Source organism: Zosterops lateralis (genome assembly GCF_965231275.1).
Source record: "Zosterops lateralis genome assembly, chromosome: 2".
Lineage (NCBI taxonomy): Eukaryota > Metazoa > Chordata > Aves > Passeriformes > Zosteropidae > Zosterops > Zosterops lateralis.
Genome location: NC_139763.1, coordinates 92,633,631 through 92,921,988, shown reverse-complemented (window position 1 = coordinate 92,921,988; position 288,358 = coordinate 92,633,631). Strand labels below are relative to the sequence as shown.

The 288,358-nt window shown below is 44.3% G+C and overlaps 1 protein-coding gene and 1 long non-coding RNA gene across 6 annotated transcripts; one reads left to right on the top strand and one right to left on the bottom strand.

The window, feature by feature from the left end:
* Window positions 1-163,029: 163,029 nt before the first annotated feature.
* Window positions 163,030-288,008, bottom strand: IGSF11 (immunoglobulin superfamily member 11; the record flags this gene model as incomplete). 5 transcript variants are annotated; one of them, XM_083855060.1, is made up of 7 exons in its annotated part: window positions 163,030-165,428; window positions 166,116-166,266; window positions 166,498-166,620; window positions 167,588-167,743; window positions 168,540-168,747; window positions 169,934-170,097; window positions 287,990-288,007. In XM_083855060.1, 7 exons carry the CDS (start codon window positions 287,994-287,996, stop codon window positions 164,978-164,980), a joined length of 1,260 nt encoding a protein of 419 aa, XP_083711186.1. In that variant the 3' UTR covers window positions 163,030-164,977. The 5 variants fall into 5 exon arrangements, with proteins under 5 accessions (XP_083711186.1, XP_083711185.1, XP_083711189.1 ...); XM_083855059.1 differs by lacking the exon at window positions 287,990-288,007 and adding an exon at window positions 267,883-267,955; XM_083855063.1 differs by lacking the exon at window positions 287,990-288,007 and adding an exon at window positions 264,877-264,895.
* Window positions 268,426-271,237, top strand: LOC310921950. The gene is made up of 2 exons (XR_014592243.1): window positions 268,426-268,515; window positions 269,625-271,237. It is a non-coding gene; the product is annotated as an uncharacterized lncRNA (long non-coding RNA).
* Window positions 288,009-288,358: the final 350 nt, after the last annotated feature.

Genomic DNA, 288,358 nt, shown 5'->3' with positions numbered 1-288,358 from the left:
CCATCATGCATCATTTTAAGATCATATTGTATTCAACAGGACATTTAAATTAAGGCAGTTCTTGTACATATGGTTGTTCTGAATCTTAACTCTGGCCTTTTTCCATTAGATCAGTAAAAAGGTTGTGCAGGGGAGCTAAATGAAATGTAGCTTTCTTTCTGCCTGCATTTCCAAGGAATTTATAAACATCCGTCGCTCCGGTTTTCCAGAGGCTGGATGAAAGTGTCTTTTTCCCAGAGGTATATTCTGATACACTGGGGTGAGAATTACATTCACAAAAGCCAAAAGGAATGCTGAAATCATTGCTTTTTGTTCCATCAGGCCTAGAGTAACAGCAGGATTTGTAGGTTTTTTTGTTGGTGTTTTTTTTTTTTTGTTTTGTTTTTTTTTTTTTTTTTTTTTTTTAGGGAGAACAGCATATCTGTGCTTTCTCACATAGTAAAGAAAGTAGAAGCTACTGACATGACTGATAACTAAATCTCACCCAAATAATTAAGTTTCCATTTAACTCTCTGCTATGATACTGGGCCTCTGAGCACGAAATTAATTACACATAGCATCCTTTATTTTACCAATGGGTTGAAAATGCTGTGGCTATGTGACGCAAAGAGACAACCCAGTATTAATTCATTCACTTGGTTGACAATTTTACCAGAACATTTTGATAATATAACTTTGCTCCAAAGGACTCTATTTGGTACAAGATATCATCTGTCCTCCACTATATAGCATAAAGCATTAAAAAAACCATCCTTCTCTAGCTTCTGGTTTTCTTATTGAATCAACAGGTACATTTTTGCCCACACCCAATCCAGATCTAATTGTAACAGGAGCTGATGTAGCAGGGCACATGGCCTCAGACTCAAGATGGTGTTTTCTTCCCAGCTCACTCCATATGCTTGTCAGTGCAAGATTATGTGCTGCTATTGCATTGGTACAGGGATTTTAGCCAGTCTGTTCCATGCTGTGGTGTGTGATGTGGCTCTGGGGCTGCAGACATACTGGGAGGACCTGTGCCAAAAGACAGTTTGTGCTCTGCAAGGGCAGGCTGTCATTACTAGAGCCAAATGCATAGCAAAGACATGCAGGTCAACCATTTTTAATAGATTAGAAACAGAGTATGACTCTGGCCATTTTTATATTCTGTTTATACACACTTTAGACAGCCCTCACACGTGCAAAGTCCCATTGGAACAAGAGTTCACAGGGAGTAAATCTCAAGCCTGTAGCTTAGAACCACTTAATCACACAACAGACTTCATTTCTGGCAGAAGTAATTAACAAAGGTTCAGTCATCTAATCAGGGAACAAAGGCATGGCTCTGTCACCTCATTGACCAATCACACCACCCGAATATTGAATCTTGAATATTGACTGCTCACAGCAGAGGGTTTGCAGGAGCTCCCACACTGAAACACGCATAAACAGAGGCTGCAGGTCAGTCAGAGCAACCCCACCGTGTAAAAAAACTGCTGCTGAGCAGGGAGAGCTGGAGAACACAGGAGCCAGCCAGGGGTGGGGGGGCCAAAACAAAGCAAAGTAGCTCAATTTGCCATCCTCTGCAGATTCTGCTCGGCCAAGTGTAAAACAGACAGCAAGTAAAAGGGAGAGGAAAGAAAGGTTGCAAAAGAAGATGTTCCCTGCATGCCCTCTTGATAAATGCTGCCCAGAGGAAAATTCAGAAGTGTGGGAGCACTCAAGTTTTCACAGGGCATGTCAAACAGCAGTGAACTCCTGTCTAGAAGCCCGTCTTGCAGGACTCCACACCATGTACCAATCTTCCCAGACAGAGCATTCCTCATTCACTTCCCTTATCCATATGCTTGTTTTGACCAGTGCCAAGCAAAGGCATTCTGCCAAAGCTAATTTCTTCTGCCCCGCTTGGAAACTTGCTCCTTTGCACTGTGTTCAGGCTTCCTTCTTTGTACCAAGGTGAACTCTTCTGCAGTATGAGAAAAGTAAAGTGTGGGACAGAGAGAGGGGCTGAGGCTCAGTACTAGGATTTTCTGGTAGGCTAGGACAGAACTGAGAACTGAGACTGGGAGCAGCCTGAGACAAAGTTCTCATTCAGATCATAGCATTATACCATGCTCCTGCCTCTGCAGTATAATGAATAATAGCCCCATCATCCAGACACCTTTTTTATGGGGGAGCCATCAAAAATGAAACCAAACTGAAGAGCTCAGGTTCATTCTAATTTATCATGTAAGCCTGACTCCCAGACAAACTGTCTTCCAAAAGGATTCACACCTTCAGAAAACAACCACAGCCCTGTTTATGACCTTTGGAAACAAAACCCAATCTAAGGAAACCCTGAAAAATTTGGAGTGCAATAGCTAGTTCAATTCAAAGGGCTGTCATTTAGCAGTATCTTACACCACAGTGATGCCAACAGAAAACTGCTATGAAAGAGGGCAATAGCATGTAGGGAGCTAAATAGAGAACTTAAGTTCATACATCTGAGTACAGCAGGGCAGGTAATGAGAAATTCTAAGGCAAACCCAGTCTTGCATCGAAACACTATGCAGAGAAGCTGGAGAGCTGGGATTTATATTTAGACCTGGCACTGTTTTTATGAATGACTTGGGCACACCATCAGTACACCTTGTTCTAAATCTTTATTTCCTTAATCATAAGAGAGAGCAATAATGCCAATAAACTACTTCAGAAGAAGAAGGAAGATAACATTTGCATAGTGTTCAGACACTAGTTTGACTGAGAAGACAAGAAAAGTCAGAAAGACAAAGTCTACCTAGGCCCTTTCCTGTGAGGATGCAGTCAGGCATGGTGGAAGGTACCCACACAGGTCCAAGCTGCTGTTGGTCATGCAGGATAAAAGCTGTGGGGGAATCTAGGCACCAGTCTTGGTTTGCCAGATTGCTTAGGTATTCAGCCTAGGCCTAGGAGTTTATCTGAGTGAGGCTGTAACATGGCTGGGTTATGTTCAAGGTCAGGAAGATTTCAGTGAGAAGAATGAGCTGAATGCACAAATGAGTGTGCAAAGCCAAGAGACCAGGCCAAACTGCGAGGGGAGCCAGAGAATCAATGCATTGCTTAAAACCATAAAAACATCCCCCACTTTTTTTTACCCGCACCCTGAATGTTATATAGGGAGGCCAAAGCAGAATCTGATGTGGAGAGGATTGTGGTGGAGGTTGGTGGGCCTGTGCACCCATCTAGCCCTTCCCAGCCGTGACCACTATCATACTGTGATAGGAAAGAAATTAGTCAAGAACTAAGAGTTTTGCATTAAAGAAGTCTGAAGAGTAAATTCACTCACCAGAGTAACCCGCCAACACTTCCAGGGAAGGGGTATCCACAACCTCTCTGAGCAAGCTGTTCCACTGCTCACCACCCTCACAGTAAAGAACTTCTTCCTAATTTCTGGCCTAAAGCCACTCTGTTTCTGTTTAAAGCCATTGCCCTTTGATCAGTCCTTCTGGGGGAGGGTATCTGCATGAGTAGCGTATATAGGAAAACAATCCTCCCATGAGACTGTGAAATCAGGCAATTAAAGGCATGTAACCTAATTCACCTGTAGGGAAAAATAATTTCCTATTTTCTACCTCATAATGATCTCTCCCCTTTTACCTCTTCCAGTGTTTCTACATATAGGAAGGAACAATGTACTTTATTTAGCACTTCTCCTCCTAGGCTCATCACCTCAGCTGCTGAGGCCACATGGATGTCATTTCAGTGTCCTGTGCAGCAATGCAGATGGCACATGCTGGTCTCTGAATCCATAGGAAGAGATGGCCAAGAAGTGAGAATGTTTCCCAGAGCATCTGCAGTTGACCCATTGCAAAAGACACACTGAGCCATTCACATGAGGATTTCACCATTCGCTTAAGAGTTGGGCTTAATGATACTTGTGGGTCTGCTCCAATTCAGAATATTCTGTGATTCTGTGATTCTTAGTATACCTGAGTCCCTGAGGTCAGAGACAACACAGCACCTTCCTTTCCAACTGAGAAGTGGCAATTACTTCCCCCAAGTGATTAATCAGGTAACTTCTAAGGAGCTTTAATTGCTGACAGCAGCTCAGCTTCTCCAGCAAAGGGTCATGAACGTTAACAGAGTGGTTAGAACCAGTCTGCACTCCTCTGCCTTGGAGCAAGAGAGTTTTCTCCATTTGAGGTATCACAGGAAGAGAAATGAGGCAAATGAGAAGGGGCACTGTTTGCAAAAGAAAATGAGAAAGATTGGGATAGATGAACAATAGCAGAAAAGTCACACTGATTATCTCAAATCACCCGGTAGAGGAGATTAGACAAAGAACAAATTTAAGCATGCAGGGAGAAGGGGAAGCAAGACAGAAATTCTATCTTGCTTTGCCTCTGGCCTGCATCTCCTGCTTGCTTGCTGAGTGCTGCCGTACTGTTGAGGACCAGAGAAATCCCAGTGCTACATGGAGAAGCAAAGCCAAAGATGCAGATGGGGACCTGCAGATGGGGAGCTGTATGTTCTCCACTGGGTCAGAAAGGTGGGACAGCTCTTGCAGCAGCAGTGCTGTGTCAGCCAGGTCCCTGCCAGGGCAGTTTGGTACCAGCCTGCTGCAGCTAGGATGGCAGTGGGGAGTCTGCTCTCCAGCTCTGCTGGTCTCTCATGTCCACAACAGGACAGCCTGGGGTTACCCACACGTCAGGGTACCCTGAAAGCAGAGGAGGAACTCTGTCTCTTTGTCAGCTGTCTGGTGCAGGCCAAGGTGAGATGATTCAGAGGCACAGCTGGAGATGGTGAGGAAGGGAAGGAGAGAGCTGCCATGTTTTTCAAGGATATAGCAACCTTCAGAGCAAATCAAACCAACTGTCCAACTCTTGTAACACCTTCTCTTAGGCAGCGGCCAGCATCAAGGATAGATGTAAAACACTTAAAATGGGAAATAACTAACTAATATGTCCATTGGGGAAGTTTCTTTATAACCCCAGGCAGTTAGTGGTTGGATTTATGCCCTGAATCTCAAGGGCTGATATTTCTTATAAATTTTTTATTTTCTCTAATGTAACTGTGAATGTTCTCACTGTCCACAAAAATAGCTTTCTTTTTCCCCTTTTTTTTTTCCTTTTTTTTTTTTTTTTCTTTTCCTCACTAATGCCATGAGCTCAGTGGGTGACACCCTGAAGCAGGGAGTTCCACAGTTTAATAGGGTACAATAAAAAAACTCTCTCAACACTTCCAGATCTGCATTGCTTTTTGATTCAAAGGATACCCTTTTGTACCAGCACTGAGAACCTTTTTAAATATTATAATTTATATACTTCTGACATACCCCTTCTTATTCATCTCTTCTCCAAACAATATCTTCCTTCATCTTTTTTGGTTTCTCCTTATCTGAAAAATCCTTCCAAGCCTCCAGACCATTTTCACTGCCTATCTACAAGTTCTGCTATATTCTCTTTTTTTTCCCTATAAAAAATAAGCTTATGAGAAATTAGCTAAGTATGAAAGGTGAAGGTTTATCAGTAACTCTATAATGGTATTACATCTTTAATGTTAATTTCTGTCCTACGCTGTAGATATTTATTTTATGCATCTAGTTATGCAAGGCTCAAGGAAAGATGGGGGTTTCTAACTGCTCTGAATAAGCATCTTTGTTCAACAGCTATCTCCTGCAGTTCCTCATGCCTGTGAATACAGCTCCCATCTTCTGTCTTACTGCATGTTATCAGGCTGTGATTCTTGTTGGGGTTTGTCATTAGGGTGGCGAGCTGGTGGGGTTATAGAGCTGCCCAACTCCTATCAAAGGAGAACTTGAAACACTTTCTGTTATTTTTAAATATAGCCTTGTGTCACCTCGTTTAACTTTAAAGTTCTGTTTGAATGCATCTCTCTGTAGTCATCTAAGGGAATGCTCCACAAGGAAAAAAAAACACTGAAAAAACTTGCTGGGTTTTTTTCTCTGTTAAAGTCTTCTCTGAAGTGATGTTCAGAGAGGAAGGATTGCCTGGGTGAAAGGACTAGCAGAAAGCCTACGACAGAAAGTCAAATCCCTGCATTTATCTCCCTTCTGCTCCCTCATGAGATCTTGTCACGAGCAGAGGTTATGGGTAGGCAATCACAAGTGATCGAGTTTCTGATGCTTAACCAGTTGCTGTTCATCAGCTGAACCACAGAAGCAAAGATGTCCATATTTCATGTCCACAGAGACAAGAAAAAAAAAATCTCTTTGCTTAAACTACCTTCTAGGAGCACACCAAAGGGCAATTAAAGCTGGCCAGCTGTCACTCACTCGGCTATGAAAGCACATCTGCTCTCTCAAGCTTTCCACACCCGCAGTGATTCCTTAACTCACAAGAGAGCAGGGTGGAAGCAGCAGGAAAACTGTAAGGTGCATGTGTAGAACAACCTGTCAGACATCGCAGCCACTTGGCTACGTGTGTATTGCACACCTGAGAACACAAACCAGCAAAGGCACCACACAGAAACATGGCCTCTGTCATCTCAGGTCCTCCTTCTCCCTGCCCCTCACTAAACTTCACCTGAGGTCAGCAGAAGGGCCAAAAGGAGAAGCTGGAGGGGGGGAGGCATTGAAGCCAGGGCAGTGTTCCTGAGCTGCCACAGGAGGGGTGGCATCCAGCACATGTGGCAGGACAGACTGTCACCACAGCACCCACTTCTGTTGGGTACTGCTACCTGAGAGAGGCGAGCCCCACATCCTGCAGGGAAACTCTCAGCCAAAATAAGCAGCATGACTAAGATCAGTGCTTGGTTAAGGTAGTGCACCAGCTCCAGAAACAGCCTGTTTTGGCTGTACTTGCAGCCAGCTCTGAGCTTTCTTGATACATGTGCTTTTTTGGTGTGAAAAAGAAATTGAGTTGACAAACACTGCTAATAGGAGGAAGAAATAAAAAGAACCTTCTCCTTATTGAGATGCATTGCTGTATTATTTTCAGGGTTGTTTTCTTGCAGGTTTGGAAATAAATTCTGAGCTGTTTTGCAAACCCTTCATATTCAGTGCAAACATCTTATTTTATTATCTGCCTTTTTGTTGTTGGTCTTCTTTCTTCTTCCTCATCCTTTTTTTTTTTTTTTTAATCCATTCAACCATTTATTGGAACTTTATTCTCCAGTGTACATTTCTTCTTTGCTACACTATCTCCTGCTTTTCACAGATAAACACCTCACACCTGGGAGACAGGCTCCTCTAATTAGTATTAAAACCTGAAGTTTTTTTTCCACCCTTCTTTGAAGCTTTCTAGGATGCCTTTTCATGAATAATAATGTTCTCAATTCAACATAATGCAACGCTCAATCAAAATATGCTGTAGCAATCACTTTCCAACAAGGAACACTGGCCTTTTCTCTTCCTCTGTACAGATGATGGTGAGGCAATAAAAAGTCCAGCCTGGAAGAGGTGCTCAGAACTTGCAGTTTCTACTTGTGGCAGCCTGTGGCCTTCAGCACACTCTGTACAGAAGGTTCAGTGTCTTTTGTCATCCTTGCAGCTCCCCACTTCCTTTTCCAGCACAACAGGAGTTCTGGGTGCCTGGTCCCCTGTCAAATAAATCCCTTTGAACAGCAGTTCCCTCTCAGCCAGCCAGCCCCTCTGCACAGCATGGGACACCCACAAATCTCTTCATTCTTCCCAGCAGATCTCTTGTGCTTTAAGTCCCTGACTGCTGCCTAAGGGATGCCAACTGTGCTGCTGCCTACAGAAGACACCAAGGTCCCAGGCACAATGAATGCACATTCTATAGACCATTTTCAGTGGAGACTTCCTTCAGAAATGTACAGAATCTGCTGTCTTCCCACAGAGCATACAGGTTTCAGTGGATGGAAACATCAGCATTCTTCAACAAGAAGTTGTTTCCTGACAGATTTACTGATCTCTTCCTATTCAGAAACAAGCTAGGGTCACCCCTCTGCTCCCCAAGGCCAGACAAATAATCCCACAGACTTCATAAATGGCATTGCCAACAACAGAGAACCACTGTAGCCACAGCTAGATTACATCTGTCACAACAGGAGCCATCTAGTCCTACAACCATTGGGATTATTGTTTCTCATATTAATATTTTATTGGTGAATTTCTTTGCTCTGTGTTTGTATGCAAATGCACAGAGAAATGTCTGCAGGTAAATGCTAAAATGTTGAGATTGAAACTTGAATGCTGTTGTAGCATCATCCATAACTTGGCATCCTTGCACAGGGACCAGTCCTACTACCCTTGACCTTGTGTGAATTTCAAAGGAACTTGAGTGACATAGGATCTTCAGCCTTCACCTTTCTGACAAACATCATTACAATTGCTCTTCAAGTTCCACTCAGCTGCTCCCAAAAACCCCACTTCATAAATAAGACTTTGGTGTACATAGCACCACTGAACTCCTTGGGGCAAGCTGGAAAGTGCTACTAAGAATAACAGTTAACTAATAGGTAGGTTTTAAAACAAAATTAGCTAATTGAAGGAATTGTTCCAATGTCAGTCCCAGCCAAGATAGAGGCACTGAGTTTTTATGTCCAAAACAGCATTCAAAGGCTCTCTTAGTTTGCTACTGCAGCTGATCTCCATCAGCCATATCAAAGTAATTCCATAAACATGAAGGACTGATGAAAAAAAATACCTTCCCAGAGTCATATTTGACCAGTGTCAAATTCCAGCTCTTGCAAGTCAAGTAAAACTTCTGAACTGTAGGATTCATTCTTCCTTTTTTAAGTTGGTCCATAAGCACATTCCTACTGATTCCAACAGATTTTGTCTAAGAGATGAAGAAGAGATGGAGATCTCCATGGAGGGGTCCTTCAAGACCACACAGACAGGTAGGAATTGGTGACTGAGCAGTGCCACCCTCATGGGTGCACTGTGACAACAAATCAGGAATCACAAGAAGACACTGTACTAAAGGAAAACTATCAGCCAGGGAGAAGGCTTGAGAAGACAAGACACTTGGGACATTTGTTCCCTGTCATTCCAATCCTAGAAAGCCTTAAGGACCGAAATTAGTCAAAGAGTAGCTAGGAACTAAACAGGCGGCTAGAGGGACTAGGCATTTTTCCAGACCTGGAAGAACAGTAATGAATCCTGCAAACACCTGTAGAAGGATTCAGTGTATAAACATCAGCCTGTAGTACTATCTGAGGTGTCCAAGGATTGCTAAGTTGTCTGTAGAGGCAGGTGGATGAGACAAAAAAAAAAAATCCACAGTGAAGTCCTGCCCTTCTGGAGAGGCAGCTGGAGTGGCTACATGACTACTTACCTGTCTGTGGGTGTCTTTAGTAAGTTCATAGAGAAAGTCTGAATTCAGGCAGCTGGACCTGTGTTTCTATGGGGTTTCTTGTACTTCCTCAGGCATCTGATACTGGATTGTGACACAAGCCAGGATGGCAAGCTGAACACACTGCTGGTCTGATGCACAAAGACAGTGCTGGCAGACAAAGACTCCCACCTTTCTGCTTTAGAAAGTCAGGGGAAATATGAGAAGGCAGCATTGCAATTACTAGTTTGCTTTTCTTTAAATATTTCTTGCCGGGGTCCCCCCCATCTGATCCCCCTCCTCCTCCCCATACGAAGAGCTAGCCAGGCTCACTGCAGTGCTGAAAATTATCTAAATGCCCACTGGGTTGAGGGGTCAGCTAGTTCACCAGCCATAACAATTAAATTCTGGTTATTACTCTTCCATTACTATACAAACTAATCCCATACATCTCATGAGCTGCTGTTGAGGTGACTTCACGCTCTTTAAAACTCATGCTATTAATTAGAGTGCAGTCATCTCTCCTCTGATTTGCAGCCCCCCTTCTCCCCATCACCTTTGCAAACCTGTGTCCCTGCAGACACAAGTACTCCTGGTACCCCAGATCTGAGATCCCCATTAATACTCCCACCTGTTTCCCTTCCTTTTTCCTTGTTATTCTAGTCCTGAACTCCCCTCAAAATTCTGCCTCTTATCTTGAATTTGAAGCCTCTCTCTTTTCTGAGACCCTTGCCTATTAAACCAGCTTTTGCTTAAACAGAATCAGCTAATCATATTGAATTATGCCAGATTTTAATGTGGCTTCCTACACAGACACATGCCCATAGGGATCCAGGCTGAGAACACCAAGCCCACATCATCTTTGATCTAAGACACTACAAGATATAAACCCTTGATCATATTTCTAATGCTAATTAGTCATCACCTTCCCCTTTTCATAAGATATATGTGTCTAAGAACACTGTTGCTGATTTGGTCATGGCCAAATTAATGGTTGTATGTGCAGTATGTAGTGGCATTTCTATAAGTAAGTTTAATACTAGTGAAGTGGTTGCATTGAATCAAAAATTATAAACTTTTGCAGCTCTCCTGTAATTGCTGTTCAGGGAGTCATTGTAAAAGCAAGACTCGAAAAGAAAATGAGCAGCAGCATTTTTGTAATGAAAGCAAAATGTCTTCCATGAAAACCATAGTCCTTGTCCTTGGAAAACTCTGCATTATATCCTGAGAAATGCAGACTCTGATCTAAAACTGAGGCTCCAGCCTTAAAATATCCTATTACTTTTTGTAATTTCTACACTCAAACTGTTATCATGTAAACCAACAATTACAAAAACAATAATGGTGCAGGTTTCCCTGCTGCCATTATTTTCTCTGAATAGTAGCAGCAACATATCCCCAGCCACTATTAGGAATCACACTACAGTTCATGCTCTTATGCTACTGCAAAATGATCTCACATAATGAACCACGTACAGTGTAATTGATGGAAGCCATATAACTCATGCAAACAAATGGATGCCTAACAAATAAACATTTCCAAAATGAACAAGCACTATTTGTGTGTTCAGCTGAGATATGAGCTACATCTGCTGCAGGTGACAGACAGAAGGTTGACAGAGACTGACAAAATAAAATGAAAACCTAAATATTTACTAATTTAATCAGTTCTTTCCTCCTTCTTTATGTCTAGGGGAATGCACTTTCTAGCAGTCTTAGTTTTAGTTCTAAATCTTAATTCCAGTCCTAAGGTTTTGTGGGATCTCGTATACAGGCATCAGAATTACTCCATAGATAAGGTTATGTTTGGAGATTTACACTGGCTGATGTATAATTACTGAATTCAATTTTCAAATTTGGCATCAGAGAAAAATGGATTTGTTAAATAATGCCTTCAGTTGAAGATTTAGAAACTCTTAGAAAGTAGACATTTAAAGATGCCCATTGAAATTCAGACCTGTTTTTTCTTATATTTCTTTGGGTTTCACTATCTTAAATCACATATGCTGTGCACACATCACATTTCACCCAGTATCTCATCTTTACAATCTTTCAGACATAGGGCGGGTATTGGGACTTGAAACGAAGACCTTTAAAAGTTATTTCTATCATTTTTTGCTACTGGATTTAGCCTGGCAGAGGAAACCAATAGATGTGAGGGCTGTCATCAACACCATGCTCTGCTATGCATCAAGGTGAGGAAGAGACCTTTGTGCACAATGTAGTTTATGGACGTTGCATTTCACTTAATGAAAGGGAGTAAAATACAGATGCTGTTCCCAAGTAGCAGGGTGTCCTCTTGCTTCCCTTTCAAGCATATTTTCAGTGTAAATGGAAACAAGCAAATCCCAACCCCAAGTGGACCATGTCTTTGTTAGGAAATAAAAGTTAGGCTCTTAATTCATGGTAACTTCATAGCTGTAAAAGGCTTGTGAAGACAGAGCCACTTGCAGAAAATGCAAGCTAAGACTGGATCCCAGCTCCTTACTCATCTCAAAACAACAGCTCTTTGGTCCTCCTATGCTTTTTTCTCAGGTTAGCTGCTGTCTTTCCTTGCCAGAAGAAAATACTGCTGGGATGTCTGTAGGGTAAGAGCAGAAAGTGCTGTGGGAACCTGGCTCAGGTGAACATGGGCAAATGGCTCTGCTGGTCTCAGAAGTCACCCCTGCCTGGCTGCCTGCTTCCAAGTCAGTCTGCTTGCCATAGCTGCTGCCACAAGAACTTCCCTGGTCTTTAGCTGCTACCATACTCAGCAGTAGCCCAAAGCAACTCTTACCAGCAGTTTCTGTTGGCTTTTTGGGCTGTCAGCTGCAGTAGCTGGACAGCAAATAGGCCATGTCTCTGTTTTTTGGTTCCAGAGTGAGATACACCCAACAGAAGAGTGGGCTAGACGCCAGGGGATGGCTGTAGTAGCAGCAAAGCTGCCAATCACTGAACACCCGAACTGCCAGGAACATTTTGCTGCCCACATTGAAACAAAAGCCCAAAGTGTCATCTGAGGCCTTGCTTTCAAGGGAGAGCTCCAGCAGTCACATCAGTGGGGATGCAGATACAGTTTAGCAGAACGAATCCCTTGAACACCATTATCCTCACATGAGAAAAGAGGTCTTGGGGGCAGAGGGCTAGGGTACTGCAAACATTTTTCCAAATAACATCAGTTAACCTGATGAAATAGGCTTGCCTAATAGCGAAAAAAAATTGCACTCTGCACAAGGATTACACCTGTAAACCTTATCAGTTTAAATCTACCTCTGCAGTCATATTGGAAGGATGCTCCCACATAGGGAGAGTCTAAGGAAGGGATAAGGCACACACCAGGAGGACCTGCTGGTTATGCAGGGTCAAGGGGAGAAGGGCTGAAGCACAGCTTGAGAGGAAATCTGTGGGGGCAGGTCTGACATACCAGTGTTTAGGAGTGTTAGGGAAGATAAAATGCCCTTCAGGAGGAGGTTCTTGGAGATTATAGCTCTACACCCTTGAGCACACTGCTGTACAGCAGTCATGGTAATAATTAATAACAAGGAAATGATTCTCGCCCTGTTCTGGTCACCTTATTAAAGTGAGGATATTGTGGAAATGGAAAAATCCCAGCAGGACTGCACCTAGGATGATAGATGGATGGGATGCATTTTTAACAGAGCTCACTACATTTCAGGAAACATATTTCTGAAGGGAAAGTGGCTGCAAAGCTTTTATCCTTGCCTACACTGCTGCTACCAGCTTCTTTGAGAGAAAGGACAAGACAACGGAACATGGATGCTTGATCTGAACAACTTGTGGCCAATAACTTTGTGGTCTGTGGTCCTAAAATGCTTGGTTAAACCAGCAATCCTGTCTTTTTTTTTTTTTTTTTTTTTTTTTTTTGGTCATTCTCTTTTGCCCTTTGTGTTCTTGCCAAGGTAAGTTACAGAAGCTGTATTTTCTTAATGGCCAGAGTGGCACACAAAATCTAGAATGAGGTGCTGCTTGCCCTGAAGGACTCCTAGAATCCAGTTTTCAAGGGTTAGGCCAAGGTGTATTTTCTGTTTTAATAAAGGATGCTCTTAAGTAGTCCCAAATGAACAAGAAGTCAAAACAGGCTTTGGGTGTATATTCTGCTATGGCAAAGCTGACTTGAACATAAACAGTGGATTTTGACCTACACAAATGCACAGGAGGGAAGAGGTTTTGGCAAAGCTGTGCTAGGCTTTTACCACAAGCAGCTCCCCTGGGGGAGCCCTGCAAAGCCCAGAGGTCATCTCCTTTGTATGAAAGCAAACCAGGAACTCAGCAAAGAAAAATTTCCATAAGATCTTTCGGTGCTTTTTGCTCTGCCCCTGCAACTTCTGTCCCAGACTGCAGCTTCTCTTGCCAAGGCTTTTAAGTGACATGGTGTGCTAACAGAATGGGACATGCACCCTACCCTCACTGAGACACAAAGCACAGACCTTTTCCAAGGATCTGTGTTACAGGTTAAAGGGGTCAGGAAAAAAAGAAAGAAACAAAAGAAAACCTTAGCCCTCCAAAACAATTGAACAAATATTTCCCCGCTTAATAAATACCAGGCTCGGCTGGGGAATTGTAATTGTGTGTATAATGCATCTCAGATCTACGGTATAATTACACTCTGGAAACCATTGACTAATAAAAGGCACCAGCCAGGGGAAAGGATGCCTTCTTGCCATGGGTTGACAGGCAAGCAACAAACAAGGTGCACTTTTTCACCTTCTATTCAATAAAACCAGGGTATTAAATATGCAGGCAGAGCACCTCCATTAAGCAATTCACTTCCTTCCTTTTCTTTCTCTCTTTTTTTTTTTTTTTTCCTCTTCTCCTCCTTTTGTTTCCATCAAGACAGAGAAGGTTGAGAAAAAAAAAAAAAGGCTATATATGAAACCCCTGGCTATACGTGAGCTGTACTTTAATGAGGCTGCATCTTAGTCCTTCTGCTGTACCAAGTAAACATGTTTCTCCCCTTGCAAAGAAAGGCTTTGCTTGCCTTGGACGAAGGGAAAAGAGCTTAGGGAATACTAGGAGGCTTTTTCTCTGCCCACACCCCTTCCTCCATTCCCACTAAAATAAAACCCTTCCTCACATTACAGAATGAATGCTCATTCACCAACTTACAGCAATATGAGCTATTTCAATATTGCTCACAATGCATTTGAACTTCCACAGGAAATCAGAGACCAGACAACTCACCTGAAAATCATGTTCCAGTTTCTAAAACTTATCTAAATCCAGGAATCACATCTGGATTTAAAGAAAACAGCAAAGTCTTTTCCTCCAGCCTGCTCTGAACTGAAGCACTCAAGTCAGTGCATACCTCCATATTCTGCCAGTGACTCTCTCAGCCGTTTATGATTTCAACCCTAGAGAACTGAAAAAACAAGAGTCTTAACATGGCAACATAACAGGACTACTTACAAGAGTACTGTGTGACTATTTTGAGGCTCTGAGAAACATCTGGTGTGGTGTTTGGGACCCCCAATATGATAGAGAAGGGTAACAGGTTCAAAATACAACGCAAGTCCCTTTTTCACCCTTCACTACAGAACTGAGCAGGACTGGAGCATGTCCCTGACTTTGCCTCCCCTGCCTGGAAGCTGAACACTCAGCTGCTGCTGACATGCCTTTGCAAAGAAGAAGGAAGTGGTGTGAGCTGTCACACTTCCAGCTGCCCTGGCACTAACAGGAACCCTTGCTTTCTTTGTCCCTGAGCTACCCACCACAAGCCCCTGCATAAAGAGCAGGTGGGTCAGAGCTGGGTGTGCACCGGCTGCTTCAGCCTTTCCAAGAACTCCCTCCACTTATGACCATGGCGAGATGTCCGTAAGTTTTTGCCTCTCAGCTCCTGAGGAAGGAAGCAGCAGGGACATGGTTCCCAACAGAGTGAGGAGTCAGCAATTGTGATAAATGTGACATTGGGGTAAAAATTCATGATAAAAGAATATAGAAATATATGTTAGATTGGTGTTAATATAAAAATGTGAAAAGGTATAGTCTGTAGAAATTTCCCTCCAAGCTAGCCGGCTGCTGTTTCCCAGCCCAAGACAAAGAACGGGACAGGAGCCATCAGGATGAACAAAGACACTAGCCAACCCAGATAAGAATCAGCATCATACCCAGACAGAGAAATTCCTCCCCGAACAAAGGGGAATTCTCCACCGGAGACTACACATCGGAATAACCATGGACTGGCAGGCCCCATCCGCATGTGAAAGGACCTTCCCGGAATACAATTTGCAAAGTTCGACAAATCCAAGAAACCCATCCAAAGATGTATTTGGACTATTTGCCGGACTATCCCATGCACCTGTTTTGCCTCGGGATACGAAAAACCCTATAAAACCCCAGGCTGCGATCCGCTCCATGTGGATTTGGGAAACCTGTACCTTAGGGTGCGGACCCCTCGTCCACCCAGCACTGCGCTGCACGTCCTATTTGTGGTTTCTCTCTTTATCGGTGATTTGGATTGTTTTTCTAATAAATTTATTAATTTATTAGAATCTTTATTAATCCGATTTTTGCCGTTGCATTTATAACAGCAATGAAACTAGAAACCTGCATCCACATGCACCAAGTGGGTGAGCTGCTACTGGAGAACCCCCCGCAGCTGATTAGCAAGCGCTCGTGGTTTCAGACCTCATTTCCCACCTGAGCACGCAGGAGCTCCAGTCCAGTAATGACCCCGCTAAGTTTCCCGGGATGTGCAGCCTGGCCTTGAAAAACACGCAAGGGAGAGCGGCTGAGCCTCGCTCGCTGTCACCGCCTCCCTGCCCAGGAGGGAGCAGGGAGAGGGGAGGCGAGTTGGGAATGTTTCCTGACTCAGCAGTGGTGCGTTCACTCGCGGCGGCGCTGCCGCGGCTAATAGGTTGTGGTAATGGAGAAGCGTCTCGCAGGCAGGACGGTGGGAGGCTGATCAGCTCCAGCAGAAGAAGTGAGGTCAGTGGTAATGAGCGACAGCGATGAGGAATGCAAATTGCAGGAGGATTTATGATGCAGTTTCTGCTCAGCGAGCAGATTCCAGATAAGTGGACTGTTAATAAGGCAGGCAAAGCTCTTTGGCAGTGCCAGCTGTTGGAGGGGGACTTTTTTGACTGGCATTCACACCAGGCCAGCTGCAGGGGGGCCGACAGCACAGACGACACTGCACACATATCCCTCATCACACACACAGCACATGTGATAAGCTGAAAGAAAGCAGGGATAGGTGGCAGAAGACTGCTTACCAGCACACAAGGGAGAGCCAAAAAAGAGCACAACTTAGCAGGCTCAAAGCCTAACCAAAGCCATTTTTAGCTTCTCTTCTTCTCTCAGTCCCTATCTCTCATATTCCTGCCAGAGATGAAGTGACCTAAAGGCATGCACCAAAAATCCCAGCAAAGCTGGGAAGGACAAGCTTACCTTGCCCACGTCTTGCCTGCACGGGTTTGAGTCTCTCAGGATTATTGCTGCTGTGAATTACAAATAGTAGGTGTCACAGGCTCTGCTGAGGAATGCCACTCTCAGGGCAGTCTGCAGGAAGTTGGTGACATACTAGAAATCCTTTTTCTTTCAGTATTATTCCTTCTAAAAGCTGTGGGATTTTGTCACAATAAAGCCTCTCAGTCTCAGAGTAGTAGCCAGTTTCTCAGCCACAGAGCTGCCACCCTCAGCTGCTTCATGCAGTGACACACCCAAGCCTGCAAAGCTTCCATTCCCAGCACTGGCCTTGAAATTTTACTCCAAGTAATGTGCCCACCAGAAAATTGTTTGATTCTAGTCTTCAGGTTAAGGAGGCCACACAGACGAGCTGCCATTGAGACCTTGTTGGTAAGAGCAAGTTCTCCCCATCAGAGGAGGTGAGCTGGAAAACCCCACTCAAAGTTCTTGTAAATCCTGAGCTGAGGCTGCCCCAGTAGGTTGTGCTGAGAATGTCCTGCGTCAAGAAAGAGAGATGATGGGAACAGGCTCTTCTGGATAGACCATTGTTAAGACAAAGAAATGGCAATGGATCCTCTCTATCAACAGAAAAAGCAGAGCAAATTCCCAGGCTAAGGACCCTCCACTTGCTAAGCCCTCTTATCCATGTTCTGAGCCAGTGGACAGGGCTGTAACAAACATGCACACAGCAGGTGACATGGCAAGGGACAATGGGTGACAGGGACAAGGGATGTTGGATCCTGCAGCAGCCATTGCTCAGGCCATGTTACCTGGGGGCTACAGCAACCTTGTGTGCTCCTTGGCTTCCTGGCAGCACCAGACCTCCTGCCAATCTTTGGGCATGTCCTTCTGGAGCAGCAGAGAGTCTGGGCAGTGCACATCTGCATCTCACTACACCACAACAGGGGTGTGAGAGACAGAACCCAAATGAGCTCATTTCATCCTGACTACATGAGACTTGACAAGCCTATTAAAGGGCTGTAGCCTACTGTGTCTCGTTATGAAAAATTAGTGCTGTCCTATAAAAATGCTGGAGAGAGTGTGTCACTTAAGGAAAGAATGTCTTGAGGATATGGTCTTTTCTTAATAGGCCCTACATCATCAGGGACATACATACATCAGGAGTGAGGCAAGGGGATTTGGACCTGGGAGCTAGTATCGCTCAAGTCTGACACCTTTAGGATACTCTGGTTTGCCCATCTCTTCCTGCTTGAAATGAGAAGCAGATGTAGTAGCCAGGGGTTAAATGGACCAAAGAAGAATTTTGCTTGGTTTTTGCAGCATCTCAATGAAAAATGCAGTAATAAAAAAAACAATAGGTTGGATTCAAACAGAAGAAAACTGTGTAAAGGTTTTCAGCAAAATAAAAGTAAGCCACAACCATTTCATCTTTGGCCAAACCCAAACTAGGTCAATTCAAGCACAATGGTTTTTTCTTCTCTGGGTTATTTAAACTGCTGCCTAATCTTTTGTTTTTAATGTAGATCAGTGTTAATGCCATTTCAAAAAACAAAGCTATTTCTGTGAAAAGAATGTCAAAATTAAATATTTGAGTGTTTCAAAAATTAAATACTTCAATCAAATCCAAGATGTTTTGACATTTACAATAATTCTTAGCTCTTTTCCCTCTGGGTTTTTTGGGGGTTTGGTTGTTTGGTTATTTTGTTATAATTCTTTGCCAGACTTGGACTAAACATATCCACAAAATATCCATAAAACTGGCTTTTTCATTTTCTCCCCACTTCAGACCCTGCCACACCTCTTTTAGTGTTTGTTAAGGGGTTATCTTTACTTATGAGGTTGAACCTTCTCATGTCTCTGGGGACTGATCCAGTGAAAAATAAGAATAAAACTGCTTTTCTGTCTCTCTCCCGGTATTTATGAAAGACCCAAGGAACTCAAACATCTCTGTGCCATCTAGCACCTTGCTACCTTTGCTGTGACCATGGGCAAACAAACACGTCAGCTACGTGTAAGCGAATGATCAATGGAAAGGCAAAGGTGAGTCCTACTAAGCTGTGCATCTTTGCTGGAGGAATGCATAAGCCACATGAGCAGAATGAAACTATAAGCCCCTGCTGGAGCACAGAAAAGCCCTACCAAGAAAGCTATGGCTATAACGGGGAGAAGGGCAGCAGCAGTATCTCGTGCAGAAAGAGACATCGGTCAGCTCCCTCAGACATCAGACCTTCACATCTCAGGTGTGTTCAAACAAAGGTTAACTCAATGCTTTTTTTTCCGGCCTCTATTCTTATAATTAAAGTGAAAAGATTTCTTCTGCCAGTTACCTAGGAATGTTGCCTTCCAGACAGACAGAGGAAAGAACACACATATGACAGCTGGAAGAGAAACCAAAGCACTTTGCTTCACAAAAGAAAATACAAATGAGCAATCTGAGTGCCATCAAACCTGCTGTGAGAGAGAAAGAGAGAGAGAGAGGTAGGATCAAATCCCTTGTTAGACCTTAAGCTCTCTGGAATTAGGCCACTTTAAGAAGTAAAAGGACCAGAGTTTAAAGGATTCTGAGAATTTCCCATTTCTTGAGATAACTATGACCTTTACAAAGAAAACTACAAAGAACCCAGAGCATAAAGGAATGAGACTTCTGTGTCTTTCCCCTTCTTTTTCTTTCTTTCTTTTCTTTACGTTTTTTCCCCTCTCTCAGCTTTCTTTGTAGAAACAGGTAATTGTGCTGCCCTTTCTTGGAAGATGCAGTTCTCCCTCAGCTAGGGCTTCATAATAAAAGTGCCAGTACTTCCGCCCTTGGCCCGATGGAAAATTTGCATGGAGAATACAGCCATGTGAGACTCATCATTAAAAATCCTGCCTTTACAGTATGCCCTGGAGCAGAGGCAGAAAAGATAAAACTGCTGGGGTCAACTTTAGCCTAAGTCTATTGAAGTCTTAGCCTAAATCTAGTGATGTCTAAGTCAACTGCCCTAATGAAGATGGACAATTGCTGGCACAGGTTACTGCCTCTGTTCAAATGCCTCACAGGCATGAAGTGGTATACAGTGCCCATTTCAGTTCCTCTGGGAGCTGGTACCTTGTGTCCACTGATGCTCCACTCAGAGATGAACCCAATCCACCTGCTGACATGTACACCATGCTCTTCTGTCACTCTGCCACAAAGGTTTACGTGCTTCAAAGAAAACGCTTGGAAGAAATTCCCTATAGCTGCAACTAGCATAGAGATGTAACTGCAAGCTCCTAGTATGTGAACAACAGAAAGCAGGAAGAGAATGAGAAGGCAAAAGGAATTTAAAGAGTTGGTTTGCAATGGAGAGAAAGGATCTATCTCTTCCATACACCCTGACACAGAGCATATTGTGCGGTCACAGGAGTGTGGAGCACAACACGCCCGTCACATGTATACAGCAAGGTACTCTCTATGGCACCCCTGCACACAAGGCTTTCACTGGCACACAGGGGACTGGAAACACTCGAAGGACACCCTAAATGGAGGCAGTCACAGCTCAGACTTGCACAAACAGCTGTTACCAGAAACTCAAGTGTGAATAAAAGCTCCTGTGAGCGTGCAGTCATTTGCACACGCCCAGACAATTCCAGGCATGCATGTCTGCAGCCAGACACACAATACAAGCTACCCACACTCTGAGTGACAGACTTCATACACCATCTCATGCTCTCAGGAGCATGCACTTGTTCCAAATCCCAACAAACTTATGAATAGTGACTGATTCATACAGCAGCCCAAATGTAAACCTGTTCCAAATAGGTTTCCACACAGACTCAGTGATAAACATCCACATCATTGAACAATTAATCTACACCCACAGGTATTCCTGGCCACAACCCATGCAGGCACAGAGAAATGGGACAGTTGCCCAGACAGATGCAAATCAGTTGTAGGCATAGGAATACCTGCTTACCAGACTGCTACTAGGAGTCACAAACCTCACTGGGCAAGGTCTGCCTGACTCTTAGGAACTTGTCCCTTCTCTTTGAGGTTCAGCTTCTTGATCCACTTGGTGTTCTTTGTTTGCAAAAGCTCTTTCCATTCCTCCATCCCCGTTTCCCTCTGAAGCTCTGTTCAAAGAAGAATAACACAGCTGAACTAATAGCCTAACACATAGCTGTCTGATGGCCTCCCTTTCATGCTTGCCACTTGACCACGTGGGCAAATGCATATTTAGCTGCCAGTTGTAGCACAATCAAAAAAAAAAACAACATTAGAAGGTAAATGAAAGGGAGAAAAACTTCAGGGCTGAATCCCTCATTGGGTGCCAGGCAGCTAAAATCAACAGTATAACATCAGGGTGAACTTGGCCCAGCATGGTGTTTTGATGAACTAAACAATTAATTAAGAAATATCTCCCCAGCAGATCTATTCTTGCGGCACAGTGAGCGAGGAACACACAGATCCATGTAAGAGTTCTATTGCCACCATTACATGCTGGAGAATAGCATATAATTAATTATAATGATGGCAAAGATTAGATCCAAATTCCTCTACACAGTGTGTACACAGCCCAAACAGACAAAATAAATCAGAGTGCCCGTACCCTAATCCAGCAGCTTCAGAGGATTAAAGAGGTGCATTCTAATCACAGGCTCAGAGCAGCCCCACTCAGTATGCACAGAGCTGCCCCGTGTGCAGCCATGGCTAAGGGATCCCAGGAAAAGTATCTCCCTCCAGATGAAAAACATAATTTAGGCTTTGATCATCTGCTGTCATTTATGATGTCCTGGCTTGCTTTCCCTCCCTAGATTTTGGCCTACACATCCCAGGCAAATTCCACATTCACCTCTCTTGAAGCCTCTTCTGCAAGGCACAAGTTTTCATTGCTCTACCAACATTCTCTGTGCTTTGTTACTTAACAGTTGATGAACCAATCTTGAGCTGGCAGCACTGAAGACAGAAGGCAGGGGAAGAGTGGGGTTTCTCCCCTTAAGACAATTTATTCAAAGTAAAAGGCTTTATTTCTTTATTTTATTAATATGGACTATTCAAGAAGGCTGAGGTTACACTCACTATAAAGCAAGTAGGTCTTTTCTCCATCTGTCACAAATGATTTTCAAATTCCGATGAAAAAATATTTCCAAGAATGAAAAAATGCCTAATACAAATAAAATTACAAAGAAACACATATTTTCCTGCAACAAGGGTAAAATTCATTAATTGTGTCACTTAATCATTGAGTTAACTCCACTCCTGGAGTGGCTGAGACTGAATCAATCCCATTACACCTGCTGGGTGGTCCAGCTCATGAAAAACATCATAATTTGTCAGAATAAAAAGCTTAATTAACACATACATTTCCAAAGGAATATTTTTTGAAAAACAAACAAACCAACAAAACCCCAACCAACCAAATAAATAAAAGAATTTAAATATCAAACCCACAACTGGAAATACAGTCACTTTTCCACTTCTCCAATCAAAAAAAATGTCTTTTGGCATTCCTTGAAACCAAACATTTCAGCTGGGGATGTTATACTGAATGTTTCACAGCCTTTTTTCTGCCTGTGCTGGAACTAATCTGTCACAATACCTGGCTGCTCTCTGACTTTCACCCTGCACTATTCAGCCCAGTCAGTGCAGATCTGCAGTATATTATTGGAAATGTGCCTCAGACAAGCAGATAAATCCATGAGAGCTACAGGCACAATGCACCCAAACTACAACTCCCATGAGGCACCTCAGCCCCGTGGGCAGGCACCACCTGATTTCACATAAATGTACAGCGAAATGCTTTGATTCATCTCAGCAAGTGCAAATATTTGAACCAATCCAAGTCAAAACATTCTGTTCAGAGTCTAACATTTTAAAGCTGTCAAAAGTTGCTGTATTTTATTTACAATGGTAAAGGAAATGGTGTTTTCCCTCAGAGATTCATTTTCATGGGAAAACTCATGCCCTGGGAAGATCTGGAAGAGAAAAGCCTTAGGATATTCTCCTCTGGTCTTTCACATGGGCAACATCTTCCCTGCAATCATACTGTAGGGTAAATTGCAGGAAGCATGGACACACATGAGGTAGCTTGATCTCACATGCTGCTGCTAGGGATGGCAATAAAGTTAAATCAGGCCTGTATAAGTTCATCTGAGAAGCTGTGTAAATAAAGTTTTGGCCCACTTTAGTGTTCATGAAATTCACCACAACTTTAATTCAGAGAGGGTGCTTATTTCTATTCATCCTGAAATGACACCCCTGGCTCCAACATGGACATGTCATCCAAGGGCTGGCTCTGTGCCTAACAAAAAGCAAGGCACAGTACCTAGGAATATCCCAAATGGGTAAATGAGATCTTCCAGAGCACTTTTCCTGGGAAGCATTACCTCACACATGGCCTTAAAGGAAGGCAGGATATTATACAGGGTAAAAAGAGTGTGTGTATTCTTAGGGCTCCACAACACACCTGATGAACTCTATCCACCTCTGAATTAAAAAAACAAAAGAAAGATAAACTAAATCCACATGTCCTTGCCTATCTCCCACTCTCTTTTTGTGTTTCTAAGATAAAAGGTACAATATAACCTTCCATCATTTCATCACAGTCTCATGCTGTGAACCAGTCAATAATTTTTATTATCACTTATTATCACAAAAGCTGCATCCCTCTCTGATCCATCAAGTATGGATCAAGGTCCCATTCCACCTGGTGCTGAACAAGCAGGGAACAAAAATACAGTCTTTGTCTAAAGAAAAATCTAAATATAAGGCAAGAGAGTGGCTGGCTAGAAGCAGATGGGGAAGAAGGAGTTAATGAGCTCTTTCACAGAAGCATGGGATCACAGAATGGTTTGGGTTGGAAGGGGCTTAGAGATAATTTCATTCCACATCCTGCTGCCATGGGTAGGATTTGAGGGCAGAGCACAGAGGTGCTTTTGTAGATGCTAGCTGGGAAAAAAAAAAACAAGAAGATGCTCAAGTGTGTGACTGGCACCAGAGAGGAACTGGCCAGGATAACAGAGCTGACCCACCACAGCTGAACAGGGAGGTCATCATGGGCCCTGGATCAAAGCCAACTCATTGTGTTAGCGAGGGGATAAGGAAAGCTGGACAGAGGGTTGTCAAAGCAGAGCAGCAGAGGGTACACTTTGCCACAGTGTCCTGCAAAGCCTTCCTAGAGGTCCAAGCAAAATGTGCTGTTACACCCAGTGTAAGAGAGGGCTCAGCTCTGAGCCCTCTGGAAACGCTGTTCTTGAGAAACAACCTGCTGCTGTAGAGTTTGGGGAGGATGTTGGGGGGTTGTTAAATTTTGCTCTTTAACCATTATGCTGGGGCTGACTACTTGCAGTTGCCAGTTGGAAGCAAGGAGAGAAAGGCTGAAAATTCAGAGGAACCCTGATCCCAGCCCCAAGTTTTAATGATGTGTGAATCAAGCAAAAACCTGTAGCATAGATGATTGTATTCTGAAATCTGAAATGCATTTTAAACAGCAACTTTTTCAGAGCTTCCTCCTAAAGTGAGCAGAGAAGCATTTGGTCTGCCTCCTTTTCCGTTCGTTCCCTTTTCCTCTCTAATTTTTCCGTTGTAAAGACACCCTGAAACCAGAAGGATCTCTGAGACACCAGGCCTGATCAAGCGTGGGGCAGAATCTGCTCATTCCAATTATCTGCCAGCCTAATCATAAAAATATCACGGTGCACACTCCATATGTCATTTTTATTGAATTCATTCAGGAGTTTCTCGATTAATCTTTTATTATTCCTTTCCAAATCCCAGGGTTCCCATAACAGGAGCTGATCAGCTAAAGCAATTCTCACACAGAGACGAAACAGTGAGAATTATTTTGGCTCTTGCATCCTTCAGTCACATCACTAGAATTCCCTATGGCCTTTTCTTTGAGTGCCTCCTGCCTGGAGAAGACCCTGTGCCCGCCTGCCTGCTTCAGCCCCTTGGCCCTCATTGCTCCAGACAGGAGAACCTGACCCCACTAAGGACAGTGAGCAGGTAAAACCTTATCAATATCCCATCTGAAGGAAGAAAATCTAATTTTCTCACGGTGAATAATCGCAAATGTAAGAGGTTAACTCCCAACACTTCTGGGAAAACACCTGGCCCAGACCAGAAGCATTTTGGTGTTTGTACCAATTGTAGCATCAGCAGCATCAACTACATCCAATGCAAGTAAAAAACAGGACCCTTTTCAACCTGAAACTCTGGGCTTGCCTTGTCTGAGAAATCTGATCTTTCATGGCTCTAGCAATGGCATACCTAGTGACATGATTTTTCACTCCACCTCTGACGCTGTTTTACACCACAATAAGACAGACTCCGAGATTCAGAAAGCTGAAAATGACTCCTTTATTTTTGGGATGTGTCTCCCTTTTATACTATTTTACACAGACCAATCTGATTGGTGAAACAAAGGCAGACCTCTTCAATCACATTGATCAGACCAGAGGGACATCAAGAAGTCTCTCCTAGGAAAAGGAATGATAAACAAAGTTACAGTTACAAAAACATCTCTTCTCTTTACAGAAAATTCCCTGGGAAAAGAATTTCAGAAAACCAAAACACCTGAGGCATGGAACCAGGGCTACACACCTCTGTTTATCTCTATGTTAGCAATTCCTATGTTGCTGCATGCAGCAGAGAGGCTGTAGCACTCCTGCTATTCCCAGCCAAAGCTTCCATACCAGCTCAATAAAAGCGTCAATAAAGAAGCTTTCCAGCCCACTGCTGGGATGCATCCCACCTGTGCAATTCCCTTCACCTAGGCAGAATGGGACCTAAAGGTACTGAGAGTTTCCCCAGGCAGTTTTGTTGCCAATGAAAAAAATACTACTGGGAGAATAGTAGCTAGCTTTTTGTTATCTCTAGGGTAGGATATTCCTGTCCCAGTATCTTGTTTGGCATATTCATCACCACCTCATTAAAGCTTCAGTTCATTAATTAAATATTTAATACATTAAATGAGGTTCCTTTTGTACGGAGGAGCTGAGATCTTGTTGCTGGTGAGCGTGATGCTGTGTATCCTCCTGGGAGGCTCCAATTTGCCATCCTAATTGCACGGAGACTCTTCAAAAGGCCCTGTGCTGAATCTCTGGCTGCTGAGCACATCGTGTGCTGCAGCTCAGCAGGAGAGAAGCCTGAGCTGGGAAAGACACAGAGCAACAAGTCACTCTTGTGCACAGTCCCTGGCAGTCTGGAGAGATCACCCGTGTGACAGGGCACAGTGCAAGGCAGCAATCCCTAGACTGAAAATAACTCCCAGTCCTCATCTACATCAGCGTGCAGGGCGAGATGCAGCAGATCCCAGCTTTGCTAAATCGAGGAGGAGCCTTGCTAATTAGGGCTGTTAGATGGGAACCAGTTAAAAGCTTTCTATTTGCATTTTTAAAAGGCCCCACTACTGCACCGGAGATTTCTACTCTCTTAGTTATATATATTGGAGCTGTACTACCAGTTGACTCAGTACAGCAAAGATAGACTGGTAAAAGTAAAAGTGCAGAAAGGGGAAGCTGGAAGAAAGGAAAGGGGGCAAGAATCTCCCAAAGCAGATGAGATGCTGGTAGAACAGGACCTTGGGACAGCTGTAAAACCATTGTGCTGCCTTACTCTGCCCTCATCTGCACTTTTTTGTCCCCAGCCTACTATTTGCTTCCACCTCTGTCATTGTGGTGAGAAATCAACTTTCATGTGGCTGAGTGGTGATAGAGAGGGTTGACACCTCTGGTAAGAGAGGGAAGAAAAGCTAATTATTTTTTTTAACCTTTGTTCAGCCCCTTCCCCTGCCTTTCTCACACACACCCATCCCTGATACCTACACAGAAAAATTATTAGCCTTACTTCTATTGATACCCACATAAAGCTAAGGATCCAAATTCCCAATGGAAACTGAAATGGCCTAAACATGTGGTTTAACTCTTAGGCCCATTTCCTAGGTTCTCAGTGTATTGAGAACAATATTATGCTGTAGTACTGCTTGAAATCCAGTAACTAAACTGCAAAGTCTGTAGACAGAAGAGATTAGGACCCCAGAATCCCAGCATCAAAAATATGGGTTTTGTAAAATGAATAAATCCTCTAGGAATGGGTGGCAGAAGGGATTGGAAGGGCTTTTGACTCCCCATGGTAGAAGATGGCATCTATGTGCACAAGCCTTTTAAGAGGAACGCCTAACTTTGAGGATTAGGTAAGGAAGCTTAAAAGGGAGTTTAAGAAGGTTATTGGGAATGAGTTTTGAGGTGGGAGGGCTTTCCAGGAAGGTGAAAATGTAGGTGGATTAAGGTTTTACTCTGAGAAGTTGGGGGGAGGAGGAGGGATGGCAGAGAGAACACAAATTACAGTAACAGGCTGAAGTACAGAGCACTGATTAAGAAACAAGCAGGAGGCTTTTAGGTTGTCTCTCTGTGGTTTGGATGTTTTTTAAAGAATGAAATCAGGCTGCTAAACAGGGTCAGCAAAGCCCTGTTTTACACAGTGATAGGAAGAGTCTTCCTTCCTGTGATGACCTGCAACCTCAGAATAGGTTTGTCTGAGTCAAGACACTTGACCCAGACTGCTTTTCCTGCCCTGCTCTTTTGTTGCTTTTCCAGGGCTGGTTCCCCACAGATTTAGTGTGAGATGTCCTTACGTGCCTGGATCTTGAATAGACCCAGCAACAGCAACCCCCTCTTTCTGTTCCATTGACCAGGGGACCAGGCTAATGGAGAAGAGACTCAAATCAGAGGACACAGGTCTCTAGGCAGGGCCCCATAGGTCACCCAAAGGGACTGGATGTCAAGAAATCAACTTCTTAGGGCACAGGGAAGGGAGAGGAGACATGTTTCTACTCTCACACATTCTTTGTTTCTTTTTTTATCATTCCTTTTAATGCTGTGTTAAGGAAAGGATGGTCTGCAAAAATCGGGAGGAAAAATGGTGAGAGAATGAGAGACTATTAAAAACTGATTAAAGATTTGGGGGAAGACAGACATGATTGTCCTTTGGGATGGGCAAATGACTAGGTGGAATAGCAGTCAGCGACACCCTCTGTGGCAGCAGTGGGTTGCTGTGCTCAGGGGTGAGACAGAAGGGGTTGTGGGGTTCTTCTTTCTGGACACCAGAATGGAAGCAGATTGCTTGGACATGGAGCTGCATATGGGAACCACAGTGATGAACACAACAGGTGAACAAATTCATGGACAGCTAATAAAACACCTCCATGGGGTTAGGTACCAGTTGGTCTTCAATAAACAAGATTTAGTACACTGGAGGTGGACAAAATTTCAAGGGCTATTTGGCCGTGGGTAAGGGCCATTAAATACAGATGTAGGAAGTAAATAATGGAGAAAACCAAGTCCTCATCCAAATCATGTTGCAGTTCAGTGATGAAATCAGGGATCCAAAGGTCTGTTGACCTTTGATCTCCTGCTCTGCTCAGGAGATCTACATCATCTCTCATTAAAGCCAAGTGCCAGGCACAAACAACCCTGCTGAAGTCAATGCTGTCACCCTGTCATACGTTTTACAGGACTTGAGAAGGAGTTGGAAGGACAGAAGGTCTTCCTGAGCACAAAAACAAAGATGGGGAGGGAAAAGCTTCTTGGTAGGGCTAGGTGTGGATAAAGGAAAGTTTGCTCATACAAAATTTCAAAGGGGAAAGTATCAGACCATCAGTCTTCACATTCGTCCATTTGGCCTTTTTCACAACACTAAATTCACCTGAAACAATGCACGCCTGAAAAATCTCAGTGATGTCCAGCCAAGCATCTATCTTCCTCCAGCTTTCTTCAGAGAACATCTCCCATGACAGTCAGAGATAAATTTTCTTCATGGAGAACATTTTCCTCCTAATTATTCTAGAGGGAACAGCTCTGATGGTGCAGATCTTTCTCAAGTAAAATCTCTGGTGTAGTAGAGTACAAATACCTGATCACATACCCTGGCCCTATCCATATCTCATGGATATAAATTGCAAGTTTCTCTGTAGTGGACTTAAGAACGAGATCTGACTGTCCAGGAACACAGAATGAGATGAATTTGAAACTAATGTCAAAATACTCCCATTACATGGAAATGAGCTTGTACCCAGATTTCTGTTTGTCAAACTTTCTGAGACACATACTGTCCAAAGTCACGGTTTACTGGGGAAGGGGCAAGGGTTTACCTAAAATATGTATTTTTTATTTTCCTTGCTACTCTTAAAAAAAAATAAATTAAAAAAATAGCTAAGTTTGATGATTCTTACCACTCCAGATTGACACATACTATTTGCCTGGATCTGATGTTTTTCATGCCCTTGCTGCTGAAACTGCTGTTGTGCACTAAAGCTATAATAAGTTAGGTAAATCCCAGATTATTCTAAAACAAGCACAAGCTCTGAGTTATGAATGCTTTCCTTCTCAGACTTTTCAGGACTGGGGAGCAGGATGGTAGTTTCCTTTGTTCCAGCTCTTCTTTTCTGCAACACTGAATTGTTTTGAATGATAATTCAAATTTTTTATATTTCAAATCATAATTCCACCTTTTCCCCCATAAGACTCTTTCTTTTAAGGCTATATTCTTGTTAAGAACACGAGGCACAATTTTCCATTGTGCGACCCAATGAAGGGATACCAGTGGAGAATTTGGTTGTACAGGATTTGAAGCCCATTAGATCCCCAGCACAAAATCTTGGCTGGGGTGGAAAACTATGCGGGTGCTGAAATGACAGCCATGATACTTTCCCATCACCAGTCCATGCTAGCAATTTATGGAGTTTGGATGCAATTGCTGGCAATGACTTAACTGCCAGCATGGCCACAACAAATCACTTTCAGCATCATGTCAGCTTTCTGTGATTAAATTGTGGATTTGAGAAGGCCCAGCCTCATGGGATGTGTATATAAGGGCAGACAAAGGCAGACATGAGTGTTGCCAGAGCCACGTCCAGGAGAGAAATGGATTGGGGCATGGTTCTGCACAGCCACACAACCATTCCTGGGCCCCATGACTTGGAGCATGATGTCAGACAAAGCTAATGAGGGGGAACAGACCTGTCTGAGCCCTCTCCCTCAGCCTGTGCAAGAAATTCGTGCCTGAATGTTACATAGGGAGATGCCATCTGTTTTGTCTGGGTCAAGGATATGCTGCCCTTCAACTGAGGCAAATCTAAGAAAGGAAACCGAGGCTGGTGGAGGCCAAACCCAGAAGCGGGGAACTAGAAGAGAATGATTTTTTATGGCTGTGGGTCGAGTCCAGTTGGTATCAGGTGGGAGGGTGAGGAGGTGCCTGCCAGTTGAAGTAATCATGGAGATGGAGGCTCACAGATCCTGCCCAGAGGAAAGGAGTGAGGAGGGGTAGGAAGCTCCTGCCAAGTAGGTCTATGCCACAAGAAGAAAGATTAACTAACAGCTGAGGAGCTGACAGCAACCGCAACAGCCAGTTCAATCAAATAACTTCCAGCATGCAGCAGCAGCATTTATCAGGTCCTTACAGGCTACCCAAAGCCATAGTACCTAAATGGTTTCTACAGATGGTAGCATATCATTAAAATTAGCCCTGTGCTTGCTGGCCCAATGCATGATCTGCAGCATGTTAGCTACCTCACTATATTAGTTACCTAAAGAAAAGGCAGAGCTGTATGAAACAGCTAGAAAACACTCCAAAACAGAAGACTGGTTTAAATAAGCCTAGTTTTTCCTGTTGTGTCCATAAATACCTGCTGTGATGCTTCTGCATGTGTCCATGAAACCTCTTGCAAATCCATAGTGGGATGTTTCTTCGCAAATGTACAGAAGATTTAAATTAAAAGAGTAAGTAAATGAAGTAAAAGTAGTCAGGTGTGATCTGTCCCTCTCCCTTCCACAGATAAGATGCAGCAGGCAGAAAGGGGATAATTCTCATCTCAGTTATACAGGCACAACTCTGAAGACAGTCCACAGTCCTTCAGAGGGCATTGGTATGACTGGGGCCAAAACCTGCCCAAAGGCTGCTAAAGGTGAAACTAACTTCTATTCCTTAAACATCCCAAACCTCAAAAAATACTTGCAATAACAGCAGGACCATGGTCTCAGGTAGAGGGTCCAGGAATACCCAAATTCTTGTGTCAAATCTACTCTTATCAGTAGCTCTAACACTGTGTATTAAGCTAACGAGATATATTGCAAGAATAATATGCCCAAGGTCTTTTTTGCCCATTGAACTAAAAATGGCAAATCCCACACACTCCTCTTGGTTTCATTTTCATTGCATATAACAGGAGCATTTCTCCCAAGGTCTACAAAAGACAGAGGCCGCATTCTTCATGACTCACTGAGCTATCATCTGGTGACTGAAGGTGTAAGACAGACCAGATGTCTGCTGGGGCTACTGTCTGCAGGGCCTGCAGAGCTGCCTGTTACCAAATCACAGGGGAAGGTGCCACCCTCTCAGACCTGCCAGGGAAATTGCTTCTGTGATCATTTCCTAACCCACACCAGTTAAAATAAAGCAGATTAGAGCTGAGTGGGGTCATTTTGATGGGCACTGCATTGGCAAACTGCTCACACTAACATCTGTGTGGCATAGCTGGCTGTAAAAGGGTAGGCAACCTCTTCCATTGCTCCAGCTGGATCCAGAAAGGGATATGCACTCTGAATCAGACTAGGGCTAATCATCTTATTTCCAAAAAGATTCAGAAGCTTCCTTTTGGCATAATCCCTTAAATCTTTCGAGCTACTTTTCTGTCTCCCAGAGCACACTGCTGCCAGTTTTCAGAATGCTTATGCACTCTTGCAGTGAAGGGGGAGACTTGCAAGAGAAGCCACCAGATTGTCTGCCACAGTGCTGACAGCACAGAAGCCTTTCTTTCACTATTTCTTTCTTTCCCTAGAGTTTAGGAGGCTCAATTCAGTTGCATAAACACAGTCATCTAGAGCCATGGGACAATTCCCACATGACCTAAAGCTACCATTCTGGAAGGGCACAGGTGTCCTGCTGGTCTTTGGTAATCTGCAGCAGTTTCAGATACCCTTGTGCATCTTTAGCAGGGGAAAAGGCAGCTAAATTTACACAACTGAACTGAGCTACTAGGTCAGCAATTCAGAGGGTTTTTTTCTGACAACTACTATAGCAAGGGTCAGATTGTTGCCAGTGGCAAAAGTTTGCAGACCATATTCAATAAACACATTTGTTATGTGAAACAATACGGGCTTGCACCTGAAAAGGTACAAGATGCAGCTACACACATTTGGGTATTTTCAAAAGTATTTAAGTAGCCAACATGCAGGATTCCAGCTTCTACTCAAAACTGCACTAAGGAAAATTAAAGCATTGTGTCACCTCTGGTGACTTCCAAAATTCCAACCCCTTACACCATGTAGCAACACAGAGCTCCAAGCAGTAGCAGAGTTTACAACCCCTCCAGACAGAGGCATGGCACAAAAGCAGTTAAGCATAAAACACAGAAGCATACAACCACATCCTCTGCCTCTAGTGCTGCACAACACTCTGCTAAGGGTGCTGAAATATGGGTGGCTATGCAAGGGCAAGGATGGAGCCACAGCTTTCAGTACTCTGCCATCAGCTCTGTCATAAGATCATAGAATGGTTTGTGTTGGAAGGGACCTTAAAGATTATCTAGTTCCACCTCCCCTGCCACCTTCCACTAGACTAAGTTGCTCAGGCCCCCATCAAACTTGCCCTTGAACACTTCCAGGGATGGGGCATGAAACTTTCTGTGAGTGTGATGGGAAAAAATTATTTCAATTCTCACCTCACCATGTAATTTATTTTTTTTTTCCTAATAGTGGGGCCTCAAATTTAACTCAAAAGAACTAACCCTAGTTTCACTCTTCCGCCTTCCTTAAATTATTGATTTCCTCTTCCAAAGCACAATGGCTTCTGTGTACCTTCTTCATTTTGTTAATTACTCTTACCCAGCCAGAGGTAGGGAAGAAGGAGACCAATGCTATGTGAATAGATCTGACCCACCACCTTTTACCACAGCAATACCAAGCGACAAACACACTTAGGAAATCCAATTAGTGAGGAATCCACAGGATGCAACTGTTCATAAGCAGCACTCATCGAATACATTGGCAAATACACATGCAAAATGAAGGTTTGTTCAGGAGTGGATAAACATGCTGTATTGATTAGACAGGCAGCTGTTAAAAGTTTGTTTGTCTCTCTCAGGTTAGTCAAACAAGAGGATAGATAGACAAGTAGATAGGCTGACAGACAAACATATAGATAAAATTGTTCCTGCAAAAGTGCAGGTTGCATTTTCAGGGAGGTGTCTTGGGTAAAATCAATAAACCAATTTCTGGAAGCCGGAGTGCCGCCCGTCATTAGGAAACGGCCTCTGAAACCGCCCCATGCTTGGCTGTGAGGTCTCTCTTCGTGGGTTTCAATGAGAGTGAAATTGAGTGACTTCAATAATTTCATGCCGGGTTATGGGAAGAAGGTGAGGAAGGGTGAGTTCCCAACCATCTAATAGGTCTCTAACAGCTCGATAATTGGCCCATCCTGTGGGTGATTAAGGATGAAAATAACTAATTTCCGCTCATCTTACAGACTAATCAGATCACCTCACCCCTATCATTTTCTCCTCTATTTAAAGATGCAGTCTCTTTTTTTTCTGGCATCAAAGGCTAGCAGGATGCAATTATTTAAGTTAGTAAAGGAAGTAGTTCAGGCCAGGCTGGTGTTAGTGAGTTTAAGATACTGATTGGTTGCTCTGTAATAAACCTTTTACTTCTGGTTTCTGCTACAATCCTCCAGCTCATGTGCAGCATGGGAATCCTGCTACCAGATCCCAGTGTTCTGCACTGGAAATAGAGAGGGCTCAGACCTTGGACCCGAATCTGAATATTACAACACTTGTGCATCATCCCCAGCTTTGGCTTCCTAGCCACGCTTTCAAGAGATTGTATGGCTGGTGATTTCTCATTAGAAGAGGCAACTTTCAGCACTATTGCTAGCACAAAAAAATCCCATATTCAGCAGATTACATGCAAGTCAAACCTCCTGTGTGATTCCACTGAGGCTTCTTGGCACCAAGAACAGGCAAGAGGCCACAGAGATGAAATTAAGGCCTGGGCAAATTGCAGTGTGGAGTGGGGATGTCATTTTACTCGTTGCCTTGAAGCTGTGTTCCGACCCTGGTTGTGTTATTCCCTGCATGGCTCAATGCAACACTAAACATTTTGTCCCAGTTCAAGCCATTTCTTGTCTAGATTCATGGTTGTGCCTTTACAGACCCCTGCTTAAGGAGGGTGACAGACATTGGTTCTTCATGCCCCACCTGTGTACATAGGTCTAAAGAGGTGTTCTGGTTTATACAGGCAGGGATCTCCTGGTTTAGTGCTAAAGAGCATGCTGGCAGTACTGGCAGGAAAGGCACAAGTGGTGGGAATATTGGTGTGACAACTCTCCTTGACTAGTCCACACTATAAAAGAAGCAGTGAGGTCCTGCTTCAGTAGAAAGATTTGGACTTTCTTTCACCAGAGGCTGCTGTGAAAAACCCTTGGAGACCTCAGAGAAACACCGGGGAAGCCCTCAAGCTCATGTCTCTCTCCCCATATGAGAAGTTTGCAGTACACTGCTTTAAATTATAAGTTTCATTCTCCAGATTCCTCTGCAGTATGCCTTGTAGTTTCAAAAGATTATAGTGTGGCATAACCCATGCCACTATGGGATAAAAAAGTAAGATTTTTCCTGAGAAAGAAGAATAGAGAAAAAAATAAAATCTGGCTAGCAGAGATATCTTCCATCATGCCTGCCATTTTGGGTACCAAACACACTCTTCTACAAGTCTGCAATGATGAGACTATGGTTTATACAGGAAACTCAAGCACAGCTGTTTCAATACCATGAGTCTCTGTCAGGAGACCAGAGATCAAGACGATGGAACTGAGACTGAGACCTTAGTGGTGGCCTTGGCACTGCTATTCCTTCTCATTGAGCAATTAAGCAGTATTCACAGATAGAGAACTCCAGTCCTGGAATTGAACTGGGTCAGTTCACTGGCATAATCCTGATTATTTCAAAAGAAGTCCAGTGTCAAGCCCTATTTCCCTGAATGTAGCAGAAACGATAATGAACAGCAGTTTTCTCCCTCATTATTTTCAGGTCTACTTCTCCAGTTAGTCCTGTGTCCTACACATCTTATCTACCTGCTTGCTTTCAGTGACACATTTTCTACTGCTTCCCTCACTTCATTTCATCCATGCTTTTGCTGCTATTATCCTGGAAACCTCTTGGCTCTCGTAATTTTTTCCTCATGCCTTAAGCAGTAGCCTTTTCTTCATCTCCAAGAAAGGACAGCTTCATTTTGCCTGGAAGGAAAGATCCAAATCTCAGTTACTGGCTTTCATCATATCTCTGCCAAGAAGGATGTCACTGCTGTGGCTTCTTGATAGGACTTCTTTTTCAGGCACATCCTTCATTGCTTCTGCTATGGAACTAAAGTCATCCTTTCCCAGAAGAAAGCCATTGATGCACTCTTAGCACCACACGCACTCATTCAAAAAAGATGAACAAAGCTGTAGGTATGACAAGCCAAAATATCCTACCACTCATCCCACTCTCATCAAAAGCACATCTTTGTTCAGAACATAATGATCCCATAGCAGAAATAGCTGCTATTATTCCCTATCATCACAGCTTCCCAATTTCTCACCAAATGTACCCCATCTCCAGCCACCATATGCAGCCTGGGCAGGCTGCCAGCTCATTTTGTGTGTACTGCTCTGCAATGCTGGGATCTGCAATCAGGAGAAGGCCTGGTAGCTCATGGCAAGCAGGCCTGTGCAAGGACATCTCCCAGTGTCTTGAATTTCAGTCTGGGCTCCTGTGTGTTTGCTAACACCCTCCGACAGCCCATCCACACAGATGATGGAACACCAGTCATTTGCAAGGCAGAGGTTGAAGGCTGGCTTCAGCTTTACCAAGGCTTCAGTGCCCATTACAGTGTGCAAGAACATTCCTGGGTGATCTCTGGGCAATTGTTTCAGAGGTTCAGGGAAGCATAGAATACAGGGCTGTGGAGCTGTCACAGTCTGAATGAGTGAGATTTTAAGCTTCTCAGCTGAAACGCGTGGCAAAAGTAAACCTCAAAACTATGGCTCAAAGAAGTGAACCTTCCTGCACCTCTCAAGGGCTCCTGTCTTCCTGTCAGTGGAAAGGCCACTGCCATTAACTGCTTCGCTGCTGGCTTCTAGAAGGAGAAAGCAAAACACCTCATTGAGAACTACAGTGAGGACCTCTTCTTGCCACTTCAGCATGGTGTTTTCAGCTTGTTGAGGCTTGGTGAAACATTTCCATTTTCATTCCTTTTGGTTCTATTCTGCCTGCAACATTCACATGAAGTTAAAAGGAGACCATAAACAAGGTGGGGACCCACGAAATAATAAAAGGAGGTCCCTCTGACAAGCTAAGGCAAAGAGAGTAAATTGTAATAACAAATATTTTGCTTCATAAAGCATGAGCCTTTTTCTCCTCTCTTTCCAGCTTGTGGAAGATCCCTGTGCAAATGGCAATTTCCTTATATCTATAAGCTATTAGAATTTATATACTGTTATATGAGAAATATACTATTTTGTCACATATTTTGTGTGGTAGAGTGGTAGAGTGACAGCAAATATTCAGTTTGTGAGCTGCAATGCTGAGTCCCAGTTGGCCACACTTGGTAACTCCCTGTTTATCCATTATCCTGCTGATAAGCATTTCCAGTGTGAAAAGCTACTTGTGGGGTTTTCAACTAAATTCTCTTGATTTCAAACTCCTTCTCAAAGTCCTCAAGTTAAGTGAGTTAGAAATTTAGTTCTGTATATCAGTAGTACCTAACAGCCCTTGTGTTCCCAGACAGCACACTGGGAAGAAGAGGGTATGGAGGAAGGGAAGGGAGCCACACGCTCAATAAAGGCATTATGAGAAATTTACGCAATTGTGAAATTACATTTTTTCTTAATGGCTTGCCAAGCTCCAGGATGGAGCCAGCAGCAAGATAAGAAGTGCAGAGTCTTACATACTTTCAGGTTTCCTTGCAAGTATCTCATATGGCTCCAGTCACCCATTCAGTATGCATTTGAGTATGTGCTTAGAATTAATTCTTCCTAATGCCCAGAAGGCTATTCCAGCTTTTCCAGAGAGACCTATTGTAACAGTTTTTAGCACATACATAAAGAAACCCAGACTTACACACATGACTGAATAAAGGCAGGATGCTGATTGAGGTCTTCACTACTAATTATGTGTGTGTAGGCACAGACATATAAGCAGGATGCATGGCTCAACTTACCTGCTCCACTGCATGTTCCCCCACCAGTTTTCACTGCAGCTGGGCTTGGATCCCTCCTCCAGCACAACGTGCCACATCCACTCACAGAATTGATCTGCCCTGAAAACCACTTCTCTCACATTTCTAAATCTCTTGGCGTAAAACCTGTTATTCTCTTGACATTAGGCTATTCAATACCTGTCACTCCCCCCCTTCAAAAAAAAAATTGACTTCCGAGTGACATTATATGATAAGCAGTTATATACTGAGACTTCTAACCAGATGGAGCCCTTCCATCACCAGAGGCAACACAGAGCACGTGGGATAAATGCTCGCCGTCACAGGGTCCCTCTGCTTGCTGCCTCACATAAGGAGCTGCTCCTTGCTCACAAAGCCCTGCTGTTTGAACCTGCTCTGCAGCTCTGAGGAACAGACTCTCTACATGAATATCTGCAGTAGCCCCAGTGCCAGAAAGGCTGGTGCTCTCTGGGTTATATTTGCAAACAGATTCAAACCCTCTTTTTTCTCTGCTACCCCATTTTACCAGTTCATACCTCCTCTCTCAGCATTAATGCTTGACATAAATCTGGCCCAGCAAGTTTCGGTACTGGAGCAGCACCTCACAGACTGCTCCAAACCTGGAAACGTATCCATGGTGTATCTTACCCTGAGGAAACTCTAATCTCTTTCCAAGCAATGGGGATGTAGGTCATTCAGCACTACCAAAAAATGCCTCCAGAATGCAAAACAATACAGAACCATGGTACACTTGAGTTTGGACCAAAAGCAAAGCAGAGTTAATACTTCACTGAAACCAAAGAGCAAACTGCAGAGGAAGACTGGGTATGGCCAAGACACCAGGACTCAATACCTATTTTTGATTCAATACCTATTTTTCTGGTTAGTAGGTCCAAGAGCCCCAGGAGCTCAGTCATGCTTTGCAGCTGATTGCAGGTATTTCTGTGAGCCACGTGCCCTGTCCTGTTGTGCTAGTACAGAGCACTTCTGGTTAGGACTCACCTGAGTCGCCCAAACTCCCTCACCATCTTGTGTTTTCATGGCAGTTGCAGAACCCCTCAAAAGTCAATAGTAACTAATATTATTATTAATAATATAATAGCACTCAAAATAAGGAAAAGAAACTCATACTTTTGGCATCTTAAAGTTGAGTTTTCTGGGTTGTAAAAACAGCCCACCCTGCCAGCAGTTTGTCATGGAGCTTAGTTCTGCCATAAAATGCTAATCAGCCTGAACAGTCACGTCCCCCCTGCACCATATCTTTTTATGAGCACATTAACATGGTCGTTAGGAAGAGGGGACTCATATGGACACAAACACGCACCACAATCATTTATTTCCCCCTTAGACTCCATCCTGAGTGACTCTAATTCATTAGCAGGAAGCAGTTTTCCTTCCCCTCCTTCGAGGTAGTTTCTGGTTTCCAGGAGCACAGACATGCCCAGACTACCAAATTTTTGTGTCCCCATAGTGCATCGTTTATTCCCTATGACAGATGTCACAGGAGCAGGTGGAGCCTTCTGAGGAGAAGAACACTCATGCTCTCTGGAATCTTCATGAGGAGTCACGTTGTTGAAATTAAGTACAAAGGAGAAGGTTAAAAGTTATAAATTCACCGAATCACTGGAGTATAGTACAGGAAAAACAAAAGAATTTATGAAGAATGAGAGAACAACAAAACCTGTAGGAAGCAAAAGCCACGACCTGAGATGGAAGAACTGGAGGATGCTATGAATCAAACTACAAAGTCAAAGAACCATTTAGTTTGAACTTTGTGATCATTAGCATAGTAAAGTGCCCATACATAAGCTATGATCACCCCTTACTTATAAAAGCCCCTTCCTCTTAGAGCATGCACAGTAAAATAAATATGCACTGTATCTTTAAACCGAGAGGAGAGAACGAAAAGCCAATTACTATAGCTTTAGGTTGTTAGGCATACAGGAAATGGCAGGGTTTTTATTGTACAAAGAGTATAAAAATGAGCACCTGGCATACTGAAGGGGTGCTAGCTTTGTGGATTTAACACCTATCACCCATCTCTGCACAGATATGAAAGAAAATCAAATATCTCTACTCTGTGCATAGACTGGCTTCTTGCACACAGGGTTAAAGAAGCCTGTGCTAGGGACAACAGTGTCATGTGGATCACTAGATGCAGCTACTTTTTGTTTGGAGTAAGGGCCTGTCAAAGATTTGATAAAAGTCACCTTTTTCCCTCAGATACCAAAAACGATCCCTCTGTATGTGATATAAAGATAGAGCTGGGAATAAAGTTGGGTGATTCAGATAGAGAGATACAGGTCAGTGCCACTCAAGCTAAGAAAGAGCTAAAGTCAATTTTAGGAGCAGATAGCCAATCTCTAGAGGGCACCTTCAAACACACAGGCAATGTGAGATGCAGAGTAAAGGAGAACTAAGACCTCAGAGCAAAGAACACAAGGATATTGGTCTTGTGGGTGTAACCCCCTAAGTGGCAGGGAAAAGGATGACCCCCAACTCTGCATTCATGGCACCCACAACCAAAGCACTGCTGACAGACCCAGGGTGTGATGCATCCTGCCTGCTTAGTCCCCTTCTTGCCAGATCCCATCCACTTGGGCTAAACAAGAATAAGGCAGTAGAAGCTTTAGTGCAAATGATTTCTTTTTTCCCAAATTCTTTCTTTTTCCCCTATCAGTGAATTGTCCCCTCTTTCCATCTCCTATTCATTCCCTATCTCACTGTATGCAAACCACAATCCCCCTTTTCTTCTTTCTGCTTTATTTTCCTGAACACTCATTAACTACTCACAAAGGACCGTGCCTGGCAGATCGGAGCTGCAATTATCTCCTGGTTCTGACCCGTGTTCAGCGGTCAGAGATTAGCATCAGCAATAATAATGGAGTGCGAGATGCAGGCAGCTGCATGCTGGGGATTTGACAAGTGTCCAGGCTGCTGGAGCCAACGTGAGGGGAAGGGAATCCACACAGGGGACTGCATCCTCGGGAGGGAAGGTGGATGTGGACATTTCGGTTTTTCCAACACATCCTCCATGCCTATTCAGGAGAGATGATCAACTTGTCCTCTGGTATTCCAGTTGTAAATCCTATCCAACTCCCAATCATTCTGATGTACCTGTGAACCTAAGGGAGGCAGAGGCCATTTCTGGTACAGTTACACTCCTGACTTCAAACTGCACTTATTTTATTTCATTTTCAAAGTGCAAAATCCACCAAGAAAATATAACTCCAAATCATACACATTAGCAAGGAAGCACATCCCAGACTGCTAAAACAAACAGTCCTGCCTTTTCCCACCCCCAGTAAAGGAAAAATATTTGACTTTCCTGACTTTCTGAATGCCTTCCCAGTGAGGATACCATGCAACTTTCATGCTTTCTGTCCACACGCTTGTAAGTTTAAGGCATGCATCCATCTCAGTCCACCATACTGTAATTAAGATTCTACAACAGGCTTCTGTTGGGTCTCCTTCTCATTTCTCTCAGCTTTTCAACAGCTTTGTTTTCCAAAAAAACGTGGCTTTGTTTGTATATGGATTTATTATTTCTTGTTTTCAGTTTCTGCAAGCAGCCTCTGACAAACAGGTAAGTCCTGTAATAAGCTTGGGAAAATAATTGATCTTTGGCTCAGTCTTATCTCCTCTATCCATCAATACTATTAGGGCTGTCTCTATGTCACATCCTTGGCTGAACCTTCAACACAGCAAGTCCAGGCTGTCAAAACTGTCTAGGTAATGTTGGAATTTCCTTGTCACTTAACATCTGGATACCACCTTTGTTTTTCCCTCCCTTATTGCCATAATCCCTAGCCTTCTGATGATAGTTTACATACCTTCCTGCAAAGTCTCTCAAAACAATCTAAATTGTTTTCATTCCTCTCGGTGATGGACTTCTGTATTGACCACTGGAGTCAGAGAGGTGTTCCTCTCAATGACCGATCCTTGACCAAATCCCAAATACTATATAAACTCTAAATCATAATAAACCTTCCTTCTTTTCCCATCTTCTACCTGACAGGTGAGTGTGGTTCTTTTTGTGTCCCTAACTGTGACACTCCCTCAAAGGGGAAATATTGTAGACAAGATTCCTAAGTTTGAGGATGTATGAGTTCAGGATAAAACTTAGACTGTTTATCTATTTGGCAATAATATCATTAGCTTAGCTTTAGGTATCAAAAAAGCCCCAACCAACTAACTAAAAAAGCCCCACAAACACAACAAAAAATGATAGATACAAGTACAGCTTTTAAGAAAATGGCTATGAACTTTGCTCATACCTGTTTCCAGTTAAGGTGCTTGAACCACTCCTGGCCTGATTTGAAATATCCAGACTTTTAGAAAACAGGAAGAGAATTTTCATCAGTACAAACTTTCTTCAAAAGATGACTTCAAATTCATCCTGCTTCTGTTATCTTAGAAATAACATGAGAACAGACCCTATCAGAGCATATCACTTCTCCCTGGATCTGGTATCTGCAGACACCTGGACATTTGGAAGTGCAGTGATAATGAAAAAGAAAAAAAAGAAATTAACTGAAGCTTTCGGAGCCTCAAAAGCTGTTCAGCTTGAGATTTGGAGAAAGTTCAAATTTGATTTGCATTGTAGCTGATTAACCTTGTTCATCCTAAAAATATTCCTCAGTATATTTTCTCAGTTATAAAACATCTGAAAAAATGACAGGAAGAAAATGCTAGGAAACAATTGCTTGAGTTGACAAAACGTTTGCAGTTCAAGTGGCCTCACTCCCACTTTTGTGGTTTAAATATAAATTTTAATTCTTTTAATTATTTTTTACTGGCACAAAAACTTTCAGCAATTAACTTTAGATTTCTACAGGCAAGTATTTACATCAGGAGCTGCTACCTGCTAGGTTCCCTTAAGTATTGTGTGTTAGATGACCAATCACAATAACAGATTGAATGAAGATAGAAAGAGCTATGCAGGGGAAAAATGAAGAGAGGGGGAGAGTAGTAAAGCAGCAACATTCCACTTTTCTAAACACAGAATATGAGTTGAACAATTACAAGGTTGCAGTCAATTCCAATCTGCCTATTTCAAAGGCAAAACAGGTTCAAGAAGATTTGTAGCAACATCCACAGTTTTCACCTGGAGGACACCTGGTTCAGGCCAGCCACAGATAGAGTTTCTCACATAAACCCATTTTGAGAGCTATAGTGAAATCATTAATTGATCATTTATCACCTCCCTGGAAATGAATAAATTCCCACATCTGCTCTCACCCTTGCTGTTCAGAAGAGCACAGGATTTCATCACTGAATGGACTAGGCAGATAACCCTAGACTTTCACATATATGCAGCCTTCTACTTATACTAAGTTCAAGGCATGCTTCTCCTGCTGAGTGCAAGTCTGAACTCCCACGAATTAGTTATTCCCATTTAGTGCATGAACAGACGATACTGCTTTGCAGGGCTGTCGATCCAGCATGAAACTCACTTTGGAAAACTGTTTTTAAAGAGAATATCTGCATGAGGGAGGGGAGAAGGTGGAGGAAATAAATCTCCTGGTACTTTTGTTCATTATTTAAGGCAACTGTTATTTTCAAATTTGATATCTAAGAGACAAGATTTCTTCTACTAGGCATCACTGGGGGAAACAGAGCGTGCAATCCGTTTCAGAGAATGCTTTATTCCAGCATTTCAGGCAGGAGAAAGGTCCAGAGGAGATGAAAGAAGCAACCAGGAACCTGAAGAGACTTTGAAATGCAGCTCTGGTCTTTGCTTGTTCAAACTTCACACAAGCCACTTCTTTGGGTGCCTCTGTATGGCATAATAATGGCATCCTGGTTTGTATCAAAAGTAGTGTGGCCAGCAGGTGCAGGGCAGGGATTGTCCCGCTGTGCTCAGCACTGGTGAGGCCACACCTCGAGTCCTGTGTCCAGTTCTGGGCCCCTCACTGCAAGAACATTGAGAGTCTGGATCATGTCCAGGGAAGGACAAGGGAGCTGGTGAAGGGTCTGGAGCATGAGTCTGATGAGGAGCAGCTGCGGGAGCTGGGGGTGTTGACCCTGGAGGAAAGGACGCTCAGGGGAAACCTTATTGCTCTCTGCAACTCCCTGAAAGGAGGCTGTGGTGAGGGTTCAGCTGGCCTCTTCCCTCAGGCCACCAGTGACATGAGATGAGAGAAGGTGTTCAAGAAATGAGTGGATGTGGTCTAGTGCCATGGTCTAGCTGGTAAGACGGTAGTTGGTGAAAGATTGGACTTCATGATCTTGGAGCTCTTTTCCAGACTAAATTATTCTGGGCATATACCTTGTCCAACACTACCAAATACAGAATGCAAGGAAGGGAATCTATCAGGGCTCCTCCTACCAAGCACCAGTACAGAAAGCCACTGTAATGAGCATCTGACCAATGCACTCAGGTCCTCACATCTCTGAAGTGGTCTTGTGGTTCATCACTAACTGCTCTCCTCTGTCAGGACTCATCAGGTTGCAAAACACAAACATTAATGAAGCTGCAATGCCTGATTGTATCCAGGAGTTTCTTGCAGAGGCTAACAGTCATGTTCCTCAAGGGGCTTTAGGTCATGCTCAGCACATCTGTCTTTACTGAAAAATCAGTCTTGGCTCAGATCTGACCTTGAGACTCCAGAGTCAGCCCTTATGATACTTGATGCACCCTCATACCTGAACTTTGCAACTTCTTCTGTCTCTAATGGCCTAACAATGAACCAAACAAATACCTGTATCAACATGCTACTTGGTCCATTTCCTTTTTTAAGACCAGCAGTTTGCCAAGGGTAACTCACACACTATAGACAAGGCCATCAGATAAATTCAGGGTGCAAAATAACCTGGCATGCCTTTATGAGACCGGGAAAAACCACTATATCATGGGATTTCAGGCAGGGAGTATAGCATCAGCAAGCTGGAGGGGAGAACATTATTAACGAAGCACTTTCTCTGAGCTTCTTGATAACTTTGGGTGAGGTAAGCCAAGTCTGGAGGATATGTTAACTTTGTGCATACACAGAATGGGCAAGCCTTGTGACTGTTAATGGCTTTGTTAAATCATTTCTCTCAGCGAGTCTGTCTGTAATAAAGGATTGCTGCAGCTACCCTCATTTTTTAAGCTGCTTTGAGTTTTGCACATGGAAAGTATTAAGTGCTGGCATTACATCTGTAAAATTAAGGCCCTAAAAAGGTCAAAGTCATCAGCTTAATTTCTGCAAAGACGATTGAGCAACACTGGGATCTCAGGGTATCTGATTAGTTATACCTTACAGTTTTTGCTGTTGTCTGCTTTACTGTACTTTGGCTGTTTTCCTTCTCAAAGGTTTGTGGAGGCTTTAAGTTAATTTTGTGGTAGCATAAGGTACCAGACTGACAAACTGCAAGATTAAAAGGATCCTACGTCTTTAGATCTGCAAGCAATATCAGCACCAGCTACTCTATCCATTATCCCATCTCCCTTTCCCACACTCCCTTCCTACCCTAAAATAACCTCAGCAATTAAACTGAGAAAGGACTCACAGAAGGAAGAAAAACTGCAGTCTCTGTGTCCCATTCTGTCCCAGCCCTCTCTGGCTTACTGCCTAACAGGAAGACTATTTATGCCAATTTTTTTTTCAGGAGGAGGAAGAAGGTCTCTGCTATATCTCATCTACCCATCTGATGGGCAACTAATCAGCCACCAAATCATAATGATTTTCAGGGGTAGAGCAGGGTCAGAAGCCAGAGGTGAGGATCATTACACACCCTGCCAATTTGCATACATGCAGTCACCTGAGATTGATCTGTGGAGGGTAACAAGTAACATCCACCAAAGCAACCATGAACGATGACAAACCAGTCACTGTTTGGATCATCAGCTCTCTTTCTCCAAGCCATAGAATGGACTGGAAAGGACCTTAAAGACCTTTTACTTCCATATCCCTACCTTGGGTAGGGACAACCTTCCACTAAAGGTTGCCCAAACTTTGTTTGAAGGTTTGAAAGTTCTGGTTGACAAAGAAAGGAGACAATATCCACTCCAGCACACTGCCACTGAGCCACATCCACCCCAGCCTCAGAGGAGGAAGCTAACAGTCAGCCAAGCCCTTTTGGCTTGCTACAATTCCAATACCAAAAACTTTTTTCAGGGTTTGCTAACCCTAAACCCTCCAAGAGTTCTATGGGCTCTGTCACCTTGGAAATCCCAAATTCATTTGATCAGTACAGAGACTCCCACTGCTATTTATCACATGGTAAAACATTGGTCTGCAGGACCATCAATCCAGCCTGAAATTCAGTGGGCTGAAAGAAAGGAAAATTTGCATGGTGAAAAACAAAGGCAAAAACCTCCCAAAGACAGTTAACACCAGGGGAAGTAAAGATATGTTTGTTCTATCTCAAGGCAAGGGAAAAGAATTATTTATAGTGGGCAGAGGAGGGGAGAAATAGACCTGCTGGAACTGGTTCTACCAGAAGCATTCAAAGGTAGGTTTCAGAGCAAAATGAAAAAAAGTCAAGTAAAATGAAGAATGCCTCTATATAACCCTTCAGAGGTGTTTCAGGCAGTATGAATCTGCTTGGGGGGCTAGGTCAGGGCAGGCTGGGTGGACCTGTCACAACAAAAGCAATTTGTCAGGCACGCAATGGCTTAAGGGTGCAGCAGCCCTTCCTTTGCAGTGACTGTCCCCCCTAAGTGTGCCCTGGGAGAGGAACTGTGCAGACTGCACAGCTGGACCTAGACTTGGCCTGTACAGACAGGACAGAGACACTCCAAGGCAGGTAAAGCAGGAGTAGAGTTCTGGCAGAGCACAAGCACTTCTTGGAGGCTGGTTTTCCCACCCATGCCAACCACTGCACTCTCCTGCTATGTGAAAGGCTGGACCCAGTGTCCAGAGCACGCAAAAACATCCATATCGTTTCTCCCACACATCAAACACTGTGACTTATTTTCATAGCTGGTTTTTTTTCCCCTATTACTCCTCCACCTATAACATCTGCCTTCTTTGTTCCACCTCTCCAAGACCTCATGCTGCATACTTGCAGGAGAAAGGCTGCTGTGCTTGCTGCCTCCCCTTCCAAAAGAGCTCACTCCCTCATACACTGCTAACCACGAGGAGCCCTCCCACACAAGAAGCTCTCCCCAGGATACCCAGGCATTGCAGTGGGAGGTACCCTGCACAGAGCAAATGCCTAGGCAGCAATGGCTGTCCTTGTGAGCATGTTGTCCTTACACTCACACGGTGCAGCCCTTCTCAGCCCCTGTGCAACATCCACATAGGTGGTCCAGTCATTCCTATCATTCTTCCAGAAACTTTGACTAACGGGACAACAGGCAGAATGTGCCTGTTATTGTCCCTTCATTCCCACAACCCTCCCTTCTCTCTGTCCCTGCCAGGCACAGGTGATGTGTGGTGGTGTCAGATGACTACTTTATATCCTCATGAGTCAAACCTTAATATCCCTTAATATTTGCTCCCAGCATGTAAGTGGTGCCTCATGTTGTTTCCTTCTGTGACCTCAACATCCAATTCCTGTTCCCCTTGGTTGATTTACTTGCAGGAATAATACCATCTGTGGCAAGATAATACCCTCTAGCAGCTCCTCAGTACATGTGGTCACTCTGATTCCTTCCACCAAAACCCCCCAGAATGCAGAGCAAGGTGCCATGGAGCAACCCACATGTTCAGCTAACAAAAAAGCCTTTAACAGCAGTTCCTTTAAAACCTCAGGATAATCCTATTAACTCCTAGCTGCAGGTGCAAAGGGGTTGATACCTCCAATTCTGTGCCTCCCACAGGTAGGGAGAAGCTCCTGGGGCGCTCATGCCCACACAGGCAAGCACACAAATGGTTCTCCAGTGCACAGACCTGTGCACACACTCACCCCATGCAGCGCTCACCCGCAGTTCTGCTCAGTGTTTTGCTGGGAGAGATAAGCTGCACAATCGTTGTTGTGGTGCAAAGAGAAAGCAGAGCTCCGGGTCTCCATCAGAGGCAGGCACAGGCTTTTCAGGGGGAGGCTTCAATGTGTGACTCTGATTTTATCTCCCGTGTCCGGTTTGTCGTTAGCATCAATTGCCGGTTTGGTGGCATAGCGATAGCATGATGTGATCTCTGTTGTCTCTCTCCTTTCCTCTGGGGTTAGGCACAGCTTTTTCTCATTACCTTTTTGCTGAAAAGTGTTTATCGTGGCAGATAATCTGAGAGAAAGCTTCTTCTTGAAATCATTTGTCTTTTAGCCATAGGAGTAGGAAGTGTCTCAGTTCCAGTCTCCCCTGTCATTTAAGAGAGTCATTCTTCTTTCTTATACTACTGTACTTCAGCACTGGCTGTCCAGCTCTAAATTGTGGTCTGTATTTTTCCATGTGTAGCAAAAAAACCCAAAACCAATCACACTTGGCATAAGAATTTGGGGTGTAAGAGAATCAATAGAGCGGGTCAAATTCCTTAGTTCAGGTTCTCCAGCTGCCTGTTGTACCAAATCTGCCTTCACGTGGAAGGTTTGGTGTTGGCAGCTGCAGGTGCCCTCAGTTCCAGCAGTGGGTGTCTGCTCCATAATCAGCATGGTTAAGAGAGCAGGCAGAACTTTACAGAAGACAACACTGCTTTCACTCAGATTTCAGATTTGAACCTCCAGTGCTTGAAGAGCAAAAAGCTACTGGCTCAAATCAAGTGCCCCGAAGTACTGCAGGTTTTTCTGTGTGTTAGTGAGAAGTGGGGAAGGAAAACAACTCTGTTCTATAGTTAATTTTACAGGTGTCACCTTGTCATGCAGAGAAAAACGGTGAGATTAAGATTTTTTTTAATCTGTTGTGAAACCTGAAGATTTTTTTTCATTGTAAACTGGTGATGAGAAATTGAAACTTTTGTTCTTCCCCATGGAATGGAAATTACAATTCAGAATGTTGACATTTTTGATCAAAACAAAGCTTTTTGATAATCTCAAAATCGAAGTATTTAGTTTTGCAGAAGTAGCATGAAATACCGCATTTGAAATTGTTACAACAAACCAAGCATCCCCCTAAGACAGCTACTTACAGGAATTGCCTCCTGACCTGATGATGGCTCCAGGAGCACAGTGAGACACAGGACTCACATAGGGCCTGCTTCAAGCAGGACTCATTGGATCACCATTGCTGTCAAGTTTTTGGGGCATCTTCACTGAAGACCAAAAGCTGGGTAGTTGTAAAAGTAAAGTCCTTTATTGCATGGCTAAATCAGCCTCATAAAAGCAAAGTTGTTGCAGTCCCTGCCAGTATGCAGAAAGCCTTCTAGCATAAAGTCCCCAAGTCCAATGCAGAAGTAGCAGCAGCAGCAACAGCATCTGTGATCTATGTTCCATTCGTGGTGGTGGAGGATCCCCACATTCTCCAAGCAGTGCATTTTTATTCTATTTTCAACCAATCAGGGTAAAATATGATCTTAATCCTGCCTTGTTGGACCTATCCTAACCTAAAAGTGATTTCTTACACAAATTCTATGTATATGATTCTGTCTGTTCTATCTAGGAATGCTAGCAAGGCAACATTGTTTTTGTAAGTCTAGAGCTTAGTTAACTTTGCAAAAGACAATGCTACTGAACTTTAAACTAGGCTTTAGAGTTTCTCTTACTAACTAATACAGGCTCTTATTTGTTTAAGGCACTATCCTTGGTTGCAGTGTAGGATGTACACAAAGTATTTATTCTATCACCATCTTCATGAACTGTTAAACCAAGTGGGGCAGTGTTCTTCCCAAGCCCCTGCCTTTGGGGTGTCTTATGTTAATGGCCCATCAATGCCTTGCCCATGACTCACCGGTAACTCCCTCCAGGAGTTATCTCTGTTTAATGGGCCATCAAGGACCCACTTCACACTCATCATCCCATTGTGAGATGCTCTGCCCAGGGGGAGGAGCCAAGCATTCCCATCTGGATATAATCTGGGATTTGGGACAGTACAAGCAGCCCTTACCTACTGGATTCTCAGAGGACCAGAGCTACCAGACCTTTCTACAGGATCACTGCTTCAGGAAGAGCACCTCATCTGGACTGCTTCCACCATCCTGCTCAGGTTGTATTCTGACTCTGTCAGTGATCCTTTGTGTTATTGCATTTATTTTATTTTATTTTTACCTTTTTACCTTTCTTCTTATTAAATTGTATTTCTGACTTGGAGCCTCTCATTCATTTTGCTTTCAAACCACAGCAGGCACTTAAAAGATTCTCTACTTATTTAAAACTAAACTTGCATTTCTGCCTCATGTCTGTGTGTATTTATGTATTTTAGTTTATCTGAAGGTTTTAATTCAGCTCTCACATCTTTGAGCACCCCTGGGCCTGTGTGGATGGAGCCCAGAGGAATTTTGCATTCCGACACATTGCCTTTTGGCTGTAGAGGTTTTGGGTTTACTTCATAGTGCAGAGCAGAAATGGGGGTGTTGGAAAGGCAGCCTGAGAAAGTGATGCACCCTGTGAAAATACAGGCGGAAATCTGTTCAGAACAAATCTGCATTTTTTCCTGGGGGTGGGGAAAGGCATTTGTGAGGAACATTTTCACACAGGTGTAGTATGCATGGCACTGAAAGGGAAGAGGAACAGGAGGGATATCCCATACAGATGAACCATTATACCGTCTTGCTGTTGCTGCAATGACACACGTGCTTTGTTGCCTTTCAAAAGCAGCCCCACTCTATGCCCAGGCATGGCAGAGCAGACCCACACACACCTCTCCTGCAGGGCTCCACAGGCAGCTCCCTGCTTCTACTTGCACATGTCAGTCAGAGCTCACACTGCAACAGCACAAACCCACACTCAGGAGCCTCCAGGATTCTGATGTAGAAGACCAGGAGTAACACACCCTCTTAGCCCAATATTCCTACGCATAGTCTTACACATACCCATGCTAAGGTGCATGCAGGACTTGCAACACCTTTTCCTGTATTTTTCTCAAATTTCCTTAGGACCAGACATGCTTACTCATTGGTTTAATCCCAAACACACATAGCATTCAGTCCTGCCACTCACAAATCATCCTGTCTCCCTTGGGAGAGTGGATCTGGCAGCCCTGTCTCCACTGAGACAGAGGCTGCAGTTTGTGCCAACAAGAAGAGAAATCCCGCCAAAACCTTGAGAACAGCCCTGGGCTCATTCACAATTTCGTCTGTTCCTGAGGGAAAAGAATAATAATAATAAAAAGACCCAAACCAGCTGTGAATTTATTGACTCTCCCTTAAGAATCTCGGTGCAGTAAATTCCACCTTCATGGCGCTGGCTAATTATGCATTTATTTAACTCTGTTGCTGTGGTTTTTTTAATGATTCTCTGCTTGTTGTTTGAAGTTCACTGTCTATTATTTGCCATAAAAACCTCTGTCATATTTTTACCTCATTATTCCTAACAAACAGTGCATTTTCTGCCGCCCTCCCCTCTCTCTCATTCCCTGCTCTGCCTTGCTCCCTGCCACCCTCACCTCTCTGACTAGCACTCCCTGAGTTTCAAAGACCAGCTGTTAGCATTTTGTCAACGGAGTGCTTTTGAGAAACTTCTGTAGCGGGCTCCAGCACAGCAGGGGCTGCTGAATAAAATATCAGACCTTCAAAAGGGAATTAAGGCAGGGAACAAAAGCAGCAGGGGGAGCAAGGAGGGGAGAAGCCAGCAGTGTGGAAGAGGGACACTTCGGTGTCACTCCAAGACAGATGCCCAGGACAGATGTGGTGTCCAGCTACTCAATGAGAATTGCCTTTGGGACGAGAAAGAGAAGTAAAATACTCCTCCAAGGGAAGAGGTAGTTCCACACTTAGTTCAGTGACATTGAACTCGAGTGCAAGTTTCATCCACTCCCAGCTACAACTTGCAAGATCTGACTCCACTCCCTGACTTCCTTACACTTGCCCAAGCTTCACTATTTAAGTGTTTCTTCCAGCTTTAAGACTTGCTAATATTTTTTTTCCAGGTAAAACACAAATTTTCCCAAACCGAGTTATAAAAAGGGAAGTGGATTAATGCACTTGGTTTCCACTGATAATTTCCAAATCAGCAAACACCACTCATTCCCATCTTCAAAAAGGAGATTTGGGCAATCAGCCCAAATCAGGCTCATCAGCCTTTTCTTGATTTCTGGGAAAGTTATGGATTCTTCTGGAAACCATTTCCAAATATGTTAAGGATAGAAAAGAGAGTAATTGGGAGCAGTCAGCATGGATTTGTGAAATATTGGCATGCCTAGCTAACCTCTCCCCCTTTGTCGGATTATACCCTTTTCTGACCCAGAGATGGGGCAACTGAGAGGCGTTTTAAAAGCTTTTATTCCATTTTCAGTCTCATGTTAAGGGTGAGACAATACAGATGTTAATTCACGCCATCGCAATCAGAAGCCAAACTATTTCCTAATCACAATACATTATAAGTGTTTCTTGGCCTATCAGCTTTCACAGCACAATGCTGTAAATGCCTTAAAGCCAATCATCTAAAATTACCCCTCATGGGTCCTACTACAATCTTTTATAGTTTTATTTCTCCAAAGTATCTAGTCTTATTTGCAAGGCCATTATTTGAAACTTGTTTCTAATTCCATTTCTCTCTCAACAATGCCTGTCCTATTCCATGGCATTTCTAAGTCAGCATTCTCTCTCTCGAAGTTTGCATATAGATACATACTATATGAGCTTTCTGTTAGGCTTTAAGAATTCTCCACAAATCCATTTCCCACAACCTTTCACAATGAAATGACCAGTTTAGTATAGGAAGGAAGGGACTTGATGATTCTGTGATTCAATAATGACCTGGACAGTGGTAAAGGGAGCACTCAGCAAATTTGCAGAAGGTACAATACTGGAGGAAGGGCTTGTGCACCAGGAGGCTGTGCTGCCCTCAGAGGGACTGTGCCAGGCTAAAGAATTTGGATGACAGGAATCTCAAGAAATTCGAAGGGAATCACAAAGTCTAGCACCCAGGAAAGAAAACCTCATGAACCATTGTGTGCTGGGGTTCAACTGATTGGAAAGCCACTCCACAAAAGAGGTTTTTGGAGTTCTGTTGCATAAATAATTGACAAGGAGCTGTCAGTGTGTGTGGCAGCCTCTTGTGAAGAAAAACACTGACAGCAGGTCAAGGGAGGTGATCCTTCCCCTCCCCTCAGCACTGAAAGTGCAGAGTTTGGGGTGCTGTGTCCTGTTTTGGGCTCCCCAATGCAATAATGACATGAAAACACTGGAGGGAGTCCAGCAGTGAGTAACTAAGATTATCAAGGACTTGGAGCATACAACACATGAGAGGCTGACAGAGTTGGGATTGTCTAGCCTCACTTAAGAATGGCCTAGGGTGACTCTCACCAATACAAATACCTAATAGCAGGCAGCAAAGACAGTCAGACTCTAGTGAGTGGTGTCAGTGAAAAAGCAAGAGGCACAGGGTGCAAAACAAAACAGAGGAAATTCCCTTCAAATATAAGGAAAACAAAGCTTTTTATTTTACAGTGAAGGTGGTCAAACACTAGGACAAGTTGCCCAGAGAGGCTGTGGGGTCTCTAGCCTGGCAGCTATTCCCATCCCATCCAGACACAGTCATTGGCAATGTGCTCTATTTGACCTTACATTCAGTAGAGGAGTTAGACTAGACAAGCTCCTTCCAGCCTTAACGGTTCTGTGACTGGAGATTCTCTGGTCACTCAGCACACTTTAGATGGATTTCAGAACAGTCTGACAAGAACCAGGAATCCAGAGATGTTCATAACCTAAAAATGGGGTATCTCAACAAATTCAGGATGATTCCAAGGAGAATAAATCATCAAAACTCATGCCTTTAACCACAGTGTGCCTTTGAACATTTTGTAGCAGATAAATTACTCAGCTTGCTCTGCTTATGTTCTGCCATTTCCCAGCATCTCTATCTGGAAGAAGAAATGTTGGCTCACGTGGAACCCTTGGCCAGTGAAGGAGAGTTTCCACAGGGAGAGATGTCTACATTTGCTGCTTCTCTTTTTCAGGTACATTACAAAAATCCCACATCACAGGATGTCCTCTACCTAATCAAGGAAATCAGTTGTCAAATGATGACATCTCATCATTATGAAGTTTTCTGCTACTCATTGTGAAATTTTAGCTTAGGTGGTAAGGTGACTTTACCAGGCCTGTGCTCTCCAAATATCTAGACTATTAGTGCATATATCCATTCTTCGTAACTTAGCCAAGCTGTACAGATTTAAATCTGTCCTTGTAAATAAAGTCACTTCAACCTTTGATTACATTCTTGCTCTGCACTCCATGCAACCTGCCAAAATATTTTGGAAGTCAGGTGTCCAAACTGCAATGTTGTATTTTAAAAGTGGTTGCACTGGAGCTGTGTGAAGAGGATTTTCCTCCCACCTCCATGTGCCATGATACTTTCACACTCGAAGTTCCTAACAGCAGGAAAAACTCTCGGATTTATCCTTTGTTTAGCAGCTGCCATAGATGCTTACAGCATCACCAGCTGCTGCTTTTCTTTTTCTTGGCCAAAATAAATGCTTGTTTTGGATGGGATAAGTAAACTTTATATATATAAACCTGTTCCATACACCTATGCATGTGTACATACATATATTCCTCCTATCTTTGAAAGCTAGTCACTTGGAGCAGGACATTTCCTGAACTTATGTCCAGCACACCCAAGTGCACTAGTTAAAAAGCACTTTCAAATTTCATCACGTGTCACTCTGATGTATTAAAAGCAGAATAACATACTTTGAAACAACCTGTTACCTAGAATTCTAACAAATTTTCTTAGTACTTCAAATGCAAAACAAATAATTTCACAAAGAACCAAAGAATGTGATCACTCCCTAAAACACTGAATTTTTTGTCCATTTCTCTCGAAAGACCAATTTTTTTTTTTTAAGGAACATGGAAAAAATTATCTTTATTTTAAAGGAACATGGACCTTTTTGCAGAGCTGTTTCTGTATTCAGCCTTAATCAATTACAGTTACTTGTATTTACTCATTAAATGTCATCTCACTAGTTTTTGTTTTCTCTAATGCTTTGGCTCCTGATTAGTGAGTTTATACTACTAACTTTTCCACCATATTCAGTGCTCTCAAATTGTTGTTTGAGGTACCACACCTAGTTTGGTGATATCCTGTCTTAATAAAGACACTCTTTAACTACAACTATTCCAGTGGAGAACAGACATGACTGGAGTGCTAGAAAATATAACAATGAATAAAAATTAAGGGTGGGGCTCATTCAACAAAAGAGAAGTGATGGGACAAGATATCATGTAAAACTTCATAAAACAATTGAATTATTGAATGATCTGTATGTCTGTAGTAAACCAAGCAAGAACCTCCAGGATATAATTGCATCTTCTCCTGGTCCTTCAGGTCCTTCCCATTACTTCTTTATTTATACCCATTTTGGCACATCTATTAATTCTCTTTCATCCCTCTCAGTTAAGCTACCTTTAATGTACCTTATATTTATCTATCCCATTCTAATGTAAGAAATGCACATTATTAACCTTCCTCTTTCCAATCTCCCCTAGTTCCCTCAAAACAGCCAGGAAAATGCACAGTGAGGACATTAACAGACAAGTGTCATATTAAGGGATAGACTGAGAATTTCCCAGAAAGCAGTGAGGAACCAGTTCCTTGGGAAGCAAAGAAACCAAAAAAAAAAAAAAAAAACCAAAAACAAAACACCACCAATCTATCAATCTAAGGGTCTCTCTCCTACTATTAAAAATCTGCAACATGTCAGGGGCCAAAGGCATTTTCACCCCATTGTTTTTGATTTATCTACATACACCAGAGCTGAAGTGCTACACAGGGTATTTTCCTTCAAAGAGGACCAGCTTACGCAAGCCTGTGAATCCCAAACTGTGAGATATGCTACTCACTGAAGTAGCTGGATGGGTGTGCAGTGAATTCAGGCATGAGGTTCTTCTCTTGGACTGAGCAGGCAGTATGGACACAGAGCATTAGCACACATGGCTCTGTAGCTAGATTTACAGGTCTTCTCCCTATGAAGAGATGAGCTAAAAAATTGGGAGGTGAAGCTGGATTTGGGACAGGTAAATAAAACAGGAAGCTGCATTTCCTCTCTAAAGAGATAAGCCTGGCACTAGGGGACATATAAATATCAAGGCAATCCACACCACTGCCAATGGATCTTTTTGTGGCAGAGCTTTAACACCCTGACAGGAAACACAAGAGTGAAAATACCATATATTACCTCTGCCTATGGTCTAACAGTACTTTTCAGCTCAATCCTTGGAGCTGTGGTATAAACTGTTTCAGGTGGAAATCTGAAATAGGTGATTTTGAGAATGAGGTTTATTACCAGTGGTGCCCAATTCACCCCATCAGAATCTATACCACTTCTGGCATGAACATATCCACAGTGCCCACAAAGGGAAAGAGCCTCAAAATTGCCACTCTAATGACTACACTTAAATTGCTGATCAGGTTGGGATTCAGAAAGCTAAAATTTCAATTCCAAAACATAGCCTGAGGCCACAGCATGTCTGAAGCACAGGTTTGACAGAAGGGGCTCTCATAGTGCTTCACTGACTAATGAGATTAAAGGGTTTTCATTAAATCAGTTGTAGTTATAAGGCTCTCCCCCTATTGCATTGCATCTTAAAAAGGTAAGTGGTACTGTACAATTTGATACATTCGGCTTGGAAAAGATTAGCAGCCAGTTTGAAGTTTTCCATTCAAAGTAATCCTGTATCAAAAGCCTCACTGGAGCCCCAAGAGTTTGGGAGAAATACTGTTTTGAATTTTAGTATTTGGACAGAGACAGAGATCTTTCTTTCTGGTTTCTGATCAAAGTATTTTTCAAGTGAAAACAGCCCATATTTAAAGTTCTAATACATCTATCTAAGACATTTCATTTAGATGTGTAACTATCCCAAATTACACAAGCAGTGACAATTAAAAGTTCCAAGGCATATCAGCTCACAGACAGGGATCCGGCAACAAAAGTTGGTAGAAGGCAGCTGATGCAAACCCCTCACTGATCAGTCAAATACTGGTTTCCCCCATTTCTGCTATGCTACACTTTTCACTATGTCAGAGAGTTCATCTACAGCCTGTTGGGAGTCCACCACTGGCAAAACTAATTCTGAAATTTCACAGTGGATTTTATGATCGAATTCTAAGCAAAACTCTGAGTGCAAGGAAAGAAGTACCTTGACTAGTGGCTACCACAGATGAAATCAGAGGATGCAAATGCAGACCTCAGAGCACAGTCACTTAGTCCTATCTCAAATCTGTCTTAATTTCTCCATTGCACCAGAAGGGGGTAAATTCGATGTGCACATTAATAAAAAAGCTTCCACATGTTGAAAAACTGGGAGGAAGACCAGGAAGCAGGGGAAGCATTTTATTGACAAACATGCACATACTCCCCAGCTGTATTTCCTCAGGTGGGAGGAGAACTCTGTGGCATCCCCATCACACGAAGTTAAGGCCCTGCAATGGGAAATAAAGCATGGCAGCTGCAGCCTGTCTATACATCTCACACTGGAGCTACTCACATTAACAGCAGATGATACCTTTTCCGCTGTAGTCTCTGCCTACTGGAGCATTTGTGAGACATTAGAATGCAGCAAGATGTACATGAAGAAGGCTTAATGTTACATTAGAAAGTGCCAAGATCTCCTCAGGCAGTCATATCAGCAACTGTATATTATCACTGTACATTTAGGGAACAACAGTACATACCTTTTGCCACAGTCCCCTGTGGCCACAGTATTGGCTGTAGCTGCCAGCCAGAAACCACTCAGACTGTAAACCAGCAGCATCTATCACCCTACCACCATCCTCCTTTACCCCACCTACCCTTGGGCAGCTACAGTCCAGATTTTATGATCATGTGGGTAGTAGGGCAATAGACTTAAACCACTCTCTATGAGCACAAGTTTGAAAGAGCCAGCAGATGTTTTACTGAGCATCTCAAGCAAATTTCACAGTGCATGGCTGCTACAATTAGCACAATATTAAAACAGAATATAGAGGTATCTGGAAAAAACTTATTATGTACTACAAGAGCACTTCACGCTAGGATTCTGAGTTAGTGATCCAGTAAAGCAGCTCTGCTCCCTGCTCAGCATGGCAAGATGATCCCTGTAACCTATTTAGGTCCTGATGATTGCTGTAGGAAGGATAGCCAAAGTGAGGGTCCATGAAACTTCACTTGCCACAGCAGGAGCTGGAGATCACCTCAAGAAAAGAGACAGTCAGTACTTGATGCTGCAGATAAAAGTTAGCCAGGATACTCCCAGAGATCATTTTACAAAAGAGAAGACTGCCATCTCTATGTCCTGCAGGGTTTTTTGCTGTCCCAGCCATACCCTCTCTCTCTTCACAGGGCAAAGGTTGCCCACATTACCTCCATATTCCCTGGAGCAAGAGTGTATCTGTGATATGTACCATGCTCCCAGACCTCACACAACCACAGAGGAAAGCAAGTTTAGCAGCCTCTACTGCCTGGGACATGCCCTTCCTTCTAACCAGAACATTTCTGAAGCATTTCTCCAAACACCTCTGTGCAGCCACTCAATATTTCCATTGAACTATTGTGGCCTTTTAGCTACTGCCCAGTTTCTCTGGGAAAACAGACTTTGTTGCACCTCAGAGTGAAAGACTGACCAAGTTAAAGGAGAGAGGAGAGGCAGGAAAATAGTCTTCAGATTCTTAGAAACATACAACTCCTTTTGGAAAGATAACTGAAAGCAAGCCATTGACAACAGAGGTTAGAGAAGAGGAAAGCATACTTCAGTGTAGAGATTTATTAAGACCTGTCTTTTCTTTAACTGCAACTGTACACAAGATTGACATATCCTGTAAGCTACCTTTTATAAAGTCCCTAGACTTGCTGCAGGAATGCAAGGAAGGCCATTTCATCTGCACTGCATTTACAACTGTAGTTTAAAGGATTTTCTACTTTCATATCCCACTCTCAGTTGCTAGATGTCTCTCAGGTCAGTGTTTTACTAGCTCAGAGTTTTTCAGCTGGTACCTGCAGCGCACTACTTACGCCACTTCCTAACAACTCTTCCAAAATAAAAAACAAAATAACAGAGGGTAGAGTTCAGAAAGTAGATGGCTCTTGATCCCTGACCCTGAATGGGAGACTTACAAGTAAGTTTGATGTACACTGATGCTGGAGGCAAGCAGTAAGGTGGGCAGAGACTGTAAATTCTGGTCATGTCTCCAGCAGTGGCACCCCAGAGGACAGTCTTGGCACCGCAGCCACTCTGCGGTCCCTACCCGGTGAGCACAACTTGCACACAGAAAGGAATAAATGAGGAGCTGGTGCAGGAAGGTCCCAAAGCCACTACTCATTTTCTTTGAATGGCAGCTTTGATTTAGAAATTAAGCATATCTTCTCTTGAGGTCAAATGAAGTAGTCATAATCTGATTAATCATTGATAGATCATTCAGAAATAGGGCCAGAAAGCCCCTCCTATGTCTTCCTTAAGGAAATGGAGACAGCCCAACCTTGGCTATTTCTGAAGATCCTTATCCAATTACTTAAAAAGTAAGAATAATTCTAACGCCTTCTTGAGGCATCTATTAGAGTAAATGGTCTGCCCTTACTTCATACTCTCCTCACCCACACAGAGTGTAAGTTACTTAACATTGCCCCTCCACCAAGTCCTCAGTAAAGCATCCCTCTCCTATTTTCTTTTCTCTGTTTTTTAGTGAGGATAGCCTCTCAGAGGAAGCATAATTCCCCTTTTTCCTAAAGCCCTTTTCTCCAAAGATGTAACCAAGGTTGAACAAGATGCTGCCACTAGAGTCTCCTTAGAAGTACTCCCCTCTTTCACTACATACAAAGACTATTTCTCCCCTTCCCTGTTTCTTTTCCTTTGGAGATGGAATAACTCTTGCCTTTTGCAGATCATTTAATCCAACAGGTCTTCCTTAGAACTGTGGCTGAGATCATCATCCCCCATTTGTATTCACGTATTTGATTTCTCATTCCTAAGGGCAAATCTCTACACTTGTCTTGAATTCCATCTGGTTCATTTTGGACGGTTCCTCTTGATCAAAATCCTTTTGAATTCCAAATCAATCTTCCCTAGGCTTTGCAGTCAGTCTTAGCTAGCCAAAGCAGTGCTAGAGCCCAAAACCAGCACGGAAGGAATACAGAAGGGTTGTGATGCAGTGGAATTAGGGTCACTTGGCTGTAGGATGATCACACACAGTCACCATAACTAGACACATGTGGCTTGACTTGTGACAAGAAAGAATTATGCTCAGCTGCTAGCACATAAATAGTTACAGGTTTTACTGCTAATATAGGCAGAGTATAATAGTGAATATTAGTGTTACTTTGCTTTCAAATTGAGGTTGGCATTTTGTGAGAATCAGGACTTGGACTTTCCATGTTGAAGCAAACACATGGACCAGAAGCTGCAAACAATTGTAGGAGCTGTGTGCACACACACAGACGTCACCTGCTCATACAAAAGTGCTGCTCAGCTCCCTCCGAAGAACAGATAGCAAAAAAAAACCCCAAAACAAACCAAACAACATCATCGCTCTTTTTTTTCCCCCCATCTGCTTCCTACTCAGAAGCTGTGAGATCACAGCAGTGAGATCATCTTTTCCAGCTCCCTTTCAGCATTCCTGGGACCTGCCTTTTCTCCAACACATTTCTTTAAGTGTCTGTAGTATATTCTGTACCTTTATGACGACACAGGGAACAGTTAAAACTCAACTGCACCTAGTAAGTACCTTGACATATATATTAGGAAATAACACTAGCTACAAGCATAACACTCTCCTACCACTCTGCCTTTGACTTCAAGCTCCAGGTTAGTACCTGCCTCTTTTCCATTTTTCAGTGTTTGTTTCGTAGCTACATTTTGAGCTAATCTCCCAAGAGCTAGGTTTGGACAGGTTAGGAAAGGTGAAATGAAAGAAAAGTTTAATTGTCTCTCTCTTAAAAAAAAAAAATCCCACTTCATAAAAATTGTGTCCTATCTAATGAGCAAGGGTCAATATTCAAAGTGTGCAAATAGGCTTCATGCTGAGTCTTAAATTCTTCAGACACAAGTAAATGGTATTATGCCCTGCAGACAGTTGTGGACTTAACTAGGCCTCAGAAGAAATACTTAATGATCACAGCAGGCAAGACTTTTCTCCTTGTCCTGACCAAAGAACAGGTTGGTGGTAAGAGACTGGAGCCCTTTCTGCTTATATTCATGAATATTAAATTAATAGACCAGCAAGGATCTTAGGCTGTCAGAGCAGATGAGGGTTAGAGTCTCTGTAGAATGAAAATTCACTTAAAATATGTATGAGAGGAGGAGTTTTGAAACATGGGAGAAGAGGGGAGGGAGACTGCACAATTAGGGCCAAAAAAATCTGGGTACAGGAGAGGCAGGCAGAGAAAAATATCTTTTCTTTTTATATTCATACAGATCAGATGAACCTACTTTGTTTACAGAATCATCATGACCTCTAAAAAGGTTCTAAGCCCTTTAACAAACATCACACTCAAGGTAGCAAGAACAGTTCAAAGATTGTCAGAGCTTTGATAATTCAGAGATGGGGATCCAGGTGCCCCAAGTATCAGATCTAAAACCATTGCTTCAGATAACCCAGAAGCAAAGCTCTGCTTAAGCAATACTTGTCTCTAGAGCAACATAAGCCACTACAAGAGCTGGTAAGAGAAGCTGGTAAATTCTGGTGAAATCCAGAACTGCAGCAAGAGACAGAGGATCATTCTTCTGCTCCTCAGGATGGCACTGCTACTACAAACATTGGTTATTCTCTCTCAAGGTCAACCCTTTTCAAATACTCACTGTGAAGTCTGTATTAAGGCAGACACTTTACCATGGGAGGTGTCCTAGCTCTGGGTGGGACTCAGATGTTATTCTTTATCACCTCAGATCATTGCTGGGGTTGCAGGTAAGGAATTCTCTGGTTTCCAAGAAAAATTGCTTGATTTCCACTGGAAAGGCATGGCAGCATTGTCCTCATTGTTTATTATCTTGGGGTCTCTGGTGAGCATTTTTGCATGTGAATCCCCTCTCTTTCATATACTTTTGTTATTAATATTGTTGCTGTTGCTGTTCATTTTCATATCTCACTGCTGTTTCCAGTAAATTGTTCTTATCTCAACCCATGATCTTCAACTTTTGTGCCTCCAATTCTCAACTCTATTCCTCTGGAACAGAAAGGACAAGGGGGAGAGGGAAGCAAGGAAGCAGTGTGTGGTTTGGGAGAGTCTCAATGGGGGCCATTGAACTGGGGGGTATGATTCTTAAACTACAACAGAAGACCTCTGGTTACTTTACACACTTGACTCTACAGAAGGAGAGTTCTGTAACAACAGCCCACATGGATTTACTCAAAGGAACTTGGAAGTTAATCCCAACTATAATGCTTTCCAAACTCCATAGTTTGATGCAGCTATAGGAGGAATACAAGAATATGAAGACAGCATTAAGCGATCCTATGTTGAGTGTTAGGATAGCCCTGGATCATGATGAGAAATTGGAGGCAGAGCACAGATGGGCTCAGCCTTTCCTTCTCTTTCCAGTCAGTTGGTTAGGAGCAACTATCCTCAAAAAGAATCAACTAAATCCACAGATTAGTTAAGCTCTCCTATTTAGATATGGACCTTTGCAAATGCTCATAGCTTTCCATGCCATCTCTCATTTTAGACTGAATACTCTTTAATGCCATTTCATTCTCAAATGAAATAGTGGTTGCCTAGAAATCAGTGCAACCCCATATCTCGTGTTCAACCACAAAGGCTCCAGAAAACTCAGAGAAACTTCTTGGATGGCTAGTATGAGCACACGGTACATAGATAACCTCCAGTTTTTGACAGTCTTTGACTTCAGAAATCCCTGCACATGCTAAGTTGGTAGTTTGAACTTCAAGGCACAAGGCATTTGAAATCACACTTTCACTACAGCAAACAGCCTTGGTGCCTCTTATTTTTGACTCAAAAAAAAAAAAAAAAAAAAAAAAAAAAAAAAAAAAAAAAAAAGTAAGTCAAGCTTTTCCTTCTCAGAAGGTCAGTGAGGTATGCAGGATTTTATAGCATCTGGGACACAGGCTGATGCACTACAGTGAATGTAAACCTAGGAGGAAAGAAGCAGAAGGAACTGAAGTGAATCCACATGGGCTATTAGCCCCACATTAACACTTAAATAGAGCATTATTTCATCATTTGCCAAAGTTCAGATAAGCCCTAACCTTTAGCAGATAACTCAGGAGGAACTAAAATGTGGGGATAGCTGGGGTGGTTTTAGCCTTTTGAAACAATGACATGAAAACAGCAAAGTCTGGATCAATAGAGAGAAATTAAATGATAGCCTTAAAGAACCAATTTTAAAATCAGGATCTACCTGAGGCTGTTTTCAACCCAAAGTTCCACAGAATTTCTGCAGAGGAGTTTGTGGTATCTCGATGATATCATAAAAGTGACACAAAAGCAGAGCTTAAGCCTACAGCACTGCCAATAACTTCTTCCTCCTCAAAAAACCCCCAGAAGTGTTACTACAGAAATATCAGATTGATTCTACCAAACATTATCAGTTTCTGTTTTATAACCAGAGCAGCTGGGCTGATGCCAGTGGTAGAGGAGCTTCAACCAGGTGAAGCTTACCAGTCCATTAAGAGCCTGCTGCAAGGTAGAATCTACCAAAGCAAACTCCTGGCAATTAACACTTTTCAGAAGAAACTTGTAGAGAAAAGGGTTTGTCAAGTCACCTGTATTCTTTACATTCCCAAAAGGACAGGGTTATCTATCCTTAATACCTCTCTTGTACAAGCTTTCCAATAAAATATCTGAAAATGCTGCACTGTGCAATAGTCCCAATATTTTGGCTTCTCACATCACTATCTGCCACCAGCTGATCCTCATATCCTGCACTCTACAGCCTCCTGCACAGGAGAAAAGAGAAAAAAAGCATTGCAGAAGTGTCAAAAAGGCATGACTTCAGAAGGAAATTCAAACCCCCTCATGAGCATCCACTCCTGCATGTGCAGGGACATGGGGAGGCTGTGGAAGAAAGATGAAAGGGGACACTTTCATGACAATCTCACTAGAGGAGACCAAGGCACATAAGGAAAATATTTCATTCCCATTTAAGTTAAGAAGTAGAGCTGAAAAAGATACAGCTGCAGTTGATTCTACTGCATTCCTTTTACTCATTTGATTTCTTTTATCTTAAATATCCAAAAAAGGCATGAAGCTATCTTAGTGCCTTTCTCCAGGGAGGCTGATCATATTTTATACAATTTACCCCAATCCTAGATTACCTTGAATATAAGAAATAAGATTTTACAGAAAAACCTTCATCAATCCCTTCCTATCTGAATATGGTTCCATCAGAAGAGAGTGGGAATTGTTACTGAACAGAGCCATTCTTTTGGTTGGTTGGTCAGTAGCTCTCACAATGCCTCCTGGTCAGATGAAACAAGTCCAGGTTAGTGGTCATACATCCATCCTGTAGAGGCCACAGAGAAGTGAGCATCAGGGGTACTCTGGGTTGTTATAGAAGGACAGAAGTCAGTCCTTGTAAGTTATAATTTGAGAGCTGTCATCTGTCCCCTCCTCATACTTCCTTTTGGTCAGGAAGAAAGAGAGCAGTCAGCTCTGGCCTCCCTCTTTCTCAAGGACCTCAGACAGCTAAGTGGTTCCTACTACTACTGGTCAACAAGTAATCAGGCCATATTCCCACAGTTGGCTTCAAGGGAAGGAGGGTTCATGACTGCAGCTCTTTGGGGCACATGTTGTGTCCTATCAGGATGAGTTACACAGCACAGGACCAGGAGTCAAACCAGCAGCTGTAGCCAACAACACACAGTCTGCCAAGTCTGATAAAGCAACCTCTTGCTCATCATCCCTGAAGTCTGCAGGTGCTGCCAATGCCCAGTAGTAAATGGTGAGGTGATATCAGGAAGTTGTCTCACTTAGTGACATCCAGCATTGCCCTATGGCAAAGGCAAGCCCAGAGGTCTCCTGCCTGGACTGCTCCATTACAGAGCCGACACAAAGGGGATACCTCAGCTGCTTATCTGATCTTTCCTGACATGGCCACAGCCTGCAGGTGACTTAAGTGCAGGTTTTGTTTGTTTGGGATTTTCTGAAAACCAACAGTTTATTCTATTACTTTTCCAATATAGAGACTTGAAATTACTCCACTCATTGGAGTGGGAATAGCAGAGTGCTTCCTTGCACAGTTCGAATCACTAGATATTATGTTTAATACTGCCTCTTTCCCAGGAGGATATGGAACCAGGTAGTTCCTGAATCAACATGAAATTCACAGGAAAGGAGGGCTCTGCATTTCAAATCCTAGCTGCAAGCCTGCTTAGGGCAGAAAGGGAAAAAACATATGACTACCTGCAGGTTTTTTGCAACAGAAGACATGCCTTGTAGGAATTAATTCTGAAGGCTTTGTTTGTTTGCTTATTTAAATTAGTCCCTCACAGCATTACCAATTTGTTCTCTGTTACAGATTGTTCTAGTTGACATGGCACAGGGTAAGCTCAGAAAGCCTAGGTGTCTCCACCCACCTCCATTTAAACGCTAAGAAGGTGCCTTTCTCCATCAGAACTTTCCCCTTGCAGGAGCCATCAAAGCCATCTCTTCAATTTAGGAGTTGGCAGCTTTTCTCTGAGGCAGTACCTTGTCTTCACACTCCAAGAATCACACTGAAGATAGTCAGTCACGCTGCTACCATGCTGATCTCCACTTCTCAGAGGAGGAAGCAGCAATTCTGCTCTTCCAGAACAGGGAGCACAGGAAAAGCTAGAATTACTCACTACAAGTATTTGTGCTGATCAGAGAGCTGCCAAACACTTTTTATTGCTGCTATCAATTCCATTCCTCCAGGACAGGGGTACACATAGCTCTTTTGGCTCCCAGTGATCACAGCTGCTTTCTATGCCCTCATTCCGGGCTATTGAGTTCTTATCTTCAGAGAAACAGTGAGGTACTTAACAGCAGCTGAGACCACCTTTAATTTTATTTTATTTTATTTTTTGGATTCTCAGGGGTCCCAGTGTCCAGGAAACATTATATAATAACATTCATCATGTTAAAAAAATGACACAGCCAAAGCCATCATTCCATGTTTTATAGGCTTTCATTTTCAATGTAAATGAGCCCGAAGCTAAACTGTGACCGAGCAATACATTGAGCCAAAAGGTTAAGAGCCAGACCCATCAAAGAGACCCTCATCACCTGTTTTTTCCATACCTTGTCAGGGTCAGGTTTGATTTGTGTCTCCTTTTGATCCAAGTGCTCTGGGAAGATAAAATGGGCACCTACAAAACTAGCCCAAGCAGCTCCTGTGCCAGCTCACCTTGATCACCTTGGGATTGATCTCCATCCCAAGGCTCAGAGGATGGCAGAGCAACACAAACCATTCCAGACAGCATTGCCAAACACTGCCATCCAGCCATCCACAATGGATTCACAGCATTTGAGATAGTTAACAAGTGAGGAAGAGGTTATAATTTTCTCTAGCTTAAAAAGCAGGAAAGATGAAAAACACTTTGATAGAGGCTTGAAGCTTTGCTTCAGTTCCAGAAGCTGCCACCTCTCCTTTCAATCTCACAGTCTAATGCCTAACAAGTCATGTGTCATGTCACACCAGGCAGTGGCAGGAGGTCTTTCAGCTCAAGGAAACATCTACCTTCTAGGTCAATTAACACACAGGAAGGGGACCAGCAGCTACTGCAGTCCTGTGGCTTCTGAGATCAGGCCACCAGCAGCATTAGGCAGAGGATGGAGCTTCTCTAGAACATTGAGGCAGGGAAGTGGCAGTTAAAGTGTCTCAGGCTCCCTGGTGATGACTACGGGCCAACAGCCAAGTTATCCATCTTCCCAGCCTTTCCCAAGGGGAGCACATGTAAAGCCACTTCTAATAATCTTTTTAGAAAGAAATTATTGTTTCTCACTGAGGTTTTTGCAATCAGCTAGCTCTAGACAGAGAGCAGGTTCTTTGCCATCGACTTCAGGTTTCAGTTTTAGAATTTCTGCCACGTGAGCTCAGAAGAGACAGCTGCAGGAGAATCCTAAAGCCTGCACATGCAAATGCTGTGCAGACAGACAGGAAGGATGATTTTGGAAGCTTGTGCTTCTCCCAAACTTTTCTTTCTTTCACCAGGAAAGGTAAAAAGCTGCTGCCCCCTGCCATGACAGTTTTAGCGGCTCTCACAACGTGCTCAAAGACTGAACTCTGGGGTGAGGGTGAGAGTTTTCAGGAGAGCTTTCACAAACATACTAAAGATCATATTGCAGTCCTGGATTGGGAAGAGGTCATTTTTCTGACCCCCCATGATTAGGTTGGTTTTACTGCTGAAGCCTCTATAACATAGAAGCTTGTTACAAACCTTCACTTACCTACAAAGGAAGCAGAGGCTTAGTTTAGTGAGCTAGCACACTGCACCAGAGCCCAAAGCTCCTTGTATTTACTCCTCCCTCCAGCCACACAGCAATCACAGGCACTTTCCTTATAAGCTTTAGCTCATCCATTTCTAATGCTGGTTCGGTGACCTCTAGAGTAACTGGGTGAGAGATAACCAGCTTTTATTCTTAGCTGCTAATGTGATGTACAACCCAACAATTGTCCTTCTCTTAGGAGAAGGATCAGGCCTTAGGAGCAGGTAGGATCAGGTCTTAGAGAAGCTTACAGCAATCAGAAGATTAGCTGCTTTAACCAGAGAGGGGCTGTTTACTGACATGAAGCCTGAACACAGCTGTGCTGTGGGTACAGAGAGCTCATGGACCTTGCAGAAGGAGCCAGGCACTTCCCAGCTTTCCCCATGTGCATCACAGGCTCAGCCTTCCTCTTACAGAAAGCATTATGAGACTTGTTGCACCAGTGAAACAGAAAGAACAACAAGGGGTGGGGGGGAATCTGCAGCCCCTTGGGCCATAGCTTTAGCAAGCTACAGCCACCTCTTAGGAACAGACAATTCACACTCAGGAGGCAGCAGCCTCTCTGTTACACTGACTTCACACCATTGTAAACTCCAGTGAATCAGGCCCCACAGGTAAGCAACAGAGAGGACTAAGGGAGGGCAGTGATAGAGTGGGAAAGCAAAATTCTCTCAATTTTACACTCGGTCACCCAGCGTTATCTAGAGACAAGGGGAAATCTCATTCCATGTAATTCACTTACCCACAGCACTCAGAAGGGAAATCATTGCAGTGCTGTTTGTGAGAAGGGTGAGAGGCGTGCTTTTCCAGCAGCAGTAAAGGACACCATGGTCCCAGCATAATCACATCTCTAAAGCGATTAAGAGCCCCAAGGAGCAAAGGAAAGAAGCACCAGAGCATCCAAAACATACTTCCCTAAGGAGTCTCTTTCCACTTTACCAGCTGCATCCTGATCTTACTGTCTAACAGTTCATAAAAAAAAAAAAAATCCCACCTGCTTGCAGGAGAATGCTTTTGTACTCTCACTTGAACTGTATTGGACAGAACTAAGGACACAAGCCTTTAGATAAGGCTAATACCTCCTCCCTGGGGATAGGCAGAGAACAAGTCTACTCTCACCTTGCAGACACTCCTCCCTGATTAAATTGTCAGCCACATTTATCCATTTTTATTTGTTCCAAAATTAGTCCCCTAAATCTATCATTATTTCTTAAATGAAAATAAATCTATTTCGGAATAGAAATAGAGGAGTCAGCATCGGAAAAATACTCTCCAGTACCATTACTGGGTAAGAATAATGTTAAATGTTATGCCCTCTTCTAAAAAAGTAAATAGATGAATGTGTACAGAGGGAAGTGAAAGGCCTGAATCACACAAAAGGCAAACTTCTTTACTGCCTGCTCACACAATGCTGAACAATAAAACATACTACTTGTCAAACAATGCAAATGCTTCCTATAATCTTATATGCATGTATGTGCAGCATTTTGAGGTTTCTGTGTAAACAGAACAATTTGTGATCACATTTCAAAAAGAACTTACTGCAGTGTATGTGTGAATACATAGACACACGCACAAAGCAAAATGAATAAGGAAATCATTCAGAAGACACATTCATCATAAGAATTTGGGAAGTAACTCCACTATCACATCCATACAGGCAAATGTCTGCAGTCCCTCTGAGCCTCTGCAGCTCCAGGGTCAAAGGTGTGCACAGAAAGGGATGAAGTTCCCGCATTGGGACTTTGGATACTTTCACTTTGAGACTCAGGCTTACCAAAACAGTACTGGAGTGAAGGATTAAAAGTTTAAAAGCTCATCTGAACAGAGGAAAAGTCCCATGCAAATAAAAGACCCAACTGAAATACAAAAAGCCTGAGATAACACAAAAGCTTGAGGAAGGCAAAGAAAGTAGAAGCAGAATAAGATCTCAGCCTGTAAATACTGCCTTCATGCCTAAAAATTTTACTTTGCTTCTCCACCCCTCCCCATCCAATGGGTAGCTGGTCTGTCTATCTGGAGTGGATTAATTCTGCAGTAGCTAATCTATAGTGGACACACAAATGCACATTCTCACCTCGGTTTCAGGACCTACAATGAAATAAGTGCAAGCACAAAAAACAGCTGCCATGGAGCATTTAGAGCACAGTAAATGGTGCAGCTTTCCACACTGTGATTCATTTCTGCTAATGGACTTCACAGCCAGCTCAACTAGATGCAAGAATTAAAAATATAAGAGGATGCTTGCTTAGACAGACAGCTTAGGAAATTTTCTTGTTTGTGGTATGGTTTGGGTTTTCAAGGCACCTCTCTGCCCACAGAGCCACAGTCATTTTGTGAGGCAGAGCCATGTCAATGTCAAAGAGGACATATTTTGATCTCTTCAACCAAGATCTTTTTATGTTTGTTTGGGTTTTTGTTTGTTTGGGGTTTTTGGTTTTTTGCTTTTTTTTTTTTTTTTTTTCTCTATTTCAATGTAAAATAGAAACCTTTTAGACTGAAAGGGCATGGAAAAGTCGAAAAATCACTAGTTTAGTTATATTGTTTGAAGGAGGGAGATGCAGCAAATAAACAAATGACAGATAGGGAACAGAGGGAATTTGGTTTAAAAACCCCACAACTTTCTAGATTTAGCTATCTGAAATACCTTTTTTTTATTTCAATAGTTCATTTTGTGTCTGAACTGCTTGTCTTGTGTGAATAAAATCTTCACCTTGGGGATCTACTACTACAGATTTTTTGCAGAGTGAGTGGTATTTTCAAAACACCTTAACATTAACTCAGTTCTGTTTCCCCCTGAAGTCAAGAAGTGGCATTTTATCATCAATGGCAATGAAAAGAAAATAAAGCTGATCTAGAGTGCTTCACCTTCCCCCACATAATTTTCCTCTTCTGATGGTTTGTACCTGTGTGCATGCATGTACCAAACACACTGAGGTGCTTAGGAATCTGGGACATAAAACTAACATTGGTGGTTCAGGTCCATATTGAAAATACATTTCAAAAAGGAAAAAATATAAGAATTTTACATAAACCAAAAAGAAATGAAGACTTTTTTTTTCAGAACTACAGAAAATATCTCCATATAAAAAGCTAAAGTAACAATAGTCTGATCCAAAACAGACTAGCTGAGGATAAGAGGATAAAATGAAATCAGAAGACATTTAGCCTGAATCAGGGCAGACTTGCCCTCACATAAATTTCTAAGCTAGCTTTTTTTCAGATGAGGGAATGAAACAAATACAGTTCTGTCCAGTCTGACAGTTGCATTTTAAGGTGAGACACAACATTTATTATTTGTAGTTACAATTCTGAATCACCAAACAAGCCATTGTAGTGTGCAGGAGCCTCAGAGTTACTTTAAACTGTTTGACTGCTTGCAGAGGAGATACAATGCTCAGCCGCACAAAATAAAGGAATATTATGAATGATGGCAAATTCCTTATTGTATGTCTGAACAAGCCGGTATGGAAACGGGAAATGATGTGTCCAACAGTCTGAATTAGGTCCACAGTGTTTTTGCTTCCAGTAATGAGCAGGACATTTGGTCCTGTCAGACTTGAGTGGATGGACTGGTACTGGAGTACTAAGATTTTTAATTGCTGCGTTTCTGTGCCTGGCACAGTGGAAGAGAGGTAAGGGACAGGATAAAGCAGTTTACTTGTGCCTGAGAAGAAGGAACACAGTTTGGTTGCAGTACATTCCTGCTCCAATCCCCCAATCTCCCATGGCTCTGCTTGCACAGAAAGCATTCCTGAGGAGATGGTTTTTCTCCCTGTAAGCTCTCATTAAGTTGCCTGAGCACTGGGGACTGTGGTGTGACAGAGAGTTGCACTTGTCATCAGCATGGATGCAGGACAAGGAAAAGCCCCTAATGCTGTGTCCACGGGAGTCTGAGGCAGCAGAGACCCAGCCCTACCATCCTGAGAGGCTGTTCTGTGTTAGCAGGGCCTCTGTGTCTGCGGCAGCAACCGAGTCAAGCCACAGCCCCGGCACTTGTTTGACAACATGTCCTTGTGGTACAAGCTCTGCACTGGAATAGGGCACCTCTGAGGCAAATGGGACGAGCTGCATACACACCTCATCTCACTCTCTGGAGTTCTAAGCCCAGGAATGAGAGTGGGGAAAAGCAAGGATAATTCCCTGAATTCCCTAAAGGAACACCCAAGCACCTTGGTGAGCCGTGGTCAGCACTGCAGAGCATTGGGATGTGCTGTAGGATAAAAGGTAGGATAAAAGAGCCAAAAGGGAAAAGGGCCAAAGAGACCTTTGCTGATGGGCATGAGTATGCCCTAACTGTAAGGCAATTACAACTTAGGCTGTGAGGCCACTGCCTGTGTCTCTCCTCCCTCTGATCATGCAATATTCAGTCCACTTCCTTTCTCCTTCTCTCTGTGGGGATGTTGGGCTATGCTGGCAGCAGCACAACCACCACTGCAGTCTGTCTCATGTGGAAGTGAGAAAAAAATTGGGGTGACTGAGAAAAGCCTAAACTTGGAGAGCATCCTTTATTTGAAGGACAAAGCATCATCTTCTGCTTTGGGACTCCTGGAGCATCTTGCCTCCCTAGCCTTGTGCCAGGGTCATCCCAAGGGCTTCTTCCCTGGTGTGTCACTGGGGCTGAGTGCAGACCATGGGCGTGCAAAGTTGAACTGGTCATCTCTGCAGCACTGCTGGAATTGTTCAGAGTTTTCCTTCAGCTGCCTCAGGCTGTAGGCAGCAATGGTATGAAAGGGCATAGCTCTCAACTCATTGGTTCCACATCTTTAGGGAGAAAGGCAGATAGAGCTTTCCCTCAGGACTGCCAAAGCGCGTGCTTTATCCTCACCACAGCAAAGACAAAGGCCTCTTGTTTTGCCATGGACCAAAGCCATTGGAGCTAGACTGATGCTTTTGCCTGGGGTCACTGTAAGTGGCAGTGAAAGTGCTATATTTTCATTGCTTTCCTCTTTGGCACACTCACAGGCATTATTACAATGAGGTTTTAAAACTCCTTTTGCAAAGCTATTTTTGACTCCCTGTGTGTGTGCATGCATGTGTAGGCACACAAACTTAAACTTAGAGCTGCTCATCCTCTCCCATTTCCTCCTCCCCATGGCATCTGTTTTCCCTCTTACCAAGGCAGGAAGATATTAATTTTTTGCTCTGCTAGTCAGAAGATTAGAAATATTAAGATGTATGCAGCATAACAGTGTTTATTTAGTTTGGTTTGGGTTTTTTTTTTTTTTATCTGAAGGCCAAAGAGAACTTAATTTAATTGGTGGGAAGATAAAATAGGACTGCATTTACAAACAGGTTATCTTTCTACTGTCAACTCATCTCCCCTCCTCTGTCAATTGGTTGAATTTAATTGTTCCAGGCCTCCTAGTTTTATTAAGCTCTTCCTCTACTCTCATTCCTGATTACCTCGCTTCTGCATAATATATTCTCTTCACAGGTTACTGCAGAATGGTAGGAAAGCCTTGAAGGAGCACATGATTTAAAAAAAAGGCATCCTAAGCAAAGAAAAGCCCAAAGCCAAACACTTGCATATACTAAACTAATATATTACTTAGAAGGTATAGCAGACTCTCCATCTGTGGCTATCATGTCTTAAGACTGATGATTTTCCAAGAGCTGCATATGATTTTAGATGTTTGAGAGGAGAGGTGACAAAACTTGAGGCTGCCTACTACTGAGCATGGCCTGTGGCTGGTTGAGGTTGAACACGATTGTCCATTCTGGCCCTGATTCAGTGACACTGTGGATAGAAATGTGTGGGCAAGACATAAGCAGTTGGTTTTTCAGCAAAAAATCCCTAAACCTTTCTGGCATTAATAGATGACACCAATGCCAAAAACTCTTGTTATTCACAATTCCCTTGGGTATTTGATACTGCATTGGTTTTGCATGGCCTGGTTTTGGTAGCTAGATGTGCTGCAGGGGTGGCTTTTGTGAGAAGCTGCTGGAAGCTTCTTCCATGTCCAGCAAAGACAGTCCCTGGTGGCTCCAAAGACGGGCATGCCACTGGCCAAGGCTGGGCCAACCAGAAATGGTGAGATAATGCCTTGTGATAACAGATTTAAGAAGAAAGAAAACCAAAAAGTTGTAATTGCAGCCAAAGAAGAACAGAGTGAGAATATGTGAGAAGAACAGCTCTGAAGACACCAAGGTCAGTGCAGAAGGAGGGGGTAGGAGGTGCTCCAGGCACTGGGGCTGGGATTCCCCTGCAGTCCCAGGTGCAGACTGTGGGGAGGCAGCTGTGCCTCTGCAGCCCATGGAGGGCACAGAGACGCAGAGATCCACCTGCAGCCCATGGAGAAAACCCAGACTGGGGTGAGTGGATGCCTGGAGGAGGCTGTGACCCCAGGGAGACTCATGGAGAGAGGAGCCCTGCTCACAGGCTGGAGCAGCCTGTCCTTGAAGGACTGCACCCCTTGGAAGAGCGGCCCATGCCACAGCAATTTTGGATGGATGGCTGCCTGTGGGATGGACTCACATTGCAGCAGGTCACAGAGAACTGCTGCTCGTGAGATGAAGCCACATGGGAGAACTGCCTTACATGGGAGAGACCCCACAGTACAGCAGGGGAAGGACTCCTCTCCCTGAGCAGCAGGAGAAGCCACAGGTGATGAATTGACCATTCTCTGTCTCCTTGTGCCACTGGGGGAGGAGACAAAGCAGGGAAGGGAGGGAGGGGTGGGGCCAAGGCGCTTTAAAGGGCTTATTTTACTTCTCATCATCCTGCTCTGAATTTGTTAGTAATAAATTCACTTCATATCTCTAAGTTGAGCCTGTTTTGCCCATGATGGTATTTAATGAAAGATCTCTCCTGGTCCTTATCTCGGGCCATGAACCCTTTGTTAAATTTTGTTCTAACCCTTTGTTAAATTTTCTATTCCCTGTCCAGCTGCAGAGGGGAGTAAGTGAGCAGCTTTTGTGGGTGCCTGACATCCAGCCAGCATTAACCCATGACAGATACAACCTGCCCAGTGGATTGAATTCTGTCCATCTCCTATAGCAGAGTGTGGCAGAGCAGAGCACCTGCAGTTTCACGGGCAGGTTTTGCAGCCTGGCCCGACCTCTGTGCTGCAGCAGCCACAGGACAGCATTATGTGAGCTGGCAAATGCATCTAATTCAGGTACAGCTGTAGGAGCTACAGCCATATCTCGATTAAAATTAGATTAGCCTACCCTACACTAGGTAGGCTTCAGCCAACTCACATATGCTTCAGATAGCTATTTCCCCAGCCCTTCTTCAAGCCAGCACCACCACCATTATCAGGTTTGTCAGCACTTTTCAAAGATTTTTCTACATTATTAATGACTGTACCCACACTGTCCAAGGAAAGATGCAGGCTGGGCTGGCAAGTGATTACTTCAAGCCTTCAGAGGAAATATAATAACTCATCAAAGGACTTTCTAAGGCTTGGATGGGCTCGTACAGACTAATAAGGGAAACTGATTCTTGGAGCTGTATTCTAAATATACTACAGTCACAGCATAAGGCAGAATAGCAGCATACTGGGACTGCTTATCTGCTATCTTTTCTGTATTTGTACTTAAATAAAATCATATTAGTCTGCTTTTCAAATCTTTGGACACTGGAATTAATCCACGATCCAAGGCAATTACAACTTACGCTGAGTCTAAACATTAGGGGCTGGTTTCACTACTCTGTGCTCCTGATCAGTACAATCCTTATACTTAAAGCTTGAAGCTCAAGCCGTTTTCCTGCTCCTTCTCTTCTTCTACCACAAAGACAACAGATGTGTTTACAAACAGGGTCTTACCTCACAGCCAGTAGTGGAGGCAGTGTTGGCACTGGTGACTAAGAGACATGAAAGCTGAAAAAATCCTATGTGTTAGTGAATGTCAAATGTGATAGATAGAGCTTGAACTAGTCAAAGCAATTCTCAAGAGTTCAGCAATACTCTGCTTATGAGCATGCAATATCTTGATCTCTGTCTCTCAAACTGAAATGAAGATGTATGTTCTACACCTCTCTGATGCACTTGACTCACCTTACCCAGGACTATCTACCACAAGAAATGCACCTAGAATCTGCCATGACAGTCAAATTTCTCTTTGTCCTCCTTTCATCTTTCTCCTTCTCTTCCTAATTCAAATTTTCCTAAATGGGATTAGAGGAGACTTGCCTAGATTCCCCTGGTGATTCAGCCATGTTGTAAGCATAATGCAGAGACCAGTGAGTCAGCAGGAAATGAGAAGGAACAATTCACTTACCATCCCTGTCCCCTAATCCTTCTTTGCCTGTGAAAAAGCTACAACTCTCTCAAGAAATCTATTAAATGGCAGAGTTGTTCTTTCCATTGTCAAAAAAAAAAAAAAAGAAAAAAAAATCCAGCTAAGATGTTAAATGGGGGGTAAAGGAGGAATCATAAAAGTAAATACATCCCTCCAAAACATAGCTACTTTTATCATCCAACTTCACCTTTGTTATAATAAAGTGGTAATGTAGAACTAAGAGAGAAATATTTGTTCCCATCCTAGGGAAGTAAAATATTTTGGAACATCATAGTACTGAGGTACAGAAGCCAATCTTCTCTCACTGTGCGCACCATGATAGATAAACATGTTTTTCTCCAGGTCAAATTACACTCTAAACACAGATACAGCATTTGCCTCCACAGCAGAGAGAGGAGTCAGTCTTAATGGGGTAGGGGCAGAAAGACATAGAAGAAGTCTTAAGCACAGCCTTAAGCTGTGGGACTGCTCATCCATCACTGATGGGGGGCATAGACATTGTTCATGCCTCCCTCTCCCTCTGTAACTGTATGCTTCACGCATACCAGTTGTCTAGGCTGCTCTAGAGCCTGGTTCTGCTGGTAGTGGAGTCATTCTGCTCCAATTTTCTGCCTATTTTTATTCATGGCCAGCTTGTACCCATTTGCTGTTGTGCCAAATTGTCTTTTAGCTTAAACAGCTCTTCTTCCTCCTTGACGTTTATCCTCTTAAGATGTTCATAGAGAATAATCATATCACTCCTCAGCCTTTGTTTTGTTAGACAAGTAGAGCACTTTGTAGTCTCCTCACACATGACAGGTTCTCCATTCTCCTGGATGGCCCCATGGCCTTCTTTAGCAGCCTTCTTGTCCAGCTCCTGCTGCAGCTCAGCCAGACATATGGCTGACTGGTGCTCAGGATAACGTTCCACATGATGCCTCGGCAAAGCCTCAAACAATGACATTAAAAATTCCCTGTTTGTCTCGGAAATACTCATCCTAAGGCTGCATTTGCTTGTTTCTCACCTGCATCCCAGAAGTGGCTCACAGTTGTACTAGCTGATCACAGGATGAATAACATCTTGGTCCTTTCTCCCTACTGTCATTTGCAATTTATGGAATTTATGAATTTATTTATTCTGGCGCATAGAAGAAATTCACATGTTGATCCCAAGAATGTAACCTTTTACTCTGCAGTATACAATTTCATTCTGTTTCTATTACCTTCAAGGTCTCCCAACGCTTTCTTCATGATCTCACTTTTTTCTTGAGAGTGTTTCAGTTTTGTTTCATCAGCTAGTTACATCAGCACACTCCTTTCTTGCAAGTTTATTCCCAGTCCCTGTCTTCTCCAGATTTAGGCAGTAATTTCCCATGTAGGGTATCACCTTCCAATTTAGGTATCACATTCCTAAAGTCCCAAATAAATTAGATTTGACATAGGGTTTGTTTTGTTTTGTTTTGTTTTGTTTTGGGGGTTTTTTTGTTTGTTTGTTTGTTTGGGTTTGGTTGTTTTTTTGTTGTTTTTTTTTTTGTTTGTTTTTGTTTTTTGTTTTTTGTTTTTTGGGGTTTTTTTAATCTCTAGAAAGCTGGTTCTCCTTCCGAAGGAAAGTATCTGGTTAATTTGTAATGGTCCCACTTTGACAAACCTAGACTGCATTAAGCCCACTTACATCCCTGTCTGTAATAATTTTCACCTTCAAAACTGTATTTTGTTGTTTTTAGAATGAGTCTACACAGATAAAGATATCTACACATTGTTAAGAGGGAGAACAATTAAAAAAAAAAAACACCAAATAACTGAAAACAAACAAAAAACTAGATGGATCAGGATGCTATTCTCTTTGTTTGGGTTTTTTTTCAATCTTTCCTTTTTTTGGTTATTGTTTTACCTCTCCTCCCCATCCTCTCAAATCCAAGAAATTCTTATTGTCATTAACTCAGATGAGTAACTTCCCATTTGTCTCTAAATTATACTACACATGGTTAGCTTGGCGCTGCTGCAAAACCTCAGGAGTTTCACAAAGGGACCCTTCACAAACAGACATTGCTCATCAAGAGGGCTGCTGGAGAGGGCCAGGTTTGGGTGGTGGGCATTGATGGTTCAGAACAGGGGGATGGGGCTGGGTTATCTGTACATAGCAGGTATTTCCATCTCCTTTGAAACAGTGGGAACCCACACACTTCATGTGAGCCAGGAGGGTTTTCGCACAAATAATGACTTGCATTAATAATGTTGTCGGCCCCTCAGTGCTGGTGGCCTCTTTCCAGGTGCTAGTGGCTGAATTCAAAAGGGTTGATTCACATAAGGCTTGGAAAACTAAAATAAAAATCAAGAGGCTTATCAGAAGCTTAACCAACCCTTTTCAGCAGCCTCATTAAGTTGGCCAAAGGAAAATGTTTAAAATCCTAGCCACCAGTGGAGACATGTAAAATCAGCTGGACAACATAGGGGTGAACAGGCTCCAAATACCAAATATATGTACCCTGGTAGGGAGCAACAGGATGAAATAGCTTAGCCCTAAAACTACTGCTCCTATACATGAATTAATTAAGCAAATCCTACCTTCCAGACCTGCATCACCCAGTGGTGAACACTCCTGGGCAATGAGGACTTTGAGGTGGACCTTCAGTGTACACTCTAGACCTCTTGTGTGTTCTACCAGCACAACCTCTGTCTTCACTGCCATCCCTAAGATCCCAAGGGATTCCGCACCACAAGAGGTGACCGATGAAAAATGATCCTGCTCACCTGCAAGCAGCACCTACTTCTGTTTAATTTATCCTGATTTCTTTGGATTATGTGATCATACTCTCTGTCTGTAAGTCTCTTCTAATAGCCATTGAGTCAGTTTGCCAGTTTCAACCCAGTTTGACAGAGGGGCACAAGTCTGAAACATATTATTAAGCTCTGAACTCTTTTGTGGAAAAAGCCAGTCAGGTTGAAGTTTGGTTTCACAGACCTTTCAGGTCTCATCCATCTGGAAGAAGTAGAAGATTTACATCTTTAGATGAGAAAATAAAACAAAATTCAAGTGATGGCAATAAGAATTTTTGGGCAAGTATGAGCCTCTGAATGAACCCCAAATCATTACTTCTGCACTTTTATACTCATCTATAGGTATACTTCTATGTTGGATGGAAAGGACAGGAAAGATAGGAACTACATGACAGCCATTAAATTTTCTTTCATGAGCCCTCATACAAACAGTGCATTTCGTTATCCCAGATTTTGCTGTTGAGACACTGGATAGGAAAGTGCCAAAGAAGTTGCCTCAGGTTTGGTCTCCAGACTACAACCTTCATGACACAGACATTTCTCTTGATGTGAAGTAAGGCCTGCTTTTAGCTTCCAGCTTCAGTTTCTGTCCTCTGAACAGCCAGGAGGTGCCTGAGAGACAGGAAGGAAAAGGGAAAGGGAAAGGGAAAGGGAAAGGGAAAGGGAAAGGGAAAGGAAAAGGAAAAGGAAAAGGAAAAGGAAAAGGAAAAGGAAAAGGAAAAGGAAAATCCCTGTTCCCATGCTATGAGTTATCTGGCTAACTCCTATCATCAAATGAAAACAAATGGGCCTTGATTTACCTAAACAGCACTCTGTGTTCTACTAGTTCTTCTACTAGCTTCATACAAACATCTTGCTATTTCTACCTGCCTTTTTTTGTCAACATCCAAGTATTGTCAAAAATGACATTTAAGTTCAAGAGCTAGTTTACATCTTGGTAAAAGAAGAAGCTTCCTTAAAGGATTCACATCCATATCCTGCAATGCTTACAAGAAATATCCTTGAGGTTTTTCTCCACTGAAATAGAACAATGCTTTCCAGAGCAGCTCTGACATTTCTAAATATTTGTTCACAGTAGAATATACATTGCTTTAATGCTGGAAAAAAAACCAGAACAGTCCCTTAAGGCACACTCACTTATATTTGCATACAAGTAATAGTCCAGTTTGAATAAGCAACATAGCTTTCCAGCACTTTTACGTTAGTGTGACCACATCCACACTAAGGGTGGCTGATAAAACAACATAAAATCACTTTCCTAAATGAACAATTAAAAATGGACACAAAATTTGCATAGAGATAGCAAGCTAGGGAGAGATGAAACCCTCGTCCCCTTTGGCTCATCTTTGTACAGCAAGAAAATGAAAATTGGTGCTAATGCTTCTACAATTCTGTGGGCATGTGAAATGGTGCTACCAAAAAGACAGATATCAATGTTTATATTATGGCACAAAAGTTAAAAAATAATATTGTAGTTTCAGGTGTAGTGAAAAGCAGGAGGGTCGACATGAGAGCCAAGGTAAAGAGGCACTCATTAGAGGGAAGTTGGATTCTGTCTCTACCCAGACAATTTCCTTCTTTATTCAAAGTGATTGTTTCTGCCTCTCATTTGCATAAGCACTTTGCTCATTAACAGGCTGTAAAAGGAAAAATGAGAAGGGGGTAGGGAAAAGGAATGGGCCACTGATGGAATAAAAAATGTTTTAAACCAGGGAAGCAATAAGGTCACATCAACACCAGGCTGATAAGAGCTGAGGTCAGTGAAGGCCATGGCACCTCGTTGTCAAAATCAGTCAGAAAAAGGAGATTGAGCTGAAGCTCATTCCTCACTCTTTTATTTACACAACTATCTCCCCTCTCCAGTTCTTCTCCCTTCCTCTGCTCCCTCCCAGCACTTTCTCTCCATGTTTCTGGCTCCTTTAAACCGGAGCTGTTTGGGCCAATTCTGCTCTCATCCCAGATGGTTTCCATGCACTGAGTCCTTTTTCATCTCTCCCAGCAGGAAAAGAACCAGACTTCCATATTTATTGGTATCTGTCCTTGAGGGACAAGCCCACAGCTGGTGTAGAGTGGAGCCGAGGATACACACCCCCAATTCAGCCCCTGGGGGAGACACAGAAGAGGCAGCTTGGTCTGGCACAGCCACTCTGCTGTGGTGTGTGTTAAGATTTGCACTGGATTTGTGACAACCGTGGCAAGCACGCCCACGGGGGCCGAAGACAACAGAAGCTTCTGCCTGATGCTGCAGGCAGGACACATGGACAGCTCACACTCTCAGCCAGTGGATATTGGCTCATGTCACTGGCTTGAGACAACATCTGGCTTCCTCACTCCTGCTCCTTCCCACTGGCTCTCTCCTATTACAAGGACAGTTTGCTGCTAACATGGCTTCAGCCCAGGAAATAACTCCATTTTCAGAGCTGGCCAGACTCAGACTGAACAGCAAGGAAGCAGTAGAAGGAAAGGAAACAAAAGAATAGGAATAAGGACAGAAATTAAGTGAACCACTTTGTAGTGCTATGCATAATGAGCCTAAAGGGAACATCACAAGACCATAGTCCTTTCTTTTATAGTCCTTTCCTTCTGGTCATTACCATTCTCACCATATTTGTCAGACCATGCCCTTATGGTGGTGGAGAGTCCTGCCTCCCTACATGATTGGCTAAAGGGAGTCTCTGCCCTTACCAATGGAGAATCTATCCCAATAAATCTCTCTCATAATTAAGGTCTGATAATTTTTGTCCTTATAAACAGGACAACAAGAAAGTGGTTGCCTTTGGTTTTACAACATCTATTGCCATTTTGGAGCCTATTTTCTCTGGTGTTCACTGGCAGGAAGGAAAGGAATTAAAGGAAAAGATTGTTAACTGTAGCACAGATAGGACTCAGTCATAATCCGTCATGTAAGATCAACTTACAGCAAATGTTTGAGACAGGAACACACACTAATGTATTATTTATATTAGACTAAGGGGGAAAAAGGGGAGTAGCTAAAGCTCCTGTGCTCTCTCTCCTCTGCTTCCTACATACTTGGGGCCATTATTCTGCTGCTGGTAACACAACTTATGCAGAAGGCCCTTGGCCAGCAGTCTTCTAGCCAGTATAGGAATGAAAAAGAAACCCTCTCCAATCAACATTAGTGTCCACAGAAGGAGTATCTTCTAGAGATCAGAAATAGTGTCCAGTACAGAGTGAGTGACTTCCAAACTGCATGAATGGAGGCTTCTTGTCACTCTCAGAAACATACCATTTCAATGTATGAGTTTGGAAAGAATCAAGGGAACATGGTCCACATCTTCATGACTGACTCTCTCTATTAGGCTAAACACAGCAGTGACAGTTCTCACCTCTATGAACTTTACATGCTTGACCAAAACTTAATTGGTTTAGTGATCAGTATGACCACAGAATCATTCAGTTTGCAAAAGACCTCTGATATAAGTCCAGCCACTAACCCAGCACTGCCTAGTCCACCACAAAAACCGTGTTTCTAAGTGCCACATCTACATGACTTTTAAATACCTCTCAGGATGGTGATTCTTCCACTTTCCCAGACAACCTGTTTCAATTATGAACAATATTTTCTGTGAAGAAATTTTTCCTAATATCCAATCCAATCTGAAGCTTATGCTGTACCATGGCTTTTGGTAGGATAGTTTGGTAATGTGCAGAGTTAAGCAAGCATTTGTCAGATCTCTTTGGAGACACAGTGACCCTCTAACTTTCAGTTCTCATGGTCTTGGAACTGATGTCCACATTGCTTAATTCAGCCAAGCTCCACTGCACTCAATCAATTTATTTTACTCAGAACAAACCCACAAATCTCCACTCTGTGCTGGAGAACCAAAGCCAGATATTTATTGGAAAATAAGATGGAAGAGTATCATCCCACAGTAGTTAGATAATTACTCCATTTCTACAGGTCACATTATTATGCAAAAAATCATCTTTGCTGACATAAAACTTGATAGATCAGGACATCAGATTTAGGAGGTGATGAGCTTAGCATGCTGTTCTTGGTAGGTGCAGGTGTGACTAGTGTGCCTGTGGTTTGCCTAGCCCATAGGAACTGTGCTCCTCGTGCCTACACAAGTAATTTGCAGCCCTGCCCTGCAGCTTTCCAGGCAAAGTCCCTTTGTTTAGTTTTGCATGGGGTCAGCAGCCCACTATGCTCACAACAGCAGCCTTTAGACAGCCCATCACCAAGGTGCTGCTGACTTTTCAGAGCTGTGTGCTTTAAAGCTAAGAAAGTATCTTTATGGGGTGTTAATAGTCCCACACAGTTAACTCCCTCAGTGACCCAGGCAAGGTGTAGCAAATGAACTGAGTTGTTTTTCTAGACACCACCAACTGTGATAGAGACAGTGCCTAAATCTTCAGAAGTGTTCGATTGGAGAGAAATCTTATTTGGCATGTAGTCAATAGCCCAGGGAAAGAATAGGGCCTTGTCCAGCAACATCCCCAGAGGTATCTGGTGCATGTAACAGAAGCTGGGGATAATACAAAAAAAACAGCAAACCACCAACAACAAAACCCCGACCTGGCTTCTCAGAATGCTAATCAGGCTTATATTTCACCAAAGGAAAACAATCCTTTCTGATTTTGTCTATTCCCCAAGGCTGCTGAGACACCCAGAATTTGTCAACTAGCCACAGCAAATAAATTGAGAAGTGTGATGTTAAGAGGGAGGATCTTATTCTATGTCGGGCAGAAAAGCCACCATGAAAGCGATTAGACAAACTCTTCAAGTACAGCTAAACAATACAGAGTATCTGTTTAGTGGGCTGAACAGTGTCTGATGCAGGTAGTCCATAAATTGTCAATCTCTGGAGACTAGAATCACATCCCAAAAAAGTAATTTCTGTATATTTGCCCATGTTTCACACACTTCCTGGAAAATCTTGGTACTGGTTAGAGGCTTATTTATAAATGTTTTTTTTCTGTTTTAAGATATTTTATTTTAAGATGACATATTTCAAGATGGTCCATTTCAGGCTCTTAGTTGTGACTTAATGAATGATAGTTGCTCTTCCCTGAAGTTTCCTCACCAATCTCTGTTTTATTGATAGATTAGTTGTGGCTCAGAAATAATAGCATTACTCTCCTTCCTCAAATACCTGGATCAAGTCACAACAACATTCCCAGTGATGTTCCCCAGTGAGAACAGCTTTAAAGTTTGTAGACTTGGTGCCAGCTTCCAAAGAGCATTTTACACATACAGTTAAACTCTTGCCTAGGCCATATCTCTCTTTTCCCCTCGTGTCCTCTTCACCTTCGGGTTAGAGTCTGGCTGTAGCAAAAGTGGAGTGAAGATTTGCTCCTGATCTCTGATGCATCCCAATTGTAGCTACCAGGAAAAGGCAGCCAGGTGCCTACGACAGCAGGGAACAGATTTGCAATAAGCAAAACATTACTAACGGAGCTTATAGGCAGAGCCATGGGAGCATTTTACTAATTGATGGACTGGCAGTGCTACAGTGCTTCAACCATTAAAAAATTCACCATGAAAGCTTGGATGGAAAGGGGGAGGCCACGAACCAGCCAGAACAGAGCGATGTGTGCATAGGAGCTGTAAAGAAAGGGGTAGAGAAGCTCGAGAGTACACCCAGAGGGACAGCAGGCAGAAAAATAATATGTAAAGGGAAAGACTGCTTTAATATCTAAAGATGGTGTGCCATCCTCTTAGTCTGAGTGTTAAAAATACAGGCATGGGTGCAATTTTGTATGTGTACTTCCTAAGTAGTGTACAGTACAAAAATGAAAGCAAGAGTGAAGGAATTTGAAGCAATTTCCTGGAATCCCTCAGGAGAAATTGAATTTAGCTTGGCTGACTTGGCCCCTACTGAGAAAAAATTATTCTTAGCTCAGAATAAAAATACTAATTATTAGTATTATGACTGCTTGTAATAGCATCACCTTTCATTCACCACTGCAATCCAAAACTTGTCATGCTGCACATTCTATGTGCAGTGAAAATCCTTTTCCGATGTCCATAAGACAAGATAGGATAGGGGAAAATTTATAGTGACTCGAGATTCAAGAGAGGTAGTGGAGCCTGTTATGGAAATCTCTTCCTTTGATATTTCCCAGTGCAATTATCTATCCTGTTGGGTCTTCTGTCTGTTTGGCTGGGCAAACTCTGAACTGCATTGAATGATTTTCCAACTCTTTATTCACTGAGCCATGAAGCTGAAGGAAATACAGAAGGCTGTGGCAAGCCTTCAGTTTATCCCTCCATTAATTCCACTCCTCTGTTACCCTGCACCATGAAGTTTACAGTGGTGGATTTAGTTTTGGCCAAATGTGAAGAGGACATAAGGTGGGAAAGAAAGTGCAAATAGGGAAGGTGCAAATATCCACTATGAAATCCAGTAAAGTGGCTAAAGTTATCAGGTTTAGCTTTGGGTTTTTTGTTAGCAGGGGTTACAGTCCCCAGCCAGAACATGGTAACTGCTCATTGGTGTTTCTCCAGTCCAAATCCTGCACAGCAAAGGCTTTGTTTAAGCTGCCTGACTTTGCACTGGAACAGATAAGGAGCGTACAGGAGCTCTGCTGCACAAACTCTGAATAGCAGCTGAGAGCTCTTATATCTCCAACCTCCCATGGCAGGCACAGCAGAGATCTTCCTCTCACCTATGAAACACCTGGACTTTCAGCTGAGCAGTCCTGAGCCTTGGTGCTCTGGGTTTAGCAGGAAAAGTCTGTGGGAGCTCACTATATTAACTGGAGCTGTTTGCTCACCAACAGTGTATGTATGATGTGCATTACATATGACAGACAGCAGGGCCTGAAGACCTGGAGCTATAAGATTCACTAACAGTCCAGACATTGAAAAAGCATGCTGACCCTAAAGCAGTTAAAAAACATCCCAGTGGTTCCATTTCTTTCCCCCCTGGGGGGCCCTCTCCATTTTTAATTTGTTGTGTGCTTTGTTGCTGGTCAGCAGGTGCCACAAGGCATCCAAGACACTAATCTTTCTAATAAAATATTTCCTTTGGGATACTGAAAGTGCCAGAAGTTGTTTAAAAAGAGAGAAAGAGAGCAATCTCAGAATCAACTTGCAACTGATAAGAATAGAAAGGCCAAGTTTTTCTCAGCATAGCCAATATTTACTTTCCTATTCACATCTCATTGCCTCACATCAAGAATGAGAAGTGAAAAACTAGTCTCGCAGATCAAAAAGCATCACCTGCCATGAAAGAAGGTTCTGGAATGAGAGTCCAAGTCTGTGAGCCAAGACAATTGGATTGCCCAACTGCATCTGTCACTTACTTGTAAATCACCTTCCCTAGCAAAGTCGTGAGTTTTCAAACTCTGAGACAGAGCCAGCAGTGCTTAGCAAGTTCAAATGCAAGTTGTCAGAAATTGTACAAAAAACTTCAGCTGGCTTCAGCATCCAATGCCATCAGGCCATGCACAGTGAAAACCTCAGTGGCCTTTTCCAGCCCTCTGGAAAGGTGTGGTTAAATGAAACAAGAGATGGGAGGAGCAGCAAACTGGTTAAAGCGTGAGTCCCTGCAGGTCCTAAGGAAGTAGCTCTGTGAGTTATCTTCTTAATTTTGCCCAAGGCCTCCAATTTAAAATGGAAACTATAGAGAGAAACTTTTCTGGAAGTCAGATCTAGAGTGGCTCAAATTAGAGATGCACTGCCTCCACCCATCTGTCACCTCTAAATGAAAATGTCAGCCTTAATTCATGGACATTTTTTAAATCCTTTGATGGAAAGGACTTGAAAAGCAGTGGTTATTATCACAAGCGCTCAGCACTGCTATCAGGCACACGGCTATTTTATGAGCAGGCAGTGCTCTCCCCCATCCTCCTACCCTGGAAAGCTATAATGTATCTCTGGGGCAGGTTGATATTTGCACTTTGTGGACACCCAATAAATAATAATCCAAATATTTGCACACATGGAATATTTTGTGACATTATAGAGCTGACAGACTGTGATTATTCGCGAGTTGCTTTGTGCACAGAGCTCCCATTGGTTTCAAAGTGAGTGCGGGGTTCAGAAGCGCTGCAGAGTAAGACCTGTGACATTTATGTTTATGAAATAGGAGAGACCTTATCATTTACTGTTTCTGTAGTCACAAAGCCAGAATAGCTGATGAGGGGCCTTTGCTGGTATCTTCAGTACAATCACAATGTACACAACAGAGGTGTCTTGGCACGTTGTAAGTGAGCTAAGGAAAACAAAGGGAGATCAGCAAGGGGTGCTGCAGGGCATGACGGGGGGAGCCCTGGCCTGGGAGCTGGGGTGGCTGGGGGACCACTGGGAGCAGTGGCAGTATTGGGATTGGGAAGATCCCTGGGATGGGAGATACTGGGGGACTGCAGAGAGGAGTGGGCACTGGGAGAGCTGGGAGTAGAGCGCTGGATGGGAACAGCAGGGCTGCTTTGTGGGGGGCACTGGCGCAGCCAGCGTAGAAGCGAGCAGAGCTCGTATGCCATCTGCTGCTGCACTATTAACTGCTATTAGTCACTGAGCTTCATGAGCATGAAATTCCCTTAGTTGCTGAAAAGCAAGGAGAAAAGCCCAGGATGTGGCTTAACTTTGATTAAGCACCAACAAATTTGGGACAATTTAAACAAGAGGGATTTCAGACATCTCATTGAAGCATGTTGCAAAATTCCTTCTTTGCCTGAGGGAGGTACACACACAGAGTGTGCTCCATTGTACTTCTCCTTCCACAGCACTTTTGTCAGCAAGATAAGAAGAGAGAATTTCCAAGTGTTTCAGAAAGGAGCTATGGATTTGCTAAATGGATTTCTATCCTGTTCAGTTAGAGTGATATGGTTCAGCACATTCCAAAAAAAGATGGAAGCAGACAGAAGTATGAATAGAGACAGCTTTCTCAATTATGCTAGTTAAGATAAATGTTGGTAGACTTATTAATCCTTATGCTTCAGGGCTTTTGCCGATCAGCAGCTTGGGTCAGGAAGAAACATCCCACACCTTGTCATGGCATAATGCAATTAGAATTGATGTCTCCTTCTGTTCCAGTTCTGGCTGGGATAGAGTTAATTTTCTTAATAATAGCTATGGGACTGTGTTTTGGATTTGTGCTGAAAATTATATTAATAATACAGAGATGATTTTATTTCCAACCATGCCATGTACGGTATCCATGAATTTTCTGCTTCTCACACCTGGGTGTGCACAAGAAGTTGGGACGGGACACAGCTGGAGCAGTTGACCCCAACTGACCACTGGGATATTCCATACCATAAGACATTGTGTTTGGCATATAAAGCTGGAGGAAGAAGGAGAAGGGAGGGAGTGACTTTTGGAGTGATGGTATTTGGCTTTTCAAGGAACCATTACACACGATGAAGCCCTGCTCTCCTGAGGATGGCTGAAGACCTGCTGCCCATGGGAAGTGGCGAATGTATTTCTTGTTTAACTTTGCTTGTTTATGCAGCTTTTACTTTACCTACTAAACTGTCTTTACTTCAACTCACATTTTTTTCTCACTTTTACCTTTTCAGCTCTCATCTCACCAGGACAGAATGAACAAGCAGCTCTGTGGGGCTTAGTTGCCAGCTGGAATTAAACTATGACACATTGCCTGCCAGATTTGGCTATTTGATAGGGTAGGACATGGGATATCTTGTGACTACACAGGGTTCTGCTCCAAGAACTGCCCTTAATACAAAGGCTACCTTAATGGAGGGAGAGACTGGTGATTTTCTTCCTGTGAACACACCTACTGGAATCCAGACTTACACTCCTATAGTTGAAGGGGAGGGGAGATGGAGGGTGAAAGCAGAGGCAACCTAATGTGACTGTCACCCAGCCACAACACAGCTTGATTTAAGCAGCAGGCTGGAGAACTAATGCATTTGCAGATAAAGGCTGAAGGCACTGCTTTGAGAAAATTATAATTTCCTTCCTCAGACAGAGGGAAAAGTGAAATGCATCTGCCAGATTACGAGCTGTGAACGATTTTCTTAATCTTACTGAGAACACAGTACATATAGCAAGATTTGGTCACAACATGGAAACAGCCAGAATCCAGCAATCCTATGCATCTAGCAGGGTGGAATGTGGCAATAGCCACACCAGCCCAGCTGGGTGCTAGGCAAAAAAACCCAAAAAACCAGGTTATTTTGTGCTTGTGGGAGTCATAGGGAATGGTTGGACTATGCAGTTAATCTGATGCTGGGACTATTAGGACTGCATATACCGCACTCACCAGGCCTGTGCCATAAGAGACCCTGTGCTTCCCAGCCTGCTTGCCCCTCTCACTCACACCATTCAGGATTGGGCTCCCCTTCACTGGTAGTCAGGCACCCATGAGTTTTGGCTCACGGAGTGAGGAGAGTGGGAATTCAGGCTTTCCCAACAAGCCATATCCTAGCTGAGGCACTAAAGGAAGCTGTTGTCTCTTCAAGACCATACATTACAGCCATTGTTAGTCAGTCATTGTAAAGTGCTCTTAGAGCAGTGGCAGATGTCCTATTACACTGAGAGAAGTAAGACACCTGGGTTCGTTACCACCTAATTAGGTTCTCCATGTGATTAACTACTTGTGTTGCAGACAAAGAAGCAAACTACCCAAATGAATGCCAACAGAAGACAAGCTGGCATGGCAGCAGGCACCTGACAGGCACACGCAGATCTGTAACTCATCTGGCTTCCTGACGGAGACTGAAGAATTTTTAGTAAAAGTTATAAAACTATAATCAGAAACTCTGAGAGCATATGTTTTGCCTGAGTCATAGTCCTTTGAGACTCCCACAAACTCTTATCATCTCACAAAGAGAATCCGTCTTGATCCCTGGTGGGTCTGACCTACCTAAGCATTTATGCTTCCTCTGCAGAGCCCTAATGTCTTCCAGTCACCTCAGTATCTCCTCCTTAGAGACACCTCCAGCTTCCTAGGAGAGGATAATTCTCTGTACCTTTCTGTACTCCTCAAAGTCTACACTGTCTATCTGCAGAAAACCATTTTTGTACCTTTGTCCTGTAAGAAAAACTTCTGTTGGGGAAGTCCTTTTGTATAGTCCTGAGATTTGTCTGTCTTCCTCTTCCCTCCCTCCATTCCCAAACCCAACAAGAAAACAAAGCATGTCTCTGCAAAACTGTCTCTTCACTGAGAGCTTCCCAGCCTGCTAGAGCTGAGGCTGCAGAGTTCCTGCACGAGCCTGTGAAGGCTGCAGGCTGAGTTTCCTCATGAGCGCCTGATCCAGCCCAAACACAGATCCACATTCAAACCGTCTGAAGCCTCTAATCAATCAGTGAATTGCACTGAACGCCCTTAGGAAAAAAAGATCTTTGATGAGGCTTTGCTGCTAGCAACCAATCCAAATCCATTAGCTTTCACATCTGGAGTTCCAACGAACAATAAAAATGAGCTTGATGGCCTCAATCTTGTCCTCATTTTTCAGCATCACAATAACCTGGCTCCACTAAACACAATTCAGCATGATTGCCTGACTGCTCAGACTTTGGGGATACCCAGAACCACTGCAGCTGCCAGAGAAGAGGGTCAGGACAGAGGGTGCTTTGGCAAAACTCTGTGTGTCTGTGTGTGCACATAAGCATATTAGGGCAAGATAAAAAGAACTGGAATTGGGCAGGATGCTGCAGGTTAGGATTAGGGGTATTGGCAGAACTTTACGATATAAATCCACTCGGCATTTTCCCAGTCAAACATGAGTATCTGGGCAGGACTATTGCTTTTACAATATGGCCAGCTTTCACCTTATTTCCACCACTTTCTGAAATTTGTTTGTTTACCCTTGTAGACTCTTCTAGGGTCCCCTCTCAAGCCCATCCAAGCCTGCATCTCCACCCTGTAAGAAATGGAGGGCCTTCCTTTGCAATGGGGCTGTAAGGAAGGAAAGTTTCCTCTTCTTCCCAGGGTACCTGGAGGCAGGACTCAGATGATTCCAGGAGATCTGAAATGCAAAGAGGTAGCAGTGCACAGCAGACAGAGGCTGGGATAATTGCATGATTTGTGCTCATGATGAAAGCTGTGCTGATGCCAACCTGGGACACACGTGCTTGGACTCATCCCAGAGCTGCAAAGAGTCCAGCACGGCCCTGCAGCTGCCAAGCCAGTTTCCTGGCAGGTGGGCAGAGCCTGTGTAGTAGGATCTGGAGTACCAGATTTTAGATGCTTCTCCTGGTTTTTCCAGGAGCTTCCTATGCCACAAACAAATATTCTGGTTTACTTCTTTCTGTGTTTCTGAAGTTATCCTGGTGTCAAAATGGGGTGGAGACTCTGATGGCAGTGATTGCATGAGGGACCACTGCTGTGTGAGCAAGCAGCCCTGGCCTAGGATTTACTGTTTAGTTCAGCCCTATTTCAGCATACCTTGCCCCACACACATACCCTTGAAGAACTCTCTTGTTCTTGTGTGAAGAGCAGTTGGTAGGACAATGGCTTTTCTCCTTCTCCCTTTTCCTCCACGCTGTAGCCAGGTCCCACTTCCTGACCTCACCTCTCTCTCTCCTTGCCTTTCACAAACAAGGAGCCCACGCTGAGACCTCTGTGTGAAGCCATCCAGAGCATCTGCTAACAGACAGTCTAATAGCTATTTAATGGGCCTGGTAAAGCTAATAGATTTGTAAAGAAAATATGAACAACAATAGCCAAAGGGAAATGCTCAAAAGCATTCAAAACTGGCAGGGTCTTTTCCACTTGGACTTAAATATTTGAAGTGGTGCCTGAAGCCAGGCAGAAGCTTTGCTGGCTTTCCAAAATTGTCACATTCCCGGGAAGGAGACTTGATCTGAGAATGACACTGTCTGCCCTATCCACATGGTCATATGAAGGATCTCCAGGAGGCTTCTAAGCAGCTTTGCCAAATGCTGCCAACTCTGGGGTGGAGGAGCACTGGTGGACAGGAGGTCAGCCTTCTCCAGGATGAGGAGCAGGTCACTGCTGGAATTACTGCTGTTAATATCCTCACAGTGGAGAGAAAGGTCTGTTAAGGCTGCATCCCACAGATTTCTCTTTCCCAAACACAGCAGAGTCTACCTGTCAAAGGCAGATGGATTTATTTGATCTTGACAGAATTTATACCTAAATCTCTTAATACTTACTTTCCTTATGTGTAGCCAAAAGTTTTATGAGACACACTAACCCCTGCTCAAGAAACAGACAATATATTTTGAAGGATATTGTATCTAGCTGACATATCATAAATTCCCTTTGTCACCCTGGTGCCCACCTCTAGTTATACAGCCACTGTGGAGTGAACACTAGTCCATATCTCTCTGTGGCTCCTCTAAAGGCCCTTATCACTCTGCACATATGTTGCCTGAGTAGGATGCCCAGGCCTGGAAATAAAAGCTGAGCTGAAACAAGTCAGGTTGTTGTCAGATGATCTTACTGTCCAGGTGTCAGTGTTAATGGTAGCAAGCAGGATAGGATATATACGCTCTTGACAGACTTATGCACATCTCTGGAAGATATGTGGGGTCAGTGAGGGAAATGTGGTCAGCTTGGGGCAGCGAGATGAGATATCTTGGCACTGCCTGGGCTGCTCTTCCAGCTGTATATGCAGGGGCAGGAAATATACTCCCAACAGCACATCCACTTGAAGCACACACCAGTGTTTACCAGAAATGTCAAGTACTCTCTTTGCACGACATCATGATATCAGTATCATGCACAACCCAGGCTCTCCACCTGCTCTCTCACCCCAGCCCAACCCAGGGCCATCTCTGTTTCAAAATGGGACAGCAGAAATGCAGGCTATGTTTCTGCCACATTTCCCAATCCAGCAGCTCTCTGTCCTCTCTCCAGACAAGTCCAGCAGCTCAGCAGAGCTGTGTGCCTGGAGCTGGAGCAGATATGGATAACAGGAATGGCATAAGAAGCAAAAAACTTTTTTTCACTCCATCACAGCTTAAAATCTCTGAAAGACAGGTCCTGGCCCTCAGCAAGATCAAATTGATTGCCACATAGGGAATTATTGACAGGAGAGGAAAAAGAATATCATTTTCCTATGGCTGCATCCAAAAAGCTCACCAAGTCCTTATCAAAGAAGTGCAAACACACAGCAGTGGTGCAATATGTGAGTTTGACCCTCATCATTAAAGGTTATTACATTTCCTTTTGTAGCTCAATTTAGCAAAGTGTAGTTGCCCACTTGTTAAAATAATGCTTCACTGCTTTAAGAGGTAAATAGCATGTGTTTAGGACTTGTTACACCTGGGATTTGGAGTTTGCTCATACGTTTAGCAGCCTACTTGGACCTGATTGCACCTTGGTAGTCCTGGAGGAGGGTTTTGAGTTGCCATTAGAAGTATTACACATGTAGACCAAAGTAGTTCCTGCAGAGAAAAGCACAATGGAATGCTTGCACATGGATGCTTGAGGGATACATACCCTGTGTGCCTGTACTGCCCAGCCCTGATCTGGCTCTTGCCCTCAGGGACCTCTGCTGCTGTTGGCCAGGGTGGCACTGATGCCTGTGGGACAAGGAGTTGGCAGACAGGGAGCTGGGCTTCAGCATCAAGGGGCAACACAGCACTGAGGGTGCCCTTTTCCCGTGGAGAACCAGAGGCTACCTTTGCCTTGGCAACACCACAAAGACAAACGGGATTCATAACTGTAGGAGCTCCCTGCAGCCAGGAGTTTGAATAATTCACTTCTCAGCAAGAGACATCAATCCTTTCTCCACAACCCCTTCTACCACCTCATAAGATGTATGAGGGGAAGGCAGGAGGCATTTTTATTATTTTTATTTAGTTTGTGGATGTTTAGTGTTCCTCACTGTGGGCTATATTCAGTCCTCACATGTATGATATTCTCAAGACCTTTATCAGTTAACTATCCTTCCTTTAATTTCCCCCCTGTTCTTACCCTTACTTTTCCCTCTTTATAAATTACAACATTCAGGCCTTTGCTGGCAGTAGAGAGCACTACATTGTTCTGGAATAAAATGGACTTTATTCCATTATAATGACTCTGCTTCCAAAGGGGAGTAGTTATACTGGAATAAAAGTATTTTTTATGCTCCAGTCTGGAGCATAATTCAATCATAAATTACATCAGAAAAAAATAAACCATAATAATAAAATGGCAGTTTGTGCATTGATTAAAGTGAAAACACTCTTCATTCTGGAATATTCCGTGTATAAAGTGAAGTTAGTGTGCAATAAGCAAGGGTGTGATTTTTTATAGCACACTAACTACCCTTCATTCATTCCCTAATGGATACCCTGCCAGAAAACACAAGTGCCTTTAGGTGAGGCAGGTTTGAAAGTGGAATAAACTATTGTGCATTAATGTGCACTAGGAGCATTCATAAAGGAGCGTAGGGAAGTAAGTAGAGAAGCAAAATCCACCACCAACTACTCCCACAGTGGCACCCCCAGGGAGGTTCAGGCAGGTCCAGGCTGGGACAACTCTAGGGGAAGAATCCTTCACATTTTCCTGCGGTAGGAAGATTTTCCAGGCCCACTGGTCCTCATGGTCTGGGTCTTGAAATTAGGTGCGCAACCTTGATGAAAGAGAAAGCTGTTCTGTTTTGGGAATGGGGTTATGCCATCAGGATATGAACACTGCTGAAATTATCCCTTCTAATCTTGAATGAGAATATATCTCAGATCCCTCTGAGCAGCTGACCAGCCAACTCAATGAAGATAGGGTTTTCTACCTGTGCAGGTGCCCCAAAGGATTGAGCAGCCAACATCACACACATACAGCCAGGGGCTATACTTAGGGCATTTTCTGTTCACTTCTCTTGTCACACATTAGTACAGCATTTGTACCCAACATCAGTTTGTATCAGTCAAGAGCTCTTGATCAGACTTCAATGCACCCCAGAAAGCAGTCGTTCGCAGGGAGCAAGGGAAGTGATCTCCTGGCTAGGAGACTTCCCAGGGAATCTGTCGTTCTCTTTGATTCTGCTTTATATTTTTCTTTGTGTGAATTTACAGCCTAAGAGAGTTAAACAGTATTCACATTTCCTAGTTTTACCTAAAGAACAGAAATATGCTATAAATGCTCCTCAGCTGTTTTCTTTTTTTACCATGATGTGCTAGACAATTATATCAAGGTATACACAGCAGTGATTTATGTGCCAACCTCAGCTCTGCCAGGGAGGCACTGCCTGTTGTCCCCACTGATGAGAAAGGATGGGTCCAAGTACAGTAAGAAATCTGGGGCCCTCCCAAGAATGGAACTCATGTCCTTGACAACATCCAAGCAAAATTTACACATGGTTCAAGACAAATAAGGCCTGCCATTTGGGAAAGCTGAATCTTCAAGACATCCATATTTCATTTTCCAAGACCTGGTTTGCCCAAAACCAGCCCTGCCAATGGCCCTGTCTTGCAGCCCCCTGCTCTCCCAGCCCAGGGCTCCCCACACCAGCTCTGAGTTTCTTGCTGAGAAGCCACATCACTGCCACACTGAAAGCTGGGCTCAGGTATGGCTTCACTGGTAAAAAATACCCTCAAAGCCTCATTACTTAACACATTTCCACTAATGTGATGTTCAAGTATCGCTCAACGCCTCATAGAAAAAATGATATTTCAACACTTTAGCTACTCATGGCTAACGCTAAGGTGCCTTGACAAAAATGGCACATTCGGAAATATCACTGCCTGTATGTGTGTGAAAAGGAACATTGTCTTGGACATCGTGTTAGTTACAACCAAAGTTCAACTTCTGTGGACTTCATGGTACACACCCGCAGGCTTCTGAGCAATCTGAACTTCAGAGCATGGTCAAGTCCACTCATTTCTGCACTATTGTCCTCTATGCTGAAAACTAATTTAAGCTTAGCTAATTTCTTTTGTGCTGAATAGGGTCAGGAGAGCTCACACAATCTCCTGCCAAAGCTCAGCTGTCAGACTGGTGACATTTAATGAGGGGAACAAAATTAAGGCAGAAGGGAGAAGATGGTTAACATGTTCAGCTACCAAATTGGATTCTTGAAAGCTCCTGATCTTAAAAGTCTTTTCAGACTTAAATGATTCTGTGATCTTCTCCCTTCTCGGCATGTGATTTCTAGTGTGGGGCATGGGGAAACGAGCCTGTGGAAACGACACAGGGCTCCACAGGCAGATCAGCCTGAGGCCATCAAATGAGTTTCTTTGTGCTCAGATCAAGAGTTGATTCCAGTCCTGTGCACTGGCTCTCTCATTGCACTCCTTGGGCCCCTTGCTGAAAGGTTAGGGTGAAGCACAAAGTGAACATGGAATTAAAGATGTGGATTATATCAACAATTACAATCTGGAGCATAATTAAATTATAAATTAAATTGGAGTTAAAAAAACCCCCGACTATAATAATAAAAGGACGATTTGTGTGTTGATTAAAGTGAAAACATGCAGTCATTAGCCTGTGTATAAATCTTGTTAGCTGTGAACAGAGCTGTATGTTGCCATTAACCTGGTGAGTGCCTTTGGGGAACTGGCACTTCTCTGGGTGTTTAAAACATGGATGTGCATCAAGGCAGGCATTGCCCTTTGGGACCTCAGTGTTGGAGGTCAGGCAGAGGACTGGTACACATTTGCTGATAATAAAAATCACTTACAGTGTATGCTTTGCAATGCCTCGTACACATCTGTTTCCATGGGACAAGACCTACCAAAAGGTGACCATTTTTAAGTGTGAGACAAGGGCAGATGATGGGAGATGCTTTCTCCAGAGACCACAGGCCAGCCCGCTGTGACTATGGGGCTACACACAGAAAAGGGAGGGAAGTGAAGCCATTGTGTGGCAGAAGAGCATGAGCCTTCACCAATCCTTGGTAAATCTCAAGAGGATAAGGGTGATCTTAAACAGAAAGGAGTATCCTCTGACAGTGTTTCTGCATCCAAGAGAAATGCTAGAAAATCCAAGACCAAAGCTAGAAAATTCTGCTCCTTTTCTTTTGTCTTAAAGGCTTTCAGGGAGCTTTGAGGGTTGCCAAAAGTCAGATACTTCTGGCCCTTGCCTTGCATACCTGGGAACTTCTTGGCTCATCTGATCTCTGTTGTGGATGGGGCAGAGACCTCAGGCATATCCTAGACCTGCATCCTAGACCTTCTTCATGTTCCCGATTAAAAGGTCAACACACCTTCCTCCCACACAGTGCTCTGTATCCTTCCTCTCACATCTGTTTTGCCCTGCTGGGCTCAGGATATGTGTCTTCCCAATACATTCTGAATAACCTTCCTGAGTAACCCTGCTGGGATGCATAAAGGCTTCTCCTTACAGTCCTTTCTTTCTCCTGTATTTCATACCTCTCCTGAGCCAAGCACACTGTGTTCCCATATTACGAGAGAATAATTGCTTTTCCACAGCTCACATCCATGCTACTTTTTTTTTTCTCTCTTTTGCTTTACAAACTCCTCTCCCAGAGAAATATGTCCCCGCACAAGAGCTTTAGATCGAATTTTTAGATCAAATTATCCTTCTGTTCTATAATACCATCCGTAATTACTCCCTGTAACTTTGCTTTTGCAAGTGATCGCAACCATCAGGCAATTTTCACACATCTCGCCAATAGAACTCAAGAACAAGCAAATATTAGAGTGAGTGTGAATTTATTTTTATTTATAAATTACTTAACATAGAAAAAAAAAAGCGACAAGTTCCGAGCACTTAGCAAATTACTGACTTGAAATAGCTTTTGCAAAATTTGCCTGTGTTGTTTTCTCCCATGCCTCGCAAAAAGGGGAGGGAAGGGGCACAGAGGGAAAGGCATACGTGCTTAGATACTGGAAAGACTGGAGAGGAGCTGAACAAATCGTGGCATATTTCACAGTGTAAAGACGCATGCAAAAGTCTTGAGCTTTCAATACAATGAGATTTCTCAGTCACTCATAAGTTTAGGCACTGACTCAAGTTATCAACACTAGGAAGGCAAGCTTAGTATTTCACCTGTTTATGTGTGCCTGAACTGAGTCTCCTCAGTACCTTCACCTGGCAGCTACTCCGTTACATCCAACTTTGATTTGGTTTGGAAATGATTCTTCCCCAGATTTGTGTCGCTTCCCGTGAAATTTCAGCCAGAGATCTGGCCAACAGGGAGCTCAGCTCTGAATTAACCCAACTTCAGTTGCAAGTGTAGCAGAAGAGAAAAAGAAAGATCCAAAAAAAAAAAAAAAAAAAAAAAAAGCCCTACGTTTGACTCCATCTCAAACTGTTCAGTTCCAGAACTGAATCCAAAACCAAACTTTGCATTCAGGCCCATCTGCCATGAGCCCTTGGCTCACAGGTGGAAGCCTGTAACCTGCTGCCAATGAGGGCATGTTTCATGAGACTGCAGTGGGAAGACTTGGCTGGCAGAAAATATCAGTGGCTGCACTGTCCAGAGGCAACAAACACCAGCTTGCTCATATGGAAAGTAGACATTGGAACAAGCATGAAAATATCAAGATCATTGCAAAAGACTGCAGCACATGGGTTTTGTCATTTTGGCCAGGGTTTTCCAAGCCTGAGGGGAACAAGTCTGTCTTAAACGGACTTTTTGTGATATCACCAGCATTGATTATTAAGGCTAATCTTAGATTTGAACTGGGAAGTCATGAGGAAGTGGCAGGAAGGAGAGCTTTTGGCTAAGATCAGGGTCTCAGTAGTGAACTTTGTTCATGTTAAATGTCACAAAGAGAGTATGCCTAGTGACTTTTGGCAAGTTTTCTTTCAGCTATCGAGTTGCAGAGCAGATCAGATTGTGGGATCTCTCTTCCTGGACAATTTCAAGACTCAGCTCAACAAAACCATGGCTGATCTGATCTCGTATTGGTGATGGTCCCAGAGAAGCTGGATTATGTGATCTCCAGAGAGCCCTTCTAGTCAGAATTTCTGTGATTTTTGTAGTGCAGCGATACCCTCCTCAATTTGGTTCTCTGTATAAATATAAGAGGTACAGCTGAATCTGCATCATCCCTTGGAATTCCCAGCAGCAAAGTGAATGAAAGGCTCATAGGATAACTCGGGATGGACAAGATCATCACAGGTCATTTGGTCCAACAGGTTGCTCAAAGTAGGGTGAGCTTAGGTTAGGTGCCAGTACAGCAGTGAGGAGAGATCACAGGCTATTCCTGAAGATCACCTTTATTCAGAGGGTTCACTTATGCTTCAGAGAAGCCTGCCAAACATGTGGTTCCTAAAGGATCTCACACCTCCCCCTAAAATATTTTAGTATTCCACAATGTCCTGGGTTGCAGTGTAGGATGTACACAAAGTATTTATTCTATCACCATCTTCATGAACTGTTGAAACCAGGTGGGCTAGTGTTTTCCCAAGCCCCCTGCCTTTTCTGCTAATGGCCTTTGGAGTGTCTTCTGATAATGGCCCATTAACGCCTTTGGGGGTGTCTCCTGCTAATGGCCCATGAGTCACGGGTAACTCCCTCCAGGGGTTATCTCTGTTAATGGGCCATCAAGGACCCATTTCACACTTCTCATGCTATTGTGAGATGCTCTGCCCAGGGGGAGGAGCCAAGCATTCTCACCTGGATATAAGCTGGTATCTGGGACAGTGCAGGTAGCACTTATCCACTGGATTCCCAGAGGACCAGAGCTCCCAGACCTGTCTACAGGATCACTGCTTCAGGAAGAGCACCTCACCTGGACTGCTTCCACCATCCTGCTCAGGTTGTATTCTGACTCTGTCAGGGATCCTTTGTGTTATTGTACTTATTTTATTTTACTTTTACCTTTTTACCTTTCTTCTTATTAAATTATATCTCTGACTTGGAGCCTCTCATTCATTTTGCTTTCAAACCACAACACACAAATCAAAAGAGAGATTGAAATACCATTTACTTCTTAGCTTCACTTCTAGAGGAAACTCCCAAAGTAATCAGGAATTTAAAAAATCCAAAGGCATGTAGATGATATTGAGTTTCTCCCTCCATCCAGGAGCACAATCTCTTACACCCAAGATAGTTCAGATAAAAATTGACCTTAAAACCCTGTGGAGAGAAGCCCCATCATACCTCCAAAGCAGCCTTTTAAAGGGCTTCATCCTCCTTCTTATCATGATGCTTCTCTGTGTTTTAACTTAGTCTCACTTCCTACGGTACAAAAGAATGGCATCTTTCCCTCTTTTCACAAATCTTTGGTAGGTTACCATTGCATTAATCTGCAAGCCCTGTAAGACAGGGGCACAGCCTCATGGAGGCCTGTACAGCATCTAACACAACTGGGCAGGAATCAGAGCCTTTTTCTTTGTATCATATTTGTAAGACCCAACCCTCACCAATGAATGCACTGACCCTGTAAAGCAGGGAAGTGTCATTTCAGAGATGAGAGAATGAAGCAGAAAGACAGGCAGCATAGCAGCATGCCAAAGTTCACACAGAAAGTCCGTGCCAGGCCTGGGAATCAGGCCTTATTCAAGCATCTTAATGTTCTCTCCTCTCCTTTTGGCACTGCTGAGATATAAAATAATAATAATCATGAAATGTGCCCAGATACTAAGAAGATCATCACCTTAATTCAGATAATAGAAACAGCCAGCATCTGTGTAATGCAGAATCAAAATGGTGTATAATGTGGAGAACAAGATGTAGCTTAGAGTTTAAAAGTAATTAAAATTTCCTACCTAAGTTTCTTTTGCTTAATGTACTTCCAAAAAACCGTTCATCTGCTTGCAAATGCCTGACCCTAGGAGTGCAGGTTTCAATGCAATGGAAAGGCATACATTGGCAGAATGACAGCAACCGAACAGCATCTCATCTGGATCCAAAAATGTAAAGAAAAGGAAATACTCATTATTCTAGAGGCTCAAAGACAATTTCAATCCATTTTAACTCTAACAGGTCCCCCTGTGGCCTCTTAAAACCTACTGAATTGAAGCAAAGTAGTGTAAGCGGCAGAGTTTCATCTTCAAAGGTGCAGTGAAAGTATCCAGCTTGACAAGAGGGCTCAGTTCAGGAGGTTTTGTGGGGTTTCACTGTGGACTTTTAACAATGCTCTTCTGCAGCACCTTTTATCTGTGGATCTGACTGCACTTTAAAGATACTGACTGATCTCTCACCACGTTTCTCCTGGGAGAGGTGTATTATTATCTCCATTTAATTAGCAGGGAAACTGAGGCATAGCAAAAGGAAGTTATTTGCTAGGGCCTGCACAGCTCACTGGTGGAGGGAAGGGAAGAGCTGGGATTAGATACAAGCTCTCTTGATGGTTTAGGTGTCCCATTGATTTTTATCTTCTCTGCTCCTGCTTGCCTCTTCAGCTGCAGTCCACCCCAGCCCTGAGTTGTCAGGAGCCCTGGGGAATGTGAGGGGTGTGCTGAGCCAGACAGTGATCACAGCAAAACAAGCAGTAACCCTGCCTGTTCATTCAGAGCAGTTCTGAGCATGTAAAGAGAAACCTCAGTGGCCCAGACAGAACCTTATAGCTCTAACAGCCCTATGCCTAGGCTACTAGTCATAATTTGTAAAGGTATTAAGCAAAAATGAGAGAAAAACCTCCTCCTTCCTCCCCATTACTCTAGCATTGCACAGTGCAACTGCTGTGCTAGAGAAGGATATGAATTTCTCTCAAATCAAGAAAAGAATTTGAGTCCCAGACTGGAAACTGTAGCTGTACTGGAAGCTCTTGGCATTCACTGTGCACCTGTACAGAGCTCCCCTCTCACCCGAGAGTCACACCTGTCTTTTTAATCTGCATGTGCTAGTTTTCCACATCCACACATAGACATGGATAACAATGCATAAATAAATATTCATGTGACTCTCCAGAAAGCAGTATGGAGAAGCCCTGAGAAGAGAGAATTACTACTGTCACCCTAGTAAGGTCTTCCACTTTACCTCCCTTTTACGGTTATTTAAATATCAGCACTGTGAACTGCAGTCAGATCAGCAATATTGAAGCCCACATATTCCCCCCTGCCTTCTGAGAAAGCCCTGGCAGGAGCCAGCAGTACTCCAGGCATGATAAAACATATTACCTCATGCTTGGTGCCCCACTTGTACAGAAGGGATGGTTGCTAGCTCAGATCCAAGCAGTTCAGAGAGTTTTCTCTGGTTGCACTCAAACACAGATATGTGCGTTCATGGGGAAAAGGGAATGGAAGGAACATCCCCTCAATTTACCTTTATTCCATTGTTCTCCTCGTAGCTTTCAAGGGTTTTGACTATATTTAGGCAGGCGGGGACAGACAGCGGAGCCTACGCTGTGCTCGCAATGTGGGGGTTGATACAATTTGATGGTGTCCTTTTGAAGAGAGTCCCACTGTAGAAGCCAGGCAGCTCTAGCAGAAGAGCTCTGGAGAAACTGGATCTAAGCTGAGGGAAAGCAGCAGGTTGGGGTAGGGGGAGTCTCTGACTAAGGTGTGTGTTGTCAAGTAGAACATCAGGGAGATAGTCACGCAGTCTTAATAGAGTTTCCAACATAAATGTGATTCAGAGCACCAAAACCCAGAGTCTACTTGCTCAATTTTATTATAGAGGAACTGTAGGTGCCCACAAAAGGCAGTTCAGGATTCCAGAGATAACTGCATGAATGTTTTGTAATTCACGAATAACAGCCACAACCCAAGCATTCATGTTTTAAAGACACAGAGCTATCTTTGCTTTTCTTCTTTAAGAGCAGGCAAACTTAATTATGCCTTGATCCTATTTCAGGGAACAAGAAGTCTCTCCTGTCTCCTACACAGGGCTGCCTCCAAGGTTATGCAAGTCCAGTTCCCCCACAGAGCTGCAATGAAGATGATGCTGGTGGACACTGGAGGTTGCTGAGACACTCTGGCTTCAATTGGAAGTTGTCACATCCTGCCTCTTGGTTGGGCTCACAGTTTCCTAAATGGAATGCATGGTCCCCATGCTGATCATAATTAATGGAGATGCTCCGGGATTTTTAAGAGGCAAGTGCCTGTTCTTTTGGAACCAGAAGACCTGAGATTTATCACTGGTGCTGCAATGAAGAGGGAAGTCAACATGATGTACAGTGTAGAGACCATCAAAAATTATTCCTATGACCATGGATGCATTGAATTACTTAACATCCTCACAAGGAACTCTGGAGTTTAATAATGTTAATGGGGTACTTTGAGATCCATATGCAGAAGAACTGAAGGAGGAAAATTATCATTATGTTCTCCCACTGTCATCTGCAGGTTTCAAAATATATTACAGTCCTTCAGTAATTGTCACAATGCCCCACTAAGTCAATATTATTATAATAGTTTCGTAAGTGCTGAGAGACTGATTTTGATCTCACTCACATGGATCCAATCACGACATCCTATCCCAGCCAGAGGACTGTCTCTTGCATTTAAGGGCTATGGGAGCATTGTGGGTTAGAACCATCTCCTACAGAAAATAAATGAGCTTTGATCACAAAGGACCAAATTAGAGAACTAATGGTGTCTCATATAGATGGCAAGTCTGGCCCACCAGCTCCATTGCATTCATGATGCTTTACAGCAGAGGTCTTGTCCCTCAAGATAATTTTGGCAATTCCAGGTTTAGTCCTGGGGCTCTTTCAGAAGTGGGCTTGGGGGCTGACTCAGAGGCTCACACCTCAAAGCAGAACTTGCTGTTTACATCACTGTGAATGACAAGAAAATCTAAACAACTAATTCAAGAGTGCACACTGGTGTCAGTAAAACTGCTCCAAGTGAAAGGTGAGTCCTCACCTTTGACCAGCAGACAACCCTTCCCTCTCTGTGGTGTTGGACTGATGACGATGCATTAGGCAACAAGGGTACATAGCTGCAGGTGGGATAGAGGGGTTAAGAATTTGATTTCTGAGAGTTTCAGGAAGTCCCTTGTCAAAACTTTCACCTCTGTGGATGGCCTCAGTATTCATCTCCATAAAATGGGGAGAAGAAAGCAATCATGCTTTACACATTGCTTTGAGATTCACAGATAAAATGCGGTTTCTAGAGCTCCAATGCTTTGTTTAAAAATTCATAGCATCATTTTCCCTTCTGCCCTCCATACCACTAACCAAAATTCAGGGAGTTGTGAATTGTTGCAAGGGAATCAGGAACTGGAAAGAAGTCTTTTATTATATCTTATTTATTTGCAAAGAATACATAGACTAATATTTTTCTCCTATGCAGGAGAAATCAAACAAGACAGAGAGTTTCTTTGCTTACAGCATCAAACTCCAGGCTTTCCCTTAGGGTCAGGCTACCAGCTGCTCGAACAGGCTGTGCTTCAGCTTCCTTCATTCTCCATACTTGTGTTGAAGTTATATTCTCACATGCATACACACCATCCCAATTTCTTCAGACCCCATTGAAGTTCTCTTTCCTGAGTGGCTAAAGTGTGCTTGTATGACCTCTGGCTTGGATAGAAGCCTGTTGTCATTTCATAAGAGACTTTAACCATTACTCTAGAATGAAAAATGAAACTTAGCTCAAGCTACAAGGGCACTGGTGATTCTCAAGCCCTAAAGCAGTGGCCAAAGCTACCCAGTACTCTGCTTCTGAGACCATGCACCCAACAAAATGAATTTTGCACTCGAATTGCTGCAAGCCTCCTTGGGAGAATTTCTTCCATCAGTTCAAATGTTTCTCTCTGTGGCTCTGGCACATACACAGGGAAATTTCCTGATGTGCTCTCTCTCTGAGTCTTCTCTGTTAATTTGCAGGGCATGCTTCTGCTCCCAACGGCACCACTAGTAAGTCAGCAATGGGATAAGGAAGGATGCAGAAATGAGTTTGGAGTTTTTCAGTTTGTTTAATGCAAGGTGACAGAAGCAGAGAAAGGCAAGATCTGGGAATTTCAGAGGCAAGAAGAAGAAAATTATATTGAGGGTCGCTTATGACTTACTGGGACTTTACACCTAAGATTGTGAACTCTAGGGAGAGCACCACAGGGGAAAAGGGGAGGAAGGAAAAACAAATAAAAGCTAATAGAAGCAGGAGAATACATTTGGGAGATTTGGGAAAAGCACTGGGGGTAAAGGATAGGTGAAAGCAACATGAAGGAAACAGAACTTGAGAGGTGAAACAAAAGAGGAAAAAGAGAATGGAGGAAATGGAGGAAAACAGTTTGACCAAATAGGGAGGAAATAAGACAGTCAAGAGAATAAGGAATAGAGAACAGGGAAAAAAAAGCAAGCAGGCTTTTACCCAAACAGGCAAAAATTTAGGATGCCGCTTCCTACATTAAAAGAAAAAAAGAAAGCGTCTTGTTTAGAGATGGGAACGTAGCTACGGATTGGGTTAGAACTGAGCTCCGGAATAACCACGCTCCTCAGAGCTAGTGGCCGATTTTGGAGGTCCTGGCTGCACTGGCCCTTCCTGCAGCACAGTGAAGGATTGCTGTGTCCAAGAGCACCATCAAGCGGTGCAGGGAAAGCGAGATTGAAGCAGCCAAAAGGCTCTTTTTGGCGCATGAGGGGAAACGGCACGGAGCAATCCATTTGTGAGCGGCATCCCTGGCACAGAGAGCCCAGAGAGCACAGAGAGCACAGAGAGCCCCGCATCCCAGCACGGAGGGACCAGAGGAGGAGAGAAAGCTCTGCACAGGCGTCTGCTGCACACACAGCACATTCCAGCGGCTTCCCATTGCAGGTGGGGAGGCGGAGGAAGCAAGGTGGGAATGGCCCAGAGGGGAAACAGATCAGTGTCAGAGCAGGGAAGCAGTGGCACTACAGCATAGAGAGGGAAGGAACAACCTGTAGAAGGTGCCTGGGATCAAGTGTGACAGCAAGGGAAAGGGAGGGAAGAGGCAGCAATTGTGGGAGTCACTGACTGAAACCAATGTGATCACACACGTCACAGGTATCCACAGAGGGCTCAGGAAAAATCAGAAAAGCAGCTTAGATCTGGGCACCTTACTGGGGAATTACCTCTCCACAGCACTAATCAGCCTTCTCTGAAATTGCAGTATTCATGACTGCAGGTGCTGTGCCCAGTGTGGCTTTGGGAAGAATCACATAAGGGATAATTTTGAATAGGTCAGAGTGCAACAAGTCAATGATGATGGATTTTAACAAAGGAGTGGATGTGGCAAAAGCAGCTCCTGTGTCTGGGATGGTGGAGCAGGAACCTGACACAGATATCAATAAGGAAATCGTGACTAATATAAATGTTAGAACTCAGTAAAAGCTGGTGCTAGAAGAAGCATATTGACCAGTGCTACTCATCTGCCAGTCTTCACTGACAGATCTCAAAATACTAATATTTTTTTAAAATGGGGACATCAGTGTCACCTTCTTTATTCTACACCTTGAAAAAGCGAGACATGGAGAAACAAGTAATTTGCCCAGAAAGCACAAACAAGAGCAAAATTTCAATGCCTTGGGTTCTGTGGGGAGTATTCTGCAAAACAGTCCATGCTGCCTCCACATGAGGAGGAAGAATTTCACCCAGACACACACAATTCCCTTCAGGAAGGCTTCAGAAGCAGGAAGAAGAGTGAAGGAGAGAGGTGGTAGAGTCCAAGCAGACAAACAAGTGATGAAAGAGTGGGCTGAAGGAGATGGGAGAGTTGAATGTGGTCCATGCAGGAGGGACATCACCAGGTTTGCAGTGAGCACTGGCACAGGAAAAGGGAGCAGTGGTAATGATGGAACTTGTTTGAAAGGCAGAGAGACGAGGAGAAAGGGCTCAAACAGCAGTGAAAGAGCAGCAGCTGATGAGGCACAATTCACACAAGGAGGTGAAAGGAAGAGAGAACACCCAAGGAAAACTTCCATGATCAATAGTGCTGAGAACCATGGGGAGGGCACTGAAAATAAGGGGGGGAAGAAGGGTTTGCTCTTACAAGGAAGAAAGAAAGAAAGAAAAAAAGGAAATGGACAGCTTGCTACTGAAGCACCAATATGATCATTACAAAAGAGAGACTGATTTCTCCTGAGCAAGACCTGTCTCGTATCAACACCAAGCACAACTATCTCAGCCAAGTATGAATTTCAAGAAGGATGCTGGCACTTTGTCTAACTTTGTTGCCCCCTTAAATTCACTGAGTGTTCTTTGTTGGGGTTTGTTGATTTGGGTTATTGTGTGTGTGTGTGTGTGTTTTGGTTTTGTATTGGTATTATTATTTTTTAGCTCTTCTCTTCAAATGGCTCCATTTAGAATGTCTCTTCCTAGACTCTGCCTTTGGGCCCATCCTTTACTTTGGCAAGGCAGAATCAAAGGCCCTGGGGAGCTCTGGCATCTCAGCCACAGAGGAATTCTGCCATGGTGACCTGTGGGATGATGCAGACTTCTCTGAAGCACTGAGGAACACATAGAGGTCTTTTTGCCTGTCTCATTAACCAGAATGCCTTTGTAGCTTCCAGCTGCCTCATAGCAGTGCTGAGGTCAGAGAGGGGTGCAAACAGAGATTTCCAACATGTGGTTCCACACGGCAGGCAAAGGAAGGAGAGAAATGTGTTCTTCAGTGGGTTTCAGAGCCTATTTAAAATGAAATAATTAATGAGTCAAATATTTCCTCAAATCAGACTCCAGGGTCTCAACTTCCCATCATGTCTATTACATACAGCACCAGCAATTTTCCTTTCCTCTCTCTTCTGTTGAGGTGATTAATAATTAATTATTATTAAAGGAAAAAGCTGAGGGAACCCGCTTCCAATTTTGCAACCAAAAGACTCAAACCAGCACTAATTATAATCCTCGTCACTTTTCATCCAGCTAGGCAAAATCTGGGTTTATGGCAGAAGGCTGTGCCTTTGCTCCTCACTGTATCTAAAGCTAATGGGATGGGGAGGGATGAGGAAATGCAGCAGATTCTCATGAGCTTTGGAAGGAGCTCATATGAGGCAAGGCAGAAATGAAGAGGTCTCAGCTTTTGGAAAACCGTTTTGAAAGCTCGTTGGAGGAACCATAGCAGAACTGACTGCTTCTGACTTCTGCTAATACCCCATGCTGAATATTAATGATAAACATAATAAAATATGTATACAGTGTAATAGGAATAAAAACGCACATGTAGCACCACAGATTTATAATACTGCTTTACATACACATTCAGACAGCTGAGTAGCTGTGGTGAGCACGGAGCCTGCTGCAAAGAATAAAAACAAGCTCCCTGCTCGAGATACTTACTCATGCTTGCGCCAGACTTTTTTCATGTCTGCTGCGTGAAAGCTTTCTGATCCCTTTGCTTCCCAGTTCCCAGTGTGATTATACTGTCTGGACAAACTTAATAGCTTAATCTGTGTCATTGTCCTAGCACCTGGAAGTATTTACAGCTGAGGAAAAGGGGGTGGATAAGGACTAAGTTTGCTGATGTTTCACAGTCCTATCCCATAAGAGATTTCACTATCAACAAACCAATGAACTGGAATGGCTTGAGTCTCTCCAGAAAATGACCTACCTCCATTCCTGCCCTACAGCTGGGTGTATTCCATCTTTTTCACCACCCTGGATTTGCCCAGAGCAGTTCCTGACAGCTAGGGAATCTCAACAGCATCAGCTAGACATTCCCTATGCATAACATGGCACATGGGAATATGTCCTGTTCTAAATCCTTAATAGTCAACAACAGTCAAAGTTACAAAAGCCTGAAAAGACCCCCAAGTTCATAGAGGCAAGATGAAAGAAAAGAGCTTTCAGCAGGTCAACAGAGCCACCTTTTATTGTCTCCAACAGGGACTACATCAGGTGTTCTGCTGTCATACCAAAAAATCTACACTATTTTTTTCCCATCTGTATAGTTTGGTCTAACAAAATAATTTGTATCTCCCTATAAACTACCTTGCTTACTGTACATAGCATCCTCTCTTCTCTTTCAGCTCTAGGCCTATTCTGCCATTCTTTTTCTTCCTCTTTCATGCTTTACCCATTCTGTTTCCTCCTTTCACTAATTTGAGTTGAACACCACTCTCTATTTGTGTCACCTAGAAGTGGTGATATTTTCCAATTAGAATTTTGAAGAGAACTTGGGTTTTGTTGGTGTAGGACTGTTTGCCCCGAGAAGGGCACCTAGCCAAGGAGTGGGTTTGATGATTCTGGGTGAGAGCAGGTGTGAGTACCACCACAAGCCTGCTGGATGCATTCTCCACTCTCTGTTTCATGATTTCTTGAAGCAGAAGTGGTCTTGATATGTATAAATGAAACTGTTAGGCAAAACCCGCAGAGTCGTAGTAAAAGTAATGATTATGGTAATATCATAATGCAGGCAAAGTACCTTAACATGTGTTTACAAATAACAACACTCTCCTTTAAGGCACTAGAGACATTCCTTGCTCCGTAGGGTGCACCTGCTCATCAGACAGGCCGTCTCTCTGGGGTCTGACCTGAACCACTGAGCAGCTTCAGCTGGGAATTAGACCCCCTTCTGGGACTTGAAGCTCTGGAAATTATTTAAAGTGCTTGCAAGCAAATCTGTGGTGCCTATCAAACAGTTTCCCCAGAGACAGTAGAAACAGGGGAAAAATTCTTCCTGTGGAGACTCTGACACTGATCTTGAGAAAGCACCACAGGAAGCAAACAAGCCCTCACCTAAACGCAGCTAGAGTTGTCTGTTTCCTTCTCCTGCTCTGATATTCAGCACCTTTGCTTCCTACCTGTTGAAAGAGCTGTCAGCAGAGGTAGCTCACAAGGGAGATGCTTTTTTGACTGAGTCTGTTCACAGACTCAGCACTTTTACAGAGTAATTTCATTCTGAATGAAATGGTTGTTTATGCCAAAGGAATACAGTACCATCCTCCAAAGCATTTCAATTACTGGAGCTCAAGGAGTAACCAAACATCTTGCCCAAGTACAAGATTAAGACTGCAGGCAGGACCTTCTGCTATACCAAGCAAGTCAAGGGAAGAGAAGCCTGCTGTGAACTGTCCTCCACCAGAGGTTACTGCTTTGTCTCAACTTTGAAATTTGCTGCTTTTAGTCTTTAAGACAGATTTGCCCATTTAGACTGAAACAGAGAAGAGCAATGAAAGAAGCAGCTCAGCTGGCAACTCTTTGAGGGATGGCATCACCAGCACCATGAGGGCAGCTGTCAGCAACTGCAATATCTTCCCCTGACTCAGCTGTTTGCAGAACCATCCATTGCTCTGTGCCCTCTGCTCAGCCACCAAGTAAAATGTGTACTGAATCAACTGTCACGGCAATAACTTGATCACTTCACACTGAGAGCCTGTGAGTGGGACTCGTCAAAATTGGATTTTAAAACTGCTTTAGCTACCTCTAAGTTGACTCAAGACAAGTCTCTCCTTGTCTTGTGTAGACTATCTCCCTCAGCCCCTCTAATGGCAAGGTCACCCCAAGAGCACATGAAAAGCAGTTTCCACAAGAGAGGGAAAAGAAGCAGTTTATACAACCAGCCTGTAAATCACTTGCTCTCAACTGGTAAAAGTTTCTTGTGCAAACCAGGTGTTAGAAAAACAACCCTTGCCCTTAATTAACAAAGATGAATTCAGACTGCAGGAGCAGGTGAGTTTGGCACCTAAGCTGGTAAGATCAGACAAGCTCAATAGAAAAATCTATGCACACAACGTACACCCCAGCGGGATACACACAGAGAGCCCTGAGAACACAAGACGGAAGAATTTCCATCATCAAAGCAGAACATCACAGGCAGCTGCACGCAGCCTGAGGGCAGGACACAGTTGCTAAGCAACTCTTCCCTAGGTTGGATGTCACACACAACCCCAACCCCAACCACACTGGGCATATAAGGGATATTTTGCACTGGGCTCTCAATAAGAAGGCAGCTAATAAGTGGGTTGCTTTCCAATGCTCTCCTCAAGCAACAACACCAAGTACTCTGATTCTCTGATTCTAACCAACAGTCCCCTTTCAAAAACATCCTGGCCTTCTGTAGCTGGAAGTGGTAGTTTACTTGACCAGCTAGTTGCTCACTGCATAAATACAGACATCAGGTTGAAACATGTGCAGCACAGACACTGCTGCAGATGATTAGATGTTTTAGCCTGGTAGTGTTTGGCATGTGTGCCCAACAATAAAAAGTTCAGAAATAAATAGATAGGCAAATAATAGAGAGCACTGTTAAAGAAAGCCAGAAAAGCAGTTCTCCTCCCTACTCACTGCCCCAAGAAACTGTAAACTTTATTTTTTTCTCTTTTTGTAAGAAATCTTTCTTACGATAAAACAGTAAAACCATGAGAGGATCAATATTTTGAAGACAGCAGAAATATTTTAGGATATTCCACCCTCTCTCTCAAATACTGGATCCTGGGGGTATCCATCTGCCCTGGAAGCTAGGGATAGATGGGAATCTTGAAGAGAACAGTTCTTGAAGAGCTGAGAACATTGAAGGGCTGGTGACCTCACAAAGCAGAAATCAGAAGGGAAAATCTACCTACAAAAATCTTGAGTGTGTCAGTTCATCTGGGCCTGGAAAACCAGAACGACACAGCTCAGCAGAAGAATTTGGGTGGAAAAGAGAAAAAGAGAAGTGGTTAGGCACAGTGACAGCAGGTCATGGCTTGAGCCATACTGACCAGGCAGCAGATCTGTGCCTCATTTCTGCTGCAAATTTCAGCAAAGCTCATGCCCCGCTGCAGAACATTTCTGTTCTGGTAATACATTGCCTGAAAAGATGAGAATTTATTTAAGAACCTTTTCAAAACGGGTCTTGCCAGAGGTGTACATTTTTAGTGCCGCCCCAGCCTAAGTCATGGATGGCTTCCCATGGCTACAACAGCTTTGGGCTAAACCAACACATCACGAGGTGCTTAAAAATGCCTTCTCACTTTGGGGAGTAACTAAGACACAAGTGACCAGATTTCTGACAGCACTGACAGCAACTTGGCTCTTTCAGGGATAAGGCAAAGAAATTTGCATGCAAGCTGCAAATATCAGCATTCATTCCCTCCATCCTTGCAGAACCGAGATGTTGTGTCTGAAAGGTATTTATACTTGTATAGAGCAAGTTTATCTAATGCTCTGTAGCCATAATAAATTCTTCCACTCCACCCTAACCTACTTTTGCCAGAATGTTTCTCTGTAATTATTCACCTGTGCTCACAGGTCCATTGTGCCAGGTATGGGACAAGTGCACACTGAGAGACATCCTTGGGCCCTCAAAAACAGAGATACAAGTAATTGCTGTTATTAACCTAATTCTACAGCTGAGCAGCTGAGGTTCTGGGAGCTTTAATCAAATGCTTGTGTCCTTTTGGGATGCTCATGGAAGAGCTGGACACGCTCCCCACACTGTCTAAATGGAAGAGAAGCATTTTTTGCCCATGCAGGTTAGATTATTCTTCCTAAACAGAGCTCCAGAAATGTTACTAATGAGATTTTATTCATTAAAAAGCTATCTGCCCTTTTGTTTCATATTCAGTGGGCTAAAGAGAAAGTTAGGAACTACTCTATGCACCAGAAACCAAGATAATGAAAAGCCCTCTCCTGTCTTCTCTTTTGTTGTAGTTTGAGACTTGAGCAAGAGGAACATATCTCAGCAAGGCTTTCCTTCACAGGCTCCTGCAGTTGCCCATCAGGGTGTGATGTGATCCTGGGCCTTTGAGAGATTTCCCCAGGTGGCAGGGCTTTTGTCAAGCTAGATCTTTGTGAAAAGGGACTTTTAGAGGTTTTTCCAACTCCAAAAGTTTTGGGCTTTCCCCCAAAGGATTTATTTTTCCCTTTGGGAAAAAATAGCAATATATGTGGACAGCAGGCAGACTGCTTGGAGATAAACAAATAGCAGTTTTCAGCTGAAGCTTTTTTCCTCCTTTTCATTTTTACACAGAAGACTCTGGAGGGGAAAGAGAGAAAGTGAACAGAAAAGTCCACAGGGAGAGGAACATGTGTGGGGGGAGGAGAGTGAAAGGAAACAAATTAAAATGACAGATAGAAGTTGTGTGTAATAGTGCATTATTTATAAAGACAAGCTCAGCTGAAAAACATTCCTGTCCAGGCAGGAAGAAAGGAAATAAATCTTTTTATTTCACTATGTTCATTAGTTGCTATCATCCCAATCCAAGTGCCAGATGCATCATCTACAAACCAACCAAGGATTGTGGCCACAGCCAACCATGTTTTGCATGGAGCATCTGTGGCCAGCAAGTCAAGATCATGAAAGAGAGTCAAAACATTTTCAGAAGCTTCCCATGCACATTCAAAATCCTGATATGGGAGCAACCTTCAGAGCACAGAGCTTGTTACAGGAGCCTGCCCTAGGAAAGCACAGCAAGGGCAACATGGTCACATTTAGCAAGACTGATTTTGGGACCTCTTCAGTGATATTCCAGGGCTACTTTTCCAGGAGTGGAAGAGAGGGAGAAAGTTTCCAGGTAACACTGGGGATCTTCCAAAGAGTTGAGCCCCAAGTTTTTGTTTGTATTTTGAGCAGAGATAGGAGAATTCCCCAAAGATATTGTCAGGCCAGGGAAAGGATACATTCCTTGGAGCTGCATGAGCTGTCAGTTTAATAAAGCCGTGCTTTCAGGCTCCCAAGGACAGTTTTCACTCTCCAATGTTCCTCTCTGAATTCCTGTAAGGTAATACAGAATTTAAAGCTGTCCAATACTTTTCAGCAATCCACGTGCATTATAGGTGTCCTTTGTCTTCCAAATTTACACTCTTTACAAAAGGCATATGTATTAGTTTGGCCATGGAATTTCTCTGCACACTCACTATTGCTTATGATTCCATTGTCTATGAACTCCTTGGTAATTTTCCAAATATTTTATTATTTTGCTAGAGACAGAAATTAGACTGAAAAGATAGTTACTTACAGGATCACTTATTTTCTGAAGGCCACTGACTTTTCTTAAAAAGAAAGCCTTTTAAGTATCTCCTCAAATCTGCCTTTTCAGAAATAATTGCCAGAATTGCAGCAAAGTTAACAAATTTAAGTATCCCAGCCCACGTGTTGTGCAGCTGTTTGCCTGTGTGCAAGGCAGCTGGTCAGTCCCTCCACTCTTGAGAAGACCTGCCAATAACTCCACTCTCTGCACCAGCACACTCTCATCTTTTAAGTCCCCTTTTAGCTAGAACCATTCTGCTATGGCCTCTGCCTGCTCCATTCAAATCTCTTAGGATCTGGGATTCCTCCAAACATGGATCATGTCCTAGAGACATCTGCCAGCTCTGTTCTGAGCCTTTTCTGGAGACTGCCTAATGATCCCAGCTGGGTCTCACTGGGACTGGATGGGTCCTGTAAGGCCAAACCATCCTGGTACAGTATCTGGCCCGGAAGAGCTGACCTACAACATTATCTTGTTGCAAGTTTCCCATACCTACTCTTTAACAGCTATTTTACAGATTGTCCTTTACATTTTCAAACTGTTCTTTTTATTTTTTTTAATCTTGTTCATGATGCTTTGGGGTGAAAGAGAACCAACTTCTCAATCTCAGCCATTTTTTAGCCATCATTAATTTCTTTCCCATCCTCATTTACTAATAGACCTACTTTCTCCCTACTGTTACTTTTTGCTCTGATCTGTTTGCAAAAGCCTTTCTTATTCTACTTTAGCCCATTGATTTCATTCTGTTTCTCATCTGCCAAGCCCTCAGATGGCATGTTTTATCAGTTAGGAATTCATCTCATTTCTTTCTATTATGCAACATTTTCTCAGCTGCCTCACTGAAACTGAAGCATAACAGATCTCCTGCACTCACTTTTATCATCTAAGGCTCTCATTCAGCAAGGTAATGCCACCAGGCTCACCTGAATTGTCTCACTGAGGTCAGGCACTGAAAGTTGTAAGGATAGTCTTAAGGCCCTTGTTCATCAATGGGAGGTAAAAGCTCCCTTGCTGCCATTCTGTGAAAAAAAAAATAATATATACATTGTGGAGGTATATATTGATATGCATTATATATTGATATATATGTTGAGGATAGAGGAAAGTGCTTTAAATAGAGTTTCCTCTGTATTCCTAATCAAGAGATAGTGTATCTGTCACCCACTTGCTTCCCCTCATGCTTACAGAAGAAATAAAGAACCTGCCCAGAATCCCTGTTGATCCTTTAACGTCACCCATCCCAGAGGAATGGGATAAAATACACAGGACAGGCACAAGGGCTGCTAGTAGATGTCAGCTCCAACCTTCTGGCATTTCTCCTTGTGACTGCTGCTCCCAAAACCCCACAAATGCTCCATGGCTCAAACAGGGCACCTTCTCAGGAGGTGCTAATCCACAAGATGCTCTCCGTGGGTGGTAGGGAGAAGTTGAGAGGATGCAAACGTCTTAAGCAGTCAATGGTATTGAAAAATAGCCCTGCAGGAGGATTAATTATGTCATCTGAAGCAAAGAAAATTGAGCAAAAGTGTTTGAAAATATCTGCCACTCTCCTGTCTTCCTCACTGCCTCACTTTCTCATTTGGAAACTCTCAGATGCCTCTCCCTCTCTGGATGTTTTGATAAGGCCTTTTCTTGTTTCTTTACCGCCTCAAGCAAGTGTGATTTGATTTTGCTTCTCTTTCCTCCCCTCCCTGGTTTGAGGTGTGCACTGCTGGCTATCTGTTAAATTCCATCTCCCTTGCTTGTTCATTTTCTATACAATTCCTTTACACACCCTCCCTTCAGCCAAATGGATTTTTTTAATCTACCTTGTATTTTAAGTTGTCTTGATATTGTTAGCCTTTGGGCTTACGAGACTGTGTTTTTAATACTTTCCCATCCTCCCTATGCCCCATCTCCAGCTCAAACTAGAGGACAGCTTTGCATTCATTTCTATCAACTCCATAATTGGTTTGCAGAAAGTTCCAGCATCCTTATTAGAGCTATGTCAGAACCAATACCATGGGCCTGATTCCCCAGCAATAGAAAGTGAAGAACTACCAGGGCAAAGAGAACCATTTATCATCTGCAAGGGCAGACTGAAGTCACTACAGCCAGAAAAAACTCTTTGAAATTATGGGACTGGCCTCCCATCTATGACGAACTAAACTGAAAGTCCAGACAGCAGAAATTCCTCCAGATCTGGGCAACATTAGATTGGGATCCGAATTTGGATATGGCAATAGCTCCAGAAGCTCTAACACTCGTGAAAAGGGGACTCTTGAGTTATACAGGCATTGTTTGCCTGATCAAGTAAAACTCTACCATAACTTTCATCCCACCACAGACATTTCTCCTCCCCAGCCCTTCTTAGATCCAACCGACCACCAGGTCAGAAGCCCATTCATTCACAGTATTATTTTTCTAATCTCTTCCCAAAACAAATAAATTGCTGGATACTCAGAGTATGAGCATCTCTGATGAAATATTTCCTTGCCAGCTGTGGGGTTTTTCCCCCAATATATTTTTCAGTAATAATAATAAAAAAGTCCTCATGCTTAGATTTTAAAATACCTGAAAGCTTTTCCATTCTTTTCTAGTTTGATCTGGCTTCACAGTTTTGAACTTTTTTTTTTTTATGTGCGACCACTTCATAAAACATCTCCTTATTTATTTTTGCCACACTTCAGTACTGAAAGTTCATTGGTTTTTTTGCAGGTGCAATTGTTATATTCATGTTACAGTGGCCTGTTTCTTTGCCTCATTTAACTCCAACATATTCTGGCTGGAGTAAACCAGAGTATGTAATGTCATTTTCCCAAAAATAACACTTTCGTTTTTCAATAGATCCAAACCAACTTCGTTGTGGGAATACATATAAAGACATTTATTTTAAACATCAACTGTGGAAAGACATGTTGGAATCTGCCAGGGCAGCTCAGTGCCTTTCATTTTGATGCTTTCACACAGATATAAGAAGAGGTCAGCTTCTTCCTCCACGGCTAGTTTTGGCTCTCAGGGTGTTAATGGAAATAAAAGCTCTATGTCCCTTGCTTTAGGTGAGCCAATCTCACTGTGGTGATGCCTGGAGAGAAGTCACTTATATGGAGAAATACCTCTCATCATTTTTATTCCTTCATTTTTTTTTCCTTTCTTTTTTCGGGAAAGACTACAGCAACAGGAAAAAAAGACAAGACTGTGTTGCCACACCTTCAAAGTCATCTAACATTTTGACTCACTGCTTTGTTTCTGTTTGGAAACTTCTTGGTACAGGGACCTTTATGAATTAAAGTGTGTAGCAATGCTTGGATCTTTAATCCCTCAATAATTCAAAATCCAAGTTCTCTGGACAGAGGAATTAACCCCATAACACAGAGCCTATTAAAAAAGGTCAGGTTAAAATTTGAAGTGTCTACCATGCCAAGATAATTGCAGAATGTCAATGAATTTTCAAAACACTTCTTCATGAATCCTCGGAGCATTCAGTAAATCTTATCAGCAATATTTGAACCATCTAATTATGACAAAAGCAACAGTGGCATGCCCAGCTCACACTGAGGGTGGAACGGGTAGAAGTATTCCACTTCCTACCCAATCCCACTGTCTTAAGCTGTGCCAAGGGAAATATAGGTCGGATATTAGTAAAAAGTTTTTTACAGAAAAAGTCATGAAGTATTGGAATGGTCTCTCCAGGGAGGTGATGGAGTCACCATCCTGGAGGTGTTTAAAAAGACTGGATGTGGCACTTGGTGCCATGGTTTAGCTGAGGTGTTAGGGCATGAGTTGGACTTGATGAACTTAAAGGTCTCTTCCAACCTAATGATTCTGTGATTCTGTGATCAGTTTGCAGAGGAAGGGATAAGCTGAGCTGTTTATCTTATCCTGGTTGTTTCAAAAGGTTAGAGGGAGTCTCAACTCACTGTTTCAGAGGATGACAAACTTTTTTGCCCTATATCTGCTGGAGTCACACTGACCCTCTGTTCATCATGCTGTAACTATGAGATCATGCTTACAGGATCGCTTAAAAAGGAAACATGTTTCTAATGAATATCTCATTTAAAAAGAAAAAAAAAAATAAAGCTTTCTTTTTATGGCCTAACTTTTTATCTTAAAATATAGTGGGTGTGATTCACATGGGAATGTCAGGTCAGAAGTTCTACACAAAGGAGAAAAATTGCTTCAGAAAAAAAATCTGAATTACCTTTTTGATCCATCATTATACAACCTCATTTTCTTCTGCCCTAGTTTTTTTCTTCCCTCTGCTGTTGATCGTATCTTCCTTTATTGATATTCCAGTCACATGCATTATCCTACCCGCTTTCTGTAATGCCAACTAAATCATCATTGTTTTCATGCATGAGATCTTCCTGCTTAGTCATTTCCCATATTTCTTGTGTTGAGACGTTGAGGAAAGACTTTTGTCCATTTTCTCTCACACCCTTTAACCTCACTTTCTTTTTTTGGTTGCATTCCCTCTTTCCTAGTCCTAATCAGACCTAGAGACACAGTCAGCCCATACCTCCTGCTCACCTTTGGGTTCTTCTTCAATTGCAATTACTCTGCTTTGTGCCTGACTGCTGCTTAGTTCAGTCCCTATGGACAATACAGTCCAGTCTTCCCTGCTGAGAAATCCCCAGTGACCTCCTGCTCCCTCTCAATTCTCCTTTTAGATGGATCTCCAACATCTCCTCTTCCGTCAGCCAGCCCAGTGTTCTCAGCAGGGGTGGCAACAGGACTCTCACATCCCCTGCCCTTTCTCTGGCAACACCACCACTCAGGAGCAGAAAGCAGCATGCAGCCCTACAAGTGTTATTCTACTAGTAGAATAACAGAATCATTTAGGCTTTGAAAAAGACTTTTAAAATCGAGTCCAAGCACAAGAACCTTCATGCTCTCTGCTCTTGGCCAACTTCCTTATCAAATCCTTTTCCCACGTGGCCCCAAACTATGCCTCTTGTTCTCTCATTTGCTTTACTTTTCTGTGTGGTCTCTCCCCTCAAGGTTTGGTTTTAACAGGTCAGAACAACCAAGACTTTAAATTCTCCATTCCCCTGTTCCCTGTTGAATCAATAAAGAAGCTCAGAGGAGACTGGAGATGGCCTTAAAGGATAAACCTTGACACCAAACCCTCCAGAGACTCCCCCAGCTCTTTCCCCAATCACACTAGAAGAACATTCCTGATCCAAGGATGCTCCATGCTTGGCACTTTGCCCAGTTTTGGCTGTTGCCCTCCAAAAATGTGATTGTTCTCCCCACCATGAATATGACCTTCTGCTACACAGCCGCTGCTATTTCTTGAGTTTCCCCTGTGACAGTTTCAGGCCCTGCCTTGCAGTTACCCTCCTTTTTCCACTGCTTCCATTTGCTTCCATCTACCCATCAGCTCCTCCATCCACAGTAAAAGGAATTGCATCTCCATGAAATTGGCAATTGGAATTTTTAATAGTACTAAAATAATTTAGTCCATACTACAGGTAATTTTATTAACAGTCAATATTTTCTACCCTAAATGACAGATTTATTACAGCACATTATTTTTATTATTGAGTGTAATCATATCCCCATGCTACTGAAATCCCCTGGGCATCCACAGTGTTCTAGCAGTAATAAATAACCAGTGCACACAGAGAAACTTCACTAAGGTGAATTTAAGGTTGCAGGCACATAGCAGTGGTTTGAGTGCACATTGCTTCTCAAGAACATTGGAGTTAACAAGTTGTTTGCAGGAAACCTCCAAAGCAATTCTCATTTCTCACATATCTGGTCCAATGTCCCACCTAACCCAAAGTCACGGGGTCCTTCTCCTGCTGTTCTCCTTTGGACATACCTTACTTGTACTCTCTCCCTGTGTTTCCTTGTAGCAGCTTGCATAAGTTAGGCCTAGCTGGCAGTGATGTTAGCCTATGAACATGAGTAAACCTGATGGGATAAGGGAACAACTTCCTTTTAAGAAGACGAACTTAAGTAAGATCATGTCAAGACCCACTTGTTCAGATGAGCAGATTGGTGGCACCAGCAAGTGGCAATAGACAGGTGTACATTTACGGAATTTGTATGGACTAATCAAGTATTGGTAAATCTCTACCAAAACCTATATCTGACAGCACCTGGAGACACCCATGAACAGAGCCCAAGAGCCCCCACTGCTCAGCAATGGGAATATCACAGGACAGTTGGAGCTGCTACGCTGACCCATCCAAATTCTCTCCTCTGACCCATCCTGTCATCTCTCCCACTGAACAGAGAAGTTGTGTAACTCATAAAAATGCATATGTCTGAGATTAAAATGTTCTGGTATCTAAGTCCATCTAGTCTCTGCAACATTTCTTGGTCCTAAAGGGCAGCAGCCCCTGCTTCCTGCATGTACACCTATGCAGCATCCCCATGGTTACCTAGCCAAAGCCAGGACAAGAGGCAGCTCATGCTGGGTTTGCTCTCAGCTATGCATGTGCTCATCAGCCAGCTGACAGGCCACACTGGGCAAGTTACACTCCAGCTCTCACTATCATCTTTCCTCCCAGTCAGGGCACTCATTTAAGTCTGTTTCCCTAGCCCAGACACTAATTTCCTTGGTATTTATAGGAATTTTTTTTTTTTTTTTCCATCACCTATCCTGTTAGGAAATGTGGCTGAAAGCAGCCAGCTGATACCAGAGGAGATCAGAACTGACAGGTTGACATGCAGGCAGACAGAATGATTGCCTGTCTCACGCTTGTTTAGGAATCCAGGATACAGAGAACCATTGGAAATGTAAAAATTTTGATTCAGATGAACCACTCAATCTCAAACTGCATTCCTACAGAATACCATTTCACTATTTCCCCTTCATTGAAGATTTTTAAAGCAATTCACCAGAGGGCACAGAACTATTTGTTATCTACTCCAAATAACAACCATTCTGCTCTGTTACCACATTAACCTTTGGTCTTTTCCAGGTGAAAACTTGAATCTCGCAATCAGGGAAGACGAGTTTTATCCATGGAGGCAGGTGAGTGCAGCATGCAGGAGCACTCAGACAGCAGGGCACGAGGTGCAATTGTCAAACTTAACCTTGTAGGCTGCTAAATACCTGCTAGAGCAGCTGCATGACCTCAGTATCTGGCAAGGTCACAGCCTATGCTGCACAGGGCAAGATTGCCTTCAGCATGCTGCTCGTGCAAATGAGGATTTGGGTGCTGTGCACAACTGGAAATAAAGCAGTAAAGCTCCTTGCTAACATTTGGAATACTCTGATTCTTTGCAGTCACATGACAGACTAAAACTACATTCAGTTGTATTTCCCTTGTGCCAAGGCCCCCTCACACAGTGGAAAAGTGACAATGAACCTAAATGTTTTTGCTAAGACATTCAGTCTTCTCTCTTCATTTTCCTAGCTCACTATTTGTACTGCTTTTTAAAACATTTGCATGTTACTTGCTCAAATCACCCAGAGCCTGCAAGGAGCTAGGCTAGAGATGACATGTCTACTAGTGTGAAGAAAACTATTTTTCTGCCTTCAGCCTAGTAAAAGTCAAAGCCCTGATGTTTCAATGAGAAGAAATTCCAAGGGAGGGGGCGAAACAGGTTGTTTAACAGAAAAGAAAAAACAAAACATTTCCTTTGAAGCCAAGCCTGGAGCAAACACAACAATTGTGTCAAGTGCTGTACACCTGGGGTTCAAGGCCACTGTTCTTCCCACTGGGTCATACGCCTTGGCTGGTTTACCTCTGCTGTGATGTATGATAGCTTGTGAGAGCACTCCTATCACCTTGCTTCCACTACAGGACACATCACGCTCTTCCAACATGCATTGTAAAGTAACACGGATATAACCCAAATCCAGCCTCTTTCCCTTTGTAAATAAGAACAAATACATTCTGGAACCCTGATTCTCTATCTGTTATCAGCCCTCCATGCTGTTATGAGAGGGAATAATGCAATTTTAAACTTATTTGTTAATAGACGTTGGATGGAAATTTTCAAGTATTTAATATTTTACAATATCTACTATGAGTTAAGCACTCTGTTAGTGGGATTTGGAAGTCTAAGCAAATAGGGTCCTTTAAAGAGCTAAAGCATAAAGAGCTTTAAGATCCTGGAATGAAAGAATCTGTAAGTAGTACAAAGAATCATTGGCTACACAGGCAGAAATTGTCATTATCATCTTATTTTGTGATAGCAAAACCCTGTATAACAATTCAACACATTAGGCATTAACAGAGAGATAAAATACTCCCTTAAATAGGAAACCTCCTTTAGTACAACTCTGAAAACTGCTGAGTTGATGGATAAATTCCTATCTTCTTAATGCTTTCTGTATTGGATCTTTGGCCCACTGGTGTATTATTCCTCAGAGCGGAATCAGAAAAAAGGTTCCTTAGTAATGGGTGCTCAGCTTTGTGTAATGCCGGTGCTCAAAAGTACTGCACAATCCAGCAGAATGCAGCCCATATTGAAGGGGCTGGGTTTGGCTTTGGAGCTGTCTAGGGCAGACTTCTCCCTCTCAGCCCTCTGGTATCTCCTGCAAGCTTAGCACAGTCCATAAAGCCAACGAAGAGGTGGGAGGAAAAGAAAGAAGTGTTACAAGACAGAAAGCAAGAGAAGGACATTTGAATTTCATAAGACAGGTTAACCCCGCAGGGCTGAGAGAAGCAAAAACAACTTATTCTGAATAAACATGATATGGAAATTGCAGAGATAGAATTGAGCATGAATTTATCTAGGAAGCTACAGCGCAGGTTGATGCAAGATGCCATCAGGAAAACCTTGTGAGAACTGAAGGCAAGAGAAGTGATCTTGCCAGCCACAATCATCCAAACCCCAGACTCTCTGTTCCCACAGGCCACAGTTTTGGTAGGAGAGATGATGGGATAGTGATGCCCACCCTCCAGAGGCAGGTCCCACTACAGTCCCTTCACTCAGCCACCAGGCTAAAACATGCCCATCCCCAAGGAGCACATTCCAGGCTTTGTGTTTGCATCTCCTGGATCATGGCCAGGCATTGCCAGTGGGAATGCTAGCTCCCACATTCTGAAACCGTGCTGGGGGAGTGTTAACAGCTGAGCAGTAGGGCTTGACTCTACACCCCAGCCTTCACTCACTGGTTAGCAGGGGTGCAGAAAGTCACCAAGCCTAGGGACCTCAGTCCCTGCCAAGGACAGGAATAACAGACATACAACATGGAGGCAGACATACTCCATGATGAAGCTTCATGCCCTTGTCCCAGGCTGTCCTTAATATGACTGATGGTCCCAGGCAAAACAGAGCCAATTTGCACCCATCCTGAATGTGCAAATGTACTTGATAGACGAGCTCCAAAGAGACTAGCTGATGTGATTTAAGATGTTACCTCTCCCCAGCTGTCTACCCTGCTCCTCTGCCAGAAGTTACTTCCCCAACAGCAGGGAAAGCAGAAAAAAACATGTGTCTGCACCTTGAATGCTCTAGCTAAGGCTGGTGTATTAGCATAAACTGCCAATGAAGGGTGGGTTTGTGCTAATATATCAGATGAGAGCTGCAACCACTGGAGCACAGGCACATGTCTCATTCTGCCAACTCTCCAGTCATTTCCAGCAAGGGAGCAGAAAGGACATCTGAGGGTATTAAAGTCGTGTGTGCTGGGTACAGCTAGTATACACACACAAACACACATATATATGTGTGCCCAGTACTCTGATGAACACACTGTGTTCCAGTCCATTTTCCCAAAGCCTGGTGATCTGCAGACTCAATAATGCACAGCCTGGACCATGACTATCAAGCAAGACAAGCAATCAGCACTAAGGAGTGCACTTAGTAGGACACAGCTGCCAGCCTGCACAGGGCAGGGAGGGAAGGGTGAGTTCAGCTTCCTCCTCCTCTTAAACCACTTGGGAGAGTGCCAGCTCATACCTTGGCTCAGCATCATCAAGAAGATTGACAAGTCACCACCCAACAAAAACTTCTTTCAATAGAATTATGGAACTGCAGGCTAACAAATTACTGGAAAAATTCCATGGGTATGAAAATAGGCAGAAAAATTTGGTCAGCTCATTCTAGCATCCATTTCTGCTATCAGTGTCAGTGATCCAGGTTTATGCTAAACATTTCTTTATCTCATACAGCATAGGACTTGCTTTTTACATGAAAATCATTTGTGCTCTGGAAAATCCTGTAATGTGATGATTTGCTTTGCTTTCTGTTGTATGTTCTCACTTTATTGTTTGTTTTCTACTTGTATCTCTTGCTTATGATCTCTCTGCTGAAAATCCAGTACAAATAGTAAACAATAAGAAGCTTATTGCTGCTTTCAAGCAGAAAATTTGCCTCTGCCTCACAGAACATCTATTTTGGCTTGTATTTAATTTTTTAAACAATGCATGAATATATATCTATAGATCAGATCTTTCCTAGCTTGGATTCTACAGTGGTGCATGCTTTATAAAAGTCAATATAGATGGAATCAGCTGTAATTCCTTTGCAGCAAACTCATCTTTGATCAGAAGATATAGCAATTGTTCTTTTTCACATGTGACAGGCACAAACCTCCCTTTTCAGTACATTATTTTGAAAGCTTAAATTTATGTTTTTTAAGCTAAAGAACCCTTGGACTACCTTCTGTTTTGACAGTCTAGAACGCTTGAAGCAGCCCTAAATCAGTGACCACAAAGAGATCCATGACATGGCTAAGGCAACTAGCATATTCCCTTTAAACTGTTGTTCTAGGCATAGACTTAATGAGTAAAGTACAGGATGGAGTCCTCGAGCTCTCGCTTTCCAGGGTGAATTCATCCCAGCCAGAGTTTGTGCAGGTAATTTACTCACCTCCTGAATTTTCCTTACAATTTCAGATAAAGCCCAAATGCTTTTGAACTGCCACACTGACACATTTCTCTTTGTGAACTCTCAGGCTGGTCTTTTTTTTTTTTTCTTTTTTTTTTTTTTCCTCCCCATAGTAACCTGATTTTGAGTGCCCAGCTAGATACCAGAGGCTACAAAGACTTCACTGATTATGGCATCTAAATTCAAGAGGCTGATGTGAATCTCTGACTGTCTAGGATACACAGCTGTCAGACCCAGGATCCATCTACAGCCAAGGGAAAGAAAAAGCTATCCTAGAAGAAAAAAAAATTAGAGCACTGAGGCATATGACACTTCCACCGACATACTTTGGTAGCCCTGGAAAAGACTTTGTCCATTTGTTAATCCCCCACTCATCACCCTTTTTAAAAGTAGTTCCCACAACATCAGGCACATTTCTTCCTTTTAAGGATTTTAACAGCTGGCCTGAATGTATCTATCATGTACCTCGGCCAGTGCAGACAGAAACTAAAATATGTAAAAAAAAAAAAAAAAAAAAAGTAAATGTAAAAGAAGGAGCCTTGGCTGAGAGTGTTGATGCTTGTTGTACTTCTGGAGCAGTTATTAAGGCCCCAACAGATTAAATAAAGAAGCCTCAACAGGCAGAGAACAGCTGCTTCCTGCCTCTCTCCAGGTAGTTTTAAGGATACTCATTGTAAACAATTTAATCTTTTTTTTGCTTAGGTGATCACTGAAGGATAGGATACCCTCCCTAACTGGGGCTTTTCTGGGAAGAATTCTGATGTTCCTGTGTTCAACTTGGGTATGTGAGAAATCTGTTGTTACGTGAAGAAAACTGGGGGCGTTTTGAATGACAAAAGCACCATGGAATCACCAGTTTGGATCAGAAGCTGAGGATTTTGAGGCCACCCTGGGGGTTTTCAGGCAGAACAACTGTGAAGCTACAGCTATAAATTTAATCACTGTATATTGATGTGGTGATGTTGCGTGTATTGATGTATTTTATTGCTAAGCAGTGCATTCTCCCCATGTTTTTTCCCCCTTGAGCAGATTAACTGTATATTCCAAAATACTGTCCAACAGAACATGAGTGGCATACTATTTTCACTCTGCTTGCCTCCCACATAAAAGAACAGCTGTGAATGTCAGCTGAGGCTGATTTCTCCTGCACAATGGCCTATCATTTTTTGTAAAAATAAATAAGTGGCAATCATTCATTTTTTTTCATGGATATAAACACTTTGGGTCAAACTCAAAGTGACTGAAATGATATTGCATTTTACCTCTGGTTGATAAGTAGTTGTAATTTACAGGCCAATAGAACTGGGTAGATGGAAAAGCAACTACCAAGTAGAATTAAGATAAAGAACCTCCCACTCTCACTTTGTCTTACACCTTTCACTGAGCTGCCTTTGCTCCTGCATCATTTATTCTCTGACTGTACATTCCTGTAAGTTACACTAGGTTGCTGCCAGGTAACCTAGAGCATCATTTATACCACCTCTGAGCACTGCCCAGTTCCAGCAAGCTGCTGGAATCATTGGTTCAGTCCCAAACACACAATCAAAGCAACTTCTGCAGTGAGAGCAGGCACAAGATTCAGTCTTAACACAAAGCTGCAGAAATTAAAAGCACAATTGCTGGGTAAAGTGCCACCCACACAAACCCCTCCCTTAGTGGCAAAGGCTGATTGTCATAAGAAAGGCTCTAGACATCTAATGGTATCTCTTGCCCTTACTCTCTGCAAAGGCATTTTAGGCTCCTCCAAGCTATCTCCAGCTGATGTGGTACTTCAGCTTGGTACAGTGTTGTGCAGTTGTTACAACAGGGTGCCAGAACAATAAATCCTGTATCAATGGGATGCACTGTTTTCCAGGGAGATCTTGGTTAGTACCCAGTCAAGCATCTCTGCAATGCATTTCTGCACATCACAGAGATGCCCTGAAGGATCAGGCCATACCTGGTTTGAATAGCAAGGACTTTCTACAATGCACGGTGCATTCCAGTTGTTTGGATCTTGTCCCTCCTCACGGTCTGTATGTAAGAGTGATTTAGGGCAATTCATTTCCCATTTTTATCCCTCTGCTGTTCCCCATAGCATGGCAGTGGTGTAGAACCTCATGAAGCACTTTTGGGACATGTCAGTACCAGCCAGGACTTGGAGTCATGCATGTAATTGCCACATTGCAATTGTTATTGATTATATCTATTCTTTGGAATCAATACCGGGCTTTTTCCACTGAAAATCAGCATTCTTCTGAATATGACAAACAATGGATAAAGCTCTCTAGTGTGCATGCATATCTCCAAAAGCCCAGCTTGGCGCTGGCAGCAGTATGTTAGCATATGTAAGACACATTTTAGTTTATGTTCTAAAAGGATAAGATTAAACCCTCTTGCATTAATACCTGCTGCAATGGTTTCCCCATCCCTCCTATTGGAGATTGAGAAGATTGTAATTTGTGAAAAGCCCATTAAAAATACAGATCTCCCCATTCACAGCAGTGCAGAGTATTAATAACTTTTTCACTGAAAGCCTGGAGACCACATATATTCTTACTCACTATATCCTTCACCTTAACAGACCTCAGTCTAGGGACAAATCTTCAGGACTTATAACACACAAGTGGCAGAACAACGTTAAGGGCTATATCCAGAGTATGTCTAATACTTCCCATTTTTCAGACCAGTGGTTCTCAAACTGTGGTCTGCAAATCTGTAGGGCCTTGCTCTATTTCTGTATCTGATGTGCATTGTAAGGATCTAGACATGGGAATTTCCTAAAGGTGATTGGGCATCTTTCAAAACTATAAGGGATCAGCAAATTAAGAGGTGGGAAAAATATGTACATAAAAAGCCTTGAGGTCAAGTGCATCCATGATGAGAGTGGAGAGAAGAAGTTGGGTGTCTGAGCACTCTCCATGTGACACCAGGCACTCCCATGCACAAGGTATTGCTATCAGCAAGGGCTAAGACCCCATCAGCCTCCTCCTTTTCCTTTCCTCCTGTAAATCCACAACTGATTAAAAACATTAATTAACTGTCAAACCCTCCTCTGCTCTCCATCAATTAAATCTGGTTTATGTCCATTTTATCTATCCATCCAGATGCTTTAATTAGTCTCCATGATTGCAATTCATCAGCACTTCCACAGAGTAAAGCACATCAGCAGTCTTCTCTCTCTCTCTGCAAAATTTATCCAACACCTCACCTAATGGAGCTCTGAGCCCAACTTATATTTTGAGCTCAGCTACAATGCAAATAACAGTAATAATTAGTACAAAGGGAGCTTTTTTCCATTCCCAGCTAAAAAGTTAATGCTGTGTCTTCATAATACACAATCTAATTATTTAGTAGTGTTTCCTGATCCCCCAATGTAGTGATATGCACATTATGTTCTGTTTGTAAATTTTTAGCGGGTTTATAAATACAGTATGGCTTTACTATGCAACCTCACTATCTCCCTGAACCAAAAAAAAACAGGTTTAAAATTAATAATAAATGATAAAACTTGGGAAAAAATGTATTGAGCTTCATTAAATGATAAAATCCATCTGGAGCCAGGGGCAAGGACAGGGGCAGGGACTCAGTTAATTTGTGAGAGTAACGTAATTTTGAATTGTTGAAAAGATATAACAGTGGAAACACGTAATGCAGTTTAGTCTTGGAGGTCAGTCCAAGGAGAAAAGGCCAAGTAGCTATCTGACCTTGTCCAGGAGAAGGAGAATATATTCTGTTGGCTTGGCAAAATTCAAATACTTATGTGATCTTGAGCTGTAATGACTAACAAAGAGTTCAACTAGTCAAGCTGTGATCGATCATTCCCACTGCAAGACAAGACCTCCGTGCCAGTCTAGGAAAACCCTTGCCATTCCCTCCCTTATTTTGTGCTCAGCACAGGTAACAGCCATATCACAACTTCAGTCTTAAGATTAATTCCACAGCACTAAGACATTTTTACCACAAAAACTCTGGTGGTAACCTCACCTGTACTCCATATGTCCCCAGTGATGCCTTAGAGCAGTTTTAATCTGCTCATCAGCATTATGCTGTCAGTGGGACACTGGGCCATTTAATGATAGTATGGCCTCCCTTCCCTACACAGGGGAAATTTGAATTTCAGACAGTATCAGTGGTGAGGGGACTTTACCTTCCTCTACCACCACATGCAGGCAAATACAATCAAGTTCAAGACATGAGGGTATGCTAGAAAATATCTGTTGGAAAGACACCCAAACTCAAGAGAATGATCCCAGAGGAAGTAGAATTAAGCAAATCTCCTCAGTAAACTTCCATGGCCAATGTAGTGCCACTGTAAAAAGCTGCCTTGTTTCCAGTGTAATTGTTTTACATTTCAATATGGAGCTTTTAGCATTTCTTAGGACTTTGTCCCTTAAACTAGACGGTGTCACATTTTGAGACAGTAGAAAAGCATTAAAAAGAAAGAATAGGTGTCATATTAAACAAATACTTAAAATACCCTCATTTTGAGCTGGTAAGTATGATATTGGAATGCTAAATCCTTTCTTTTTGTAACATGTTTATTATTCCTTTTCTCAAGCGACCAGGAGCTTTATATTCCTCAGCTGAAATCTTAAAAACAGCATAGTCTTCTATCAGAAAAAGTGATCTGACAGAACTGAGCTGTGCAGCGTCTGCATGAATATACTGGCTGTGTAAAGAGTCACTCCATGTTATCAAAACAGTTTTTATTGTAAATACATATTTCACAAAGTATTTCAGATACCTTTAAAATATTTATGTTGCAATTAAACTAAAAATACTGAATGTGTGTTTCTCAAATTAAGCCAGTAACCCAACCGGGGCTTTCATCCCAGTTTGACAACATAAAATTTTGAAATGTCAAAACCGCCTTCAGGACAAAATTTCCATTTCTGTTGCCATCTGTCATGATGCCCCTCAAAAGCTGCAGACCATACTCTGATCTCTCCAGGCCAGGAGTTTTCAATTGCTACTTCCTACCTGCTGCTTCCCCTTTCACATGGGAATAGAAAACTCACTCAAGACCACTACACGTCAAAGATTTATTTAGCAGGCAGAGAAAAAACAAAAACAAACTCCAACCACAAAATAACAAAACTGTGTTCAGCTGCATTGTTCAACCCATACATCTTAATGTGGGCTCAGCCAGGGAGTAAAAAGTCACAAAGACCAACATCTCATTTATTGCTGCAATTGTCATTTCTGATGTCCTGACATAAACACATGAATAATCACACCCCAGCTATCAGGTTTGCCAAGGGTAGCTGTGCCAACAAAGGGGGATCTTCTGGTGATGAGCAGCTGAGATCACTGACCTTCAGCCAAGATTGGCTGCTGCTTTGATCTAACTCTCCTGTTGAAGGTAAAGTCTAGGCTGAGACTCAGTCTAGAGACTGTAAAAAGAAGTGCAGGCAAATTCAGGCTGTTCTCAATATGCATTGAGCTCTTTATACAAAGAAAGGCTTCCCAACACTGGAAGAGTTGCACTTGAAAACCCACCAAATAGTAATTACATCAAAATATAGCTAAGTAAAATTCCCTTACAAACATCTATCACATCTGAATACAATCCAGATATCTTCCTGACAGAATTTTTACATTCCGATTTTGGTCCCTTAGAGGTCCACAAGATATATTTACAGTTTCTATAAAAATAAAGAAGATACACTGCTATGTTAATTCACCATTCAGGGGTCCTCAATCTCTGGAAATTTTGTAGGGATTTGCAAACTAAAAGAGATTGAAAACTACTGTTGCCCATCAACTCCCCAAGAATCTATATGGTGCTCATACTAAATACCTTCATATATTACTTGCATACTCTGCAGATGTTTGCATGCTGTGATCATGTAGAATAACAATGCCTTGAGTTGTAAAACACTGGTCTTATTTATGTACAATGCCATACTTGGTATTTTATGTTTATCTGTTCTCATAAGCCACCATCATACATTGCATAGGCAGGAAACTATCAAAACAGCTCTGAAAACAGCAAACACTCAATCACAGGTCAATTTTTCTGCCAATTCACTTTCACGTTTATCTGGGGAGGGAATCTTGTCTTTGGTTGTGTCAGAACAAATTTCCTCACTGACTTGACTGGTCCCAGAATTTCAGTCAGTGTGCTATTATATTTTTACTGCATCCCAGGCAAAGTAACTCCTAGCCTTTCCTTTTGGAAACCGTTTAAGAGCTCAATGAGTTCACCATAAGGGTTTCCTCATTTGTATTTCTTCCCATCACTGCTAGCTCTGCCCAACACACATTAACTAATCCCTTCTCCACTTGGTGTTTACACACTTTAAATATTCATAGAGGGCTCCATTTTCCCACATTCCCATCACTGCCAGGTGCATTAACTTTCATTTTTGCCTAGTTGACTCTTCACTTGTTTTCGTACTAAGTCTCTAATCTCTCTAGGTATCTTTGTATTACTACTATTTAATTTCTGTTAAGTACTGACAGTATGCCAGGTGCCTTCAGCTTGCCAGATGCTGCACAGAGTGGAAAGGCACAGTTCTGCTGTGGACCATGCAGTCTAAAAGACAAAACAAAGATGGGAGGAAGTGTCTTCACAGTTCAGAGCATATGGTTAGGCTGAGAACATGGGTACAGCTGTGAAATTAGACTGAGGGATAAAACCAAGCAGTTCCCTTCTACAGCCCAGAAAAAAAAAAAAAAAAAAAAAAAAAAAAAAAAAAAGTGTTGGGTTTCCCCAGCTGGATGGATGTGCTAATATTGTGGAAATTTGGAGGAAAATAGGTGGTATAGGCTGAAAGGATGCATTTAGGAAGCAGTGCAGGATCAAAACAAAAAAAACATTGCAGGCCATTGCAGCCAAACCAGTGTCTGTCTTTGATGGACATCACTCCAGCAAAGGGAGTGCTGGCCTGCATAAGGGAAGTATCCTAGATCCCTTCCTCAGGACTAAAGACATTGAAAAAGAAGGCTGGAACCACCAACACCAAACCAAGAGACAGTGAAGGGGTGATCAACAGGAAGCCTGAGAACAAATATGGAAAAAAGCAAATACAAGAGCAGTCTCAGAGAATCAATCACAGATGAGACTGGGGAAGCCCCAAAGCTGCCGGCAATGGAGACAGCAGCTTTAGTGGCCTGCCTTGCACTTTGTGGTTTTACCTGTCTTGCTAACATCCATACAAGAGATATTAATGTGCTACTTAATCTGTCTTCTAACTATAGCTGTAGCACACTTTGGAGGACTGGACATAATTTTTCTCACACTGATCCCAATAGATCTATGGTCTACCCTTTTCATTCCTGAATCTCAAAAAAAAAAAAAAAAAAAAAAAAAAAAAAAAAAAAAAAAAAAAAACCAGACAAAATTATTCCACAAGACTCTTCTTCTTCCAAGGTGATGAACATAAAAAAAATATGGTTCCTAGCTCTTTAACCACAAGGCAAGAAAGTACACTACAGGAAACTGGACATTTCCCTACTGAGAACAGGCTAGAGGCTCTCCCAACCTGCTTTCCACAGTCTGAGGAATAAGGGATAAATTAAGGGAAAGCCAGGGACCAAATGCACTTCCTCTCAATGAGGTCAAATTCTGGCAAGGGCTCCTGAAACTATCAAAGATTTTATCTGTCACCGGGAAACGACCTGCATTGTTTCCAACACAGAGACTTACAGAAGTAACACACAATTTTCCTTGTTACAGCAGTTCTCACGACTGCTCCTTGCTCCTGCACCTAGTCTTGCCCCAAAACAGTGTCAAATGTTTTCTTCAGTTTTAGTAATGAGATATAGCTGGCAATGCAGACTGCTTTAAGTACCCCTCCCCACATGCACCTTCTCCAAACAAGCAAGCTTCCCAATAATGCTTCAGGCTCCTCAGTTCTCTGCTTATCAACTAAATCCCAAATCTTGCTCCCCTCATTCCCAGTGGAAAAGAGTACTGAGCATAAACATGATCTTCCATTCTCCTGTTTCACCCTACAAGGGATGAGACAGAGAGATTGCCAAGCATGTCCCATCAGAGGAGCAAGGGAGACATGAAACACTAAAGTTATATTTATTCAAGCCTTTAAGAAGTTCTTGAGCTTCTAAAAGCCACCTTAAGCCTTCTTCATACATACAGATACCAAAGTACTAGATCTCAAGAAAATGGAATAACACATACAGCACTGCACAGGTGAGTAAAAGAATTAGGACTTGAGTCTAGAGCAGAAACATCCCTGACTGTATGAAAGCCAGAACAGCCACTGCTACTTGATTTCTCACAGAAATAGCACTTTTTGCAAAAGAGCAACCCCCTCCTTTCACCCCTATTCTTTCCCTCCCAGAAACCTACAGGCAAGGAGATAAACTGTTTGTAAATAGAGGTTTCACACCAATTAGCTCCATGTTCTGCAAACAGCATCGCAGACTCGGTGTGGTATTTCCAAGGGCTTGTTATTTCAGAGTACTACATATATATTTCCATATAATTGATCTGTTCTGCTTTAAAGAGGCCATCAGGAAGATATGTGGGCAATTTATTCTAGAGGTAAGAGAAGGAGAGGCAAAGGGAGTTAACCTCAGATTAGCTGTGTTTACACAAGAGTGTTTTACACTGTGGGCTCCTCAAAAGAGACCAGAGCCCACACTGTTCTTCAGCACCCTGTTTGTCCCTGGAAGGGAAAGGCAGGCACAGCAGCATAAAGTCAGGAGATTCAACTTCACAGCCGTGACAGGGCCAAGATAAACACAGAAAAAACTCTGCCCCCATAGCATGGCTGCCACAATCTCTGCACAGGTCTCTGGTGCTGGGTCACTGAAGGGCTAAGGACATGACCACCTGGATATGGCCCAAATTAGGTACCATTTGGTATGGCACCTTGGCACACCTGACCAGCAAGAAAGCTGGCAAATTCTCATGGTAAATATTCAGAGCACTGTAGTATTGCAACACACCAAGGTCCATGGCCTCAGAAATCTCTATGCCTTTATGTTCCCATATCATGCCAGGAACAGGAGAGGCGGGGCACAGAACTACAGGTATCATCATTTTTTATCCAAATACAGACTGTAGAAGCAACCAGGGCCAGTCTGACCTCCTGCAGAGCACAAGTCATAATCTCCACCTACAGCTCCTGCATCAGAGTCTCAACTTCTCTTCACACCAAGCAGGCCACGTAGAAGGCTGACAGGATTGGACTGAAGACTTGAGTGCTGATAAAACTCCCTGCTCCTGACAGATCTCTTCCAAATAGCTCATTACTCTGCTGTGCCTTATTTCCATTCCCAGTTTGTCTAGCTTCCATCTCCTGTTCTCAGTTCCCTTCACATGTTTAAGCACTAAAGAGCTGTCTTAGATCAGACAAACTCTTTCCCTCCTGGCTTTATTCCACAATCAAGATCCTTTGCTTTGATAAGCTAAATAGATAAAAATGTCAATGCCTTTTCTGCACATCTTTCCCATCCCTAAATCTTTCTTGTAACTGACCCTATCATTTTCAACTTTCAATCTGTGGACCCCAAAACTGAAAAAAGACCTGGAATAAGTACACCAGTATCCATCTCCTTAGTCCGTTTTGCTGAGGGCTCTGCATCAAGGCACAATATACCATGTTCAGCTCTGCCAAGCCAGCCAGGAAACATATGTAGCATCACACCTTGAAACAGAGTGAGAGACTGAAAACCAGATAAGAAATAGATTTATCCAAAAGAATGTGGGAAATATAGCTGGGATCTTGGAGAGCACCACATGATTGGCTTGTAGTCATGGTCCAGACAAGATTTTCCATTTGAAGGGTTCTACAAGAGTTCTCCTAATGTGACCTAGTTTCCTACAATCAGCAGCATCACTTCACAAGGGAACCACTGTACTGAGAGTACCAAGGCCAACCTTTGCAAACATGGCTATCCCTCCATGGAGATGAAACACATCTCAAAACAAAAGACACTGAGCAAATCTTCTACCTGATTCCTACTCTGAAATCCCTGAACAATATCCCAAATTCTCATATTCGGCCCATTAACACCAGACCCCCAAAGTCATTTACCAAATCACTGTGGCACAAGAGACATCTCTCCCAGCCAATGCCTGTCTCAGTCTCTATTTTGTGTATTAACCCTGTGAAGTCAGGCAGCACATCTTGCCAACCACAGAACCAGCCTCATCCCACCCTTAGTTACCAGGCAATATCTGTTATATGTAAGCTTTACAAGTCCTGATTTTATCATCTCCTCCCCACAGACACTGTATGTTTTGGTATTGTAGTAAGAAAACTTTTGTATTTCTTTTTGGAGGATGGGGAGAAATTCTGCTGCTTTTAGAGTAAAAGAGCAGCTTGCTGAACAGACCTTATAGCAAGGTACTGAAAGCACATGAGGGTGACAGGAAATAAGACAAACCTGTCAGTGAAGGAAGAGGTTGACAGAAGTGATCACTGAGCACAGATCAAGGGGAGAAAACGTAAAAGCCACCCAAACTAGAAACGTAAGCAGGAGCCATGAGATGTAGGGCCCTGAGAACAGAAGCTGATTTTGAAGCACAGCACAATGAAAAGGCCCTGAAATGACTTAAGGAGGCAATTGTACAGTTAAGAGCTCTCCAGTTCTCAAAGATGTCATGACTTGTACTCAGGGTGAGGTACCAGAACAGCAAAGCAATACTGCAGGGGCTACCAGCTTGCTGGTTCTGCCCCACACTAGTATCCAGAGCTTCTATATTATGCTGGAAAACTTCAAAATCAAGAAAACTTAGGCAGATATGTCATTTTTTTCTCCCTATCCTTTTAAAGTTATTCTGCTGTTGCATCCTGGTGAAAAGTTCTGTGGGAAGCTAAGCTAGATAATGCAGAAGAAATACATCCGTTGGATAGAGGCTATTTAAATATTTGATGGCTAATATATTAAATGTTAATTGAATACTACAATGATTTTCTCCCCTGGACAGCATACAATTAACATTTAATTTGTTATAAAATATTTAAAGTTATGAAATATCCGAGGGCAACTGAAATGTCTCTTCCACCAAATTGTCTTGGGACAATGTGTTGAGGGGACAAGAGGGCAGGTTAGCATTTCAAATTCTTCCAGTGATCTGTACAAGAGACGTGAGAAAAGGTTCCAGAGCTGACACAGTTCAAGGACATAGTTAGAATATATGAAGGGACACACACAGATATCTGATCCTGTCCTCTGCAGGTTAACCAAGATCAGGAGTCCTCATGGCTATAAGGAGCCTAGCTTGCTGTGGTGACTATCCACTCCTCAGAGAAAAAGAAATTCTGGGCATTTAGACCGAACATATATTTTCATGTCATTTGTTTCAGAGATGGCAGTGAGGGACAGGACTCTTCTCTGCCCTGCATTCATTCCAAGTCATATTTACAAGAATAGGATTCAGGTGACACAGAGCTGCTACTTTGGCTGTGCTCAATGCTTCACTGAGTATCAAGGATGGCAATCAGCTTGGGATGTTAAAATTAAGCCAGTTGTTTAGGACCTGAACACAAACCTCTCTCACTGGCCATAGGAGAGTTGAACATCCAAGCATTTCAAAAACTTACTTTACTCTAACGCCTGGTTTGGCAAGAGGGGTAGGAAAGCTTTGCTAAGACTTCGGTGTTGGAAAAGGATCTTTTGATTAATTCAAAAGTAAATCCTTCAGCAAGTTTAGGAAAGCTCAGACTCAATAGTCTTGACATTTTTTGTAGCAAAACTCAAAGAATAGAAAAAAACCCATCAAAGTTCCACTCTGTGTCATTCAGGAGAAAAAAGAACTCCAAATACAAGCAAACCAAATGTCTTTTGCAGGTACCCTTAATTAAAGAAGCATCTTTAATTGCTAAGAAATCCTGAAAAAGCCCAGTGGTACAGAAGGCTAACCTACTTAACTCCATGTTCCTTAGCCTTGATTTACCTTGGCTTTAAAGGGAATATATACTTTGTAAAGCTCACTTCTTAATGCAGCTTGTTTTAAATTCCTAACTTTTCTGGTCTCAGACCTTTCATTGACCATTTCCTAAAGATCTGCTAAAAAATCTCTAAGCCCCAGGCTTGTAATGATGGATTATTTCTACCTAGAAGACTTTCAGCTTCCAGAAACTCCTCTCATTTGCTACTTAAAGGTTTGACTAATATGGGGGAAAAAATACATTCAACTCATGATTCTGTAGAAATGGTACAGGGGAAAATCATCCTGGACTTTATCAGATGGAAGTCTCTGGCCTTCATGCTACACACTGGGTCACTCCCTGCTCTCTGTTCCTTTGATAATATTTTGTCAATCAGCTGTTGTGGTGAATCATCACCACCTCATGCACAGGGATACAGCATCACAAAAATTACATCTCACAAACTGCAAAACTTGTCTGTGGGAGCTGAGGGACAGTTGGAACCAAGGATTCCTCTGGCCAAAGATGCTGACCCTAGGCACTGGCTATAGGACAGAGGGGGAATCTTCTGCTTTATGAACTCTTTCTGCCTCTGTGTGGCAGAGAAAAGAGGGGTTTTATGGGTACATAGTGAAGGCAGGGGTGCTTGTACACTCAGAGTAGCAATTCTCACATAGTAACTATGGAGGATATAATACTGCACAACTGAGGTCATGTTGTGACAGATTGCTGCAAGGGACAAGCCTGGCAGCCTGCTTGGTGCCACCAACACAGGAGCTGCACACACAAGCAACTTCAGGAAGCTGAAGAGATGCCCAAATGAATAGATTTCTTCAAGCCCAAGCTGAACCGCTGATTCAAAGAGACGCCAGATTTCACACACTTGATGGCTCAGCATGTTGAAACCCAACATTTTGGTCTGACCTCTTGGCTAAAGTAGTACTTTTTTCAGTTTGTCATCTCTATAAGCACTATGGTAGGCCATGGAGGATTTTTGCTGGATTTTTCTCCCTCTTAATATTTCTAATGTTGAATTACGTCCAAATAGAAGAGTTCAGTGAGAGACAACAAAGGTTTTGCAAGGAATATTTCCATAAAATTTAGATTTTGCCTGTGCAGAATGAGTCTGACCCTTTCTGTCACAAAAACTATCAAATAAACTCACAAACATTTTGATCATGCAAAGACTAGAAACAGGAGACAATAGAAGTACTAAAATAGAGAAATTAGGTGCTTTTTAGAGCTGGGCAGAGCAACTTCAGAACAGTTCTGTGAGGAAGAAATGGCTTTAGTACACAAGTGTTTGCCATGAGTAGACATAAGTGTGGAGAATATAGGACACAAGCCTGTGAGGTTCCTTTGTCCAGACTCTTTGCCAACCAGATCTTTGGTCTCACTTTGGATTTCTTTCCTCCACCATATCAGATTGACCCTTCTTGTTTCACTCCATTCCCAGCCACAAATGACAGGACCTGTTCTCCTGGGGTGGTGGCTGCCACTGACCTGCCCAGTGGATGTATCCTTGTGGCAGCTCCCTGTGGCACCACAGTGTATCAGTGTCACACCTAAGTAAGTTCTCTGAGGACAGAGCCCACTAACGAGCTGAACTGAAACCACATCTGCATGCTAATTAGGGACCTGCCTTGGAGGATATTAATTAGGGGTGACACTTTCAGGGCAAGTTCTACTATTCTTCTTCATATCCCATTTCAGACATGGCTGGGAAGTGTGACTACAATACAAATAGAGACAAGATGGGGCATTACGGGAACAGCTTGCTGCTGCAACAGAAAACAAGAGCAGAAAAGTTACTGTAATATTCCTCCTTAGGCCTTGCTACTGTCTTAAGGAAAATTCTAGAAAGCCCCTAACCATATTTTCCTCTACCATTCTTCCAATCTAGAGAAGAAAGATGTGTTTCTTTGTCTCCACAGAGATAATTCTTCTGCTCTTTTCATTTACACTCCTCTAGTCTCTAGCACAGTCATACAAGTCCAGCAGCCTTGACAAATGGCTGGAGCACATGTAAGGGGATCAAGAACTCAGTTCTTTCTCCTGGCTCTGACAGTGACTGAACACTGAGTACTTGTTCCTTGAGTTCTCGCTTCTGTTTACCATGGTTAGTCTTGTACAGTGCCCTCCCCACACAGCTGTGGGCACTGTTTAGCTTCATGGGCCCCCCATTCCCTTCTCCAGCACCACCCAGCATCCACAGCAACCCTGAGGAGCCAGTAGAAGAGCAGGTTTGCGGCTTGCACCAGAACCTAGGGACAGTTTTCACAGCACTTTGCAGATTGCCAAATTTTATTGTTCAGCCTGGAGGTGGGAAATGAGCAGCAGGAGTGAGAATTCCACAGCAAGGAAGATCCTGTTTAGAAGCACAAGTCACTTGTTTCTTTGCTGCACAACTTCATGTATTGTGTTTGTGTACAATTCACACATCTGCCAACACATCACTGCACAAATAATTTCACCTCCTACTAAACTGCTGCTGACTCCCTACATTCTCAGTGCAACCCCACCGTTGGCTTCTGGTGTTTCACAAAATTGGGAAACAAGGAAAACAAGTGCTAGACTGGATCATGTGTGAAGGTCGTGCTGCTCAGGGATGTGCACAAGAAGCTGCAGAAGAGCATGTGCCATCTTGCCAATTAGCAACCCACCAACAGGAGAAGTTTCTTCCTTGAAGCAGTCAGTTATCAGGGAGCAGATGCCCTCAAGCAGGAAGGTTTGCACCCCTTCTGCACTTTTCACCTGTCTAATGTAAATATGTGTAATCTCCCTGGCTATTTTAACACCCCTTCACCTCATGAATTCTGCCAAGATGCCAACCTCAAAGCTATCACATGGCAGTGAGTTCCACAGGTTAGGGGCACTACAAAAATGTGCCTGCTTCTCATTCTCAGGAGTGAATGCAGATTAGGCAATGCAGATTTCCCACACGTTTTAATGCTCACATATATGCTTCATTTCAGCTTCTTTCTTTGAGAGGTCAGATGCCAGCTCCTGATTTGTAACGCAGACTTGTTCCAGCTATTGGCACTAGAAACATTAGAAACAAGTGAATAAAGAAGAAAGCCTGACATTTCTTTTCCACATGGGAAAAACTGGAAATCTGTCTGTCATTTCCTTTTAGTGATCACTTTCTCTGAATTCCTTCATTTCCATAACAGAAGCAATAATGCACAGATAACTTTTTTTTTTTTTTTTTTTTTTTTTTTTTTTTTTTTTAAAGGGGGATGGGGAGAGGTGGAGCAGCTGCTTAGGAAGTCAGCAAAACACTCTACTTTCCCCAGTCTTTTTCCTTGAGGCTGAGGTCACTCACCTAAAATCAGGAGGCAACAAAAACACAACTACCCCATAAGTGAAGATGAGGCAAAAGCTGAAGATACCCACAGCGTCTTTTCAATCAGAGGCACAATCAAGGCAGGACTGTGTGTCTGGAGCCTAAAATCCCTGACCACTGGTGGAGAATGCCCAAGTGGAGAGTCCAGGAGAGGCTGGTCAGAGTTGTTAAGCAACAGGAGTTACACTCAAGGTCTCAGTAGACAACTGATCAGCACAGAGTCCCATCTGCATGTCAGCTTCTGGGGCAGAAGTCAAAATTTTCCTTCACTGCACTGAGGCTCTGTAAGATATTCACAGGCCAAGGAATCATTTCTGGTTTCATAAATTGTTGTAAGGCTCAATGGATCCAAGGAAGTTGGGGTGACTCTTAGTGGGAAAAGTAGCTGCCTTGGCTCTTAAAGTTTTTCCAGTTGCTCCAATTACCACCAGAGTTTCCAGTTTTCCAAAGAATATGTAAAGTACTGGCATTTGCTTCTGCTTTATTCCTTTATTCTCCTGTTTAAACAGGGTTTGGGCCTTGTATTCTACTGCACTTCTTTTTGTGACAAGGAGTTCTCACTCTTCTGGGAGAAATCAGTGAGATGACAGACAAGCCTTAGTTCTGGTAGGAGTTCAGCTCATCTCAGACTAGCTCCTGAGAAGTGTTTGCTCCTTTCTGATGGAACCTTGGGCCCTGGAGTCCTGTCTGGCAGTGTGCAACCTGGCACTGTCTGCACCTTCAGCCTTAGAGGACAGCTTTAAGGATTGCATTGCCAAATTTCCACAGTGCAAGATGTGTAGTCCCAGGCACAGTGGAACCATGATGCCCACCCTGTGTAGGACCACATATACTCAGCAGGACACCCTGCTGCTAGGTACAGCCTCTGAAGCAACCCGCTCTGAGGGAGTTGCAGAGCCCAAAGCCAGAATGCTTTGCTTCTGTGCAAAGCATTTGTGCTTCTTTGCACAACTTGCTCTCTCCGAGGAGCAGGCAAATCCTCTGTCAGTCCTTGCTGCTGCCTTCATCCCATGGGAACAGAGTAGTGATGTATTCAAAGCAACATTGCTGGGCCCTATTCCTGGATTCATCTGTATGCTGGGGATGATTTCCCCAGTGGTTTTCATATCCCATGCTGGTGAATCATCCCCCCAACAGAGATGACGTATCCCAATAGCTTCTAAACATATTTTGAAAGAGTGTATCTTTCGATTTTGCCAGATGGCATCCAGTGATTAGTGGGTTTAATATACGAAGCTTCCCAGAGGAAGAAACTCCTAGATCTCACTAAAGGTTCTTCACCACTCTTCTGGTCTTTCCCTTCCCAAACTTCAAATTACAGAAGCTGGACCCCTGCTGCAGAACTGAGTCCTCTTCTACTCTATCAATATCCTCTGGACATTTTTCAAGAACAAAGTGGAAAGCATTTCCAGCAAATGCTTTTAATGTCACTTTGTTTGCCAAGAGATGCTGACTCCTGCTTTCGTTATCATTACGAGAAAGCATCTTTGTTTAATCAGGAAAACAAGTGATGATTTTTCCCCGAGTCACTCATCTCTCTAGCTAAGCAGCATCTGCATTCCCTGGCCTGTTCTGAACAGAAGAAAATATTAGGAGCCTTCTTTTTTAAAAGTACCCATCACCTCACTGCTTCAGATAAAACCTGTTGTCAAACATCTGTCTCTCCTTCTCCCAGATGAGATTGGATAGATTGTGTGACTGGTATTTTGGGGTTATAATCCTTGCTAACATGCTGTGCACCTTGCCTTTCTCTTGTGCCCAGATGCCACCTATAAACATATTATGGCCTCGTATTTCAAGTCAGTAATTTTGGATACTGTCCAAATATACATATACAGAAACATTTCAGGTGAGTGGTGCTGAATAAAAGCACAAGTCCTTTCTTAAGTTTACAGCAGACAGCCAATAAACTGCATATCTTGCCCAACAGGGATCCATGGCCTCCTAAGGAACAGTTTGAAGGGGTGGTGCCCTTCAGTTTCCCTGTAGGCCAGTATCCTTGAGGGAACAACAGCTCCTGTAGCCCAGTGCACTCTTACCTATGTTACAAGGCACCACAACATGGTGGGTTTCTTCAGATTTTCTATTCCTGTCAGTTTTCTGAGCAGCTTTTAACTTCAGAGTAGCTTCTCTCCTCAAGTAGTAGCTGCTCACACCTTTCAGCCTTTGTTGCTCTCATCTTGAGGAAACATTTAAACAAGGGCAAGCATCTTCTTGTGAAGGAGCAGAGTCAGGATCTCACCTGCATTAGGCAGTATCACCATTGCCACAACAACTGGCAGCTCCCAGGGCAGCCTGGGTAGGATATTTATGTATCATATAATTTTATACTCTTCAGCCGTGGTACCTTTTCCTTGGTGGGGATTGTGACAAATGAATATTGTGCCTTCCTCTTAAACAGGGTGATAGCACTCTTTCTACCTTTCTCACAAGCTGCCTTGAGTGGTCAACTGCAAACTGCTGGTGTTGGCAGCTCACAGCCCTACACAGTGCTGAGCAACAAAAATTCTGAACATTGCTGAAAATAACACAGAAGCCAAGTGATCACAAGCTCATATTTACAGTACATCTGCAGATATTTTCCCTTTTACTGCCACACTGGCAGCTCTCTACTGATTGAGCCAACACAGTTTAAGAAGATGGCAGTTCCTCCTGTTTGTTACAGCCCTTCACAGGAGAGGACTGCTCTCACAGTTGAGACCTAAAAACTCTCATCTAAGTATGTCTAAAGAGTTGTAGCATTTTACACCATTCCATCAAGATCTGCCAGAGACACTTGCCTGTGCTCTCACCACAACCTTTGTCACATGCAACTAGTGCCAATCAAGGATTTAATCATTCAATACCTCACTTTTCCTTCCCTTCCCAAGTTACAATCACAAATGCTCACGCAAGTGCCTAGATTTGTCCTCTGCAGCTTAAATGGAGAATGTGGCATCTAAAATGGCTTCCAAAATAGCTATCACACTATGATGTGTGTGTACCATCACACTATGATGAGCAAAGAGAAAAAAGGAACATTGTATGTAGTAACTTTGAAGGGCAGAAGATCATCACTGAAACAAAATGATCCTGAAACACAGTCCATAATCTATATATATTAAAAGGTTATATATACTAAAAAGCACATATATATTTTAGTGTGTGTGTATATATATATATATGTATGTATGTATATATATAAAGGTAGAACAAGAGTACCTGGTCTACAACTTCTCCTTTTGCATATCTCTGTGGCATGTAAGCATCTCCACTAGTCTGGATGTACTATGACACTGTACATCTAAAGATCAAATCTCCTGCAATGCTACTTAATCACAGATCCAGCCAACACCTACATGAAGCTTTGGCCTGGCACAAGGGATGGTATGTGACTGGGGCTAGGACTAGATCTTAAGGCCTCTGGTCTTTTTTCTGTTTGACTAAAAGCTGTAGCAGTACATAAATGTTATTGCTGAGTGTCATGGCCAAATTGCTCCTCAGTGACCTTCTTATTCCTTAGCTCTGCTCCTAACCTTCCTACTTCCCTGACTTATTTCTTTGATGTTACCTTTAACTAAGTCTTCTCTCCAACTTGGCTCTTACTCACTCACGCCCTTGTGCTCACCCTCCTGCTCCTCACTGTGTGCATGTCTCACACATCTGCACTGTGCAGCCACTTCACCTCTCACCAGCCTCCTCCCAGCCTGCTGTGGAGAATAGCAGACTCCAGGCATGGGCCACCCTCTGTGAGCACCTACAGAGGGGAAAAAATGGGGATGCCCCTCCTATTCATCAGTGTTCAGACAGGTGGTCCTCAGCTCTTTGTCCATGCCCTCAGACTGTGGGTATTTCACTGCAGCCCAGGGTACTTACAGATATCTGGGTAGCTTCAGAATAAATAAAAAATTGAGTAAGGTGGGGGTCTTAGCAGCTGCAAGACCTGGACAGTAGCTGTGACCACATGGGAAAGTGACTTCATCCTAAATGAATGATCAGATTTTCACCTTAGTCCTGTTCTGGGCATCAGACAACGTGGACCATAACATGTCTCTGAACAGCTCACTGAAGAAAACTCCCTCCCCTGACTCTAAAATAAGCCAAGCTTCTTCCCTACAATTTGTCTCCCCTGACACACAAAAAGGTGCTTGTAGGATTCAGCCTGACACATTTTCCAGCCTCACATCCATTGGCACATATTTTCCCTGTCCCTGCCACTGGCTGATGGTGCCTCTCCAGCCAGGCAGACACATATCAGCCTTGATAGGATGCCTGTAGTAAGGAGGCTTGGAATCAGTTCCTTACAGCTGGGCAGCCAGCAGTGTTTGCTCAACACTTCTGGCAAAGCAGAGTCACCCAGCTCTCAGCTGCTCTGTCTTTTCCTTCAGGTCCTGTCCAGAAGGGATCCACGCTCTATGCATTGGCACAGGGAAGCTCCTTGGCAGGAATCTGCTACCTTGTGCCCACTGTGGTGTCCCACTTCAGTCCAAGTAACAGTGCCTGGAGACCACAGCTCTTACCTCAGTGGATTTCAATTTGATTAAGGTGAAATCTGATCTGCTATTCTGAGGCCAAGAAATGCCAGGATGGCAGATGGCAAGGAAGAAAGTTAAGCAGAGCTCTTTACTGGCATCCAAGATCCTGGGAGAAACCAAGCTGCTCCTGCAGGGGTCAAATACTAGAGAGAGTAAGGAGAAAAAGCTGTCAATAAGTGGGTTCTGCTAGAAAACTCAACAGTGAAATACTACAGAGAGATTAAAACACAACATAATTACTTAATTTATTGAGAGTTAATGTGCTAGTCCCTCACTGACAAGGAAGAATCAGAGGGAGGTGAAATTGTTAAGCAACATAATTGCCTCCAACCTGAGTGTAAGCTGCCCTCCTTCCTTTGAGACTTTCACAGCTCAGAGAGACGTGAGCTGCACAGCAGAGAGGGACTCCAGGGAACACAAAAGCATCTCTGCAGGTGAGTGGGTGTGTGAGGGAGGCTGGGCAGGGTTCTGCCTGAAAACCCCTCTGCCCATGCCAGCCACTCCTCTAGGCAGCAATAACAGCTGTACAATTTTGTGTTTCTATCATGTTCGCACACATGGATCTCCAAAGAACTTCACAGGAGAGGGAACTGTTGTCTCGGTTCACCCAAGGAGAAAGGCTGCAACAAGCAACTGATCTCTGAGATCAACCAGCAGTTCAAGAAGGCAGAGAATCATAGTCACAAAATGCCATTAGCTCAGTGTCACCTGCTTCACTAGATTGCCTCTCTGTTGCGAGAAAAAAGGGCAAAGATGAAGCCTTACAGCTCATCAAAAGCCCAGAGATGAATGGGAACCAATGCAAAATACCAGCAACTGCACAGTTTCAGAGAAGAGCAGTAAACATGATTAAAGGGCTGGGGAAATTGATTCCTGGGGAGGAAAAGGGAGCTAAATATGTATAGCTGCCCAGCTATACCCAGAGGAGCATACTTAACCTGCTGCAAGTATTTGATGGAAGAATAATTGTCCTGGGAGGAATAAAGGTCTTACAGCTATGAAGAATAGGGTGAAATTAAAAGGGTGGAGATTTAGCCTCTGATGGGCACACTCGATAATGGAGATGCTGACCTGTCTCCCTGAGGAATGCCTGTTGCTTCGCTCATGCGGAGGAGTCTGGGAGACAATCATTCTCTAGCACAGCAGTGGACTCCAGAGGTTTTCCCAGCTCTATTTACCTGGTTTCTGTGGACTAACAAAGGTTTCCCATCCCAACAGCCTGTCAACTGGGGGTCAGGTGGGGTTTTCTTTTATAAATTCTGATGACAGCTAAGGGATTCCCAGCAAATCTGTATCACCGGAGAGACTAACCAAACAACAGCCTCCAGAAACACAAAGCTACAGCAATAACACACAGTGCCTATAGCCCTCTGCTCTAGAGGAAGAGGCATTGATACTCTTGTCAGGAAACAGAGGGACTGAAATCTAGCATTTCTCATCATTAAAGAAATATTGCAGATGGGTGTTTGCTGTGAAATGTCACGATGGCAGAGCTCACAATAATGCTAACTGAAAGCAGGAAAAAACACAGCTGCTATGAGAAGAGGGCATTGCAGTATATAATCTTCATTACCCAAAGCTGGTGTGCATAGATAGGTTTTAGCCCATTCCAGTGGCTCACACCCAGAGTACTTTCTGCAATCATTAGCGAGGGCTGTCATTATAACCTGCTGTCTCCTCTCAAGTGTTCCCTGTCTCTGACTGGGAGGAGTTACTTTTCCACCCATACCTAACCCTCAGACTCCTCTGCTTAGTTCCAAGACAAAGGAACCCAAGGAAAGAGAGAGCTGCCTGTTTTCTACACCTACTTTCTTCTCCTTTTTGGGCTTGTTCTCATACTCAGAGGAAATCCATTCTAAGGCCACCTCTGTTTTTTCATTTGCTTTACATTCAGTTTCCTGACACAAAGTGCATTCTCACTGCTTGTCAAGCTGACTTCACACCATGTGGGGGGCTCCATGTTCACTCCCCTTAAACTCCAAGCATTTTAAGGGTGCTCTACACCCTCTGGTATAACACATACTGATTTTCATCTCAGATATACAAGAAATACGGGGCGGGGGAGGGATTGAACTGATAAACTTTCAGTTTTCATCTCCTATGACATTGTGAATGTTTCCAGCACTATTTTTAAAATACTGTCTGATAAGATAGAGGCCACACAAATGGGTACTGCCATCAGAAGACACAAAATAGGGCTGTGATGGCATGCAAGCATAAGAAACCATGATGTGAGAAGATCTGGAGTTAGGTTTTCCTTAGGCTTTTAATACCACAGCAGTATGAGTGAGAAGGAGGACTTACTGTTTATTTACTTTGGATAGACACTAACTGGGATCATATTTTCTTGGCAGAGCACTGCTTTTCAGCTGAAATAATCATAACTAAAGCAGTAAGATGGTCCTACTGGGTATGGATGACCAGCTCTGTATCTTCAGGAGGCCAGTGGAAATTTCCCTTCAGAGCTCTCCCTGCGAGAGGAACTGCAACATATCCCACCTAGGCTGTTGATTGCTTTGCACAGAAGATGTTTACAGACTGTGTAGAGACAGGCCAATGAATTTCTATCCTTATTTGGTGTCCTTCGCACATCAGGCAAAAACATCATTGGACTTACTTAAAATAATATCAAGCTCATAGCTCTTTTTGCCTGTGTTTGGTGACACTTCTACAGTCACAAATATTAAGGCTGGATGTCACATCCTCTTCAAGCTGCAGCCAAGAGGACATTATTGTTTGGCCAGATCTACTGCCTGAGATGCTCCTGAAAGCAATCCCATCCCCATCTCAGGCTGAAGGAGTTGTCTTATCTTTAAGAATAGGTCACTGCTAACCTAGTTCAGATGGCAAAAACAAAGTGTCAGGTCCTGACAACAAGAACACCTCAGCACACAGGTATCAAAAGAAACTTACTCCAGGCAGGGGGTCATGCCAGAAAGCTGGAACAGCAGCAGCCAGGAAGGTGTGTGTGATTGTGCTCAGTGGGAGGGGACCTGGAAATCAAGGTTCATGACTTCAGGAATATTGTGCACAAGGGCTGGTCTGCTGTAACAAGCTTCAGCAAACCACTGTTTTCTTTCTTCTCTCTTTCATGATTCCTCCATCAAGTACAAGAAAGCCAGCCCACCTGATTTCCAGAGCCTGTCACCAGCCCTTCGGACTGAAGGAACAAGCATTCCCTTGTAGAATGTCAGCAGCACATGTTTCTGGGAGAGTGAAGGGCAGGTGGTACTGCCTTATAAATCATCTAAACATGCCTGGTGTGATAAATGCCTGCTGTATTTTGCATAACATCTGGGACAGCACAGGAGAGACCTTGGGGGTTGGGAAGGAGCAGAAAGTGAACGTTTTCTGAACATCATGAATTGACAAAGACAGAGATGGTGTCACCATATGGTCAAAGAAACAGTCAGATATGCCCAGCCCTTCTCCTCTGAGGGGAAAGGCAACGACAGGGGCATAAATGCACAGCAGCCAAAGAGTATTTATTCTGTTTGGTTTTGTCAGGATTTGACAGCATTGAGGACAGTGGGGTCTCTGTGGGGCAGGCTGAAAGGACAGAGGGAGGGTGAGAGAGGAGGAGTAGGAGCTGTGTGGCTTTCAGATGGACTGGCTGGTTAATTCCCCTGGGATTAAAAGGAGAAAGATCAGGAACAGCATAAACCAGCATGGGGAAAAGGACTTCCAGGAATTACTAAAACTGTAACAGGGATCAGGGCAAAGAAGGTTTAGAGAAATAAAATCTGAAAAATATTTGAAGCCTGAGTATGATTTTAACAGCTTAGTTTGACCAACTGCCTTGAACCACCTCTATCTATTTGCAAAAATAAATATGATAGGATATCTCTTGTTGCAGAGGACACCTATTGTTTCAACTGTCCATAATTCCAGCCCTTCCCCCTCATGCCTATCTCCTACCACCACTGGAAGGGAACCCACCTGGGTGTATTTTCAATAGGCATTTGCGAACAGAGAACAGTACAAAGGAGCACAGAATCTGTGTTCTTATTGTGTGAGGATTTCTTCTTCTTGCCTTTGACACCAGTTCTCCAACCCCTGTATGGAGCTGATCAAATTCCAGGCACATCTGGAACCACACAGTAAAAAAGGCATGGAGGAACCTCAGGACACCACCTGTCTTATCCCTTGCCATGAGGTAAGATGAACTAGAACTGAACCATGCATGGCAAATGACCACCTAATCTGCTCCTAAAAAGCTTTTCAGTGATGGAACCTTCACACTCTCCCCAGGCAACACATTTTGGTTTTCACTGCCATGGCCATTTTATTTCTAGCTTGAATCTTCCTTGCTGCAATTTAAGCCCATTATTTCTTGTCCTATCCACAATAGATGAGAATAACAGTTTATTGCCTTTTTTCCTTACAGCAGCCTTTTATAGACTGTTACCACCTTCCCCCTTCAGCCTTCTTTTCTGTGGGCTAATTAACCCACATTCACTCAACATTTTTCCATAGTTCATATTTGACAGAACACTGATTGAAATACTGCCCTCTGGACTCTCTGTCCAGGGTCCTGCTTTCTTTAAGGGTAATGCTAGGGAGAATCAAAGCTCAAAGAAGCTCTGCCCACACTTCTGTGAATGGGTCTTTGGGCTCACTGCATTTCTACAGATCCTAAGTCAGCACCACATTTTCACTGCATTGCTTTCCCTTGATTTCTCTTCTACTGCTCCTTTGTCCCTTCCCAAAGAGGTTCATGGTAATTCTTGTCTGTTCACAATGCAGGAGCCTGAACTGTGAGGGCTTGCCAAGGCCCTGCTCCTTGCAGTAAGGAGGTGGACTTCCTCATGACTTTACAGTGCCACACACAGGACAGCAGATGAAACAAGGGTTTGCCAGCCCGAGCTTAAATAAAGACAAAGCAGCCCAAAAAGATTGCAGTGTCTGAATGCGTGTCCTATTATTTAGAAATCTGCTTTATCACCAGGTAAGATTTAAGGGTAACAGAAGAGATACACTTAAAAACATTGATTTGCAATAATGAAAGTGAGCCGTAAAAAGAAAGAACAATGTTATTAAGATCATTCTTAACTTAAGAATTCTCCATTATGGCTTCAGGATAGTTTCCTCCAGTTCCTATTCCTCTTGATGAATCGGAATTTGAAAGAAAGTGTTTGCAAGATGGACACTTCCAGGAAAGTCACTTTGCTATGCATTGTTTGTACCAAAATAGAGTAGTATTATTGCTGTAAGTCTCTTTTTTGACATCTGAATCATGCCACAAAATTAATAGACTTTAACAGTAATTGTTCTAAAGTCAAATGCTTTAAAATCTCCATGCATTTGGAAATGTCTTCACAGTCAAATCTGGGCCATTTATTTCCTGAAACATCAACATTACTAAAAGCAAAGAAGAACAAGAGCATAAGCCAATGTTCATTTGCTCTCAATGTCTGTCTTTCTATTTCTACTGCTACCATAAGCAAGTCTGCTATGGAACATGATGGTTTAGTTAACCCCTGCCTGAAGCCGGAATCTGGAGCAGGCCAGGGAGGAGATATGGAGCCATAGTGGGTGGATGAAGGGATGGGAGAACAAGCAGGGAACAGTATCAGAAGTGGGATGTGGAGCAACTATGGCCAGTGATTGTAAGAGAAGGAAGGGTGAGATCCATCTTTGATAATAGTCTGAGAAACAGAGGAGCAGCACAAACTGATATCCATATGATGAGCTTTATTCCCTGAAGACACATGTCACGAAATGCCACACCAAATTCATTATTACTCTCCAATGAAATCCCATGCAAGCTGCTTCTATAGCTTCCCTTCATATGATGGCTTTGTGCATCATGTATCTCCTCCCAGCCAGACTTGGTTTAGAAGCTTGGGGGGGAAAAAGCAGGATGGACTTAACAAACAGCTGGTCATTGCACCACTTGAAAGTGCTCGCAGAAGTGCTGTCTAGGATTTCCAACACAAAATGGAAACATTTTCAGTTTTGGCCTGGATTGGCATTTTCTGAGTTACCTTATTTCCACTGTCAGATGAGTTTCAGAAGTCAGCTCCACTTCCAGCTTTGCCAAAGTGAAGCCAGTTCCTGCTGCTGCAAAGGAATGGTATGGAGCAGTTCCTGTTGCCTGTGTCATGTAGAAGCAATGAGCTGGTCCCACTCCACACCACTCACCAGGGAAAACAGGTACTCAGGGCTGCTAGCAAGCATTGGGATATATGGATAGGGCCCAGCCAAAGGGATCCTCCAGTAGAAGAGGCCATGCACAGAAGAAGGCTTGTCTTAAAATGAGGCAATGCAGTGTGGAACAGAATCTAGAGGACCAGCAAAGAGAGGATAGTTAGGAACATTTCCACATGAACCTGAAAGCATGTTCATTGAAGGTGTAGCTGGTGTTCTCCCAGCAGGACTAGTTAGTATTAGCACCATTAAAATGCTATGGATTGAAGGCATAAAGTCATGCTCTACGTAGCTCCAAAGAACTTCCAGGCAGATGAACATTTAGTACCTCTAATATATAAACACCCTTGTTAAATAACAAGGTTTGAGTTATGTTTCTTACAACCTTGGTGAAAGTTGATCACAGCTCAGTCTCTCAGTGAATATCATTGCAGAAGCAAAATGACTTAAATGGCAGCTACACATAGCCTGTCAACTCATTTTTGTTCTCAGTTACTGAAACCTGCAAGAACAACTGATTTTAAGCTTTAATTTCTCCTCTGAAGAGCCCAGGGACACTGCTGGCATCCAGCTGTCCTTTCCCAAGCATGAGCTCTTTACCAGGCTCCCTCTGCAGCAGGTGACATTAGCAGTTTTTCATATATTTGTTCTGAAAGGAACGGAGTTTTTTCACAGACTATTCATTGACATATAGTTCCCACAACTAATCCTAAAATGCTTTCTAACACTGTAAACTATACATGTTACAGAGATTAGAGCTGAACAAATATTTCAGTGTAAATCATTTATTCAGTAAGTTTCATATGGCTTTTTTTTTTCTATTTGTGAATTGTCGGCAAACTGCAAGCCAAATTCTCAAATTAATTCATTAGTCAAAATTGCCCATGAATTTCTCCTGCAGATAGTTTTTGCCCTGCAGGCCATTCATGGACAGTTTGTTATGAATAGCCTCAATTCAATGCTTGGTTGGTTTAGTTGCAGCAGTCATGTGGATGTGGCTCTGTTCTGAATGAAAATTCACTTTCAAATATGAACCAATATTCACACTGAATTTCTCCCTCTGTTCCCTCAGCCCTTGGAGGAATCAGCCTAGTTAATCTAACTGGGTGGGTTAAGCTGCCCAGAGCAGTGCAATGGACTGGGGAAGGAACTGAGGGATGTCCAGTTGATACTGTTCTGTATAGAGGCAGGATGGGAACACTCCACTGGACACTTGTGAAGGGTCAGAACTGATGTCCTCACTCCTTGAAGGGTGACCACCAGACACAATCAGGAAAATGGCTACAATGCAGCATCTCCCTGTGTTCTACTGCTACCCAAGGAAGATGGATAATTACTTCATACTTAACATTCTCATAATGAAGTAACATGGGTGAGTTCTGAGCTGCAGCCAGACCTAGCTTCCCCTTGCCAAACCACTTTCCAGTGGGTTAATCCCCACACAGAATATTTACAGGGTGTCCATAAGCATCCTTCACCTCTCTGGAGAAGAAAGTAGATGAAGTAGAACACAGTGTGCTGCAAACATGAGCTCAAAGTTTGAGTTACCATTCAGTGAGTCTACAAGCTTCTGTAGTCCTGTTATTTGTCTTCAGCAGATGTTCTTCTCATCAAATCACTGCTTTGCAGAGTGCTGCTGCCAGTGCTGTCAAATCCAGCTGCTCCTCACACAGGGGGTCCAAACAGCCATCCAGCTGCACCTGCTGGCCCTGCTTCCTCACCAGCAGCATGTCAGGGAAGAGAGACCCTGAAAACCTCAGGCAGACAACAACAGGGGCTATGTGTGCCTCTCAGTACCACTGGTGTACCTCTAGGAAGAGATTTCACAGGCTGATACAACAATGATAATTGTAAGGCTTCTTTTCTCATTTCTAAGGTTTGAATTGCTCCATGTAGCTATCTTCATAGTGGAGAAGCAAATCCAGAGGCCTTCTCAGCTGAGACTTCAGAGAAACACATTGACAGCTAGGAGAGAATAGCATTTCCCCAGATGGAGAAAATGTTGATTTTATGTTGAGAAACTCAAAGCCAGAAGAAATAAAACAAGCTGATGGGGAAAAAGAGGAAAAATAAAATAATAAAAAAAATAGCCCAACCCAGTAAACAAATGCCAAAATTGATTTTTTTTTTTTTTTTATGATAAAAAATATTTGTTTCCCTTCCCATGAAAAGCACACATTTGCTTTGAAAATATCGCATGGAAATTTCATACCAAATTTTTACCATCTTTCTTTTTTTGCCAGACAGTTTCAAAGGAGGTCTGCTACAAGCTGAATAATGGTTATACACATCTCCAAGCTCTCTCTGGACAGGTATTTTCATTCCTTGTGTGAAAAAAAGCCCTGATGCAGACCTCTCAGAATGTATACAAGATAACAAATCCATCTCTGGACCTGTGTTACCTTGAGCTTTGACCATGAAACTCATTGAGCCTCAGTGTATCCAAGATGCTGCTGCCATTATCCTCTCTCTCATCCTTATGCAAAAAACTCCTCCAAAACCATTCTTCACCAGTTCTCTTTCCCCTCTGCAGTCCATTTGACACGTTGCCCTTACCTTGACAACCCATCTTCCCCCCACTTGTCTGCACCTGCCTTCACTCATTTTTCTAGGTGCAGCTTTGCTGAAGCCTCTTGAGCAGTCAGTCTCTAGCCTCTTCCAAAAGGCTCCTGTGACCAAAGACGATTTCCTGATCCCTTCTGCAAAGCTGTTTTTGCCATTCTACAAGTCTCTCCTTCGATGAGGTTTGCCTTTCCAAGGTCTCCTCTCAGACACCTGCGAGCATTTCTCCGCTCCTCCAAACACACTGACATTACTGAATAGAAAACTACAAAGGCACACATGAAATGTGCCCTCTCATTCTTCTTGCTGTCAATCTTCTGGCATCCTTCAGAAGAGCAGGCTCTAAACTCCTTGCAAAAACTGCCATGGCCTTTTTCTCTCTTTAAAAGTTCCTACCACTTTTATCACGGTAACAAACAAACAAACAAAGGAAAAAAAATCAACCAAAAAGGAGGAAAAAAAAAAAAAAAAAAAAAAAAAGCAGTACTTCACCTAGGACGAAAATTAAACTTCCCCTTTGTATTGCAGCAGCAGCAGCTGTTAAACATTGAACAGCAAATCTGCATCTCAGCAGGGAAGAATGACAGGCAAAAACCTGTAGCTGGTTAAAACTACTTTGATAAGAATTTATGGAGGTAAAATACCTTCCTAACTGTAAAATTTAATCAAATTTCACGGGTTTTACTTGCTGGGCCACCATAGGCTGCTCCCCCTGCTCCCTGATAATAGCTGTGAGCGTTGTCAAAAACAAATAAACTGAACTAATCTGCAAACAAAACACATGAACATTTTTTAATAACTTGGAAGAAATTGTGCACTTCTTCAAAATCCCACTGCTTCCCTCTGTGCAGTGCCTGCTGCCACCCCAGCCTTGGAGCAGCTCAGCACAGCCATTCTCTGGGGCAGGCCCTTCTCCCTGCCAAAGCAGGAGGGTGATGGATCCCAGCTGGATGTGCATCTGCCACTCAGTCTCCTTCACCCCTTTCCAGGAAACCTAGAGGATTTTTTTCTCCCTTACACTGGCCTTAAAGGACATGAAGGTCGCACCCAAGGGTGCCAAGTCCTTCCTACGCTGCAAATGAATGATCACAAAGCTATTGTACTAGAAGGAGAAGGGAAAAAAAGTGCACTGCTGGCACCTCTCTTATTTGATTTCATTTCTCCCCCTCCCATCCCTTCCTCTGGAGCGATGAGAAACGATAAGAGCTGGCAGAGATCTCGCTCAGATTAGGTTTACAAACATCCCGGCGAACAGGGAAATGAGATGCACATGCTGCACGTCAGCCCTGTGCAGAGGGGACCCTGAGCGCCGCCGGGCCGTGCGGATCAGCTGCAGCGGCATCTCCAGCCGGGAACGCCGGAGCTCCCGGGGCGCCTCTGCCAAGCGCTGGGAGCTGCTGCCCCCCGACGGTCCCTGCCCGCAAAGCGGCCGCCGAACTGGGCCGGACCGGACCGGGCTGGGCTGGGCTGCAGGTCCTCCGCTCTGCAGGACCCCCTGAGCTCCAGGGGTCACAGCGGCCACGCCAGGGCTGTAGAGGGGCTGCAGAGGTGACCCCGAGAGAAATCGTCATTTTCATGGTCTATTAAAAGTAACAAGTGGGTGCCCTCCATTTATTTCCTGTCACTGAGATTTATTTTCTGTCCAAGGATATATATATATATATATTTATTATTATTTTTTTTTTCCCTCCCAAAAAAAAACTCTATCTGGCAGCTGAGCATCAAACTCTGGTTTCGATACCTTACAAAAAATATATGGGTTGATAGTTGCTGCCTTGGCAGCCCCAGAGACCAAAGCTCTCTGTCCACAGGTAACCACACAGTATAGCCTGTCCATATAGTATCATGGTTAGGTTCTTCCAAATACTGGCTCCTGCCCACTCAGCTCACTCTTCATCTAGCACGAACACTCTGTACCAGCTCACGAGGCCAGCTGGTCTCCACATCCTATCTGGCCTCCCTGCTAAGCCTTAGGGGAGGTGAGGAAACAGGGCTGGCTGCTTTCCTTACTCCTTTTATTTACTATCCTTGGTGACTACAGGTGAAATGAAGGCTATTTATATATAATGTACTTCCCTCTAGAGGAGAGGTGGATTTGAATGTAGATCTCATCATTTGGGACTTCAAGGGCTGTGACTCTGCCCCTCTACTCTGCTGTTGCAGGACCCACCTGGAGCACTGTGCCAAACTCTGAGGCCCCCAACATAGCAAGGATGTGGACCTGTTGGAGCAAGTCCAGAGAAAGGTCACAAAAAGGATCAGAGGGCAGGAACACCTCTCCTATGAAGGCAGGCTGAAAAAAATTGAGGTTGTTCAGCCTGGAGAAGAGAAAGCTCCAATGAGATCTTGTAGCAACCGTCCAGTACCTAAAAGGAGTCTACAAGTAAGATGGAGAGGGTCTTCCTACAATGGCATGATAGGACAAGGGTCCTTTTTAACTGAAAGAGGGTAGAATTAGATTGCATATTAGGAAGACATTTGTCACTGGGAGTGGGGTGGGACACTAAAACAGGTTGCCCAGAGAAGCTGTGGCTGCTCTTGGAAGTGTTCAAGGCCAGGTTAGATAGAGTTTTGAGCAACCTGGTTTAGTGGGAGGTGTCCCTGCTACAGGCAGGGATGTTGGAACAAGATGATCTTTAAAATCCCTTTCAACCCAGATCATTCTGTGATGCTGTGATTCACACAGAAGCCCTGCACTTTGCAAGCAGGGGAAAGCCCAAGGGATAAGCCTATTGCACAGGCACCACTTCCACTGTGAGGTGTGCTGTCACCACCATTGAATTACAGAGGTGTGGACAAGACTAAGTTGTCCTCTGAAGAGATGGTAAAACAAAGTCATTGGGTGCTGGTGAAATCACTAAACTCACCATCTTTAAAACTTTCCAGCCATCACCTTAGTTCCTAAAGAGAATCACACAGAGGCTAACTAGACCTCACCATGCAACTGGGAAAACTGGGTGAGATGGAGGTAATTGGTAGGAGACAGAAGATGGATGAACAGAGGAAGGATGTGTGAAGTAAAAACCCACATAGTTGAAAGCCAGAGTGAGGAAAAGGAAACTGAACAAGATGTTTCAGCCACATGGACTAAAGAGGACAGGAATAAAGGTGGTAGGGGATAGGAAAAAAGAGAATGATTGGAAGAGATGGAATAGACTCCACAGAGAGGGAACACACTTCTCAGCAGTAGGAGAGGCAAAATTCAAGTGGGGAACAAAAGTCCTCTCTGAGGCAAACACCAAGAGAGGATAAAAGGATGGAAGAGGGGAAGAGATGGAGAAAACCAGAGAGGCCTAGGTCTGGGAGCAGGAGGCTGAGGGAGTAGGACACTGTGCCTTTGGGAAATAGCTTGAAAAGACAGCTGTCTTGGAAATGCAGCCTATGAGGAGGCACAGCACGGAGAAAGACGCAGCTGCCCCTGTCTGTGCTGTGGCTGCCACTCTGCTAAGATAAGAAACTCTGTTTACTGTGAAGGCTCTCAGCAGCTGTTTTCACCAGCTCACCCTGACCACACTCCATGACTGCAAGTAACCAACATGCTGGCAAGCTCTTAGTGCTGCAGCCACTATCAGGAGCAGCCCCAGGCAACAGAGTTGATGCTTCTACCTGGTATCCTGAAAGAAAGCTGAACTACCAGTGCAGCACTGATAAAGTCCTGACACCATTTTACAGAGAAGACTGGGGTTTGTGCCACTCCAAAGAGCAGCAGTGGTCCTTCTGTTAGCAGGGCAAGTCTTAAAACCCACCTGATGTGTCCCAAAACCATTGGATGGACACTTTTTCAAGGTCATGCAACACAGCAACCAAAGCTCTATATTTTCTACAGGGAGCACCAGAAACACAAAACCCATAATGCCCTCTTTTTCTCCAATTAGCAAAGCAGGTTTGTCCTTCATTCAAGCTTGAGGAGGGCTCTGGGGTTAGCTGGGAGCCCAGAGCTCCCAGCCATACCTAGCAGTGATAAGACTGCTGGCCAGGCATACTCTAACACCAGCCCTGCCTGTGGAGATAACACACAGCTCTCCTGTGCTTAGAGAACACCATTGGGACTGAGTTTGCTTGGTGCTGAATAAAAACAGCCCCCCATGGCTTTCCTGCCCACTGGATGAAGCTACCAGACATGCAAAGGTTACTACAACTGAATTAAATCCTTTCTCACATCTCTTAAGAGCACATTTGAATGGGGCTGGTCACCTACTTTGAAGAGCTGCAATGCCAACAGAAGACATGAATGAACTAGGCAGTTCCTTGAAAATATAGGTTAGGATTAAAGAAAATCCTAGTCTCTGAGTGCAAATCAATGAGAAGTACAGGGTTTTGTGTATTCCTACCTTATCCTCTCTGCAGCATCTGGCAAAGTTAACACTCGGAGCTGGCAATGTGCATATGAAGAAATATGTAGATTATCATTCAGATATAAAACTCATATGAGGCAGTCAGTCAAAACCAGTATTGGAAGTATTCCCTTTTATCCTTGTGCCTTGTAAGACTGTGGACTCTCTGAGCAGAGATCTTTAAGAGCAAGCTAACCATCTTTCAGCAGGGGATTAAATATAGTTGGACCTCTTAGGTCAGACCCTGGGGAGGGTTGTGTGTGCTTGTGCACACATGCATGTGTGCGTAGATTATATGGGTATTTTTCCTGCTCTTTATTATTATATCCATTTTTCCAGGTGGGGAACAAAAGTCTCAGTGAGACTAGAGCTAATATTTTCACTCTCAGGCTCCTACATTCAGATTAACCACCAGGTCTGTTTCTGACATGCACCCCAGGCATCCAGCTGTGGGCCCCCTGGATGGATGCCTGCATTCCTACTTACCTTAGATAATGCAGCAAGTCAAAGACAAGCTGAGAGAGAAACCCAGATCTGACTAGAACCCCAGCAGCACGTGTGCTGGATCACGAGCACTCGATGTATTTGTCTTCATTTAATGTACTATTTTTTCTATCCTCTTGAGTAATTTCCTTCCCTTAAAGGATATAAATCACATACCTACAAAGTAAAGAATTATTTAAAGAACAGTTATATTTAAGCTTAAAAGAGGAGTTTGAATTTAACTCCCTGGTGGCTGAGATGTGACTGGCTGGTGAATATAACTTGGCTTAACTAAATGGAGGTGTTTTATGGCTTCAATACCATCTGGCCTGCAAACCAGTGTTCCATACACTGGGGTGCCACAGTGGGTGAACACCCTTGCTGCAAGTTAACTTAATGCTGCCTTCATTCATTTCCCCTAAAGTGACCTACCCTGCTCTCAGCCCCAAATGCATGCTCACACACACATTGGGCTTTGCCCCAAGTTAACTCAATCAGTTTAACAGCTCCATTTCATTGTGTGCCACTATCAGGAGGAGACAAGGTAACGGAGGTTTCCCTTTACTTCTCTAAGTCACACCACAATTTCATTTTGTCCCTGATCTTACTGTTGATAAAGTCAGGAGGAAATGTAGGAGTGGAGCGATTCCCAGTGGAATAGCATTGGCTTCAATAGCATTGACAGTAGTGAGTGTTAAAGGTAATCTGTTAGTATGAAAAGGAATACTCTTCCTGCTTATTAAGTATGGCTTAGCAGCATAAACACCACCAAAAGCTTTAAATGAACAATGAAAAGGACATGAAAGAAATTAATACATTGGGAAGAATCATAGTGACCATGTTTTAAACAACTTAGCAACTGTTCTCTCTCACTAATACCTTGTGTAGCATTCATGATGTCTCTTCTCCTTTCTCTGTACTTCACTCTAACAAGCAATGGATTTGCTCTGAATAACACAAGTCTAATGCTGAGACTTCAGTTTATGAGAACTGAAATATGATGCAAAGATGCATGGCCATTACAAGACAGACAGTCACCCATAACTTCCAAAAACCTTTGGAAAAGAAAACATAAATCTACAGTCCAAGGATTCTTTGTGGCCAAAAAGAACCAATTTAAAACAGGCAGAGACTGATTTGACCAATTTTAATGCAGACGTTGAACTCTGTGCTTAGAAATATGACAGAGCCATCAGGAGCTGCAGCTCCCTCCCAGCCAATGGACAAGGAACTTCACATCACTTGAAGGAAAGGTTAGACATCCTGTGGGTCTGGTGTGTGCTGGGGACAGATGGGGGCACAATGTTTCTATTAAAACTTGGCTTAAAGGCTACCAGAAAAGCCCCATGGGCTGAATGTTCTTGATTTGACTGACAAGAATAGAAATGAGGGCATGACATGGAAATCCTGATTATGAGCCATGTTTCAAGGAAAATTGTATTTGTTGAGTAGATGAACTTTCAGTTGTGGTTTGGACTATTTCATACACCATCTTTAAACACAGATCTGGAACCAAGTCCTGATTTCTAATATCCTGGGAGTCCACTGCCTGGGGCTGGAGTTGGCTATTTGTAAAGTGAAAAGCTTTGAGTCTTAGTCACATCCAAAATCTATTAGGGTCATGTTTCCCTCTTTCCATCAACTCATAGCTGAAAAGAAAATCAAACTTGGGAGGTTTGCATGTAATCACCTTGCCTTCTGAACCAAAGCCTCACTGGACTTGCATAAGCAAGTACTTCACTCGCATATCTGACCCCAAACCCTGTATGTCCTTGCTGTTGCAACTAATCTGGGCCCATTAATGAGCATGGATATGGTTGCTGGTTTCACAAGGTCAGTAAATCCTTGAATCCCCAGAGCTGGCTGTCAGGCACATAAAAGTTAGTTTGCAGTGGTTCTTCCACTGGGTGCCCTCCTAAGCTCTGCGTTGCTCCAGTGTGGAGGAGCTACAACAGTCAGCCAGGCAGCTCCTCTCAGCCCCTGTAGGGCAGCAGGACAAATTTAAGCCAGCTGTGAGCCCATAAGAAGCCAGTTGCAGTGGTGTATACAGTTAAATATGGGGGCAGTTAAATAGTTTACTATAACTGTGTCCCATCTATTCCCTGGCGCTGCCCATGTACCAACCCATTCCTCTTTGAACCAGAGACCATCATAACAAGAGCAGGAGCTGGTAAGATAAAGGCAGGCTGTGGTGAAGACCATTTGCTCCTGGGACACAAACTACTCAAATCTCTTCACCACAGCGCGGCAGATACCACAGTACTGAGAGCATATCCTGAGTGACAGTCGTAGGAGAAACAAGAAAGAGGTGTTAATACTCAAGGGGCAGAGCACTTTACTCTTTGCAGGATCACAAGGGGGAAAGCCGTAAGGAGGTGCAGCCCCGTGCAGGCAAACTGAGCAGCGAGCGGGAGTCGCTGAATTTCTCCATCCCTCCAGAGGATGTCAGCGTGGAGCCACCAAAAAAGGCGATCTTTGTGACCCAAATCCGGCGGCGGTGAGGAGATGACAGTGCACAGACGCTCTGCGGACACAGCCCCAAAGCTCCCCGCCTGCTTCCCCAGAAGTGACCAACTTTCCCTGGCCAGTGTGCAACTGGTGGGATGACGGGAGGGGCTGCGCAACAGGTTATCCCGGAAAACAAACGGGATGTGTACTCTGGGTCACCGGGCTGAGCAAAAGCACCGCGCGTTCTCACCCTTCACTGTCCTGCTTTCATCCTCCCCCGGTGTCCCTGAGCGTGGATGAGCAAGGGGCGGATGCATTCACACACACACGAGGAAGATGAGCAAACAGAAGATTTGTGTGGCGATTGTGTTCACAGACTGCAGTCTGCAGCCACTGAGCAAGTGCCCCCTGGAGAGAGCTGGTGGGAGATCTGTGTGCTTGTGCACCTATTACTGTTGTTTGTTTCACCGAAAGTTAGTCTTTGATTTTGTACATATTAATCCCAGCAGAAAGCCACAGCCAAAAGAAAAAAAAAAAAAAACTCTTTCTGTCCATGGCACATTTCTGTAATAGTTTCTATCCCTAATAATCTTATTTGAGAGTCTGAAGTCACACTGGATTTTCTATGGAGCTAATTCTAGCCCCTGCTGCCTTTCGTCCTTTGCAAATGTGCCACGAGCCTCAATCTAAGAAGAGGGGAGAGGATCCCAGATGGAAAGGCTGTACCAGTGATGCCAAGCACTAAAGTCTCTAGGCTACTGTGCAACCTTAGAAAATGCTACAACTTAAAAGAGTGCTGCTGCAAGCCAGATCACACACCTTTTCCCTGTCTGAAATGTCCACATGGACAACAACCTAGTGATTGCTTGCCAAAGGGTCTTGTGATCATTCAAGAAAAGTTAGCTACCTGAGAGAAATTCTGCAGATATTGATAGTATCCAGGAAGGCAGACTCGACCAAACACAGTGGGTTTAAATACAGGCAAGAAACTACAGAGCCTCTGGGCTTTACTGTATACAGTCCCTTAGCCAATGTTTCTCTCCAAGCATGCACCACATCAGTTTTCCCATTAAAGCATATCGACTGGAAGCAAGTCATCATCCTTTCCCAAGTATGATTTAATAAGTCCAAATCCAGGACCTGACCCAGGCTACATCCACTGCTAAAGAATCTCTTCCCAGCCAACCACGCAAGCTGCGTCTTAATCTCTCTTCTTTACTGCTATTTGCTTTGTGGGGTTGGGGGTTTTTGGCTTGTTTTTACGTGGATAGATTAAATTTCCTGCCAACCCGCTTTCTCATTCAAACATGTTACAGAGGAAGTGGGAGGAAGGAGGAAATCAGGGACAAACAACAAGCAGAAAATGGCATTAGAAGGCTTAGAGAGGAGTCTGATCCTTAGCCATGCGCACTGCCCCATTCCTGCACATCAGCAGTGCACTCTACTACAGGGAAAGGAAAAGTGCTTTTTTAGTTGTCGTTGTCCATGGAAACACATCAAAGAAAATATGCCAGAGCTCTAGAGTCGGGAAGTCCCAAGACTACCAAGTTTCTCCTCTCTAAAATACTGCATTCACATGCCTAAAGCTCTTACCACATATTATCTCCCACTCTCCCTCCATGGCTGTATAGGTGACCTAAGAAAACCCTTCTCTGTGCTGTCCACCAGCCAGCAAGAGCTCTGAACTAGTGCCAAGGCTCAGGAAATGCCTTGCATGTGCCCTCCCTTGCTTTGGAAATCACAGACCTGGTGCTTCTCAGTAACATCCTCCAGGCACGTGCAATGCACAGAGGCAGACATGGAAAAAGGCAATGTGAAGAAAAAGAGCCACAGCCTTCCTCCCTGCTTTCAAGGTTTGCTTTGTCCCTGATGTCCACTTACTCCCCAGCAAAAAAGAGGCATGGCAAAGTGAGCTCAGTGATACTGCATTCCCTCTCTCAACACCCATATTCCTGATCCTCACCTGCATATCTTGCCTTTCTCATGGCAAGATCAGACCTGTAACAAGGACACAGGGATGAAGTCTGCTTTGCTGGCATCAGGAAAACAAGCTGCAGGCAGGATAGCCAGCAGCACGTGGAAAAAGCACAGAAAGAAAGGTAACTCAGTCATTGAGACACCTGAAAACAGCTCTGCTCCAGGCTTCTGTTAAAGAGAGGCCATGAGTTAATGTGAACACTTGGGTTTGCTCAGAAGTGAACTTGTGAAAGGCATGTACTTCCTCAGTTTTCCACATGCTAGAAATGTTCAAGACCATCACAAGAGAATCTGCTGAACCATTTTGGGTTCACCTGGTGCTGAAGACACATGCACAGACTCACCCACTTGCTCACAAAGCAGTGGTGCCATGGCTGGGAAGATCCGGGTTAGAGTGCAGACACGGAGAGACATTTGCATGCCTGAAGTGAATGAGGCTGGGATGCCAAAAGTTGCTTTCAAGAAAAAATACAGTAACCTGCAAAAGCTTACCAATTTACTTGATGAAACCATGATTATCATGAACATTCCTCCTATAAGAAAAATATGTTTGATTTCCTCTGCCCAGTACCACTGATCATCCAGTTACCTCCTGGGTATCATCTGAGGCTACCATGATTTGATGTCCTCTTGATGAGGGCCTAAACCATGATGTAAGGAAAACTGATGTCCTGAGCATCCCCCATCCTCATGGGGAAGCCAGGCAGTTTTGGACAGGATACCATCTGTTAGACTGGTTTCTGCTGGAAACTCATCTGTGTTCCAGCAAGAGTGTGTTGAAGTGCATGCATCTGAGTAATTTTAATTTTTTTTTAGTTCAGATGAATCAGCAGATATGAGTCCAAAAGCTGCGTAAGTTAAAAAAAAACTTCTGGCAGTCTGCAGACCAGTTTTCCCAAATATTTTTAACTGAGCTCTCATCTACACCAACCTCTAAAAAGATATCCACTTCTAAAGTGTGAAGCATCCTCTCATGGTTATTTCTGTCTCAGCACTCAAAAGTACAGTTAATCCTTGTTTTAGAACAAATTCTCCTTGGATATTCTTTGGTAGAAGGTGACATAGCCATAGGTACCAACATTTAAAGTAATATCCAAGGGCTGTGATGGACAATCCCTGTGGCACTCCTGGGGCTGAAGGCTGTCAGCAAACTCGACCCTTTCAATGGTGATTTTCACTTACTGCTGCAATAGCTTGAACCTCTGTTTGATTTTTAGTGATAAATTAAAACTCTGGAGCACTACCAAGTTATTTAACCGGGGTTGGTTTTTTTTTTGTTTTTGTTTGTTTGTTTGTTTGTTTTTAATTTATGTTTTAGTTTTCATTTTGGTTGTTTTTTGGGGTGTTTTTTGGGTTTTTTTTAGTTATTTGTATTGCAGCGATGCCTCACTAGGTACAATTTACAGGTTAAAACTTCAGCATTCCAGGTGCCGCACAAACCTAGTAAACCATCCTGCATCCTAGGAAATTCTGCTCTGGAGCAACAAAACATGCATAAGTATGACATAAGGAGCAAACCACTGGCAAGGGATGGATAGTATAGCAGAATACTGACAGGGCTATCATGGGAATAAAATGTAAAGATGCTATTAATGTCACATCAAGATTGCACAATCAAAAGGTGATAAATGGAAACATTAAGATTCCTATGACAACTTCCTGAAAATGGCAATGCAGCTGTCTTATTTACAGTAAGGTCTATAGCTGAAAAGACATTTACAAGAGCATTTGGAAGTAGGTTTTGAAAAATACCCAGGAATGAGTGAGAACATGATGCATGTGCAGCAGGGCTGAATTACCACTGCTGTTGGATCTGTAAGTTTCTGGTTTTAATAATCACTCTCAGAATATCTGTGGGATTTTAGAGAAGAAATAGGGAAAATGAAACATGGAGAGAAAAAATGCAAAATCCCTGGCAAAACATCAGGCTGCCCTAATTAATAATAACCTTCTGGTAGCAGCTGTTGATACAGACTAAGAAGGGTATGCTTTGCAGTCCCCTTATGCCCTGAGAGTGTGAATGCTCAAACACTGAAACTTCACATGCTCTGTCTATGGGGATCAGCACTTCTGTTAAATTCCTAATAGTTTCTCCCATCAAACTTATTTGAATGCCCAAGAAAGACAGTGACTGCCTTAGATTTTGAATCTGGGATAAACATGCCATGTTTTTGATTGGAAAACCAATACGTGAGCAAAATTTGGCAATTATAAAAAAACATTTTCCCACATCACTCAAAGGAATGTAGGGTCTCCCCACCTAATGACAGAAAATAAAACTCACCTTTGTCTAGAGAAATAGCGACCTTGCAAGCCTGGGAAATTGTACATTCAAGGGCAATGTGTCAGACTATTATGAATGAGAAAAACAAGGCTCTAGTACCAGAGCTCACTACCAAATAGTCTGGCCTAATAACATTCAGCTCTCGGTTGCGTGGTCACTGCCTACTGCCAGTCACATCAAGGATAAATATTAATGGCCAAAGTCATTGTAGTTACAGAATTAGGTAGGAGAAAGAAAATAAAAAGCAGCAGCAGGCAGGCAGAAGTCCTTTTTTTATATGAATAAATTTTTATTGAATTTTATACAATTAGAAAGAACAAAGAAAGAGGAGCAAACAGTCTTATGGAGGGTAGGAACCAGAAGAGCTTTCCCAGTCAAGGAGGGTGCCTGCTGAGGGCAGTGTTCCTGTAAATGTCACACAGGGGTTGTTCAAAAGCAGAGAGAATGTGTCTGGGCTTTTCTTTGATTGTTTTGGGGTTTTTTTCTTCCACATTAGGGTTTCTAAAGCCACTCTTCTTCCCCCATCAATCCTACCACCCAGCAGCAAAGCGAGCAGGCAGACAGGAAACAGGAGTGCTCCAATGAAATGTGTGCACACAGAGCAGCCGCCTGCCTGCACCACCAGGGGGGTTTGCACACATTCTGGATGCAGTGCTGCAGAGGGGGAAAGAAGGGAAGTTGGATTTTTTAATCTACTTTTTCTTTTCTTTTTTCTTTTTTTTTTTTAATTTATTTTATTTTAAGAAAAGAAGGCACAAAATCTCAGCCAAGCTTCAAACCTAGTGCTGCTTGGGAGCTCCCAGTCTTCCAAAAAGCCAGTGTGTCCATGTGGGAACCCAGCCCTCACCTCTCCCTCCTCTTCCTCAGAGTCTGTGCTTGCATTTGTACTGCTCAGGTAGAAGGCCCTGCCCAAGGTTTGTGCACTGCTAGGGAAAGTAAAGCCGTGCCAGGACAAGGAAAGTGGTGATGAGGAAGAATCTGTTGGCTTAAACAGACCCTTTTTCCAATGTGAGAACTATGGAAAGTCACCTGTGACTCCCCACATTGCTTTTCCAAGAGCAGACCTGGGAGGGCTCTGGTGCTTTTTGAGGTGATCACTGCCTTTGCCTGTGCAAGGCTTGGTGTTATGCAGGAGGGCCAAAACCGCTGTCCAGGTGTGGCCTCTTTGAACTAGTGCTCTCTAGGAGGGGAAATCCCAGCCCTCAGTCCAGCCCTCCAAATGGCATCAGGTTCCTTCAGAGGTTTCAACTCTTGGCTTTGATTAAGGCTATTTAGTTGCAATAGAAAAAAGTAGAGGTGCCAGCCACAACCACCTGCCAGGCTGCAAGGAGATGGCAGGGCCACTGGCAGATGCCACCAGTACCCAGTCCCAGGACGTTGAGGGAAATGGGGGAGGCAAAGAGATAGTGTGTGGGCTTCCATTAAGCCTCTGCTTTCTAAAGCAGGAAACAAATCCTGCCAACATGTCTGTGCATGTGGAAGAGCAGGAATGAAAAATCTGATGGCCTCACTGTGAAGGCTCCAAACACAACATGTGCCCTGCCATGCTGCCCAGCCCTGCACAGCCTAATGAATAAAATCCACCGTGCAAACATCAAAGCTGTGGGGTTTGAAGTCACTTGCCCTAAACCAGAGCAGGCCAGGGGCAACAGATGCCTCATGAACCTGCCTGGTGCTCCACCACACCACCCTGCTCCTCTCTGCCTCCTGAATAACCCCAGCAACACCCCAAGAAAAGGAAAAAAAAGAGATCCAAGCCCTAGAGCAGCAGCAGCAGCAGCAACAGCAGCAGCAGCAGAGGTGCAGCCTCGCCCTGCACCGGGTGTCTCAGGGAAAGATGCTCTGACAGCTGCATCGTCCACAGCTATAAACAGGGCTCTGGTGGTACTCCAACCTAGTGCAGGAGAAACACCCATCTGAGGATCTGCATGTGTCTGTGTGTGTGTGCCTGTGTGTGTCTGTGTGTGCTGAGGTGGGGGTAAGAACTGTAAAAATAAAGACAAATGCTTCCCAGTCCATGCCATCACCCAACCACACCCTTGCCTGGGCTGATGGCTGTGCCTTCATATGGCCCCTCCAGCCTGTCCCATGCCTCCCCACACCCAGCCCCAGTGCACAGGACTCCCTTATCCACCAGTGGAGCCAGGGCCGTGGGAAGCTGGGGCTGCTCAGCCTTCCCTTGCCCCCACGCAGGTTGTCGTCCTCTTGGAAACAAAACAGCAACAACAACGGAAAAAAAATAATATATATATATATCTCCCAAACCTCCCTGAAAGACCCAGATGGATGGAATCAGTCCCCAACAAAACCAACAGGAAATAAAAGCAAAAGTTCCCCCCAGGGTCAGGCCCGAGTGCATGTCCCAGCTGGGGCCCAGCAGCCGGGAGCACATCCCGACCTCCCTGCTCCTCCAGCCTTGGCACATCTGAGGTGTCCATTGGCACGGGGAGCTCCAGCAGCTGGGGGGAAAGCGGCTCGGACAGGGCTGTCCCACCAGCTGGCAGCAGCCTCCAGAGGGGCGGGCAGGTGGAGAGGTAAGTGTGTGACCCCCCATCACCTCGCTGCCTTTCAGGAAGGAGTAGGGTCGCTTCACCCCACTGGGGATGAGAGGCCCCATGCTCATCTCTCGGCCGCCAGCACGGTCCTACACCAGGGAGCCAGCCCGGCTCTGGGCAGGCACCATGACGGGGACGGCCCCGATCCGCTCCAGCGTGGCCTGGCTGACTGCATAGGAACGGGTGTGCGGCAGCCGTGGCTTCCTGCTGACAGAGCCATTGCTCCGGATCACCTCCTGAGGCGACGGCGCCGTGCTGGCCGTCACCACCAGTGTCTTAGGGGGAGCCGGGGAGGGGTGGCCACCGTTGGCGTAGACGGGACGGGCACTGGTGCTCCCTGAGCGGGAGAAGGGAGGCTGGTGAGCATCGTTGCTGTTGCTGAACCGGGTGAAGGAGTCTGTGGCGTGGTTGGCTTTGGGGTCGTTCCAGTAGCGGCTGTTGTAGGTGTTGGAGGAGGTGAGGGTGTCGTTCTCCGATGAGGACGCGTCAGCGTGGAACGTCTTTGCGGCAGAGGAGCATTTGGGTGGCAGGTCGTCCTCCCTGGGAAGGAGAAGGTGTGAGGGCATAGGGAGGACACTGGCCCACTTGTCCAACCACCCCCAACCACCATGCTGGGGTCAGCACCATCGATTCAAGGAGAAGGACAGCACCAATGTGAATCAGCATTGTTCCTTGACCTGTTTGCTCATCCCTCTCTACAGGACCTACCCATGTTCTCCATGTGCCAAATTCGCCACTGAGGCAAATGACCCATGCTCATGTGTCTACAAAAATAGTCAGGCAGTGCCAGACAGTGATAGCTGTGACTGTAACCTCTGACCAGAGAATATCACAGCTGTATTTCCAGAGCTTTTCTGCTATCACTGTCTGGCATTATGGGTCAGAATTCCCACCACATCACCCTTCTATGGAGCTAACAACATGATGTCCCATCCCTCTTGCTGGCAGAGGGGTTGGAATTAGATGATCTTTAAAGTCCCTTCTAACTCAAACCATTCTGTGATTCCATGAAGCCAAAGCTCTCATTAAAGGCAATACTGAAAATGAAATCTATTGTTACCATCCTTCATTTTCTCTCTCCAGTTTCTGGATATATATATATGAACATCTGCCCCTGACCCCAGGGAACACCCCCAGGATTAACAAAAACAAGATTTCCAATTCCACTCCTGTCAGCCACAGCTTTTCCTCGGAGGTCGCCCACCACCAGCTTTTCCTGACCCTTACCTTATCTCATTAGGAATTTCCTCCTCTTCTTCTTCTTTGTGTTTATTTTTCCAGTAGAACAGTGCTACAGCCACCAACACAATGCAAACAACGAGCACAACAGCACCTGTGGCCACCGCTCCTGCGATCAGCCCAATACTCCGTGGGTGAGCTGTGGAGATGATTGAACAGAGCATGGAGAAGAAATCAGGGATGGGCTGTGGCCATCTGTAAGCACATGAAGCCGCCATGGCTTGGGAGGGGAGAAAGGCAATGTTCCCATTCCAGGGCATGATTATCTTCTGATAGAGAGGCACGTGGTGGCTCACAGCAAATATGGTTACACACCTTACTGTCACAAGACAGAGGCAGGTGGCCAAGCCTTCCCTGGCAAAATACTTACGTGCAATGACTTGCAGGTCCAGAAGGCAAGTGCTGGTTCCAATGGCATTTGAAGCCACACATTGGTAAAGACCTGAGGACACAGTGCTGATATTTCGGAGAGTGACAGTGCCCTGGACTTGGTCTAGTTAGAGAGAAAAGAAGGATTTAAATCCCTCCCCCGCTTGAGGAAAACCATGAAAAGGCAAAGCCAGCAAATAGAGAATTTTGGTGTGAGAATATTAAGAGAGAAATAAATTAGGAAATAACCTTGAGACGGAAGCATTGTGTGTGCACATACACACATAGAGACAAGATTAGGCCTTAAGGAGCTTACACTAGATGTTTCTTTCTCTTCTTATAGAGAAATTTCTGCAGATGAAAGCTTGGGACTGTCAGTGTTGTGTGAGAACAGGGAAGAAAGAGATGCAAAATTACCTATACCCAGATCAACTTGTTGAATTCAGTCTTGCTCTGTAGAACCCCCGCTTTCCCAATCCCTGGGCTCCCCGTCTCCTGCTCTGCCAATATTTTCATTCCTGAATTATATGAAACTGAAAGCTGGCATATTCTTCAAATACAGCAAGATAAAGGGCAAAAGTACAGCTATCAGCACATGATCAGGACACCTAGGCTAAGAAAACTTATGGATGGGACTTGAGGCTGGTAAACACCAGTTTGATCAGAGCCCTGCTTCTCTATATAACTGAAAAGCAGCTCTGGGAGTAATTTATTGGAGAACTGTGGCATCAGTGTGAGAAGCTGGCCGTATTTTCCTGGGATGATTCTGCCTCTCTTTTCCCAATTTCCATTCTATAAGCCTTTCATTTGGTTTAAAATGCAGGTAAGTTGGCAGCTGAAATTTCCAGCCACATGTCAACATGTAGCAACCACTCTCTCTCTCTCTTCCATTCAACCCAATCCTTGTTTTTCAATGGGGAACATGCTTCTGTACCAAAAAAAACCCATGAAAATTTAAGTGGCCTCTGGAGGGTACCCAGTCCACCGTGGGCTTTAGGAATCTTCGTTCTGATAAAGGGACCATGCATGCTCAGTGAACCATGCCACCTCTGGCAGCTCAGACATAAGAGGATAATCAACAGAATGAGCACCTTGTGTGGCAGTTGGGGGCAACTTGGGGACATTGTCCAGTTTCTCCCAGAGGTATGTAGGCCGGGGGATGCCTTCTTCCGAGCTGCAGGTCAGTGTGATATCGCTGCCCACGTCCAGGGACCCCTGGATTCTGCAAAGCGGGGCAGAAGGAGGAACTGCGAGAGAAGAGGGGAAGGTGATAGCAAATCAGGAAATGTGACCAAACAGTGGAATGCAGGCTCACTCTGGACATGTTCTGATGGGGAAAGCAAGGACAGTGGCATGAGCTGTCAAGGGGACAAGAATGAGGCAGCAGACAAGAGCTCATTATGGTTTGCGGGGTGACAATTCACACAAAGATTCCTGACCCACCAGCCCATCAAGGTTACAGTCAGTTACTGCTGACTTTCACAGGACCCAGTTCTTTTAGATCCCTCCCTTGAGAAAAAGGTGAATATTTCTGCCTTTGAGACAGCAAGGATGGTGAAAGTTAACAGAGCTGCAGACAAAACTTATTGTGATTGGGTTTTGCTTTCATATCCCTATAATGGCATGCACTTTGGAGTATTTAGCATCAATGGAAGCATCCAAAACTAACTGCTTTAATGGAAAGATATAAAGTCATTCTCTCCTCCTGTTGCTATGCACCAAACCCCTTACACTCCATTTAGCCCTCCAGATGCCCTCATACTTTATTCCTGCTTCTTTACAACCCCATATCACAACACCACTACATAAACTTTCTCTCCACCAAATTTTAAACTTCATTACACACTGCCTGCATATGAAGTCTACATACCCTACGAACTCCCACAGTACCCACAAGGCAGCCCGTTCCTCACCACAGGATGTCTGTGTGCTCAAAGGTACACAGTACCATATTGCTCATGATACACTATTGTGCACAGAGATCTCTTTGTCTCTGTTCCCTCCCCCCCCCACCCCCCTTCCCCATAATACCAATAAACACACCCAAGACAGTAAGTCCAATGACTCCAATATTCCTGACGCCTCGGTCGGGAAGATTGTTGACCAAACACTGGTATGTGCCAGTATCCGATAGCTGAGTGTTGTTGATGAAGATGGAGGCACTGGTGGTTGGCATTGTCACAGCAAACCCCACTCGCCCATAGAACTGGGGTGCACCACCAAAGATCTGACCCCCTTGGTAGAGAATAACCTGCAAAAGAAAGGAAAGCTCAAACACCACTCTGTGTAGGAGCTGTGCAAGGAGGAAGAACATGCAAGCAAAACATGGGGTTCCAAAGCTGAAAGGAGCAGTTACTAAAGGATCTCTGAATAACCAAACCTCAATATACATCCTAGCACTGGTGTTTTTCCAAAAGGGGAACATACTCTGTAGCCCATTTGATGTCAATAAAATGTTCATAAAGGTAACAGACCAGAAATATACCCAAATCTTCTGGCATAGCTGGATTTGCAATACCAGCCTCCTTCATGATAGTCATTACCTGTCTGGACAGGATCAATGTACAGAAGCAGAGGCTCTCTGCAGGTCAGTGAGTACTTTGATGGAAAGCATCTGTCCAGTGGACAGTATCATTCTGAGTCTCCATCAGTAAAATCCTGCCATGATTTGACACTGCTTACTGAAGATCTTTGGGATGAGCTGAATGACAGGCAGGGCAACCTTTGAACCTGCACAGCCTCTGCCAGTCAAGACTGTACTCAGACCAAATCCCTGAGGAGCAAATACTCTTCAGTGCAGGCTCTCACACTGAATACAAAATGTGGTGAGGGCAGGGTGACCCAAGACAGATGTATTTAAGAGAAAGGGCATTCTTCTGTTTTCAGAGGATGTGGGCAAAAAACAGGCCAGCATATCTCAGGTTATGATTCTTGTGCCCACCCTTATGTAATCTCATTTGCTAGTATTCATAAGAATGGGCCTGCAAAAGCTACAGACAGTGAAAAAATAAGAAGGGAAGTAAAAGGGGCAATGAGTCTATGAGACTTTATGTGTTAGAGGACATTTTACATCGATTTCACAGTTTTACAGTTGCAGCTACTTCCCGGCCCTCCAAATTCCATATCCAATGCAGCAAAACTTGGATTACATCTCCTGTGCTCTTTTGAACACAGAAACCACTAGAGACCCAGGACAGCAACACAGTATCACAGACATTTGCCCCAGCTACACATCCAGCCAAGGACACATGTGCATCTGTTAACAAAACATTGAAGAAAACAGATTCATGTAATATCCAGAGGGCATGTCCACCATGAAGGGACAATGAAGTTCTGTGACAACAATAGACTCAGCATTGTAGAGGGCCTACATCCAGAATGGGGTGGGGAACAGGAAAGCCCCAAGGAAATACATGCCCCAGTAAGAAAAGACCTACCTGTTGAGGCTGGTTGGCGTTAGAAAGAGGAATGACCATCCAGATGACATTAAGGTTAGTGAGAGCAGCGTTAGTGGTGAAGGTGCAGGGCAACACTGCTGTCTGGCCTCGGGCAACCTGGATACTCCCTGAACTGACTGACACCTCCAGAGGACACACCAGACCTGGAAAGAGAAGGGCACACAGTTCAAGCATTTTGGGAGAAGGACACACAGTTCATAGCACTGCAGGTGGCCCCATACCCTTGCAGGTCACAACACAATATCCCACTCCTACACAACTCCTACTACATCAGGCTAAAAGGAATTATATTCCTTCCTCACAGATCACTCTGCTGTCATGCAGACCTTTCTTACAGACAAATGTAGATATGTGGTCATTTTAAGTGAGGGCACTCTAGTTTCAGAGCCTCTGAGAACAGCTGGGATTTTTTTGGCAACAGGAAAAGAGCCATAAGAAAAACCAAGCTGTGTCTAAGAGAATGAGATATGTTTTCAAACCCATTGATCTTAATGATAACCAACACCACAGAAAGAGAAAAAAAACCCCTGCAATATTAACCAAGAAACACAGTTCTCCTCCCACTTATATGCCTCATAAAGTATAGCAAGACCAGAAGCATTTTAGCAATAGCAATATTTTTAAATTAAAGGGTTAAAAGTAAAAATATTTTCCAGTCCAGGCATTTCTATTTAGCTGATGAAAAATTACTATTGCTAATGGAGAATCTCATCAAATCTAGATTATTTTCCAAAATGTCCACCATTCACTTTTTTGCTTTCCACACAGACTAGACAAAGATGAAAGCCTGATAAGCCCCAGCTTCTCAGTACAGCTCAAGGCTGCCATTTTAAGACTGCAAGTCACAGGGAAATATCTCTGTTCCTACCACCAAAATCTTATTGAATGACTCTAACCAAGGTGTCTCCATCATCAATTTGAGTAGCAGTAAAATGCTTTAAACCATTTTTCTTCACAAAATCAAAATATTGACTACAAAAAGCTATGTCTCTATATGACAGCTCACCATTTTCTTGTTCAAACCATGTGGGAGAGTACTGGGGAAGAAGACAAGGAGTTTTCAAGCTCCAAGGCAATAGCAGAATGCTGCTAACATGCAGGTGCTGTCTGCAGACCTATTTTCTTGCTGCATCCAGGAAGGGCTGCCTGCAATGTTTCTATTTTCTGCCCAGAGACAGGGGTTTGCTGTGGGTGAAATCCTTCATGAGAATAGTTTTCTATCTGAACTACCAAGAAATCAAACAGGCCAATGTCTGAGGAAAAGGTGAATGTCTCCCATATGCTTGTCTGCTGAGAAGGATCTCAGACTGCCTAATGTAGAAATGAAGAGGCACTTCCAGGGCCTCTAAGTGCTGAGGTTCAGGTGCTACAAATCTGAAAATTCTAGCACCTGAACAGCCTTCCATGTGTTCTGGTGTTCGAACTGACTGCTCCAGAGTTGCAGTACTTCAAGACTTCGCAAATTCTCAGCCACATCCTCCAAACTTCCATTTCTTCCTCCACATCTCCTACCTCTAAAGCCCCAAGTAGTTCTGAGAGGCTCAGAAATGCTTCAGAACAGAATCAGACAAAATTTCACTTTAACCTCTTCAAGTGAAGTTCACAAGTTTCTTACTTTGTGGGAAAAAAAGCTCCCTGAGTCAGACTTTCCTCACTGTCTTGGGACATATTTAAAAATATGGAACATTTTGGAGACTCCCAGGTAAATAGTTAATCTTCAGTGCTAACTTTTCAGAAAATTAGGTGGCTGGATGAAAAACAGCTGTTAAAAGCTTAATCTATCAATCTCCTATGCAAGTCTGTCAGTAGCAAGCAGAAGTAAATAACTTGAAGAGCCAGTAATAAGCATCACCTTTATCACAGGGCATCTGCCTTCCAGCTGTGTCTGGGGCAACAGGCTGGGAATGGATTTGGACTCTTCATTTTCTTATGGCTGGCCAGGCAGCAGCAGTAGCCAAAAGCCCAGAAGTGATCCATGTCAACTTTGGAGATCTCTCTTACTGAATATGACTCAGACAAGGAATTGTCTTTTCTGCAGGTTGAAATTTGAAGGCTATCTTGCCATGACTACACATCCAGTCTAGAATCATCCATGTGCTAACCAGTGTGCAGGGACACACAATGATTTGAAAATCTATTGGACTGACCTCTCTCTCCAACATGGTTATATTCAGCATAGATTTCATGAGATCCTCTTCATGAGAGGAAAAGAAACTACTCATCCAATTTGGAACAGCACTATGTGTTTTTCCTCATTTCTTATCTCTTCCACTTTCTGTTTCATAAAAAAAGACACATTCAAATTCTTGTCATTCAAAAAAAGTAATACTTAAATGTGAGTGTTCCAATTTACTGGAAAAGTTAGACTTTGCAGTTTGCTTTGCAGGATTAGTTACATCAATCACTCAGTCATCAAGATGATGAGATTTTCATGTCTAATCACCCTCTTCCTACTCCTAATATTTATTATTAGTTGATTGTAAACATCCTGCAGAATAATAAAAACACTAAAATAGAACATGCATAATTGATTCACTGTTAAAATAATTTTTGCTTCATTCGAGAACTTCCCAATGTATTCATGAGCAATTTTAAAAATGAAAGAAAGCACATATTCCCTTTTTCCTGCCAGTAACCCCACTTTTATGCTGCAATACCCCACAGCCCACATTATCTCCTTTTCCTTTCAAGGCACCACAGCATCCCTTTTAAGGTGAATGCCATGGAGCAGGGAAGCACTGGGAGCAGGAAGGAGGATTAATTTCTCTTGTCAAGAGGCAGTGCTTTGAACCTGGCCTGCAGGATGAGCACCCCCACACACACCACACTGTCCTCGGGCTTGCTTTTACCTCATGCAGCTCAGGGCATGCCAGCTGCTCTTTGGCCCTGTTTTTGCTCTTTTGGCATACAAGGAAAGTGCCACCTAAAGACTCATTTTTTTAAGCTGAGTGGCACCTGCTGGGCTACAGCTGGGGAAAACACACACAGCCACTTTTGAAAGGGAAGCTTAAACAAGGCAAGAGGAAATGTAAGCAGTCCTCTTCCAGCAGCATGAACTGGAGGTAGAGTGGTGTGTTAGCACAGCATTGGGTGAGTAGTCCTACAACATGACTCCTTTTCCAATGAGACTGCCAAAAAAGCAAAGGCCAAACCCTCTTCAGAAGCTGCACCATCTCAAGACCACTAGAAAATGTAACAAATTTACACATGCATTTGTCCATCTATGCAAGTATTTTTGTGACAGCATTCTTCCACACCGACACTTGTGGCCCAAAACACAGATGGATGCACACAAAGTCACATATTCTTAAAAACCTGAATGCCCAAGAAGGCAACTACTAAGAAAACTCAACCAAATTATTTGTGTTTAAACATTTCAAAATTAGGCATTGCAAAAATTTGGGTTTGTATTAATGCAAGAAGAGGGAGGCAGAGGAAAGAGGGAAAAAGAGATTTCAAATTTAGCATATCTATTGGGATAAGGATTTTTCAATGCAGCCTAAGGAATGAGGACTTGAATTCCCTTGAGTAGATATAATGCAAATATAGATATATGCACACTCGTACAGCCTACTAAGTCAAATTACACATAAGAGGTCAGAAAAATCAAGCAAAGGATGTTGTAAGAAGTCTCCCTCTGCCAAGTTATACTATCCAGGTATTTTCTAAGCATTCAGAAGTTTAATGACTTCAGAGAGACAAAGAATCGATCACCACCAAATCATCTCTCAGAATTGGATTACAATGGTCACTACACCCCCTCTGCCATTGAGAGGGTGCAGTGACTGCAGTCTCCTCCTTACTTAGTAATTAAGCAACCCTGTAAGCAGCATGCCCAGAGGATGAGCAGGGTACACCACCATCAGCAGAAAGAGGAATGGGCCCTTCCTGTACGTAGGACACTTTGATCTTAGCTTGATTCAGCAAACAGTGTTCTCCTTTGATCCTGAGGCAGCAAGCTCCCCTCACTAATTAGAACGGGTGCTCCATTTTTCTGTCCCCTATCAGCAAACCAGTCAGCAGAAGAATGTTTTGGCTGCAGAGGCTCTTTCAGAATTTCTTCGCATTTTCAGGATCAAGTAATTATTCTGGCAACAGAACTGATTTCATTTTTGATGGCTTGCTGCTGCTGCTGCTGCTTTTCCAAGAGACAACTCAGCTCCCTCCCTGGTATCCATTGAAGGAGTCTATGTAGGTAGTTTACACATCATGACACAAGCACACAGGACACAGTCCCACAACACACATTGCCCTCCCTGGTGGGTGTAAGAAGGAGTCAGATGCTGCCACATTTTCTAACTGCCCTAGAGGGGTTGCAAGCTTCACAGAGCCTTCAAAACATACCAGATACAGTGAAGCTGAAAGACATGGGCAAATCTTAGCACTTTGACTCATTCTAAGTTGGTAAAAAAATATTCCCAGCTCACTGCCACACCTTCCTGCCAGAGATCACCAGCAGAATCAGCAGCTTTGGCACTTTGCTAGCAGCAAACTCCTGATACCCAAAGGTAGAGACCAGAGTACAGGTTCACTCTGCAGTGCTGACAAGCCAGGGAAGCAAATGGCCAGGGGAGAAGGAGGAAAGAAGGTGTGAAAGGGATGAAAGAAACCTTTAACTGTGTACATTCTGCATCTCCAGACCTCAAGGGAAAATGTGCAGGAATGTGTGTCACTGTGGGGAAAATGAGAATAAAGCTTCAAGATGATTCAGCTTGCATCTGAAACCCAGGGAATGGCTGGAATGGCTCCCGCCTGTCCCAGCGCAATTAGCAATCCTGTTGCCACATGCTGGGGAAGATACCTTTGGCAGTATGACATTTTGGGTCCCTTGTTAGAGAGGCAAAGATGAGGTCGCACAGAAGTTTCAAGAACAGGGTAGTAACACAGTGTTCCATCTGGCAACCGCAGGCAATGGAGGGAGAAACTGCAGAGCAGTCTTTTTTCCTGAGATGAAAGGAAAATACAAGTTGCTGTGCCTTTTGCCTGCTCACATCTCTGAGTCTGGGACCAAAGCTACCCCCTGTGCTAAAGAAGAGAAATGTCTCCCACCCTGAATGAGCTGAGGTGCACTGCCAACCCAACACACTGAGCAGCAGCAAAACCGACAACCCAGGAAGGAGTGACTCACAGCAGGAGGAGATGGGAACAGATGCAGGCAGTACATCTGCAATAGGATCTGCCTCTGCAGCAAACGCTCAAAAGCCCCTGAAGGAGCCTGGCTTGCAGTTGAAAACACAGAAAACATTGAAGTTATCCAGCATGATGTGACAGCATCCAAACTGGCTGCTCAACAAGATGCTTGAATACGGGCCTTGCCCATTCTCTCTAGGGACAGTGTATCCTGCTTCATTCTGGATGTGGTAGACTTGCTAGTTCAGAGTCTACCTAACCAAACATAGTATTTACCCAGCCTAGTGTCTGGAGACAGCCTGCAGTAGACTCCACCCTGCTTGGGGAACCGACATCACCAAGCACCTCAATGGAGTACAGATCTAAATTTATGCCCAGCTAGACTATTTCCAGTTCACTAAGGAAGTTCTACCATGGAAAAACTTCCAGGCTCCAAAGTCATTCTGCAGGGCAGGCATTTGGGACAGATTCACACTGTTCATAGTAGACTGCATCCTGGGTCCAAGTTGCCCTAGCACACATTTTCCCAGGAGAGATGCTTGGTAGAAACCTCCTTGGAACAATAATAGTGGGAGTAATGGAGTAAGGAAGGAAGGGCTCCAGCAAACAATAGCCCATCTGCCAGCTCACAGCAAGAAGGCAAAGTTTACTTCAAACATTCATACAGGGATTGCTTCTGTGCCCCAGTTTGAGGGCGCATGTTTTACAAGTCCAGCAGTGGGATAGTAACCTGTGGGGCACAATGGAATAGTGCATAAGGCAAAATAATTTCCAACACTTTCCTTCCTATCTTTGCTGGGTCTGCAGGACAGACTGGAACAAACAGCAAGAAAACAATCCCATCTAGCATGGTTTAGAGCAAGGTCTCTGTAACATAGGTATTAAAACTATACTGACACTAACTTTTCCTCTGAGGTGTTTTTAGTGTTAGTATTCCTTTAAATGCAGGTCAATAGGCACCTTTATCCCTGGAGAAACATCAGACACAGGTGGTGGTATCAAGTCATCTCCCCAGCATAGAGCCTCCCAGGTGAAAAGATCCATTTTACTCCAGTAAGAGTAATGTCAGGGTTGCTGCCCAAACTGTCAGATACACAGGCTAGCAGACACTAATCCAGGGAGAAAACATAGTTTCAGGGTCTTGAAGTTGAGCCCTGCAGTGTTTCTTGCCAAGAACTGGACTAGCTGTGAGGGACACTGGCTACCTCTGAAATTGTGCTGATCACACTGGCCCTTCTTCCTTACCATTTATAACCTCATCTGACCTAGACAGACAACTAGCAGGGGAAAATCCCTGCTGACCCACTTCACTCTGGCCTCAGCTGCTGTCTGGTGAGCAGCAGACACTACCACCCCTGCCATCTTCTCTTTTGGAAATAGGTCTTTCTCTGCAGGCCATTTGGGAGGAGGATTTCAAACAACTCAAACATCCAAACAATTGGGATGACATAGAGCATATGTATGTCCCTGTGCTGACCTCCCCAACCTGCAGCCATAGACAGGATGAAAAATGGACTTTACAACCAAAGAAAAAGGCAGGAAAGCTTTCAACTGCACATACATCAAGAATGGTGTCAGTTCCCTTCCATGTCCTTGTCAGAGGAGCTGGATTAGCTCCTGCAGGGGTAAGAAAGGGGCTCTCATGACATACTGAGGAATTTGATTCCTTCCCTGTTTCTGGCACAGACTCCCTGGATCCTGCTGAACAAGCCAGACAGCTTCAGGTATCTTCAGACATCCCCATTAGTGTGAGATCCTCATGTGCTCAGGTTTAGACCTCAAGAGTCTGATTTGCTGAACTGCTGAGCACTCAAACCTGCTAGGGAAATCGAGAGGGGCTGTGCTCTCCAGGTAGCAGAGTTCATGTGATATTAAACTCCCTGAACACCTGAACTGTGCTTTTCCAACAGATCTTAGTGCTTCTGTATAATTAATCACAGACTTGAAATGCAAAAGTAGTTTTTGAACACTGAGAAGGATATAGTGTTAGAGCAGCTTGTTGGCATGTTCTAAGTGGAAACAAGAACCCAAATCTGGTTTACAGATGCAGCATCATGGGGTCAATGACCCAAATGGTCCTTCCCAGTTCTGGACTCCTGCTGTGATCCCAGTGCAGGCTTCTCTTATGTGCTTCTATCAAGCCTTGCTGAAGCTGCCAGGAAAGCTGCCACCTTTGCACCTCCAGCAAGCTGGGATGGATGCCTTGCATCTCTCTCTGCTGCCTTGAATGCAATATGTGTGCAAGTTAGAGACAGAAAAAACAACTGCATTGTATTAGAGCATTATAAAAATACAAAGGAACATTGATAGGAACAAAAATAGCGTCCACAATGACATTAGCTAGGATAAAACTAATCAATGGCTGTGCTCTGGGCATGCGTTAATCCCCTTTCCATGGTATAGTGTTGCACCATTAAGTACATTATGGGGAGTTTAACACTTCCCTCCGATGCATTCGGCACTGGCTGGAAACAGAAACTGCTGCCATCTGAGCTGGCAGTCCTTGAACTCACAGCATTTGCAGAGGACTCAAGGAGCAGCTGCACTTCAGAGGTTGGGGGTTTTTTTTGCTGTAGCAGATGAGCAAGGCCAGAGGGGACTCAGTGAGGAACAGGAACTGAAGAGCTCACTCATTTCTCCCCTAAATTGAGAGTGGAGAGGTGGGTAAGGCTAATTCAGCCTATTCTATGGGACCATTTGGTGTCAATTTTGTCCATCCCTGGCTGTGCTTAGAATCAGAGTCATCATGACTCATACCCTGGGACTCAGGTGGGCAAATTAGGAGCAGGTGATGTGTCTACAGAAGATGACTCAAGGCCACACAAGGCAGGATACCCAAGGTACAGAGTGGTGTGTCCTTGCAACAGGATGCCAGTCATTTCCTTTTCTCCTCAGCTCCTTCAGAGATGCCTGAAACACTATTTTCCAGATAGCAGGCAGAGATAAGGAGGAAAGCAAACGTTTAACTGGGCACAGAAAGGCTTTTACAAAACTATGACTGGCAAACACACTTCCTTTTCCTTCACTCTCCTACTCCTGTGATAGATCAGCTCTGGGGAATTCTGCTGCAGTAACTTAAGATGTTGTCATCCTCTGCTGTTTGCCTTGTTGCTCAATACAAGGTTATTGCCCCAAAACCAGTGAAAGCAGAAAAGAAACAGTGCCTGTGCCTCACAGCTAGGCATTAAGCAGCATAACCTGCTGAGGAAGGTGTGGGGACATTCCTAACTTCCTTTGCAGTGAGAGGGGAAAGCTGCATTGCAGACACACTGTCCTGTTCTGCTCACTGCTACAGTAGAGGCATCATCCTACAGTAATGGATGTCTAGGGATGGGAACATTTTAAATGACCACAGCCAGTTACTTTAGCTAAAGTGACTTGGGGATGAAAGCTTATCAAACGTTCATATAAGAACATTTAAGGTAAGAAGCTCAGCTTGAGTTTGCAAAAAGCCTGCAGCAGCAGCTCTGAGCTCAAACTTACCCATTCATCTAGCTGGGATGCCAACATAAACCTCCCACATCCCTCCTCTTAATTATCTTACTGCTTGCCACAGCACACCAGAAATGAAAATTCACCTTTTACACAAAGATTGGTATCTATGTTTCCTGAAAGAAGGAAAAGGCATGGAGCTGACTGGGAGCAGTGAAGGTACACATTGATTTAATTTTCCTGAAGCAGGTTGCAAAATCTCACTGAAGCCAGTTCTTAACATTTGGGAAGCTCCACCATGGCCAGTCCTTGTCTCTGAAAGCATCCTCAAGCATCCCTGTGGGAATCTGTAACCACACCTGAGCCCACGCGTGAAAAGTACACATTGAGGCTGCATGGGATGAATTGAGAGCTGCATGTAACATGCTTACCCCAGAGTGGCATCTAATTAGAGCTCTTCCCAGAATCTAAAAGCAAAAATAGGCTCGAGCTCCCGCCCTCCCTGATCCCATTTCTTTGCTAGTATTCTCCCAGCACAGCCCAGTCAGCAGAGATGTGTCACGCTGCGGGTCGGTGCCAAGTGCCAGCAACAGCACGTGACATTGCTGACACAGCAAAGTTGTCTCCTTGGGGAGAAGGTATCCACTGGTGCCTCTACAAGAGAAATGTACCTGCTCCCAAGACTGGGGAACAGAGAGTCAGGGTTAGGAAGCTGAAATTAAAACAGGTCGGCAAAGCTTTTCTAAGACACTCACTTCTATTTTCTGTTTGCCGAGACATAAAAAATACATTAACAGCCCAGCAGCTTTGTAAATGATTTATGGTCAAAAGAATAAATTTCTTCCTTCTCTCCTGGCTAAAAAAAAAAAAAATACAAAAAGATTGCAACAGTGATAAACTGCTTAATAAGGGAAAACAACTCAAGGTTTAAATATATTCAATGGTATATTGAGTGGGAAGGACAGAGCCCATAAGGAATAAGATTAAAATCTAGTGAGGGGAGTTGGCACAGGGGAAGGCAGGATGAATGGGTGGGCAGGCTGCAATATACAACTCGTGTGGAACGGCAGCAGAATGGAGTGCAGCTGCCAGACAACCATCCTTAGGTCACACTCCCGTGCAAATATCCCAACCTATGGTTCAACCAACTGCTTTTACCCAAAGCATCGAGAACTATGTCTATCCTCCTCCAAAAGGAGGAAGAGCAGAGGGTGATGAACAAAAAATGGTGCAGGGCTTGTCATATTAAACAGACTGGGTGAAGATCCAGGCACTTGCTGGATGCTGCATCTTTCTCTCCCTGCAGATACCACTGACATCAACTGGGAGTCCCTAAGGGAGTTCCCTGCAAAGGGGGGTTTAAGCTGGACCAGACATAGTTCAGGTTGAAGAGGGGATGAGGACAGCTTCAGGAAGGAGGGCTTTAGGGAGAGGGCTGTGAGGCTGCAGTAGTAGAATGGAAGCTGGGATGGGGCGTTAGGAAGTTCAGGGGACCATGGGCAGTGAGGTTTGGGGATAGGAAATAACTTCCAAGAAATGGCTTCACTTCTCCAAGCCAAATGCAGGGGAGCTGCTCCAAATGCCTCTTTGGGCCATCTCACCTGTCTTCCTGTTACTAGGATAATCCAGCACCACCATCACCCCATAGTTGCTTATTTTGGCCTGTGGGGGATTATGGTGGGCTCACCTCTTAACAAAGGAGTGCCTAAGACACAAAATAATAAAATTAAATATTATAAAATATTTCAATAATATAATTTAAAATATTTAAATAAATTAAAATAAAAGCAACCCCCAAGGAATCAACCTCCCAAGCCCTTCCTGAGAAGAAGAGTTCTCATTAGTTGACTGATCTCATTTTCCTTGAGGGTGGGAGGGACTGTCACCAAGACAAGTATCAGATTCTTAAAGGATCTGGTCCAGCAACTCGTAAGTTTTGGCTGAGGCAATGCCAACAAATTGGCTACCTGCTCTCCACACCCATTTTGTGTCTTGTGTATGAAATGCTCTCCTCCTGTGGAGTGTACAAGCTTTTTGACAAGTGGAAGGATACTTGGCCAGTGTTTGTTGTTCACCACAACTTTGAGCTCTCTCAAAAATTTTCCTGCTCTGCAACCTGACTTGAGTCCTGCTTCACCAAAGCTGCCAGCAGCAACCAGCAGGAGCCCACCTGGAGCCAGGGCTGCTCAGCCAGACACTGATGCCTGGGTGCATTTGATATGTCCTAGAAATTCCACTAAATGTAAGTCAGTGGAAATATATTTAAAAATATATGTTTAAAAATTAGGCACATGTTTAAGTATCTTGCCAAAGTGGTGTTTAAAAAAGAACTCCTGTAGCTTGTTCATAGGAGAGAGAGCCTTTAAGGCTTAAGAATGTGAAAAATCACCGTGAAGCTTCCCTGTCTCCAAATAAGGCTGATTAAAGCAAAGTCTCTCAAAGCAGTCAGATTGAAACTAGTTTATATGGGCATGTTCAAAGATATTAGACTTCCATATCTTAAACTTCATTAATCCCAAACTACTTTGGATTTAAAATTATTAAAATTATTAAAAACAAGCAAACAAAAAGGAAACAAAAAACGGGAGGCTCTTTTTCATTTAAATTGGAAAGAAAGGAAAACTCAAATTTGTCTTTTGCTCTGGCGAATGTCAGGTCAGTAATTGAATGTTTCAGATTATGAGTTGAGCTGTCTAGAAGAGGTTGTAAAAGGACTATTTTCCACTGGGAAAAGAAGAGTTTTCATTAAAATCAAAATAGGTTGTAAGACTATCAACTTTGATGATATTTTCAGTGAGTGAAGACAAAATGAATTGCTTTGACTTCCCCATTTAATTATGGTAATATTGGCACACTTTGGTTCAATAAGGTAAGAACACTTTATTTCAATCCATTTAAACTTTTGCCATATATTTAGATATTACATAAATTCTGACTTTGCATAATTTTATGCAGTTCCAGTGCAGTGAATACACACACGCATACTTAATATGCTATGGCCTTTCAACATCATGTGAATAGTCTCTTTTCCCAGTGGAAATTTACCCTGACTTTTGGTCCTTCCATTACATTCTCACTATGATGTGAAATAAAACAGAGAGGGTACTTTAGGACTTCCCTGGAATAAATATCTAGTTTGTTACTTGCTTTAGCTACAAACAACTCCATCACAATCTTCTGGTGGGAACACCCAGAGTGCTGGAGCTGTAGATGCTTCCATATGAAGTTTGAACCCCATGTGGCTCAAGGAAAGAGTGTCTGGCACAGAGACTTCCACACAAAAGCCACAGTGATACATCTGTTTAAGCACTTTGCAGTCCTTTCCCAGAAGGAGAGTCACTCCATTCTCCCTGCCCCCTGGAAGTGCAGTTTTTCCAACCTGCCTACACCAAAACCCAAGCTCTGGTGCAAGTGTTGCAGACTACAGATGAGTTCCTGACACTCCAGTCATTTGGGCTAATCATTCCCACATTGTATGTTGGAAGCAGGACCAACAGATGAAGTGTACACAGCCAGATTAATACAAATCTGCTGTCCATCTGCTATGTGTCCTTTTGGCATGTGCCAGGGTGCAAAGAGAAACACATCCCATGAGAAGCTCTCCCTGCTCGTTGTGTACCCAGAGCTGGAGCATCTGCAGCTCTAAGCATCCAAGCCAAGATCACTGAGCCTGATTTTTCCCAAATGCTATGCACTTTCCCCTCCAGCCAGTGCCAGCCCCTCGGCACTCTAGCTGTGTACACAGCATCATTCTGAGAAACTCAAATGCAGAAAGTTGCACTAGTAGCTCTAAAATATGTCAGGAAGGAATGCAGAGTCTCCATTTTGCAGTGAGGAAAACCAAGATGGAGTGAGGATATAACTCACCCAAACACCATGAAGCAGGTCAATGGCGAGACAGGAACACGACTTTAGAACCTGATTCATGGGCCTGGCTCTGCCTATTAATCACTCTCTCCACCACTGTACCAAGTATTAGTATTGATTTCAAATTAACACGCACACACATCTTATGAAGGAGAAAAAGGAGTAACCAAGAAGATTCACTGTGTTCATCTCCATTGGAGGCCAACATGATTTTAAGACAAACATTTTCTGCAAGGAGCCCTGGCCCAAAGTATCCCAGGCTGGGAGGCACAAAGCAAGCACCCTCAAGGAACTATCAAATGCTTATAAAATACCAAACCTCCTGAGCAGCTTTTCAAAAAATATAGAGTACAATCATAACATGCTTGGAATGCAGAAAGGAGACTGCAAATGCAGATGCTGCTGTTACTGTACCTGACAATGCACTTCCCTCCTTACTACCTTATTTTCTGATGCCAAGATCTGAGAGTTAACCTCAGACGACCAAGCCTAACAGTGTCATCTGATTTTATGCTTGCCCCCTCTTCTTCCCTTCCCATAATGTCCTGAATTCCCTTTTACAACAGCTGCTAACTTTTGTGAACATAAAACTGCTACAAGCTTCCCTTGTCTTTTAGAGTAAAAGTCTCAGGAAAATATTTTGCAAATTTTCTTTCTGTAACAGATGCAAGAAGTTGCTTATGCCCAAGCAGCAAAGTACACAACTGCTCTGAACTAACATTTTTTTTTCTGCACAGCTGGCTCAGTTTTTCACACAGATGTTATTTCTCATGCCAAGTCTAAGAGCACACAGAGCAGCATTAATATGAAAGAACCCAATTGGACACTGGTTTAACAACAAGTTGAAAATTCCCTAAGCACAGCCTGTGTGTTGGGTTTTCCCTTTCCTTTGTTTTTTGGGACTTTTTGTTTGCTGTTTGTTGAGGTTTTTTTTTTTTTTTTTTTTTTTGCTGTTGGTTTTGTTTGGGTTTTGTTTGTTTGATTGCTTTTGTTTTATTTTCTTATTTTTATTTTAATTTTTTAAATGCACCCAACAGGAAGAAAGAGAAAAAAAAAAAAAAAAAAAAAAAGGTAAAATAGAACAAACCATAAGAAGCCACTGAAGAAAGTCTTAGCCTTTCAGGGGTAAATTCCCTTTCTGAAACTTGAAACATACATGAATCTTTAATGTTAAACCGTGGATTAAAAATTAATTCAAAAATCTCACACTTTGGAACACTTACAAGTCTATTGCATTTTTAAAAGCTCAGATCAGTGCTACTCTGCATAAAGAAGTCTCCCCAAACTCTTTCTTTTCTCTTGAAGCCAAGAGCAGGTACTCACTGCTCTCCCCAGGTGTCCTTAAAGCTCAGCGAAACCTACTTGTGGTTCCCAAGAGCTGGGAAAGGATGAGCCCTCAATTTTACTTACTTTTTTGTGCTCCTTTTTGTTTGCCCAGAGGGGGAACCAAAGGACCAGGCAGAGTTGTTGCAGTTTCCACAAGTATTTTTGGAGCCATGGCTCTCTTACCAGCTGCTGCCTTACAGCTCTGCAGGAGGCTGAGCAGGAGGTTTCCATCTCTAGAGTCTGTGCTACCACCTCATTTACCATAAGGGGTAAAACTTTCTCTTTAAGCATCACAGTTTTTAACAGCTGCCTCAGCACAGTTACGCCAGCAGTTGCCATCACAAAACAGCCTCTCTACTAAATTCTTTTCTGCACTCTCAGGCTCATCTCTGTCCAAATGCTCCACCTGAGACTATCCTCAGGAGGCTGCCTTCTCCTGCAGCCAGCTGGGCCCACGCCAGATGAACCCTGGTGCCAGCCGAGGTGAGCACTGCCCACACACCTGCTGGGCGAGGAAGCTGCACGGGCAGCCAGCACAGCTCTTGGAGGGCACTGTCCCCCTCAGGGAGGTGCTGATGCCTCTCTGACCCTCCAGATGCTGTCAGAGGAGAGGACATCTCATCTGTAGTCAAAACTGCAACCTGCTGTGTGATAGGTACTGTGTGAGAACAAATAGGCTGTGCTGCCCCACGTGTGGGCTCCCCCAATATCATCAGGCTCTGGGTGAAAAGAAGCAATCCGTTCCTAGCTTTAAATCAGTGCTTGCATTCAGGGAGAAAAATAAATGAAAATTTTTTTTAATGCACAGAAGGGTTTAAACACCTACAAATCGCACTTATCTCTCCCTTGTTTATCATAACTTTTCCTGCCATTGTTGCTAATGGAAATAATAATAATCACCGTAGTAGAATCATCCTTTGGCTCCTTTCCCAGATTCTCCTCTTGTTCACCAGGCAGTCAAGTCATTGTATCACCAAAAGTTCACAGAGACCTGGTTTCACAGGAGAAGTGCCACAAGAAAGGTTTTGAAAGCTTCCCATGGAAGCTGAGAAAGCAGAAGAGTAAAGGCAGAGAGCCCTTGACTTGGGGACAGGGAGTGCCAGGCAGGACGATAAAATGTGGCAAATCTCCACTGTCTTTGCCAATAGTGGAAAGCAAAGAAAACAGCAATTATGAATAAACAGACAATTCAGCGCACAAACAGTCCTGCTCAGGATGCCAGTGTGTTCTCTCAGCAGGATCTGAGCACCCCTGGGACCCAGGGGAGGCAAGGAGCAAAAGCCCAAATGATGTGCCTATGCTTGTGCAGAGCCAGACATGAACCCTCACTCACTGGCTTGGTAGTTCATCTTCCATATTGTCTCTCCTTCTATAAATTCAGTCTTCCACTTTTAAACTCATGTGCCCATCAAGTCAAATTACAATTAAAACTCTGCAAGTATGGCAAAATATATTCATGAACATCTGTTTGAATAATAAGCCTGAATTTGCTTCAACAGTATTCATCCGCCCTGCTTTCCTTGCCTTCTGCAAGTGCTCACACCAGCTCTCTCCGGTTCAAAGATGACATCGTGAAGGAGAAGCTGCTGCACACACTCACATAAACATGAAGATGATTTTGCCTAGAAGTGGAGGAGTTTCCAACCTCTGGTGCACAGGCCTTTCAAGGGTTGCAGACTGCCTCTCAGACTCCATAAAAACCAGCTAAGATAAATCAGTGTTAAGTCAGAAAGCTAAAACTTACATCATCAAAGTCATCTCCCACTGAAAAATGTGTATGTGGGTTTGAATCCTGTGCTCTGCAGTTTGTACCTGCTGGGAGAAGAGGGGTAGTCACTCGTGCTGAGGCCATACCTGCTCCTGTGGCTGGTAGCTCCCAGAGATGCAAGTAAGTATCCCTCTCACTCCTCATCCCTCTGCCTCCCACTCAGACCTGCCAGTGGAACTGCTGGTGTAATAGCTCTCTCTCCCACACAGTTCTTGCAAAAAGGTCCTGGTTAATGGGTAAGAGCAATTTCTTTTCTGCCATAGGTCACACTGAGAGGATCAGGCTAAAGAAGAAGAATGCAGGTGGCCACACTGACAACCTGAACTGAGGGTAAACTCTGGCAGGGGAAGGGGAGCAGAGACAGCCTCAGACCTCTCCATCCACCTCAGCAGTTGTCCCAGCAGTACATCTGACTCCTTTTGCCTGGCTGTGAACTGGGGCAGTGTCCCCTCACTCCATAAGTGCTTAATGCTGCTTGGGCATGTGGTATTGAGGGAAGGCAGGAGAAAAGAGAGACCGATGGAAGGAGCAGAAACCATACCCTGAGGCCTAGGTGCAGGTTGAAAACAATAAATACTCAAAGGAATAGGCTGCAAGCTAGAATATGACCCTGGGGTAAAACAATTATTGAAGGGCAGAGAGGAATAAATGTAACAACGTAGAGTTGATGGCTACTTATGGAGGTAAATCAGCATGGCTTAAAACACACACCCCACAGAGATACATGGAAAGGCTGCCCACCAGAGGCTTCTGCAAGAGCCCCATATCTCCACAGATAATTTTCTTATCTCTAAGCAGGATGTCGAAGGGCTAAAGAAGAATACAGCAGGACAAGAGTAATCTCTGAGGAGGAGGAACCAAGAGTTTGAGAAAGACACTGGGTAAATCCTAGAACTACAGAAGCTCAGAAGGAATTGTCTTTTGATGCTGCCAGAGGGATGCTCTGTATGTTGACAGTAAACACAGGCCACAGGGAAGGAATTCAGCTCTAACAACAAGACAGGAGGGAAGTTGTGCTGTATTTTGTATTGTGGGAGGTTGTGCTGTACTGAGACTGGCACAAGTCTGTTGCCCATCCAGGGATGACTTCCATCAAAGGAACAGCTTTTTAGAACTACTTGCCCAGATCTCATTATAGCACAACCTACTGATATGTATTTCTGTACCCAAGTCACAAAAAGGTGAAGTCTTTTCCAGGCTCTAGGAAGCAATACAACAATGGAGTAAAGCACTTCTGTTAGGCTGGAGGACAGCATTGCTCCAGACAGCACATACAGCTATAATACATAACCACAGAGGACAGATGAAGAAAATACATCTACCTTTGGAAATGGGAAATCTATGAAATGAAACTAAGCTTCTGTTAGTCTTTTGGCAAGAACATCCCTGGCTCAACATAGTAACACAAGTTTGGTTCATACTTTTTCTTTTAATCAATTAAGAAGAATGGTGATGCTGACACCACATCCCCATCACATCTGAAATGAAACACCAAGCATGGAGGTGTAGGATTGGGGTGGAGGATAGGCAGAGTGCAAGCTCCCTGCCATGACAGTACCTTCCTCCCCAGAGCACTAGAGCTGACAAGGCCATGCAGGAGCAATTTGGTGTTTTGCATCCTCTGAGAAGTGAAAAACAGGAGGTGGCAGAGTGGTTTTCCCCCTGCTTTCTGGATGCTTGGGTTTCTGACAGATTTCTCCGTGAAGGGCTACCCAAAAGCTCCATGGAGCTGGAGTGTCAAACGTGAACATTCAGCACTTAATTTGTGGTGCAAATCCTGTCAAACTCGATTGCATCTCGTCGCCCCTCCAAGGCATCCCAGGCTCTCTCCACTTCTGCAGGAGGATGAGGCTTTAAGGAATGACCAACTGTTAAAGCAAGCCTGCAAACCGGCAGGATGCACAGCGTATGCTCCAGAGCCAAGCATGCCCTCTCCTCCCGTCCGCCAGCCCTGCATACGCACACAGAGTGGTCAGCAGGGAATGCACCCCAGGAGGCCTAATTAATGAACATATTTGAAAGCTCCAGGCATCACCACGCTGGGAGAAATGAGTGATAACATTAGCATCTGAGCACGAGCTGTTTGGATTGAGTGGGGAAGGAGATGGGGCTGGAGGCACTGCCTGGGAAGCATCCCAAAAGCACAAGACCCTCCGCAGGGCTCTGCCATACTCCTCTGTACCAAGAGCAAAGATACCAGAGGGAAAGGAGCCTTCTAATAATGGGAGATCAGGCAGGATTAAGTGGGAACTCAAAAAGCACAGCAGATGCTTCTTTCTGCTCCCTGTTGAAAGGAGAAAGTGATAATCATGGAAGAAGGAAGGTAGGAAATGAGATAGAGATAGGGAGATACATCAAAGGGACAGAAAAGAAACAGAAGAAAAATAGATAGAAAAACGCTAAAAGATAAATGTAGTATGCTTTTAATTTGCATGATAAAAATAGTTCTCTTTTCCTCACCAATCATCTTTATTAGCAACAAAATTTGCAGCGAGATCTCTGACTAGCTATCTAGCTGTGACAACAGCAAAGCTCTGTAACAAACTGCTCCATGGAGGCTGTGAAAACTCCATCTCAGGCAGTTTTAAATGCAGGGCATAGGGCTGACTGAGACTTAGCCTGCTACTTTGCTAAGCAGCACACAAACCAGAATCATGGTGCCTGAACTTCGGGCCCACAACCCACTCTTATTTTTGGAGAGTGGCTGAGTGAAATCATTGAGTTTCTACTGTTTATTAGAGTGCACCTACATAGTGGTCACCTGTGTCCCAGGCTACAGTCCATGTATCACTGGCCTAAAAAGGTGCCCAAAAATCTCAAGCTTCTGCATGCTTTTACTGTAGGGACAGTCTCCAGGAGATGTGAAGGAGATCACAGAAAAAAAAAAAAGGATGTGTAAGAAGTCCATTTTCCCCAGGGACCTACAGCTTGTTCAGCAATAGTGCTGAACATGTGTTGTTTGTAGCCATGCTGGAAGGGTCAACCACCCCAGTGCTCCCAAAATCCCTTTTCAGCCCAGCAACACACATCCACACCAACACACAACACTGAGCCTGAGAAAGAGAACATCAGGCTATGAGCTCTATCTGGTCAGGTCTTGGCTATGAGCAAGGAAGTCGATAGCAACACCCTAGGCAGGGGAGGAGACTGGTAGGAGGCAGCTCTTCTTTCACATCTGCTTCATGACTTTCCAGGGACAAGGTACATGGGAAAAGATTCCTTGTTGAAGGGCTTCTTTCTCAGAATATCTGCTGCAACCCAAATTCCAATCAGTAGCCCAATTATGGGGCCTGAGGCAAGACACAGCAAAGCCCCTACTATAAAGAAGATGGAAAAAGCAGTGGATGGCACTGCTTTGTCAGACAGAAAAAGCATGGCTAAGAAAGCACCTGCCAAGAAAAAACATGTACCAGCTCCCCGCAACATTTTTGAGATATAGGCCAGCTCCAAACACACAAGTATCTGTCCTCAGCAGACACAGCATGTGTCTGTACTAGGTTTAATCCAAGTAGCATGTTAAAACCAGCAAGAATGCCACGCTGGAAAGGACACTGTGTACTTTCCTGATGGCAGCTCACAGCAAGATCTGTGCTACCACAGTCCCTCTGACTCTTACTCATGTTGAACAAAATAGAAGCAGCAATGTTATCACAGCCTCCTTTACCCAGACAGACAAAATCCCTACACGCACTGGTTCAGTGCTATAATCTCAACCAGTAGGTATCAAAGCCCCAGCTCCCAACCAGGAGCAAGAGAGCACCTCATCTGTGCTGGGCTGCTGTCCAAGATACACGTCTCTGACAGGTTTATTGGATCCTTATCTCCCTCTTGCTGGCAGGAAGTCAAGGCACAGGTATTTGTGACCATGCTAATTCAGTATTTCTCCTTTACTGGCAGGTTTGGATACAGCCTTCAAGAAAGTCTTATGACTGCTTTTTGGTTGCAAGTCCAATGCTCCAGCCCAGATCTTTTGAAGGTGTCCCAGAGCACCAAGGGTCCACACTATAGTCCAGGAGGTGAGATCAGCACTACAACTTCATTGGGAAAAAAGAGGCCTGCAAAGGACCTGCAGGACACAGCCAGCAGACACCACCACCCACCCTGGCAGCCACACTTAGCTTGCAGCTGGGTCATATTGGCTGGGGAAATACAGGAGGCAGGCCAAGCAGAGATGGGGTGCACCAACTTTAATGGGGTTCACATGTCCTCAAATAGCTGAGTGCATCTCCTCATATGTTTAAAGAAACAGCACTGTTTCTATAAACACATGGATTTCCTTTGGATCTTCCTCTAAAAAACACTGAAGAGAACCAGGGGTGAGTTCTCACCTTTTCTTCAGTGCAGTGTTCTAGCATGAGGGAACTGAGAAGGGAAACTGGCACAAGGACACATCTTCGTGTTGAACAGATAATGCACTGAGATCTCTGTGGCCAAAACATTCTGTTCCTATTTGGGGCAAGTACCACTGCACCCTCAGGCAGCAGCGTTGTGCTCTCCTCATGCTTCCTTCTCTCTCAAAAAAACCCAATTCTCCTGTAAAAATATTTACCAACTTAGTTTCTTTCTAAGACAGCCTTTACTTCACCCATGAAAACAAAAAGAGGCTGAGCTCTGATAACCACTGCATCCTTCCCTTTATTCTCATCCTTTCCCTTAGCACAATTTGAAGAGTAGTGACCTGAACCAACCCCATCTTAAGACAATGGGTGTCTGTGTACTGGCTTCAGTGGAATGTGGATTAACATGGGATTGCAAAATCTCCAAAATTAATGCAACTGTAATGCTGTTAAAATAATGGCTTAGAGGTCAGGAGATCCCTGAATTGAAATGTTTTCCTTGAAATTAAGCAAGCTACACCACATATCCTGCATTGTCTATGATTATACCTTCATACAGAGAATGAAATAGAGTACTGCACATCTGAGATCAAAACCCAGGAATATAGAAAGAAGTCTGTGAGTGCGAAACAAATACTAAGTGTAGATAGGAGTTGCTATCTTCTTTCTTTATCTCCCAGTTGGTACTGATAATTTGTTCACTGCAATGCCTTTTTTTCTTGTGCTTTTCTTGAAAAATTCATAAAACAAAAATGTTAGAAGAAAACAGTGCATGTAGAACAAAACCTCCTCTGACAATAGTAATTCTAGAACAAAAAAAAAACCTCAGAGAGCAACAAATTTGGCCTCAGCCTTGGCTTCATGTAGTCATGGAATGCCACCTTTGAGCCTCTTTTTGGATTCAACAGAGGCCAGACAAAAAAGCAAGAAAATGTTGAGCAATGTGCCACTAACAGTGACAACTTCTTTCAGAGCTCCTCTCCCTGTACAGGTAATGCTCTCATGTGTATTATTATCATCCCAACTGTCCAAAGAGAAACTGAACTGCCTGGCTCCAGTTTTAATCACAACACCCCCTAAATTATGACTGCTGACAATTATGGATGCCCATCTTTGGACAGGAGATGACAGCCAGAGGCAGAGTACCTACAGTTTCTGCTGAAGGAAGGCAGTGAGGATTGCAGTAGTCCTTTCTCCAATTACTGTCCTAATGCCATGATAATGTCATATGGATGGAATCAAAAGGAAAAGCAGACAGATACAATTTCCACTGTTGTTCATCTTTTGAAACCTGACTGTTTTCCCCAGAACTTCCCAGGGAAATCCTGGCTACATTTATTTTGGCTGGGGTACAAGGCTATTTTTAGGGAAATAAATAAACAGCTGAATACCCATTTTTAATTTTCATTTAGGTCTAGGATTTATATTTTATTTGTTAATTTTGCTTTAATCTCCTTGTCCTTCATTACTCCCTGGCATTCACAGCAGGGGAGATGAGAGTTGCAGGGAGGAGGGTGCGGACTAGGATTCAGTGGGAGCAGTGATGAGGAAGGTACTAAAAGGGGGAAGAGAGTGAGGGGAAAGAGTATTGTTGACAGCATCTGATCCTCCGATTAATGTATTTCTAAGCAGATTAACCAAATCCCAACTGCTCTGTGCCAGGTCTCTTCTCTAAGCTTCTCTCTCCCCCATGTAAACAAAAAGACATTTCCTCTGAGAAAACAACCAACAACTGACTAGAACGCTGGCAGACTCCCTGCCCTCATGTAGCCCAACACTATGGGGGACAGAAGAAGTATGGGTCTATGGGAAAAGTATGAGTCTGTGGAGGTAAAATCTACTTCTTAGCATATTTTGTGCTTTTTCTCTTTTTTTTTCACCTCCTCGGAGCTCTGCGTGACTCCTGACTTGTCCATCTCCAGGAAGGGTGTGAAGGATGCCATGATTTAGGAAGATGAATCAGAATGGCTTCTGGTCCCAGAGTCACATGGGAATTCATTATCTCATTATATTCTGCTTGTTCATAGCTGCTCTCCATGGCATCCACAAAGAGAGGAAGTGAGAGAGAAAGGTGGGTCAGAACACCCCAAAAAGTTGTGGTGGAAACCACTAAATACAATCCACTTCTTCCTGCCCTCCCCTACAAAAAGCTTGACTCTGACTCTCTAAAAGAAAGAAACAAGTCCATTTCTACCCAGTGTTTTGGAGCATTTCAGAGTCAGGAGTTGGCCAAAGTCCTGTAACCCTGTATCACTGTCTCTGTTTTAAGAGATTGGGAAACTGAACATAGGCAGAGACTTTTCCGAGGTCATAAGACAGGTCAGTGGCACAGCCCCATTCTCATGAGCTGAGTTACCAGCATTTTAACAGGTCAGAATATCAGCCTTGCCTGAATAGGTCTTCTCTAATGAGCCTCTAAATTTAGCCTCCCGATTTATTTGTTCCCAGATCTTATGCAGAAACTCCTTCACCAGACATTCTCCTGCCTTGCTGCCCAAGGCAGGTTTGCCATCTCTGGTAGCAGCAGCCACAGAGGTCATGGGACATTTCTGCCTGCCCAACATGCTGATGGAGCTCAGACACCACCACACCTGTTTTCAAGCACGGCACTGTTGCAAACCCATCTTGAAGTGGAGCTTGGAAGGATGGACCTCCTGTCTCTTCTCCCCTTTTACTAACACTCAGTGTTTCAGCCAAGGTTTCCTCTTAGCTCTCAGCCTTCTCCTGAGCACCAAGTGGCCGAAGCACTCACAGACCTCCACCACTCACTTTGAATTAGAAGGACTCCCCTTAAAAATTGAGGTTTTTTTCTATATCTCCCACCAAGGAAGGAGAGTAGTTCTTGTAACGAGCAGTCAACACAGCACAGTGCATGAAACCGCTCAGAAAGCAGAGGAATTCCCATTTGCTCAGCTTCCTGTCTTGCCCTGCTCAAGCCATGGTGAGCACTTTTAAATTTTAGCAAAGAAATGCTTAAACCAAAATGCTGGCTTTGCTACTCAGTGACAGCAACATAAATTGACCCTGAGAAAGTTCCACAACACACAACTTTTAAATGAAACATTTCAGATCTTACAGTAGTGTACAGCATGGTGTTTTCCTATCAATGCCTTTTCATTAAGAAAATCACCAGAAATTCCTGTGCTGGAAATGGAAGCAGGGGTTGTGACAAAACAAGACTATACAGTGCCAGTTAAGGATGCAGGGAAGAGATAAGGGCAAGGGGGGGAAAAAAAGCAAATGAATTTATGTTGCCTGAGGCATTGAGGAGAATAAGAAGGGATTTACAAATTCATCAGGAGGAGAAGCAGCACCAGAAAGAAGGTGGGTTCATTAATAAGTGAGGATGAGGATGAAATGAATAGTTCAGAAATGGCTGAAAAGCTTTTTTAAATCTGTCTCTAGCCATAAGAATAAAAAGAGGAATTTTGGACTAGAAAAGAGGGGGAAAAGGAAGTTTAAAAAAGAAGAAACAAAAAGACCTTGAAGAATTATATGTCTGCAAATGAAATAAAGCAAGCAACATCCTAGAACTTAATCTAGAAAAGACAGAGACATTTTTTAAAAGCATTTTTCACATCAACAGAACTAATACAGGGCTGAACGTTAGGCAATCTATACATATAAGCACCTGCATAAATGTATGCAGGATCAGGAGCCCAATTTGTTATGGTGAGGCATTGACAAACGTATTATCCTGGTGACAAATAATCTGACAATTTACATTGAGCTAGGGAGGTTCCACAAAACCAGCCAAAAAACAAACATAATAAAGATTTTCAATAAGGAATAGAGCCTGCAATATTTAATTCTAAGTCAATGTCTAGCCTTAGTGAAAGAATGAAATAAATATGTAGGGTCATTAGAATCTAAAGAATAAAATCACATGAAATAAACAAGTTAAAATCCTTTTCTTTTTAATACTCATACACAATTAGCACACAGAGGAAAGGCAGTGAACAGAATTTGAAGTTTCAGGAATTTGAAGGATTTGACGCTGCCCCAATGGAACCAAAAACCCATGGATCAAAAAACTGGCCAGTGGTACCAAAAAAAAAATGCTTTGTTGGACTGGGAAATGACAAATGACATGCCAAGGGGTTTTCATCCATGGTGGCCTTATTAAACCAGTGTCACAGGAAAACAACACTAACTGTCCATGAAATTTGCAGCTGCCACCCTACGGAGAAATTGCAAATATAATGGAAGACAAAGAAAGAGGGCCTCGATGAACACATAGCTTCTTAAAATTGAACATGTGAGGGCAATGGTCTGAAAGTTAAAGCAGAGAGTAGCATGAGTGGGACAGAGGATGATTGCATCTGGACTTATCAGAGCCACAAACTGAACCCATCAGTACAGAAAAAAGAAAACAGTTAATGTTTCTGGAGAATAGTAATCTAAAAGATGGATATGCAGCAAATGGGAGAAAGCACAGGAACTGTTTCATTCCCTGAAACTTGAGGTTACAGAAAAGAGGCAAATAAAAAATTCTTGATGTGTTACATTAGCAAATCAGGCTCTCAAAATTTTGAGTGGGAAGAAGAGATGCATCTCAACACAGCAAAGGGAAGAAGGGAGAGGAGAGTGCCCACACCATTTTCTGAGGATTCAGTTTGGTTAATTCCATCATTTTTTCCTCATCACCAATAGATGAATAGCAAACTAGAAAAAAATCAGAAATTATTGATAAACAGACATGGAAGAATATACACAGAAGACTAGGGAAGGCCAAATGCGTACAGTTTATTAAGGAACAGCCCCAAGGTAGTAAACTCTAAGATACACTTGATGCATGTGAACACTGCAAAGTGAGAGGAGGTAATAGCTAGGAGTTATGAGATTAAACCAGGTAGAAAAAAAAGTAGACCTTATACCAGGAAATAGGTTGGGCTTGTTCGGCTCCAGAATCAGTTTAAATAAAAAATAACTCAACAAAAAGGAAAGAAGGAGCACAGAAAACAGACACTACTGCATCCAGAGAGAGCATTTTGGAGATCCTTTGCCTGTCTCCCAGTGTTTCCACTGTCTGAGATGCCAGCTCCCAACCTACAGCAGCACCCTTGGTTGCATCAATTTGTCCTTTCCTTCCAGGAAAAGCAGACACTTCACCCAATTCACAAGCACTGGGCAAAATTCAAACCACTGCGGAGGCAAACCAGCCTAGCTGGGTATTTGAGCAGCTCTGGCTAATCTAATGCCCATTAGCAACATGCATGGTTACATAAAAGAGATACTAAGGCTCTAATTCCACTATTCATTACCATTACTAATACAGTGACATACAGATACATAGTAAAGACCTCCTGTCCCTAGGGGGTTCATGTTTCCAGATGCCTGCTGACCATGGGAAGGGCTGGGAGAGGGGCACAGTTCCTGAATTTCTCTAGGCACAAACGTGCTGCGTAAACAGACCTCACCTCTTCTCCTGGACAATGACAAAAATAAACATTTTCATCCCTCACAGAAATTTAAGTCAGCTCAAACTGCAGGTACACCCACAGAACACTTAATGCATGAGAAACATCCTTGAGGTTGTACATATTTTCAAAAAGCCAAATCCAACCCCCGTGTCAGATGTTCCTTAAGAGCCAATGAAGAAGAAAACAAAAGTAATAGTGCTCAGCAGCCCCGAGGGCCTTCAGCTGAGCTGCTGTGAAAGGTCTGCACTACTGCAGGCACAGGGAAGGACAGAGCACACCGGAGAGAGACGTGCAGCTTTGTGGCAGCTTGTGACAAATTTGGCAGCCCCTTATGCCCACTACTACAGAATGGAGTGCTCGGGGAAGTCTTTGCCCACTTACTGGAACAAATAGGCATTGCCTGTCTGAGAGGAGTCTTCTGGAGGTTAATACACTCCACGTCCTTATTAAATTTACTCCTCATTTTCTGATGGCTAAATCCTGGCTTGCCCTGCCTTCATATGCCTTGCAGTGTCAAGCAGATGGGATGCACATATGTATTCGCCACCATGTATTTTGGGCAGGGCCAGATGCAGCACAGCATTGAGTGTTCCCAGGTCACCCGGTGGGAACAACATTCAGCTGCACCCCGTGGTCCCAGAGAAGCAAGCTCAGCTCTTGTGGGGGCTAGGAGTGAAGACCTGCCTTCCTCTCAGTGCCTGGCAGAAGCGCTTGAGGAGCTGCAATGCTTTAATCCAGCAGGCAGAAAAACTTCTATACGGCTCACTTGCCCCACCCAGAGGCATTTTGCTCTGCATCTTGAGAACGCCGAAGTTCTGCAGCCTCCAAATTCCGCAGGAGAGGGGGCAGACAGCAGCCGTATTGCTGAATTAAACCCAAGCAACAGCAACGATGGTATTGAGGGACTCCTACAGATCTTGACAATTACCAAGTTCAGGCCCTCTGGAGCCTTCCTTCAGTGTCTCAGAGTTGTGGAATTGATCTGGAAAACCACTTTATTAATGTTCTTTCTTTTCCTCCCCTTCTCCCCAAGCAGCATCATCATTTATTAATTTATGATTAAATGAATTATTGATTCTCACTGCACCTGCAGTATTCGGCATTGTCCTTCTTCCCCAGAGACAGCTTTGACTGATGTGAGAATGGCAGGATGTCAGAGAGATAAAAAAAAAGGGGAGAAGAAACTCAGTGTGTGGGGGACCTCAGACAAGCACGTTCTCCACCAAAGTGCCAAACTGCAGATGATGGGCACAATGCACAGGGGCACAGCAATGATGCCACCTTCTCAGACAGCAGTGAAAAAACCCAGAAAGCTCAAAGCCAAATTGATTCTGATAAGGAGGGAATGAGTAGCAGAGCTATTCATAGGCATTCAGCATGTGGGGAGGTATTAAAAAAAAAAAAATCTGAACCAAAGTAGAAGCTTTTGTTTTTATTCAGAAAAGTCAAGCTGCAGTTCTTTGAATACATCATTGAAAAAAACCTTCCAGGCTTTTGGCTTTTGCCTTGCAATTACAATCAACAGATGGTGATTATTTCACAGGCTGGGGCATCTGGTCAGCTCCCAGCCAAACATAAATAAAAGACCTTTGCATGATTGTATCGGGCATTCTGATCCAGAAACAAAACCAAGGTTGGGAGTTAAAGAAAAAAGAAGTGAAAGAGAAGAGTTAAGTTCCCTGATTTTGGCGGTATCTTCTTTCCAGGAGAAAAGATGGAGGGGGACAGGAGAGAAACAAATACAGTATCTTAATAGAAACATGCCTCTTGCACAGATGATCAGAGTCCAGCACTCCTGAAACCAATGTTTCTGAGCCAAAATCTCTCAGTCGTGAATTAAACCTCAGTCTTGACCCTTTAACTGGATTTTGCAGACCAGATAAATTTTCACTCTCCTTTATAGCATATTTTACCCAAACATTGCAATGCAGTTCCCCCTAAAAAGCCAGGTAAGTTTTACTACATCTTAGAATGGAAGGAATACATCAAGGTACTGCTTCTGCTTTTCATCAGGGAAAAAGGACAACCAAGCTACCACAGGAAAATGTCCTCTCCCCACACATCTTTCCTGGCCAAAAGAGCTGCAATATTCTCCTTGAACTAACCACACAGAAAATACACCTCCAATTTTTGTCCTTTCTGCAGCCCTCACATCCACATGAACTGGTGTTGGCCCCAACACCAAGCAGTGCACACTGGATTTGTGTCCTCTGTACCCACTGCTCACTGAGAGGCTGAACCCCCAGCTCCAAAGGAAAACCTAATAGCAGCAGACAAAACACTCCCTTAGGTGAGAGGCACAAGGCTGTGTTTCAGTGGCATGAATTCCAGGATGACAGAGGCTTTGGCCATGAATGTGTGCAAACACCCCCAGAAAAAAATGCAATGACCACATCTGTTGTTTCTGCACCCTGATTTTGCTGGTCTCTGTTAGCCCATGACTCTGTTTCATCCAAGCACATGTGAAACGATGACAGGTTTTATCCTTGAGCAGTGCAGGCACTACAAACCTCAGGTAGGTAAAGGAAGTTATTACCTGCATCTCACGCCACACTTTGACAGATTCCCTCAGTGTTTTGCTGCATATGAAAGCAGCTTTTTGCCACCTCCCTGATGTCCTCTTTGCTCTTGGTGGCTCTGCAGGCCAGCTTCACCTGATCTGCAGAGAAGCTTGGGAGCCCTCATCGTTATTTTGTACTGCAGAGCGATGGCTGAAAGTCTGAAAGGCACACAGCCAAGGCACAGTTTTGTTAGGAAAACAAGGTAAACACTTTCTGTTCCTGCCTTACACATGCCTCTGGGTCACTCAGCCATTATCTGCTAAATTAAGGCCAGCAGGGCCTCAGGAGCCCATCCTGTACCAAAGTCACAGCCAGCCCTGACTTCGTAGCCATGGCCAAGGGGCACACGAGGCTGCCTTGAACTTTCGGCAGCTTGCGCAGAATCCTCGCCCATCACCCCCGAACACACAAGCCCTGCTCCTATGGCAGGCCAAGGAAAGGGATGAGGATCTCCTCCAGAATCCCAGCTTGCCTTATGACACACCGCTGGACTGTGCCTGACCCCCTTCCAGGGAGAATCCACGGAACCTGGCCATTTCATTACACGCCCGGCAGGACTGCGGGCAAGAGTGGAATTAGATGTCTGCTCCCTAGCTGAGGAGGAATGAGAGGGACACATTCCAGCCCAATTTATACAGCAGCATCAGAAGGCAATGGCAAAACAGGCCCAGGGTGGAGCAGGCAGCATGGACAGGTAATAGAGGAGTGAAATCTCTGCAGAGAACATACAAACATCATGGCATGAGGAAGGAAATTACATTACACCCTGTATGTGCAGGGAACAAGCTTGACTCCATAAGAGCAGCGTGCTATTCCACCACCTCCTATGAAATTGGTGGACTACGTGGCTTTGCCTGGGGCTTCTCAAGATAAAAATGTTCATTTCCTTACAGAGCAAGGTTTTGATCTTCACGACCTTACTGGGCCTGTGTGCATTTGCCCATTTTAATTTCAGATTAGCATCTCTCATTTTCAGTACCTAGAGGATTACTGTTTTCGCCTGTGCAGCAAGCACAGTTCATAAAAGTATCGGTTACCCTCCCCCTTGTTCAGAAAATCAAGGCAGATCTGACCAGATGGCACATGCTCCTGCACTCTGTGTCAGGCTGCATTAATTCAGGGGAAATGAACTCTCCTCCAAAACTATATTTATTTCAGACACTGCCATGCCCAGTTGCTGGGCTGTCCTCAGGAAAACCTAGAGCCAGCTATTTTCCACGAGCTTAGCAGGAAAAAACACAGCAAAGGCCTTGCTGGAAGTCTCAGATGCCAGGAAGGAGGAATACCCACAGGCTCCCAGGTAGCTGGAAGTATTTCAGGGGCACTTCCCCAGGGCTTTGAGGCAGTAGCTGCTTCCCTAATGCCCAAAGCATCATAAAGCAGAAGTTGCTCCCAGACCCCACTGGACCAATGTGGCCATACCTTAAGGCAGTGCTAATGGAACAGCACAGACTTTTTGAGAAGGTTGCATTACACTGCCTTGCTAAGATCAGGAATGAGATCCCTCCAAGTGACAGAGGAAAGTGGAAGCTGTTCTGGTATGGTACAGGGTGTGCAACTTGAGTTACTGTCTTGATCCACCTCTTTGAAAGGCCCACTCCTGCAGGGCATAAGCAAAGCATTTCACCTATTTATAGCTCCGCCTATGCTGCCCATTTCCTTCACCTTCTGCCAGAATAATTCTGCCCACTGCTGGAGACAATACAGTGTGAGTGCTGGAAAGAGTCTGATTGGGTGAGAAACGCCTTTGGTTCTCTCTGCAAAATGTTATTTACCTTCTTACACAGCACATATAACAACACCTAAGTGCTATACTATAATTAGTAAAATCATGCAGAGAAACTGTTCATGTGGATAATGATACTTTTCATCCTCCCATGTGGGTAGTTCAAGGTTGAATTAATTCATGTTTGCCCAGCTTTGCGAGATCTATGGAAGAAAGGCTATTGTTATGCAAATAATTATTAATAATGACTGCTCCTGTGCTGCTCCCCATTAAATGTGCTCAATTTATAAGTCAAAGGGTGTTTTTCTTCTTGCTGCAAGACTAACTGGGTTCCACAAATTGAAATGTTGGTGTCAGTGTACTTGGAAATAGAGGATAACTCTGAAATTAGGGTGTTTTTCTCAGATTGAAGGGTCATCTTCAGGTTCCTCCTTTCTGTCCTACAAGCAATATACATGACTCTGGAAGTCACTTGGAAGAACAGTCACACTGCCTTCCCAAGGCATCAAATCAGGCCCAGTTCAGAAGATCTCAACATAGAGGCAAGCCCATGCAGAGTGAAATTCAGACTACCAAATACCCTATAATATGCCCTGAGATAAGTAATTATCTTTATTTCACAGAGTGACACAGCAAGCAATGAAGGATCTCTTAGGGGTGTGGTGAGTGCAAAAGCACCATACATACAACACTCAAATAAAACACTAAATAAGGGCAGGTGTCTAACAAAGGCAATTTTTAAGAACACTGGGGTTTCAATACAACACAGGCACAAGGAGTTTAATATCACAATCATCATTCTTTGGAGCAGATAAGCAAAACTGCTCCACACTGGTTGCTATGGTCCCTGAGAGGTCTCCCATCCTGGAACAGAAGGCAGGACCACCCCAAGTAGATAAGGAATTTCATTTTGGATAAGCTTCTTTAAATTTTCAGCATATATCATGAGCCACACAGGGGTCAAATCAACACACCCATAGGACTGTTGCTTAATCAGGTGCCCCTCAACTAATTCGTTCTTTTTTAATCTCCTAAAGCCATGAGAGAAAAAGAGAAATTAGGCTGTTGCCATAGTCTTTTTAGAGCTCTGTGTAGGCACAGTCTGATGACTTTTTAAAAAGAACAATTCTGTTCACATGCCATGCAAGGCTCCTTGCAGCTAGGACACATCAGCTTTACTGTGCTATTTCCACACAGGAAAAAACCTTCAGTGCAGCCCATCTAACATACCCCAAGCCCTCATACACACTTACTTTGGTGAGGGATTTATCAAACAAAAACAAGGAGAAGCAAGAATTAAGTTACATCCATGGCTCCCAAGGCAGTAGTTTGAGTGCACGGGGCTCCTGGGCAGGATGGGCTCTGATGGAGGTTAATGGGACTGCCCCGAGTGATCACCCTCCATGACCAACAAACATTTTCACAGGTTTCCCACTGCACCAAAGTTAGCAGATGCTCTAGACAAGACACAGGGTAGTAAGGTTTGAGATGGATGTCTCCTGCATCTTCAGCAGCTGCAGACACTGGAGAGTCTGCAGTCAGAACTTCGCCCAAAGAGCATTTGAGGACCACAAGAGACAGAAGCAATGCCTGCTCATCTCCCTGCAGTTCTGCAGATGCAATCTAGCTAACCATCAAGGAAAATTGATTTGTGCCACATGAATGAGCAAGTATGAGGTGAAGGAACTCCTGGAGCTGTGGTAGAAAGAAGGTTCTCCTCCATTTTATTTATCTGCTGCTCTGCTTCCGCAGTATCTGTGATGAACAGATACTAATCATTTCCGCATCCACAGTTGGGATGTTTGCCCTTCCCTGAGGGTCCTGGGAACAAGCATGTTGTACACATGAGAAATGCAGCCAGCCCCACTGCTTGCATAGGCTTGCAGATTTGCTCCATCAGTCATCAGTTCAAGGCATAAACCCTTGCAGTCCATCCACAAATACCAAAAATCTTCAAGAATCACACCAAGGTGTTGCAGTGTATGGATGCTGCCATGAAGAAAAGTGCATGCCCTAGGCCCTGCAGAGCAGTGTCTAGGATCTGATACTTCAAGGATTCCCTAGTGATTTCCACAGGTTGATAGGAACATCCTAGAACAATTCTTTTCTGAACTGTAGCGAATTTCACCTAAGAAAACTCCTTTTCTTTGTCTTGTTTTTGACTGAGGGCAGGTCAGATCTCTGGGTAAGGTCTCCAGCCACCAACACTTCTTGAACTCTGCCAGGCTTGGTGCTGTAACCACTTCTTTGGGGAACCTGTTCCAGTGCCCAACCACCCTCAGGGGGAAGAACCTTCTTCTAATATCCAGCCTAAACCTCCCCCAGCACAACTTCAGGGCGTTCCCTCAAGTCCTGTGACTGGTCACCACAGAGAAGAGATCACTGCCTGCCCCTCCCCTTCCCCTCACAAGGAAGTTGTAACCACAATGAGGTCTATCCTCAGTCTCCTCCAGGCTAAACAGACCAAGTGACCTCAGCTGTTCCTCACACGACTTCCCCTCAAGGTCCTTCTCCATTCTCATTGCTCTCCTTTGGATGCTTTCTAACAGATTAATAGCCTTCTTATAGTGTGGCGCCCAAAACTGCACACAATACTCAAGGTGAGGCCATACCAGTTCAGAGTGGAGCACATAGGGATTTTTATTGCAGTCAAAACAGCTTTTCCTTAGGCTGTTTCCCACAAACAAGTTTTCCTTGCTGGGGTCTGGTGTAGCAGCCCACTTTGGCTAGGATAAGATATCTTAGATTACAAAGCATTTCTGTAAATGGACATCTCTAAGGACTGAAAGATTCAGTATTCAGATTTTAAACATTACACCTGGTCTCTTCTATAGAAAGTAAAGATCATAGGGCACCTTCTGTTGGTTGACAAGTGTCCTATGACTGGATGAGAAGCCCAACTAAAAATCTTTAAAGATCCAAACCTCTTCACTTTGTGTGAGCAAAGCATCCTGTTACTTCCACAGTTACAAGTCATTAGCCAGAAACTTGTATCTCTTGAGGGCTTTAAAAGGGTCTTTAGGCCCTTTTGTTGAGAAGAAGATATGAGACTGGTCCATGAGGGAAAACAAAGTTGGTAGGTCTAAGCAGGTCACAAAAATGAGAACTTAATTTTATTTCTTTCTTTCCTCTCTTGGACACATTTCTCTACAGCAGCAAAGAGAATATTTATTCATGGGCAAGAAATATAAGTAATTTTTTGAAATGACAGAAAATAAGTCAATACTCCGGTGCAATTAGCCTACAGGTAAAGCTCAAGGTTTTCAGAGTAACATCCCAGGTAAGGATGCACTGTGCTGATAAAGCACTGAAACAACACAATTGCCAGCATCACAACAGGACAGCTACTTTCTCAGTGCTCTAGTTCAACTTTTTCTTCCAAACAGGAACCAAGAGCTTCTTTAGCAGAATATCTGAAGCCTGGTTTCCTGTAACTGTCTAGTATGTGGCTGTCCAGGAACTCATGCGAGTTTCTACTGCAGCCATCACAGAACTGAACAATACCTTCCCACACACCTCCAACAACCTCAAATTCCCTACCTTTTTTCAGCAAGTTACTCAAGCATGACTGATCCTCAGTGGCTTTTTATTTAGTTCTTGCTTCTCCTGTAGAAAGCACCTCTTCTGCAGAGCCTGTTCTGCCACTGGAGTACATTTGGTACCCAGATCCCACTGATTTCACTGGCAGGGAAGAGGCGTGCACACACACACACCGGAGCATGGGTCTGGACAGAAGCATACAAGAAACAGCAGCAGCCTCTTCCTTGGACACAAGTTAGCTTTCTGATTGCTGTCTTGTAAGGCTTGCCCTGGGGGACAGTTGTGACATAGATTGCAGTGTAAACACTGCAGGTGTTCCCTAAGCTGGGAGATGGTCAGGTCTAGTTCAACTTTCATGTTACTGGTTATATATGAGCAGCATCAGGAGAAGAAACACTAATTAGATGACTTATGATCCCTGAAAAGACCAGGAAGAAGTGAAACAAAATACTCCTTTCCAGACATGTGCACTGGTCACTGACAAGTGAGCTGGCATCTACCTTTGCACTTGTGTCTATCAGCTTGAACAATGTAGTTTAAGGTTCACAATGAACCCCTTCATGTAACATACACTTTCAGCACATATGAAGGCCAAAATTTTTCCCATTTACCATGTCTGCCAGGCCATGAGATATGCCAACACTTTGTGCTGTAGCAGAGGTACATGCAAGAGGAGGAACTCATTTCTAAATTTTACAGTTCAGTGATCCCTTAGACTTGCTCAAGAAGAACATCTCTCTTCTCCATAAGTTTTGAGGAAAAGAGGAAAGACCTAAAAAATCCCCTGCTAGTCCATCTGTGGAGGAGATCCCACCACAGCCTGGTTACAGCACACATCAGAAACGCAGGACTTAAAAGTATGGCAAGATGCTTTTCCAAGGGAGGAATGGGAAGTCTCATTTATTTACAGCAATGCTCCACACTCTTTTTCTACTCTACTGGTATCTCAAAAGCTGCACAGGCAGTATGAGACAGCTTCTCCAGGACAGGCCTTTGTCACAGAGAAGATGCTTTGAATAAATCACAGTCTCATGTATTACCATGGTCAACAGGATACCCCAGCATAATTAACCTCCCCATTTTACAGACTGTTCAATTGAGACATGAAGCAATGACAACCTGCCATGATTCCACAGGCAAAGAATGACCAAGGCAGGAGCAGCAGCCCTCCCTAGCCTCACATGAACACACACAAACAAACAGGAATGAAGAAGGTATGTTCGTCTTCTTGCTGCTCTGCATCTTCTCCTTGAAATCCCTCCTTCTGAGTGCAGTCTTGCAGTGCACTCTTGGCACTTGTGTCAGCCCTCCACATACAACATTGATCATGGAGCAGGCTTCATAGGATGCTTCCTGCTTGTTTTTTCACTAATGGATATCATTTTTAAAAAGTAAGATGGTGGGGGGGAGAAAGGACGAGGGAACCCTGAGTGAAAGCTGCCACTGTGCTCAGTCTCTATGGAAATAATCCACAATGCTAATACGTCCTAAAATGGTAATAAAGCCTGTGTTCTCTTATGTAATCCCATAGTAAGAAAGAGCTCTGTCGGCTTGCCTGACAAATGATATCTCTGTAACCTTGGAGGGGATTATTACTAAAAAACACAGGGTGGAAAACAAAGCGACACAACACAGATGCACGCAAATCCATCGGATGCAGAAAAAGGACAAACGGCTCCGGCCGCCTCCTGTGCATTGGCCCTACAATATGATGTCTCTGCCTTCAAATGAGGAAAGGATCCCCTGGCAAAGCAGCAGCCCTGCCCTGGCTCCTCCTCTACTCACAGCCCCTGCTCCCTCCCCAGGCACCTCAGTACCAGAAGAAGGCAGAGGGCAGGTTTCCCCTTTTCTGTCCTCCCTCCCTCTCTCCCTCCCTCCCTCCCCCAAAATGAACATTCAAAGCCCCGGCAGCTGGCCAAATCCAGTTTGCCTGCGTCACCAGTGCACGTGGATTCACATCTGTCCTGCCCAGCGGTGATGGAGCCAGGGCTACGTGCGTCCCTGGGAAGGATTCATGCCCCCAAATCCATCAAGTTGTGTGTCAGCAAGGGTGGGGACAGCATTTTCCAGGCACAGCTGAGTGGCACTATAAGGCTTAGAGCTTGCCTTAGAGGTGTAGGGACTGTAGGGGAGGTTTGGAGCTAACAGTATGCTCATTTTGGAGCTGTCTCTAAGTTTGGCTGATGAACCACAAACCAAAGCCAGGCAACTCTTTTCTCTTGAGCTTCAGGTGCAGAACAGAAATAAGGCAGCACCAGCTGCTTCACAAGGTGAGGCAATGTACAGGTAGTTCTCTCACTGCCTCCCTCTACTCCTCTCTTCCCCTGGAGGCTGTGCCCTTCTGTGAACACAGAAAAGATGTCCACCAGGCCACCCTGGAAACTCTCAGACGTGCAGGTTTGCTTGAGCAAACACCCCAGTCCTCATGTGGAACAATCAGCCCCAAGCTCCATCCTCCAGGACATGGCAGCCAGACAGTCAGGAGGCTGACCCTAGAACACAACTCACATATGAGCAGCAAGCTCTTATCTCAGTGCCAGCAAAAGATGGTGACTACTCTAGAATCTCTTTCCCACAGATCAAAGCATGGGAACAGAGTGGAATGCTGGAAAACTTCTTGGAAACAAGAGATGACATCAGGCGGGTTTCCATGCCTGATTAAACATTCACCCTTTCATGTTGTGCTGTGTTTGAGGGAACTTTTATGCTTTCTCAGACAGCAGAAGATGCATTAATAGGGAGTGTTGAGTCAAAGAAGAATCCTCAAGGCTGGAAAAACATAATCCTGAAGAAAAATCCATCAATCTAAATACTTAAAAAGATGTTATTCTAACATTTAAAACACATGTTTAATGGAGCAGAGCCTGTATCAGTCAGTGCATGTAGAGAGCTCTAATTCATACAAAATATATGCAATGTGACTGTCTGGAAAACAAAGGGTTACAATCATTATTCACAGCAGTCACATTTTTTTAATTAATAACCTTGTAATTGGTATCGACTTAAACCAACTGATGACAGTCTTATGATGAGCCATTCCCAGCCAAGCTTCGTACCCAATTGCCCTCAGGTCAGGAAAACAGTGAACTCCATTATTGGCAGAAGCTTTCTGCCCCACACCACTCTCCTTCCTGTGCCACAGGGAGGTCACCCCACGCCACCCACCTCTGCAGCCTTCCTCCAGCCCTTTCTTTCCAGCACCACGGCTCCATGGAGCCTCTGCTGTGCTGCAGCCTGCATCCCACAGGCCAGCATCTAAACCACCAGCACTTCCTGATGCCTTGATTTCCCTGTGGCAAACTATGATTCCAATGGGTAAGCCCACTGCCAGGACCACCAGGCCCCTACCCAATGGCCCCCTGGCAAGGAAAGCAAAGGCAAACCCACCTCCAGGCACTCACTTCTAGGAAGCAGAAGGAGCAAATTCTGCTCCTGTGTTAAGACAGGGGCTTAAGGGATGGAAATCCCCCCACAAGATCTGCAAGACACGGTAATTTTGGGCATCTCTGACATAACTGCAGCGTGCAGCTTGGACATGCCTCTCTGAAGCAAAAAGGGCAGCGCTGACAAAGGGCAGCCTTGCCTTTGCAGCAGCTCAAGCTACGACCTCACCAAAGACAGGTCACAGCTATAAATAAAGCCCTGGGGCAATTTTTTTGTCCTGGAGCACTTTTACAGCAAATTTCGGGAGAAATTTACCTCCAGAAAGAAAAGCTCAAGTCGAGTAAGTACAGAAGGCACCACGGCAGCTCCTCTGTAAGGCTGCAGGATAGGGATTGAGAGTCTGACATCTCTGCTGGCCTCGGGGCGCTTCTCCAAACCATGCCCCGCTTCTCTGCGGGACCGAAAACATTCCCCTTTTCTCCCGGCAGGGCGCCGCGGGGCTCCCTTCAGCGGGCACCCTTGGAGGGCTTTTCCCTGCTCCGCTACCGGGCGGCAGCATTAGAGGGCAGTGCGCCGCCTTGGAAGCGGGATGTGCGGCTGTGTCCCAGCCCGGGGCCGGGCCAGGGACACCCCCTGGGGCACGGTGTCTCCCGGCTGTCCCGCAGCATCGCCGCCGCAGGACGAGGCCAGCTCCATCCCCAGGGACCGGCTCCCCCGAGCCCTGCCCGCCCATCCCGCCTCGCAGGCGACAAGCGGGAAATCCTGCGGGGACTGCGTTTTAATTAGAAAATGCCCGGGTTTAATTAAATAAATGTGGAGCTGAATAATACAATCTGGAGAATTGCCTGCGCTCTTTTTGTTTTGCAATTCAATTTGGTTTGTGCTGTACCCACACTTTTAGTTTTCTTATGCCAAAATCTTTTTGCATTGATCTCCGGGAGCTGCATTGCAGAGTTTGCCAGGGACAAAGCTGGAAGCTCTGGCTGTTGAATAAAGGGCAGTTGGAACTTTTCACAGCTGGGGATGCATTGGAGGCAGCCTGCCTCTGCAGCAGAGGAACACATTTTTCCAGATTTTTGAGCACCAAAGTTCCCACTGACCACCTGTAAGTGGAGTTCAGCAACACACTGGCAAATCAGGTACAAAAGAAGAGGACAACAAAATACACTGTCCCATCTGTAACCAAGGAGAGCAGGCAGGTCAGAATGCATGCACACAAGCATGCAAACAAGCCCAAAAACCAACACAGCATCTTCATTCTGCAACCCTGCAAACACTGCATTGATTTCCTGAGCACACAACTGTTAAGGTTCCAGAAACCGAAATTACAAACAAAACCCAATATTTTTTGCTTTCAAAAAGCCGGTTCTGGTTGCTAAGTGACTACAATATACTTCTCTATCACATCGTTTGAAAAGCCCACGCACTAAGAGCAAGGAAATTGCTAGGTTAGGACATCAGGAATGTGCCCTAGCAAGATGATGAATTTTAAATACAAGATGATGTATTTGTACTACTGTAGCACTTAGAGACCCTGTGAAACCATTGTCTTTGGTAACATTAAGAGTAAAATACGGTTCCAAGAGGTCTTAAGCTAAAACAAGGTACAAGAAGTTAGTGTAAGACACTAGAGCACAGACCTGGAAGGAAAATGAGGGCAAGGAAGCATCTAATTAGGACTATAAAGGAAACCCATTGCAAACAGAAAAAACTTGGAAGGGAGATATCTAGAGGCAGAAGTGGTGACTGAGGCTATAATAAAATGTGTTTGGTGGAGTATTTGGGGGAAAGGGCACAAAAAGGTAAAAGTATGAATGAGGGGCTAAAGTAAGAAAGCTTTAAAACCAATGACAGAAGTTTGAGAGAACAGGAGACACCAGAGTAGCATCCTGTAGGGGAAAATAAAACATCTTGAGGGAACCACATAATGTCATATGTAAAAATCTGGAGGAAAAAATATGAAACTTTGATAGACTGCAGACAAGGAAGCAGTAAGAGCTGAACCTATCTCTTGAAACAGCACAATAAGTAATAGCTGCAAGACAGCAGCACGAGTTCTGGTTACTGTGGCAATACATAAAAAAAATGCTCAGAGTGAAAAAGTATGACTCCTCTGCTCTTTATCAAGCATCACATAATGAAAAGTATGAAACAACTTTACTTCCCGTCCCCAATAGCTCTGGGATTCTTAAAAAGGACTATTGATTTTATTTCCTAAGTAGTACTTTCAAGACTACTTGCCCATAAAAATCATTGTTAGTGAATAATCAGCTGACTGCCTGTGAAGAGTCTTTCTGCCTGTGATTCTTAGGAATGCTGGCATCACTGTCTGGTGTAAAGTCTGCATGCAGCCACAACAAACCCTATTGTTTTGTAAATACCCTTTTATTCATGAAACAGAGTAGAGTTCTCCTACATCCCTCTCAAATGGGAATTGCACGTGCTGTGCCAAGCAGGGAACAAAGACAGGCAGGCAGAGATATTTTGCCGTGGGCTTTGGAGCACCCACACACAGGGTTTGTGTCTGGGGAATGGGGGCTGGCCCACTGGAACCCTAGCTAGGTAAAGATGTGATGCCAAGCCACACAACCACAGCAGCAGTGAGACCAGAACACTGGTCCAAGCACAACTGCCCACTAAATATCCACCACAGAGAAGTTCAGAAAAGACCAAGAGAGTTTGCACAAGTAATTCAGAAAGAAAAATGACTAAACTTGATTGGTAGTCAAACTGGAGATGTGGTCTTGCTTTTAAGACAAAGAGCTATGATTAGTGTCTATATATACAACACTTACGTCATTTCTTGAGATCACACCAAGAGTTTGTGTGGGTGTACATCAGTATTTTGTCACCCACACAGTTTTCAAACCTGCTGGTCAGAAAATTTAACAAAACAGTAGACATCTCCAAGGTTTATGTTCCTGTAAGATTTGTGACATTGAGGAGATGGGTAGATTTGTGACATTGAGGAGATGGGTAAATTTGTGTTGTGACAAACTCTTGTAACAACTCAACAGATAACTGCCTGATTTCTCCTGCCAGGCAGTCAATCACCACACACAGATCCCAAAGCCAAGCACTAACCAGACCAGTACCTGGTCAAGTGAAGAGGAAGGAGAGGAGAAAGTAAAGGATATTTCTAAGTGTCAAAAGAGGTGTAGGAAGAAGCTCAGTGTTACCAGTTTGGGCAGGGGCGGGGGTGGTCATGTGGAACTCTTTGGCAGGGCATGAGGTGCCTGAAGATGTGTGCACTCTCTGCAAGAGTTGTGCTGCTTGATCCTGGGAGTGTCAGCAGAAGATAGCATTGCAGGAGTGTGGGATGTAGGACAAGAACCTGCAGGCAGACAAGTTTCCCAAATGAGCTTTTTTGTGTGTGTGAAAATAGCATTTTCTTTGAAGGTTTATAAAAGAGAGGTAAGTACCAGGTACCAGGTACAGGTACAGATAGTAGCACCAGGTAGGTACAGATGCAAATTGATGTAAGAAATCTCCTTCTAGGCCTGCCCACACACTGCATAGTGACATTAGGCACACATCTAGGTGCAGCACTGTCCTCATTCACCCATATGTCACCAGCAAGCACACAGAAATGAGAGCAAGCCCAAGCTGAGTACCTTAACTCATCATATCCCTGCCTTGTTCCTAAGGTAATGAAGTCTCCTATCTCTTTTTCCAAACTAAGCTTCTGTACCTGAGAGACTTATAAAATGTGTTGAACAGCACTTTACATGTGAATGATGCCTTGACATTATCTGTGGATATCCAGAATACTGTATCTACGAGCAATCTGTGCAACACACTTTACCACCTAGCAGATAGGTTACAGATCTACCAGGCCATCTGTGACCCAGGCTTTGGTCATCCCTGTGCCACAAACCCCCCACATCCTCAGATGAGTCATTTCACCACGGCTATCCATGCAAAAAACAGATCTGTATCCTCTCCCTCACTGCCAAGGAAGCAGCGTAGTGGAGAGTTCAGGAGGAGTAATAATTTAAGGTTAATAGATGAAGGCTGTATGCTCTTTCACTGTGCCACTGCTGTGCAGTGCCACTGCTTCATGGTCTTCAACACATTTTACCTCTGCAATCATCTGGGTAAAGAGAAATGGGTCCTGCAGCCTGGCAGGTCCTTGGCCATGCTCTCCCGCTCCCAGGGTGCAGTTCCTGCCCCCCCACCCCAGAACCACACGTCTCCTGCCAGAGATACCCAAGCGTCTCTGGCATGCCACGTGTCTGGAGTGGTAACCAAACCCAGCTCCTCAGAATAGACACACTCCCCCCATGGCTCCCACCCCCCTCCATCTTCAGTAACCTTACCCCAACAGGGCAGGAGCTGGAGGCAGGAAACCAGGCAGGCCAGTAAAACAGGAGATGCTCAAGACTCCAGGGATTAACTCTCTCCACCAGATGCAACTGTTACCCAAGTCCTCACCCCCACCCTATCCCCAAATCTTCGTAACAGGTGGGGAATGAGGGGGTGGCCAGCACCCTCACAAGAATCCCTGCATGGATGCCAAAGGGCTGGATATAACCAGGTACAGCCAGAGGCATCCTGGCAGAGGGAAGAAGACAGCAAGCCAAATAAAGACATGGAATTTGACATCAAAGTGGAGATAAAAATACATGGACATCACCCCTGTTCTGAGCAGAAGGAAGGGCCGAGAAGTCTCACTGCCAAACACAACAGATTTCCTTCTGCCCTTCCTGAAAGATTTCAAAAAACACAGCAAATACATCCTGAACAGCTACATGCAAGTCAGGCCAAGCATGCCAGGAGTCCTTTAGCAGCACTGGCAGGCTCTGCTCACATGCAGTGCCGACTGTGGGTTTGTGGGTTGGGCAACCAGGCCTGCCATGGGGGCTCCAGGCCAGCAAAGCCAGCATTACTCCTGGAACACAGCTCAGAAAGGGTGAGACTGGTGCCACAACACAGGTAAAATGACACTGACTGTACAAGCTCTGCCAGGTTCACATGGACTCAGTGGCTGGGTACGTACACAGCACCCCAGGAGGCACTGCTGGGAGAGAAGAGTCGTTCAAGGCTCCTGGAGGGCAAGGGAGGTGAGGGCAGCCCTGCACTGGCAGATGAACATGACAAAGTCTGGGAGATGGCCAGGCTCCTTGGACAGGCATGGCTGAAAAAGGAGCCTCTGTCCCTGAGCACCCTGCCCCAGACACCAGTGAGGGCACATGATCAAGAGGACAGTGTGTCTCTATGTAAGCGCAAGGAGATGCATGGAGGGAAGTGCTGGGAGAAAGGCAGAAACAGGTATAAGAGCCCCTGATTGTGCATGGCTTAGAGTGGGACAAACTGGGAGGCTAGAGGGGACACAGGGAAAGGATGAGACTCATAGAAAACTAGCAAGAAGCAAGAGCCACCAAACAGAAAACACAGAGTCCATTTTTCTGCACCACTGAACAGAGTCACTCAAGTATTTTATGAGAGCAGTGATGTACTAGGAAATAAAGATAAACCTTCCCTCTGCCTGAGCAGATGAGGCATTTCTAGAGCAGAGCACAAGGAACAGGTCAGAAGGCTACCCTATCTGAGCAGCTCCTCCAGTGTGGCGCAGCACCATGATGAACAAGGCAGGATGGCAGAAGGGGGTGCAAGGCAGCAGGACTACAGAGGTGATAAGACCAATCATTTCCAACACACTGGGGAGGGCTGGTGAAAGGGCCAGTTTGGTGGTCTGGAGCCCTCCATCCTGCAGCCTTGGGGGTGTTCAGCCTGATCTGGGTTTCAGTTCCTCACCTTTCTTGGGGAGCTCTGACACCCCACCATGGTTCAGACAAGAATTCTGTTACATCTGCTCTGCAAGAGACAGAGCTCAGCTGTGGTTACAGCCCTTTTGATGCAGCTGCTCTGCATTACCTTGGGAGAGACCATGGATGTAGAAAATCCTGATGGGACCATGAACAGGAAAAAGGAAAAAAAAGCTATAAAACTCTAAGGAGGTAACTCTAGGTATAATTTGTGTGTGAGGTACCAGACACAGCAGAGCAATGGATCAGCTCCACTACCCAGTGCCCGGTGCAGGTCTAGCATAACAGAAGGCACTTTCACATATATAACAGAGCAGTCAAGAAATATGAGGGAAGAGGAGAAGGAGAAAGCCTGGAAGAGCACAGTCAAGGTGTCACTTGTGCAATGCATGTCAGGCACAGAGAATGAGATGCATCATTTGGTAGGAGAGGGTACACATTTAGGTAGAGCTCTTCAGGAAAAAAACAACCAACTTTTGTAATGTGGCAATAAGTGCAGATTGCTGAAGCAATCAATATGTAGAGGATCCAGTACTAGCAGATATCATGATCAGTAATGCAGGATTCTTTAAATACCTTAAGAACAAGAAATTTTAGTGCCTAGACTGAGCACCATGGTTTGCTGGCACTGCCTTTCTTTGGAGAAACACAGTCCTTTTCATGGATAGGGTTACAGGAAGCAGAATTATGTCTAAATTTCAGCAGACACTCTCCACAAGCAGCTTCCCTCCCCAGACAGCTTCAAAGCATCACCAGTGTTATGGCTCAGAGTTGCCCAACTGGATCAGGCAAAGCCAGTGTACTCTGCAGCAGCTGAGGGCCATGAGAGCAGGCTGGCATGGGCAGCAGCCATCACACCTAAATACAAGTCTTGAGCAAACTGAATGCAATGAGAATCACACACTCAGGTTTGAGGTATCCATGTTAACATATGCTTTTACAGAAAATGTGCTTAATTTGGCTCTTTCCTATACTCCTCCCTCTCCCCCCATTGTAACTATCAATGTCTTTACAAGAGGCCTCTGAAGCAAAGGAGCTGTCAGGAAGCTGTAATAGTAGAACATGAGACAGAAAGGCTCTTCACCCTTCAGCAATAGACTAGAGACAGTTAAGACTTGGGGCATTCACATATTTGCTGGATATTTTTGATAGTGGTCAAGGAGTTAATTCCACCAGCAGTTACATTTTGGAGGTTAGGTCACTGTCCTAGGGTGACTATGGTGCTTGTATCCCAGTTGTCTGTTCTGTGTGTGCTATATGTACCTTTAAGACTGGTTAAGACTTCTGAGAGTGAAGCAGGGAAAGAAGAATCGCACAGTTTGTTTTGAAAAACAGTGTTCACTCCTCTACATTTTTTTTCTTCTTCCTCAAGACTGTGTGTTTGTTGGATGCACAGACAGTGGCCAGAGAGAGGTTTTTCTTGCTTTTAGTTAGTTTAGCTAGATGAGGCAAAGAAGCTTCCTGGACTGGGTTTTTTTTTTTTTTTTTCCTTTTATTTCTTGGGACTGTTTAAATCTGCTCTGGACTGAGAAATCCAGAGGAGGACCGGGATCTTGCACCCACCGGGCCTGGACCTTGGCATTTTCCAGCACCGAAGGGACTGGGACTGAGAAGAGATTGAGAGAGCTGAGCTAACTCCTGGCACAGACTTCTCTCAGTTTTGCCATCTCTTTTCGGAGCAGAGAGAGGTTTTATTGTTTCATATTATACATTCCTTATGCTTGTGGGCATTTTTTTGTCAAATAAATAGTTTTTTCCACTTTTCTCCTAGGAAGTTCTTTTCCTGGACCAGCTGGGGGAAGGGGCCATTAGGGTTTTCTCTCCAGAGGAACCCCATTCAGAAGTTTCCTCCCAAATTTGCCCTAAACCAGGACAGTCACCCTTGTTTGTACTAATGGGTCTTCCTGCCCCTCTGACAGCAAACATTGCAAATGCCTTTTGCGACTCATTGCAGAAAACCTGCTGCAAACTTGGAGCCCCCACCACACCCTCAAACATCCAGCTCTGTCTCTGAGGTTTGCTTTTCTGTCCTGTTTCTATCCTGTGACATGCAGGCAAGTAGGACTGGCAGTGAGGCTTTTCTACACAGCATGAAGCAGAAGCCATTTTGCTGGGAGCAGGATCCCAATGCTCTCACATGAAGGAGCCTCATTTTCTACTTAGTTCTCACTGTGAACTGTCCCAGGACAGGAAACAATCCAACCCCTTTCTTAGGAGTTAGGAGAATACTGATGACTTTTGAGCAAACCAAAGAGCCTGAGGATATGAATCCAAGAGGCTGAAGTGCAAGAAAGAAACCCTATAAAAGGACAGCAGCACAGGGCAAAAAAATCCCATCACCAACATGCAGCACATTGGACTGCTCAGCTTTCTATTTTTCAGTGCCTCCAACTCAGTAACCCAGATGCTTAGGGGAGCCCAGAGCCCCTTACCTCCCTCCCACACAAGTACTTTCACTGCAGAGTAATCCTTAGTTCTTCCATGGCTGTTGTCCCAGCTCTCACACACATTTTGGACCTGGCATGTGAGCCTAGTCCTTGCTACAAGCCCAGGTCCCGGTTCCACTCCTGCAGATGACCCTACACATTCAGCAGTGTGGGCAAGGCATCCTCTAGGTCCTGCTCATAACTCTACTGACATGGCAACTCCCTGCCTTACCTGCACATTCACAGCATGTCTGTTATCCCCTAAAAACCTATCTTTCCCACATCCATCTTTAATGAATACATTTTGCAGCACTGTTCCCCACATTAACACTTTACCTCCACAGCATCAGGCAAGCTGATGGGAAATCATTCACTGCCTCTGCCCTCACTTTACCAGGTGAAGGGGCCAGAGACCTGCTGGACACTCAGCCAGGAAGGCCTTGAGTTCAGAGATATGCAGCTCAAATCTGCCACTCTGTGATGGCTTTACACAAGCCAGGATTCCAGAAGAATTTCAAGCCAGGAAAAATTTAAAGCCCTCAAGCTATGCATCAAGAAGATGAAAGACCATATCCTTCATCCTCAGTGTTTACCAAAATGTGTAGCACACTCAGCAGCAACTTCCAGCTGAGAGATTGACTGATGACCTGCAGTGAGGACAAAGGCACCTGAGAAATCACACAGAGCACGAGTCACAACACACAACTATCTCTCAGCTGCTGATAATTCAAGAACACCATCATTTGGGATATGTAACCCTCACTTAAGTAAACTTCCTTGTACTATGGGAAATCTCCACAGCAGGACCCCAGCAGGCACTGATTTACACAAGTTTTTACTGAAGTTCTTCGCAGAGAAATCCTGGTCTGCCATTCAGATCATGTGTCTGTGAGGCTCTTCAGGAGCATGTACAGTGCACTGTACAGCATGCACTGTGTGTAGGCAGGGTCTGTAAATGTAACCTCTTTAGCTGTTCTTACTTCTCTCAGTACAGCACACAGCTTCTCTGCTGCCCGTGCTGCTCACAGACAATGGCAAAACCAGTTGACTTGCAGTCCTCCAAGTCCCAAGTGCCTGAGAAAGCAGTTCTGCACCTTGTAGCAGAGAGACAGCAATGCAGTAAGAAATGTCACACTGAAGAAGAGGCTATGATACCACCAAATATAGCCAGGAAAAGGCACACATGCCCTTGAAGAGAAGAAGCAGCAAGCTGCAAGGTATGTGCAGGGCAAGAACAGTGCTTCCAAGGGTCAGCCTCCATCAGAGTACCAGATCCTGCAGCACACAGCCACTGGGCTCAAGTTGTCCAGGTGTTTTCCTCTGACCATGGCTTTGAAGACTGCCCATTCATCTGATTTGTGAGTTATGTAATCACCAGAGGAAAATAGGGTTTGCTTGTTTGCTTTTTGCTTTAATAGAAGTCATGTAATCACTTTAGGTTTAAGCTCCAGTCCAAATCGGACTATTTTTACATTTCAAGCTTGATCTCTCTGGAAAGAGGACAAGTCCTTTTGCCTGGCTTACAAAGAATGGGTTGTGATAATGCAGTGACTGCTGGAGGACTACATGGAGAGCAGCGTGTCCCTTCTCATCCTGACCCCTGGGGTGCACTCACTGGTTGCTCACCCCACAGCTCCCAGGCAGAGATCTGTAGGAGATGGTGTTGGTACCTGAACCACATGGGCCTGGGAAAACCTTGATTCATTTACTAATTCTTGCTCTAGCTTTCTTACACCCATAGATTCCACTTCCTCTGTTCCCCAGAAGCAATTAATTCTCTATTTCATCCCACATTTTGAGCTCAGCATGTTGTTCAGCATTTCTCTCTGAAATCCAGCAGCCATTGCTTTTATGACACTTCTCTTGGCACTGTTACTGTGCCTGCTACCTACCAGCTAAACATTGAGGTTCCTTCAATCAGAGGAACAGACAAAAGACTTGCACAGTTTAACAAATCATACCTTCCATTGCACAGTGCTACTTTTCACATAGACCAAGTCTGAAATAAAACAGGTTTCTTCCCCTGTTACCGACTCCCAACCCATTTCTCCCCCTTTGCAGCAAGCAGAGACTGCCTTCTGTTGATGACAGTGCATACTTCAGAGGTGTTTAGACCATGGCCCAAGCCACCATACAAACAAAACCTGTGTACAGACCTTCCTCAAAGCAGAGTGTTTACAAACGGATTTATTGCCCCAGGCCCCATCAGTAGCTGTTTTTGCTCCTTGTCAAACAATTTGGATTTCACTCAGTGCTTCTTCTCAGGCAAAAATGCCCATCATGTTGGCAGCAGGATTAAAATGGCATGTGAGCCAGCCAGGGTGAAAATGTCCCCATTAATTTTTCATCTTTCCTCAGGCAACTCTGCCTATAGATCTACACAGGTATTAAGACAGCCTTGTCAACGAAAGCTGTTAGCTCCTCTTCCTCTCTGTCCCCAGCGCGCAGCCAGCAGAGCAGTGGCAGCGGTAGAAGGCAGTGACCCTTTCAGAGCAGCTCTGCCCCTGCCTTACCAGGGGGTCTGGGGCACCTGCTGAGGCTGAGGGCAGGTCCCCATGGACTGAACACGTGACTTCAGTCAACCTCCTTCCAAAACAGCCCTGGGAATACCTGAGCTGGTGGTGACCAGTGAGCGTTTTTCATGAGGAGTCTGCAGCCAGGCAGCCCTTTGTACCAGCTACCTCTGAGCAACCATCACCTGGAATCAAAAGTGCTAACAGTCTGGAGCAGCCCTCACTGCACTCCCTCAGCCTCCTTCAGCAGGGTCCACAGAGAGCAGACCACACTAGGGAATCATGTCTCTCTGAATGGGCATCTCACTGAGACACACAAAGATGCTGTGACTGAAATCTTCCCCTGCTCTGCCCCTGAGCTCTTAACAACAGCAACAATGGTGACACCACCTTCAAGTTCACAGAGCTGCTTTGCTCCAACCCACACTCAATCCCCTCTTCTCTGACATCAGGTCTCCCTTCAGTCCTCCCCAAACAGAGATGCACCAAAACACATGTCAAAAACAATCATCTCTGTAAACACAAGAAACCTATTACCACCCTTCCTTAACAGCCTTCACAGAGCCAAGCTCCCACTGCTCCTCCACTCATTGAGCCTGACCAGGCAAAAGCCTGTGGCAAAGCAAGGAGACCTTCATGGGAAAAAATAAAATGCTGCCCAAAATGAGTTGTCAGCAGGTTGTTCTCTCTGCCAAGGCTTCCCACAGAAGAGCCATGCTGTTGGAGACCTTGGATTTCAGAGCAGAGATAAAGCTGAGAACCACGTCACTTCTAGCCATTGAAGATCCTGTGGTCCTGTTTTAATAATATTAATAGTGATAAGTGTCAAGGCTAAATTCCAGCTCAGGTGATTACATGCTCCCTGTGTTAATCCCCCACAGGCCCTCCATAGGTCTGACTGGATGTAGAATAGTAAGCCAATACTTGCTCAGTAACTTACATTCATTTTACAGGGGAGGCACAGCAAAAGCAGAAACCAAGCTCAGGGAAGATTCTGTTCAGATGTATTGGAAGCCAAAGACATTATGACAAATGTCACTAAGCAAAAAATGTATTAGAACTCTCTACCAGGCAGGATTCTCTCTTCAAAAGCTGATGAGAAATTTAGAGGCTTGTGTGCATTTGGTTGCATGTCTGGTTATATGTCCTATTACTATAGATCCAGTTTTAAAATATTACTAAGGATGCAGCCTCACAATACATACTTGATGTGAGGACCATTAACAATGAGAACTATGTAAGTACTAGGCTTGACCAGATGGCTGTCAGGTTTTTTGCATTTTCTCATCATACATTTACCAATGGTTCTGCACCATCATCATAATAGCTTTGTCCTCCAGCTGTATGGTCATAATTGCATTTTATTTTTGTATTTCTTTGCAATTTAATGCTAAGCACGGTTTTCAAAATGGCTGCTTTTGTTCCACAGAGGACTCTACCCTCTGTGTGCTGGCTGGCTTTAACTTCTGTTTTGACAATATGTTTGTCTTCTCTAATATTTGTTTACCTTTTATTATTCCATCTATTTTCTTTGACATACATCTTTAATTAGCTGCACTCCTCTGCTTTCACTGCCTACTAAAACATTCATTTAGAAAGTGTGGTGCTCACTCCTGCTGGAAATCTCAGTTGTATGCTCAAAAGGTCAAGTCTATTTCTTGCAATAACCTTTGTATGGCCAAGTAATCAGTCATATATCAGAGATAAGGGAGCCCCTAAGGAGACAACTTGTATTCAAAATGTATTGAAATATTTTTCCTTTGGCAAGAAAGATTTGTAAGCATGATAGGTAACTATCACACCAGTACAGTAATAATTATTTTCTACTTTCAGAGATAATATACTTTTTGAAAGAGACGTTCTTCCTTCTAGACTCATAAAACTTGAAATCTCTGGAGATTTTGTTCAACAGGTTGGCTTTGTCTTTGAACTAACACCCACTGCTGTGCTTCTGAGCCTCCAAGCTTCCTATGGATAGCAAGTTTGCTCCCCCTCTGTATCTTTCTCTGGAATTCCTCAGAAAATTGGCAAGAACTGGAGCCACTTCGTTCAGTGCTCCACTGCAGACACTTACCTATTAGTTTTCTCCAAGCTGGTGCCTGGATGAAGGGCACAAGAGAAAGCAGCAGTGCTGAGAGATGAGCACTTGATCTTCACCTTCCTCCAGCCCTGCAGGTGGGATGGGGGACCACAGCACAACTGGGGCACTCCAGAGACAACTTTAGCTTTGCAAAACAAGGCAGGAGATTTTTCCATACTACTGGAAAGCACCTAGGGATACAGTGAGCAATGCTGACCACAACAGCAGTTTATCCCTCTCTGCCACAGCATGGAGAGATGACCAGTGTTTGCCCAGGTCAGTGGCAGAGCTGGAACCAGGATTTGGTATTGCACAGGACTCAAAGCAGATTGAATTATGCTTTGCTAACGTCCTGACTTTGCCCACATCTTGTGATGCTGCCTTCACATCAGCCCCAGCAATTGTGCAGCTCTCTAAACAGTCACTTCTGGGGTGTGATTGAAAATGCCAGTACAGGGGAAGCAGTGGCAAGTCAGGGATGGGGGGCAGAGTGTTGCAGCATGGTCTCAATACAGCTTACAGCACCCAGACCTGGAGCAGCCCTGACTGCCAGCCTTGTGCATTTGCTACCTCCTCAGGTGTACAGCAGCTGAACTCTATCTTCAGCCAAGTAACTGAACCACTTCCAGCAGAAAGCCAGTCTCTCCTCAGCACTGCTTCAGCCCTGTAATTAATTCACAAGCTTTTCCCTTTCCCCTCCTTGTGCCAGGTCAGCAAATTCACTGTTATGCCAGTAACTAAAACTGTATCTCGCCCTCTTTGGCAATTTATCAGTTTTATTGGCACAAATGTATCTTCCCCAGACAGGCAGTGAAGTAAAGGTATGGCAGAGCAAACAACTGAAGGACAGACAATGAAAATCTTGCATGATACATGGGGCAAGAGGCTGCCAGGCTGAGGTGAGCCCGTGCACGAGCACACCTGAGCAGAAAGAGAAGTCACCTGTATTCAAAGAAGCTGTGCCACTGCTCCTCTGGAATTAGGGGTGGGCAGGACTGGTGCTGCTGGTGCTGACAGACACATGATGGTTCACAGGAACCCAGGGCAAGCCATGCAGCTCAGGCCCAGTTTCAGTCAGCCTCTGCAATGCCACTCAAAGCACACAGTTTTGCAGCAAGACTTTTCTGGTTTCTGGGATGCTGCAGGAAGCCTGGTGCAAAGCACAGTGAAATCAGATGCATCCAAGCTGCCTGTGAGTTACCAGGTACAAGTAGCCCTCCTCTATGATGGAAAACAAGTTGGTGAAATAAAGATATCAGCTCTCCAGCTGTGTAGCCAGGGGTCTTCACTGTGAAGGCACATGTATACCAGCCTTCACTGCTGTCAAAACACTCCTCAGATTTCACTGTCACCTCAAAGCTGATTATATTTAGCCTCCAGGTACTGTCTGCATTGTATTTTAATAATCTGCCCACCTGTTATTATTTTCTCTCTCAAATCTGTAGCTCTTCAGCAGTGCTGTAATTTAACTCCAGCTGAAGGCTGCTTGGGTTTGGATGACAACACTTTCTCCATTAGTATCTGCCAAACACAAAGCTGAAGCTCATCAAATGATAAATGATCATAACCACCTTCGGCTCTACAAGATTTATTTAGATCATGATGCAGAGGAGAAATAAACTGCTCAGCCATCACAGCTCCACTGTGGGCAAATGTCGGTCCCCAATCATGGCAGGACCATCAGCCAGGGATGCCCACTGGCCTCAGAAGGTTCCTAATGACAGCTGTGGCACTAGGATACATGTCCACTGTGATATTACTCCCATCTTTTCTCTTCCCTCTCAGGAGAAAGTGAAAATCAATACCAGATGCTGTTTTTCTGCCAGTATGGTAAGAAGGAGGAGAGAGATGGTCACCACATGGTTTATCACATCCCATGGCATCCAGGCTCTAATAAAAGAGGACTTTATCCTACCTTGTTATACCAAAGTCAGTCTGATCTTGGTGAAAATACAAGACACAGAACCCTCCAATACCAAATATAAACTTATATGGGAGAAGCTGCTAGGGAAAAGATTTTCCCAGACTTTGTGGTCAACCAGCAGAAGCCCCAAAGTATTTGGGTTCCTTTTGCAAAATAAAGCAAAATCTAAACTATGATGATTCCAGACAGCCAAAGCTCTGCTATCCTGAAAACTCATATTCAAACTAGCTCTTCTGTGCAAAATTCACATTTTATTTGGCCAGCATCTCCTTGAAGTGTGCAACATGATATTTTACATACTCAGCAACACCAGTCAAGATCTGTAGCATCTTCTCACTGAGAGAGAAGCAGAGGAAGAAAATAATGAATCACTGCATTAAAGTAATTCTGATCTGGCCTGGGGGTATATTATGACGAGGCTTCACTCTCTGGTATGCTTCCAGACGTTTCCATTTCCTTGCTGTCACTTCCTTTCACATAAGCTTGCCTGCATTGTGTTCCCAGCTGTCAAGCACTCTGGAGATGCCAGGAGACTGACAGCCACTTGCACAAGTGCACTGTCCTACAACACAGCTCTCCACCCTGGCCCCACAGTCCCTGCCAGCACTGCCAGCTCCCTCCAGCATGACACCAGCCACCCTGCAAGAAGGACCCAGGCAAGGAGTTGGCTCTTCTCCTGGCAGGGAGCAGGTGAAAAGAAAAACTGTCTCCTTGCACAGCTTTGTTCTCTGGTGCAGAGTCAGTCCAGGGTTGCTCCCTGCTGGCATGTCCTCAGTATTGTGTGGCCACCCTGACCAGCCTCACCAAAGAAGGCAGCCGGTGGCTTCCTGAGTTGACAAGGGATTGAACATAGAGGGGAAAGGCTACTTGTGTTCTGTACCCACACTGTTCCACAAGATTTTGTGGGTTTGGAATGCCTTCAGGGAAATGTCTTTACCTTTGCCTGGGCAAGAAGTTCAGGCTTTTTCAGGGTTCCAGGATCCTTTGCTCTTTAGGCAACCACCTGCCTTCTCTTACAGACACAGGATGACAATGACATGGTGACAGTCAAGCAGCTTTTCACTAGACCTTGTCAGACAAGGAAGGCAAGACCCAGTAACAAGACCCAGCCAAATTTTATCCAGGCTAGTTGATAGAGAGGTTCATAAGCATTGCTGGAGCCAGGACCAGCAGCTCAATCACATCTCCTGAAGAAAATTAGGACCAGGCAGCTCCAGAAGTGGGCCATAACACAGAGATGGAGCCTCCCAGCACACTAGTCTAGCTGCAAGTCAGCAAACATTTTAGTGTGCAGCAAGTATGTATTGGCTGTGAAATAGCTGATACAAGTCTTCTTGAGAGACATATGCCTTCAGTTTCTGAAGACACCAGGCCTCAAAATTTGGTTGTCTATGTCAACATAATGCTACAGACCCTGATTTTCTTCATGCTATCAAAGACCACAGCTGTTCAGTTGCCTGCCTGTGGGGAGGAGGCAAAAGTTCAGTCCTGCAGTTGCCATCGGTTGCAATATCTAATTCTATGGTCAGTGCCTGCCAGTGGCAGGATCTTCCTCTCTAGAGGTATTTGGAAATTTTCCAGGTTGAAAGCTTCTACCTCTTAGCTCATGCTGTTACCTCCCTAGAGAGACAAAGATGCACCCCTTTGTTGGTAGTTCCTGAGGTGACAGCAGCTGTCAGACCCTGGCAGAGAAGGTGGACTTTACAGCTGAGAGAAACTGGCTATTATTCTGTCAGGTAAAATGTCTGTGTGGATGCTGAAACAGCTTGACTGCTCTCCCGTCAGTCTTGTTAGAAGCTCATTTTATTATGCACTGTTATTGAAAGTCTGAGTTCATTCTGGGACCTCTTAATTACCATGCTGCCTGCTTGGGAAATGAAACCTGCAACGTTGTCTGCAAGCAGTCACAGAGCAGAGAATTATATCAGGCAAGCTAAAAAAAGATGTTGGAGGCAAACCTTCAGCTGTAAAGGTCTCCAATTTATGGCAAAGCAGGTTACTGCAGGGGCATTTGAGCCGAGTCACTCCGTGTTAGGATGATGAAAATGGGGAGCAGCCGCCCCGGGTAAGAACCATGGTACAGCACGGGCTCTACGTCAGTGTTTGCCAGGCTGGTACCTGGTGTCACAGCCTTTGGGCAGCTGGTGTGAAAAACAAGAACACAATTACGGGGATATCCTGCAGGTTTGGAGGAAAAGGCAGGCAGGAGCAGGAGAACAGGTCAGGTACAAGGTAAGGAATTTGTGTGCAGGAAAGATAGCATGGGCAGCCGCAAATTTGGTAAACACGTTATTTTTGAGATCATTGAGGTGAGATTCTTGCAATGGGAACCCATTCAAGGCAAATTTTCCTGCCAACAAAAAGCCTCTGCAAATATCTATGAAAAACATGCAGGCAGCTGCAGAGGCAGGGCAGGGAAGGAGGGGAGGTGGTGAGTATGTATGCATGTGGACCAACCATATGAAGTTTAACAAGGGCAAATGCCAGAGTCTGGGATGGGGCAACCCTGGGTCTGTGCACAGACTGGGGAATGAGAGGATGGAGAGAAGCTGTGGAAAAGGATCTGGAGGTCCTGGCTGATGGAAAGCTGAATCTGAATGAAAAGTGCCCTGGCCACCAGAAGGGCCTACCATGTCCTGGAAGGCATCAGGCACAGCATTGCCAGCAGGGCAAGGGAGGGGATTGTCCTGCTCTGCTCTGAGCTGGAGTGGCCTCACCTCAAGTGCTGGGGGGCAGTTTTGGGCACTGCAATATAAGAAAGACGTTGAGCTGTTAGAGAGTGTCCAAAGGAGAGCAATGAGGATGGTGAGGGATCTGGAAGGGAAGCTGTATGAGGAGTGGCCGAGGTTACTTGGTCTGTTCAGCCTGGACAAGAGGAGATCTCATGGTGGCCTTCAGGATTCTCAGGAGAGGAAGCACAGGGGAAGGTACACATCTCTTCACTCTAGTGACCAGTGACAGGACTCATGGAAATGGCATAAAGCTGAGTCAGGGCAGGTTAAGTCTGGATATCAAGGGAAAGATTTTTCACCTAGAGGGTTCTTGGGGGCTGGACCAGGCTCCCCAGAGATACGGACGCAGCACCAAGCCTGACAGAGTTCAAGAAGCATTTGGACAATGCTCTCTGGCACATGGTGCCACTCTTGGGAGGTCCCACACAAGGACAGGAGTTGGACTCCATGGTCGTGATGGGTCCCTTCCAGCTCAGCATATTCTTTGATTCTATGATTATACAGGAAGCAATCCCTAGTATAATATACCCACTGTATAGAGAGGCTTAGTGGAAAGGGCTAATGGGGTATAATTTCAACTAATAAGAAAGCTGCAGCACAGCCATCACTAGAAGCACTCAAGTAAATGTTTCACCTGTCTGACAGGAGAGTGATCCTGCCTTTTCTGCATGGGCACAATCATGAGACAACAAAGGACTAACATATTAGGTTCCTGTCATTGTGCTCCAACCACAGTCCTCTGAGTGCTTCCAAGAGCACGGACAGGGTTTGCAAACACCTCATAAGGAAACACAAATCCTTCACATCCCAGATAAGGGAGAACCTCCCTGCACTGTGACTGGTCTCTGCCACCCAAAAAGACAGGTCTGCCAATTTTAAGCCTTAACTGAAAAGCAGAGCACAAGCCCAACAGTGTGATGGACACACTGATTCGCCAGTGCACACCAAGCAGTACATACAAAATCAATACAAGCATGTTCTGAGGCTTTTCTATCTCCAAACAACTCAGCACCAGCAGGGCTCCCCCAGCAGGGCTCCCCCCATTTCACCCAGGACAGCTGCTCTAAGCAGAGCCTGGGGGCGTTGGGTGCTGCCAATGTCCGCCAAATCCTTCCCAGGCCTTATCAAAGAGACACGAGGAGGACTGGCACCCCACTGCAGTTTGACAGCAGACAGATTGTACAGTGACAGCGTGGGGTAAAGTGTTACTGGAAAATGTAACATTTGCAACATGTCTCCACTGAAAATCACAAGTGCTAGTGCTGTTTGTTTCCTCCTATATATATATATATATTTGTAAAAAACAGAAAAGATGGGGAGAAGGGGACAAAGCATGTATGGACTCAGGCAGTCCTAGCCCAGTACAGGATAATTTACTACTAGAGGGTCTCTCCTCCAGCATTTTTCTGTCTGTATATATGCATCCCAAAAAACTTCTATTCTCACCATTGTCACCCATAAGCCAGACCAAAAAATGTAATTAGGAGGTTGCTTGATATTCTACCTACATTTCTTTCCTTGAGCTGCATCACATCACTCCTACTTATATACCTCCTCCTACCCTTCTGATCAGCTCCTCTACCTCAAGTTCACACCCTTCAAATTACAGGAAGACAGTTAGGTTCCCCTCCTTAATCACCAATTTTCCATGATAAGCACACTTAGTTGCTTTAATCTTTCTTCATACCTTGGCTCCCCTCCAGCACCATTATCATTGTTATTCTTTGAACTCCTTCTAACTTGCCTGCTTCTGTGCCAATGAGACGTCTGGAGCCGAGCACCAAGGTGTGTGTGGGATCTGACCAAAGCTGCATGCTCATTTCACCATTAGGAAGGTCCTGTGTTTCTGGCAGCACCGTGCGGGTGTTCGCTCCTGGCGGGGTTGTCCTCCAGCCGGCTGCAGTTTCCGACTCCCACTATCATTTGTTGGTTTTATTTAACCAAGGGATTAAAAGCTTCCAGGACGGTAATTACAATTATCGTTTGAGTGGCATGTCCTCTGGCACGGGAAGTGCCCGCAGGCATGGGTCAGACAGTGCTCCCATACTCACAGCCTCTGCAAAGGATCTCCACCCCCAGGAAGCTGAATCCAAGTGCAAAGGCACATGGCTGGAATGCCGTGGCCACAGGCAGGAGAAGCCCAGGGAATATATGGAGGGACTTGATGCTCTTTGGAACTTGGGGTCCTGCAAAGGAAGACTGCCTGAGCACAAGCACGATAGCACTATCCACAAACACAGCCTGAATCTAGGGCAGGAAAGGCAGCTAGGGATGCTCCAAAGTGGCAACTGCAATCTTTTACTGTCAAGGAAAATGTAGCATAAAAGCCACCCACGCGAGGCTGTAGAGTCACATTAGCTCTAGCATCCTAAGCCAGAATGAAAAGAGTTTCTGGTGATACATGACTACAGTATGGAACAATAGCCTGTCACTGAACCACCATACAGGGCACAGGCTGGGAAGTGTCTTACAGGTAGACGACAAAAGTCATCTGGACAGAAACACAGGGATGTAATATTTTCAATTTGTTAGCCTTCTGCATATGTTCCAGGAACAAATTTCCATAAACAGAGGTAATGAGTCTTGCCTGCTTTGAGACACAGACCTGAAAAGCCCTCCATGTAAGGTACAGGCAATATTAATAATATATTAGACTTCTCTTCAATACTGTTCTCATAGCTGAGAATGTACATGACCCTGCACAAACTTCATCATCTTTCATCTTCTGTGCCTTGGGGGCTTCAGAGTAATTTCAAACTTTGAAAGTCTTCCCCTACACTTGCTCCAGTTTCTGTTGTTCCTCGAGAGCCGTCTGAATTTCACAACATCACCTGAGCAGCAGATAAGTAAAAATTGCCTCAGCCGTAGAGGAGAAATCTAGGTTAATTATGTTGATAACTTAACCCCCAGGCTAATCTCTAGTCCATTAAGGTAAGCAGTTGGTCAGCTCACTGCAGGGAAGAGGAAGGGAGGACAGAGTAGCATCTCTCATTCACAACATGCAGGATCAGACGTGTCCCCGAGAGGATGGGCATTCCCAGCCTGCTCCCTTCCCCCACAGACAGGTTTTGTTTGCGCCATAGCTGGCAGGGCGATACGGAAAGGGGAGCGCACAACCACAAGCAGGAAAACAAAAAGCCCACACAAGGTGAGAGGTTTTATGATTCAAGTAAGCAGTGCACTGGCACAGATTGAAGACAGGGAGGGATAGGGAATGGCTAGCGCATATGGATGGGTCTCGCAGGCTGACAAACCAGAAATGGGGCGGTGAAACAAAATATCTGTAAGAAATACAGGCCAGACGCAATGTCACTGCAAGAATGGAGGAGACACATCTGCAAAATAGTCTCCTGACCAAAGCAGACAGTGAAAGCCCTCCCAGGAGCATTGCTGCATGGGCTATGTCCCTCCCAAGGTGACAGGGAAGGAGGACCTTTTGGTCAGTGCTATGAATAGGTGTCCCAACTTTTGTCCTCAATTCTTTCAGTACTGAATGGAAAAAGCAGCAGCAAGGCATTTTGTCTCAGTTTCTCCATCTGTAAAAAAATTCCTCCTACACCTTGCAGGGGGATTTTGTAAAGCTTAAATGCCTGTACAGTGTTTTTCATCCCTCAGATGAAGAGAAACTGTGACATCTCACATCTCTCCTAGCAGTCAGCCCATTTCTTCAGCAGAGAGACAAGGATTCGAGTAGCTGCTCTGCCTGCTTAAAAGCTCCCTGGCTTCCATTGAAATTGCAGAAGAATCTTTATTTGCTCTTCTCCGTATAAACAGCAAATCCCAGGAGGAGAATAGATGATAGGTTTGTGTGCAAACAACTGCAGTGCATAGAAGGGACTCTCCAAATCAGCAATTTTGGGGATCATTCCTCAGGGCAAACCCACCCCTTCTGAACTTAATCCTCCAACCACTGTAGCAAGGGACTTCCCAAACACTGACACTCTGCAGGCCATCTGCTAGGACAACACAGGTGCCCACAGCCTGGGAACATTCAGCCTTACAGAGAAACAGAAATTGGGATCTTCAGCCTAACTGTTATTTTTAAAGGTGCAGTTCAAGAGTAATGGTCATGCTGCAGTGTTGCATTGTGATATTTGGGATTCCTCTGTGAACCACAGCATGACTGTCAAGCTGCTAAGCTAACGTACAACGTGTGCATTAAACAATTACATCTGAAGGTGATGGCCCAGCTGGTGCTCATTAGAGCCATTTTACTCATTTAGAGGACAGCCTGAGTAGCCTTCCCTTAAACATCCACTTGGTGGGCTCCAGGTGGGCTGCACTTTGGGAAGAGCGGGGGTTATAAGCAGAAGGTGGCACCTGCAAAGCCACGGATACATTTACCTGGAGGATTGCAGGCAGAATCACTTGAAGGAAGAAGCCTGCTTTGGATTCAGCCAGGATGAAGCTGCACAGCTGTGGTTGGCATGCTGAGATGCAAGGGGCATGAGCCTATACCCAGTGCTGCACTGAAGCAATCTCATGGCTTTCAGACCAGCGCTGGCTTTCATCCACGGGCTCAGATAGAAGGTCAAGTGAGCTTACTTCTGCCTGCAGTATCTCATGTAGGCATTGTCCACATCACCTCCCTGTGAGCCTGTAAATCCCCTGCTTCTCATCTTTCCTTTCCCCCTCTCTGTTCCCTTTCCGTAGTGCAGGTTCTTTTGGGAGGCAGGGACATAAGACACTGAGTGGCAACTCAGCACCATTAATATGGGCACGCACAGAGGGATGGTTCACAAAAGGAACTGCTGCTTCCCTGAGGAAACTGCACACAGCCTCACCTCCCAGCAGCACCCTCCAGGCAGTCATCCTTTCTGCACTGCACCTCACAGAGCAGCAATAAAAGTGCAGCTTCTGTCAGAAAAATAAGTGCTACTGAAGGACCCCTTCTCACTGCTGAGATGTGCTGTCTCTGTGTGCACCCACACGCCCAGCTTTGCTCACCCAAATACATTTTAATGGCTCCCTATTCCTTCTGGTACTGCATAACCAACTAAGCTGTTCCTCTTCTGATTCAAATTCCAACATTAATAAAACACATTCTAAAACAATGCCTATAACTAGCACCACCAGCCCTTAATAGGGTATTGCTGGCTCATGAGTGGCATGAGGAACCAGGCGTCTCCCTCTGGGTCCTCCAACTGAGACGGCTCACTGCCTCCTTCCCCACCATCCCAGCCAGCACACTGACTCCAGACTGAGGGACCCTGGGCATGTGCTGTGCCCCTTGGCATGGCAGCACTTTTGTAGGGAGGCAGATGTCAAACCCTCATTGTCACTGGCCGGTGCTTAAGCCACAGGTCCCTAAATACTCTCCCAGATACAACAGAGAAACCTCAAGGAAAAGATAGCAGCACTCACTCTGTTAAAACTGGCAGTACCAGCAGTGGGGTAAGAGCAGGAGAAATGCCTTATATTGTTTCAGAGTCCTGTATATATTCGTGGCACAAAGGCACTAAGCCTGCTCCAGTGTTGGTGACACCAGCAGCATCATGTACCAATAGCTCTGTACTGAGCCTTTCCACCTCATTTTGTGTCCTCTGTGGAAAGGATGCCATTGGTGTTGGAAGAAGAGGCAAAATGTTTTAAGCAGCAAGGAAACATCTGACAATGGATGTTAGAAACAGTACATGGGAAGGGAATCATTTTGTCTCACTCCTCAAAATATTTGGGCTTGTAAAAACACAGGAAAGATCAGTTTCTCCTTTGATTCTAGGAAGTCAGACTGGTAATGAGCAAGTGCAGGACTCAGAACTTCTTCCACATGTGCACCAGCATTGAGCATGTTAATTAGCAAAGGCCAGACAAGAGGAGAAACAAGCAGTTGTGTTCCTTTCCCAGCACTTGTCCTGCTAAGTCACGAGTGCTATCCTCTCTACCCCTGCACATGGCATGGGAAGATATCAAGACACAAAGCATAAATCCAGCTCTACCATTCCAGGATGCTCCAAGGTGGGCAGGTGTGACCCTGTAGGGCCCTGAGGAGGAGGGAAGATACACCACATTTCAGCGAGGCTTTGCTCTCCTCAATCACTTGAAGGAGGAACCCTGCTTTGGATTCAGCCCAGCACTGCATAGTGATAATTTCTAATACAGCAGCTGAAAGATTACAGAAAGTTGAAGAAGACAGATGGTGTGTCAAAGATGGAGAAGCCTTATTGCTTGGCTACAGCCTGTACTTGCCAAGGTTAGGTGCAGGATTTCAGAAAGCTCCACCCTCTGCGTAGGGCACCACTCGCCCAGAGCCAGCCAGCCCCAACATACCAGTGAGTTGCTGGAGCAGCAGAGGCTGCTGGCAGGAAGAATTGCAGATGGCATGCAGGGAAGAGGGATCCCTCCTCTGCACAGTCTCACAGGGCTTTTGGGTTGGGATCAGACAGGGAATAAAGACACTACATCCATCCAGCACTTTGCAGAGGCACAAGCACAACCCCCACCAATTTACACACTGCCTCATCTCACTACAAGCAACAGTCACCCTTCCCGGTTTTATCTGCTGGAAAAGAAGGCACTCAAATTCTGTAGCAAGTCAACATCAGAGCCTGGGACAAAGTGATGGGGGCTACCCTGGCCCCTTGCAGCTGGCTCTGCTTTCCTTCAGGAGCACCCACACCCGCCTTGCTCTGCCCCTGCCCTCAGCCCAGCTGGGGCACAGTGGTGGCACAGAGAAAGCTCATGTGCCAGCCAAAACCAGCCTTGTTCCCAGCAGGGCTGCAGGAGAAGGATGCTTAGGTCTTTGGATTTTTGTTTTTATGTGTTTGCAATAGTCTGTGGCCTAAGTGAAAATTAATGTATGGATGGGGTTTTCTTACATCTGCTTTTCTAGTTGTTTCTAAGATACATTAGAAACATTAGATCTCAGCTTCTTAATTTTTGCCAAAGACATCTCCAGTGGGCTAATGAAATAGTCGCATCACAACCAAGAGAATAGAAGCTTGAGCAAGGAAACTGAAAGAAACATTGAAAACTCACCTTCTGCTTTATGTTAACACTTAATTAAACCATTTGCCTGACAAATGCTATGCAAAATATCTCTTTTCCTGAAAGCCAATGCAATTTTCAGACAAGGATGAAGAAACCTCATGAAACATCACACTTCTTTAATCTTCCAGAAACCCTCCAGGAAAACCTGGACAAGAGCTTCCTGATATTTCTCATGTGAGTAACAAGTAGAGAAAAAAACAAACATACTCCAGGGCATGCACAGATAACAGCACAGGCATCAGCAGCACTGCAGTAACCTCCACAAACCAGTGATGGATCAGTGAAACATGCAGAAGTCTGACAAAAGAAACTTCTCTGCTCCTAATAGCAGCATATATTTCTTTTTATGGGACACCTTTTAAACAAGGCAAAGCAAATAAACCTGAGTCATGACATCCAGTTCTGCTCTTAGATCTCTGCAGGCTGCATGAACCTTGGCAAAACCTCTCCTGTCCCTACCCCCTAGTCTTGCTCCCTTCCAAACAAGGATCTCAGGGACATTTTCGATGCCTAAAGAGGAAAATTCATTTTGACAGATCCAGGAGGGATAAGTGGCACTCCCCAGATTTGCACTGGCATAGCCAGGACACAAGTCCCCCTTCCTGCCCACTGAGTGAAGATGCCAGTCACATCCAGGACAAGGGTGATACAGGCTTCTCACACAACTTCAACTGTTGCAAACTGAACATGCACTCATGCCCCTGATTTAATAAATAAAACATTAGAAAGCCCACACAGACCTCCCTGCCCCACTTTCAAAAAAATCAAAACAAAACAAAAACAACAACCCAAAACTTGAAGCTCAGTGGACCAAAGTCCCACTGCTGAGTCTGAGCGTGGTCCGAGGGCAGACAGTGCTTTATACCTCCGTCTTCTGCTTCAGTGGAATGTGCTGAGGGGGTTATTTACAGCAGAGGCATTGTTGCACACCAGTTACTCTTTCTTTGGGAGCTGTGGAGGCTGCAGGAATAATGAGACAATTATCCCCATCGTTCCCAGCAGTGGTGGGAATGAGACCGCCTTTGTCCCCTGCTCCGGACTGCGCAAGCTTGGACGGTTTTGTTCCAGAGGCAGAGCCACCTTAGCGGAGGCTCCCAGGAAGTTTCAGCTGAGGCAGCACCCGGTTGCTCATGTGGGAGCAGAAAGACTATGGCAGACCCTGGATATCCCCACACAGTAGAAATTCCCTGACTGGGAAATTTCAGCCCACAGAGAGCCCAGCGTGTCCCTACTCCCCTCGAAACACACACTGTGCCCTACTTGGGCGAGGATCGTCGGGAAATGCAGACAGCAGATGGGAGGGAATTAAACTCAGATTGAGGAGAGACTCAGGCCCCCCAGAATTGAGACTTATTCCTGGCAACACACAGCTGAAAAGCACTTAGATATCAGCAGTCCTTGTTAATTCACCAGAGGGTATTATCCAAGCTTGTTACAAGATTGATGTTCAGTGTGCTACAATCATTTAATAGTTACCCCCAGCATTTGGCCTGGATCGGGATACAAAATCTAGTAGCCAGAAGTTATTTCTCTTCCTTGCTTGATCATTTTGCTGATCTCTTGGCCTGACCATAATGGATCAGATTAGACAGCTTTCTTCCTTTTATTTTTTTCTTCTGGCGTCTCAGTCTCCTTAAACTAGATTCACACTTCTGCAGGCCACTTGTCATCACTGCCAGGAGCATTAATTAGAGCTGATAAGAACCTGCATTACCTGCTGTGGCACAGAAATGGCATTGTGGAAGAGCAGCTTGAACCAGGAGCTCGGCAGAGCAGCCACCCTCCCTCAGAATTCAACACATACAATGGCTACACACACATTGAAGCAGTCTAGAGCTCACTGGGAAGCCAGAGAAAGGTTGTGCAGTCACCAAACCTGACGGCAAAAGTGCAGCTGAAAGTCATTAATGTAAAGTTACAGGCTGCACTGCTCCGCCTGCGGGTGGACTAGATGGGCCCTTCCACCCTAATTCTTTTCACCAATCTGAATTTCAGGGAAGACACAGAACTGCAGGCTTCATAGACTACAAAGCCACCATCATTAGGTAACACCTCGATGCAATATTCCTCTTATTTCAGCTAGCACAGCTCGCTGCTCTCCTATGGCTGAGAAGCTCAGCAGCAGCAGCTACATCTCACACACAGCAAGCCTCTCAGCAGCAAGACTATTTGCAATGGATGGCAAATCACTATCCCTGTGGCAATCCTTTCCTCCCATCACCTCTTCTAGCTTTCACCAGCCCCCTGCTCAGAGGAGCCCCCATGGGCCTGATGGCTGCCTGGGGACAAGCACAAGAGAGCCAGTCATCCCAGGGCTGCACACAACAGCTGCATTTACAGCGACCGTGCCCGTGACTTGTTGAAGCTATTTCAGCTGGAAAACAAAAACCCTTTTTCTACTCCCTCCTGTTTTTAAGTGGGCATCAGGCACAGGAGAATGATGCTGGCTTTGCACACAGCTGCGGCACCCACACCCTGTACCACAGGCAACAGGAGAGCCACTTGCTGTGGGACCCACTGCAGCCAGCACTGAGCCATGGAGGCACATACCCCATTTACATCCTCAGCTCCCCAGAAAAGGCCAACTCTCCTTGAGGGCTCCCAGCTGCTCACCAGGGAAAGCTACCAGGCACCAGGGTCCTCTGCCTCCCTTTTCTGGGGCAGCAAAGGTAGGCAAATGAGGAGGGACTCGGCAGGGCTGTGAAAGGAAAAAAGCTAAATATTTTTGGCAAATAGAGAACACAAGCTGAAAAAAAAAACAAATGGATAAATTGTGTGGATGATTCTATGAAACCAATTTAAAAAGAAAAGACAGGTCTAGTAGATCAGAATTACTTCCCCCAATACACCCACCCAGGTTTCTCTGTTTGTCTTTTCCAAAGTAACTGAAGAAGAAAATAAAAGCAGTTCCTTATGATATCCAGGTGGTAATTAGCTCATGAAGGAAAGATATAGACTTTATGGATGCCAGGGACAAAACAGGAGTTGAAACTCATAGCTTTGTTTCTGTTCCTCTTTCCACTTCCTGTCAGCAACCAAAACCTAGGTTAAAGAAAAGTCCACACATCCCTTTCCCAGCCTGGCTTTTGCCTCTTTCAAACTAGGCAAGAGCCATCAGCCTTCCAGCTTGATTCCAGCAGGACAATCTTCTGGCTTTCACCAGCCCCTGTGTCCAGGAGAGGGTTGGCTGGGATGTCTCTTCCCTACCAAAACTCTCAGCCACCCCAGCCTGTAGCTGTGCTAGCCCTGCAAAGCCAGGCTGCTGACCTTTTCCTGGCACAAGCCTCTCCACATATTTCATGAGGGGATTGTTGTTTTCTCATAGGTTACTCATTTAAGAACATTATATTTGGAGCTCGGATAGAAAGGATCCATTTAACCAGATCTTTTCTTCCCTCTCTCACCCACACGTACACACGCGCCGCTCCCCCATGGCCAGCTGTCTGTGCACACACACACACACACACACACACACCACACATGCCTTTTGGCTGCCTCCCATTACACTGGCTTTAATTAAACACCCTGGGGGCTGTTTCTAAACACATATTATTGATAGATTTTTGGGTTTGTTATTTTTTTTAATACCCCGACTGCTGCAATTCTGAACTGAATAAGGTGAACAACAAAAGAGAGAGAGAGGGAGGGAGGGAGGGAGGGGGAGCACAGCAGCCCTTAAATCTGAGCAGCTTGAGGACACAGGCTACACTTGGAGCAGCATGCAGGGAAACTTGGTGGCAGTCCCCAAGGAAGCCGGATCCCCAGCACAGACTGTGAGCACCCTGCCAGTCCTTGGATGAATTGCATCCCAGTCCCTAGGAAGGAAGGACTATAAACACCATGTAATTGCTGGCAGTGTGGCAATGGCATTTTGATATGGAAAGGTCCCACAAAGAAACTTTACCCTCCTCTTAATGCCCTGTGCTGCTGACAGCACCCAAAGCTATAATTGCAGAGTGCCCGGGGACAGGGAGGCACATAAAGCACTCCACTGACACCCTGCAATGCTCTGTCTTCACCATCAGGAGAAACTTTTTAGGCAAAAGTGCCCAGAAATTTGAAAAAGTAAAATGTGTCCTAAAGGACTGAGAAGAAAGAAAAACCCAACCAGATTGCAGAAGATCTGCTATGCTGATCAGAGAGAGAAATGCCCTCCTGACCCTACAGATGACTAACAGACAGTCTGAAACATGAGATTAAAGCATGTACAAGAAAGGCTAAGCTTATGACTATTGTCCAGGTAAGTTGAGAAAGCCTAGAAGGAAATCCCTCCAGGGATGCCAGCACTCAGGCTGGAAAGATCCTTTCAAATCCAGTTGGTGCAGGTTTTCCTGTCAAACTGAGGCTCTGGTTTCCAAGACATCTAGTGCAAATGACAGAGTGAGATGAATTGGGTGTATTATTTACTCCAAAAAACTCGCCCAGGTTTTATGCTGGCTGCTCATCTTCATGCTGGATCCAAATCCAATGCCCTTGCTGTGCCAACACTGAAACAAGAAAAGGTTTTACTTTGTGAGAAGGCAGAAAAAGGAAGCGACAGTAACCCACATGTCACTGCTGAATATCTCTGGGAGAATTCACATCATCCCTGAAAAGACAGAGGAACAAGGATCCTGGGATGGGGGAGAAAGGGAAAAACTCCACACTAGTTTTGCAGTGCTGGGTATTTGGGTAGCATGAAAAGCATTTCATTCCCATGCAGCAGCTGCTGCTGCTGTACAGGCCATGAGGGCAGGTGAGGAAGAAGCTGCATTTTGGAGTGATGAAACCATCATGCAGTGAATGTTGAGTCTGAATGCTGCCAAGAGAGGGAAACTGCCAGGAGTCTGCCCCTGCTCTGCCCATCCTGTGACTCCACAAGGGTGACTCCACATGCTCCCCCAGCCTGCCCCAGCTTGTAGCACACTTGGCCCACCTCCTGGGTTTGCTGCCAGGCTTAACTCAGCATCTGCAATAGCCCATGATGAAAAGCACTGTCTAAAGCAGTGCAAAGCACTGCGTACACTGGTCTCTGACAACACTTGCCAACTGTTTTGCTGCATCGCAGGGCAGACAAAGGCTCACCACACACAGCATTGGGAGTCAGGCTCAGCCTGGTCCTGCACCCACGACAACAAAAGCCCCATGCCTGAGTTGACACTAGGTTTAGTAACACACCACAACCTCCAGTTTATGCTTTTGCTAGGGAAATGACCCTGAGTTCAGCTCTGTTGGTAGGAGCCTGGTACTACTACTACTAAAAAAAAAAAAAAAAAAAAAAAAAAAAAAAAAAAAAAAAAAAAAAAAAAAAAAAAAACACCACTAGAATGCCAAGGTAGTGGATTCAATCCCTCTATGGGTCATTCACTTAAGATGGATTTGATTTTGATGATCTTTGTGGGTCCCTTCCAATTCAGGATATAAGGATATATTCTCATACCAGACTGCACTTTATCCTCAGACAGCCTTCCTATTCTCCTACTCCTACAGAGAGCATGCCTCTGCCATTCCAAGTTTCATTCCTTGAAATAAGGGGGATAGCTTTGTTGAGCACAGGCACAAGGCAGAAGCAGCACTGACCCATGGTATGGGCTGAGCAGCACCTGTGGGACCTGTGCCAGAGGCAGCATCTCATCTTATCTCTCAAGGGAGGGCACAGGATCCGTCACTGCCATTGAGGCTGCCCAGGGGATTAGCCCACAGTTGTTCCTTTTTGATGAGAGAGGAGGCAGGCATGTGAGCCCAGCTCAGTGTGCATGGTACTCTCCATCAATCAAAGGGATGCAAGTTGCAGTAACCAAGGCCAGAAAGTGCCGCAGCTCAGCTGAGCTATAACTGGTAACCACAAAACTCAGTGACATTCCTGCTCTGTAGTCTTGTACAAGCTCAGAGATATGCAGCTTTACACAGCCACCCCCATCCCAAATACTCAAGGAATCCCTGAGCAGCAGCACTGAAACCTAGATTTCTGCAGCCTGCTGGCTTGGATATTCTTATGCCTAATACTCTGCCTAAATCCACATTATAGACCTCCTTTCCCTCATTAGAGCTTCCTTTCTTAATCTGGCTGTATGATTTGAAGACTTCTGGCAAATGCAGGAGACTCCTGACAAACAGCGCTAAAAGTGGCAACAAGGCACAGAGCTATAAAGGTGAAGTAGACAGTGCAACTTCACAACCCTTTCCTCAAAGTAAAATTGAGGTTAAAAAGGATTCTGCAAGTTCACTGTTTAGTTACTGCACCAATAAAAACCCTAGAGGCTCAAATCTTGTCTGGAAAGTTTGGGCTAAATAGCAATATCTATTCTTGGCCTAATTTGGGCAATAGATTTTTCATGACTTTGAAATACTTTACACATTTGAAGTGAAATGTATAAAAGAATATTGATGTCCTTTTCTTTATCTGGCTTAAATCCTCCTTGCCCATTCCAGGCTACACATGGAGGTGGGAGTGCAGGCAAAAATTCAAGTGCTGCAGTGGCAATCCAAAATACTGTTTCTCACCAAAGCCAAGACTGATGCCTGGGCTGTAATAAGAATGTCAGAGTTAGATACATCCAGACCTTATTGCACAGGAGAGCAACCCCACACCATGGCACGAGGGCATCACCCCATGGGACACCAGTGGAGAAAAAGGGACAATCTCCTGGAAGGGAACTTCAGCTGCAGTACTCACACTGCCCTTCTCCCTCCTGGAGGTCAGGTCTCACAGCACAGGCACCCCAACCCAGTTGCTGTATAGGCACAGGAGCCGGAGGTGAAGGCAAAGGGAAGAAACTATTTCAGGTTACGTGAACCCGTCTCCACCAAATAGGATTACCAGACACAATCCAATTGGCCGAGGTGGGTCACAGAGCTGAAAATAGTTTTGTACTCTTACCCTCTTAGCTGGTAAATAGCTTTCAGCCCCCAAAAGTGCTGAGTTGTGCTATGCATTGGTGGAAACAGCTTGCACAAAAGTGAGATGGCTTGAGGACGAGGAAGGGGAAACCTGGGCACTGGGTGAAATGCTGCTGTGGCATATTCGGGTCAAAAGGACAGCCTGAAAGGAGCCATGGAGAAAAAAAAATCAAATTACAAAACCAAAAACAAAAACCACACACCCCCAACAAATGAGTTTGAATTTGCAAACCACTCAGTTTAATCTATGATTTCTATTTATGCACATCTCATACAAAAAGCTTGAATAGTTAATGTGGGACTAGAAATACAGGAAGCAGCATAGAACAGAATCTACTGGCACACACAGCCTGGCCCTCTTAATACAATCCCCTTCACAGACAGATCAAGACTCGTCTTAAAGCCTGTCTAGGAGTTTTCTTCCTGATGTTCTGCTTGGAAGCTGCTCTCCAAATTTCCCCCACCTAACACTATGAAACTGTGGTTTAATCCCTAGACTAAATTATCACAATTGATTTATAGGAGCCTGTACTCTTGCAAACACCTTCCCTTAGCCTTAAAAACTCTTCCCTTTTCACACTGTTTACCTGCTAACATATTTACAGAGCACTCTCATACTCCCCCTGCCATTTTCCTCAGGCTAAACAGTCCAAGCTCTTCCAATCTTTCCTTGCAGGACAAGCTTTCCATTGCTTCATCATCCTGACAGGCTTGCTTCAGCACAAGTGCAGCTTCTGCTTAGCAAGATGATCTAAGAGCAAGTCCCTCTGCTCAAAGGAGAAGTCAAGGTTTTGAGAGGCTTCTTCTTTCTTGCTGTTGATTGGGGTTTATTTGTTTGTTGGTTGCTTGTTTTAAACAAACTTTCCCACTTTGTTTTGGTCACTAGATTTTTCAATGCCAACATTTTAGCCTTCTCTGATCTCAGGGGATTTGCATTGTTCAAGCTTTTTAAAATCTCCCTGCACTCAGCTATCAGGACGGCCCCAGTACAGCCCATCAATTGACTATCCAAACACCCTGGCTGTTGAGATGGTGGAAAGAAGGGGCTGAGGCTGGAACAACTTAATTTTTTGCCCTCTGGCACAAGCAATTCAAACAGGAATGATATCCTAGCTGTCAGCACAAGACTCACAGCAACCCTGAACAGAAGCCTTTATGCCACCAAACTCACCAGGAAGGAGAGGAGAATGGGGCTCAGCAGGGCTGTCTTCTTCCTCCTGTCCCTGCTCTGCCTAGCACATACAGGATGCTCATGGCACATGCTCACTCCCTCCTGCTCCATTTCCGTTAACACGGGATGATGCAACTAGACTTTTACTGCAATTTGCTGAGGAACACTGCTGTCCAAACTGATGAAACAGCAATTCAGCAGAGGACACAGGAGGCACTTTAGAGAAGTGGCAGGGACACCAGACAAGCTTTCACCACATTTATCAAAGTGCCTGCAGTTTCATTTCAAGGCAGCAGCGACAGTTATAAATAATGAGAAGAGCTACTCTGCATCTAGAGCATTTTAATAAATAAAAATGGAAAAAAGAAGCCTAAACAGCACAGTTAGCTCTTCTTCTGCAACCTTTCAGGTTTTCCAGCAATGTATGTATCAACGATTCTCTCGTTTGTAGACCCTGACAGCACAACTCCCCCTCGATGATGGCCCTTTAGCACAGACATGACCTTTCATATGCAGAGTGCGTGTTATTGCACTTTTACTGGCAAATGCAGAGCTCTGTGTTTGTGTGTGCACACACATGTGTGCACTTGTACATGATTTCACTCACAGCTGCTTGCTCAGCCTTTAGGCACAGAATAAACCAGACCAGGCACTTTGCTGCACACTCTAAGTTTATGCACACTCCCTTCCAACCACTACTAGTTTTGAGGATGGCATTTTTGGAGGAGGATCCATTTCCTGCTTTGTCATCCGATTTTGACTCTTTGTGAGAAATGGCAAAGAAAAGAGCAGGAAAATACCTCCTGAAGCAGAGCTCAGCCAATGTCCCCCCTTCCTGCCCAATAGTATCCCCATTGCCTTGCTCATGAGGCAATTTCAAGGACAGATGACACAATGTTTAGCAATCTTCCAGCACAGGCTCAGAGGGCAACATGAAGCCCACTCAGAGCATCAAAGGAACCTTTCAAACACCACATTTCCTCACACACTGTTAAACCACAGCCTGGCCTCATAGGACAGCAGGACCACCACACAAGTACACACAGCAGCACATGCACACTGCCCACACCACATCTTGCTCTGCCAGGGTTTGCTGCCAGGGCACTCACACACACCTCTGGAGGTCCTGCACAGTTCTGGTGGTGCAGCCTGGGACCAGGCTCAATGGAGGGGAACCACTGCAAGTGCTGTGCTTTATTCAGCCTTTGCAGCTCTTGAGGAGTTTGGTCTCTCTGCACACCCTGCAGCTCCTGCCCTTTCACGCCCAGCCTGAGTGATGCCCACTGGCATGGTAAGTATGTCTTCTCTGCTAATGTAATTCACAGCCTAATTAAACCCCCGTGGAAAGGAGGCATTTTTTTCTGTGACTTGCTGCGAGTTATCTGCACAGACTTGCTGAGATGCAGTAGTGGCTGCTGCCACAGCATCCTCTCTGCAAGAAAGACAGGAAGGTGCTGTGGGGAAGGAAATGGCTTCTGCTGGAAAAATTGACTTTACTGATGCATACTTAAAAGTGCCAGTCCACTGGAGCTTCCCAGTCTCCCTTCCAGCATGGCAGGCAGAGTGAGCTGGGAGCCAGCCTGCAGTGTCTGCTGCCAGGGTCCTGGGTGTGCTGGAGAAATACACTTGCTGTGCCTGTGGGAACCCACCTCTCCTTCCCTGGCTTCCCTGGCTGTTCAAACATACCTGGATCTGAAAGAAGCAGCACACTGTTAGCAAAATCAAGAAAACCTAACAGGCATAAGCTGTTTGTTCTCCCCTCACTGCCTATTCTCAATGGTATCACTGCAGGTCATGAGATAAAGTAAAAGAGGGACGACAACAAACAGCTCCCAGAGCTCTGCTTCTTTATGGATGTAAAAGACACAAAAAACCCAAAACCCCAGAGAATGGAGCAAATCGGATACCAATGTCACAAAAAATAATAATTTTTAAAAAATTCAAAAGGGAGGAAAAGTAAATAACCTTGAGTCAAAGTACCCAAGTATCACTGTGCAGCTGAAGAGTCTGCTCATCTTGAGAAGGGTTTCTTCTCTTAGTGAACATGTCCTGCTCTATTGAGTAGAGATGAGAGTGAAGAGATGCTCCCTTCCCAGCAGAGGAAGTGTAAATTCAAAGTTCTAAGAATTCAGAATGCAGCTGTCAAGAGAAAACACTGAGCTGTTTCCAGGACCCTATTTATAGCTGAATATAGAGGGCTTTATATTTAGATTAACTGTTGGGTTTGGGTTTTCTTGGAGGGTGACTTCTGCATTTCCTTTTACTTAATTGAGAGTCACCCAAGTCATCCAGGTGATAACTATGTATAGATTAGTTAATAAAACTAAAATGCAACAAGCTGAGCTGAACTATCACCACAGTCTCATAGCTAAAGACTCCTAATCTGGAAACTAATCATAGCAACATCATCTCAGGGTTGTGTATGCTCAATACCTAGCAGAACAGTCTTCTAAAAATAAAATTAGAAAACAAAAACACAAAGAAATATTCTCACTGAACTTATGGTTTTCTCCAAGAGCAAAAAAAAGACAGGATATTATTACCTAAATGTCACAATTTAGAAACCTATTCATCTGTGACATTTATATTACAGTAACACAAGCACCTGTATTTCTCTTTTCTTCAGTTCCCAACAAACCCCACTGTGTGAAAGAAAAAGAAAAAGAAAAAGAAAAAGAAAAGAAAAAAGAAATAAATAAAAGAAAAAAAGAAAAATTATTAAAAAAAAAAAAAAAAGAAAAAAAAGAAAAAATATTAAAAAAGGAAAAAAGATCATGTCAGTTACATATCATCTCTTACATCTAACCAGAGCTGCTCACTCTGAACAAGTTACAGAAGCTGTACCAGAGTAAACCCTGTAAGAGGGAGCGCAGCATTCAAAAGCTAACTGGTAAGAAGGTCCCCTCATGCAGAATTTATATACCCTAGAAATACAAAGAATTCAACATTTTTTGGCTGTGTTAAAATTTGCCTGAAGTTTCCACACTGAAAATTGTCACAGGAGCCCAAGAATTCCAGTGGGACTCAAACTTATCCTTCTCTGAGTGCCTTGCACCTCATCATTTGGTAATATTAATATAAGGTTTGATCCTGCTGAGCTCTGAGCACCTGTGGAGCTCCCTAGGGAAGTGTGTGGAGGCTGCCAGCTGAAGTGCTGAGCATAAGAGCACTCCAGCCCTTATAGCCTCAAAGAGCACCAAGTGCTGAGCTGCCTCAGTGTGCTGCCACTAATACAAATTTGGAAACATTTCTTAATCAGTTTGTTTTCTACCCCTCTTTTCTTCCTCATGGCAAAGTGCAAGAAGTGCTCTTCTAATAAAGAAGTTGTGACTGACTTCCCACTGTAATTTTCATCCTTTTATATTACAAATGACTGCTCCCAAAAGTTCAAAATAAAGGCACCATCCTTCACACCATCACTCAGGGCACCAACCTCCAGAGCCCAGGGAACACTGGATTTCCAGTGATTCTGCTAGCAGCAGAGAAACAGTCTCTGATCTGCTCCAAGCCTCCACCACCAGCCTGAATGAGCCTCACACTGCTCACAGGATTCAGTGCAAACCCTGCACCACCAGTCCTATGGGGCTCTCAGGATGGGATGGAAGCTGAGGGGGTGAAGGCAAGACCCCTGCATATGCTCCATCATTTATGTGCTGCAGAGGGGTGTAGCTCACTTGAATTAAGGTCTTCTTCAAAAAAGGCAAATCAGAACTGCAGGAACTCAGCACCTAAGCAACAAATGAACAGTACTCAGTGGAAGAACCAAGAAAGCTGAAAGGAGGTGAAGCTGCATTAAAATTCAGGTTACCAGAAGCAATGATTACCTTTGCTTCTGAGCAATTTACCCATACACACAGAAGAGAAAGGTTTCTCCTCCATGTCTGCTGTGAACTAGCGATTTAACACATTGTAACCGGTTTATTGGGCTTTGTTTGCTGCCAGCCTTGGCAGAGGTCTGCCTGGCCTCATCACTGTCCCCACGCTCCAGCTGGCTCTTCCTACAGCAGCAGAGAGGGAAGCCTGCTCTGCTGCTGCCCCTTCTGTGCCTGCTCCACTGAATTTAAATGTCATCAGTGTGACACTGTCTGGGGAAGAACACAAACAAACCTGGAATCCCTTACCTCTGCCCACAGAGGAAAAAATACCCCAAAATCTGATTCACAAAAGCAGCACCCACAGTCAGCCTGGGACATCATAGTGTCTGGAGCTCCTTCATGGCTTGCCAGTTGGGGTTTCTCATGCCACCAAGGGCTCCTGGATGCTAAAAGCAGCAGGAGAAGTAGGCAAGTTATTCCACACTTCACTGGGAAGTGAAGCTTCCCCGTGGTGGAGAGTGGATACCAATCCATCATGACACCTGCACCAGCATCATCTGGTGGGAAAACTCAAAAAAATTAGCAGAGGGCTGTCAGCTCTCATCCAAATCTGACTGCAGTAATGAGACTCTGGTGCTTCAAACCCAACCAGTTCAGTGTGGAGACAGCCCTGACAAAGGCTCCGAGTGGTGGGATGGGGCAGGAGGCTTTGCCCACTCTCAGCATTCCCAGGGCAGGTCAGATGTTGCTGCCTTTACCCTGAAACCATGGAGATGGGGAGGTGCACCTGCATGTCTGGAAACATATGCCAATCCAGAGAGCTTTCTGCATGGCAGGATGTGCCTCTTCAAAGGGACCTTCAGGAACGAGGCACAGGTCAGCTTTGACCTGAGATGTCAGCACAAACCAAGGAGACAGAAGCCCTGGCCAGGATACAGGCTCACCCCCATGCACACACCCATTCATGCTTCAAGCCTTTGGCAAAGCACCCCATCTCATCCCATCCCCTGCTACCACTCCAGTCTGACTTATCCCCCCCTTTCTTATCACCTCGGTGCCGCACGAAAACCAGCTGCAACTCAAACAAGCCTCTGCTAGACCATAAAGAGGCAGAAGTGGGAACAGGCTGGGACTGCTTAAAATGAGTGGCATGTTGCCCGGGGCCGGGAGCCTGTCCCCACCAGCCCGGCGCCCCGGGCTGCAGTGGAGGGGCTGAAAAGCCGCATTGAGGACAGCGGGGACGTCAGGGCTGGCTGAACATCCCGGCCGGGAACAGTGGGCTCCTTGTTCGCCCGCCGGGGCGGTGGGGAAGCCTCAGCAGAAAGCCTGCTATTCAAATGGAAATCAGGGCCTTGCACCCAGCCGGGAGGAGGAGGGTTGCTGGCTCCTCACAAACAACAAGAGGATGGCTGGGAGACTCAGGATCGCGGGAAGGATACGGGGGCACGGCGATGGAGGAGGGGGAGACGCTCTCCGGCACATACACGGCACAAGTGGATGCTGGAAACAGGAGAACAAAACCCTTTGCCTGTGAAAGCAAGGGAGTGCCCAGTAACTTACCCCATGAGAAGCAAATGCGGTAAGGCTGGGCATCTAACATGCCCATGATCCCAAAAACACATCCCAAGCTCAAAGAGCCACATGACACATGGAAAAATAGCAGCTCCTTATTCTCCAAGGAATAAGGCCTTGTGCCCATGATCTTGTAGCAGGCCTAGTGCAGAGATGTGCTGATAATTGAATGCAAGATGGTTATCAAGGTCCAAGAAACGTCTTGCTCTTCTTTAAGCATTAGAACCTTTGGATACATTCCTTCCTTTTCAATTATTTTTCCCCAGGTGGAGGAGAGGAGCGAGCTGAGAGGAGGGTGGCATTATCATCAGGAACTTGTTTCATCATTACATTACAGCACAACTTTCCAGTCTGCAAGGAAATGCAGCAGCTCTTCACACAAGCCATCTGAGTGAGCAATTCAGCAGTGGAATAAATCAAGGCAAACCCTCAATAAATTAAACCAGAATTATATTAATTAAGAGGAGACATTATGACTTCAATCACAGGAAATTCTATGAGCCAACCTGTGGCTTTACTTTCACAGCTGTGCTTGTGCTATTTTGTTGTGCTATCAGTCAAAATTAATTCTAGGTAGAATCACACAATGGTTTGGTTTGGAAAAGATATTAAAGACCATCTAGTTCCAGTCCCCCTGGCAAGGGCAGGGACACCTTCCACTACACCAGGGGCTCAAAGCCCCATCCAGCCTGGTGTTAAATATTTCCAGGGATGGGGCATCCACAGTTTCTCTGGGCAACCTGTGCCAGGGCCTCACCACCCTCACAGTAAAGAATTGCTTCCTAATATCTAATCTCAACCTACTCTCTTTCAGTTTGAAGCCATTACCCTTTATCACCACGTATCCTTGTAGAAGAAATCCTTCCCTGGTTCTCCTGTAGCCCCCTTCAGGTACCCTAAGGTGCTCTAAGGACCTCCTAGAGCCTTTTCTTCTCCAGGGTGAACAACTCCAACAAGAGCCTGGGGAACAGTAGCTGTCCTACAGAGCCCAACAACTGAGGTCAATTTCCTTCTTCTCATCCAAGTCTCCATCCTGGATCAGGCTTGACCAGGAAGGGAAATAATCTCCTCCCTCAGTCTTGATGACATTCCTTTCCCATGCATGATTTGTCTGGCCAGGGCACTGGAAAAAGACAGAACCTAAAAATGACCTTCAGTTGGCATATTCCTATCTCGGTCATGAGCAAAACCAAAAAGTTGGGATTTGGTATTGATTTTTGTCTTTGGTCTTGTAGTTTCAGAGTAATTCACTGGGACTTACTCCAAAGTTCACTTATCACAGGACAAGATCACAGGCCACAAGAAAAAAGTGAAATTATACACTGAACTCTGGTTTATAATGGGGCTCAACAGAAACTGCCTATGTCATCCGTGGGGCAGATATTCAAAATGGAAGTGTAAAAAGAAAGGATTAAAGAAACAAATAAAACATGTATGTCCTTCCCACTTTCTCCCTTGACTTTAGTCAGTAATTGCTCACTATGTTTCTCATTCACTCTGTTTCTTAGCTATCTAATGGACAACAGGAACATACTTGGAAATAGAACTATGGAACAAAGGGAACTTTCCAAACACAGGGAAGCCTTGTTTTCCCAGAAGTCTGCCATTCTCCAACTCTACCAGTAGGTAAGAAAGTCTTTATCTAAGCTATTAAAATAAAGTATAAAGTGCCATGGACAGACAGAATAAAGTACATCTTTTCAAGGCTCACTGAGGTGGGAGGGAGGTTGCTTTGGGTAAAAAGCTAAGCTTCCACACTGGGAGAGACTAATGTGTTCTGCAGAGAAATGAACACTCTCTCCAGTTCTGTATTCCCCAAGGAATTAACAGCCACACCAGACATATATTCAGTAGTTACTTACATGCAAGTAAATCACCCGGAGATCAGAGAATGGGAAAGAGGAGGAGGATCTTTTGCTGCCATTGATTCTTATAGGAGAAAGAATTTTAGTTATCTCCAGGCAATGCCTGGTGTCCATTCTAGCCCTTTTACTATCTGTGACTGCTTCACAACACACTATTTAAAAAATTATTTACTCTCAATTAATGATTAATTTGAAAATAATTCACTCTTAATTCACAGTCACTTGGTGAATGATTTAAGGAAAAAAATCTCTTTCCATTTGAGAGAGAGTTAGTCTGCCTGCACCAGAGCTCTTGATGTGGTCAGTAACCTTGACCACAGGGTGCTGTGTCTTGTCACAATCTGACAGCAAGAAACCAGGAAAGCTAAACAGAAGATTTTCCTCCTTGCTCCCAGGAATGCCATGCAGCAAACAGGCATCTCCCAAACACTTAAGCACCTGTACAAAGACTTAGGAGCAAGCAGACAAGGACAGCCAGACCCCACAGCTGCCCTGCACAGTAAAGAGTATTTACAGACCCCACTGAGCAGCAGGATCCAGCTCACTGGAGCTGAAAAAACATGGTGATCTCAGCATATGTTTCACAGGCCTTAGTGCCTTTTCTCCACAATGGAGAAGCAGGAGTGGGAAGGGAGGGAAAATGCCATGCCATCAACTGCTTTTAGAACCGTGTTTGATCAGCTTCACCTCTCACCTCCAATCTGCCTGCTGCAGCCCCACGCACTGTGAGAGGCAGGAGGAAGGTGCTCTGGGAACTTCCCTCTCCCTCATGCTGTACAGGGGGCTCTCTGCCCAAACCCTGAAATGCACCATCTATCTTGTTTCTGAATTATGGATTCTGAGCAAAAGCCTGCTAAGTTACTGTAGGTTGGGGCCCCAAGTTCAGGGAGTCATTTCTATCCAAAAGGCTGGGTTAAACAGCTATTACAAAATACACGTCACATCCAGACAAGAGATTATTTTGTCCTCAACTTCCACTCTTTTGAAGAAAAACAAAAGCAGGGAAGAGCACTATTGCCCCAAAAGCATCTTCTGACCCCTGCCAAGGTAAGCAGCGTCTCAGCACAGAAGGGACAGGAGACATTTCAAAAATGTAATATACCAGGAGGGAAAGGATGAAAGTGGCAATCTACTTCACAGAAATTTAAACTATCCCGATTTTAAAAATGCATTGCTGCTTCTTGTTACTAATGTAGCAATTATTAATCATTATTACCTTCTTATTATGTTAATTCACCTCCTGTTTAACCTCTGTGGTGCAAGTACCAGCCTTCATCAAGGTAGTTTATAAACAAGCTGTTTAATCACTCAAGTATCAACACAGCTCAGGTATTCAGCCCAGATGCTGCCAGAAAAGCAACAGATGCCATATCCACTGGCACTGCTAAAATATAGCTGATTATGTACTAAAACAAACAAACAAATAAATAAATCACGTACTTTTGTTTCTTCCTGACTTTTTCAATCTCCAGGATAGACAGAAACTGAGTCTATATTTAATCCTCTAGTTTACTGTCATTACAATAAATGTGTGACTGTAGGTCATATTTGTGGTTTACCTTCAATTCCCACCAGAAGATAGAATTGCTGAGTCCCTGGGGAGGTGTTCAGGGTTCTCAGTTCTTCTAGTTTTTCAGTTCCTTTGGGATGTGACACAGCCAGGTCCAGACTCATCCTGCCCCTCTCTCCTCTGAGCCTCATCAGGCCAAAGGATCCCTCATAAAGACTCCCAGTTTCAATCCCTCTGGGTGACTGTGGCCTCCCCCAGGAGAGAGCTGGTGCAGCCTGAAGCAGAAAAGGCCTGGGGGGCAGCCCATTATTGTGACTCACTCCCAGGGAGTCATTCTCCATTCAGTGCCATATGGATCTGCTCCCTCCCTTCTTCCCCCCACCCTTCAGTGCATTCCCATTCTCACCATGCTCCCTAGTCTGCAGGAACCCCTGCCTTGGTCACCTCCATGGCCAGCTCCCTCTCTCCTTGAACATAAGGAAGGTAGCTTTCTTCTCCACCACCTCCAGGAATGACAAATGAAGCCTCCCAAGCAGGTAAGGGAGACAGGGACCCATTCCCTGCTCCTACTGACAGCTTATGGCATCTGCAGGAGAGCTCTGCAATTGTCCAAGTCATACAAAGAAGCTGCAAGGGGTGAAAACTCTGAGGCCTTTTCCTCAATGAATTCTGTGTTGCCTCTGCTGAGCACATGGATGATTACATTTGATTTTTCAAAGGCTCCTTATCTAGTCTAATTCGTGTAGATTGTCTCAAAGGTGACAAAAAGCACACAGATCACCCTTCTGCTGCACTTCAAGGCCTGGCTGCACAACATGGTGGAAAAGGAGTATTCAAAAGAAAACATTTTCCTTTTTATATATATCCAGGAACCCATTTCACCTCCAAACTCATTCTCAAAAATAGGAGAAAGGAAAGTAAAATTTTCCATGCAAAGTCAGTCTGAGCTAGAATCCAGGGATAGGAAAGTTCCAGGCAATCTCTTTCAATCCTGGCAAGATAGTAAAGTGACTTAAAGCAAAGACAGGATAACAGTCATGAAAATCACAGCTACTCAGGGGGCAACAACTGTAACCAGGGGGACTTTTAACAACATTTATCAAGAGTGAAACTGAGGCAAGAAAAGGTGAAAAGCATAACTAAAAAAAAAAAAAAAAAAAAACAGGCATCCTTAAACACAAGCAGCACAACAAGCCTCTGATTGCAGTACCATCATTTTTTAAAATCCTAAAAATGCTGTTTGCACCCCTAGAGAGGATCCAAGCTGGCTGTGGATTAGGCATGCCCTGAGTGCAGAAATACAGCAGTGGCTCTGTCAGGGTTAGCACAGCCCGAAGAGCCCTGGCTCCAGCAGCATGAACGGGGCACAGCCTCTGCAAGGGACAGACCGAGCATGCAGTGGCTGGAAACCCGAGCCAGGCAGCTCTGCCAAGCAGGCAGTGTGCAGAGCCAGCACGGGTGTGCCTGCACCCCTGAGCTGCTGCTGGTCAGGAGTACTCAAGTGCACAGCACAGAGATGCTCGAGTGACCCTGTGCTGTGCCAGCCAGGTTTGATACAGCCACCCGTGAATCAGAGTGAAGAAACCGTGCCAAAGTTCCTCTCCTGCAAAGCCAATTAGGTATCTCTCACTGTGATCCCTTCTATGCAGTATCTGTGAGCTTATCCTGAGTCCTAGGCAAATGTGGAAGCTAGCACAGGTCTGCCACTGCATCCAGGCTGCAAAGCCCCTTTCTGACCCAGGTTCTAGGGGACACAGTGCAAATATTGAGCACAGCTCCAGTTGGGCTTATTATTGATGGAATGACACCCCCCCCCCCAACCCAATGTTAAAAACAAACTGTTTCCAAGAGAAGCTTCCAGATGTATTTATTTGCTTTCACATCACTACCCACTATCTATAGCATCTGTGTGCCTCACAGTCCAGACAAGCCACTCTGCATGACCTCAGTGTAACAACAGAAGCACTCTACCCTGAAAAGACATGGGCTAACAATCCCCTGCACTGCAACCTCAGGACATCACCAGGTTCATCCTTCTGCCCCAAGGCAGGATCCCTTGCAGTTCTGTCACCCTGCCAGCTGCTGGATTAACTTATTCTTAGAGGCCTTCTTCAATGGTGAAAACTCCGTGCCTTCTCCAGCCAGCCTCCTCCAAAAGCTGTAAACCTCTCCTGCATGTGGGACACCTCCAAAGGAGACGCAGATCCTACAGAACCCAACGGTACCTATGGCGCTCTGGCACCTGGGGTTAAGGTTCCAACTATTTAAGTTTCTGCAACTATTTGAGTTTCTGCAGGAGAGTATGAGCACACAAGCAAAATGAGCTGGGAGCTTTAATAAACTACGTGCTAGCCTTACATGGAAAGCAGCCCATAAGATAAAGAACCTCTTCACAAAGTCTGTGAAGTCTTACACGTGGTCTGTTTGTATATCTGCACTGATGGTAGCACAGATACATCCGCAGAGCACAACACACCCTTGTACATAATGACAAGGGAAAAACATTGCAGTTCTGCTTGGCTGGGCCCCAAGTCAGGGCAGTTTTGCTCCTAACCTTTATCCTCATTATGTATCTTGGTTCATGGTCACAGTGATAACAGTAATACAGCACCAACATAATGTCTTTTCCCTGACAGCATCCTGAAACATCCAGAAACAAGCCCTTGTCATTCATTCCCTTCCTAGAGGTGGGGAAAGCAAGACCAAGGTGTGTGCACTCTCCACCGTGCAAGTGTAGAACAGGGCAGGGATCAGACACAGCTTCATGCTCCTCTGCTGTGTAGTGCAGGCAGCACCTCCTCCTGCCACCTGCTCTCCAAGACTGGTCAGGGAACAAAAGCCTGATTACAGGTACAAAATGCAGCCCTGGGGCAAGAAAGAGCAAAAGTAATCTGAAAGATGAATGGAAAACACAGCATTGGTGGGGTGGTGTGTTTCCCCATTGGAAAAAAATCAGAATTTTCCTATCTGAGTCCTGAGTACAGCAAAAGAAGTCCAAAAAATCACACAAAGCACTGCCCTTCTGCTGCTTTGCTGATGTCAACTGCTGCAGAACAAAAAAGATGAGGTTGTTCAGGCACAACCAGCCCGCTGCCAGAAGACATCCCTCCAATCTCTCCGCATGCTGCAAAAAAACACAAGCTGAGACGTGATAAAAAGGAGACCCTGCACCTTTCTACCCTGTATCTATCAGTGTGCTTGTACCAAAATAGCTGTGAACTCCTCCAGTGACTCGAAGTACTGCTACCCCATCTACTCACCAAACCATCTGCAGGAGGGGGCAAGGACGTGTAGTTTTTAACCATATCCTTTGGTGGTTATTTACTCTGTGTATTTGCATAAGTACTGACAGAATTTGAAATAAAAGCCTCTTCATGCACACATCAATATACCCGCACCCCACAGAGAGGATGGCTTCAGCCCCTATCATTCCCCACACTTCCAAAGGAAAAAAATGTGTGTGGGCAGGGTGGGGGGATAGTCATGAGCAGAAGCCGCGATCTGACTCTGTCAGCAGATGACTTCTATTTGCACTCGTTAGCACTGCCCTAGCGTGAGCTAACACCACCCCCTCGGGTAATTTAAATTTATAAAAAAAAAATAGAAAAGAAGGGGGAAAAAAAAAGCCTGTATTTCTATATTTAGGAGGTTAGGATAATCGGGGTGGAAGAGCCCATCTGTTTGGCGTTCACTCCAGCTGCTATGGATGCGGAAATTTGTCTATTTTCTTTCCTTTTGCCTGTTTTGACTTGTCCGGGCTGACTGTGAGAGAGACACAGAGAGCGTGATGTATGGCCACAGCCATTTAGACCTGCAACTGTGCACCATCCCATTGGAGTCACAGCAGAACCACTTGACAGAACCAGAGTCTTTCCCATGGGAGTGTAAAATTGTAAATAATAATGATTATTATTGCTGTTATTATTATTGTTGTTGCTATTATATTTTTGTTGATACTATTAATAAGTCTGTGTTTATAACGCTGAAGACAGAACAACACAGAAAGGCACAAGACAAGATAAGACACATCTTAGACCTCTGTAAAAGTCAGCTTTAAGAAGGCAGCCTCCCATCTGCCACATCTTTCTTTTGGGAGATCGTCCCAAATAAAACTGAATTTCTGTGGGATGCCAACTCATCATCATTTGCACTAGCCACTGGATGGAGACATAGCCACACTTCTCAAACCAATCTCTTCTGCCATTTTTGTCCCAAGGCTCTATGAAAGTGAGCTAAATTCAGAAGTGTCCTTTGATCTCCCACCTTCCTGAGCTGACCAGACTCTGGTCCCAAAATAATGAGGATGCAATCACTTCAAGGAGTCTTATGATGCCATTCCTGCCATAGACATGAGTGCCACAGGCCTTGTGGGGTATAATATCACTGTCCTTGTGAGCCCAATGCAGTGCTACTTCTTTTGCTGCTGAAGGCATCCCTGCAGAGTGTTAGGACACATGGCAGACTGTTGGGACCCTTTGCTGTTTACCTTGTTTGGTACAGGTGATTTCTTTTTAATTCCAGTGTTTCAGTGCTTTAATGTTCATCACTGAGGTCATAAAAGGTACCGGGGATGAGAAATAAGCCTGGATATATTTCATGTGACTAGTCTTCTGAAAGCCTTAGAAAGAGGAGAGAAGACTGTTGGTGCGATATTCAGAATTCCACTGCCAGTTTTTCCTACAGGATCCTCTCCAGCCCTGGGGCTGGAATCACAGTACAGTGCATGGAGGAGGACGGGTGGGTGAGGGGCATGAATCAATAAATAGGAATACAGATTGAGGAATGCACAGTCCAGGTACTCTGCAGTCCTCCCCGCAGCACACACTCCTAGTCCAGATCCAGCCCCCCTTTCTCCTGCCTGACAAACATTCCCTCACCTTCTTAACCACATAAAGCTGAAACTACCCCACTGATTTCTGTGTGTACAAGATAGGGATCTGGACCATCACCTAAAGGGGAATAAATGTGTACAGAGGTCCAGAAAGCCTCTCTTTGGAAGCAGCCCTCCTCTCATGCATGCAAGTTCCTTGCATACAAGCACTGATGGACATCAATGACCACATTTGGCAGGCTTGTCTTTGTGACATGTCTGGTCTGGGGGTTTGGTGCTCAGCATGGCTTGGGTGCATTTCTGATCACTGGCATGAGGAACAAAACTTTACTCCTTTGACTCTCTGCTCCAAGGAGGTAATTTTAGCTCTTGCAAGTCAGCAGGGACAATTGCTCTTCCTCACCCGAAACTGACTGCCTATTTCTGCAGTTGCATCCCACACATCATCCACCACCCAGAGATGGCTCTTTCTCTTCCTAGCTTCCCAGACCTTCCTCTCCTGAACTGTCTGTGATCTTCTGTTAGCTGCTTCGACTCAATAAGTCCACGGGCCCTGTGTCCCAGAAGCATTTGTTTCCTCGGGACACAAGGCGTCTCACCCACCCCTCCTCTGACAGAAGAGCAAAAGCCTTAAACATGTTCATTTTCTTTTCATAAGGTTCCTGACATTAGATGGACATAAGGTACTCACTGCATGCTTCACCCTCTACCACACATAAGAGACCCCACACAGGTCAGCCCCAAGGCACGAATGGGAAGCAGATGAATTCTCACTGGTTCACAGACCCAAAAAACAACTATTTGACTGTGCCTTCAGGTAGGCCAATGAAGTGTCACCTCTCTTACAGAGCTGAAAGGCATCTCACGCAGCTTCAGAAGCTGCTTTCCACAATGTGCACAACAGTTGCACAAAAAAATGTAGACCTTCAGCAGCTGACATTGTTGCAACTGTTGTTTAAGATGCTAAAGTAACACCTATTCCTTGCAGACACAGAGAAAGTTCTTCTTCCTGTGATGCATTATTTGCCTTACTTTTGTCAAGAATTATTTAATATTTCCAAATTAACTTTTTCTTAGAGGGATGATAAGCCAATAAAAGTACATGGAAAATATTCTGAAATTTGAGAAATCAAAAAAGATGAAGATATAAATAAAAACTGAGACAAATGACTGAGGTTTTGTTTGTTTGTTTGTTTTTCAATTCTTCATGCTATTTCCTCTAATATTTAAGGGGGTAAAAAGCACAGACTGACGTGCTTGAGAAAGTTCAGATAAACTGCCTTGTATTTGAGGAAATCAGAAATACTGCAACTTAATTCAACATTTATATCATCACTCCCCCACACTCCCCATCTGAAAGATTCAGTGCTCTGTAATTGCAGATGAGGAAGCAAAATTCTCTTCTATGTTCACTTTCATGAAAGATAAATTTGCTTTGTTCTCTATTTTGGTCCCTAATTCAGAAAACCACTTAAACATATGCTGAAGTTCATAATTTGCCACTCTACCACTTACGCATCTACTCAGGAATATGCCTGAAGTCAGGCATATGCACAGCACACTGCTGACTGTGGACCTTGAAGCGTTCTGTTCGTTTCTGAAGCTATTCTAATTTAGTGACGTAAATGTACAAGGAAGTAACACATTTTGAGCAATTTTAGCACTCACTGGCAAAAGTAAGTTTTGAACTTGCCTATCCCCACAACCAGTCTGAAAAATTATTAAAAATTACTGGCTAATTCTTGATGCCTTTCAGAAACTGCTTAATTCTAGCAATTACTTTGAGCTGTCAGGATAGTGAAATACTATGGCATGAAATTTTGCTCTGTATCAATGCTGAGCAACCAAACCAGCAGCTGAAATGCTGCTTCCCCTCCTAGGAAACAGTTAAAAAAAACCCAAACAAACCTTTTTATGAGCATGTGGCATGTCAAATATTATTTGTAGAAGCTATTCAGTAAGTAATTTCAAATAAGTAAAATGCAAAGAAACTGCAGGATGTTCACAAACAATTTTCAAATAGAAATGGAAGAGGAATTCATTAAATAAATTATTTGTTATAAATTATTCACCTACCTCTAATCTTACTACCACTTAGACTATAAAATTCATGCCATAAAAGATACAGGATTCGTGCCATAAATGATACAAGATACATAACAAGGCATCATTAACTTATGCATTTCCCAGTGCTGCTTTATTTTGACTGTACAATTATATGTGCATTATTATATATTATATATATACACATGCATTAAGACAGCCTTTTGGCTTTAATGGACTTTGAGTGTAATATGTTCCTGTTTTTAAAGCTAAGCTTTAACCTGGTCTGATTTTAGCCTGTAAGTTGATTTTGAGCTCCAAGGCTGAATAACTCTTCAAATCTGAGAGAATAATCCAAGCTGTACTCTGAGCAAAACCAAAATGAATGGAAGCCTTACACAGTTCACTAATTTAATGAGATTTCCACAACTTGGACCCATTTCACATAAATTCACAATGAGAGGTGGACATTCCTTTGTGTCCATCAAGCCTCACAGTGAACAATTTCATAAAGGTGAAAGGGGTGAGGAGAAGCTGGAAGCAGATCACTGGCAGGAGACAACAGTGGCCTTCTGGGACCCACTGGCTCTGCAGTGGATCACAGGGTCAGCAGTATCCCCATCTGAATCACTTTTCCCCTCCTGCAGCTTCGAGAGAAGCTGCCAGCTGTGCCCTGGCTATATGGCCAGAGGAACAAATTCCTAAAAAAAAAAAGCTAAAATGCACTATGAAATTAATTTTAGCCACGAAAACAAAATCCCAGAAAGGGTTCTCTCTCATAACCAAGGATGAAGGCAGCCTTTTCTTCTTGTTTGTGTCCTGATTTGTTCTAAGTGACAGCTCTATTCTGCTACTTGTTTGGTCTCCAGCAGTTGTTTTATTGTTTTGTATCATAACTGTTTACTTTTAATTAAAAGTACGATGATTGTCACTGAATTTCTCCATTTGTAGAAAAGTGATACAAGTTGTCATTCTTTGGTTACGGAGAAAGAGAATAAAAAAGGATTCTTGCAGTTGTCACAAGAATCTCTCAATTATCTCCAAAGCAAATTCTATTGCCGTGAGTTGCAATTAAATGCCACTCTTCGCCGTCCATGAACATTTTACTCCTTGGAAAGGAAAGAAGAGTTGGTTTGGCAGAGTTTCATCATCCTGGACTGACTCATAGCAGGCTCAGTCCTTGGCCCAGTGGGCGTCAGGTGCGTTTGTTCCAGCCCAACAGAGGCCCCATACATGGTGTTATTCCACACTGGTATTTCCACAGCACTTACAAGTGCTTGAAAAGACCCCCAGAGCAGGCAAGGGCATGGGGTCCACTCACATCAGAGACCTCTTGAAGGCTTCACTCCCAGGTCCTGACACACAGACCTCAAAGCTAAATAAGCTTTACCACAGCAGTTTCTGCATCAAACACAGGGAGAATAGCTGTGGCTCTGCTGACAGGACTGCTTCCACTCTTGCTTATTGTCAACATAAATTCACATCAGGTAGGCTGTTTAAAAAGAACCTGAGGGAATTCTGTGCTTAATTCCCATAGGTATCTTATGAAATCCCAATTGTAACACATGATGCTCTATTTTTTTTTTTTTTTTTTTTTGAGGGTGAAACCACACCATGATTAGAGAGTGGATAAGGAAGAAGGGCTGCATTAGACCAGATGGAGACCAAGGTTCCCTTGAGCAATGAAGAAAATACTTCACAATGCCTGAGGACCAGACTTCCTCTTCTCTATAGGAGCACCCTGGCTAGCACATCTCCACCATGCAGGGCAAAACTCACACAGAAATACAACTCAAAGGCAGGCCAGCCATGCAGCACACCATCCTGGGCCTCCCAAACCAGCTCTGATCTGATCCTGATCAGCCCTGGCTGATCTGGCAGCAGAATCCAGTGGGGAAAGATTTCCTCCAAAGCATCCTCAAGGCACAGATTTTTCTAGATTGCTACCAGGGTCACAGTGCACACAGCATGTGAACAGGCAGCCAACTGGAGGCAAGGAGGACAGATACCATGCACACACTGTCCCCTCACCAGTGACCCCAGGGCCACCCCTCTGGGGGTCTCATACCCAATATTCATCATGAAGGTGGTCAAGACAAGGATGAGGGAAGAACCACATTTGATTCAGTCACTGCAGATTTTCTGTAAAGACTCAGAATTGATAACCAGCCATGAGCCACTGCCATGAAAACTCGGGATGAAAAGTATTCAGCAAGCCACTGATTAAATCAGTGGACAGGCAGCATTGTCCAGTGGAGAAGGCATGGGCTGGCAGTCAGGACATGCAGGTTCCAACCCCAGATTGGCCATGGGAATCCTGCATGACAATGGCAAAGGCACTTCCCATCTCTGGGCCTCTGTTTTCCCCATCAGCTGCATGGTGATCTAGATAACATGGCTGTTACCTGAGTCAGTGAAGAGAAAGATTATACAAGGATTAGCATTTAAAAAGTGGGTGGGCAGAGCACAGCATAGATATGAAGGGTTCTGAAAAATACATGGGCCTCTGTGCTTATGCTCCTCATCTCTTTCCACAAAGTGGTTACTAAAAGCAAAAATAGTATGCTCTCCCTACAAAGGCAGCACACAGCAGACACATATATTTAGATCACTGTGAAACAAATACCGACTTTTGTCCAAGGTAGGAAAAAAGTACCTTGTGCAACAGAGAGGGAGAAAGACAAAGACAACTGAAGTCACCCTGAAGCAAGGAAAAGAAAAGAATCCAGACCTCTGGGACAGATTCAGCTATGGTATAAACACTGATGTTAGCCATATTCAAGAAGGTCAGGAATAAATGACAAATCACGAGCCTGACCTGGAGGTCCATCAGGTGCTAGATGTATACAGGACAAGCACTCATCTTCCTGCATGTCAAACAAGTAATTTCAAACCCCTAAATAAATGGTAGGACACTGAAGCAGAAGCAACCCTTAGGAAGGACAGGACAGAACACCTTTTCAGTCATTTTATTTTGCAGCTTTTTCGGCTTGCATAGCTATCCCCCCTTGCCCAGCTGAGGATGTCACATGCTGCTTTTCCTCTCCCAGGAGACATCAATCTGTCACTAGGGCCACTCTCTCGACACTACCCCACAAAACGTGTTTTCTACCCCTTATGCTTGCTCGGAGCACAGAAATGACAGCACAAAAACCCAGTGGCAGCAGGTGGGAATGGAGCCCACATCCCTTAATCCCAGTGCTCACAGCCCAAAAAAAAAAAAAAAAAAAAAAAAAAAAGGCAAAAAATAAAGAGCTCCCCCGATCCCTGGTTTGTCCCTTTACATGCATAGCATCACTGCTGCTGAATTGCAGCCTCAGAGAAAAGAAAGAAAGAGGCCCAAAAGGCAGCTAGGAAACCCACCGTCCATTGGCTTCCCTCCACACGAGGCGATCGGACTCCTTCTGCTGCAGTGACTTGGCAAGCACACCTCGCTCTGACTCAGCACCTCGCCGGCACCTCCTGTCAATTATTCCCACAAACTGCTGACGCCGGAAGGGCTATTTGCAATTAGGATGCAACACAAGCCGGTGGCGGTGGGATGCCTCAGCTCCCCCTCTTCACCTGCAGCGGTCCCCTCGCTGTGAGCCTCTGGCTCAGGGCTGGAGCTCCCAGCGAGGGTGAAGCTGTGGGGGACAGGGCACGCAGTGCAGGAGGGCTGGAGGATGGGGACCAAGGGGGTGGGGGAAGCCTGCCTGTGCTGTACCTATTTTGTGCATAAACAGACAACTGCTGTCAATGTGGCAGCTGAAATGCGGTCTTGCAAAAGGAGAAAAAAAAAAAAAAGGCAAAAAAAGACAAAACAGCCACTGGGAATAAGGGCGAGAGCAGCGAGAACAGATGAAACTATGCAAAAAAGCTACTGTAGAGCTAGCACAGAGCATTCCCCAAAGAACAAGCAAAGCACAGCCTTGCTGCAACTCTGTGCAGCTGGGAAACACAAGGCTGCTCTCTGTGTCCGAGGCATTTCCAGCAGGAGACAGGCACTGATTGTGGATGAGTCCCGTAATAAGGGCCCAGGGCGCACCAGCTGTTTCAGGGGCAAAAGGAAGGGCTGCCCTTGACAAGCCAAGGACATGACGATTCTGCAGACAGACTGAGGCCATTCTGTCCCTCTGCCAAGTAGCCAAGGTCCTCCCAGCCTCTCCGAGTCACTAGCTCACACAGCCAGAAAGCCAAGCAGGTCTGCACACAAGCAGCTCCACAAACCAATGATTTGTTCAGACAACAAACCCCATCAAAGAGTGAAGATCAACCACACAGTTAATTGTGGAAGCAGCCCAGAAATCACACAAGCTCAGCAGTGCCCTGCAGAAGCCCTCCATCACCTTCTGGTTCACTAAAGCAACCCAACTTCCACTCATCCCTGTCTCCTTCCCCAAGGGTCATGGGGAGCTCCAGGCCCCTTTCACTGGCATAGGCAGTGAGGCAGCAGAGTGAGTGATGCATTCCTTGCAGGAGCCCCCAGTGACCTTTTAACCAAGAAGCAGGGCTGCATTTGCTGAGATATCACCTCTAAATTAAACATTTCCGAGTGCAGTTAATGCTGATAAACCACACAGGAGCACAGGTGAGAGCAGGTGGTGTGGAGCTGGAGCAAAAAACTCCAAGAAGCCCTTCAGATTTGATGCAGTAAACCAGCCCCTACAACACAGCACAACAACCTCTTTATACAGCCATATCAACCAACATAGTGTCCAACATGCCTTGCAGTCTGTGCCCACAGCTGCAGAATTCATCACAGACTCGTGCCCTGCCTGGAAAGCCAGTATGGGTAAAGAGGCAGAGACATCAAACTGCAAGATGAGTGATACATAAATTTCATCTAGATAGCCATGGCTGAAGAGGGAGAAAAGTTACCTAAAAAACAAATCTTACTAAAGCAACCTGTATATTCCAATGGACTCCTGATAAGGTAAGGAATAGCTACTGCAGAGTGTGGTGTGAGAGCAAAGGAACAAAGTCAAAGAAAACAGAAAAAAAATAGTGACTTCAGCAACATGCAGGAATTCGCTAAGAGTCACAGCAGGTTACAATTCTGCAGCGTCTAAAGGAGCGTAGGTAGGACTTGGAACAACCTGTCCCAGCACCCTTAGAAGAGAAAACACTGCAACTGATACAAAGATACAAAGGAAACAGTGACTGCTACATAGTCAAATTTAACATTCCTGTGAGAAAAACAGTACTGAACTTTGCATTGTGCCTCTTACATTTAGAAAAAACAATTAAAAGCAGAAACGGTCAAAACAGCCTAACTCTAAAAGCAGGGGAACTAAAGTTGTTACACTGTATGATGGTGTGTTGAAGCAATCTCAGCATCATCACTGAAAAGGTACTCGATGCCCTAGACAAAAAACTGCTGAGAAGGAAGAGAGCACATTGTATGGCCAAACAAAAGAAACAAGAAGTGATTCAGTCTAAACAGTTGCTTCATAAAATGGTAGCTACAACTGAGAGCAAAACTGAAGGTCAACCACAAAAGCCAAAACCCAAACTTTTCAGTACATTTAAGGAACAAGTCCAGAAGTGCAGAACAGCCGAAGAAAGAAATTTCTGAAGTGGCTGTAACTGCTCGCAAAGACAAGCAAGCCCTTGGTAGGTCAGGTGGTTTTTGAAGTTAGCATGCTTTCCACAAGAGAGGTTACAAGCTAACCTGGAAGTGGCAGCAGGGCTTGGTTAAACCTGCCCAATACCCTAAGCCCCTAAAAGTACACAGTAGGAGGCAAACCAGCTTGGTCTCTGCTCAGAGGAACTTGTGTCCCTGTAATCCACTCTAATTTTGGAAGGAAAAGGACAGGACTGAGTAATTAATTTTCTGTCATTTCAAAGTACACCTGCTAAACTGTTCTGGGCAGGATGCCAGTTCAGTACCAGACCTGTCCCCTGCTTGCCTGGCGTGGGAACTCCCCCCTTGCCTTGCCCTCAGTGGGGTTCAGGCCAGCTGAGGTCAGGCTGAGTCCAGAGCTGCTGCCCCACTCTTCAGTGCCCAGGCTCAGAGGCATGGGAGCCCCTCTCCCCCTGTCCTCACTCTGGCCCTGATTACAAGGGATTACCCCCAGGTTTCTAACCAGTTCTGGGGTGGTTTAATCTATTCCTTAATATCTGGGAGAGAGACAGGAAGCTGGCAAAGTGATTTGGGCTGGCTGAGACAAAAGAAGATTGAGAGAGACTTCCAAGGGATCTGACAAAGCTCAGCAAGTGGGCAGCATAATGCAGGATGAAATTCAACATTACCAAACGGACAGTAATAAGAACTTGAGAGAATAATCTGAACTACTCATATACCGTGGGGTTCTAATTCAAATGTAATCGCTTGAGGAAAATATCTTGGTATCACTGTGAAAGGCTCAATGAAAACATCTGTTCAACATACAACGGTGGTCAAAGAAGCAAGCAAGCTGTCAGGGTGTCTAAAGGCAGAGGCTGAAAAGAAGGATGCTGGAAGTATTCTAATGCCACCATGAACACTGAAAGTGCACCCTCAGCTGGAATTGCTGTGGTTACTTCTGCATGGCACATTTGAAAATGCAGAAGGCAGAGAAAGGTTTTGTCATTCACCGGTCAAAAAAACTTACTGGTCAAGCACTGTTAAAATTGGGACAGTTTAACTTGGAGATGGGTTAAATAGAAAGAAATTATCAAAGGGGAATGAAGATGTGAAACAGGTACTTTTATGTGGGTTTTGTTTGCTTGTGGGCTTTTTGTGTTTGTTTGTTTTTTCAAGAGAAAGAAAGAAAGGTTATTCAGCGTAACTGAAGAACAGGAAACATGGCCAGACATAAAGAAAATATTGTCATTTTCCTTTTCTGTTTTTACTTTTTCTGTTTCTTCTAAACACAGCCAATAATTAACTACTGGGAATGATTAACCCATGTTACAGTTAAGTCAAGAGCTCAGCAGAAATCACAGAGGTCCATGCATTTATAAGGATACTGGGGACATCCAGAGATACGTCAGGTAGAACAAAAAAAAACCCGAAAAATAAAATGAAAAAAAGCATAACATCACTATACCCTCACACTTCCAGGCATTAGCCAACTTCTAATTAGTGGGGATTAGGAAGTAATCCCCCCAGTGGGCCTGCAGAGAGGGTGTGCCAACCCACTGGCTCCTGGCAGAGGCTGATAATGTGCCGGGCAGAAGGAGAGCTGAGCCTGCAGCCCACCCACAGCCCGCTGCTGGGGAGTCTGAGGGGTCGGTGTCCAGGTCCATTGCACACCCACCCTGCTGGACACCAGCTGAGGACGTTGCACCAGGGGCTCTGTTAGCCCAGCTCAACCTGGGCCCTGGCAAGAGGGAAGTTTTACATCTGCTGCTTTGCACATGGGGGGCCTTGTCTGAGGAAGGGGAGGAGATGGATGCTTTATTCGCTCTGCATTGGTAGAAGGAATACATATGACTATATTCATATTATGGCATGGAAGTGGAGTGTGGACATACCCTAAAATTAAGAGAAAATTGGTTTGTGTAGGCAGAATACAGAATACAGAATGACTAGGTTGGAAGAGACCTCCAAGATCATCAAGTCCAATCCATGCCCTAACACCTCAACTAAACCATGGCACTGAGTGCCACATCCAGTCTTTTTTTAAACACATCCAGGGATGGTGACTCCACCACCTCCCCAGGTAGACCATTCCAGTGCTTTAATATTCTTTTCATGAAAAACTTTTTCCTAATACCCAACCTCTGTTTCCCTTGGCACAGCTTAAGTCTATGTCCTCTCATTCTGTCAGTTGCTGCCTGGTGAAAGAGACCAAACCCCACCTGACTACAGCCGTCTTTCAGGGGGTTGTAGAGAGTGATAAGGTCATCTCTGAGTCTCCTTTTCTCCAGGCTAAACAACCCCATCTCCCTCAGTCATTCCTCATAGGAATGTTCCAAGCCCCTCAGTTGAAGTCCAGAGCAATACATACACCAGCCTACTCCTAGGCTGCACAGACAGGACACTAGAGTCCTCTTTGCTAAATGTTTGGCACCAGTTTCTCACTGAGGATGTTTTGGCACCTCCCATTGAAGCATTCAGATTTGGCCATGGCAGCAGAGACCAGCAGGCTGACCTGGCCCAGGACTGCTTAGACACGCTGCTGCAGAAATGCACCACAGATTTTAAACAGGGTGTCACTGTCTCCCCAAAAACAACACTCCTGGCTTCAGCATTCCTGGTAAAATCAAATCCCAGAGGTAACAAAGTGGAGTTCAGACACTGACTTTCTCCTGCTGACACTTGTGAAGCAGAAGCTCATGTTCTCATAGCTAGGTTGGCTCATGAGAGTATAAGAAAATAAATGCACAAGTTTTTCTCCCTAAGTAAACTATACGATCAGCCTAATACCAAAATTACACTTGAAATTAGCTTCATGCAGAGATGCAAATGTACAAGTACTGCTATGCTGCCAGGAGGAGAGCTGTGGCTCTGCACATGCACAAATAATAACAGACTGAGCTCAACCTACTAGTCCTGTTCTGATTTCTCCAGTGACTGTTCCAGAAGGGGAAACAAATATTAACAAATATTTGCTGTATTTCTTAAATAGAAACTTGATTCTTTCAGTACAATGCTCTACAGCACAATAGATAAGGAAAGGACAAGAGTAGGCCATATACAAGTGTATATGGTGTTTGCATACATGTGTCAAGGGGGCAAAAATAATGAGCAGAGACTTTGCACAGGTACCACCAATTGCTGCAAGTTGGGTTTTATCACTGCTCTTTCTAAATGCCCTGTAGAAATAAAAAGCCCCAGCCACTAAAGTTTTACTGAAGTTACTTCCACTAAACCAAAACTTATCAAACATGGGATGTTTTGTAAAATCGTAACTGTGTTTCAAAAGAAAAACAGGGAGGAAAAAAGTCAAAAATACAGAAACATCCAACTTAAGCATCTTTGGGATGAAAAATTTTGACTTTTCACATCAAAATATCTTTTTGCTTAGGGTACTTCCTTGTATTATAACAATACAATTCCACAAAGAGACAAAATATCAGTGTCCTAAGATAGAATTTCCCTCAAAAATTTCCTTTCAAAACCATCAAAGCATTTGATTTCTACTTCCATTTAGAATGAAGCCGAATTCCTCAATCCAGATGAAATAAAGCAGCCCAGCTCAAGCAGTTAAAAAAAAAAAAAGGCAGAAGCCAGGACACAAGTGACCTCCAAAACCAAAGAGATGAAAACTTGTAAGAAAAAAAACCAAAAGAAAAACCCTTAAAAGTTCACTGTGCACAGTTAAAAATGTTGTGCTTTCTCCCTGGTGCACAGGACATGAAACAGTTGAGAGAATAAAGTAGGGAGGCATATGACCAGAAGCCCTTTAATTGTGACTTCTCTAAAGGAGAGCCTGGGCAAATGTCCTACCTGACAGCAAGAAAATAATTTCATCTCTGCACACATCATTTTTCCATGCTATTAATCACACTGACTGCCCGCACAAAGTAAGTTTGGAGACTCTCAATTAGGTAATGCTTATAAATAACTGTGCAAATACAAGGTAGTAATAACCAGAGTCTTTGTTACACTACTGTCTGTTAAACAACCAGGAGCTAAATTTTTCTCTGAACACTTACAAAAGGGAAGGCAGCATTAATGCTCCACAAGGAGGAAACTACAAAGAACAGATTTTCAGTGCATGCACTTCTCCTTGAAATAAACTGTGTTAAAAGCACTTTACTTAAAAAGCACGATGATAGTAGCATCCTGCTAAATATAGATGACTCACCACAATTTAGTAGTGAACATCCCTAAAGAGGACCATTACATTATTGCTTAACCTGCTGCATAAATTTAAGCATCCTCCTGTGGTTACAGTTTGTTCCAAGACACTCAAGACTACTACCAGCATCCACTGACCTTCAGTGGGTCACGAGGTCTCTTTAAGTCTTGCTTTCTCCATCTGTACTATTGGTACAAGAATAAAAACACTACTCCCCCACTAAGGCAGGAAAAATAATTCTTAAGTTTCCTAAGTTAAAGAGTTGTTTATACCATACTTTGTATATCCATATTACTACTGAGCAACTAAATATAGCTGCTCCTGAGGCACTCTGAGATCCCTTGAGAACAGAATCTTATAAAAGGAAAATTGCAGTTTAGGCAATACTGAAGGAACAGAGAGAAAGAATCAGTTTCCAAAATAAGGGAACGATGCCCACTTCAGAAAGAAGTAGTTAATGCATCTGTCCCTACCGCTGGGGACCAAGGTCAGGTCGCGAGCAAAATGATTTATCTACACGTCACAAAACCACACAGCTTGACACAAATGGCAATCTGTTCCAAAAAACCTGCAAAAGCATGGAAGGGCAAGCGACTGACACAGTACTTCCTTTCCAGGGCTGAGGACCTGGTGCAGGGCTGGGAAGCAGGAGTGTGCAGGACAAGGGTGCTGCAAGGCCAAAAGGATTTCAGCTGTGAGAACCTCAGACCGACAGCAGGGCGACTCTAAAAAGTCATGTGAGGAGCTGTAGACCTGGTGTTGCATTAATCTACTACAGCCAGGCATCCTCACCCCCTGGTCTTGCAAGATCCATCTGCAGTGGACTGTAACACACTGAAATCTCACCTGTTGCAATTCTGTGTCACAGGATCCAAACACCATGCGGTTAAAAAACACGTCAGTTCTGCACTCTGACTGTACCTGATGTGTGATTTCTACCACATTTGACAATTTGCAGGATGCTATTTCTGGAGACATAGGAGGATTGATTAGCAATCCCAGGTTTGGTTTCAAAGCTCTAAAGAGAATTCCCTCCTATCTTTCCCTAAATTTCTCCTGGGAAAATATTACTTCCACAAAAAATTATTATGCTTATAATGTTTGAGAGGGAAAACATAGAAGCTGCCATTGGCCCAAGATCCTAAAACATGGCTATAACTAGCACCAGTTACCAAGAATCATTGTTATTCTACAAATTTCAAAACAACAGAAGAAAATGGCACTATAATAATTGACTTAAATATCACTATGAAGTCTAATTTTATTTTATTTTAGGTATAAAGTGTGAGAATTATAAAATTATCTCCAAGTTCCTTTTTGCCTCTCAACAACTTTCATTTTTTTGGCATTAAGTATTTTGCCTGATTATGCACTCTTACAGTTTCAGATACTTTTACTTTTAAATCTTAATTTTAATTTCAGTATCACTTTGCATATGACCCCTAATTTTTCTTCTGTCTTCTAAACCAGTCTAAAATCTCAAAATGAAAAAAAAAAAAAAAAAAAAAAAAAAAAAAAAATAATAATAATAATTTCGCTCTTCCTAACCATACTTGGCAGCCCAGAGCAGAAACACACTTACTAATCTTCTGCAAATGTTGTTTAGAAAGAACTCTCCCAATTTAATTTCAGCCTTCCTGAGTGTATGTCTGTTTCTTATCCCTTACAGTGTTTTCTTTTCAAACTCAAGAACCACTGAAAATATGGCCATGCTGTGTACCACAGAAATAACTGTGTACCACAGCTATTTTCAACTACCACCACCTTCTAAAGACTTTTCCTAAGACAAAATGAAAAAACGCCAAGCTTGAGACACAGGTGTTCCATTCAAGCAATTATGAAGACTTAAAGGAAAGTGCAAGATAAACCATTATATTATTGCAGATAAATATTTCATGGAAGAGCATGTTCCACACCTAGTTGTCTCCAGTGTCATTGTCCCCATGTGCCCTCAACCAAAAAAAAAACAAATATTGAGCCAATCTTTCTGTTTAAAAGGATAATTAAATACCCCTTTAATTTTAACCTTATATCTGGTTATTATTGTATGTTTTTGCAGTGATGTCACATCACCAGAAGCACTTCACCACTTTATATGCCTCTAACTGGAACAAGCCCAGTAACTCGAGATATTTACACCTTTGCAATGTCTACAGACAAAAAAAATGTAGCATTGAGAACCTGAAAATAATTGAACTTGCTTTCCAAACTGGGAAAAGGAGAAAAAGCAAATCAATAGTGTGAAGTATGAAAGCTGAGACTATTTCTTTCAACTTAATGCTAGTAAACTTTTTGGTTTTTTCCATAATTCATCTCTTTGAAATCAGCAGGTGCATTTTCCAGTTAATGCATGAGACTTAGACTCCCAAACATTTTTTTCTGAGGACAGGAAAACACAGGGTGCATTTCAGCCTGGGGCATTTGTCAAAAGTTCATTTATCCATCACAAGACTTGTTTCTAAACAGGTCCTGGGTAGAGATGAAAGCCCCCTGTGCCTGGCAGGGCAGAGACAGCTGGGCACAGCTACCCAAGCAGCAGATTCCACCCAGATCCTGACTGTGAAGAGGTCTCATCTAAGACCTTGCTGATGCACCTCTGGTCTCCTCATGGGAGATCCCATCATTTCTCACTGTCCTCCCACTGTCTGAGGGACCTCTTGCAGCAGGTTTCCCAGTTTCCCAGCACTGAAGGTGGCCCAGCTGTCTGAAAGCTGTGGGCTGCTCACTGGTGAGCAGAGCTCTGCAAAGCTGCTCAGCGAGTATCTGCAGTAAAGGGCAGACCTTCAGACAACTGCCATGTGGACCTGTGCAAACCACAGCCGAGCAGGCTGCTCTGAAGTTTAGCATCACCCGAAAGGAGGCATTGCCACCTGATCAACAGATGAGCCTGAACATCTCGCACTTGGTAGTTTCTTCTGCTGCCCTTAATGCAGCACCTCCTGGTGCTCCCCGGCAATGCACTAAGCGATGCGAGTAGCATCTGTCATAGGCGATTTGTTTCCTCTCCGCAGAGAGGCCAGGGAACACACCTTATTTCGGGAGGGCTACAGGGGGCGGGAGGTGCTGGAGTCTCCAGTCCCCGGGGGCAGGCACGTATCTTAGAGCTCAAGCGCTGCGCCGTGTGCCGGGAAGGAGGAGGCACAGGAGAGGATGGGGGAGACACGGGGGGCTCCGAGCAGCCCGTCACCATCTCTGCGGAAAGTTCCCTGCCGCCTCAGGGCCTCAGGGATAGACCGGAGTTTTCCACACAGGTGAGCTCACCAAGGGGCTAGGCCCAGACAACTGAGCCTGACATGAAGCCCAGTTTAAAGCAAGTTTTACCGTAAAGCCCCGTAAAAAATATATATAAATAAAATATGCATCTATAAGAATAGCAGGAAGGATGGTGCAGCGGAGGCAGCAGAAGGAGCCGAGCGGAGCAGCGCTCCTTCCCCACGCCCGCCTGCAAAAGCACTCGCCCGCCGCCGCATTCCCGAGCATCCCCGGCGGGACCGCCACCAAAACTTCCCGGGCGCGGGGCACGGCCGTGGCACCGGCGGCGGCCACCCCGCGGCCCCGGGGCGATGCTGGGGAGCCGCGCCCCGCTCCGCCCGTGCGGCACTCACCTCTGAGGGCCAGGAGCGCGGCCAGGGCTGCCGGCACCCACCTCCCGCCGTGGCCGGGGCGCCGCCGCGTCATGCCGGGCCGGGCGAGGGGCGCGGAGCGGGCCGCCAGCCCTGCCTTTCCCCGCCGCCGCCGCCGCAGGTGCCGCCGCCGGTGGTGCCGCCGCCGTCCCGGGACCGCCCGCTCGCGGCGAGGCTCCGCCGTGCCCCAAGCCCCGGTCGCCCGGGGAGGGCGGCAGGAGCGGCGGCCGGACCGAGAGCGCAGCCTGGCGGCCCCGAGCCGCCCCCGCAACCCGCCGGGCTGCGGCTGTCACCCCCCGCGCGGCACCGTCCCGGCACGTCCCACCACCCTCCTCCTCTCTCCGAGCGAATTGGGGGGTCCCCCCTCCTCCCCTTCCCCGCCAACCGGGCGCCGCTGCATCCGTAGGGATGCTACACGGGCCGGGGTGAGGAGGTGCGGTCCAGATTGCACCTCCACCGCTCCTCCGGATGGTCGCGGCAGCGTGGGGGCTTCTTCTTTCCAGAGCCTGCCTACAGCTGCATTGGAGACGACAGCGGCAGCGCAACAGCGAAATATTTGGGATGGTCTGCATGGGACCGGTGGCCGCTGCAGCGCGCGGTGTAAACACTGCAAAGGTATGAACCGCCCTGACTCCGCCATTCAGGAGCCTGGGAAACACGAGAATTCCGCACTCCTGTAAAACCGACCGAGGTATCACTAAAGGATGTGAGGCAGTTATTGGAGTTAGGGAACTGCAGTACCGTGTAACACAGCAATGGCCAACAAGTTGTGTCACAAGCTCAAGTCAGTGCGGTTCTTAAGTCTGCACAGAAAAATGAATCAGATGGAAATCGGCACACATCAAGTGTGTGTGTAGAGGGTAGGAAAGGAGGGAGAGGGACCCTTTTTGAATTTGAGGTGATCATCTGGGGAAAAGATCAAAGCAAAAAGCTTGCACAGACTGACTCCTCACGCACAGCCAGCTCCCTGTCCGAGCCTGACCACGGTAGTTTTGCTTTGTGAAAATGAGCAGTTTGACAAGGAAAATCCTTCAACAACTCTGTCAAATGCCCAATTGCTTCATTCCCCCACCCAAAGTTTCCTCCCCACCAAAGCACAACTTGGCACCGTTTGCATCCTGCAGGCAGTGAATCCATCTTGTGATGTTTCTCCCTACCCTCTTCCAAGTTGCAGCCCCTGGGAGCATCCCCCTGCCCAGACTACCCTATTGCTCAGCACTGTTCAGCTTTCTGCCTCCTCAGTTGCCTCAAAAGGTGCTCTGACCCTTTACATTGCTGTACTACCCCCATGAAGGGGGGAGGGGGAGAGCTGCTCCTGGCAGTGAAGATGGCAAGGAAAGGTTTCAGGGATAGCAAAACAAAAATTGCTTTAAGCACCATGAATAATAGCAATGATACCCATGAAAACAGTATGTGACAGGCTAACTACCACCTCACCAACCTAGGTTAAGCTCTGCCTTGCCCAGCATCAAGCTTTGGCAAACTTCTATTGGAAGGTAAAAGGTAAAAATGTCACCCCAGAAGTCCAGGTTAACCAATTATATTGGTTCTGAAATAAAACTACTAACTCTATTTGCCAGGAGCAATGGTTGCCCTACCCTTGTCAAGCAGAAAAATTGCTGACTGCCACATGGGCTGGGATTCCATTCAGCAAGTGGTGGCTCAGAGAGGCAAGAAGGCATCACATATTGACTCAGGGGTTGTACCCTCCGGTCTCTTTCCAGGTAGGTCTGGTGCCTGCTGCATGTTCTCCAACATGAAACTTGATGATACTGATGTTCTGACAGTCGTAGCACCCCTGCAAAGCACCCTCCACTCCAGCCCTGCCATGGGCAGGCAGGCTAAAAGAGGGTTTTGCTCTTAAGGAAAGGAGCCAGCTCTTGGCAAAGGCTCAAGCAGCTGAAGCACAACACTTCAGAAAAGCATCGAAGGGAGAGTCGTAGCCCAGCTGTTCCCCTCATTCTGTGGCAATATGGGAACTGAAGTTTTCTCAGACTCTTTCAGACCGCTTCTCTTTCCTTCAGATGACTTGCTGCATTTTTCAACAAGCAAAAGGACAAAGGAACATGACAATTTTATGATCAAAAGCAGTTCCAGGAAACCCCCATCCTTGTGCATACACTCAGTGACCACCTCAAGGAATACAATATGTATGTCCACACATTCACCTACAATGAAGGCCCATGAATGTTTCTTGCCAAACATGACCTCCTTCACCAAAGTCAAAGGCAGAGAGCACAGAGCACATTGGCACAGTGGCCTCCCACTATCCTTACTCCTCCAGATCACTTCCAAGAATGAAAAGATGCAAAGACAAATCAAGTGAAAACAAGAAAAATTGCATATTCTCCCTGGGACTGCCGCACTGCCTTCCTGGTCTGCCAAGACTTGGAAGCCGTCTTGACCTAATGGAAATAAGTGTGTTTTTCAGTATAAGGACACACTGCATTTAGCAAATGCCATCCCGGCTCACTTTGGACTGTTCCTTGCATCCTGCTGTGCATCAGCTGGCAGGTAAACAGCAAAGATCAGTTCACCCTGTACAGTAAATTAATTAATGTTCTTCCTAAAAAGTGCAGTGAGCATAATGTGAATTATGCTGGTGGTCGGGGAAAGCATTTCTGCCCAAAATGGACCCAAATGACTCTCTCCTGATGCAAGCTGCTAGGAGCAGGGAGCATTTTAATCAGCTTTCAGATCTGGTCACCACAGCAGATACTGTACCATACCTACAAACCACAGTGACACAGCAAGTGACTTTAACTGCTCCTTGCAGCAACTGCAAGAACAATCTGTGGCCACACTCCAGAAGGATGGAGCAGCCACAGGGAATAATAATCTTCAGATGTACCAGTCAGTCCTCTCACTCTGGCTCCCTCTTCACCTTATCGCCACTTCCAAAAATAGCTTGCAGATTGTACAGAAAGGACATGGACGAGGAGATACTGTTCCTGGAACTCTGATTTTCCACTTTAGCTGTCCTTGAGCCCTCCCCAAAATATTAGGCTTATGCCAACCATTTATCCAGTGAGTGCAGCCATTTGGATACTAGAGCTATGAGCACAGATATTTGCTGCCCTAGTAGTCTGTTTTCCCACCAGTGAGTGTCTATACCTGTTCCTCGGCATCAATGGAATAGCACATCATGGATAGAGGAGATATGCTTTGCCACATCCCAGGCATTGGATGCTGGCAGATAACCACTGCAGGATTCAGTTGTGGTACATTGCTCATAAGAACACACACAGAATCCTTAAACTGAATGGCCAAGATACTCCAAGATTGTGTATGCTGTGCTGGGCAAGGACAGGGAGAAAAAAAAAAAGAAAGAAAGAAACCACTCCCACCTTTTTTCTTTTGAAAGAATTATGATAAGTAAGTAATGTAATTCTCATGTCTCAGTGAAAAACATCTTTGCACGTCAAATTTGAAAAGAAAGCTTTTCTCCAGGATGATGCTACATTTTTTCCCCTTTTGCCTTAATAGGGCTCTAAAAGTCCAGTGGGGATGCAGTTGGATTCAAGGGCTGCAATAGATGCCAGGTCTTACATCACCATTGCTGTCTCCCAGCTTGTTACTGGGTTATCTATTGTCAGATGGGAATTTATTGAAGGTGACATTGCTTACAAATTGATCAAAATCAGCTTCAGTGAGGTGTCCTTCCAAGATATAAAAAGATGGATAAAATTCACTCAGTTGATCATTAATAACTTCAGTCTGTGGAATTGGTTATCTCCCTTTGACAGAGGAAATAGAGTTTGCAGATTGAACTGTTTTAATCCTATCTGAGAATAAATATGACAACCCTTCAAAGATACATCCAATTAACTATGTCTGTACCTTTCCAATAAAACTAATTCAAACAAAACCCTAGATTTATTTTGCTGAATACCTGTGCATACAAAACAGAGGTCACTAAACAGAAGAAGTAACAGTAATAACACTGTCAACTCATCTATCACAGATTTTTTTTCCTACTGGTCACAGGACTGGTTATATGGCCATACTGTCCGAAGTGTAAAGGTTTGTGGTTTTGAAAGCCTGGATAGTGCAACAAGCAGGAGCCACCAGCACTGGGAGAGGTGGGTGTTTACTGGCTTGCTCTCATGTGCCCTCACTGTCCAGCATCAGGTGCAGTCCAGTGCAGGTGCTGTGAATCCAAGGCACTGCCTGCATGAGCTTTCAGGTGAGCCCTGTCCATGTGCTGGTCAGGATAACCTGACCCCTGTCATAGCAATGGCCTATTTGCATGTCAGCCACATAGAGAGACCTCAGGAATATCGGAAGGAAACCATCCTTGAAACAACAAGCAAATTTCTTCACTCCTTCAATGCCAGATGGTAGGAGAGGATGTGTCCATGGAAACCCGGGTGGATTAGGCTTACTTTCAAACTTCTCAGCACTGAAGTAGGCCACTGCAATGTTTCTTTCTCCAAGGCCACTTTGACCCACACATCAAGACCCATCTCTCTGCTGTCTCCACTTCATGGGCAGGGAGCCTGTCTTAGTTTGAAAAGACAGGAGTCTGTAAAGGAAGGCAAAAGCCTTCTGTGAAGTGGGAAAGGTAAACCCCCTCCCTTCTTCTGAATTACCACAATTTCAAAGTAAAAAAAACAGCTCTCAGGCAAAGGTATGGGAATGGGAATAATAGTTATTTACTAGAAAAAACTAAAATAGAAAAAAAAGAACAACAAATGTAATTAGTACAAACAAAACTACTGATACAGTCAGAAAACCTGACACCCTGAGGAGTCAGGGTGTTGGTAAAAGTCCAGTTGGATGGTGGCTGTGCCTCTTGTAGTGGCAGATGAAATGCTGCTGAAGCAGAGATCCTGTAGAAGGGTATAGTTTTCTGTGAAGGTTTGGTGATAGAGTAGATGGGCCTGGTCCTCCTCTGGGAATCTAGCAGGGAAAGCAGCTGCTTCTCTGGGAATCTAGCGAAGATGGCTGCTCCTCTGGGAATCCAGTGAAGAAAAACTGGGGCCGATGGCTTAGACCAAGCTTATTTTATGCAGGTAGGAATGCTTGGTTCCTCCTTCTGGGTGGAGCATCTCACAATGGGATGATGTACTTTATCAGTCATGCAGTGAGTCACTTAATGGCCTATTAGCAGGAGACATCTCCCCAGAGGGAGACATTGTTCTTGGAAGAGATAAGATAACTGCCCCCTACCTCCAACAGATGGCAAATAGAATACATTCTTATCTCACAAATCTAGGACATTATCCACCCCTTATTCTATTTCCATTTGCATCACAATGAAATCTTACACCTATTTCTCACTTAAGACTAGGTTTCCTTGTGGTACACAACGGGTTTCTCCATCTTTCTGCATTACTCACCAAGTATAACTAGGTCCTTGAGCAAAAACAATCCCACGGATGGGTTTGTCTTTGCCTGAGGTGGGATTAATCCAAACAGTTTTTCCTAAAATACCTTTCATATGTACCACAGGGACTTTATCTTCATCTACTGTGTGCACGGGTTCAGACTGGGCAGGACCAGCTCGATTGATGGACCCTCGGGTGTTGACTATCTAGGTTGCTTTTGCCAGGTTCATTTCCTAGTTTCTAAAAGTTCTACCACTAAGTGCCTTTAGGGTGGTCTTAAGGAGTCCGTTGCACCGTTCAACTTTGCCGGCAGCCGGAGCATGATAGGGAATATGATATATCTATTCGATACCATGTTCTCTGGCCTAGGTGTTGATAAGGCCGTTTTTGAAATGGGTTTCGTTGTCTGACTCTATTCTCTCAGGGGTGCTATGTCTCCACAGGACTTGCTTTTCCAGGCCTAAGATGGTGTTCCAGGCGGTGGCATGAGGCACAGGGTAGGTCTTCAGCCATCCAGTGGTGGCTTCCACCATGGTCAGCACGTAGCGCTTGCCTTGGCGTGTCTGGGGCAGTGTGATGTAGTCTATCTGCCAGGCCTCCCCATACTTGTACTTGGACCACCGTCCACCATACCATAGGGGCTTCACCCGCTTGGCCTGTTTGATGGCAGCACACGTCTCACAGTCATGGATAACCTGAGAAATGCTGTCCATGGTTAGGTCCACTCCTCGGTCTCGTGCCCACTTGTAGGTGGCATCTCTGCCCTGATGACCTGACGCATCATGGGCCCATCGAGCCAGGAACAACTCCCCCTTATGGTGCCAATCTAGGTCTATTTTTGACACCTCTATTCTTGCTGCCTGATCTACTTGCTCGTTGTTTTGGTGCTCCTCATCAGCCTGACTTTTGGGAACATGGGCATCTACATGACGGACTTTCACTGTTAGTTTCTCCACCCGAGAGGCAATGTCTTTCCATATATCAGCAGCCCAGATGGGTTTTCCTTTGCGCTGCCAGTTGGCCTTTCTTCACCTTTCCAGCCACCCCCACAGAGCATTGGCTACCATCCACGAATCGGTGTAAAGGTAGAGCCTTGGCCACTTCTCTCTTTTAGCAATGTCCAGGGCTAGCTGAACAGCCTTGAGCTTAGCGAGTTGGCTCGATCCACCTTCTCCTTCGGTAGCCTGTGCAACCTGTCGTGTGGGGCTCCATACGGCTGCTTTCCACTTTTGGTTTATCCTTACGATGTGACAAGAACCGTCAGTGAAAAGAGCGTAGCATGTTTCTTCTGCTGGTAGTTGGTTATATGGTGGCGCTTCTTCAGCCCTTGTCACTTGTTCCTGTTCCTCATCATTAGTGAGACCGAAGTTTTCACCTTCTGGCCAGTTCGTAATTATCTCCAAAATCCCAGGGCGATTCGGATTTCCAATACGGGCACGCTGGGTGATAAGGGCAATCCATTTGCTCCATGTAGCATCAGTGGCATGGTGGGTAGTGGGAACCTTTCCTTTGAACATCCAGCCCAGCACCGGGAGTCGGGGTGCCAGGAGGAGTTGTGCTTCCGTGCCAATCACCTCTGAGGCGGCTTGAACTCCTTCATAGGCAGCCAAGATTTCTTTCTCTGTTGGGGTGTAGTTGGCTTCGGACCCTCTGTAACCTCGGCTCCAGAATCTCAGGGGTCGGCCTCGAGTCTCACCAGGCACCTTCTGCCAAAGGCTCTAGGACAAGCCATTGTTCCCGGCTGCAGAGTAGAGCACGTTCTTCACCTCTGGTCTCGTCCTGACTGGGCCAAGGGCTACCGCATGAGCAATCTCCTGCTTGATCTGGGTGAAGGCTTGCTGCTGTTCAGGGCCCTAGTGGAAATCGTTCTTTTTGCGGGTAACCAGGTAGAGAGGGCTCACAATCTGGCTATACTCGGGAATGTGCATTCTCCAAAATCCTATGGCACCCAGGAAAGCTTGTGTTTCCTTTTTGCTGGTTGGTGGAGACATCGCCGTGATCTTGTTGATGACTTCAGTGGGAATCTGGCGGCGTCCATTTTGCCATTTCACTCCAAGGAACTGGATCTCTCGGGCAGGTCCTTTGACTTTGCTCTTCTTAATGGCGAAACTGGCTTTCAGGAGAATCTGGATGATTTTTTCTCCTTTCTCAAACACCTTTGCCACTGTGCTCTCCCACACAATGATGTCATCGATGTATTGCAGGTGTTCTGGAGCCTCACCCTTTTCCAGTGCAGTCTGGATCAGTCCATGGCAGATGGTGGGGCTGTGTTTTCACTCCTGGGGCAGTCGGTTCCAGGTGTACTGCACACCTCTCTACGTGAAAGCAAACTGAGGCCTGCATTCTGCTGCCAGAGGAATGGAGAAAAACGCGTTAGCAATGTCAATAGTGGCATACCACTTTGCTGCTTTGGACTCCAGCTCGTACTGGAGTTCCAGCATGTCCGGCACGGCAGCGCTCAGCGGTGGAGTCACTTCATTCAAGCCACGGTAGTCCACAGTCAATCTCCATTTTCTGTCGGATTTGCGCACAGGCCAGATGGGGCTGTTGAAGGGTGAGTGAGTTTTGCTGACCACCCCTTGGCTCTCCAGCTCACGAATCATCCGGTGGATGGGGATCACAGCATCTCGATCTGTCTGATATTGCCGGCGGTGCACTGTCGAGGTCGCAATTGGCACACGTTGCTCTTCCACCTTCAGGAGTCCTACTGCAGACGGGTTCTCTGATAATCCAGGCAAGGTGTTCAACTGCTTAATGTTCTCTGCCTCTACAGCAGCTATTCCAAAAGCCCACTTGAGTCCCTTTGGGTCTTTGTAATAGCCGTTCCGGAGAAAGTCTATGCCTAGAATACATGGAGCGTCTGGGCCGGTCACAATAGAATGTTTCTTCCACTCCTTCCCGGTCAGGCTCACCTCGGCCTCCACTAGGGTCAGTTGCTGAGATCCCCCTGTCACACTAGCAATGGAAACAGCCTCTGCCCCCACCTGTCCTGATGGTATTAAAGTACACTGCGCACCAGTATCAACTAAAGCATCATATTTTTGTGGCTCTGATGTGCCAGGCCATCGGATCCACACTGTCCAGAAGATCCGGTTTTTCCGTGCCTCTCCCTGGCTAGAGACAGGGCACCTCTAACACTGGTTATTATTCCCTTTCTGGGCATACATACTAGAGGTTCCTTCAAGGGGATCTGACACATCATACCTGGCAGCTCGGTCATGGGAGGTCGAGGCTACCTTCACTTTGGTGGAAGTTCCTCGGTTAGAGTTTCTTTCTTTGAGCTGACGCACCCGTGCTGCCAGGACAGAAGTGGGTTTCCCATCCCACTTACCCATGTCTTCCCCATGGTCACGCAGGAAGAACCACAAATTGGCCCTTGGGGTGTACTCTCTGTCTCTAGCTGGGGAATGTTGGGCACTGAATTTGGGGCTTGTAACTCGCACAGGGGCTGCATTAACTTTCTTCATCTCTTCCCTCATCTCCCTCATCTCCTCTTTGAACTCCTTAATCACAGCTGAGATATGAGCCTGCATTGGGCCATTGATCATGCTCTCATAATTTCTCAGCTTGTTGGCAACAGAACTCACGGTCTCTCGGTTAGTATCTGCATCAATTGTTGCAATAAAAGTGGTGTATTGAGATGGCCCAAGGTTTGCTAGGCTTCACAGCATTTGCCCTGTGCACCTGACTTTGTCGGGGTCATTGTCATGCTGTCCATCCCTCCCGAAGAGTACCTCCAATATTGCTACTTCCCTCAGCTGTTGGATCCCTTCCTCAAGGGTCTTCCAGCGCATCCTATGGTGGTGCTCCTGCATTCTTTCCCTGTGGACAAACCTCTCTCTGACACTCATTAAAAGCCGCTCCCAGAGAGAAAGAGACCCTGGCTCCCTTACAAAAATCTGATTCATACCTGAGTCCTGGGTCAAGGGTCCCAAGTTCCTTGCCTCACCACCATCTAGCTGCACGCTTGTACCCATAAGATCCCAGACCCGGAGTAACCAGGTAGTATAAGCCTCATGTCCCCGTCGCACAATGTCTTTGTGCAGGTTACGGAGACTTTCGTACCTCAGGGACTCGGTGATGATTGCAACCTCTGGCTCCCCTGTGGGTTGTGAGGTTCCTCCATTCCTATCCTTATCTGGGTGCTCAGCTTTCATCTTAGACTTCCTTGTTTCTACCGGGGCAACTGCTGCTGGCTGTGACTGCCTTTGTGGTTCGGCTGGACCCTGGACAGTTGTAACACCTGTGGGTTCCACTGCTGTACTATTTGGCTGTCCCTCTTGAAGGCAAAGTGAGGGTTTCTCAATAGCTGGGGAAATGCACTCCTTCAGCATCTGACTCATCTCACGTATCTCCTTAACCAGAACTCCCACCCAATCTGGGTGGTTCATTTCTGAGACAGACTGTGGGGCAGGGTCAGGCTCTGGAACAGCAGCATCTCTAGTCTCTGGGGCAGGTGTCAGGGTAGTTCTCTATGTTAATCTTCTCTTATCTCTGAGTGCTAAATATAACAGGCATATCAACAACACCACCCATTGTATGACATCATTAGCATTCAGAGTGGATCTTAACTTTTCAAAAACTGGTGGAGCAGACCTAAAAAGATGGTTAAAAGGTTGGGAGAAAATCTCCCCTGGTGTCATTTCTTCACAATAGGTACCATTATTAAGGTAACCCCAAAAACACACAGTTAGTGTATGATAGCTCTGAATCTATGTACCTGCCTTCCAGAGGAAGTTAAAGATTCATGAATTCCTCACCTTATTAACCCATAAGCCAAACTGGATAACAGCCACAGTAGCCTTAGTTATAGGACCCATATCTAGATAAGGGCCTGCAAATGGGAGAAATACAGTCACGATCACGTGCCACTCAAACCAAGGTAAGCTAGACCACATGGTGACACTCAAAGATGTTTCTATATCAGTACACACAATTAGATTACTTAAGAACTATTATTCCCTTTTTCCTTTCAATGCCCTCGAGCCCCACGTTGGGCGCCAAGATCTGTCTTAGTTTGAAAAGACAGGAGTCTGTAAAGGAAGGCAAAAGCCTTCTGTGAAGTGGGAAAGGTAAACCCCCTCCCTTCTTCTGAATTACCACAATTTCAAAGTAAAAAAAACAGCTCTCAGGCAAAGGTATGGGAATGGGAATAATAGTTATTTACTAGAAAAAACTAAAATAGAAAAAAAAGAACAACAAATGTAATTAGTACAAACAAAACTACTGATACAGTCAGAAAACCTGACACCCTGAGGAGTCAGGGTGTTGGTAAAAGTCCAGTTGGATGGTGGCTGTGCCTCCTGTAGTGGCAGATGAAATGCTGCTGAAGCAGAGATCCTGTAGAAGGGTATAGTTCTCTGTGAAGGTTTGGTGATAGAGTAGATGGGCCTGGTCCTCCTCTGGGAATCCAGCAGGGAAAGCAGCTGCTTCTCTGGGAATCTAGCGAAGATGGCTGCTCCTCTGGGAATCCAGTGAAGAAAAACTGGGGCCGATGGCTTAGACCAAGCTTATTTTATGCAGGTAGGAATGCTTGGTTCCTCCTTCTGGGTGGAGCATCTCACAATGGGATGATGTACCTTATCAGTCATGCAGTGAGTCACTTAATGGCCTATTAGCAGGAGACATCTCCCCAGAGGGAGACATTGTTCTTGGAAGAGATAAGATAACTGCCCCCTACCTCCAACAGATGGCAAATAGAATACATTCTTATCTCACAAATCTAGGACAGAGCCATATAGCCAAACTTCAGGAGCTGGGCTGAGACTGCTTCCCCTAGACCTTTCTACCCCCATGGGCACACTGGTCTGGCTGGTTTCTCCATCTCAAGCCTTTAATACCTGTGACGTGCTGGTTTTGCTTAGTACACTGCAAGGTGCTCCTTTCCACAGTAGTGTGAGGAATAAATAAATTTCTATGCACCCCATGTATACAATTTCTGACTGTCCTCGAGTATCCCAATGCACTTTGAGATAATCCACAGTCTAATCAACTCTGCATATTTTTACATCTCCTGAGTTTTCCTTGGCTGCTCCCACAGTAAAAGCAAACCTCCTCAGCTATAAAATCCTCTTCTCTCCCCTCTTCTCCTACCCAAAATCCCCCAGTGTCTACAAAACCAAAGCTTTTTATTCAACATTTTGAAATCCTTCATCTCTCACTCACTACTCCAAATCCTGCCCATGCAGACATGTTTGAAACAAATTGGTCCCCAAGGCTCTGACTAAATCTTTTCTTTGGACATGCTGTTCTTGCTGTGGTTAACAACTGTCCATTGTACCCTGTCAGACACATGCTGCCACCCCTCTCAGGAAAACAGGGGATGCTGCAACCACATAAAAGCATTTCATAATGCTGCCATTTACATAACAACTTTCTAAATTGTACATCGACAGATTTCCCCAAATCGTTACAGTAGGTGAATTAAATCTTCCACTAAACACCAGCAAATGGTGGTAATGACAACTCTTCTAAGTAGCACACCCCATAAAGCCCAGAAAATGGAAATCAATCACTCTTCCTTTTTTTTTCCCCCAGAACTGCTGAAAGAATTTATTACACACAGCTGTGACAGAAAATAAATAGATGCCAAAATTGAGAAGAAATACACTAAAGTTAGGACTCATGTGGATGTATTCCTGCAGTTGGGACACAAAATGGGTCTTTGAGAATCTTTTTTAGTATCAGTGTTGCTGTGGCTGTGATGGTCTAAAGATATGTGAGGTGCAATAACTTCTAGGGGGAAGCAATAACTTTTACTAGACCAGCTGATGTAGCTGAAAATACCAACACGCTTTTGGGCACATTGACCTGAAGAAGAGCTTCCATGCTTGAAAACTAATCTGTTTTTTTTCCTTATTACATCTGCTGGTCTAATAAAAGACATTGCAGTTTTCTGCATTCCTTAACTCTTTGATGTTCATTGGCAACTAGTAACCACCCATAATGTTTTTTTCAGCCACTTACTTGCTTTTCCAATGAGGACTGAAAGTGGATAAGGAATCCAGGAAAATAAGAGACTCAAATCTTTGTGTCAGTGGACATATGGCCACTTCCCTGAATTTTGATATCACTAATGGTATCAATAACTTGCAAAAATAATTTTTAATCCTCAACCCTTCTCTCTGCGTTTTCATGGGACAGATGTTTAGCACCTTCTGAGTCTGACAATCCTTCAACACAGAAAGCCAAAGGCATCCCAAGGATGACTCCTACAAAATCTCAGCAGCCATGTGGCAGCAAGTGTAGCCTTCTGTTTAGAAGCAACATAAGAAAGAAGTAATATCAGCACAAAACTAAGCTTGCACTTTGACATGACCTGCTGGCTAACATTTCTAGTTTCCCATGCCCCACTCCAGACTCAGACCTCTCCTTGTTGCAGCATTTACTGGGCTGCTGGGAAGCTGCCCAGAGCCCCTGCCAGCTGATCTTCCTTTCATCCCTCCTGCAAGAAGTCTAAACCATCCTCTAAATCACTGCTGACAGGAATGCAAGTTGCCAAGCTATTATTGACAGCATTTCTTGCTGTTGCCTAGTGCTAGCCATGGGCGCATGGCTGTATTCATTAGAGTATAGGGCACCTGAAGAGTAAATAGTGTCCTGAATGTGCACAAATTTAGCTCTGCTGAACATCTTGCATTGCCACAATATGACATGGATGCCTATGCAAGGCAGGGTGTACATAATTCACATTTGCCTGGGCCAGAAAGGATTTGTTTCACAGCAAAAAGACAGAGAACAGAACTGTCTTCTCCTAGAGACCCTACCATGCTCTCTACAGAATGAAACAGTCATCAGGCGACTCCATCAGAGCCAGGATTTAAGCCAGAGGCAGAAGTCATCAGAGCTGACTTAAGGACAGCAGGAAGGATTAAACTCTGCCCTCACCAGACCTGAGATCCAGGATGTCCTATGGAACTGAATCAACAGCCACTCTTGCAGAGTTAAAAAATAGCTCCATGTATAACATAAGGCAGATCTTCACCTCCCACCACTGTCAGACAATGATAAAAGGGAAATTTTCAAGACATGTGCACCAATGCTCTTTCTAATGCTCATCTAGGGATTTTAACTCCAGGGTCAATGCCAATTAACCAACATGGGTCAGAGTAAAGAGTCTTTCTCCATTTTTCAGTAGAGTTTTTAAATAAGTTGGCAAATAAGGCTCTTAAGCACCTTTATGATGCTCACATAAGCAGTCCAGACACTGCAGACCCAAGTAAACACAAATGCCAGAAGGTTTTTTTGCTGAATCTACTCCCAACCAACTTCTGCTTCCCTTTATGTACATAGCAAGGCATTTTCTCCTCCCTCCACTGCACAAAATGGTCATTATAACTGGCAACTGCAGCACCAACACTAAAAATGCTACAGGGTCGTAGAAGGTAGTGTCCTCTCCGTCCAAATCCTGTTTTCTCCAGGACAACATAGGAATGCAGCTATGGGCCAACCACTTGCCTTTAATTGTGAATGCAGGACTTCAGTCTCCAGAGCAGAGTTGTCAGCCCTGCACCTTCCCTCATGCCTGCCTTCATTTAGTAGTGCTTAAAAAATGCATGCTTAAAAAGCAAAGTTGAGTTGTCTAAGTGCAAAGAAAAGCCTTTTAATTAGAACTCAAATCAAAAGAGGAGAGAGGAAAATGAAGGAAAAGCATAAAGTGATTCAACTTTTCCAAGTTAATTTCCCAGACCTTTCCCCTACTCCCTCCATCTCCTTTTTTTTTTTTATTTTTTTTTTTTTCCTGAGTCTACCAAGACAACAGTCCCTTTTGGGCCAGTTGGACTGAAGAGTGTTGTCTGTAAAGCACTGCATTGGGACTGCCAGTTCATTTCACCCTGGTGGCACTGATTTATACCAATGCCTGGTCAAGGATTAAGCCCTTCATCAAATTTTAACAGCCCTTGTCCCTTTAACAGTCCGATTTCAAGCAGGAACCCTTCCTAGACCCTGGATGTCTCTATGGTAACACAACAAGATCGTTTTGTTCTAACTCACAGCATTGTGTGCATATTGAAAAGCACAGTTAAGATATTTTGAAGTGGAGAGTCCAGATCAGCCAATTCTGAAGCCCTGCAAGAAAAAATGATTATGCAAATTAAACTCCTAAAGGTGAATGGCAATGAATGTTTTCAACAAAGATGGTTACAGTATGAGAAATGAGAGCAGCAGTCTCAGCAAGGTGCCTCACTCAGCAGTACAAAACACACTACACCAGTTGCCTTTCTTTTTGCTTATTTTAGCAAAATGGTCTGGGACAGAACAGGTCACACAGATGAAACTATTTCTGGGTTTTGTAGCTGTTGCTGCAGTACAGCCAAGACTGAGTCTAGCTACTGCATGCAGAAATCAAGTCTCCAGGAATCATAACAGCATCTCTCTCACATTAAGAAAAAAGAAATAAAGATGCATCACTGAATTCAGGACTGGACTAGAAGAGGCAGTAAACTAAAAGTCTGCTCGATTGCTGCCTTAGAGGAAAATCTCCCCTAGTGCCAACTGACTGGTTGTTGGCAGCAGTCTGTGGTATCTCTCACTTGATGGCTTCTCCAGGAAACATCACAAGAAGATCTTGGTCTTACAAAATATCACAAGTTGGAAGAGTAAGGGAATGTCTCATGCCGAAGGCCTAAAGAAGTTAATACTTCTTTCATTCACTGTTTTGGTTTTGGTGGGTTTTTTTCATGGCTATCACTCACCTGCTCAGAAGGCCAAGTGCAGGTCCTGCACATTGTGCTCAACAACCGCAGGAAATGCTACAGGCTGGGGGAAGAGTGGCTGGAAAACTGTTCAGTAGAAAAGGACCTGGGAGTGCTGGTCAACAGTGGCAGCACGTGAGCCAACATGTGCCCAAGTGGCCAAGAAGGCCAATGGCATCCTGGCCTGTGTCAGCAATAGTGTGGCCAGCAGGACAAGGGCAGGGATTGTCCCCCTGTGCTCAGTATTGGTGAGGCCACACCTCTAGTCCTGTGTCCAGTTCTGGGCTCCTCACTGCAAGCAGGACATTGAGGTGCTGGAGAGTGCTCAGAGATGGGCAACAGAGCTGGGGAAGAGAGTGAGTACTATGAGGAGTGGCTGAGGGAGCTGGGATGTTTAGCCTGGAGAAAAAGAGGCTCAGGAGTGACCTTATCACTCTCTACAACTTCCTGAAAGGAGGCTGTACTCAGGTGGGGGTGAACTTCTTCTCTCAGGCAACCAGTGACAGGAGAGTATGCAGCCTTAAGCTGTGCCAGGGGAGGTTCAGGTTGGACATCAGGAAGATGTCCCTTTCACAGGGAGAAACATTGGAGAAAGTGTAGTCAAGCATCAGAATGGGCTGCCCAGGGAACTCGTGGAGTCACAACTCCAGAGGTGTTTTAGAAACAGTTGGATGTGGCACTTTGCACCATGGTTTAGTTGACAAGGTTGCTCAGTCACAGGTTGGACTCAATGATTTTGGAGGTCCACCTAAAATTCTGTGATTCTGTGATTCTGCTGAGTGCTACAGTTGCACTCAAACCCTTGCTTACAGACAATAAAGAAACAAGTATTATATGCAAACCTTGGAATTTACTGTTAGTGCAATTGAAATCATAACAGTCTAATTAAGAAATATTATTTACCTAAACCTAATTATTTGAGGCAAAAAAATAAAGACTATTATCTGGAAAAAATCTGAGTAATAATACAGTTGAAATCAGTTTCCACGCTTCCTGGCAAACATTCCATCTTTCTCTTTGCAGGGAAGAACATAATGCTGATATATTCTTTCTCTTCCATCTAAGATCCGTATGGAGCAGGGTTTATACATTTTTTAGCAACATTTTATATTTCATTCCTCTTTCTTTGGCTTGCAAGTCCACACTGCATCCAGATTTACTATGCATGGAGAATTTTTGCATATATTGATTTTTTTCCTTTCTTTTTTTTTTTTTTTTTAATACTTGTTTTGTCTAGCTCTCATGTCTCCATTTCTTTATGTGATCCCTAGGGAGTTGTTTGTAGAACTGATGTCTACATTCATGTCCTGCACCTCTTTTGTCATCACCTCAGCGCTGCATCCTCTGTCCCTTCTTTCAAGGCCTCTGTTATCACATCACTCCTGCATTTCCCTCTGCTGTATCAGTATGAGGAGCAGGGAGGACATGGCCTCGTCTGAGCTTGTCATTTTGAAAACAGGGGCTCCCAAAAAGATACAAAGTAGTAACAGTTGAGGGTTGGTCAGCCAGAGAGATCATGTTCTGCTGGGGAAACAAAGCACTTGAAATCCAGCTAGAGGACTACAGAGGATCAGATTTTCAGGAAGCCAATTGGAGTTTTCAGTGTGGTAGCACAGATTCAACTCAATTTAGCTAAATTAAGCCCTTAATAAAAAATTCACTTTTTTCTTCGTCTGCCTGTTCTTCAAAGGCACGTGGACCAACCTATGGGGGTCTTCATTACCAGTGGGCCCTTGGGTGCAACTAGAATATGAATATGAAATAATTCTGAAAAGGCCTAGTTACTGCCCCCAGTGTTGTTCACTTCACCTAGACAAATCTGAAAGTAAGCATAGACCTGAACCAAGTTTTTCAACTAAAATTCTACCAAAACTGTTTTTCCCCATGTTGCATTTCTGTTAAGAGATTCCAGTTTAGCTTCTATATTTGAGCTTCTCAAATATAGAAAAAATTTGAGATTTTTTTTCCCTTAAAGCTTTGAAGGAAAAGTGTTGTCTGTGAGGCAACTAAGTTTAGCAAAAGTAATTAAAAAAAAAAAATACCCCTCACTTCAAAACAACAATTGGCAAATTAACAATTTGAATAGGGTCAACATTCAATTCAGACTAGGTTGCTTGGAGCTCTGACCAGTCAATTCTTCCAAATCTACACAGAAACAAACTCCAAAACTTCTCTGAGATTCTCCACTAATTATCCTCAGTAAAAAAGATCTACCTCCATTTTCTCTATGACTTTCACATACATTTTGGAAGACAGATGTCTGCTCTCCTATCCCCTCTCTTGTCCAGGCTGAAGAAGCTCAGCTTCCTGAGCTTCTCCTTGTTTTCTTGTGGTAAGGGATCAAGGCCTCTACATCCCTGCACCAGTACTTCAGCTCAATCCAATTTAATCGGCAGAGGATGAGAGCAAGCTCATTTTGCTAACAGGGCATGCTAACCAAAGCAAGTGTTCTCACAGTAGTATCTGCCCAAACATAGTTTAACAACTTAAAGTGCCTGTAGGAAAGGTCCAAAGGACTTCTCTGGACATACCAGCATTTGAAAGATGATGCAGGTGCTACTGAATTTGGGACTGGGCTTACACTTGTGTGTAAGGTTGTATTTACTGTTGTGTAAAGTTACATTTGAACACCTCACATGGCCTCCTGATCCTCTCTCTAGTGGTTCAAAGCAGCTTTTTTCCTGAAGTTATCCTCCTCCATCCAATCAACTCCCAGTTTAAGACGGCACAGATTTCTTCTGAGTATAGAAATATCAGCTCCAGTTACCACGGATACTATTTTCTATAATGATTTCCAGGAGGTGTCATCTCCAAGGATGAATCCCTCTCCCAACAGAGGAAAAAAGCAGCTAGCTTTCTCTAGGAAATCAAACAGCAACAAACCAGATTTTTCTAAGGCATTTCATAAAATGGATCTTGATGTCATGAAAGAGACAAGAGCACAGTCCTTATCCATACCTGGATCCCAGCGCGACTCAGACAAATTACACTGTTGATTCTTTCCTCCTTAGCCCCATTTTCATTACTGACATGTTGCTAGTAAGGAAATCAGAGGACTGTACAATAATGTATTCATGTTGTCAGATTGAAAGTTTAAAAGCTTCCCCATTTGATTAAGTAAATGCAGCAAGTAACGTGCAATCAAGGGCCAAAATATTCCTTGGCCTGCAGCCCAATAAATGAATCCTTAAGGAGCTCGCATCTCACTTCCACACAAATATAGCTCTCCGCTCATTACCAATCCAGTCTGAAATACTGAGGAAGGCTACAGGAAAACAGACACCTGGCAGAGATGCTAAGTTAGTTTCCTGCATATTGATTTATGCAGCGATACTTCTGAAATCACTAACAAGGGGAACACAAGCTCTGCAGTGAGCAGCAGCCCCAGGGTGTGACAGAGGTGCACAGGAGAGCTCCTACAACAGCCTTGAAAACCTACAGGTAGGACAGCAAGACCTTCAGTCTTGTCACGTCAGCAACATGGGGTTTTGACTGACACCCACTGTACAGTCACTGACAGGAGATCCTCCCCCACAGTGTAAAGTCCATTTTGAGCCTGCTTTCCCCAGGTTGTTTGATGTTGAGAGATGGGCCCACAGCAAGGGCAGCTACTGTCCTTACCAGAAGCTCCAGTGTACCTACCTTTCCTCATCACTGGGGTCATGTCTACAATGAGGCACATTAACCTGTTCCTGCCTGGGATAGACCCCTTCCTTTACAGGCAAATTCCCTTTCTCCTCTATAGTTTTGTCCTACAGTTTCAGCTCAGCAGAAGGCAGGAACCCACACATCCCTCATGAGCAAAACTGTGGTGACCCTGGCATCCAAACCCCACATCATCTACAGCAGCCCTAGACCTGCTTGTCCTGCCCTCTCTGCTTATTTCTCCTTGGAATCAAACTTGGCCTCCATGAAGGAATGGCTGCAAAGGCAGAAACTGGGACATTTATGGAAATAGTCAGGTAGTCATTAAGCATGAAAGCTTCAATAGTTCAGTATTTCACTGGTGAGCAGGACTGCCTCCCAAAATAGTCTCAACGTTGTTCAGGTGTGCTCTTTCTCTTTCACATTGTACCTTTATTTCTGTACTTCTGTTTGTGTGCAGCACCAAGCACACTATGGCTGACATTCAGGTTTGGTATTCCTAGGCTCTACAGTTGTAGAAATAAAGAATGTGATATGCCTAATTGAAGGTGTGATCCAGGCTATAAATTATACAATCCTATCAAAACTGAATTAATCATGTACCTTTCACCAGCTCAGCTATACTCTACCCATTAATTCATTTTCACCAAGATGTATTCTAGTGTTACAAATAACTCATCGGTTTCAAAGGCATTTCTCCCCAAACTATCCCCACTCAGGACAGACAAGATTCAGATTCAGCCTTGGGCAAGTGATGCTTTTCTAGGCATAAAAGCCCTGTACAACAAAACTCCTCTCATCTTTAATGCCTGGTGGTTGTGAAGGGAAAGAAATAGGAGCCTCACGCTATTAGGGAAGGGTAATTCCCAGCTGCACAAAGGGGACACATGTCCTGAAAAGACATGAGATTTTAATGCTATGACTTTCTCTGCATAGAAATGCATTTGAGTAATTTTTAAATGGTTGCACAGCTAATTCCCTTTGAATTCTACACAATTGGATGCATTGAAATGGAGGCAACTTTGTTCACAGTAGTAGTATTGTTGTAGTTGTGAACTCTTTAGGCTTTAGCTGAGACAACGTTTCTAGGGAAAGGAATTAATTTTTATTAGATCAGCTAAGAGATGAAAAAATATATCAGATAATCTCTTGCAAAGCCTTCAATAATAATAATAATTTTAAAAAATCTCTGGATCTGAATTCTAGGGAGCCAAGGAGGAAGAATTCTTCCGAACAACATTTAAAATTCACTACGTTATTCCAGGGGTGGGTGTTTTTAGGTTTTTTCTTCCCAGAAGGTGGCATGCAGTGGGCTAAAAGGTTATCAGGGCTTCTTCAGGATGAGCCAAATAAATAACTCGTACTTCAGGACACATTAGGAACAACTCCCTTGTCAACTCATTCCAAAACAAAGCTTACCTGGCATGCAACTTGCTCCCATCCACACATCACACCACAGCAAAGACTTTCCAGCTGACAGCTAGCACCTGCAGGTCACTCTTAGATGAGAGAACAAGCAGTTACATCCAAAGAAAACCTTTGCTGCTGGAGTTTTGTTGCTTTCTTTAGTCGGTTTGGGTTTTTTCCTTAGCTGTTTCTAAAAAAAATATATATATATATATTTATTATATTATATAATATATATATATTATATATATATTATATTATATTATATTATATTATATTATATTATATTATATTATATATAAATTATATATATATATATAAAAATTAATGCAACAAGTGATGACATGAAGAGAAGTGTTATGTACTGAAGAAGCTGGAAGA